Source organism: Mus musculus, chromosome 2 (genome assembly GCF_000001635.26).
Source record: "Mus musculus strain C57BL/6J chromosome 2, GRCm38.p6 C57BL/6J".
In the NCBI taxonomy this organism is placed as follows: domain Eukaryota; kingdom Metazoa; phylum Chordata; class Mammalia; order Rodentia; family Muridae; genus Mus; species Mus musculus.
The window spans coordinates 31,864,744-32,147,768 of NC_000068.7; the positions used below are offsets into that span (position 1 = coordinate 31,864,744).

General features: G+C 49.6%; 5 protein-coding genes, 2 long non-coding RNA genes, 1 other non-coding gene and 1 pseudogene across 21 annotated transcripts, besides 1 other annotated feature; 7 read left to right on the top strand and 2 right to left on the bottom strand.

Moving 5' to 3' along the window:
* The first annotated feature begins 22,537 nt into the window (after positions 1 to 22,537).
* Positions 22,538 to 84,340, top strand: Lamc3 (laminin gamma 3). The gene is made up of 28 exons (NM_011836.4): positions 22,538 to 23,000; positions 33,487 to 33,791; positions 35,732 to 35,862; positions 38,687 to 38,853; positions 40,865 to 41,053; positions 41,166 to 41,283; positions 43,851 to 43,949; positions 47,248 to 47,384; positions 48,293 to 48,403; positions 49,871 to 50,063; positions 50,217 to 50,335; positions 51,115 to 51,339; positions 53,685 to 53,873; positions 55,760 to 56,005; positions 56,889 to 57,039; positions 57,590 to 57,732; positions 58,184 to 58,362; positions 59,825 to 59,966; positions 60,795 to 61,000; positions 61,238 to 61,314; positions 64,049 to 64,180; positions 65,891 to 66,038; positions 67,139 to 67,282; positions 70,986 to 71,088; positions 73,147 to 73,346; positions 74,768 to 74,914; positions 75,944 to 76,043; positions 80,427 to 84,340. Exons 1-28 carry the CDS (start codon positions 22,601 to 22,603, stop codon positions 80,669 to 80,671), a joined length of 4,746 nt encoding a protein of 1,581 aa, NP_035966.2. The 5' UTR covers positions 22,538 to 22,600; the 3' UTR covers positions 80,672 to 84,340.
* A 1,219-nt stretch (positions 84,341 to 85,559) lies between these two features.
* On the top strand, positions 85,560 to 108,699 carry Aif1l (allograft inflammatory factor 1-like). Its single transcript, NM_145144.1, has 6 exons — positions 85,560 to 85,638; positions 85,786 to 85,847; positions 97,472 to 97,538; positions 100,328 to 100,369; positions 104,887 to 105,049; positions 106,160 to 108,699. Exons 1-6 carry the CDS (start codon positions 85,608 to 85,610, stop codon positions 106,245 to 106,247), a joined length of 453 nt encoding a protein of 150 aa, NP_660126.1. The 5' UTR covers positions 85,560 to 85,607; the 3' UTR covers positions 106,248 to 108,699.
* Positions 108,700 to 109,664: 965 nt separating this feature from the next.
* Nup214 (nucleoporin 214) lies at positions 109,665 to 189,232 on the top strand. Of its 5 annotated transcripts, none has more exons than XM_006497945.4 (36): positions 109,665 to 109,865; positions 111,757 to 111,952; positions 113,021 to 113,172; positions 114,947 to 115,145; positions 115,767 to 115,837; positions 117,868 to 117,931; positions 118,380 to 118,483; positions 123,411 to 123,517; positions 124,330 to 124,396; positions 125,492 to 125,618; positions 126,521 to 126,682; positions 129,780 to 130,233; positions 131,633 to 131,808; positions 133,210 to 133,307; positions 137,849 to 137,935; positions 138,138 to 138,287; positions 139,570 to 139,728; positions 141,946 to 142,049; positions 145,440 to 145,622; positions 146,269 to 146,342; positions 146,442 to 146,525; positions 152,283 to 152,594; positions 153,452 to 153,613; positions 155,515 to 155,614; positions 160,500 to 160,575; positions 162,105 to 162,183; positions 165,964 to 166,054; positions 166,507 to 166,565; positions 168,460 to 170,226; positions 173,359 to 173,429; positions 174,577 to 174,733; positions 177,674 to 177,826; positions 182,660 to 182,831; positions 186,266 to 186,405; positions 187,031 to 187,055; positions 187,376 to 187,628. In XM_006497945.4, the coding sequence occupies exons 1-36, from the start codon at positions 109,821 to 109,823 to the stop codon at positions 187,407 to 187,409; spliced, it is 6,261 nt and encodes a 2,086-aa protein (XP_006498008.1). In that variant the 5' UTR covers positions 109,665 to 109,820; the 3' UTR covers positions 187,410 to 187,628. The 5 variants fall into 5 exon arrangements, with proteins under 5 accessions (XP_006498008.1, XP_030105750.1, NP_758472.2 ...); NM_172268.2 differs by having other exon boundaries at positions 109,707 to 109,865; positions 174,580 to 174,733; positions 187,376 to 189,232; XM_030249890.1 differs by lacking the exon at positions 125,492 to 125,618 and having other exon boundaries at positions 109,675 to 109,865.
* Gm13608 (predicted gene 13608) lies at positions 120,163 to 121,721 on the top strand (annotated as a pseudogene).
* Positions 152,170 to 152,608, bottom strand: Gm13609 (predicted gene 13609). The gene is made up of 2 exons (NR_166199.1): positions 152,555 to 152,608; positions 152,170 to 152,442 (listed from the first exon to the last, which is right to left on the bottom strand). It is a non-coding gene; the product is annotated as a predicted gene 13609 (long non-coding RNA).
* On the bottom strand, positions 181,226 to 222,729 carry Fam78a (family with sequence similarity 78, member A). 8 transcript variants are annotated; one of them, NR_151493.1, is made up of 6 exons: positions 219,463 to 219,926; positions 217,841 to 218,865; positions 204,484 to 205,030; positions 187,282 to 187,472; positions 186,326 to 186,476; positions 185,312 to 186,169 (listed from the first exon to the last, which is right to left on the bottom strand). NR_151493.1 is itself a non-coding variant. In XM_011239099.1 (3 exons), the coding sequence occupies exons 2-3, from the start codon at positions 218,161 to 218,163 to the stop codon at positions 204,502 to 204,504; spliced, it is 852 nt and encodes a 283-aa protein (XP_011237401.1). In that variant the 5' UTR covers positions 218,164 to 218,865; positions 220,084 to 220,476; the 3' UTR covers positions 204,388 to 204,501. The 8 variants fall into 8 exon arrangements, 4 of the variants coding, with proteins under 4 accessions (NP_780720.1, XP_011237401.1, XP_011237398.1 ...); XR_003952794.1 differs by lacking the exon at positions 219,463 to 219,926 and having other exon boundaries at positions 181,226 to 186,476; positions 217,841 to 219,211; NR_151494.1 differs by lacking the exons at positions 204,484 to 205,030; positions 217,841 to 218,865; positions 219,463 to 219,926 and adding an exon at positions 199,950 to 200,168 and having other exon boundaries at positions 185,312 to 186,476.
* Mir7674 (microRNA 7674) lies at positions 186,203 to 186,265 on the top strand. The gene has a single exon (NR_106135.1). It is a non-coding gene; the product is annotated as a microRNA 7674 (primary transcript).
* Positions 220,526 to 224,866, top strand: Gm33126. The gene is made up of 3 exons (XR_374254.3): positions 220,526 to 221,719; positions 222,201 to 222,434; positions 222,600 to 224,866. It is a non-coding gene; the product is annotated as a predicted gene, 33126 (long non-coding RNA).
* A 5,918-nt stretch (positions 224,867 to 230,784) lies between these two features.
* Positions 230,785 to 246,072, top strand: Plpp7 (phospholipid phosphatase 7 (inactive)). 3 transcript variants are annotated; one of them, NM_001355238.1, is made up of 3 exons: positions 230,785 to 231,519; positions 243,728 to 243,858; positions 244,866 to 246,072. In NM_001355238.1, the coding sequence occupies exons 1-2, from the start codon at positions 231,069 to 231,071 to the stop codon at positions 243,814 to 243,816; spliced, it is 540 nt and encodes a 179-aa protein (NP_001342167.1). In that variant the 5' UTR covers positions 230,785 to 231,068; the 3' UTR covers positions 243,817 to 243,858; positions 244,866 to 246,072. The 3 variants fall into 3 exon arrangements, 2 of the variants coding, with proteins under 2 accessions (NP_001342167.1, NP_663496.1); NR_149316.1 differs by lacking the exon at positions 243,728 to 243,858 and having other exon boundaries at positions 230,785 to 230,937; NM_145521.4 differs by lacking the exon at positions 243,728 to 243,858.
* Positions 262,987 to 263,843: an enhancer, noted in NCBI's record as "VISTA enhancer mm194". NCBI's record gives its function as "enhancer in: midbrain (mesencephalon)[6/9] | heart[6/9]" and the evidence as "EXISTENCE:transgenic organism evidence [ECO:0001131][PMID:17130149]".

A 283,025-nucleotide genomic window follows, 5' to 3' on the forward strand; every position in this document is an offset into this window, starting at 1 on the left:
GTGTCAGCTGGAAGCTGCACAAACAGAACAGGTGATGGTCATGGGGCCTGTGGATGTGTGGCAGGGTGTGGGGGTGTAGGTGGGAGATGGGTATAGGGGGTATGGATGTGGGGGGCATGGGGTATGGGGTGTGAGGATGTATGGCGGTGGGGGTAGATGTGGGGGTGGGCGTGGGGTATGTGGGGTGTGGGGGTGTGTTGGTGCAGAATCAGTAGGTCCGAGCAGGAACAATGCCAGCTATGGGTGTCAGAGAAGTGGTTATGAAGAGAGGCGCTGAGCGGGCATTCGTCTGAGCATTTGGACGTGGACTGTGGACTAGTTGCCCTCAGGAGAAAGCTTGGGGCCAGGACTAGGTTGGAGTCCATCTAAAGTCAGGATGGACCTACCGAGCCAGGATAGACTTTGGAAAGTCCCATGGGTGAAGTAAAGAGTCAACAAGTCCCCAGGTGTGGACAAAGCCCGGAAGGCTGCCGGTGAAGTCTGGAGGTTATGTCATGCTGCCTGTACAACCAGAAAGCAAGGATACTGCCAGGATGCTGGGGTGGAAGGACCAGGACTGTCCTGTATTCCATGTACCCAGGGTTGGGGGAGCGTCCTGTGCATGGGGGCTACCCTAAGCACAGGTGTGTCCCCTGTTGAAGACCCTTGGAAACCCCAGAAATGTCTAAGGTAAGTCTGAAAGTAGACTGGGAGTTGGGGAGCGTGAGTGACAGTCCTGGAGCCCGTGTGACTCTTTGGCCTCAGAGCAGTCAGCCAGAGCCTGGCAGCCAATCCAAGACACCAGGATTCTTAGAATAAGTCAGGCATAGAGATGAACCCTCCTCATTACAGTCTCATAGGGACCTGCCCACGCCTCTTCTCTTACCCAGATGTCTGCAGCTGACCCTCTACCTCCAACAGTGGTCCCTGATGTTAGCTGGGATGTGAGGAAGAAGAGCTATGCTGAGCCTGCAGTTGCAGGCCTGTGACTGGGCAGCCTGCCTCAGGGGCTCATCAAACAGCTCGCAACTATTAATAATGGAAGGGCAGTTCCCACAGAGACTAGGGGCCTGCACTGGGCTCTGGCAGGAGTTTGGAATGCCAAGGCGTCCCAGGATGCCACCATAGACAGATGAGGGGGCACAGGCTATGGCGGGCAGGCTGGCCTTTGGAGCAGCCTGCCCCTAGCCCCCAGGGGCTGTCTGGGATGTCTTTAAGGATGCTTTGTTAAGCCCTATTAAATATGCATTGGCCCCCATTAAAATTTAATGCCCCACTTTGAGGTGTCACATTCTTTACCTCCTCCTGGGGTGGGGGAGGGGTGAGTGGAAAAGAAGGTATTGGGGATCCAGCATTGCCTAGGCTGAGGGGAACCTGGGCTGTGTGATCCCAGGCCTTGGGCAAGGCACAGCTGGGAAAAACTGATCCAGCCTTCCTCACAGTCATGCCCCAAGGCTGGTAAGCCTGTTCTTAGTCACTCCACTAAGCTGAATAGGATCCCTGTACTCCAAAGAGCCAAGCAGTAAATATCTTAGACTTTGTACAATCGTCTTTGATTAATTTCCTTTCACAAGACTCTCAAAAAAAATCTAAACATTATTCTCAGCAGGGGGCTGAAGGATAGGAGACCAGCAGGGTGGGACCCTGAGAGTCAGGGTTGACTGCAGAGAGGTAGGTGGCAGTGCTGGGGCTAGCACAGTGACCTCAGAAAAGCTGAGCACCTCTGGCTTGCACTGATGCGGACAGGACAGATGGCAGTTCTCTGGAGCCTGGCCTCCTGGCACCCCTTGAAGAAATGAGACAGGTGGGAACATACAAGCCAAACAGGATGGAGACTTCTGGACTGCCAGGCATGGACGCTGAGAGGTCCTCACACCTATCCAGGGGATGTCCCGAAGAGCAAAGGACAAAGGAAAATACACAATATGATGTGAATAGAGATGCCATGGCTGGTGACACCAACTGAGCGAGCCACGGCATGTGGTGATCAGCGTGGCCTCCAGTCCAGACATTCCATGCTTGGGTATGCCTGACAGAGTGATAGGTGGGCACACACAAACACACGCAAACACGCACCCCAGGCAGCATGCTTCCTGATAGACAAGCAGCAGAGGGAGACACATGTTCTTCCAGATGATTCAGGAGGAAAAAATGTCGGCTTGACACACGATATGTGTGGTGGAATATCATTTAGCCCTATAAAAGGAATGAAGAATTAGCACACACCATTCTACTCCCCTTCCTGTTACAAAATAACCCAGAGGAAAAGGGACTTAGGGCAGAAAGGATCAGAGTTCCAGGTTACAGTGCATCACTCAGGGAACCAAGAACGGTAGGGTCTTGAAGCTGGGGAGATGGGGAATGAAGAAACAATAGACAGAAAAGCTGGGATCAAGTGGGCCATTCACTCTGATGGGGATGTTCCAATGGCTTGGAAAATTCAGTGCATTTATTTCACACATCTGAGCTGAGGTGGGTTTACACACACACACACAAACAGACACAGATACACATACACAGACATACATAGACACACACACAAACAGACACAGATATACATACACAGACATATATAGACACACACACATAGACACACACACAAACGGACACAGATACACATACACAGACACACAAATACACAGACAGACAGACAGACAGACAGACACACACACACACACATTGGGAGAGTAGTCTCTGTAAACATCCAAGATGAGGAAGCTGTTGTGGACACTTTCTATAGGTGCTGTCCACATCTGCAATATGGATCAGGGGAAGGCTTTGCCGTTCACTCCGTGAGTGTCAGGCACTGCCAGCTCAATCAGTGACACTCATTCTCTAGGCCCTCACACACTCCCCACAAAGCAGCTAACCACACCCACAGTCAAGAGCCAGAAAGGAATGCCTGTTCTGGCTTTCTCTAACATAGTTCAGAACCCCAAACGAGGAAATAGCACCATCCAGACTGGGTCTGTCCTCCTCAGACAAGCCGCCCACAGACGTTCCCTCACCTGGACAATCCTTCACGGAAGCTCTCGTCCTTGCTGGTTCTAGATCAGTGGGTCTCAGCCTTCCCTCCTAATGTTGAGACCCTTTAATACAGTTCCTCATGTTGTGGTGACCCCCCAACCATAAAGTTATGTTGTTGCTACTTCATAACTGTAATTCTGCTTCTGTTATGAATCGTAATGTAGATAGCTGATATGCAAGATATCTGATATGTGACCCTCCCGAAGGGGTCAGGACCCATGGGCTGAGAACAGCTGTTCTAGAGCTTGTAGGACTGATAATTAAAACCAACTGTCACATGCACTAAACTATGACAGGGCCTCAAGTCATGCTGAGTGAAAGAAGCCAGACTGGGAAGGCTATGTAGCCATTCCTTTAATAGAAGATGCCCAGGGCTGGAGAGATGGCTCAGTGGTTAAGAGCACTGGCTGCTCTTCCAGAGGTCCTGAGTTCAATCCCCAGCAACCACATGGTGGCTCACAACCATCTGTAATGAGATCCGATGCCCTCTTCTGGTGTGTCTGAAGACAGCGACAGTGTACTCTTATACATAAAATAAATAAATCTTTAATAGGAGTCCAAAAGCCTGCAAGCCATGGGGAGAGGTCAGCAGTTTCCAGACACTGAGCGTGGGGGAGGGGCACCAGCTACGTACTCAGTTAAGTCTGTGGGTGCTCAGAAGGCTCCTAATGTCAACGCATCCAGTGTATCGTGTACCACAAAATGACTAGAATGGTGGCTTTATGTCTGTTTTGTCACAATACTAAAGTGATATAGTGTAGCCATAAAGTAGGAAGCATCAGTTCTTATATAACGGAATACTGTGCACAGGCTCATGGGATTCCAGGCTTTGGTGAGGAATCCAGAAATCTGGACTTTTCTGTCTTCTCAAATAACGCTGGTGAGCCAGCCCTGGACACTGCGGAGCAGGATGCCGAGCCAGCTGACCTCAGGGAGGTCAAATCTGAACCGAGCTCATAGGACACAGATAAAATGGGAGTGGAGAGCTAATGGCCTCTTGTAGGAAACTCCCCTTGGGGCCAGGAGCAGCCAACGGCTGGGCTGCCATGAGGGGGTGACTGCAGCCCTGGGAGGGCAGGTCGGAGAACCCCCAATCTCATCTCAGCCCCAGCAAGAAGAAGACAGGAGATCTGTGGATGCCATCAGCAGGTGGTTGGGGACACAGTATAGACCCAGGGAAGAGCGAGCAGCAGAGGAGGAAGCGACACCTCATTTTTAAAACTTTATTAATAATTTACTAGAGCCAGACACTGTAGTAGATAATTCACATGTGTGGACTTTGAATTTAAGGCCCTAGAAAGAGAGAGCAGGAAGACAGGAGGAAGGGAGGGAGGGACGGAGGGAGGGAGGGAGGAAGGGAGGGAGGAAGAGGAAGGACAAGAGAGGGGAGTGATATCTGCTCTGCTCTAACAAGGACTGTGCAGCTCCCATCTGTCTGCATGCTTGGAAGGCAGAGGCAGGAAGATCTCTATCTCCAGGCCAACCTGGGCTACAATAGTGAGACTTCATCTAAAAAAAAAGAAAAAGAAAGGAAGGAAGAAAGAAAGAAAAGGAAAAAAAGAAAAGAAGGAAAAACCCACAAAGGGAAAACCCAAATTGAACAACAGCAAAAGCAAAGGAGAAGGGTCCACCATACCCCCCATTTATTCACACCCTACTCCATTCATTCACACCCTACTTAGTTCACTCAGTCTGCCACAGCTCTCAGGCTGCTCGGTTGGAGCTGTGAGTCTGGGCAAGCGCTTTAATCAGTCAGAGCCTCAGTACTGATGGACATGCTGCTTCCTGTCTCCATGGTGTTGTGAGGTGCAGCCATGTGGATGGCCACTCCTGTGAGGCTGGTAAGTGCTAGTATGTCAGTACACAGTGCACAGAATCAGGCCTAGCACCCACAGGCAGAGCAGAGGGGAAACTGCTGGCTGGTGTGAACCCAGAGCAACACAGGACCTGGCTTACTCAGTGCTCAAACCTGCTCAGTACTTAAATCTGTCACTCAACACACAGCTGCTGCTCAATACAAGTACCCATTCAGCACATAAACCAGGGGAGCACTCACACCTGCTGATGGACACTCACACCTGCTCAGCACTCACACCTGCTCAGCACTCACACCTGCTGATGGATACTCACACCTGCTGATGGGCACTCACACCTGCTGATGGACGCTCACACCTGCTGATGGACGCTCACACCTGCTGATGGACGCTCACACCTGCTGATGGACACTCACGCCTGCTGATGGACACTCACACCTGCTCAGCACTCACACCTGCTCAGCACTCACACCCGCTGTTCTATACACTTTTTTTTTAAGATTTACTTATTTATTTCATATATATGGGTATACTGTTGCTGTTTTCAGCCAAACTAGAAGACAGCATCAGATACCTGTAAGACTCCAGGGAGCCGCCGGGCAGTGGTGGTGCACGCCTTTAATCCCAGCACTTGGGAGGCAGAGGCAGGCAGATTTCTGAGTTCAAGGCCAGCCTGGTCTACAAAGTGAGTTCCAGGACAGCTAGGACTATACAGAGAAATCCTGTCTCAAAAAACAAAAAACAAAACAAAACAAAAAAGACTCCGGGGAGCCTTAGCTTACTGGGGATTCCCTGAGTGAACCACATGAAACCAGATCGATGCAAAAAGCAAGAGGAATTTATTGTTCCAGTGCACTGGGGTCATCCCAGGAGAGGCGGCGACCCCCAGCACCCGTTCAGCGAGTTTTTATATGGTTTCCAGGGATAGAATAGAGCATCAGCAACTAGGCAAAATATGATTGGCAGAACAGTGCATCCTTTAAACTGATTGGTCCTTAGGGAATGAGCTGACAAGGACTTCCCTTGTCTGAAGGTGGGCAACAGTAAGTCCTGCGGAATGTGTCCCCCACCAGAAGGTTGGTTTCCGCCCTCTGGTCTGAGAAATGTTAATTAGCCTCTCCCTTCTGGAGGGGCAAGTGTTCCATGACCTTCCCAAAGTTCCTAAGCTGACCTTTTCATGCCCACTACGGCTGTTCTATGCTCACAGGTGCCTACACCTCATGCCTGCTCAAAGCTCACAGTTTACTCTCACCTGCTGCTTTGTACTCGCACCTGTTCAACACTCACAGCTGCTGCTCAGCACTCACACCTGCTGTTCTATACTCACAGGTGCCCAGCCCTCACACCTGCTCAAACCTCACAGCTGTACTCTCACCGACTGTGTTGTTGTACTCACTCCTGCTCAGAGAGCAGACCTGCTTAGAGCTCACACCTGTTATCAAGAAGGTAGGATTAAGAGCTTGCTCAAGGTGGAACCAGGGAAAGAGTATCACTTGCCCACAGCAATCAGCCCATAAAGACAGGTGGCGGGAACTTTTCCCACACCTGTGTGCTCCCCAAGCCCAAGGTTTTCTGCAGCCAGCTGTCTCTTCCTGAGTATGCATGGGGTTGGCTTTGGCCAGATGCTGTGCTAAAGTAGTGTGGGGCATCCCTATGGCCTTGGGACTATACATTTTGTCCCCCCACTCATGCCTCTTCCTGGGTAATAATGCTTTCCTGTACTTGGGGTGACCTCAACACTGCCACAGAAGCCCTGGGAGATCCACAGAATCCAATCATTGTCATTAAATGTCCTCCGTAGTCCCTGAGCCAACCAGGAGGAAGATACAGAGCCACCAGAGCAGAATGAAGCTGTAAGTGAATTAGCCCAACCGAATCAAGTCAGGAGCCCTGGGCAGGGGCTCAGGCTGATGAGAGCAGGGAGGGAAACCAAAGACTGTCTGGCCTGGTGCCCTGGCAATTCAGGGGCTCTATATTCTTACAGGTGATGAGTTGAAAGGGTGTGTGTGTGTGTGTGTGTGTGTGTGTGTGTGTGTGTGTGTGTAGTGTCGGCCAGCAAGGTCATTAATCAGCTAAGAAGGTAACCTTCCAGTCCCCTGGAATAGTGAGCTCTCTCCAATACTAAGGTAACATCGCTAACCCCAAGAAACCTTAGAGTTCAATATAAATGGGGGGGGGGTACCCAGAGACTCCTGTGAATGCTTTGTGCCACGTATGAGCACTATGGTTGCTCATCATTGATTGAGTTGTAGAGAATCGTGCTCAAAGCAGGAGCTAAGCCTCTGACTCTCCCTGGGAGACCTGGCCCTGCTTTAGACACAGAATTGTGCGCTGCAGTCTTTAGAAAGGAACCATCCGTGCTGGGGTTCACACTCACTAATGCAGTGAGCTGAAGTATAAGGGATAAACTGCAGTCAGCAGCAAGGCCAGTCTCTCAGCCAAATACACGTGGGTTATACAGAAAGTTCAAAGTGTTTCAAAAGCATCATGGATTGGCCCTGTAGCTGGGGCAGAGCAGTAATTCAATAGCTCTTCAGAGGAGTTTGGGGTGTGCTGAGGGGTAGTCACATACAGCATCTACCCTAGAGCTTACGGAAGGGGGTGTTTCTGGGTGTATGGCATTCATCAACCCAACACCAAATGCTAAAACCAAAGTCCCAAAGTCGTTGCCTAAGAACCTTTGTTCTGTGTTCAAGAGCCATCCAGGATGGAGCGGAGCTATGGCTCAGCAATTGAGAGCACTGGCTGCTTTTCCAGAAGACACAAGTTCGATTCCCAGCACCCATATGGTGGCTCACAACCATCTGTAACTCCCGTTTCAGGGAATCTAGTGCCCTCTTCTGGCCTCTAAGGGTACCAGGCATGCATGTGGTACACAGGCATACATGGCATAATACATGTATATGTATACAGTGCACATACATGCAGGCAAGACACCCATGCATGTAAAATAATAAAAATCATTCTGCTAATTTTTTAAAAGATTAATTTATTTATTATGTGTAAGTACACTCTAGCTGTCTTCAGACACACCAGAAGAGGGCACCAGATCTTGTTATGGATGGTTGTGAGCCACCATGTGGTTGCTGGGATTTGAACTCAGGACCTTTGAAAGGGCAGTCGGTGCTCTTACCCACTGAGCCATCTCACCAGCCCCATTCTGCTAATTTTTTATGAATCTGAACATTCATGCATATTAAGGAAGTGCTTCAATGCTAAGATACATCCCTAGCCCAAGGAGTTGGAGTTTTGCTGTGGTAGTTTAAGCACTCAGAATATAAACTTTATTTAGTTCTTTTATTATGATGCTGTGGATCAAACCCAGACCCTTGTTCATGCTAGGCAAACACTTCCCATGTAAAATAATAAATCATTAAAAAAAAAAGTCTATCTCAACAAAACAAAACAAAACAAAAATAAACAAAAACCCAAAGCAAAGCAAAAGTTTTATCCTTCCTGTTTACACCATAGCTGGTGGTTCATTCCCAAGATGTAAGCCCTCAGAGCTTTAGGCTGGGTGTCCTGAAACAGAAGTGGGGTGGGGGGTGGGGGGGGGGGCTCTGAGGAAGGCTTTGGCAGAGATCGCCTATGCAGGCTTTGTTCACTCTACCATAATGGGGAATGGGGAGGTTCCTGGAGCCCAAGCAGTGTTCAGGAAGAAACCAAGACACCAAATGTCATGTGGGAGTGGGGGCTGGGGGCTGGGGTAGAGGTGGAAGGTGGAGAAGGGGCAATGGCAGCTGGGAGTTGAGCTCTAAAGCTGGTCTGGTGTTTGCTACAGACATGGTTGTGTCGAGCCTGGAAGATACCAGTTCTTTTCCTACTGACCCCTGTCACAGCTGAGAAGTCCGAGCCCTGTAGATCGAAGTGCTGATCTGACTGGGCAGCTGGTCTGACAAGAACCCTATGTATTCCAATATGCTCCGGTCTCTCCATATGTACACCCTCACCTCTGCCAACTGGGCCTGATTATTCCATTCTACAGATGAGCCAACTGAGGCTCAGGCAGACAGGGATCTCGTCCCGAGTCTGCAGGGCCATCCAGGCACAAGCTGCTTCTGGCCCTGCTGACCTCTCTGTGGTCCAAGCCCAGTAGGGGACACAGACCTTGCTGAGCATCAGTCAAAGATATTATGTGGCAAGCCTTAGGGAGGTCTGGTCTGAAGGCCGAGAGACGTGGCCAAGAGTGGATGGGAATATCAAAGCGTAAAACGAGGTCTGTTGCCCTGTAACCTAGGCTCCTGGATGTGTGTATCCGGCCAAGACAGACATGGGTGGAGCCACAACCATAAACAGGCAGAAGCAGGAGATCCTAGAACAATGGTTCTCACCCTTCCTAATGCAGTGATCCTAGTATACAGTCTCTCATGTTGTGGTGACCCCTAACTGTAAAAGTATTTTCTTCACTACTTCATAACTGTAATTTTGCTACTATTATGAATCTCAATGTAAATGTCTGTGTTTCCCGTTGGTCTTAGGCAACCCCTGTGGAAGAGTTGTTTGGACACACACACACACCTGTCCCCTGCAACGGGTCTCAGCCCATAGGTTGGGAATCACAGCCCTAGAAAAAGGCCCTTAGAGAATGTAGACTGATCTTGGGAGCCAGTGGTTAACTCCTGGAAGGTGAGTGTTCTCAGAACTAGAGGCAACTGAAGTGGAGGACAGCAGGACACCACGGGTACCCAGACAGTGGGGGTTTCACCTGTTCAGTCTTGGCATGAGTGGTCAGATGGAGAACCAATTAGGAGTGGGAAAGGGTGAGAGAGAGGGCCAGGCTGAACCACATCGCAGCGGCGCGGCATCTCAGGACTTCCCGATCTGTCGGCTGCGTGGGAGATAAAGGCGTGGATGGCCTCAAGGATGCCAGGCAGGGGCTGTGCATCCTGCCTCCATGGAGCCCCCCTGGTCTGGCCCGAGGTGCCCTCACCACGACCTTAGCCTCCTAAGTCGTCCCGGAGGAGCGTGGGTAATTCGGTCTGTGTGTTTACTCCTGCGGTGTGCGTCTCTGAATCTTTCATCTTGACTGCTGACTGTATCAAAATTCCCGTGGTAATTGGATCAGGTGCAGTATTTTCCATGAGGATATTAAATCAGCCCTTCTGCCCGCGTCCAGAACGATCCGCTTCAGAATATAAAGACGCGGGAGATGGCATTAGCCGACGTATCTTTCCTCCTTTAAACTCTCCCCCCCACTCTTAATCGGGCAGCTCTTTATTTGTTGCCAAATAAATTGGGTCTTCTTCCCCTCCCCCAGCTAGGAGCCAGAGGGAAGGAAAGATTCCTGTGGGTGGAAGGGAGCCGAGATAGAAGAGTGGGATGACAGAGCCAGGTCACCCTGGATTGTCCCAACTCTGTCTCTGGCAGAGTCCAGCAGTGAGCAGAGAGTCAGCCACTACCCTTTACTGTCTCCTTCTCAGGATGGGGGCAGGAGAGGCAGTGGGGCATCAAACATTGGATAGGAAGCCTGATCAGCCACCCTTGTCCCCATGACTATTTCACTGCACTGTTGTGTATGTGTGGGTGGGTGGGTTCAGGCACACATGTTTGTGCATGTGTGCACATGCGGAAGCCAGCGATCTCCCTCCAGCGTTCCTCTTCAGGTTCTTTTCTCTTCTTTTCTTTTCTCTTCTTTTCTCTTCTCTTCTCTTCTCTTCTCTTCTCTTCTCTTCTCTTCTCTCCTTTTCTTTTCTTTTCCTTTTCTTTTCTTTTCTAACATTTATTCCTGCCCCCTCACTCTGTGTGTGTGTGTGTGTGTGTGTGTGTGTGTGTATGACCTGACCTGTGTGGTACCTACAGAGGCCAGAAAAGGACACCAGATCCCTTGAAATCGGAGCTACAGTCAGTTGTGAGCTGCCATGAGGGTGCCGGGAATCAAACTTGGATCCTCTAGAAGAGCAGCCAGTGTCTTCGCTGGTGAGCCATCTCACCAGCCCCCAGCCCTGCTTTCTTGAGACACAGGAGAGGGGGAGAAGAGGGCTCAGCAGAGAGAGGCACTCACAACCAAGCCTGAAGTACTGCCATTTCTCCCTGGGACCTACGAGGTAGAAGGAGAGACAACTTCCACAAGCCATCCTCTGACCTCCAGATGCAAACCGTGCCATTTGCACAGCAGTAAACATGAGAGAATGAATAAATGTAATGAAATAATTTTAAGCACAAAGTGTTGCCTTAGTCTGGATGGAGCTCCTGATTGGGCTGTGCTAACTGGTCGGGAGTCCCAGCCATTCTCCTGTCTCCGGGTCCCCAGGGCTGGATCCTCTAGACTTTTCCTCTTCTGTAGGTTCTGGGAATCAGACTCAGGTTTGGATACTTTTGTGGCAGGCACTTCCGGGAGCTAAGGTTTCCCCCAGCCCCTGTGGTGCATTTGACTGCCCCGGAACACTGTGGGGAAGACTTTCAGACTTAACCAGTCTAGGGTTGGAAGGGAGGAGAAACTCAAAGAGATTTATGCCTAGAGATGATGCCTATAATCCCAACACTGAGGAGGCAGCCGCTCATGATCTCCGTGAATTTAAAGCCAGTCAGGGGCCGCACTGAGTGAGACAGCTCAGCGGCTGGGATCACTGGCAGCTCATCCAGAGGTCCCAGCACCCCCACAGCAGCTCAGACCTGTCTAAGTCCAGTTCCAGAGAAGCCTACACTGTCCCACAGACATATATGAAGGCAAAACATCAATGCACACTAAAATATAAATAAATCATGTTAAAAAATAATAAAGCCAGCCTGGGCTAAATGGGAAGTTCCAGGCCAACCTGAGCTACAGAATGAGACCATGTCTCAAAAAGAAAGATGGAGGTGGGGTGGGGGGGAGTAGATGTAGCTTGGTAGTGGAAGGTTTGCCTAGCATGTTTGAGGTTCTGGGGTCAGTCTCCTGAGATATTCAAAAAAAGAAAGAAGGAAAGAATTAAGATCACATGAAAAGTGACGGAGTCGGGGCAAAATGGCTACCACGGTGAAATGTCTTAAAACGGTCTCACAGCTGTGTGTGAGCGAGCCGCCCACAGCTTGCTCACTAGAGGAACAAACGGTTGATTTCACATTCTGTGAATTTCCCCTTCATTCAGAACTAAGGCAGCCCGTATCAGTTGCCTGTCGGATTTATCTCCATTGTTGATTGAGCCTCTGGCAACTGGCAGGCCCTGTGACTGACTCTGCGGGAGGCAGCCTGTTGTGGCAGGAGAGCGGAGTGGGGAAAAGCCTCCCCTTGTAGCCTTCTCTGGTCCCCCACCCCACCCCGAAATGGATATCACTGTAGCTACCAGCAAGCTGGTATCATAGGAGAGACAGGAAAGATGGGTAGAGAGGAAGGGCAGACCAGAATCAGGTGGGGAGAGGGAAGGAGAGAGCCAGCAGGTGGAGAAGAGGACCAGGGAGGCCAGGGTCCAGCCCTCAGCCAATGGGGTGAGGGGATAGCGAGGCCACTCTGGCTTATGGGACAGTGCAGAGTGCAGGACGCAGCCACAGGGGCAGGGTGAGCAGACCCCTGAGTAAGTATTGGTGGTCAAATTGCAAATCACAATCATGGATATCTCTGCGAAGCCAGCAAACGGCTAAAATAGGAAAGACAGGCATTTTCTACTGCTGAAACCCAGAGGGACACCCAGAATTCTCATGTGTTGCAAAAGGGCAGGGGGCAGGGGGAGGGGAATGAAATGTCACAGCCACTTTAAAGAACCTGGCGTCAATGACCAAAGATATTCACAAAAGGTCTCACTTAAGAGAGTTTATAGCAGCCGGGCGTGGTGGCGCACACCTTTAATCCCAGCACTCGGGAGGCAGAGGCAGGCAGATTTCTGAGTTCGAGGCCAGCCTGGTCTACAAAGTGAGTTCCAGGACAGCCAGGGCTATACAGAGAAACCCTGTCTCAAAGAGAGAGAGAGCGCGCGCTTATAGCAGCTTTCTTCATGATAGCCTCATATTAAAAATGGTCCAGTGTCCACACCGGACAGCAGGCAAATGAATGTACCTTCCAACAGCGGACTACTACACAGCTATTAAAAAATTCTTCTGCCTACTAAGTGAGTTCCAGGCCACATGGACAGGTTCTGCTCCACCCACCCCTGTAGTGTTGCTCTGCCTACCACAGGCCCAAAGCAGCAAGGTCAGCCACTCAGGGACTAAAGTTGCAAAGCCGGGAACCAAAGAAGAAATGTCGTCTTCTTCTTCTTCTTCTTCTTCTTCTTCTTCTTCTTCTTCTTCTTCTTCTTCTTCTTCTTCTTCTTCTTCTCCTTCTCCTTCTCCTTCTCCTTCTCCTTCTCCTTCTCCTTCTCCTTCTCCTTCTCCTTCTCCTTCTCCTTCTCCTTCTTCTCCTCCTCCTCCTCCTCCTCCTCCTCCTCCTCCTCCTCCTCCTCCTCCTCCTCCTCCTTCTTCTTCTTCTTCTTCTTCTTCTTCTTCTTCTTCTTCTTTTCCTTTTTCTTTTTTGGTTTTTCAAGACAGGGTTTCTCTGTGTAGCCCTGGCTGTCCTGGAACCCACTCTGTAGACCAGGCTGGCCTCAAATTCAGAAATCCACCTGCCTCTGCCTCCCGAGTGCTGGGATTAAAGGTGTGTGCCACCACACCCAGCAAGGTTTTTCTTCTTTCTAAGAATGTCTCTTAGTTATCCTCTTAAGAGTATCCTCTGTGTGGCATATCATTATGGCAATGGTGGGCTATCCAGGCTCCACACGAAGAGTGGCACAGAGAAAGAAAGTGGTACTTTAGCTCTCAGTTTGTGGTAAACGAGCCACCAGGGGACAGAAGCTCTGGGGACACTACCTACAACCCCACCTTGCTCTGTGCATTTGGAACTTGTCAGCCTGTCACTACACCTACTTCCTATCTTTTCTTGTAGCATAAGTATTTCTTTGGGTGGGGCAGGCAGGGTGAGCAGATGCCTGCCTCAATGGGGGCAGGTGGCCTGAACAAATTGTTATGTATTTTGGGGATCCAGCCTGTTTGTCCTATGGGGAGGGGCTGGCAGTGAGTGTCAAGGGGGACCAGATTCTGATTATAACTTGGTAACAGGCGCTGGCTACTCGCGAGGCACTGATATTTATGGAATAAATACGGTGCGATTTATGGCCGTATCTCCCTCTGATGTCCTATCTGATATGCAATTCAATTTCTTTTATTGTTTTTGGACTTTTGCCATCGAGGAGAACCCATAAATAAATAAATATATGGGCGAATGGCAGCCGGCAGGCCAGGCCGGGGCTGCCAGCCCGGCGTCTCCAATCCCATATTAGGCCCATCGATCACACATTATGAAGCCGGAGCCTGTCCCCCGGCTGGGATGAGCTGCAGAAGGGCCGGTCAGTCGGTTATTTAGGGGCCTCAGTTGGCAGCCTGCCCTGCCTGTCCTCTGCCTGCCACCAGCCCGTGATGTCCCTCTTTCTACCTCCATTTGAGGCTAAGGAGAGGGTGTCCCAACTCTCGAGTGGGCAGAGAGCACCTCAGGCCCGTGACATTTGTCACCTGTCAGGCTCTCCTGTATGCATGCCAGGCGGCCTGACAGGAGGCTTTGCTCCTGGCAGGAATAACCTGCCCTCCTCTGCAGGGCACTGAGCCCCAGGACCCAGGCTGAGTCACCCACACGCAGTGCTCTGAGAAGGAGTGCCACCCACTTGGGGTTTCTTTAGAGGCAAGAAGAGCCCAGATACACGAGGTGCAAACATAGCACTTACAGTGCAAAGCACTAATGGCCATGGGAACCAGCACTGTCCCACCCTCAATGACCCCCTTTTGGTGGTGACAGAATGCCCAGTAGCTGGCACCCAGGACTATCCCTTGTGCTGACAGGGTCCCAGATTGTGATAGGGCAAAGCAGGACCTGGGGTTGCTTTGGTGCATAGACACATACAGCACATGTGTGTCATGTACAGCAGAGTCTCGGACAGACATCCACACACCACAGACACACCACAAGCACGCACACCTGCATGCCACACCTCATGTTCACACATGGGCACACACACCCATGTTACATACTCTGTGCATGCACTCACCATACCACATCCTTCCACAGCACACATAAACACACAGAATACATATGTCTCATGTGTTTATAGGTCCACATAACACACACACACATATTCTTCCAAATGCATTTGCATACACCATGCCTACCACCTTCAAAGGTGTCAGGCCCACATGTACAGACACATGACATTCACACAAACACAGATCCCACAAACCATGTGTCCCCAATGCTGTCCCTGCCCTTAGGCCCATTGGGGAGTCCCACGCTCCTTAACTCTTTTTTTAAAGACAAATCACCTAAGAAAAACAGGCTGCAAACAAAGACCAGGAAGCCACCCAGGAAGGTGGCAACTTCAGCTGAGACCCCATGGTGAGGACAAGGATGGCTTTGGGTGCTGTGTGCTTACCCAGGGCCCAGCAGGAGCTCCCGAAACACAGATCCAAGGATGCTGGCGGCAACGCTAAGTGATCCTAAAGCCAGTAGTTCGTGACCCCCTGGAGGTCAAAGGACCCTTTCATAGGGGTCGCATATCAAATATCCTGTATATCTGATATTTATATTATGATTCATAACAGTAGCAAAATTACAGTTAAGAAGTAGCTATGAGAGCCGGGCATGGTGGGACACGCCTTTAATCCCACCACTTGGGAGGCAGAGGCAGGCGGATTTCTGAGTTTGAGGTCAGCCTGGTCTTCAAAGTGGGTTCCAGGACAGCCAGGGTTACACAGAGAAACCCTGTCTCGAAAAAAAACAAAAACAAAAACAAGAAATAGCTATGAAGCTGGACAATGGTGGCACATGCCTTTAATCCCAGCACTCCACTCGGGAGGCAGAGGCAGGCGGATTTCTGAGTTCGAGGCCAGCCTGGTCTACAGAGTAAGTTCCAGGACAGCCAAGGCTACACAGAGAAACCCTGTCTCAAAAAACCAAAAAAAAAGAAAGAAAGAAAGAAAGAAAGAAAGAAAAAAAGAGTAGCTATGAAGTAATTTTATGGTTAGGGGTCAGCACAACAGGAGAAACTGTATCAAAGACTCGCAACATCAGAAAGGTTGAGAGCCCTGCACTAGTGGAAGGTGAGTTATGGGAGAGCCTAGCTCTCTGACTGTATGAGTCGCTTGGCTTCTGGGTGCCTGTTTCCCACTCCTGTAACATGGAGCTAATGTCCTTCCTGACAGGACCATCCTGAGGAGGGATCCAGTGACCATGCCGGGCAGGAGGCGGGACCTCGGGTTTCAACAGCACAGCGCACCTGCTTCCATTGCTACCCATCTCTGCTTGCCGCCTGCAGGAGAACTCAGATCTGGCAGCCACACTGTTTTATTTTGTATGTCCCCTGGCCTTAGCCTTCAGCAGGGGCCCCAGCAGGCAGGACATAAATTTCCCACCACCCAGAAGAGACCCATTAGCAAAGCCATGCAAATGCTAAGCGGTTCCCGGCGCAGTCCCAGACCGGAGCTCGCCTTTCCTCTGACATTTGTAAAGTTCACGTTTTCAAAATAAAGCCACGTGAAGGCAGAGGCGGCTCTATATCACTTCCGTCAAGCGCTTGCCAGCTCCCCGCCCCCCTTGCCCTTGGCCTTCACTTCCCCTTTGAAGGGCCAGGGTCTCTGGGGAAAACCCCACCGTGGGCGGTGGGAGCCACCTTGCCTGCTTCTTTCTTTCTCCCAGCATGGGGCCAGCTTTCTGTTCTCGCAAAGGTTCATCCATTCACTGTTCTTTATCTTGTGTGATTAATTGAGCACCTCATGTATACCTTCCCTAGAATGTGTCAGACCCACAGTCTTTTCTAGAAGACCAGTGAGGAGCTGGGTCTCAGCCTGGATCCCAAAGCTGCCCCTAACCCAGCCTCAGAGGATCCTTCAGCAGATAGCTAGGAACTCTGGGGCCCAAAGACGGATGCAAACTTGCCCAAGAACACACAGAGCAGCTTCTAGACACTTCTCACAAATGCTCTCTGCTCTGTCTTCTCTAGGCCGTGTGTGTTCCTTGCTACTAACCTGCATCTCAGTATTGGGCCCACAACCCCTCCCAGGCAGCAGTCAGGAACACACACACACACACACACACACACACACACACACACACATATGCATGCATGCTTCCACTTCCCTTCCTACCACGGACACCTCGCACCTCCGTGCTCGGGCCGCACTGCTCCCTTGGTCCCTACCTGCCCTGCCTAGGCCACCAGTCTTTACTAGATTCCTAGCCCACTCCTGGTTTGTGAGGAGTGAGTACCTAGCTTCTCCCCCTGCTCGTAGCAGCCAGGGAGCATCTTATCAGCTCACCTTTGCATTGGTGTGGCCATTCCACACCACCTGGCTTCCTGAGCCGTCAGGAAGGCAGTTCTCAGCCCCACACCCCTTGCTTTCCTCTGGGCACTTGTGCACTGCCCACTTTCTGCTTCATACCTCACTAGCCTCTCACAACTCCCCTTCATTTCTCTCTGACGTCTGAGCCTCTTACATGGCTGTTCCCTCTGCCTGGATGCTCTTCCCCAATCCTCCCACCTTCTCTGGGCCTCAATGGAGACTTCACCTCCTCCAGGAAGCCTTCCTTGACCTCTCTAGACCAGGCCTGGCACCTCCTCTTCACCCTGACTGATGGAATTGACACATAACTCATAGTTAAATTACTGTGTTATTCTCCAGGTCCTCCAAGTGATAGGATACTTCCACCGCACTCGGCCCTTGGACCGCTGCATCCAGACTGCATCTTCAGGAGTACCTTTCTCATCTCTCTGGACCCCCAAGCTGACTCATCCCACATTTCGGGAGGGAGGTGGCTGAGTGCAACAGAACAACTGAGACATTTGCTGGGCTGAGTGGTGACATGCCCCCAGGACAGTCCTGTCCCTCTGCCTGTCTGACAGTGTTAGCTCCCTGCAGTGAGATGCTTCCAGAGGTGACAGCTGAAGGATCCTGTCCACTCCACTCTGTCCGACCCCTCCCTCTCTATGTTACCGTCCTCATCCCATCTCTTCTAGGATGCTACCTCCTACAGGAACTTCCCTGATTGCCCTGCCTTGTGCCTCCCTGGGAACTCCTTCAGGCTCAGGAGCAGACACATAACCATTGAATCTGTGCTTGCTTCCTAGGCCATGTCTCCCTGTTGCCCTGATTTTCCAGGGAAGTTAATGAAGTCACTGACAGTCCATGCCTCCTGCACTGTGGCAGCCCTGGCCCTTGGGTGAGCACAGAGCAAGTGGTCATGGAGGAGTGAATGCCTCAGAGCAGAGCAGAAAGGCCGACCCTGACCCTGCAGCAACCCTGCAGGATGCTCCTGGGTTCGCTGCTGCCCAGCAAGGTGGGGCCTTGTAGGGCTCCTCCCACATCTAAGCCCATGGCAGACCCTAAGTCCAATTCTTTCCCCCTGCTCTTGAAGCTACATGCATAGCAAGTGGTACCCTACTTAACAGAAGGGAAAACTGAGGCACAGGCATGTGGGTAACCATACATAGGCTTGGAGCTGAGCACAGCATTCATTGTTCAAGAAGGGAAACTGAGGTATGGCTCCACCCAAAGGGCCTCAGTGTGTCAGGGCTCAGCCCTGACCTCCTCCCTAGGCATCCAGGACAGAAGCCTAGGCTGGGCTGAGGAGCATGGTCTCCTCTGGGGTACTGGACCCCGAGCCCCAGCAGGCTGAGCCCTGTCAGGAAGGATCAGCAGCTCCAGCAGCTCCCTAGATTTAATTAACGGGTCTTTCATCTCTGTCCTGGAAGAATCAGCTATCTTCTGTCTCCTTAATTAACGTTCATTAAGCAAATCAGAACAACGCAGGCTTTGCTCCCCCCTCCTTGCCTGGAAGGTTTTAACCCTTGGTAGGTGGGCTTTGGGAGGGGAGCCCAAACAGAGGGCCTGAACCCTGTACAAACACCTAAGTCCCCCCCCTTAACCCTCTAGGGATGGGGAGGGTCTACCCTGTGCTATTCTGTGTTCTACCATGTGCTCACTATTGCTGCCCTTGCCTAGAGCAAGGCTCCACTGGCTTCATGCTGTCCCCTTGCCAGCCCAGCCTCGCCTTTCTTGCTCTCTGCACCCCATCTTTTTGTCCCTTCCCATCTCTTGCTCTTTAAGGTACGGAAGCTCTGTCCTCACTATCCCTTTCCCTCCCAGGTTGCTGTTCTCACAGGGATCCCAAACAAAACTCTCCTGGAGAAGCTGGGATACAGAGCCAGCAGACCTTGTGACAGTGCACTGAGAAGCCAGTACCTGCATGGTCCCCTCAGGGGTGCATGCACTCGGGGTAGGAGGCTTCCACTCCTCAAAGCAGGAACTGTCATGCAGGGCTCAGAGATTGGGCCTCAAAGCTTCAGGTTAGAGGGAGATAGGCCATGTGGTCTGGAGCTCCTGTGGGTTTGGGGATACACTACTGGGGTCCTGGCTTCAGGGGACAGACACTGGGCCAGAGTGGTAGGCCCTCCTCAGCCCCTCCTCTTGCCTTGTCTTTTCCTGTAGTGTTGGAACCCTGGGCCTTGCACATTCTCAGCAGGTACTCCACTACTGAGCCATAGTGTGGCCCTTTTAAGCCTCATTTTAACAGAATGGCCCAGGGTAGACCCCAGAATAGCCCAGGGTAGACCCCTCGTCTCAAGAGGGTTGAATGTGTGAGTGAATCCTGAATTCGGTGAAATGGGAGGAGCACAGGCTCCTTGACGGACAGGTGGCCACGCCCTCTCAAGGTCCAGCATTGCACATGGGCAGTCCTTAGCTGTCCCACCAATCCCTTTCCAGCTGGTACAGTTAAATTGCCATTTTGTCCCCCATATCTAGAAAGTCCTAAGACTTTGGGGGTGCACATATATCCCTGTGTCTTGGAGGCACTCAGGATTCTGTGCCCTCCCCAAACCCTCTCCTAAGAAGAAACAACCATACAATGGTTGGTCTTCTTACTTGGTCTCTTACTGCCCTGACGTGTCCTAAGCAAGCCACTTCCCCGCTAAGGGCCGTTTCCCCGCTTTGTGCAGCTAGAGCCAGACCTCAAAGACTTTACCTTGGATCCTAAGACTCAGCCACAAAGCCCTCACAGGAGGGATGGGTGAAAGCCACCTGATGCACTTCCCCTCCACTGGGGCTCTCCCGGAGCCTGAACTCTGAGCACCCACCCTTCTGCCTGGGAAGAGACTCCCCAGGATTGACGGTGTCTGTCCTGGAGAGCAAATACAAGATGGCTGCCATCCCGGAGGCGATTGGAGACTTGACTCTGCCGGCCTCCAGCTGTGTGCTCCTGGGAGTCACTCTTGTCTCTGAGACTCCCCTGGAGTCTGCCAATCCACCAGATTATATAGCCTAATCTGGCATGCTGTCCCTAGGTGGCAAGGGACAGGTCTGGTAGAGAGTCAAGGGAACAGTTTGTGGAGCTGAGACAGGCAACCGGCCCTGGACTCCATTCCCATCTCCGTCTGGCTTCTTGGCTGGTTGCTGGTCAATTCCACACAGCAGTGCAACCACGGGCCACCACATTTTTGCCTTCTAGGAGGCAAGAGAGGCCTGTCCCTGTACTGCAGCCAATGTCGCCACCAGGTGGTTGACATGGAACACCTTAGAGACTTAGAGACTTAGAGAAAAGCAAAGCAGGGAACCTGAGGCACCACTGAAACCTCCACTGAGATCACCAGCCAAGGAAAGACAGACGTTCAGGAATGCTGGCCCGTTTGGTGGCCATCCAGCAGGTCCTGAAAGAGGCCATCACTTCCAGCCCGGGACCCAAAACCAGCCTGGAGTTCTGTGTACCCCACAAACATGCCCTGGCTGCTGCAGGGTGCAGATCTTGAGGATACCAGAGTGAAACACATCCGGCTCCTGCCCCTTGACAGTACTCAGCCTGAAGCCCTGTACAGGACAAAGACAAGTTCATGCCATGGGACTGCTACCACCCAAGCCCCATCACCAGCCCCTGCCCTGCATGCCAACATGATGGCCGGCTTGCTAGCCTCCTGGCCTTGACAAATGTACAACACCTCTGTGATCGTCTTTCCTTGATCATTCTGCCCAACTTAACCTCTTTTAGGAAGCCTACCCTGACCATGTGGAACTGGTCACGGCTCCCTCTCCTAAGTCCCCACTTTGGTATGCCAGCTGCTGTGGCTGGCTGGTCAGCCCATCATTAGTAGCTATGATGTGACAAGCACCATCCCTCTTATTGGGCTGTGAGACCTTTGCATCCTGCCCAAGCACAGAGAGGACGGACAGAGGCCCTGCTCGCCAGAGCCCAGACTAGCCAGCCTTGCAGGGTCCTGGAGCTATTTCTTAGCAGCTCTTGGCTTCGCTATAGTGATTATTTTCAATGATCTGGGAGTTGAGCAGCACATATTGCCCCGATGCTTAGAAATTTCTGTTGTATGTGCTCAGTGGAAGGTTGGAGGGACCTCAGAGGCTGCCACACAGAACACTGTTCCCAGGGAAGCCACTGTCACTACAGTACAGCTGGTGCTGACTGCAGCAGAGGTGTGTGTGTGTGTGTGTGTGTGTGCTCGTGTGCACATGCGTGCACCATTAGGGCTATGGTTAGCACACAGGGATCTCAACACAGGCTATAGAAGTGAAATATGTAGAGAAACCTTCTTTCTCTGGGACCTCATGTATACCAGAATATTCGTCCAGAAGGACAGAAGCTAGCTCCAGGGACCCTGGCTGCAAAGGCAGATAGAAGGAGAAGATTCGGGGGCAGTCTTAGTGAGACAAGGTGTGGGCTCTGCCACAGCCCCATGGGTGATACAGAAGGGGCCCAGATATCATGTGACTAATGGCTTCTGTGTTGTGCAGTGTGGGTCTCTCGCCTACTCAGTCTCTCAAGGAAATCAATAGAAGCCTTGTAGGTTGAATTGAGACAGTATCTAAGGACCTCACCCAAGCTGAGCCCTTGATTAAGAGATATTAGGGGTGCAGGAGTCTGCTCTGCAGACAGAGGCAAAGAACATGGGCCTCCTTGGTGGTCCGCGTCCACAGCAACAGGAGTCCATTTTCATCCCAAACTTGCCTTTGTCCTCCTCTCAAGGTGTCCTTGTGATCCTGTATCTAGCTAGCAGTGTAAGGAAGGAGGCCCCAGAGGGGGCTAGCACAAGGCTCCCTACCACAATTTGCCCTGTACCCCTGACTACCCATGCCAGACCCCAAGAGAACCACTTCCTTAACCCTGATCATAACTTTCATGCAGGGTTGGAGTCTTACTGGATCTATCCAACCGTGGCTGTGGGAATCTGACGGTGTCCCGCTCCCATGGGATCATTTTGTTTTACTGTCTACAAGGGCCAGAAGGTGCCTTGGGAAGGACATTAGTTTGGTGGAGAGAAGGGGAGGCCTCTGTTGATAAGAGGAAGCCTTTTGATAAATCCCAGGTGACAATATCTGCTTTGGGAGGAGACGCCAGGAGCGCAACACTTTTGACAGAGAACACTGGACAGGTACGGAGGAAAACTGCCAAAGGTCATTCTGTCAGGTGAAGACCTGCGCTTGTCTTGCCTTTCAGCTCAGGAAGGTACACAAGTGCAGAGCTTCCATAGAAGAGCCGCATTAGCAGAATAACTTGGTGTCTCTACCGAGACCATTTTGCAGGGAGGACTGTGGAGCCAGGTTCACAGTTCCCGAGTCCACGACCCAGCCAGAACAAGCAGGCACTCCCAGGCACGTCCAGCAGGTGGGGGTGAGCACGAAGGGACGGAGCTCGGATGGTGGGGTGTCGCCTGCATGGGTCCCGCCCTCAGATGCCGTCGGGTTCCGCCTGCAGGGGAGGACTCCAGGGGCCAGTGGAGCGCAGAGGGGCTAAGCGCAGACCGCAGCGTAGAGTGGATCCCGGAGCAGTGCAGAGCGGGGCGAGGACCATGGCTGTATCCAGGGTCCTGTCCCTCCTGGCAACGGTGGCATCGATGGCGCTGGTGATTCAGGAGACACACTTCGCGGCAGGCGCGGACATGGGCTCTTGCTACGACGGTGTGGGACGCGCACAGCGCTGTCTGCCTGAGTTCGAGAACGCGGCGTTCGGCCGACGCGCCGAGGCCTCCCACACGTGCGGACGGCCCCCGGAGGACTTCTGTCCACACGTGGGGGCACCAGGGGCTGGGCTACAGTGCCAGCGCTGCGACGATGCTGACCCCGGACGACGCCACGACGCCTCCTACCTCACAGACTTCCACAGCCCCGATGACAGCACCTGGTGGCAGAGCCCATCCATGGCCTTCGGGGTGCAGTACCCCACCTCTGTTAACCTGACCTTGAGCTTAGGTAAGCATGCACCCTGTCACCTTATATCCAAACCATGGAGGCCCAGGCAGAGGGCTGTGCACGCTGGGGCAGACTGCAGCACCCCACGGGTAAGGAGTCAGAACCTGCAAGCCCTGGGTAGCAAGAGGTCAGCCCAGGGGGCTCCCCTAAGGGCTTGGGGGAGCAGAAGGCTCCCCTCAGCTGTGGAACTGGGTACAGCAACAATTCCCTGGAAGAACTGTTAAGGAAGGTGGGGGTCATACTTCCATGATGATCTATCTGATCCATCCTCTAAGACCCGAACTTGTAATCCGGTCAGCTTCGATGCCCTGTGGACGGACCTCTGACGCTGTGAGCAGTTTGGGAATGGGCGTTAGGGCAGTTGCCACCAAATGTGAATGCTGTAGTACCCTGGGCAGGACAGCCAGTTTCTTCCTGCCACTGGATAGCCAGCCTGGGCGTTTCGAGTGGCCCCTCCGCATTGTTCTTGATTGCTCCACCCAGACTGAGGCAAGATGAGGGAGCACAAGGCCCTTGAGGCTGGGAACCCAGGGGTCCACTTCTACCTTGAAACTGGACTATTCTCTACCCACTCCAAGTTCAGATGAGCCCAGCGATCTCCTCAGGTTCCTTGCTATGTCCTGAATACTGTGTAAATCTTCCAAAGGTTTGATAACTTGGATTTGGTATTTTCATAACTCATTTTGACACTAAACGTGACCTGAGGCGATTTCTAACCTTGGTGTATCCTAGTAAGGGCCAATATTCATACATTTTGTTACTGGATCTCATTTGAGAGCAGCTTACAGCCGCAGAATGAAGCCTGTGAGCTAAGCACTCTTCCCCTGAGCTACATACATCCTCAGCACGCCTCTGAAAGTCCAAGGTACATCAGGAGCAGAGTTTGGATAACATCTAATGAAACTATGCCCCAGTGAAAAGCTGGAGGCTCAGAGAGGTTAAGTGCTTTGTGCAGAGACACACAGCTGCTAAATGACAGTCAGGACCCACACATTCCTGTGCAATGGAGGTCAGAATATAAACTTGGCATGTGCTGTACCACCCACGACTACACTGGCTCTTCCTAGCCATGGGTGGCAAAGCCCTGGCACCACAGCTTTGTCCTCAGAAAAGGGAGGTGGGAAGAATATTTAACCCCTTCAGCAGCATAGGCAGGCACATTCCCTTTGTATCCCAAACCCAGTTCCCAGGGGTGAGGACACATTCTCTCTACTGTCTGGAGCCTGGATGGGGTGGGGTCTGCCCAGACAGGAAGCAGGAAGCTAGGGGAGGTGGTGGCCAATGGGGCTGGCAGGACCTCAAGGCCATGGGAGGAATCTGGGGCAGGGAAGGAGACACTGTGTTCCCTAACAAAGGCTGTCACACGTGCCCATGAAATCCAGATGCCAAGGAGGGAACTCTAGCCTTGGGCACCAGGGCCATGTGGTCAGAGTGGGAACCCTGTGTTTGCCCTGTTTACACACTGCTGGGCTTTGCCTGATGCAGCTCCTGCAGCCTTAGATGCTGCAACAAGCAGCCTCTGGAACCCACAGATCCGTGTGAGCAAAGGCATCACACACACGGGCATGAGGCACAGAAGAGATTGTACCGTGAAAGGATGGATGGATGGATGGATGGATGGATGGATGGATGGATGCAGTGCCACACAGCATCCTGGGCACTCGGTCAGCTCAGAGTTCTCTTGATGGGTCTGAAATCTGTGATAGGGTAGATATCATGCAATGGACTTAGGACTCAGACATAGAAAACCGTTTACCAGGAAGTCAGTGCTCTGTGTTGCACCTCAGCTTCCCTGCGTGTACAGTGGAGACAAGAGTGAGCTGGGGAAATAGCTCAGTTGGTAGAGTGTTTGCCTAGCATGCACAGGCCCTGGCTTCCACCATCCCCAGCTCTACATAAACTGATGGAACTCGGGAGGCAGAGGCAGGAAAATCAGGAGTTTTAGGCTAGCCTCAGCTCTTCCTCAAAACCAACAAAAACAAACAAACAAACAAACAAACCAACCAAAAAGACTTGCTGTCTCTGAGGACAGTGTGACAGCTACAGGTGCTCAGATTGGGGCCATCATGATCCTCATGTATGTGTTGGAAGCCCTGGGTGGGGGTTGAGCTCTGCGCATGGGCTCTGTATCAGAGAATAAGGGCTCACCCTGCTCCAAAAGACATCTCGATCCAGGTCCCAGCTGTGCTGGCCCATTTTGGGGCTGGGTGTCTTAAATCTGTTGCAGCTAAGCCATGGACTCATAATATCCAGAAATCTAGAGTGTCTTGGCTGTTAGCTGCGGTGGGCTGGTAACAGCCCCTCTGTTTTCCTGCTGCTCCTGTTTGCTGGGTCCCTCTTCCCCTTCCATGAAGGCTCTTAGGAGGGGAAAATAGAAGACAGCTCTGGACAGAGTCTCCTGGGGGTGGGGTGGGGATGAAGAGCAGGGGGAAGAGGAGGCGGAGGTCAGCTTGGGATGGAGGTCACAGCGTTCCCAGCTCCCCGCAGCTCCTGACATCTGGTCTAGATCCTATCCCGCAGTGGCTGCTGAGCCAGGTCTTCCTGTCTGTGATGAAAGGCCACAGTGGGGCTGGCTGGTGGAGCTGACTGCTCTCAGGGCTTCACTGATGCCTGGCGAGGCTGGCAGGGATGGTGCAGGGGGTGGATGGGGACAAGGGAAAGCAGAAGGGGCCATGGGGTGACGGACTGTTCAAGGACCAGCCTCTCAGCCTAGAGGAATTGATTCTTCACTTGTGGGGAAACTGAGGCTCTGAGGATGAAGTCGGTTGTCTGGGGTCACACAGGGCTCAACTCTAGGTCTATGCTGCTCTCACTTAGAACAGGGAGTAAACGGGTCAGGTCAGCCCTGAGCTTTCTGCATCTCCATCCTAGAACCCGGTGCAGCGGCTCTTGGTGTCCTGTCTTGGACTATCAGGACTCTTCTGGGACCATAGAAACATGCCACTGGGTTCTAAGTCCCCAGATGCAGGGTGAGATAGCAGGATCATCCCCAACACCACCTGCCAAGACCTACGGAGCCCATGACCTTTGCTCTTGGACTTAGAATATAGCTACAGCGGGGCTGTGGTGGCTCACACCTTTAATTCCAGCACTCAGGAGGCAGAGGCAGGCGGATCTCTGAGTTCAAGGCCAGTCTAGCTTACAAAGTTAGCTCAAGAACAGCCAGCACTATCAGTCATTGAGAACCCTTTCTCAAACCTCCATTCCCACCCCCCAAGAAAGAACACAGCTATGTCCAGCACTGCAGGCTAGCCATAAGACCATGTGGGGAAAGCCTAAGTCTGAGAATACATATGGGGCAGAGAAGCCTCAACTGGGGGACGGGTGGGGAACAGTGGCCTTTCAAGGCCTGAAGGTGCAAAGAGTCTCCAGAAGAAGCCAGAGCACTCCAGGCCCAAGGGAGCAGATGGAGGCAGCTGCGTAGATCTGAAACCCTCCAAGCCTAGATGGCTTCAGAGGAAGGCTGAAAACTGTAGAGGTTAACAGCCACGGTGAGGTGCCTGGCTTAGATAGGAACTGGACTGGGGAGCCCACAGAGTGCCCCAAAGTTCCCAAGTCTCCTGAGCCTTGGCTCAGCTGTGCCTTCCTGTGGACTGGGTGGGATGTTTGCCTTGGCCAGGGCCAGAGCTTGGGGACAGTGTCCTCCTTCCACCTCCCTGGGGGATTTGGCTGGAATGCTAGGCCCAGGCAGGTCAAGAGTCAAGGCAGTGGGGTTGGATAGCATCCCGCCACCCACAGAAGTGGCCCTAGGCCCAGCTGGCCTTGTCCCCACTCCTCAGGACCTCCCACAGTGATGTAGGAGTTGCAAAGGTAGAATGTCCCTCAGTGGGGGAGGGGAATGAGTGGCCTCTGGGCCTCCACAATCTCTTTCCAGCTAACCTGTTTTGACTACCACCATGGCTCTGTCCAGACAATGAAAGGCTCTCCTTTCCCATCCCATGGGGCTTGCTATAAATTCCCTCGCTTCTACAGGTTCACTCTCTCTCCTCAACATCTGGTAACCCAGGCTAGCTCATAAGTCAATGGGCACCTCAGGGTGCCAGATGCCAAGCTCTGGGGATGTGTTAGGGGAACCTGCGCTGTCTACCCAGGTTGAACTTCCCTTAAGGGCTGTACTTGCTTGCACTCCTGCCTTGGCCCGGTGTGGTCCCATTTCCAGCTCTGAACCTCCGTGGAGTGGACAAGGGTCCCTGGTTTCACAGCTTCATTCCACACCCAGCACCAGGCCCCCTGCCTGCTCAGGCTTTTTGGCCAATGTCAGTCCATCACCACACAGAATGAACAGTGGCTGATGGTCACTTGTGGGCAGTGTTCAAGGGCCTTGCCGACATCCGATCGCTTAGCCCTCAGATCGCTATTCTCATTTTGCAAATGGGGAAACTGAGGCACTGAGCTATCCAGTTAGTCAGAGAGAAGTCAGGCATTTGATCAGTGACTCTCCGGTATCCAGTGTCCTCAGCAGGAGCAAGGGAGTGAACAAGTAGAGGAATGATGAGTGAAGTTTGGTCCTTCTAGAGGCATTGTTCCCAAACCTAGCCTCCTCCCTCCCTGGCCCTGGCCCTTCCAAGGCAAGCCCTACTTCACATGCTGGAATCGTGACCCACCTCTGAGAAGATCTGTCTTCCCAAAGGCCTCGTTCATCCACCTGAGCTTCCCACCCGAGTCCTGAGCATCTCCACAGAGCAGTGTTAACCCAGAAATGAAGCAAAATGATGTGTGATGCAATAGGAGTGAGCGCTGGGGTCACTAGCCAGTCACAAGGGGACAAGTACATCATGATTCTCCTTCTAGAAGGTTCCTGAGCTGTCAGATTCATAGGGGCAGAACATGGGATGGGGCTTCCTGGGGCTCAGGATGGGGGTGGAAGGCTAATGTTTAAGAGGACAAACTTGCAGTTTGGGAAGTTGCAGAAGCCACAGGGTAGACATTGTTGGTAACTGCACTATAGCACAGATGTGCTTAACACCACAGACTGCACACTCAAAAATGGCTGTGACCATGTATTTTGTATTCTGTACTTTTCTTAAAGAAAAGCGCCCCCTCCCATCTCTCCATATACTTAGGCAAGTATTTCTCAACTTAATGCCCTCTTCAACCCCAATAATAAATGTTTCCCAGAGTGCTCACTCTCTGTATTCCCTTCTCTCCATCAATCCCTCCGCCCCGCCTCTGTTTATTGCGTGTGTTTATTTATGGTCGGCTGTGGTGGTCTGGAATGCCCATCCCCCTTCTTTGCAAACTTGTATATTCTGTAGACTCCAGTGATCACAGCCGGGACCGACCGACCTCAGAATGATCTTGACACAAAGCCTTATGCAATCACCAGAGAAAACCTGTTTCCCCTGCCTGGTTAGACTCACAGTTTGACCGTTAGGTGATGGAGCCAGGCCTGGTTCAGTTTGGTTCCTGTGGCCCTGTGGATTGTGATCTCTGAGGGCACCCAGTTCTTCGCAATGACTCCAAATGCCCAAGGCTGCCAAGAGCTAGCTCAGGAACTGAAGAACTTGATGGCGGGTGTCAGGCCCTGGGGCTCAGGCCTGGGATCACTGGAACCAGCTCCCAGTGGTGGGTATCAGTCTAGCCTGCCCATATGTTCCAACTCAAACCTTGCTGCCCACTTTGGCGCCACCCTCGCCCCACCCCTCCTGGATCCCCAGATGGCTGTAATTAAAGTTTGTTTTGTTTCCATCTTCCAAAAATAAGCCTGGCCTACGCACCAGGTCAGCACCAGACGCCGGCCAGCTTGATTTATGGCAGGCCCAGGTCTTGTCAGGCTGTGTGTCCCAGCTGGTAGGGGAGATGTGCCTTAGCAGCCTGGTGCTTCACTCAGGTGGCCCTCGTCACGCCAGCCACTACATCTGAGCCATCAAAGGCTGAACCCATCTCTTTGTTTCTATCAGGATCTCTAGCCCCTTCCCAGAAGTCCTGTTTCCCTGGGCACCAGGGGAGCCCTAGGAGAAGGGTACCTGGCTTTGCATGGCCTTTGTGAGGGCCTGAGGGCCAAGAAAGATGGACTTTTTGCTTGTGGAGTTGAGGCCCCTTCTCGTTAACGGAGTGGATCTTGTTAATGGAGCATGCACCACAATGGAACTGGTGTGTGTGTGTGTGTGTGTGCGCGCGCGCGCGCGTGCACGCACGCGCAGGATGTGCTTGGCTTTGTCTGGCATATAGTAGGTGCTCAGTGTTGGGCTGAGATGCATAAGAGGTAGTCAGGGAGTTGGGGAAAGACAGCATTTGAGGTAGAAGAACAGTATACAGGGTGGCCTGGATCTTAGGAGCAAAACTGTCACCCTGGAACCTCACTGGCCCTGGAGCTCACAAGAGCCTTAGTGGTTGTGGTTTAATGCCTGTCACTGTACACTGGGGCCAATTCTGCTGCCCGTCCTCACAGAGCAGCCTGGAGTCGCTCTCATAATTAACTCTCCAACAAACCATCCCACTGAGCCCCTGTGATGTTGCCTCAGCAGCTCTCGCCTTCTGGCTTGGCAAGGAAGGAGCCTCCATGTTTCCCAGCGCAGAAGCTGCTTGCTTGCTGTCATACAATCCTAGTGACCCCCATTCTCCGAGGGCAGCCTCCCTGCCAGCCACCTTTGAAGTGTCTCCTGGCTCCCTCCCTCCCAGGAGGTGTCTGTTTACTGAACCTGCAGCACTTGTGTCTGCCCCAGTATGAGCACATCTGGGCACATCTGGGCCTGGCGCTCCCACTGGGGAGCCAGCCAGGCACCGCCTGACCCAGCCTAGGCCCCTACGCATCCTCTTCTGCAGGGCTCAGAAGCCCTGTGCCAACTGAGCTGCCACAGAACTTTAGAAACATCTTAAAACGGAACCTGGCAAGGCGGTTGCTTTTTAAAAAGTTTCGTAAAACTGGGTTTTCTCCAGTTTTAAATTAGAACAAGCTCCAGGAAAGAAAATTGGGAAAAACAGAGGGAAGCTGAAGGAGGAACAGTTGTGCTGAGTTCCGAGGACAAACATGCTCGCCAATTAGCCGGCTGTCTTTGGGGCCCGTGCCTTTTGTTGGGTTTTTCTGAGACAGTCTCATGCCGCCCAGCAGGCCTTGAACTCACTGTATAGCCAAGGATGGCTTTGAACTACTAATTCTCCTGCCTCTACCTCCAGAGTGCTGAGACGAGTCATATATCACCACACCTAGTCTTCTAGTTTTTTTTTCTCAAATTATGTCTGCATGTGGATTCTGTGTCTGAGTGTGTGTGGAAGCCAGAGGTAAACTCGGGGTGTTGTCCTTCAGTTGCTATCTACCTTATTTCTTGAGGGAGGCAGCGCCACTCACAGATTCAGCTAGACTGGCTGGCCAGTGAGCCCCAGGGTTATCCTGAGCCCATCCTCTATCTGGGATTGAGGGCGAACAACCCCATGCCCAGACCTTTTTTGCTAAGAACTCGAACTCAGATCCTCCTGCTTGTGTGGCACACGCTTTATCAGATGAACCGCCACCCCAGGCCTGGCGTTCTTCACTATGGTCCCCTTTTTGGACCTCCTACGGTACCTGCATCCTTCGTTTTGACTCTGATTTTTCCAGGGGGCCCTTGGCACTGCAGACTGTCAATGGCTTTGGTCACTATGGGAACTGCTGTCCTGTAGGTCTCTTGAGCTATTTCTTCAGACTCCTGGTCTCCCCAGTCTATTATAATACCTTGATGATTTGTCTGTGCCATTAGGCCATGACCCCCTCCCCCCACCCACGAAGGCCTCTTTGTCTGATTCTGGGAAATATCCCTGCGGTTCCTCATCCCTGTCACCCAACTGCTGTCCCAGAGGGACAGTATATTTATGCTAGATTTTTCTTTTGTTGTGGTGAAGTACACATAGCATATGGTTGTATCCATGTTCAACTGTGTGCAGTTTGGAGTCACAAACACACTCCTGCTCTGAACCTGTAGTGAGGGCTCCAGGTTCTGTTACCTTAAGAAACAGAACAAGCTGCCCTGCCCCCAGGCCCCGCGGGCCCCACTGCACTCATAAAATGGACAATCCTTAGAAAGGACATTTATTTTATAGCTTAATTATGTATATGCGTGTGCATGTCTGTGTGTGGGTATGTATACATGAGTGGAGGTGCCAAGGAGGCCAGAGAGAGATTCAGGTCCCTTGTAGTTACAGCTACGGAGAGCTAATTATCCCAGCGCTAGGAACTCCTGTGCTCTGTAACAGCAGCATATGCTCTAAAGCATTGAACCAGCTCTGTTGAGCCCCTGCAATGCTGTGTGTGTGTGTGTGTGTGTGTGTGTGTGTGTGTGTGTGTGTGTGTGTGCTCTCGCGCACATACAAGCCAGGGTAAGTTAACAACTATCTTCCTATATTATTCCCTATCTTGTTGCTTTGAGACAAGATTTCTCACTGAGCTGAAAGCTTGCTGCTTGGGGCGAGGCTGGCTGGCCACTGAGTTCGTTGGGTCTGCTCATCTCTGCCCTCCCCGACTCCCACCCACTCCATTCTGGGGTTACAGGGACGTGCAGGCATGCTTCATGTTTTACGTGGATGCTGGAGACTGAAACTCTTGTCTTCCTGCTTAGCAAGCAGGTGCTGTCAGCCACTGAGCCATCCTCCAGCCCCTCCCTGAGCCCACACTGTCTCTGTGCGTGTGGTGCGAGGCATGTTTCAGTGTTGATCTGTCTGTGACACATTTCTTCCGTCTAGCACCCCACCCTCGGGGCTTGTCTGTATTTTAGGCCCAAGGGTCAGGGTTGCCCCACTTTTCCAGGCTGAACAGCCATCTGTTTGACATGGCCTGGGCTGTTTCTGCCCCTTGGCTGTCTTGAGCAGTGGGTGATGTGAACACAGATTCGCGTGTACATTTTTTGAGGCCTGGCTCCCATTCTTTAAGGCTATGTCACACCAGGCTTGCCGGGTTGTAGGGTAAGGCTGGCTTTTGATTTTCTTTCTGTCTTTTTTTATTTTTTTTTATTTTTTTTTTTTTTTTTAAAAAAAAAAAATTTTTTTTTTTTAAAGATTTATTTATTATTATATGTAAGTACACTGTAGCTGTCTTCAGACAAACCAGAAGAGGGAGTCAGATCTTGTTACAGATGGTTGTGAGCCACCATGTGGTTGCTGGGATTTGAACTCTGGACCTTCGGAAGAGCAGTCGGGTGCTCTTACCCACTGAGCCATCTCACCAGCCCTCTGTCTTTTTTTAAAAACAACTTTTAAAAAAAGATTTATTTATTTTATGTATATGAGTACACTGTAGCCTGTCTTCACACACACCAGAAGAGGGCATCAGACCCCAGTACAGATGGTTGTGAGCTACCATGTGGATGCTGGGAATTGAACTCAGGACCTCTGGGAGAGCAATCAGTGCTCTTAACCGCTGAGTCGTTTCTCCAGCCTGGCTTTTGGTTTTCTAATGACCTGCATCTGTTATCCACAGTGGTGGCATTTTAAAAACTTACCATCACCAATGCACAGGATGGCCTCTCTGTGTTGTTGCCTTGTTATTGCCAAGGTGTGTGTGTGTGTGTGTGTGTGTGTGTGTGTGTGTGTGCCTGCACTCACACCCAGGGCTCAGCTTAGCCATACAAGGCTTGCTTAACAGATGTGAAATGTTGGTTTTGCCTCCCATCCCTTGAACATAAAAGCACACAATCGGGGGTGGGTATGGGGGACTTTTGGGATAGCATTGAAAATGTAAACGAGGAAAAAAAAAAGCACACAATCTCATGATTCTTACACTCACAGTTCACGCACCCACCACTGAGTCAACCGTGGGATGTTCTCATCATCGGCCCCTATAACCCCTGTGCCCATGCGCAGTCATTGCCATTTATTCCAGCGTCTCATCCTGACATCGAAATACCACTAGCTTACTTTCTGTCTGTAGCTTGGCTGCTTCTGGGCACTCGGCATAAGTGAGGTCACACTGAGACTTCATTCCTTGTCACCATGATTAGCAGGCATTTGGGGCATTCTGAGCATTGCTGTCCGTCTAGTCGCTCCAGGTCACTTTCTGTTGTTCTTGGCCACCTGCCTGAGAGGGGAATCTTTGTGTGGAACACCAACCCTGTTCAACATCCTGAGGTGACACCAGCTTGTTTCCTGAAGTGCCACTTTCCCTGTCACTCCCAGCTGTGGGGTCTCACCTACCACATGCCCTCCATGGTACTGAGTCTTGCAGTCTTCATTTTATCTTATTTGTTTTTGTTTGTTTGTTTACTGAGCAAAAAGAGACACTGCCATTCAGGGAACGATGGTTCACCATGGCTCAGGTTCCCATGCAAGGAGGTGAGCTGAGCTGGATAAAGGACGGGCTAGCAGCTAGGAGGCCTGCAGGCGTAGTCCTCTCCTTGCTCCTCTGACAAGCATCAGCAATGGAGAGGCCCTCTGGCCCGAAACTCCAGAGAGTTCTGCCAGCAGCCATCCTGCCCAACCCCCTCATTCCACCCTGACCCCACTCAACCCCACCCCCGACCCAGGGCTGTCTGTGTACCTGTTCCTTTCTATAAGATGGTCTCCATCTTCCTGGCTGCAGGGAAGGCCTATGAGATTACCTATGTGAGGCTGAAGTTCCACACCAGTCGCCCTGAGAGTTTTGCCATCTACAAGCGCACGTACGCCAGTGGCCCCTGGGAGCCCTACCAATACTACAGTGCCTCCTGCCAGAAAACCTATGGCCGTCCTGAGGGCCACTACCTGCGACCGGGCGAGGATGAGAGGGTGGCCTTCTGCACCTCTGAGTTCAGTGACATCTCCCCCTTGAACGGGGGCAACGTGGCCTTCTCCACCCTGGAAGGCCGTCCCAGTGCCTACAACTTTGAGGAGAGCCCTGTGCTGCAGGTCAGGGGACAGCTCAACCTGGGAAGAAGGGTGGCAGGATGGGACGTGGGTCAGGGAACAGCAAGCAAATCAGCAGAGCTAGGACCTGAGAGACCTTCTGGTTGTCACACCTTCAACCCTAGAATCCTGCCATCTTTTGTGGACACCTGGCTTACTTTTATTTTTAAGTGTAATTCATTTATGTATTTGATTTTTCAAGAAAGAATTTCTCTGTGTAGCCCTAGCTTTCCTAGAACTCACTCTATGGACCAGGGCTGGTCTCGAACCCAAGGAGATCTGCCTGCTTCTGCCTCCTGAGTGCTGGGATTAAAGGTATATAACACTACTGCCCAGCTGTTTTTAAACATTTTTTGTTTATTTATTTATCATTTTAATAGGCTGAAGCAGAAAGTCCATGAGTCCCAGGGCAACCTGCAGTTCACCTGGTTTCCCCCAGCTGTGTACAAGTGGGGGGCTGCCTAGGGAGAAATGTGTTCAGAGACCCCCTCCCCTGCTCCACTTGGTTTCATAGTCACAACACTTCCACTGCTGAGTCTTTTTCAGTTCCCACCCAGGCCTTAGCTCCCTGGTTCACAGAGGCCTCAGCATCTCCCAGGGGCCCTCTGAGAACACAGTGTGGTTTGGAGATAATGTGCTTGCTCAGCGTGCACAGGACCCTAAGTTTGACCCCGGTATCACAAACAAGATGAAACACAGGGGTCCCAAACCTGCCTATCTCAGTGGGTAGATTGCTTGCCCAGCCTGAACGCAGCACCTCATAAACTGGGTGTGGTGGTGCACAATGGTGTATTCCTAACATGTTGGAAGTGGAGACAGAAGGATTGGGAGTTCAGGGCCATCCAGGGCTACATGTGAGTCTGAGGCCAGTCTGGGATGAACGCAATCCTGTCAGAGGAATAAAAGGGAGGAGGAGGAGGAGGAGGAGGAGGAGGAGGAGGAGGAAGGAGGAGGAAGAAGAGGAGGAGGAGGAAGAGGAGGAGGGGGAGGAAAGGGAGGAGGAAGGAGGTGGACTCCAACCTTACCCCAACCTCTCACAGTCAGACCTGCCTTCATCAGAACCCTGAAAGCACAGTGACCTTTGCAAATCCCAGCCCCAGGAGACCTGGAGAGTGACAGGGACCCGCAGCCTCAAAACCGTACAGAGTTCTCAGGACTGAGTCCTGCTGGGGTGAGGAACAACTATGCCAGGAGCTCATTTTCCATCCTGACGGCCTGATTGCTAAGCCAGGGGCTCCTGGGTTGAATTAAAACGTTGATTAATATTCAGCCGGAGCCGCCTCTGATTATAACAGCAGGCGGATGGAAATGTCACTCTCCACGTGCATCCCCCCACTTCCTCACCACGCGCTTCCACGGGGAAGCTGCGCATCCAGCCCGTGATCAGCAAGAATCTTTCAAGGGTCTGCTCTGTGCCAGGCAGAGCCCAGGGGCTCTGGCTTGTGGGGCTCATGTTCTGGGGTGTCAATCCTCTGCCTATGAGGAGCTACAGGGAGAAAACAGAGCAGGAGAGAAGGCAGGTGACCCACACGTAGGGTCTCAGATGGGCTTCCTCAGCCACTGTATACACAGGCACACACACACACACACACACACGCGCGCGCGCGCGCACACACACACACACACACACACACACATGTCTGTGCAGATGCCAGGCCCTGTGACCAGTGGCTAACGTTACCACACTCCTCCTCCTTCTCACACCATCAGGGGAGCTAACCCAGCTGCATTTTGCACATAGAGAAACAGAGGCACCGAGACATTGGGCCTTGTCGCAAGATTGACCCAGGTCTCCTAATTTCAGGTCTGTCCTCAGGATTTGTCTTGGCCAGCTGGTCCCTGTGCCCCACGGCCACCCCCACCTTCCGAGGACCAGTGGGCAGGATATCCCAGGGGAGCAGGCCAAGAATACTTACTCATGGTGTCCTTGTTTCCTTTCCCAGGAGTGGGTCACCAGCACTGACATCCTGATCTCTCTAGATCGGCTCAACACGTTTGGGGATGACATCTTCAAGGACCCCAGAGTGCTCCAGTCTTACTACTACGCTGTGTCTGACTTCTCTGTGGGTGGCAGGTAGGTTGGAAGCAGGGCACAGGACCAGGGGGAGGCGGGCAACAGGCCCCACCTCAGGTCTATGAGCCACAGAGCAGCTGCTGGTAAAGTACCTGGGGTGATCCAGATGAGAAATAAACAGGACCCCCAAAACCTGTATGCATTTGAAGCCTTGCTGCTGGCTCCCTTCTGCCTCCACAGGCTACCCCCATCACGTTCCCACCAGGAAAGAGAAGAGACAATGAATTCCCACCCCAGGCCTGTAGCTGGCATATCAGACATGAATCCAGCAGCTCTCAATAAACACATCAGTGTGCCCCAGTGTGCCCGAAGGCCTGACTCAGTTCTGCAGAACAAATGCTAGGGGTGCCCTGGGCAGAATGCCCAACAGAGGCACCTTAAGGAAGGAAAGATTTTGGCTCACCAAAGTATAGTTGGAGGGTCCAGCAGCATGACGGCAGCAAGTGAGTCAGAGGGAGGTGAACACAGACATGTAGCTTGCTTTCTCATTATCCACCCGGGACCCCAGTCAATGGGACAATACCTCCCTCGCTCAGGACTCAGGCTGGGTTGTCCCTGCTCAGCAGACCCTCCCAGAGGTTTGTCTCCCGGGTGATTCTAGATCCTGTCTGGTGGACAATATGAGTCATCCATCCTTGGTACAGCAGTGTGGGACAGGGTGAGGACAGGGAGGAGGCAGAACCTGCAAGAGGCAGGGAGCTGGGACCATGATGATACTGTCAGGGCCGGGAGCCTGGGCTGACCTGTAAGAAGATGAGGATGTAGCTCAAAGTGACAGGTAGTGAATGTGGGCTGACAGTGAGGATGGCCCCCAGATGCTGGGCTCCCACCATGCAGAGATTCCTGGGCGATGTTAAAGATGGAGGAGGTGGGGAGGAGCTTGTGCCCAATACCTTGCCCTTCCATGGAAGACTATGTGTGAGAGGATCTCAGGGGACACAGGTGAGAAGCTACAGATGACCCACACACACTGTAAGTCAGGTCAGACCTCCCAGCAGGACTCCAAAGACAGTCATGACCTCCATCTGCTATGCCTGCTGTGAGGGGCTGCAGGCCAGAGAACATCTGGGTCCCAGCTGCGGGACCCAAACCACCCTGGGCCCCACAGCTGGCTGTGAAGGCCACTCTCAGGAAGGAACAGCACCTTCCCTTGGGTCAGAAGGATTCATGGGGGAGCAGGAGCTTGCAGCATCCTCTCAGGGATGGAGTATACTTCCTTAGTTCCCGTGGTGACCACCTGTCTTCCATGACTGACTGATGCTGACTCATTCCTACCAGCAGCCACAGGGTGTTGCTGCCTACCCCGAGCTCATGAACAAACAGTACCAAAACTCTGTGTTCCCAAATTAGAGATGGGGCCCTGGTAATGGCCAGTTATCCCACACTGCCCTCTGAGGACTTGACTTTGGGAAGCCAGGATGGGCTCTGTCTTGTGCTCTGTCCCTCAGTGTCTGCTGCAGCTGGGGAGTACAAGTCCCTCCCACCTCCAAAGACACTCCCACTTCCAAAGATACTCCCACTTCCAAGGACACTCCCACCTCCAGAGACACTCCCACTTCCAAGGACACTCCCACCTCCAGAGACACTCCCACTTCCAAGGACACTCCCACCTTCAAAGACTCTAGAGAGGTCTGATGCTATTTGTGGGACCTCATCTTAAGCAAGGCAGGAGCAGGCCACCATGGGCTCTGAGCCACCAGTGATGGTGGCCACACAATGTCAGCCTCTACCCGGCACTCTACATTACCCACCTCCCAAAGCACATCGTTTTGTTTTTGTGGACTTCACGTCCCTTGACCTTGTGGGTGTCATGGGAATGCAGGCCCAGGGCGCAGACTCTGCCGCCTACTTGGAAGCTTTCCCCACTGCATTGGACACTCCTTTCTTGCTCTTTTTGACACAATTGCAGAATTACCTGAGGTGACCCCAGCCCTCGAAGGATTGACCCTGTGACCTCTTGCCCTCCCTGACCCAGGAAGCTGAATTGACTTCTCCCTGAGCCCCAGGTTCCCCCAGAGTTCCCAGGCAGAGACCTTCTGTTGCAGCCTTGGACAGCCTTCCAGGCCTCAGTTTCTCAATCTGCTCAAAGCTGACAACAGGAGGCTGGCGAAGACAGGTGTGCTGGTTAGCTAGAATTTTGTCAAAAAGACACAGGCTTCAGTCATTTGGGAAGAGGAACCCTCAATTGAAAAAAATATATATCTCCACCAGACTGGCCTGTAGGCAAGTCTCTGAGACAGTTTTTTTTAAAATGGCTGACAAGCTGGGCTTGGTGGTGCACGCCTTTAATCCCAGCACTCGGGAGGCAGAGGCAGGTGGATTTCTGAGTTCGAGGCCAGCCTGGTCTACAAAGTGAGTTCCAGGACAGCCAGGGCTACACAGAGAAACCCTGTCTCGAAAAACCAAAAAAAAAAAAAAAAAGGTTGACATGGCATTATCCAGCCCACTGTGGGTGGTGACATCTCTGGGCAGGTGGTCCTGTGTTATACAAGAAAGCAGGCTGAGGAACTCATGGAGAGCAAGCCAGTATGCAGCATTCTCTCATGGCCTCCCCATCAGCTCCTACCTCTAGGTTCCTGCCTTGAGTTTCTGCCCTGACTTCCTTTCACGGTGACCTGTGAAGGAGATGAGCAAGATCAAATAAACCCACTTCTCCAAGGGACAACAGACCCCAATCCATAGATATTTGGGAACCCCAGGGTTCTCCTTATCACTGCCCCAGGGATGGAGTCAGGGCTCAGGGAGGCCCACACTTGCACTGCCTTCGAGGGGCACCCTCCTCCCCTCAGTGTCTCCAGGCCCTTCCTCCCGGTGTTCTCCTCAGGTGCAAATGCAATGGTCACGCCAGTGAATGCGAACCCAATGCGGCTGGTCAGCTGGCTTGCCGCTGTCAGCACAACACCACAGGAGTGGACTGCGAGCGTTGTCTGCCCTTCTTCCAGGACCGTCCGTGGGCCCGAGGCACCGCCGAGGATGCCAACGAGTGTCTGCGTGAGTGTTTCTCAGGCAGCAGGCCTTGAAGCTAATGAGACTGACAGGAAACAATGCCCCAAACCACAGTGGGCTGCCTGTGCCCCTGGGTGGGCCTGGCATTCAGTGTGGGGTCCTTGGCTGGGCAGGAGAGTGAACATGATGTCTAGGGAGCACTTGAGCCCCAGTCCTCCCTCACAAGTCATTCCAGGATGAGTCCACCCAGAGAGGCGCCTGTGGTAGGAGGGCAGGAAGGTCCCCAAACTCCACTTAACCCTTTCTTAACTGTTCCAACCCTGGCAGCTAATGAAATCCAGTCTTCCACCCCCACCCATAGGATTCAGATCCGCCCACCCCAGTCTTTCCCACAGTCCCCCCGCAGTCCCCAGCAGCCCTTTGATGTTTCAGCTGTGTGTGGTGTGGCTCTGTCTGTTTAACCTCAAAGACATGCTGGTGAAGGAAGGAAGGGGCCCTGGAACCTTCTGCAAGGATGGTGGAGAGGGAAAAGAAGCCTTCCCAGTGTCTGTACCAGCCACTCCAGCATCCCACTTGCCCTGGTCCAGCCCATCTCCCTTCACGGTCCTCCTCTGCTTCCGGCTTCACTGTGTGGTGCCTGGAGCCAGGCACAGAATTCCACACACAGCCTCTCGCAGCTGACCTCCTGGGCTCGGGCCATAGCCTGCCAGAGCTGGGGGTGTTGAGGAGACAGCTTTTCCTTGAGATAGGACAGCTTTTTTTTCTGTCTGTAGGAGCTGCCTCAGGGCCCAACACAGTCCTAATGAGTTCCTCTTGGCTTGATCGGCTGCCTCCCCCAGGGAAGGTGTGCTGGCTCCCTGCTTGGGCCAAGTCTGTGCCTGTCTCTACGTGGGAGGGGAATGCTGAGAACTAGCCTGCTCCCCTGCCAAGCCCTTACCCCGGCCACCAGCCTGAAAGATGCAGGTTTCATGCCTGACCTTTCACCCCATGACTCCCAGCCCAGGCAGCCTCTGAGCCCTAAATCCCCCTTCTTTTGCATCCCTTTAATCCCTCTCTGCAGCCCTCTCCTCTGGGTGCCTGCTGTCTCCTCTCCTCTGTCTCCAGCCTCCAGTGAAGGGTCTGCAAAGAGTGCGAATACAGCTCTGTCCCTCCCCTAGTCCCCACCTCCACCCCCAGCCTCCTCCCCATAACTCCAGCCTCCTGGTAGCTCTGACTCAATCCGCTGGGCATCACACATCAGTTACCTCACTCTATCCCCTCCGTGGCCATCAGGAGGCGCGGTGCTCGCTCCCAGCAAGCCTCTTAGCATACACACACCAAGCAGATAATGCTTCCCTGGTCCAGAGTGTCTCCCCCTGGCTCCGATACACTTCTGGCTCCATGGTCCTCCTCTATTAAAACACCTCTCTGCCTCTGTCCGGGAAAACATTGTTTTGGAGAGTTTATTAATGAAGCCCACCTAGTTCTTAAAGAGCATCCTGTTTGGGAATACCAGATGATGGGGCTCTGTGTTCTGGGTCAAGTTGAGCCTAGACTCTGGCCCTTCCTCTTAGTCACTTGTCTTGTTGCTATGACAAAATGCTCCACAGAAGCAGGATAGGAAAGGAAAGGTTTGTTTGGGCTCACAGCGTGAAGGTACAGTCCCCTCACGGTGGGGACGCCATGATGGCAGGAAAGTGAAGCAGCTGGTCACATCACATCTACGGCCAGGAAGCAGGGAGAGATGAACGATGAGGATAATATATATTATCAGATCCCATTATAGATGGCTGTGAGCCACCATGTGGTTGCTGGGAATTGAACTCAGGACCTCTGGAAGAGCAGCCAGTGCCCCTAACCACTGAGCCATCTCTCCAGCCCCCAGTGCCATCCATTTTTAACGTGGGTCTTGCCATGTCAGCATACTGTAGAAATCACTGAACCTAGGAGAAACCTAGGAGGTTGACAGGATGAACCAAGCACACCCATCTTGGAGATGCCTCCTGCTTCAGAGAGCATAGTCTCTCAGCCCCAGCAGAGGCCATCACTCTTACACACAACCTTCCATCTCTCCCAGCCTGCAACTGCAGTGGGCACTCTGAGGAGTGCACGTTTGACAGGGAGCTCTATCGGAGCACAGGCCATGGTGGGCACTGTCAGCGGTGCCGTGACCACACAACTGGGCCACACTGTGAGCGCTGTGAGAAGAACTACTACAGATGGTCCCCGAAGACACCATGCCAACCCTGTGACTGCCACCCAGCAGGTGAGTGATCCCAGCTCCACCCTTCCTCATCTCCTACCCTCATCTCCTCCCACCTCGGCCCCTCCCACCTCGGCTCCTCCCACCTCCACTGCCCAGTGTCCCTCCTCTCCAGGCTCTCTGAGTCTCCAGTGTGACAACTCAGGCGTCTGTCCCTGCAAGCCCACAGTGACAGGCTGGAAGTGTGATCGCTGCCTGCCTGGATTCCACTCACTCAGTGAGGGCGGCTGCAGGTGAGGATGTGCATTGCAGACTGGTGGCCTGGGTCAACCATGTGGTGTGTTTGTGCCAAGGGAACGGAATTCTAGCTGCCCTCACCTTTACATTCTCCCCTGATGTAACCCCACCCTGTAGCTACTGAGCCCCTGCCTCTTGAGAGATAAAGCTGCAGACACAGGAAGAACTAACCAACCAGCCCACTGGGGTGGAGGGTGGGGGAGACCTGGGAGGCCCACTTGCTGTGAGAAGGACAGAGCCCCAGGTTGAAACCTGAGAATTCATGAGCAAGGGACATGAGACACTCCAAGTGGGGAGGGGACACAGCCAAGGCTGAGGTAGGAGTCAGGTGAGACTCAGGTCTGGAAGAAGAAGAGCCTAGTGCTGAGGGGCCTTTGGGGTATCTGGGGAAGGCTGTGACCAGGGAGGCCAAGGTAGGTGTCTGTGTGAGAGGCGGGGTGAGGCTTTGGCAGGAGCACGGCTGGCCCTGAAGAGGGAGGACGGAGATGAGCAGATTTCGAAGCCCAAGTTTATGGTGACAGGAGACTGAGGAGGAGGAAGAGATGGGGGCTGATTCTCATGGCGGAGGGCCAAGAAGAAGCTGGGCAGGGAGCCAGGCCTTATATCCATGGTTGGAGTGCGTGGTACCTGGTCATGAGGAGAGGGACCGGCAATCTGCCACAGGCTGGATCTTAGAAGAGGGGCCAGACACATTTAAAAGTTCATGGCAAAATCCACGGTGACCAATACTGCAGACAAATTCAGAAGCACTTTGTGGGTGTGGTCTTACGAAGCCTAGGCTGGCCTAAAAAATCACTACATAGCCAAGAGTGGCCTCCTCTGGGAGTTAAAGTGTATACCGTCATGGCCAGTTTTATAAGGATTGAACTCAGGGCTTCATGCATGCTAGACAAATTCTAGAAGTCCCCTAAAAGCACTTTTAAATGGGCTTGTGAAGGCCAAGGAGATAGCTCAGTTGGTAGCATTTGTTGTGCAAGTACAAGGATATGAGCTCAGATCCCCAGGAACCAGGTGAAGACCACAAGAGGCGGATTTGGCCGTGGGCATCTAGAACCTGGCACTGAGGAAAGGTGACAAAGACGAGCAGGTTGCAGGAGCTCGCTAACCAGCCAGTCTTGCTGAATCGGCAGGCTCCATGTTCAGTGAGAGACCCTAACTCAAAAAATAGGATGGAACACAAGAAGCCAGGCAGTGGTGAAACACACCTTTAATCCCAGCACTCAGGAGGCAGAAGCAAGTGGATCTCTGAGTTCAAGGCCAACCTGGTCTACAGAACAATTTCAGGAAAGCCAGGGCGACACAGAGAAACCCTGTCTGGAACAAAACAAAACAAAACAAAACAAAACAAAACAAACAAACAAACAAAAAAGTAGAATACAAGAAACCTAACTTTAATCTATGACCTCCACACACACACGTGCACACACTCCCATGAACACGGGCACACTCCCATGAACATGTGCACACACTCCCATGAACACGTGCACACACTCCCATGAACACGTGCACACACTCCCATGAACACATATGAGAAATAAACATAAAATAACACCAGAGTCCCCGCACATTTAAAAAGGCAGGAGAAGATTGCTGAGTGGACATGGTGGCACAGAAATATCCACTAAAGCTAGGGCCAGGGTTTAGGGTGGAGTGAGTAAGCGCCTGCCTATCCCAGCACAACAAAAAACAAACCAACCGCTGGACAGTGGTGGCACACACCTTTAATCCCATACTTGGGAGGCAGAGGCAGGCAGATTTCTTAGTCCGGGGCCACCAGCCTGGTCTACAGAGTGAGTTCCAGGACAGCCAGGGCTATACAGAGAAACCCTGTCTCAAAAAACCAAAAATCAAAAACCAAAACAATCAATCCCTGGACCTGCCAGTAGTGCTCCCCAGGTCCTGGCCTCAGGGCCTTTGCACATGCCATCCCTCCTCCCCTAGAGCCTGTCCCTTCTCCCAGCACTGTCTGCCCAGCCTGTGATGCCCACTGCTTTCATGCATTGGTTCTCAGCTGAGGCACTGTCTCAACCTTGAGATGCCCCCGCTCTTCCCCTGGTCTCTCTCATTCTGCAAGACTGGGCCAGACACAACTCCCTAGAACTGCCTCACCACTGTCCATTTCCCTCACAGCACGTCTTGTATGCCTGCCTGCCTGCTTGCCTATCTGTCTGTCTGTCTGTCCTAACTGGATTCTGGGATCTGTGAGGACAGGAACCATGTCTTACCAGATGAGGTGGGGGAGATGGATGGATGGAGGAGTGAGTTGAATGGAAAGACAGATGGGAAGAGAAATGAGTAGATGGATGTATGGATGCACCAATGATGGGGGGCAGGTGGATGGATGCTAAGCAAGAGCATGGGTGATGGATGGATGAATGGATGGATAGACCAATGGGAGGGGCGGGCAGTGGGAAGGGGCAGTATTGCATGAGGAGGTGGGGTACTCAGATAAAATGAAGGCAGGTACAGTCTCTTGGACAATACTGTCCCTGTTCTTCTGAGGATGGGGAATCCCCACTATGACTTGCTCAATGGACGTGTGTCTTCTCTGTTTCTTTGGCAGACCCTGTGCCTGCAATGTCGCCGGCAGCTTGGGCACCTGTGACCCCCGCAGTGGGAACTGTCCCTGCAAAGAGAATGTAGAAGGCAGCCTGTGTGACAGGTGGGTGTGCTCAACTACACAGAGCTGCCAGCAGTGAGGCACCAATGCTGTGTGCTGAAGGGAGAGGCAGGGCAGGGTCCTCAGAGACTTGGGCAAGTCTGTCACCCCACGTTCTTGCCCAAACTCCAGGGGCCTGCTACCCAGGAAGCTACCTATGGTGGATTGAGTATGCTTGGCCCAGGGAGTGGCACTATTAGGAGGTGTGGCCTTGTTGGAGGAAGTGCATCACTGTGGGGTGAGCTTTGAGACCCCCCCTCCTAATGTGGTGAGAGCCAGACTGCTCCTGGCTTCCTTTGGATAAAGAGGTAGAACTCTCAGCTCCTCCTGCACAATGCCATCTTGGACGCTGCCATGCTCCTGCCTTGAGCCCGTAAGCCAGCCCCAATTAAATGTTGTCCTTATAAAGCCCCAAATTAAGAGTTGTCCTTGGGCTGGTGAGATGGCTCAGTAGGTAAGAGCACCCGACTGCTCTTCCGCAGTTCCTGAGTTCAAGTCCCAGCAACCACATGGTGGCTCACAACCATCTGTAATGAGATCTGACGCCCTCTTCTGGAGTGTCTGAAGACAGCTACAGTGTACTTACATATAATAAATAAATAAATAAATAAATAAATAAATAAATAAATAAATAAATAAATAAATCTTTAAAAAAAAGAATTTGCAAAAAAAAAAAAAAAGAGTTGTCCTTATAAAAGAGTTGCCTTGGTCATGATGTCTGTTCACAGCAGTAAAGCCCTGTCCAAAGGCCCTGTGGGAACTGCTTATATTCTGACCCAGCTCTACTGAGGGTTTCTTAGCTGAAGAAATGCACTGTTGCTTCAAGATCAGAATCCTGAAAAGAAAGCTCTAGAAAGACAGGAAGAGCTTGTCTAATTCAGGCAGCAAATACCTGATATCATATTTCAGCACTTCTTCCTCACACCCGTGGCAGACATCACCAATGGAGAACTGTCACAGGTCTCCCATCTCACACCAGTGGCAGACATCACTAATGGAGAACTGTCACAGCTCTCCCATCTCACACCCGTGGCAGACATCACCAATAGAGAACTGTCACAGCTCTCCCATCTCACACCCGTGGCAGACATCACCAATGGAGAACTGTCACAGCTCTCCCATCTCACACCCGTGGCAGACATCACCAATGGAGAACTGTCACAGCTCTCCCATCTCACACCCGTGGCAGACATCACCAATGGAGAACTGTCACAGCTCTCCCATCTCACACCAGTGGCAGACATCATTAATGGAACACAACAATATTAACCTCAGAACCTTCTTCCTGCCTTGCTCCAAGAAGCCCCTACCATCTGAGCTAAGAGTCATCCCTGCCCTGTGAGGAAGGAATACAGGAGCAGATCTGCGGGAAATCCCGGAAACTGGAACAATTTGAATAACAAAATTAATAAAGATGCAATTGAATTATAACCCTAAGAATGGGGCAGATATCCATAATGCCAGTGGAGGATTAGATAAATAAACAGATAAGGGGACAGTGGAGCAAATCTTCCCTCAGAATTCTGAGTGATAAAGGAGGGTAGAGTGGAAATCAATGGTAGGGAGGAGATGGAATGAATGCTGGTGTCTGTGGGAAACCCGAATTTTGTCCCCTCAAGATACAACCCTGGAAATAGTTAATAATTACAATGGTGTGTTTTTTTTTTTTTTAAGAGTGTTGCAAGTAAGTTCTTTGCTACTTTCCCCTCCTGGGAGGTTTATTGTTTTTGAGACAGGTTCTCACTGTGCAGCCCAGGCTGTCCCCATACTCAAGAGCTCTGCCTGCCTCTGCCTCCTGAGTGCTGGGATTAATTGCTGTGCTACCACTCCTAACCGTGAGGTAGGTCAGGCTAACCTTGAACTTGCTATGTAGGTGAAAATGACCTTGAGCCCCTGGTCCTCCTGCCTTCACCTCCTAGTTGCTGGGGTTACTGGCGTGCACTGCCATGCCTGGCCAGTGCCCTATTTCTATTAACTAAACTGTAGCAACTGATTAGACCAAAAACCTTGTGGGCAGCATTGTAGCTGGGAGATGATTCAACCACAGCCAGTGTCACTTGCGAGGCTGAGACAGGATTGTCATGAGTACAAGGCCAGGCAGGCCAGGATATAAAATAAGACCTTGCCTCAAACAAACAAACACATACATACATACATACATACATACATACATACATACATACAAAGAACAAACAGACAGACAAACAAACAAGGGGGCTGGAAGGATAGCTCAGCAGTTAGGAGCACTTGATTATACAGAGGACCCCAGTTCAGTTTCTATCACCCACTCACCCACATGGTTGCTCACAACCATCTGAAACTCCAGTTCCAGGGGATTCAATTCAACACCCTCTCTGGATGCTGCAGGCACCAGACATGCACACAGTACACAAACATGATTGCAAGCAAAGCATGTATATATATATATATATATATATATATATATATATATATATATATATGTATGTATGTATGTATGTATGTATGTATGTATGTATGTATATGTATATGTATATGTATAAGTATATGTATAAGTATATGTATGTATATATATGTATAACTTTTAAAATTAAAATTGTCTTTCTAAAAAACAACAAACACCCACCTCTGCACTCGGAGGCAGAGGCAGGCAGATTTCTGAGTTCAAGGCCAGCCTGGTCTACAAAGTGAGTTCCAGGACAGCCAGGGCTACACAGAGAAACCCTGTCTCGAACCTCCCCCCCCCCCAAAAAAAACCCAACAAACAACAATAAGACCCAAAGCCTTATTGTGCACACCTTTAGGGTCAGTACTTGGGAGGCAGAGGCAGGAAGATCTCTCTGAGTTCAAGGCCACAGTCTTGTCTACATAGAGGGTTCCAGGCCAGGCAGGGTTGCATGGTGCGACCCTGCCTTGAACAAACAAAGAAACAAAAAAACACAGAAATGAAGGTATCAAGGCCTCAAAAGATGAGAAGGAAATGTTTACAAATCAGAAGACACAAGGGAGAAGCTAAATGCAGTGTCAAGTCCTGGAGCAGGGAAACATATTATTAAGAAAAGAAAAGAAACCCAGACACAGCCTAGAGCTTGTTAACATTAGTTAGGTGGTGCTGATCTTGGCTTCCAGGACATATATCAGCAGCAGAGACACAGAACAGGCAGGCATGGGGACTGTCCATCTTGTCTGTGTAAGTTGTGATTTTAAGAGAAAAATAAAAATAAAAATATTTGCTTAAATTTCCCCAGGAGTCCTAATCGTCTGGATCCTGGTCCTATGCCATCCTGGCTTGTTCACGTGACCCAGTCTGACTCTCTTACAGATGCCGCCCTGGGACATTTAACCTGCAGCCCCACAATCCAGTGGGCTGCAGCAGCTGCTTCTGTTATGGCCACTCCAAGGTGTGTTCTCCTGCTGCCGGGTTCCAGGAACACCACATCCGCTCAGACTTCCGCCATGGTAATTGTGCATGAGGTCTGCCTTCCTTGGCCCTGGCTGAGAATCTCAATTTGGAAGCTGGGATGGGGACAGCAACAGCCCTTCCACCATCTCCCCCTTTGGAAAGACACCCTATGCCCCACAGCCGTGGTGTGTAGGGTGGGAAAGGAAATCCCCCATCACCTGCCACTGCCCCGGGGCTCCTTCCCCAACCACCACCCCTCCAGCCTCTTACACTTTACCATCAGGTGGCACTGGAAAACTGGGTATTGCTGCGGCAACCCTGAGTCCTGTAGGGCAGCCTCCATTTACCAGCAGGAGAGTTAGTCTCCTCAGTATATGTGAGTTTCAGCTTAGACTCTTGGCCTTCATTTATTAAGCACCGTCTGTATGCCAGCCAGTGCTGCTCCCTGTTCTAGGCTATCTCAGGATCCTTGTAGGCAGGTCTCTCATTCACAGTTTACAGACTACATCCGGTCTATCTGAGATTGGTTCTGGCTACTATGATTGTGTCTTTGGAACAAGAGGGTGCAACTCCAAGCTCTGTAATCCATCAGAGTCCAGATGCCCAGCAATCCTCCTTGGAACATTCCCCCACACCTGAGAGTTTAGTCTTAAAGACTGGACATCAATTTCAGGATGTCCAGATACAGAGGCAGTGGGCCCTCTGCTGGACACCACACAGAAAGCAGGGTACCACATAGCAGTGATTGGCCTGAAACTAGCCAAAGGCTTGTCTTCTGAATCCTAAGACAACAAAGAGAGGGCTAGGGATGTAGCTCAGTGGATAGAGTTCTTGCCAACCTTGCACAAGGTTTGTCCGGGACGAGGACCCAACTTGGCCTCAAACTCCCTCCGACTTTAGAGCCCTGCTGGAACTTGTCACTGCACGTCACTGTTGGGGTGAATATTCTGTGTTCGATATTTAGGAGCTGGTGGCTGGCAGATCAGAAGCATGGGAGTGTCCAAGCGTCCTCTGCAATGGAGCCAGAGTGGGCTCCTCCTGGGCCTGCGAGGAGGGGAGGAACTCTCAGCCCCAAGTAGGTAACAGTCAGTCCCCATTGGCCACACCTCCCAGGTCCCCGCTGCTGCTAATAATTCAGATCTTCAGAGTAGGTGAATTCTGTTTGTTTGGTTGGTTTTGGTTTTGGTTTTGGTTTGGTTTTTCGAGACAGGGTTTCTCTGTGTAGCCCTGGCTGTCCTGGAACTCACTTTGTAGACCAGGCTGGCCTCGAACTCAGAAATCCGCCTGCCTCTGCCTCCTGAGTGCTGGATTACAGGCGTGTGCCACCATGGCCTGGCGAATTCCCACCTCTTAATACTTTACTAGAAGGATTCTTTCAGCACAAGCTTAGGGGTGCCAGTCAAACAGGTGCTGGCGAGTGGCCATGGATTCGGTAGCATGGAACACATACATTTATTCTCTTTGTGTATTGGAAACCGGAAGCAGGGACTGGGCATCACGTCACAGGGCTGTGTCTCCCCTCCAGAGTCCACACCCTCCCCCACCTTCAGAAAAGCTGTCCTTCTTATGATCACAACTGATCTTCGTCTCTTCCTCCCTGGAGATCCCCTGGACCTTACTGGATAATCCAATAGACCTCTCCTACTCTAGCTGCAGCTTAGTCCTTTTTGACCTGGTCAAATCGCCTCTGGTTAGACCCCAGGGATTATGCCTGGGGACAACTCTGGGTATTATGACTCTTCAGTCAGAGCACGGCAAATGTGAAATCATCAAAATACTCTGTGTGTGTGTGTGTGTGTGTGTGTGTGTGTGAGAGAGAGAGAGAGAGAGAGAGAGAGAGAGAGATGCATGTTTGCATGGGAGTGGGCACAATCGTGTGTATGGGCGCAAGTGCATGCGGAAGCCAGAAGTTAATGTGAGAAATCATCTGACATCTCTCTTCCGCCTTGTTCATTGAGGCAGGGTGTCTCAGTCAAACCCGGAGCTCGCTGACAGGCCAGTCCCCCACTAGCCAGCTTGTTCTAGAGATTTCCTTGCTCCAGCTTCTGAGGCTGGGATTACAGCAGGCCACCATGCCCATTGAGTGTGGGTTCTAGGAACCCAAACTCTGGTTCTGTCACTCTGTGTCAAGCACTCTAACCACTAAGACATCTCCCCAGCCCTGGCCTTGGATTGCATTGTGCTTGGATGGTTTATTGTTGCCATCTATGCAAATGCTAGGGGCTGGTGGGATGGCTCAGCTGTTAAGTACTCTGGTTGCTCTTCCAGAGGTCCTGAGTTCAAGACCCAGCATCCACATGGTGGCTGGTGACTCATGACCATCTATAAAGGGATCTGATGCCCTCTTCTGGCATGTAGGTGTACATGCAGACAGAGTACTCCTACATTTGAATGATAGGTAGATAGATAGATAGATAGATAGATAGATAGATAGATAGATAGATAGATAGATAGATAGATAGATAATAAACAAATAAGAATACAGATGATAGAATCAAATTAAGCATATGGAGCTATCAAAGCTCTTCCCTCTTATCTTCAGAGAAGTTCCTGGGAGACCAGAGACTCAGCTATGGACAGCCAGTCATACTGACCCTCCAAGTACCCCCTGGAGGCTCCCCACCTCCTATTCAGCTGAGACTGGAGGGAGCAGGCTTGGCTCTGTCTCTGAGGCCCTCCAGTCTACCCAGCCCTCAGGACACCAGGCAGCCAAGACGAGTTCAGCTCCAGTTCCTGTAAGTGTCCTCCCGGTCCTGAGAGGTGGGAGTGGGGTGGCAGGCAGAGTGGCCTCTGAGGGCTAGGCACACTGGGAGGCTCTGAGGACCCCAGCCTCTTGGCACCACCTGTCCCTACATCAGGCTGTCCCATTGATTTTCTGTCCTTTACAGCTTGCAGGAGACTTCTGAGGAGGCAGAGTCCCCACTGCCCACCTTCCACTTCCAGCGCCTGCTTTCCAATCTGACTGCTCTGAGCATCTGGACCAGTGGCCAAGGACCGGGCCATTCTGGTAGTATGATAACAGTTCACACCCTTAGAATATGGGTCCTGGCCCTGCATTGTCCGTGGAGTTCCCCCAGCATGGACTCTGAGATTGAGGAATCAGGACACTTGCACAAGGCAACAGAAGTGTGTCTGAGGGCAGAGGCAGGGGTTGGACGGCAGGGAGCAGGAAGTCCTGGGGAAGAACAACTCTAGGAAGCCGATTCACATCCTTGACAGAATCCTGTACCATCCCGTCCCTCATCTTCCTGTGAGCACTGCTCACCCTGCTGGCCAACAGTGGCATTGCACCTCATCCACTTCATGGGCTGATAAGGATTCTAAATTCACCCAACTGTTTTTTTGTTTGTTTGTTTTGTTTTGTTTTTTGGGTTGTTTTTTTTTTTTTGGTTTTTTTGGTTTTGTTTTTCAAGACAGGGTTTCTCTGTGTAGCCCTGGTTATCCTGGAACTCACTTTGTAGACCAGGCTGGCCTCGAACTCAGAAATCTGCCTGCCTCTGCCTCCCGAGTGCTGGGATTAAAGGCATGCACCACCATGCCCGGCCTTGACTGTTAATTTTAAAATTGTTCTTCAAGCCTGGCGTAGCAGTAATTCATGCCTGTAATCCCAGCACTTAAGAGGTCAAGGCCAGAGGATCGCAAGCTTGAATACTGCACAGGCTATACAGCGAACACCCTGTCTCAAACAAACAGTTGACCCCTTTGCATGCATGAGCCCCATTGTGGGTTCTCAGGAAGTATCGACTGGACATGGATGCAGGTCCCCCCTTGCTTCTCATTCTGCAGGCCAAGTGCTCTTGTGTGAAGTTCAGCTCACATCGGCCTGGCCCCAGCGTGAGCTTGCCCCTCCAGCCTCTTGGGTGGAGACCTGCTTATGTCCCCAGGGATACACAGGCCAGTTCTGTGAATTCTGTGCTCTGGGATACAAGAGAGAAATACCTCATGGGGGTCCCTATGCCAACTGCATTCCCTGCACCTGCAACCAGCATGGCACCTGTGACCCCAACACAGGTAAGTCCCCAGAATCCCATTCCAAAGCTCCCTGAGCTATGCAGACACGGTGGCATGAGGACTGGACCTCACAGATGGCCCTTGGGAGACATGGACACTGGCCTGTCCTTGCCCTGTTCCCTGGGACTTCGCCTATTATAACAAAAGTCCTGAGTGGAACCTAGGGGCCAGGGATTGTATGCACCTGAGGGGGCCTTCAGCCAGCCTCTCTTCAGGCATCTGCCCACGCCTCCTCCACCACCACCACACCCTGCAGGCCCTGGGAAAGGCCCCTCAGAGCCTTGCTTCCCAGCAGGTGCTATGAGAATTACCAGCACAGATAGCAACAGGAGAAAGACATTCAGAGAGTCGCACAGATGACAGGAACTCATGGGTGTTCACCCAAAGCCACAAGCCAAGTGTCCTCACTGCTTGGAAAAGTCACTTCTCTCCCCGAATGTCCCCATCTATACAGTACAGACAGCAGTAGTATACACTGCCCAGGCCATGGAGACAAAGTCCATGAAGGTCAGGAATTGTCTAGATATTTAAAAGAACAGAACGCTCTTTGCACTGAAGTTCAGGGGTAGCTGACGGAGTGAGCCGTGGGTGGGTTCTTTTCCTGGGAGAGACAGATAAATAATATAAAGGAAGGAATAAGATAGTCTCATCCCCTTCCTCCCTAATGTCTTCTCCTTGATTCCTGTAGACATGCAAGTGATATATTCTCCATTATTGTCCCATTTGTTTCCAAGTGGGGTGACCTCATGACCTGTAGGTGACAGAGCCACACCTCCCACCAGCGGTGGTGGCTGTCATTCAGTAGAGCTACTTCTCATACCTACAGAGATACAGAAACCTCTCCAGAGGTCATGTGACCAGGAGGCGCTAGGGGACAGACACAGGCCTTTTCACCTCTGTGTCACAGGCCTTTCGCCCTGCTGCCTCCCCAAGACAGGTGGAATCTCTGATACATAGAACATTGTCCATGGCTCCTGTGCCTGGCAGACATCACCAATTGAGCCTAGATGAAGCCTCGCAACCCTTTCCTGGATAATGCTCCCTGCAGCTCCTGTTGAGGAAACAGAATCTCCTCATGAGATTGAACTGATTTTTCACCCCCACGGAGCCCTTGACTTTGCCACAACTTTCCATTCGGTATAAGTAAGCCTTCGTCTGTAAAATGGGTAGAGCAGCTAGTCTAAGAATCAAGCCTGAGGGTGTGAGCTGAGGCAGGAATTCTCCCTGGCTCTAGGGAATGAAGTTCTCTTCCGTTCTCCTCACAGCCATGGCTGGACACTGCTGGTTGCCTCCTGTAGGGCCCCTCTTGGGTCCCCATGGTGAGTCACGACCCTAGGCTCTGAGCAGACTCCAGGGGTTGCTGGACTGGAGAAGGGGGTCTGTGGTATCCTCCGTCTTCCAGTACCAAGAGTTGCCATACCAATAGCATGTATATACTATAGGTCCTGTACAGAGTGAGCCCCCGAAAGACTGGAAGCCTGAGCCAGGGTCTCCCTTTAGGTGGGGCCCTCAAGGTGAAGAGGATTATTGCTGTGCCTTCCATTGGTCGGGAGAGCTGTGAGACAGGAATAGTGAACAGTGTCCAATTGTTGTCCCTGCCCACCCTTGCCCCCCACCCTGGCTCTGCCACCCCATCCATCCACTCCTGCCAGCATATTTGTGGTGTGGCCTCTGTTACCATCCATCCCAACTTCTAAGACAGGGATCTGAGGTGCAAGGTGGCCACCCAGCCAGTAGGTGGCAGAGCCACACCTCTTACCCACCGAGGGGCGGGTTAGAAGGTTTTCCCAGCTCACACACACAAACCTTAAGTGAACCCAGGCAGTCTGGCTCAGCCGGGATTTACCCCAAGCTCCTGTCTCTCTAGTCTACCAATGTGTGTCCTGCAACTCCTCCACCAGGATACTCACTGTCTAGGGTAGCAGTTCTCAATCTGTAAGTCGCAATGTCTTGGCAAACCTCTATCTCCAAAAATCTTTACATTACAATTCCTAGCTGTAGTAGCAAAATTACAGTTATAAAGTAGCAACAGAAAAATCTTTATGGTTGGAGGTCACCACATCATGAGGAACTGTGTTAAAGAGTCGCAGCATGCCGGGCAGTGGTGGCGCTTGCCTTTAATCCCAGCACTTGGGAGGCAGAGGCAGGTGGATTTCTGAGTTTGAGGCCAGCCTAGTCTACAGAGTGAGTTCCAGGACAGCCAGAGCGACACAGAGAAACCCTGTCTTGAAAAACCAAAAAAAAAAAAAAAAAAAAGAATCGCAGCATTAGGAATTAGGAAGGTTGAGAACCACTGTTCCAGGGGCTTCTGGACTGAGATAGTGAACAAGTGCCTTGCTCCTTAGGGATCTGCCTGTGTGGCCACCACACCGAGGGTCCATCCTGTGAGCGGTGCATGCCAGGTTTCTACGGTAACGCCTTCTCAGGCCGTGCTGATGATTGCCAGCCCTGTCCGTGCCCTGGCCAATCAGCCTGTGCAACCATCCCAGAGAGTGGAGATGTGGTGTGCACACACTGCCCTCCTGGTCAGAGAGGTGAGTGGCTTGTGCTCTGTTTCCCAGAAAGACCAAGCCTGAGCCCTGATCCTGCCCTGGCTCTAACAGAGGTTAGGGTATGACAGGTAGGACAGAGCATGGTCCAAGGGTGGCAAGCATGACTTCTGAGGACAGAGTCTCCTTGTCAAGTTCCCAGTATGCTGAGAGTTACTGCAGACCTGGGGCTTTGGCCATATATAATGGAACCTTGGAAGGCCTATATGTGGGCTTTTAGAGTTGTTTTTAAAGTTGTTGGGAGGAAGCCAAGGGACCTGGGATCCTCACTGCAGAAAACCCCAACAATGAGGTTGGCATGTCTCAAAGGAAGGCTCAGCTTGGGAAGTGATGCTGAAGAAACCAGACCACCTGAGTCTGAGACTTAGAGCACAGAAGACAAAGAGCAAGGGCAGGGACCACATTCCTCTCCCCTCGGCGCTGGGGAGGCAGAGGGATACCGGGAGTCCAGGAGGAGCAGTGGGGCTCAGGGGTCCTCTCTCAAAACACAAGGTAGAGTTAAGAATGACACCCAACACTTATCTCCGGCCTTCACGCACATACACATATGTGTACATCCACACACATGCACACTCGTTTGCCTGTACAGACACGTGCGCACACACAGACACATACACACACACACACACACACACACACACACACACACACAAACACACACACACAGAGGACTTTTCAGAGTTCAGGTTTTAGTGAGTATCAGGCAACAAGAGGCAAACAGCCCTCTCCTCCCAGGTTCCATCCTCTCTGCTCCCACTCTCTGCTGCAGGACTTCCCCCTCCCCGGCTCTTCCCTCAGAGGTGCATTTAACAGCCTTTGAGGCTACTGCAATGCCCCACAAAGTCACCCACTTAAAGTGGACAATTAAACGGCTATCGGTATATTACATCATTAATTCTTTATCATAATAAAACCCATATCATAAAGCTGTCCTCCTTGGCCATCATTTTAAGCGTGTGATTCATTGGCCTAAGGGGCCCTGGCATCGTAGGCTGTTCCCTGCCACCATCCTCCCCAGTGAGCGCCCGCCGTGCCCACTGAGCTGTCATCTAAGCTCCCTGTCCCATGCCCACTCCTCACTACTATCTGACTATGTCTCTGAATTTGTCTTCTCTAAGTAGAAGAGAATGTTGTCCTTCTGAGACATTTAGTATATGGGACTAGTGTCTGCACTGAATGGTTTTGTGGAGTATCCTGCTCCCTGGGGGTTAGACTCTGTACCCACTGGCATTAGACTGCCCCTCCATTTCTTACCTATCCCCATTTTCTGACCCCCTCTAAACCGAGGCAGTGAGAGTGAACAGTGAGAGATGCTTGCAGGGTGGGTGGGACATTCCTAAGAGAGGACATCAGGAGCAGTTGTGGCTGCCAGAGGGAACCACCCCCAGAGAGAGGGCCTGGGTAGCTTATAGATCAACGATTTCAGATTTCTGCTAGCTTCTTTACCCACATCACCTCCTGGGGCCTTGGGAGAGAGTAGCATGCAGCTTCCCTGGACTTCTGAGTTGAGCCTACCAAAGTCCAAGTGATGCTGAGGAAGATGCTAATAAAGATGCAAAGGATGATGGTGGACCCTGTGGTACCTGCTACTGCTGAGTGCTCTGCAGTTAGTGCTCTGCACAAATAACCTCATCGAGGCCTCTTGTGGAGCAGCTACAAAGCTCTCCTCACTACAGAGGCGAGGAGCCAGGAATAAGGAAGGCATGATGGCTTGCCCAAGGCCACACTGCCAGCGGGCAGTGCTCTAGTACCTGACTGTAGGCCAGCTTGAGCCAGAGACCCCACATAGCCTCAGAGGCTATGGGATAGCTATACAGCCTGCTTGTGAGTGCAGCTGGCCAGTGCTCCAAACCTGCCCCTCCCATCCACAGGACGACGATGCGAGAGCTGCGAAGATGGCTTTTTTGGGGATCCTCTAGGGCTCTCTGGAGCTCCCCAGCCCTGCCGCCGATGCCAGTGCAGCGGGAACGTGGATCTCAATGCTGTGGGCAACTGTGATCCTCATTCTGGCCACTGCTTGCGCTGTCTGTACAACACGACAGGGGCCCACTGCGAGCACTGTCGGGAGGGTTTCTACGGGAGTGCCGTGGCCACAAGGCCCGTGGACAAATGTGCTCGTGAGTGCCCGAAATCCTGGGCCCATGGGGTAAGGCGGGAAAACCACTGTCCTCAACCCTCATTCGGGACCCAGACAGGATAGCTGAGAAAGCTGTCAAACCAGCTGGCCCCTCTGCTTGTCTGGGCCGCCTTAGGCAGGTCTCTTGCCTTCTTTGTTCTCTAAAAAGCACTGGGATTTGTTCTCCCCTAAGGCCCCTTCAGTCCTGACATCTCATAAGCTCTCATCCCACACTTTTGCCCTACATTAATAATCCAGCACTTCTCTCATATCGATAGTTAGCACATGAGGCTGATGCAGGGATGGTAAGGTCAAGACTTCCATCTGCCCCCCTTTTCCTGCCTGGGCTGCACTCAGCCTCGTGCCTGCCACAGGACCACAGCCTGCATCTGCCTGAATCAGGCTCCTAAAAGTCCTGCATCAGCAGCTCAGCTTTCACGCTGATCAGATGCCCTCAGAACCGTTTCTCACATGGCATCACCCACACCTCAGTGCCCTGCAGTGTGGACCCACCTCCCAGAAACCCTGCCCTGGCATCAGAAAGGGTGCTGCACTATAGTTCCTGGGAGAGCAGAAGTTTGTAGCTCCAGAGATGGCTGCCAGGCTCTGCCAATGATCAGGAACCACATCTCTGGCCTTGTCTCCAACCTGCAGCTTGAGGCAGACTCAGGAGAACTTCCGCAGCCCCACTCTTCTGGGCTGGCTCACTGACATAGCAAATGGGCTGAGACTTGAGTTTGTCCCTTGAGCCTTTCCCAAGAGGATCTCAGGAACCTGGCCTGATTAACTGTCGTCTCTGGGGCTCCCTTGGCTTCCTAGATTCTGCCTATAACCCCTAAAGTCAAAGTAGATGATTCTAAAACACCCTTTCCTGCAACTCTCAGCCTGCAGCTGTGACCTGAGGGGCTCAGTCAGTGAGAAGACCTGCAACCCTGTGACTGGCCAGTGTGTCTGCCTGCCTTATGTCTCCGGGAGGGACTGCAGCCGCTGCAGCCCTGGCTTCTATGACCTCCAGTCTGGGAGGGGCTGCCAGAGGTAGGAGGTGCGGCTATGAGTGCCCCTGGGTGTCTTGCCGGGGGAAGAGAACACCGTGGAGCCTCAGGGACAGGCCTGGTCTGGAATGTGCCATCTCAGGTCCATTTCCAGATATGCTGTGCCCTTCACCAAAGGGTACAAGAGCTCAGTCTCTCGGTATCAGACACCCAGGAGGCTCTGCCAGCCCAGGAGGCAGGCCAAGAACTGCCCAGGTGGCCAGGTGGGCAGGGGACTGGTCTGCTCTGATTCTCATCTCAATAACACCTCTCACTGGGTGATTTTTTGACCACAGCAGCACCTGAGACGGATGTCTCAGCTTCAAAGGAAGACTCCAGGGAAAGGCTGAGGGAAGTCTTCCTTGTGTAGCTCCTTGGAGCCTTCAATGTGTGTGAATTTCATAGTTCATAGTGACTTACCAGATCTGTAGATCTGTGCCCATGGTGGTTTTGGGTTGGTTTTTTTTTTTTTTCTCCCCTGTGTCCTTTGTCTCTCCAGCTATTTGAGGTTCAGTGGCAGCCTGATCAACCCTCATTCTTGCTTCATTTCATAGCTGCAAATGTCACCCACTTGGATCCTTGGAGAATAAGTGCCACCCCAAGACTGGCCAGTGTCCCTGCCGACCTGGTGTCACTGGCCAAGCCTGTGACAGATGCCAGCTAGGTTTCTTTGGCTTCTCCATCAAGGGCTGCCGAGGTGAGCAAGCTGGGTCCTGGTGGGCTGTGGGAGAGCAGGGCCGAGGTCTCTTGCTGGAGATGACCTACAAGAAGCAGGTATGGTGGGAAAGATGGCAAGCTTCAATGCTGGGTCTGGAGAGCTTGAGGTGTAGGAGCATGAGGAATGGGGGGGTCCTAGTGGTACCTCTAATGTGATCACTGAACCCTGCATATCTGCCGACAGCAGGTCACATGTGAGCCAGTTTCTTTGCTTGTACAGCCACTGTTTTGGCAGTTCTGGGTCCCTGGGGACATTGCATTAAATGAAATTGAAGAGGAGGTTGCCAGCTCTAACCTTCTGATTAGTCTTTGGCATGGACCCCTGGAGTCTGCATTGCAGGACACTCAGGGGTTGTGCAAATTCAGATTCGGGAGTGGGAGGTGAGTAGGGGATCACCATCGAGTCGCCAAAGCTGGCTGCTCTCCTCCAGACTGTAGGTGCTCCCCATTGGGTGCTGCCTCATCTCAGTGCCATGAGAACAGCACCTGTGTGTGCCGGCCCGGCTTTGTGGGCTATAAATGCGACCGCTGCCAGGACAATTTCTTCCTCGCGGATGGCGACACAGGCTGCCAAGAGTGTCCCACTTGCTATGCCCTAGTGAAGGAAGAGGTAAGTTGTCAAGCCCAGACCCGCCCACCTTCAGATCAATTTCACATCTCTATAGAGCACCAGCCCATGCTATGGCCCAGAGGCTGCCTGGCCACCCACAGATCTCAAGCCTGTGTTCCCACTGGCCACCCTCTCCTGAGTTCACCCAGCCTCCTCATTCCAATCCACCTGGCCCTCATTTGGTCCTCCTGTCACATCCCGTCCTACCCTCCCAGAGACAAGGTCATACTTGTCCAGCTCAGTGGGGATGGGATGACAGGCCAGACCAGGAGTCAGAGGACAACTTTGGAAGGCTTAATATCCAACTCCAGAATAGCTCGTTCAAGCCTTTGAGCCTCCCGGGCCCAGTGTGGCTCAGAGAACACATGGTGATACAGAAGAAAGCGGTCCATCCTGAGTGCTAGCTCATGGGACAGCAGGCCAGGTCCCTATGCCCAGCCATTTCCATTTTTGTAGGACATCATGCGTTTTGCACCATTGGGTAAACTAAGCTACCATGTGCCCCCCACCCCCCGCCTAGAACAGTTTTTTTTTCTTCCAAATGAGTTCACAAAAGGCACAGAAAGTCTAGGCTCTGTCTGAGCACTGAAGGCTTTGGGTCTGAGGGCAAAGCTTGGGACCCGGCCCTCTGCTTAATGTGATTGCAAAGGGCATGGAGCCACGGCAGGCACCCATGTCACAGCTGGCTCCTGCTCCACACAGCTTAAATGCAGCTGCTGTGCACATGGGTGAAAGCATGAGCTCAACCCAGCACACACTGGCAGCACGTGCCCATGGCACCTGCACTGTGTGCCGAGCCCAGAAACAGTGACCAGGACAGACAAAGCTATGCATGGGGGCCAGAAAAGAGCTTAGTCTGCAAGTTTGAGGACCTCAGAAACCAGGAAAAGGGGGGCACCATGGCATCCAGAAGTTAGGAAGGCAAAGACAAGCAGATCCCCTTGGCTTGCTGGCTGGTCAGCAGAGATCACTTGGTGAGCTCTAGGTCAGTGAAGGATTCTGTTTAAAAACAAAAACAAACAAACTTAACCCAGCAAAGTCGGTGTTATCCAAACAGGAATAATTTCCAATGTTGATCTCTGACCTCCATACACATATGTGTGCGTACATGTCCCTGTCCACGCAAACATGGGCACACATGCACACATAAAAGCACATATGCATACATGCACCCATTTGTACACATCTTCATGAGCCTCCTTTTCACTCCCTCTGTCCCTCCCTCAGTAGGGCATGGGTGTGGCTGGCACGGTGTCAGCAGGTGCTAGGCTGTAAGAATGGAAGTAGATGGTGAAGTTGGCAAGATGGGTCCTGGGGGCTGGTGAGCCCTTAGCACTGAGATCCATGCAGGATAGAAAGGGGAGAACCCAAGGAAAGGATGAAGCAGGCCGAAGCCAAGGGTAATACACAGCACCAGGAGAACCTGATCTCATACAGCTTTCCTTCCCACTGTCCTCTGCAGGCAGCCAAGCTGAAGGCCAGGTTGATGCTGATGGAGGGGTGGCTTCAAAGGTCTGACTGTGGTAGCCCCTGGGGACCACTAGACATTCTGCAGGGAGAAGCCCCTCTGGGGGATGTCTACCAAGGTCACCACCTACTTCAAGGTACAGAGGATGGCACACTGGGTGGTGAGGGGACTGGTAGAGGTGAGGGGACTATCTCAGGATAGTCATGACACCCCACAGGCCTCTCCTCCCATGTCCCTAGCCCATCTATAACGACACTAACGTGGGTCTCTGTCCCTGCCTCCTGCCCTGCACTGACTATAAGCTCAGGGAAACCTGGTCTGGCTTCACTCATTTAACCATTTAGCCACACACTTTTGCGCGCCTGGGGCGCTGTTCCAGGTGCTGAACAGGTGCAGTTCTCTGGGGTTTTGGTTCTCAGCCCGTTGGCTTGCTGCCCTGTCTCCAGCCAGTGCTTGGCACATTTCAAAAGAATTAGTAACTAAGAAAAGCAGACCTGTCGTTAGGCCAGGTGGAATGTGGCCTTGGGATACAGAAAGTTTGCAAAATGTTGAAACTGAGCTGATCACTCTGTACAGCTGCCTTTTGCAAGCAGCTGTGCTTCGACAGCTGGCAGAAGGTGAGCAGGGCGAAGCATCAAATGAGAGGGCAGTGGGATGGCCCCATGTGGGACTCAGTGAGTCACAGCACTGACTTGAGTTGGGGTACAACTACCAGCTCCTATTCTGGAGATGCCCATTGTGGTTCCAAAGGGCCTACAAGTCCCGGTTTGCCATCCCTGAGCCTCAACCTTTACAGCTATAAAATGGGCAGATTTTTCCTTTGGGGTACTGGAAGCAGAGGGGCAAAGTAGCTCTGGGGAGCCAGCTGTGCCCAGGCGGGTGGAGGTCTCAGGTGGAAGCTTGATTGAGGGGCCTTTCGTGTGGAATCTCAATCAGTGATCGCTGGGTCACTGGCTTCCCACAGAGACCCGGGGGACCTTCCTGCAGCAGATGGTGGGCCTGGAGGATTCTGTGAAGGCCACTTGGGAGCAGTTGCAGGTGCTGAGAGGGCATGTACACTGTGCCCAGGCTGGAGCTCAGAAGACCTGCATCCAGCTGGCAGAGCTGGAGGAGACATTGCAGTCCTCAGAGGAGGAGGTCCTTCGTGCAGCCTCAGCTCTCTCATTTCTGGTACCATGGTCCCCAAACCCTGCTTCCTCTGGAGCCCGTGTAGGAGTCTTTGCCCCCAAGCCCTGTCCTTAACCGATTGCCCATGGTTTGATGTCACCGGCAAACTGGCTCACACCGGGTCTCTCACTGACGGAGAAAGGCACAATATCGACATCATTCTATTTTGCTCAGTCAGCTAGCCGGCTGTAAACCTTGACTTTCCAGGACGAGCCTCAGCTTTTCTCTCTGCTCCTTAAGGCAAGTCTTCAGAAAGGATCCAGCACACCCACCAATTGGAGTCACCTGGCATCAGAGGCCCAGATCCTTGCCAGAAGGTGAGGCGTGGAGCTTCAGGGTATGGGGGGACTGTGCTCCTTGCTCTTACTGTTGACAGAGGGGGTGGAGCAGTCCTTCTTGGACAGGCTCCAGTTGTCAGGGTTAGCCTCTTGGAGCTAGGACCAGATGAGCTAAGGGCTGCTCAGCGGGGCAGGGGAGTAGATGTGACCAGCATAGGAAGGGTTTGGGTGGGGTAGAGAAGAAGGTGCAGATGTGCTGGGGGAAAGCTTGCTTAATGGACCTAATCTTGGCATCTGGTGGCTTAAAAACACACACGTTTTTTAAGATGTAGTTCACAGGGCCTGGGGAAATGGCTCAGTCAGTTAATTTGCTTATCACACAGGCATGAGGACCTGAGGTCAATCCCCAAAGGCCATGTCAAAAGCCAGCTGTAACAGGTGGCACTGGCTTGTAACTTCAGCAATAAGGATGCAGAGATACTGGATGCAGGATGCAGCATAAGGATGTGATCCTGGGAGCACACTAGCCAGCCAGTCCAGCCTAGTTCCCAATGAGAGACCCTGTCTTAAGAACCAAGGTGGGGGCTGGCAAGATGGCTCAGCGGGTAAGAGCACTGACTGCTCTTCCGAAGGTCCTGAGTTCAAATCTCAGCAACCGTAATGAGATCTGACACCCTCTTCTGGTGTGTCTGAAGTCAGCTACAGTGTGCTTATTTATAATAATAAATCTTAAAAAAAAAAAAAAGCCGAGTGGTGGTGGCACACGACTTTAATCCCAGCACTTGGGAGGCAAAGGCAGGTGGATTTCTTTTTTTTTTTTTTTTTTTTTTTTGGTTTTTTTCGAGACAGGGTTTTTCTTTATAGCCCTGGCTGTCCTGGAACTCACTTTGTAGACCAGGCTGGCCTCAAACTCAGAAATCCGCCTGCCTCTGCCTCCCAAGTGCTGAGATTAAAGGTGTGAGCCACCACGCCCATCTTAAGATATTATTATTAATCCAGGCAGGCAGATTTCTGAGTCGAGGCCAGCCTGGTCTACAAAGTGAGTTCCAGGACAGCCAGGGCTATACAGAGAAACCCTGTTTCAAAAAACAAAACCAAACAAACAAACAAAACCAATAATAATAATAATAATAATAATAATAATAATAATATCTTAAAACAAGGTAGGCATACCTGAGGTTGACCTCTGGCCTTCACACATACACACAAGGTGGGAAGATGATTCTTTTTTTCTTTTTTTTTCAAGATTTATTTATTTATGTATACGAGTACACTGTACCTGTCCTCAGACACACCAGAAGAGGGCATCGGATCCCATTACAGATGGCTGTGGGCCACCATGTGGTTGCTGGGAATTGAACTCAGGACCTCTGGAAGAGCTGACAGTGCTCTTAACTGCTGAGCCATCTCAGCACACTCACACAGGTGCATGTAAAGGCCAGACAACAGCTTGGGGTGACATTTCTTAGGTGACATGTACCATTTTTTGGACACAGGGCTGCTCGCTGGCATGGGGCTAACCAATGAGGCTAACCTGCCTTGCCAGCCAACCCCGGGATCTAAGTCTCTTCCTCCCCGGCCGGGATCACACATGCACCCTCTGCACCCAGCTTTTCATGTGGGTCCTGGGGATCAAACTTAGGACCTACTGCTTGCAAAGCAAGCAGTTTGCCAACTGTGCTGTCTCTCCAGGGAAGCAGCTGGATGCTTTTTTCTGCTTCCTTAAAAACAAAAACAAAAACAAAAAACTTATGATCCTAAAAGCATAGAATTCATAGCAAATTTCATCTTTTACATTTTACATGTATGTGTTGCATCACATAGATTCTCCTCTTTTTTGGTGTGCTTCTTTTCTTTTTTTTTTTTCTTTCTTTTCTTTTCTTTTTTTTTTTTGTTTTGTTTTTTTGTTTTTGTTTTTGTTTTTGTTTTTTTTCGAGACAGGGTTTCTCTGTGTAGCCCTGGCTGTCCTGGAACTCACTCTGTAGACCAGGGTGGCCTCGAACTCAGAAATCCGCCTGCCTCTGCTTCCCAAGTGCTGGGATTAAGGATCTATGCTACTATGTCCAGCATATTTTCCTCTTAGAATAAAAGAAAAAAAAAAGATCTGTTTGGAAGCTGGAGAGATGTCTCAGCGGTTAAGAGCATGAATTGCTCTTCCAGGGGACCTGAGTTCAGTCTCCAGCACCCACATTAGGTGACTCACAGCCTCCTACGCTGCAGCTCCAGGGAACCTGACTCCCACTTCTCCACCTCTGAGGGCGCCTGCACTCACATGCACACACAGACACACACGTACACACATAGCAAAGATAAATAACTCTACCTGTGGCAGCTAGACAGTGTAGGATCCCAGAAGCTGGAGTCAGGTATGAGCTGGCCCGTGTGGGTGCTGAGAACTGAATTCTGGGCCTGTGCAAAAGCAAAAGACGCTTTCCACCCCTCTAGCTCACAGTTTTCCTCTTTAGCTCTGGCGATCAAACTCACTTTAGAGATGTGGAGACAGATCCAGAGAAGTCAGCTGATTCCCTCACGGAGGACACATGATAAGAGGCAGGATTGCCCACTCCCCGCTGTGTTGTCTGTATGAGAGGCCTTTGCCCATCCTCCTACCCGCACCACAGGTGTAACTGATGTGTGACAGGAGTCAAAACCCAGAGTGTCCCTGCTGTTGCTGCAGCGGCAAGTGGCTGGAGACCCTCGAAGCAGGCAGGGGTGTGGTCTGGGCACCAGCACTTGTGTGTGCTCACAGTGACAGTCATGCCAATTCATACAGCCACAGGGACACGGCCACCAAGATCGAAGCTACCTCGGAAAGGGCCCTGCTCGCCTCCAACGCCAGCTATGAGCTCCTGAAGCTGATGGAAGGCAGAGTGGCCTCGGAAGCCCAGCAGGAACTGGAGGACAGGTGAGGTCTCCATGGTGTGCAGAGAAGCTTGGGCTGAGCGTCCAGGAGCCTGTAAGAACCAGCTAGAGGCTACTGCTTCCAGAACCAGCTCCCCGTCGGTCCTTCCTATCATTCAAGTCTCCGCTGTCAATGGCATGTAATATACAGTATTAATTACCCTCCTAGTTGCTGTAACAAAGTACCTGATCTGAAACAACTAAGGGAGGAAAGGTTTCTTCTGCTTCCAGTCCAGGGAGGTCTTCCATCATTCTGAGAGAGCTTGGGCTTAGAATCACAGCGTGTGCCCCAACAAGCCAGGTTCAGCTATTTATCCTTGGATGAGAAGGCCGAATTAATAGTGAAAAACATAAGAAGGAGACTTATCAACATGGCCACACTGGAAGGAGGGACAAAGATACGCAGTGGGGAACTCCTTGCTGTTCCTGTCGGTTTGTCTTTAGGCAGCTGGGAGGCTAATGTTTAAGCAGTCCTGGGCAAGGTGTGGCCTGCCCATCGGAGACTCATCATGATTCTGGTTGCTGTCATTTTCTTGTGATCTTCTGGGGGAAATGCTCTGCCTCTGGCTGGTTCAGGAGATAGGCTTTCTCCTGAGGGAATTCTTTGTTTGTTGGTTTGTTTTTGGTATTTGGTATTTGAGGCCTGGTTTCTGTATGTAGCCCTGGCTGTCCTGGAACTCACTCTGTAGACCAGGCTGGTCTCAAACTCAGAGATCCTCCTGCCTCTGCCTTCCAAGTGCTGGGATTAAAGGTGTGTGCCACCACTGCCCGGCTCCTGAAGAAATTCTAATTCCTGGAATCCAAGGTTTCTGTAACTTGATAACATATCTTCATCTCTGCTGGGCCGGTTATCCATGGCTTCATGCAGGGAAGGCATGGGGCAAGAGCAGGATGTGGGCTGGCAATGTTGTACCTACAATCCAGAAGCAGAGAGTGAGCAGGAAGTCCTCCTCATAAAGTTACCCACTTCCTCTGGCAAGTCTCCACCTCCTCAAAGCTAACTCCTCAATGACACTACATGGGAACCACCAAGTGTTTGCATACATGCTCCCATGGGGGCCATTTTATATCCAAACAGCAACATATGCCAAAGGTCGGCAGCAAGAGCATGGTCAACCAAGATCACAGCCTATGCCACTGGTCTTCTATTCCCCCCCCCCCCACACACACACAGGTAGCTCTCTCTGCAGCTTGCCAAGAGGATCTAAGGGTCTGCAGAATGTGTGATTCTCAGGTGCACCCTAGCCTGGGCAGAGAAGCATGGGAATAAGGGAATGATGGGTCTGCTCATCTGAAAGCTTCAGAGACTGGAGAGAGGGCTCGGCTGTCAGGAACACTTAATGCTCTTGGAGAGAACTCTTGGGCTCACAACTGCCCCCAACTCTAGCTCCAGGGCATCGGATGCTTCTTGTCTCTGCCCCCAACTCTAGCTCCAGGGCATCGGATGCTTCTTGTCTCCCTGGACACCTACACTACACTCACAGGCACACACACACACACACACACACACACACACACACACGGCCGGAAAGCTGCAGAGTCACAGCCACTTTCCCAGGCCAGCTGCTGGGTCCTGACCTGCACGGGGCGAGTCCGACCTTTGCAGATCAACAGCTCCAGCCAACAGCTTTGAGAGAGATGGACGGGGGTGGGGGTGGGGGGGGGCATGTCCTGCACCCTGTTCTGTGCCTCATCCTGACCTCTTTCCTCCCAGGTACCAGGAGGTGCAGGCAGCTCAGACTGCCCTGGGCATAGCTGTGGCAGAGGCGCTGCCCAAAGCTGAAAAGGCACTGGCCACGGTGAAGCAAGTCATTGGTGACGCAGCCCCACATCTAGGCTTGCTGGTCACCCCTGAAGCAATGGTCAGTTCAACATCCCTGGATCTCCTCGTTGGGTGGCAGTAAAGGTTCTAAATAATGGAGCAGCCAGAGGGCCAGATGGAGGCGGGAAGGGCTTCTCGTTAACTGGGAAGTGGCCTGTTGAAACAGGAGGGGTTCTGCCAGTCTTCCATCCCAAGGCTATAACTATGACATGAACAAGGACATCAGAGGGATGGGAGTGATGTGTGCCCCAATTCCCACTCCAGCAGTGACCTTGACCAAGGATGTCCCTCCCTGAGTTCTAGCCACTAGTAACCCTCTATCCCTTGGACTCACCCTCCTGTGGCTTAATTTTAGAGGTGGGAGCTGGAAGGGATCTAGGCAGCCGAGCATTGAACACTCCTCATCCTGCCTAGCTTGTCTGTTGGGGAATCCTGAGCTCTCCAGCCTCAGAAACCCGGCTTTAGTAGAGCACTAAGCCAGCTGTTGGTGCAGCACCTGGGGAGAGTGTGTGCACAGCATGCACAAGGCCCTGGGCTCCACCCTCAACACCAAGGAAGTAAAAGCCAGAAAGAAAGCTATCCAAGTGCGGTTGAGACAGAGGCTGCCTGCGGCTACCGTCTCATGGCTTCCCTTGCTTTCTTTACATGCAATAACCTGGATGACCCAGATACCACTGAGAGCTCGGGATCATACACAGCTACACAGTTCTGCCTTTCTAACATCAGGAACGCTGTATTCTGGAGCACATAGGTTAAGGTTCAGATGGAGGAAGGGTTGTGAGTCTGGGAAGGGGTTCTCTCACCTTGCAAGGAACAAAGGCAGTATACGCACAGGTCAGGCCAGGTAGCAGGAGTCACCCAGGGCTGCCTAGCCAGAAATTGGTGGGGCTGGGGTCTGAGCCTCCACTGGCAAATTCTCCCAGCTTGATTTCTCTGAAACCCTGCTGTATCCTGCCATTGCCTTGCCCCTGAGTATCTGAGGTCCCGGGGACAACAGGAGGCACTCTGAGATCAGGATCAAAAGTTTCAGTTCTGGGCTAGTAGCCACAGGCTGACCCTCAGCACAGTGGGGCACTTTTCCCTGAGCAAAGGGTCTGGTCCTCAGCTCTACCTGAGCCTACCTTCTCCTCAAATCCGCAGAACTTCCAAGCCAGGGGCCTGAGCTGGAAAGTGAAGGCCCTGGAGCAGAAGCTGGAGCAGAAGGAGCCCGAGGTGGGCCAGTCTGTGGGAGCCCTGCAGGTGGAGGCTGGAAGAGCCTTGGAGAAGATGGAGCCCTTTATGCAGGTCAGCTTTGAATCTGGGACCTGGAAGAGGGAGGGGCTGCCTCCAGGGGAAACTGGGATGGGGTGGGGTGCAAACATGAAAAATAGCACCTCCAAGAGTCAGGCGCCTCCCTCAAAATGCCTGGGAGCTTTAAAGCAGCCAAGCCAAGGGAGGGGAGTCTGGGTGCTGAGTAGAGAGTAAAGCAGTGAGAGGAAAGAGGATGGACAGATGACACGAGTGGGCAGGTGGATGACAGAGACCATATATATATCCACGCACCCTCTCTCAGAGTCAGTCACAGACTGGATGGCTCTTGTGTCTCTTCCTTCTGTCTGCCCTTACATATGCCATGTTCAGAGGCACCCACTCTGAGTAGCCCTTGGGACTCAGTGTTAAGTTCCACAGCCTGGTGTTCGGCCCAGAGAGATGACGTTGGATGAGGATGGAGGTTTCTAGAATGGGCAGTTGAACTCAGAGCATCCTGCGAATGTATAGAAGACCCATTAAAAGTTATTGCGCTAGAGCGTTTTTCTGGGGGAATAATTTCAGACTATGGGACAGTCCTACAAACAGCACCCGAAGATCTCAGACCCTTCCCACAAGGCCATTTCATGTTGTCTTAGTCAGCCACAGGATATGTGCTAAACTCAGGAGAGCAACGTGACACCACCCAGGGACGCAGCCTACTGAACAGACTTAGAACCCCTGCAATGGTAGTCATGGCTTCCCCACAGGCCCCTCGGCTTCCCTGCAAACCCAGGATGCAAGTTCTTTTGAGAAGAAAGAAAGTATTTGAGGATTGGACCCGGGGCCTGACACCTACCCAGGCGAGCTTTGCTGTGTTGAGGACCTACATAGGAGCCTCTGACCTGACCCATAACACACACACACACACACACACACACACACACACACACACACACACACACACATACACACACACCCCAACCCTGTCTGATAAAGCCAGGAAGACAGGCAGCCGCTGCAGACAGTAGTCAGGGAGCTGAGTCCTGTGAGGGAAAGACCCTCCTCTGCAGATGCTCAGTTACCTACAGTCCTCACAGCTCCTCCCCCTCCCCCCACCCAGTCCCTACAGTCCTCACAACCCCCCTCCCCCCAGTCCCTACAGTCCTCACAACCCCTCCCCCTCCCCCCAGTCCCTACAGTCCTCACAGCCCCCCCCTCCCCCCAGTCCCTACAGTCCTCACAGCCCCTCCCCCTCCCCCAGTCTCTACAGTCCTCACAGCCCCTCCCCCTCCCCTCCCCCCCCAGTCCCTACAGTCCTCACAACCCCCCTCCCCCAGTCCCTACAGTCCTCACAACCCCTCCCCCTCCCCCAGTCCCTACAGTCCTCACAGCCCCTTGCCCTCCCTTCAACCTCCAGAGCCTGAAACTAAGGCTTCCCTGGCTCTTCAAACACACATTGTTTATCTGTAGCAATTCCCACAAGAAACCACTTTTTTTTTCAGCCTCAAACATTTTATTGATTATTGCTAAGTGTCTACTTTGGAACTTCCAACAGCAGCAGGTTAAATAAATATTTATGTGTGCCAAGAAGACGTAATGGAACCTAAAGCCTGGTTTAAGTGTGCTACCATCTAGGCCTATGTTCCCCCTCTCTTGATAAAGCTTTATATTTGAGCTGTTTGGAAATAAAAATTGACTCCCACCTCAAGGGACAATTTACCCTATTTTAGTGGCCTTTACCCTTCTACCATGCTGCACTGCCCCTGTCTATGTTCTGGAACATTCCTCCTGAAAGTAACCCCAGGAACACATACCGTTAGGTTGTGCCTTCGCTCCCCGTCTGAGACCCTGCATGCCCCTCTGCTGTCCCTGACTTTGTGTGAGCCGTAGCCTGTCCTCTGACTGTGGAGGTCAGAGGACAACAGTCAGAGTTTGCTGTCTGTTCCTGCCAGGTGGGTCCTGAGGCTCAAACTCGGATTCGTCAGCCTTGGCAGCAAGCACCTTGGCTCAGTAGACATCTTACGGACCACAGTCGTGTGCTCTTTCACCCAGATACCCGAAGGAACCCAGCCCCCTTTGATTTTTATATTATACATTCATTTAGATTTTGTGTCTGGGCATGGGTGGGGTCATTCATTTGCTGCAACCTGAGGACAACTTGTGGGGGTCAGTTCTCTCCTTCTACTGTGTGAGGCCTTGAGGTCCTTTACTCACTGAGCCACCTAGCCAGCCCAAATTTGTTTCTTAAAAACAAAACAAAACAAACAAATAAAAAAAAACCCACCTTTTTATTAGCATATATTAATTACATGTAATAATTAGGTTTCATCATGACAGCTTCAAACATGTGACATGATTATTTCAGTCATGTTACCTGTTATGCATCCTATTATGGGGCAGTGTCACAAGGTCCCGCTCCTCCCTAGGGAGGAGCTAATGACTGACAGAATGTAGTAGTCTTTGGTGGTGGAGATAGGCCCACTGAGGCACCCCCTTCCTCCACACCTCATCACGCCCCTATAGAACATATTCTTATATCTATTTATCTTTTTATAAACACATCAGATACTGCAATGGTACAGGGTACAGGTTACCGGTTCTTGTCGGCCTCCTGCCCCTGGCTTATTTTCTCAACAGGTTAGCTATCATTCTGCTCTTGTGCCTTTTGTGTAAGCTGGAGTGTCAGTGCGGTTGCTTACTTCTGTCTTAGTCACTATTCTCTTGCTGTGAAGAGACATCATGATCAAAGCAACTTACAAAAGAAAGCAGTTAATTGGGGCTTGCTTTGAGTTTCGAGGAGTTCAGTCATTGCCATCACAGTGGGGGGCATGGCAGCAGGCAGGCAGGAAGGCAGAGAAGGTTGCTGAAGCAGTAGCTGAGAGCTATATCATGACCCATAATCAAGAGACAGAGAGGGAGCAAGACTGAGCTAATCATGGGCTTTTGAAACCTCAAAGCCCACCCCAGTGACCTCTTCCAACAAAGCCACACACCCAATCACTAACTGCGAACCAAACAATCAAATATATAAGCCTGGGGGTGGGGCATTCTCATTCAGACCATCACATATGTGGGTACCTTAGCAGTGCCTACACTGCTAAAGACAATGTCTCCTCCATCATCATTACGTCAGTATAAATCCATAGGGAGGAGCAGGACCTTGGGATGCCCTGCCCCCCAACAGCACGCTGGGTGTTGAGGGCCTTGATGGTATGCAGAGCTTGTGCAGGTCAGCCCAGCTGCTATGAGCTCAAGAATTCAAAGTTCCCGAGCCATGCCCTGCGGTCAGCTTCCTGTGACTCTTACACATTCTTTGTCATCTCTCTTGCACAAGCAAATCTGAGTTCTTCCCTATGTAGTCACATCTGGCAGCCATGGGGCAGGTGCTGTGAGGAGAAGCTGCTTCATAGCCAGGGGCTGATATAGCAGTGTCAGGGGCTGAATTGTGTGGTTGTCTCCTCCTCCTCCTCCTCCTCCTCCTCCTCCTCCTCCTCCTCCTCCTCCTCCTCCTCTTCCTCCTCCTCTTCCTCCTCCTCCTCCTCCCCCTCTGGCTGAGTTTTCTGGTCATCCTCCAGGCTCCTGAAGACACGGGTCTTCTTGGGATTGATCTGGGGCTCCAGTCATGTAATCAGATCGGGGCTCCTAGAATCAGGGTTTCTCCAGCCAGTCATTCTGAGGTTTGGGGCCCAGCTTATCTGTCTGTGGCTCCTTGATCTCCCTCCAGGTAGCAACCCTGTCTTTCTTTTCCTCCTTCCAGCTACGCAATAAGACCACAGCTGCCTTCACACGGGCTTCCTCAGCTGTGCAAGCTGCCAAGGTGACCGTCATAGGAGCAGAGACCCTGCTAGCTGACCTAGAGGGTATGTGTGTCCTGCTGAGCCCTGCATGCTGACAGTCAACTTGCCTTAGCCAGGGATGCCTATGCCACAGGGAACAGAGTCGAGTTATGTGGACTTAAACCAGGTAGATCGGTCCTTCTGCCTCTCAGGATTTCCACTATGTTTGTCTCTACGACTCATATGCCACTCACCAGGTACTGGCCCTGTGGCCACCACTACTAGCTCCCAGCATTATCATCCCAAGCAGAGTCCCCCAGGATCAGATTGGAAGAGACTCTGTTGTCACTGGCAGCGGGCATGGCTCAGTGGTAGAGAGCTCTCTAATGTTTGTGAGGTCCCAAGTTCCATCTTCAGCACAGGTTAAAAGCAAAGCCAGGGGCTAAGCATGAGGCTCAGTTGACACGGTGCCTACTGAATGTGCATGATGCCTGGTGTTGGATCCTCAGCCCCAAATAAACCAGGCCTGTGGCGCATGCCTGCAACCTCAGCTCTCTGGAGGGTCAGAAAGCCAAGTTCATCCTGGTCTATACAGGGAGTTTGAGACTACCCTGAGCATCATGAGACTCTGTCCAAAAAAGGAAAAAAGGAAATGCTGGGTGGTGGTCACACCTATACTTCTTAGATAAGGTAAGCTAGCAAGAGTGCCTCAAGCTTGGGGCCAGCCTGGGCTACCATCGTCAGTTCTAAGGCAGCTTGAGCTATTGAATGAAACCCTGTACCCAAAGGCCCCAAACAAAACAAAACTGGAAGCTCTGTTGTAGAATTTCTCTTTAGAGCTGCACAGGCTTTCATGCCTGCTCAAATGTCTGCAGCTTTAAGAAAATGGAGTTAAGCTGGGCAGTGGTGGCACACGCCTTTAATCCCAGCACTTGGGAGGCAGAGGCAGGTGGATTTCTGAGTTCGAGGCCAACCTGGTCTACAAAGTGAGTTCCAGGACAGCCAGGGCTATACAGAGAAGCCCTGTCTCGAAAGAAGCAAAACCAACCAACCAACCAAACAAACAAATAAATGGAGTTATGTGGGGGATGGTGGCAATGGGAGCCAGAGTGAGGCGGACCTCTGAGTTCTAGGCCAGCCTGGTCTGCACACTGAGACAGGCAGGGCCACACAGAGGAACCCTGTCTCAAAAGAAGCCAAGTGATGTGTTTCACAGGTGGGTAGAGTGAGAAAAATCAATTGCTTATCCATCCTTGAGTCAGAGCAGAGCTCTCTCTCTCTCTCTCTCTCTCTCTCTCTCTCTCACTCTCTCTCTCTCCCTCAGGGACAACTGTGTGATTGGTTCTTCCCACATACCATCTTTGCTCCAGAGAGAAGCCTTTGTGGCTCTCTGTCCACTCCACCCAGCACCTGCCCTCCCCTTGCCTGCTGCACACTGGATGTGGAGCTTTAGCCTAGTGGTGCCAGGACAGGAAGTGTCTTTTTGGCTTCTACCTTTCTTGGGGTGTAAGGCTATGGTCACTCACTCAATGGGGCCTCCTATGTAAAGGACATGGTTGTGTGTGAGCTTCTCTAACCAAGAATCACATTTAGGGAGAGGTAAACCTGTGCTGTGGGATGTCGTGGGCAGTTTTAGGGGACATTGCTATTGTATATCTCATGGCTCACTGACTTGGCTTCCTTTTCATCCACACGGAGATGGCCATGCCTTCCCAGGGGTCAATTTCTCTTTGTTGAAAACAAGACTTTGTGTGTGCTGGGTAGAAATTTGTCCCTCTGACTCTGATCTATAACTCAAAAGATTAACTTCCAGCCTCAACCCCAAACTCTCCCCACCCTCTCCCAACACAATCTAGAGACATTTAGGCTGTGACTACCATATGATGTGACTTTAACAGAGAGACCAAAATGCAAACACATAATAGCATATGGGCCTTGGTGTTCGGTGAGGACAGTTTGTTCCTCACTCCTTATGTTATTCCCCGGTGTCACCTTGAGAAGGGGCCACATAGATCTCCTCTGTCTCCAACCTCAACTCCCATTGTCCAAAGTCCGGGGCTGGTTGAGCTTCTGCAGTCGACACCCAGTAGGCTGTCCAGAGTGAGTCTGTTCCTCCCACCACAGTCTTGGCCAATTTTGCAGGAATGAAGCTGAGGTCTCCTCTACCCAAGGAGCAGGCAGCGCTGAAGAAGAAAGCAGGCAGCATCAGGACCAGGCTCCTGGAGGACACAAAGAGGAAGACCAAGCAGGCAGAGAGGATGCTGGGAAATGCTGCCTCTCTCTCCTCCAGCACCAAGAAGAAAAGCAAAGAAGCAGAACTGATGTCTAAGGACAATGCCAAGGTCAGGTTCAGGACAGCCAACGTCAGGTTCAGGACAGCAGCAGCTTTCTCGGGTTTGGTGCCGAAGATCCCACGCTGCCGAACTGCTGTGGGTCCTGGCTCCTAGATCAGGAGTTCATGTGGGTGACCTCACTAATTTTTTAAGGAAAAGGAGTCACTGGTGGCCCTGTGAGAAGGAGAAGACTCTAGGCTGAACCAAATTCAAGGCTGAAGTCATATAACCAGGACTCATTCCTGGGCCGTTTTTCTTTGTTTTATTTATTTTATCTCCTTTTTCTTTTACATATTTATTTATATTTATTTTAACTTATTTGTACAAATGTTTCCCCTGTGTGTATGCATGTGTACTATAGATGTGCCTGATATGGGCAGAAGTCAGAAGCAGGTGTTAGACCCCCTGGCTGTGAACTGTGGGTGCTGGCAAGTGACCCAGGTCCACTGCAAGAGCAGCAGCTGCTCTCTACTGCTGAGCCATCTCTTCAGCCCCCACTCATTACATTTCTGACAGTCTCACATTTCCTAGACTGGCCTTGAACTCACTGTCTGGCTGAGGATGCCCTTTAACTTTTGATTCTTCTGCCTCCACCCCACCCCATCCCAGTTTATTCCCTGCTAAAGACTGAACTCAGGGCCTCATGCAGTCAAGGCAAACACACATCCAAATGAGCCACATTCCCTAGCCCTAGGCTCTCTTTAACTGGGGCCAAATTCTAGTTGTTCTCTCTCTCTCTCTCTCTCTCTCTCTCTCTCTCTCTCTCTCTCTCTCTCTCTCTGTGTGTGTGTGTGTGTGTGTGTGTGTGTGTGTGTCCATGTGTCCTGTCCTCAGATCCAGTACTCACACCCAAGTGAATTCTCTTCATGGGTGCTTAAACTCCCGAAGGGCTGACTTGAAACTGGGAGTTCTAGGTGCAGTTTCTTGTCCCACAACTCCTCTTCCCTCTCTCCGGACCTCTTGTTTCCTCATCTATAAAATAGGTAGAATTTCTCCACTAAGGAGGAATAAGGAGTTTATAGTAATTTGTACTGGGAACACATCTCATCTCCAGTGCATACCTGTTGACTGTGGGAATGAATGAGTGAATGAGTGAGTGAGTTCTAGATTATGAAGTAAGTACACTGCTTGGCATTGTGTCGTAAAAGATGTTGTCCAAGCCAGACCTAGTGGTACAAGCCTATATCCCAGCTACTTTGAGGGCTGATTCAGGAGTATCACAAATCCAGGGCTGGCCTAGGTAACTTAGAGAACTCCTATTTCAAAACAAAATATAGGAACAGGTCCTGGCATGCGGATCAGCTGTAAAGTACTTACCAAGCATGTCTGAGACTCTGGTTTCCACCTTCAATACCGAAAAAGAAAAACAAAGAACAACGTTCCTCTTTCCCAAAGGGCTCATTCTTCCCATCCCCGCTGCTGTCTTGCAGCTCTCCAGAGCTTTGCTGAGGGAAGGCAAGCAGGGCTACCGTCATGCCAGCCGACTCGCCAGCCAGACCCAGGCCACACTCCGTCGGGCCTCTCGCCTGCTGCTGACCTCAGAAGCACACAAGCAGGAGCTGGAGGAAGCTAAACAGGTGGGTGTGTGCAGCCCATTCCCCCTGTGCCCAGTGTCTTTGTTAGCATTGTCGTTACTGCGAGAAACACCATGACCAAAGCAACTTGGGAAGGAAAGGATTTATTCCACTTGTATTTCCAGATAGCAATCCATCACCAAGGGAAGTCAGAACAGGAACTCAAGCAGGGCAAGAACTAGGAGGCAGGAGCTGATGCAGAGGCCATAGAGGGGGGCTGCTTACTGGCTTGCTCCCCATGGCTTGCTTAGCCTGCTGTCTTATAGCACCATTCTGGGTTGATACCAGCAAGCATGCCTGGGCCCACCCACATCAATACTAATTAGGAAAATTCCATAGGGGCTGGAGAGATGGCTCAGTATTTAAGAACATTTTCTGTTCTGCTAGAGGTCCTGAGTTCAATTTCCAGCAACCACATGGTGGCTCACAACCATCTGTAGTGGGATCCAACACCCTCTTCTGGCACACATATATACATGCAAATAGAGCATTCATGTACATAGAAAGAAAGAGAGAGAAGAAAGAAAGAGAGAGAGAGAAAGAGAGAGAGAGAGAGAGAGAGAGAAAGAAGAAGGGGGAGGGAGGGAGGAAAGAGCAGGAGAAGGAAGGAAGGAAGGAAGGAAGGAGAGAGAGAGAGAGAGAGAGAGAGAGAGAGAGAGAGAGAGAGAGAGAGAGAGAGAGAAGAGAAGAGAAAGAAAGAAGTTAAAGAAAGGAAATGCCCTACAGTCTTACAGAGGCATTTTCTCAGTTAAGATTCCTACCTCTCAGATGACTTTAGCTTGTGGCAAGTTGACATAAAGCTAGCCAGCACATCTAGCCACCCCAGGAAGCCACTAAGATGTTCTTTCCTGGCGCACCTTTAATCCCAGCACTCGGGAGGCAGAGGCAGGCGGATTTCTGAGTTCGAGGCCAGCCTGGTCTACAAAGTGAGTTCCAGGACAGCCAGGGCTACACAGAGAAACCCTGTCTCAAAACAAACAAACAAACAAACAAACAAACAAACAAACAAAAAAGATGTTCTTTCCTGTCAAGGTGACCTCTGGGCTGAGCACTGTGGAGCGCCAGATCCGAGAGTCTCGGATCTCCTTGGAGAAGGACACCAAGGTCCTGTCAGAGCTGCTTGTGAAGCTGGGTAAGGAGATCCCAAGGCGAGACCCTGAGGGGAAGTTGCAGGGCACGTTTCTCCTTGTCCCAAAATCCATGATTTCCATGTCTAGCCTGTCACCTATCCCAGGCTTTGTAGCCATCCAGGCCCTGTATAGGGCAGGGTGGGTGTCTGAGGTTGAATTCACTGTGTCTCCAGGGCTACAAGGGGAGATGTCTAGAGAGTCTGGCATGGGTTGGGGTAATCAGAAAACTCCCTACGTTCCAGATTACCCATGGGTGCCCAATAGGCAAATCATCAATTAGAGAGTAGGCAGGATGACGGAAAAGCAAGGGGCAGGTTGGTGATTGGATTTGATTTGGGATTTGACAGATGGGCATTCCAGGGTGGCTCTGTGTCTTCCTGTGCACACACAAGTGTGCAGGCTTGTATGTGGAGATCAGAGATTAACTTTGGATATCGGGGCTGGTAAGATGACTCAGTGGGTAAGAGCACCTGACTGCTCTTCTGAAGGTCCTGAGTTCAAATCCCAGCAACCACATGGTGGCTCACAACCATCCGTAAGGAGATCTGACTCCCTCTTTTGGAGTGTCTGAAGACAGCTACAGTGTACTTACATATAATAAATAAATAAATAAATAAATAAATCTTTAAAAAAAAAAGCCGGGCGGTGGAAGTGCATGCCTTTAATCCCAGCACTTGTGAGGCAGAGGCAGGCAGATTTCTGAGTTCGAGGCCAGCCTGGTCTACAGAGTGAGTTCCAGAACAGCCAGGGCTACACAGAGAAACCCTGTCTCAAAAAAAAAAAAAAAAAAAAATCAAACAAAAAAAACCAAAAACAAACAAACAAAAAAACAAAAAGACTTTGGATATCTTCTCTATTATTTTCCACATTTTTAAAAAAAAGATTTATTTATCTTATCTATATGAAGACACATTTATTCTGTTCAGACACATCAGAAGAGGGCATTAGATCCCATTACAGATGGTTGTGAGTCATCATATTGGTGCTAGGAATTGAACTCAGGTCCTCTGAAAAAGCAGTCAGTGCTCTTAACCGCTGAGCCATCTCTCCAGACCCTATTTTTATTTTTATTTTTATTTTTATTTTTATTTTTTTATTATTATTATTATTTGCTTTGTTTTTTTCATTATTTGTTTGTTTGTTTGTTTGTTTTGAGTCAGGGTTTCTCTGTATAGCCCTGGCTGTCCTGGAACTCTCTTTGTAGACCAGGCTGGCCTTGAACTCAGAAATCCATCTGCCTCTGATTCTCGAGTGCTGGGATTAAAGGCGTGTACCACCACTGCCCGGCTCCTATTTTTATTTTTGGTTTTGGTTTTTTTTTTTTGTTTGTTTGTTTGTTTGTTTGTTTTTTGAGACAGGGTTTCTCTGTGTAGCCCTGGCTGTCCTGGAACTCACTCTGTAGACCAGGCTGGCCTCAAACTCAGAAATCCACCTGCTTCTGCCTCCCAAGTGCTGGGATTAAAGGCATGTGCCACCACTGCCCGGCTCCTATTTTTATTTTTTTTAAAGATTTATTTATTTATTTTATGTATATGAATACACTGTAGCTTCAGACACCCTGGAAGAGGGCATCAGATCTCATTGCAGATGGTTGTGAGCCACCATGTAGCTGCTGGGAATTAAACTCAGGACCTCTAGAAGAGCAGTTAGTGCTTTTAACCGCTGAGCCATCTCTCCAGCCCCCTATTTTTATTTTTTAAGACAGGGTCTCCTTATGTAGCTCTGGCTGTCCTGGAAATCATTATGTAGACCAGACTGGCCTGGAACTCACAGAGATTCTCCTGCCTCTGCTCTTGACTGAATACTGGGATTGAAGTTCACTGAGCCAGCCTATTTACTTATTTTTAAGGTTTTTATTTTATTTTGACCTCATTATGTAGGTCAGGACTGAACTCAGGTCCTTAGTCTTGGTGGCAAGCACCCCTTCTCCCTGAATGACCCTTTACCTCATATTTTGAGTTAGGGTCTCTCTGAACCTGAAGCTCATTTGTAGAGGGGAGTTTTGGCTACACTGATTTCCCCCCTTTGCAGATCGCAAGCATGCACCCACCCAGGAGCTATCTTTGGATCCAAGAATAAAAGACACATACACATTAGCTTATTTTTAAAATGCCTTTGCTAACTCAATGACTGGGCATTTCTAATCCTCCTCCTGCTACCCCAGGCTCAATTGGGGAAGTGGCCAGTGGCTACCCACCGAATTCTCACATGGCGCTATCTTCTGCAGCTCCTGTGTCCCATCCTTCTTCCCCAAGTCCTCTGTTCCTCTCTTCGTCCTCACCCTGCAACACTAAGAGTCCCACCCTGTGCCTGGCCATCGACCCCTGGCATCTTTATTGATTGATCAAAAACCAATTGGGGACAAGGACTTTAGCATTTGGACACGCAGATTTCTGGCTGAATCAAAGCATTAAAACCAATCTCCAACACTTATTGATTTATTGATTTGGCTGGCCTGCAAGTTCCAGGAGTCTTCTTGTCTTTCCCATACACAAGCACCATGGTGCTCACACACACACACACACACACACACACACAGGAGCACACGTACACACACTAAATGGATAAACATAATTTTTAAAAAGTTTAAAGGATGCAGTCCCTAAAGCCTGCCATCTCAAGAAGTTAGATTCTATCTGTGAATAAAGCCACTGAAGATGTCAGGGTATCCATGGTCCAATCTCCTCTTGATGGTTGGATCCACCAGCTGGGAACCGAGTTTTCAACCAGTAAGCACTGCAGGAAGCACTTTGTATTCTCCTATATATGACTATATTAGTCTTCCCCTGCCCTTTCTTGCCCTCTGGTCCTGTGTTCTTTGACTGGGGAGTTCAGAAGGATTAGAAGCCCCTTGAGGCTGACTTCTGCCCTGTCACCTTCCACCCAGCTGAGCTCCATCTTCTTTTCTTTTCTTTTCTTTTCTCTTCTTTTCTTTTCTTTTCTTTTCTTTTCTTTTCTTTTCTTTTCTTTTCTTTTCTTTTCTTTCTTTTCTTTTCTTTTCTTTCTTTTCTTTTCTTTTCTTTTCCTTTCCTTTCTTTTCCTTTCTTTTCTCTTCTCTTCTCTTCTTCTCCTTTCCTTTCCTTTCCTTTCCTTTCCTTTCCTTTCCTTTCTTTTCTTTTCTTTTCATCCTGGAACTCCCTCTGTAGACTGGTCTCAAACTCAGAAATCTGCCTGCCTCTGCCTCCCAAGTGCTGGGATTAAAGGCGTGCGCCACCACTGCCCTGCTAAGCTCCATTTTTCTGTTGAATGTCACACTTGATGACAATATGACAAAGACTTGGGCTATGCTACCACACTGCATTTCAGTGTAAGCACCTGGCCCCATTCTTTGTCTCTTGGAGAGGCTCATTGAGGCTCATTCCTAAGAAGTGGAAGGAATTTGTGCAGGGGCCAGGGTGAGAAACCCACTGCCTGCCCTCTGAGCCTGCAGTCCTTCCTGTCTCGTCTGCCTCCCTCATCCAGTCTGACTCTGGACATCCCGCTGTGTGCTCAGTGAGCCCACTTCCCCACATATGATGCTATCTACAAATGTGTGCAGATATTCGAGCTGGTGTAGATCCTGTGACCTCTCACACAGTTTTGTAGATGAGGAAACAGTGTTTGGAGGGAACTCACCAAGGGCATAAAAAATAAATTACTGGGCCAGGAAATGGCTCAGTAGGTGAAGACACCTACTGCCATGCCTGAACACCTGAATCCCAGCCCTGTGATCCACATGATGGAGAGAGAGAGAGAGAGAGAGAGAGAGAGAGAGAGCGCAGACTCTCACAAGTTGTCCTCTGACTTACACATGTGCCCCACCCCACCCCACAGCAAATAAATAAATACAAATAAAGTATTAGAAATAAAAAACCCTCAGGTTGGTGGTGACGCACACCTTTAATCCCAGCACTCAGGGAGCAGAGGCATAGCTCTATAAGTTCAAGGCCAGCCTGGTCTACAGAGTGAGTTCCAGGACAGCCATGATTACAAAAGAATAAAAACAAACCCTCGAGACTTTGTTTAAATTTTTTAATTTTTATTTAACATATAAACGTTTTGCCTGTAAGTACAGCATATGCGTGCAGTGCCCACAGAGGCAGAAGGTAAGATACCCTGGCACTGGAATAACAGTGGGTTGTAAGCTACCATGTGGGTGCTGGGATCTGAACACGGGTCCTCTACAAGAGAAGCAAGTGCTCTTAACTGCTGAGCCTCCTCTCCAGCCCCACTTCTTCACTCTGCATGTTAGCTCCAGCGCATGGACCCCCAGGTCTTCACACCTTCCCATATCCCCTCCCAATGAGTGATAAACAGACCAGCTCCTGGGTGTCTGACCTGAGGCGTGGGTTCCTAGGGCCCACGGGCAGCCAGCTCTTGCTGAAGCTGTCTGTGTTCCTCTACAGGGTCCCTGGGTGTCCACCAAGCCCCTGCTCAGACCCTGAACGAGACCCAGCGGGCACTAGAAAGCTTGAGGCTGCAGCTGGATTCCCACGGAGCCCTGCATCACAAACTGAGGCAGCTGGAGGAAGAGTCTGCTCGACAGGAGCTGCAGATTCAGAGCTTTGAGGACGACCTTGCTGAGATCCGCGCTGACAAGCACAACTTGGAGACCATTCTGAGCAGTCTGCCAGAGAACTGTGCCAGCTAGACCCTGGTACACCCTCCCCACCCTGCCGTTTCCTGTCCACTCCCTGTAGGTGTCCCAGGTCTGCCTGTCGTATGTTCACGTGAATGCTTGTTTGCTGGTGCATCTTCGGTCTGAGCAGGAGTGAATACATGCTCACACCTCCACAGATGACCCTGTATGTAGTCCTCAGTGTGTACTCTCTAAACGTGCATCAGCATACACACCCCAGTATTTGCACATATGTGTATGTGATGCACTGATGTGTTAAGACCACCTGTGTGCATGCACACATATGAGAGTCTAGAGCTGTGGAGAGGCAGTCCTGAGCTTGGGCACATTCCACATTCTGGGTGGGTCCTGTTATGAAATATTCCCTGCAGGGATGACACATCTACAACCCTCCCTCCAGAAATCAGGGGCCAACAGGGGTGGTACCTCCGAGGCTGAGAGACTATCTATCCTCAGAGATTTTGAGAAGCCTCAGAAAGTCCCATGTGCATGGTCACAGAGCTGGCCCTGGACCCACTATGCTCCTCTGTCCCCTAACTGGTCACCCAGCAGCTCTGAGAACTGAGGTACCAGACAGATCAAGCAGTGCCCAGATTCTAACAGGGTTCCTGGAAGTGTCACCTGAGGCCACGTGGGCCTGCAAAGCCACAGGGCAAGGTAAGATGGAGGTATCTTTTGTGGACGATTCCCCAGAGGGATCTGGACCAGCTGTTTCATTGAGGGAAGTGCCTGATCCATCCACCTTCAATGTCCTGACCTACCTGAAGAACCAGCTTCTTCAGGGTCTGGCTCATAAGCCCTCAGGCAGGCAATGGGGACAGCCCTTTGTGCCTTGCTGACCCGGTTAGCCTTTGATTGACACTTCTCAGACTGGTCTTGTGGCCCCACCTGTCATGAAGTATGTCACAGGGATGTGGGAGCCTGGCTGTCATTCTAAGCCTGCTACCCATGACTGCCTCCCCCAGAAATCCCTGGCATTTCTTCCTGATACCCCCTCTTTTTCTCAGAGCTCTTTAGAACACAGCAGAGCCTAGGCACTGGGATAACAGCCACCTTTGCAAGCCCAATCCCTTCCCCAGGTCCCAGAGGAACTGATTGTGATTCTGAGGAAATAAAGGACCCTTTTCCTGTGCTGTGCCTTTGGTCCTCCAGTGCTAGTGTGGCGACCAGGGCCTGCTGTGGGTATGCACAGAGCACTTCCTGTGGCTGGCCCGGAAAGCAGGTAGTGATTTCCTGCATTTGTGATCCCATGTGTGGGAAGGAGGTTGGCAGAACTGGGCTTGTGCCATCCTGGGGTCTGTCGTGTTGGCCTTAGCAGGGGCACTGTGACTACCACCTTTCTTCTCAGATCCAGGGGGCTTTCAGACAAAGGTGAGGGGCCTGGATAGAGGTGGTACACAAAGAGTTCGTCTGCCACTCCCTGGTTCAGGGTGGAGACACTGAGGCAGAGAACTGAACTTAATTCTGTCCAGTAGGACGGTAAGAGGAAAGGAGGGCCACCATCGAGAGGAGGGGGCCTTGAGCCTGGGTCTGGAAGGGTGGAGAGACGGGGACAGAGGGGGGAGAATGACCCATATAAGAGGGCAGGTAGCAGCCAAGGTTACAGCCTGGCTTGGATCGGTCATTGCAAACTTAGATTAGAGCAGATTGTAAAGCATCCTCTATTTTATTAAGGCGTTAGGCCACAAGGCCAAAATGATTACCAGATTAGCTTCAATGGGACAGTGGAAGTCGCTGGGAGGGTGATTTGGACTTCTGGGCTAGGAGAGGCTGCCAGGCTTTAGAGAAACCTAAGCCTGGGGCTGCTGAGATGGGTAGCTTTTCCCTCCTGCCTTCTTCCTTGGCCTCAGCTTGGCTCTTTTCCGTTTGCTTAGGCCTTGCCTCTACAAATTAGCTTTCCTTGTCTTTCTTGTACATAATGGTTGATGATATTGCACCCTTCCTCCATCCTCTACAAAGCCCTGGGCATGCATATCATCAGCTCATTATTTTTATTTTTTTATTCATTTTTTTTTCAAGACAGGGTTTCTCTGTGTAGCCCTGGCTGTCCTGGAACTCTCTCTGTGGACCAGGCTGGCCTCGAACTTGGAGATCTGCCTGCCTCTGCCTCCCAAGTGCTGGGATTAAAGGTGTGAACTACCATTGCTCAGCTATTATTTTTATTTTGAGATTCTGTTCATTTTTGTTTTATATGTATGTGTGCTTTGCCTGCGTGCATATCTGGGAACCACATGCATGCTTCAGGTCCTCTGGAACTGGAGTTACAGATAGCTGATAGCTGCCATGTGAGTGATGGAAGCCAAACCCAGGTGAACAAACAGACACTTCTCTTCTTCTTCTTCTTCTTCTTCTTCTTCTTCTTCTTCTTCTTCTTCTTCTTCTTCTTCTTCTTCTTCTTCTTCTTCTTCTTCTTCTTCTTCTTCTTCTTCTTCTTCTTTTTTGTTCTTCCGAGACAGGGTTTCTCTGTGTAGCCCTGGCTGTCTTGGAACTCACTCTGTAGACCAGGCTGGCCTTGAACTCAGAAATCCGCCTGCCTCTGCCTCCCAAGTGCCGGGATTAAAGGCATGCGCCACCACTGTTCAGCAAGCAGACACTTCTTTTAACTGCTGATCCACCACTCCAGCCCCACATCAAATGTTGAGTGGTCAAGTCCCCTGCTTGGCCAAAATACCAGGGACTTTGTGTCCAAGGCTTTGTGGTGAGACATGCCATATATGTACAGGCAAAGTGTTCTGAGGAGAGGAGCATCCCTCCAGAGAGAACCTTGAGGTCAAGGTGAGGCTGAGGATGGTGTGGCTGCCATTTTATGTTGAGTGGGACTGATATGGTAGGTTGCCAGGGTTGGGGTAGAAAGACGGAAGACGGGATTGGGTAATTAGGATCTGGTGTGTGATATAAAGGACATGGGAGCTCTAAAGTCAAAATCTGGGGCAGGATCCGGCACTTCTCTGGCCTTAACCCAGTTTCTCCACTGATGGATGGCCAACCTCTACCCACTTGAGCCATGATGTACAGCAAAGCGTGGTCCCAGCATCTCTAGTGGGCGGAGACCAGGCTTCCTAGGAAACAAGTCTCAGGCCTGCCAAGTGACTCATGCGGTATGGTCATGCCTGGTGTATGCAGAGCCACTCAGAAGGTCCAGAGGTGGGGCTGCACATGACGGAGGGGAATGCTAGCAGCAGCTGAACATCTGTCTAACTCAGCAGCCAGCTGAGCAGTAGAACTTGGGATGGCCCCTGTCCTATCCCACTGAACAGCCAGGAACAGCTGTGGAGCAGTCTTCTCTGAGGAGAAAACATTCCTTCCGGTAGGGGGGCTCCTCAGGCAGAGAGGTAAACAGCCCAAAACAAGAGCTTCAAGAGCTCCCTGAAACTGAGCGGATTCCCCAGGCCCCTTCCTGCCGGCCTCAGCAGAACCCAGCTGCAAGAAGACTCTTAGACAAGTAGAGTTGCCTGCTGGTTAGACTAACTGATGCCCCGGGAAAGGAGACTCTCCATCCAACCTGTCACACTGTCTGTAGACCATGCGGCGGGCTCCAGGTTCCCAGTTTTGTGAGCTGTCATCCATGCTAGGGGGTGGACTTTGGCAACACAGCTGTCTGTGAGTCATTTCTGTTTCTGTAAGTTAACTCTTCACCCATATTCTTGTAAATAACCCTAATAAAGCTTACTGGGTCACCAAGCTGGACTTGGGTGATATCTGTAATTGGATCTCTCGTGGGTTCCTAAACTGGGGTGAGTAAACGTGTGTGTTGTATCTCCTCAGGAAAAGTTGGTCACACAACAACAGCTAACCCAGCTAGCTGGGACCATGGGCAGCCTGTGACCAGAGCAATAGGGCCCTGTTCTGAGTCCAGTTCCTGCCCGAGCTTTCAGAGGGAACACGACCATGCAGGCTTTGAACTCCCAAGCCCTTGTGGGCCTACCTTCTACAGTGCAGTCCCTGCTCCTGTTTCTCCTATTCTGCTGCTTAGGGAGCTTGTGTCAAGTGCCCAGCTTCAGATGAATGAATGAATGCATAGTGGGAGGAACCTAAGAGCAGGAGCCCTGCCTCGCAAGCATCTTTCCTCCCATTAGCCCCATAGCATTCTATCTGGACCACTGGACTCCCCTGTGTGAGCTTGGCTACCCGTCCCCACAGTCAGCTGGTCCCAGGATCCCAATCTAAGGAGTGTAGACTTGAAATAAGTCAGGGGAACAGGGATTCCTGGATCCCATGGTTAGGGCAATCCTGATCTGTGCCTGTGTCCACAATGTAACAATGGAGGGAGACCCTGTCTCTAGAAAGGGTCTCTAGTCTGTTCAGGTTGGACACTGGAATTCATGATCTCTTTCTTTACAAGTTCCTAGTTCTTGCATGCCCACCCTGGCTTCTCCTCAAGTCACAGGCTGCTTCTTTACCACCCTAGAGGACTCGTGTCCCAGCTTCAGCTTCCAGACTTTTCTATCTAGTAGGCATACCGGTACTACTTTGTAGTTAGGGGAAATGACACACAAAGACCAAGTGTCAGGTACACCGTATTTGCACCAACACACGTATTTATCTAAAATATCGGTGTTATCGTGGCACTGCCGGGCAAAGGTGACAGTGAGGTGACAGCCTCTATTGGCACTTGATCTTCACAACCAGCTCTGCAAAGTTCTTAGTGAGATGTGATATTGTCTCTTCTGGTGATGGGGAAAGAGGGCGTTCCCATCTTGCATTTTCCGCGTCCTCCAGCAGAGGGGCGGCGGCGGGCTAAGCGTCCGGCTAAACAGCGGGCTTTGATGCCCCGGGTGCGCGCGGCAGCGGGGAGGGGGGCAGGAGGCGGGCCGCCGGAGGGGCGGGGTGTGTCCGGCCGCGAGGTCCCTCCGCCCCTGGGTCCCGTCGCCACACGCTGCCGAAGGTCTGGACCAGACGACTTTTCCTCCCTGTTGTCCCTGGCCTTGTCCGGAGTCGGGCTCATACCATGTCGGTCGCACTCAGCAACAGGTTCCAAGGTAGGCGCCTGCTGTCCCCGCGCTATCCCGCGCCGGACGTCCCTGGGTCGCCACCTGTGTGCGCTGTGCGGCGCGCGCGGGAACTCGGAGGGGGCGCGTGGCCCGGTTGGTACCCTAGCTTCCCCGCCGACTCTTTGTCTCCCGCAGGAGGGAAGGCGTTCGGTTTGCTCAAAGCCCGGCAGGAGAAGAGGCTCGAGGAGATCAATCGGGTAAGCCGCGTCACTGTGTGGGACAGCGTGTGGGTCCCATGTGCCGCACTGTGCCACCCCTTCCCCCCAGACAAAATCAGCCCCTTCCTCCCCTACCCCTGGCCTTCTGCAATTGCATCCCTGGCCCCTGCTGTGTGGCCTCCAACTCCAGGTAAGTCCATTCCACCCCTTAGTTCTCTGCCTGGCGTCTCCAGTTGCAAGTTGTAACTCTCGACCAGGGAGGTGGGGCGGGTGAGGGAGCCGGCTGGGGACCACCTAAGGGGTTTGGCGCCAGGAGAGACCCCAGGGCCAGTGCTGTCTCCATAGACCCGCAGAACTTAACACTAGGAGCTGGCTAATGCTGGCATTTCCTTGTTGCCTCCCACCTCCAACTCTAACACACAGCTCTTTGCACCAGCTTTTAGAAAAGTTGCCCAAGGGACTGTTTTTTTCTTCTATGCTGGTCCTGGTCCTGGGGAAGTTCTAGAAAGAAATCCTTCCGCTGCTGCCAGAGACACAATAGCAGCTCCGTACGTTTGCTACTGAGCGTGTAGATCCCAGGAGATAAGAAACGGTGTCAGGGCCTCCTGGATTGGCAAAGCACAGAGGTGGCACAGCCTGAGGCTTTAGGGTTCCCAGGATCTGTGTTCAGATGTGACTGGTGTCTCAGTAAGAGCTTCTCGCTTCCTGCAGGGTCACTTTGTGGGCTCAGGAAAGTAAGGAGCCTACATCTTCTGGGGTCCAGCGCTAGGGAGACAGCCCGCGAAGTTAGTTTCTCTCTCTCTCTCTCTCTCTCTCTCTCTCTCTCTCTCTCTCTCTCTCTCTTTCTCTCTCTCTCTTTTCCTCTACAGTGGAGACTGAACTTAAGATTTTCTCCATGCTAGACACTCTACCCTAGAGTTATTAGTACATTGGGGCTGAGGTATGCCAATTGATATAAGGGGAGGCATTTCTTCTTATTTGCCCCTTTGGTCCCTGGACACCCAGAGTGACAAACTCCAGGCCCCTGTCGAGGAGCTAGCTGGTAGGGTTAGCACACTAGAGGTAACTGGAGGTCGTTGGAGATGCCAGGGCTGTGGTCCTGTTGAAGTGTTTCGACCTAATTCCTTTATTTCCATGGACTGTCTAGACCCAGATAGGTGTCTCTTCCCGTCCACCAGCTCCAGGAGTCCCTGTAGGGCTCTGGGGCCTCTTACTAGGACCCTTCCCTTTTCCCTTGGGGCTTGTCATAGAGCATGGTCTTGGGGGACCCGTGTGCATATAGCTGGGCTCAGATCCCAGGCCTGATGGACTTCTCCAAGACGCCTCAGTGCTACCCCAGCCTTGGCTGCTTTTGCTTTCTGGACAGGAACCTGGGACCCTGACCTCATACAGCCCCCGGGGCCATTTTGTTAGGAAGGTTCTGAGCTAGCTGGCTCCACCCACAGCCAATGGGACCCTAAGCCAGAGACAGCTGGATATGGACATTAATTAGATGACCTTAGTAGAAGAGTCAGAAGAGTGGAGATTTGGGGCTTTCTGTTCTTGGGGACGTACGCAGGTGAAGGCTTGGGATGAGAGCTGTTGGAACAGGTGGCTCAAAAAGGGGCGTGGCAGTACTGATGCTGCAGAAAGTGGGCTAGGGGGAGCTGTGATCTAACCACTGCAGGTCTTCAAACACCCAGAGAGGGCAAGCAGCTGAGCCAAGGCCACACGGGAGCCACTGCTGCAGCTTGCTCTTTTCTGTGCTGTGGATGCTGTTTTGAGATCTTCCACGTGAGCTTGAGCTGCCATTGGGCCGGAGTATAATCCAGAGCGTAGGTCCCTAGGGGAGTAAGCTGGACCATGCAGCTGCTCCCGCATCACAGCAGGCCATGGTGACTACACTGGCATTAGAGCCAGGAGGCAGGCAGCCAAGCACTGGCTCTGTGAGTTCCATCGACCTGCTTCCTTCACCCCTCTGAGCCTCCTTTGCCAGCAAGAGATAATAGTAGTGATTTTTTTTTAAAAGCCAGACGCTGTGTGTGAAACGCACAGAGTTGGCGGCTGTCATGAGCATCGTCATTTGTTTGTGTGAGGGTTTCAGGTATAGGGAGTAGGCGTGGAGGTGTGCCAGGGACATACCAGCTGGGCATGCCCCTTTGGAGGACGGTAGACTCAGAGTGGCTCCACTTGAAGGTCCCAGCCTGGTTGACCCATGGCCATGGCTGTAATGACAGATCCAATTGTCTTCCATCGGAGTACACCTTCTCTGCCCTACCTGGTGTGTGAATTCTAGGGTGATGGGCTAGGCTGGGCTGAGCAGTGCCTGCTGTCCCCATAGAGGCAGGAAACCATACAGGACATGACTTTGTGACTCACTGCATGGGGGTTTTGTGACCAGCCACCTGTTGTGCCCATGAGCATGGAAACCACCGGCTGCTGTCTGGCCCAGCTCTGGGAAGACTTTCTGGACCAATACTCCAATTCTCCTTGGGGCTTTCCCTCTCCTGTGAGGAGGCTGTTTGTGAGCAGCAAGGTCGCTTAATCTTAGCCATTGCTATCATAAGAGAGACAAAGTTGAATCCTCTGGTGGAGCTGGAGGACCCTGAGGGGGAAAGGAGGCAGGAGGGCTGCACATACTACAGCTTTTTAGGGGTTCATTCTAGTTTCTTCTTTATAAATTGTTTTTTAAAAATCCCATTATGCTATTCATGTATACGTGTGTGTGTGTGTGTGTGTGTGTGTGTGTGTGTGTGTGTGTGACACAACACAGGCTGTATGTGAAGGTATGTTTGCAGGAACTGGTTTCCCCCTTCTATCGTGGGTCCCAGGGACTGAACTCAGATCAGCAGGTTTAGCAGGCAGGTCCCTTAACCTCTTAAGCCATCTCAAGAGCCCCATTTTGGTTTCTACGATTATTTTCTGGCCCCTTGTGGGTGCTGGTTCTGCACCAGGCATGCTGAATGCTCCCCGTTAACATTGTGGGGTGTAAGTACTGTTATTCCCATTTCACAGACTAGCCGGCTCAGGGAAGTTGAGTTAATTGCCTGAGGTTAAACAGCCACAATTTACCCAGAGGTGGTGGTGAATGCTTGTCATCAAAGCAGCGTAGGAGGCTTGAGCAGGAGAGGTTGTGAGTTCCAAGGCCTGCCTGGGCTACAGAGGGAAACCTTGAATCAAACCAAACAAGACGAGGAGCCAGCCACAGTGGGACTCAGATTTCATATGTGTACGTGTTTGCTTCAGCGCTGTGCTTCAGTGGCCCCTTTCGTGGACACCCAGCCCCCCTCCCACACTGTGTGGTGTGTATGTGTCAGCACCACTGGAGCAAACTGGACCAGGCAAGTGCCTCCTACTCCCTCCACATAGCTGGCATTCCCCACGCCCTGATGGCATGGTAGGTGACCCCAGGCCAGCCAGGCCCAGCCTTATATGGCAATAGAAGAAATTTCCTCTATCTTCCCATAGGAACCGAGAGAAGCTGCGGGGCTGGGCTGGCTACCCCTCGGAGTGCTTGTGGCCTGGGGCTGGGGGGTGGGCTACAGCTTGAGCCTGTGACTGGCTGGGATCTTTGCACACACAAGGATGTGAGCATGATGATGCTCCATGCCTGGTGCTCACTATGCATCGGCTCACAGATTCGCCTCAATGGAGCACTCTATCACGCTTGTGCCAGGCATGCAGAGAGAACCCTGAATGTCCTTCAGGGGCAAGGATGATAATACCCATCATAATGACGAGGAAATGGCCTCCCCAGACTACTCGGCCAAGGAAAGAGCAGAGGCAGGATTCAGATGAGGTCTGTCTGACTCCAGACATCACCCGTGGCCTGCTCTGGCCTTAGTCCACCAGGCAGCTGCAGCCTTGTAGTGACCCAGGCCTTCCTTGCTTATGTAGGATAAGGATCTCTGGCTATTGTCCCCATGTCTCAGCCCTCTTGGGTCAAATGAAGGTCACTTGTATTCTCTGTCCCGTTTAGGTGCCCAATGGTTATCTCAGTGCTCCTTTGCCACCTGGGAAGGGGGCTGGGATGTTGGAAGATCTCTGTCCAGAGTGACTATGTTTCCTGCCTTCTCTCTCAGCCACATGGGGCCTTTGAGACTTGACCCAGGAGACTATGCCGGTGTGCCTTTCCCTGTGTCCCTGGCAGTACTGCTCTGTCCTTGCCTGTTGGCATTGAGGACACCCGTCTCTCTTGCTCTCCCCTTAATATATTATAAAGGAGATGGTGATAAGGGGTCACGTGGGCCTCTGGGGATTCAGTGTCCCCTGCAGGTCTGGCCAGTTGTGACCTTGCTGTGGCTATGTCACGGGCAGCTGGAGATGGAATTTCTGTGAGGTCTGCTTTATGCGTGTGGTCACTGGGTGTATTTCTTTAGCTGCCCCATCTACTGGCGAGAACACCGTGTCCGGATAAGGCCCCAGAAGGGAATGTGAGCCTGTTGTCTTTGTGGGTACGTGTTACAGGTTCCTGCTGCTCGCCAGGCTGGGCTGGGCATCTGTGGCCTTGGCCTGGCCCTGGCCCTTTTGGGAGCCTGTGGAGTGTGTCAGAGCCCACAGGCTCCCAGCATGGTGCTGCCTATCCTTGGCATCACAGGGCATCGGCCACCGTTGGCTGGCTTCTAGGGTGGCAGTGTTTGCTCAGCCAAAGGATCTGCTGCAGCCTTTTCTTCTTATGGTGGCGCTGGGCATGGATCCCAGAGCCTCAAGCATTTGAGGCAGTATTCTACCTGTGTCCTCAGCTGATGTAACTGATGTGGAAAGACAAGCCTGGAGGGTCAGGATCGTACTTGTTTAGGAAGGGGGTTGTTGAATCAGAGCTATGGCGGGTGACTCCGGAGGCCCCACACTGCATGGGCCTGCCTGCCTTTGGTGCTTTTTTTGTTGTTTTGGTTTTGGTTTAATTTTGAGACATGGTCTTGTGTTACCCAGGATAGCCTTAAACTCGCCCTGTAGCTGAGGATAGACCTGAACTTCTGATCCTCCCATCTGTGTCTCTTTGGGGCTGAGACTGCAGCTGAGGTCCACCACAACCAAGCTGTTTGTAAATCCTTAAGAAACTAACGTGGTGCACGCCTTTAATCCCAGCACTCGGGAGGCAGAGGCAGGCGGATTTCTGAGTTCGAAACTAGCCTGGTCTACAAAGTGAGTTCCAGGACAGCCAGGGCTATACAGTGAAACCCTGTCTCGAAAACCAAAACAAAACAAAAACAAAAAAACCCCCAAACAAAAAAAGACTAACGCCTGGCCTTTGAGATTTGGGATGGGGCTGGAGTGGCGGGAGAGGGACTTTCTTGTTTGTCTCAGGTTGTTGACCAAGGCAGCCTGGAGCTAGGGTGGTGGCTGCCAGCATTGTTCCCTGGGGCTGAGACAGGAACACAGCTCAGTAACAGGTGGACAGTTGTTTGAGGACAAAGAGAAGCTTGCCTTTGAGGAGTGGTATCCAGAGGGTACCACTGGGGGTCTTCATGACATCACGTCAGGACATAGAGAGATGTGGGTGGACCCTCTCTTGTACAGCATTCTGGGTGTGGCTGAGGGCGGGGTTGGGTGACTGACACTGGACAGGAAGGCCAGCTTTATATATGCCTTCTTATACACCACTAAGGGTGTATATCACGGTGACCCCATTTTATAAAGGAGGCAGCTTAGGTCCAGTATAGAAAGTAAGTCATCCAGAACCACAGAGCACTGGGGATAGAGGGCCTGGGACAGCACCAGGCAGCTGGACCCATTCCACCCCCTCCTCCTCTTAGCCCTTTGCCCTGCACCTCGAACCCACCCATTATGACTATAGGGGGCTTGGTCCCTCTGGGGCCTCAGTTTCCTCAGCTGTTGGCCAAGGAGCACAAGGCAGATTCTAAGCTCCCTCTGGGTTCTGAGGTTAAGTGGACGTGTTAATTCTGCCCCTCCCAAGCCTCCCCCGGGGCCAGATTAGCACTTCAAGCTTGTCACCTCATATTTTGGCCCCTTGAGTTTCCTGAAGAACTTATCTTGGGGGATAATGGTCTAGATTGGAAAAGGACATGGGAGTACCCCTGAATGGGGGCAGAATCTCCTCAATAACCTGCTGCCTCAGGGTGACCCCTACCCTACCCCCTTTTAGCTTCCTTCTCCCTGAAACTTGTGGCCTGGCCACCGCCACCTTGTTGGAGGCAAGGAGGAAGCTGGGGTGGCCCAAGGATCTAGACCCTGAGGGAGGTGCAAATCTTTTGTAACCATGAACTAGTTCATCAGCCCTGCCCAGTTCCTCATCCGATCTATCAAATGACGTAGCTAGAAGAGGGAATGAGAACCCCGCACACCCCCTCCCCCCCACCCCCAGGTCAGGCAAGGTTGGATTTTTGAGAATCTGGCAAATAACAGATGGTGGTCTCGGGAGCAGGCGTGACAAGCCGACACTACGCATGTCAAACTCCCACCAAGCATTTGGTAGTGACTGGTGGGTAGTCACTAGTTCACACTAGCTCTCAAGACAAGCCTAGGAGATAGCTAGGAACCTGAGGCACAGCCGGCGATGTGAGTTTTCACAGGGCTACTAAGTGAATTAGCCCAGGCCGTCCGACTCCAGCTCACACCTGTTGATCATTTTGCTCTTCTTTCCACTATCTGGGCTGACAGCTATCTCATCCCACTGCCTTGCTTCAAGGGCCAGCCCAAGGGTACTGCTTCGGAGCAAAGCTTCCCCCAGAGGCTGGGCAGGGATGTGGGGTGGGGGAGGGGGGAGGTTCTTTAGGGAAGGGAACCTGGACTGTGCTTGAGCAACAACAGAATCCAAAGCCTGGAGCTACGGAGGAAGCTGGCCTTTTAGCCATTGTGTTTCCTCCCTGCCTGCACACCTGTCTCCTCTGCCCCGAGCCAAGGACACAGCTGTCCCAGCCCAGGATCACCTACCCACACATGAGTGGGTCAGCTGCTTTTCCCACCCTGGTCACTCCGGTGGCTCGAGCACCTGTCACTGTTGGCTCCCAAGGAAGATGTGAACCCATTCCCGGAGTCCACTCCGGTGTCCGTCGCACACAGCCGCAGCTCCTGGGAAGCTGCTTATTTCTGAGAGAAGTGTTTAGGAAGTGGCGCAGACAAATGACAGGCTTCTGTATTCACTGAACACGTGTGGATGGGTGCATGCGTGCTCTGTCGGCCGTTGTCGGCTGCTGGGCATCTTCTGTATGTTACCTTTCTCATGGCTGGGACAAAATGTGTGATAAAAAGAAACTTAAGGAGGGTTTGTCTTGGCTCACAGTTTTAAGGGATGGCCATCCAGGTGGGGAAGGCCTGTCCGGGGCTGCGAAGTGCTGGGCACGGTGCTTGTGTAGTTACTCCCCCCCAATCTTATTTAGTCTAGGACTCCAGGTACCCTAGGGAAAGTCCTGCTGGCATTCAGGGCAGGCCTTCCTCTCTGTTATCCCTCTCAGGAAACCCCTTCAGTTCTTCTCAGGGCTCTGTTTCCACCATGATTCCTGTCCAGAAGGCTGACCAGCCAGCATCAGAGGGCACTAGCTGATAAGCATATCCTGGGACTCACCTCTGCACACCTACTTCCTTGGATGGCTTCTCCTCTTCAGCTGTGGATGGGGGTGGGGTGGGGGATGGGAGGAGGGATGGGGGAAATGGTGGTGGTGGTGGTGGTGGTGGTGGTGGTGGTGGGAGGCCAACTCCTCAGTGCCAGAGCTCTTTCCCGGTTCAGCCACTTGCAGGGGACATTGCTTATCTTCTGAGTCTCCATCATCCTCTTCTTCCCAAACCCTTAACTCTGCGTCCTCACAGGGGCGGCTGGGCAGTGGGCACTGTCAGGGGAAACCGTGTCGGGGACCATGTGGGATGGAAGGATCAGAGCACGGCCAGGTAGATTGGAAGCGGAGGCAGATTCATGGACAGGCTGCAGTGTTTTAAAATAGGGGGCTTGGGGAGAACTCTGTGATCAAACTCTTGAAGTGAGAATGTTGCAGATGTGTGGAGGAAGTTCGCTCTCGGGGGACAGGGCCGGAGCAAAGGTCCTGGGATAGCAGTGAGCTCAGCAAACAGGAGATAGTGTGGAAAACAGGCCAGGATGGTGGAGGAGCAGGAAGTGAGATGGGAGGGACACATTCATTGAGTGATATGTAAGATGGAGATAGGTGCTAAAAAGTGCTTCCTCTAGATAAAGGAGGTCACTCCCACACACCACTGTCTCCAGCCCTTACACACCCGTACCCTGGCCCAAATAAACCCCTACTCCCATATACACACCCCTCTCCTGACCCCCACACACCTCTGCTGCATCTTCTGAGAGCCCAATCAGGAAGTCCAGAGAGAGGGAGCCACTATGAGCCTCTTCTGCAGTGTGTGCCTTGCCCTTGTTCCCAGCCCTGCCAGACTGTCCAGTTGATCTTGTATGATTTCTCTCTAAGAACAAGGACTGGGTCTTTCCCTTGAACCATGTTTACCTGGTAGGAGGTGGAGGCCAAGATGCTAAGGATAGGCTGTGGTGGGTTGGAGCTTCTGCCTAACTACATAGTGTGGGTGCAGGGCATGCCCTTTGGTTCTCTCTCCTAACGTGCCACATGCTGGTCCTTTGCCTGGTGTGCTTGTGTGTGTGTGTGTACGTGTGTACAGATATGTATACACATGTATGCATATGGAGGCCAGAGGGGCTGTTGAGTGTCTTCCTTAACCACTCTCTACCTTGTTTGTTTGCTTGCTTATTTGTTTGTTTGAGACAGGGTCTCACTGTATAGCTTTGTCTGGCCTGGATCTCTATGTAGACCAGGCTGGCCAACTGCATCCCAAGTGCTGGGATTAAAGGCGTGCACTGCTATGCCAGGCCTCTACCTTATGCTGTTCACTGTACCTGAAGAGCATCAGTTTGGTCAGATTGGCTGGCCAGTGAGCTTCAGGGATCCTCCTGTCTCTGCCTCCTCAGTACTGAGATTACAGGTGTGTGCTGCTACACTTGGGTTTTACATGGATGCTGGGGGTTGAGCTCAGGCCCTCAAGCTTGCGTGGCAAGCACTTTTGGAAATGTCTCCTCCGCCCCTTGCTTATACTTTTGTGGGTACCTCTGCACATATGGCTTTACAGGCATCGGTGATGTGAACAAGACACGACAAAACAGTGAGTTGGATGTGAGCTCAGTTAAAATTCAGAACTGATTAACTTCTGCACTCAGGGTAACTGTCCGTGGACATTGTTTTAAAAGCCTTTACTTAGCAAAGGGAAAACTTGGCCACCTAATTAGGGTCCCTCCCCTTTTAATACCCCTTGTCTTCACTGCCCCAAGTCTGAAAGCCACTGACCCGACGTGTTTCTCAATGGACATGTGAGGTATCCAGGACCCTGGGAGGTACTTGGTTTGTTGGGGTGAGCAACAAGTATGAATTGTTCCACTTTTGGTGTGGTAACGGGAAGGGGCGGGTCTTGGCAGAGAGCTATAAGAGGGAGCCCAGAGGAAGGGCCACTCTCTACAGAGCTATCAGGAGGGGAACAGCTCTAGCTTCTCAGGAAAGAGCATTCAGCTCCAGCTAGCTTGAAGCTGGGGGGAGCCGGCTTGGTCCTGGGGCTGGGCCTAGAATCAATTATGAATCTTCCCTGTATTTCCCCAGTGCTGTGTGGACTAGACACCGTCCGTGACCCCTCTGGTTGAGTTCTAACCTGTAAGATCAGAACATGAGTGGCTGGGGCGATTTAATAAGATAACCCAAAGCTGTTCTCAGTGGCTGCTTAGCCAGGTGACTCCTTCTGAACCCAGGCAGGAGAGGAGCCACCTGTAGGTGGAACCTGAGCTGCAGAAGGGTCAGATGGAGGTCACTTAGGGAGTTGCCATTTCTGTTTATTTGGTTCACACGGCAGGCGCAGAAGGGAGCTCTCCAGATGTGTGCGTACAGGCTGGTTCCGTTTAGTGGGAAATGACATCAGGAACTTACATACAGATTAATTGGCACATTTTTATCTCTGTGTGATCAGGTACGTGTGTGCATGCCTGTGTGTGTACACGTATGCATATGTGTGTAGAGGCCAGAGGTCAACCTTGCTCTGGAGTCGTTGTCAGGAGCTTGAGACTTGGAGCTCAGCAATTCCGCTGAGCTGGCGGGTCAGCAAGCCCGGAGACCCTCCTACCGCTCCCTCAGGAGTGCTGGGGATTACACGCTCACGCTGTCCTATCTGGCTTTGGACTTGGTCCTGGGCATCGAACTTCGTTCCTCATGCTTGTGTGGCAAGCACTTTACTGACTGAGCCATCTCCCCAGTCCCCTTAACCATGTGATCTCTGTGGTTTTAGGGTAGGAACTTTATCCACCTCGTTTCACGGCTCCCTGACGCCTAAGTGTAGCACAGGGTGCATCCCGGCGGTGGTCCCTGAGGAAATGCCCAGTGAGTGAATGGATGAGGAGACAAATGGCAGTGCGGTGTCACGAGCACCACGGGAAGGACTAAGTGTGGTTCACAGACTGCAAATGGTTGGATGGGAATATTCCCGCTGTGTCCAGATACCTAGCTCGCTACAAACTGAGCAAGCACCCTGATACTGCCCCATCAGGTACAAGCACTTAGATAGCATTCTTTTTTTTTTTTAAGATTTATTCTTATTTTATGTGTATGAGTATTTGCCCACATGCATGTCTGTGAACCACAGGCATGCAGTGCTCATTGAAGCGGAAGAGGTCATCAGATTGACTGGAACTGTGAGCTGCCATGTGGGTGCGCGGAACTGACTCGGGATCCTCTGCAAGGGCAGCCAGTACGGTTAACTGCTGAACCATCACAACAACCTTTCGTTGCTGTAATTTTTTTAGTCAGGCTCTTGATACGTAGCCCAAGTTGGCTTTGAACTTGCCATCCTCCTGCCTCAGCTGTGTAAGTGTGGGAATAGCTTTTTAAGAGGAGAGACCAGGAGTGAAGGGCTCCTGCACTCTGCATCTCTCAGGGCTGTGGTTTAAGGTGGCTTAAGTATGGAGGAGCTCAGCAGGGTTTCTGACTGTACGAGCATCAGTTTCCTCAGGCGGGAGGCAGGCACAGAAATGGCGGCTACCTCCTAAGGCTCTTGGGAGATGTGAAACGAGAGTCAGTGTGCCTGCGATCCAGCTGCTGTTGTTTGGATCCTACCTGTAGCTGCCCGAAGGACCCATCTGGTTCTGGGAGGACTCAAATATGTGTCTTCTGTGGCTTGTGAAGGAAATCGCACTAGGGATTAACCCTCATCTGACAGGTGAGGGCGGAGGCTGAAGATGGCTGATTCATTCAGTCAGTTTCTGGTCAGAGCAGAGGTAATGTTGCCAAAGCCACTCTTGCCTCCCATGTTATCTTTGCAGACTTACTGAGTAGTTCAGCCTTGATGCTCACCAGGTGGGGAAGGTAATGGTCTGCTGAGCACAGAGTGGGGAAGGTAATGGTCCGCCGAGCACAGAGAGGTCATTTGCTGAGGACACAGACCTTAGAAACGAATGGCAGCCTCATCAGCAGTCTCTGGAGCTCACAGCTTCTCACATCCCGGGAGCTTGGTGTCCTGGGGACAGTATAGGGCACATTCCTGAAGGTGTTCAGTTCCCTGAGTAGAGCTCTAGTAAGCTCTGCCCCTAGCTGCAGAGAACACCTACCACCAGGCTGACTGTGAATCTGCCTAGAGGCTCAACAGGAAGCTGCCTGGGGTTGCTTCTAGGTGACCTTTGCCCCCAACCCTGTCTGAGTACTGTGGTCTCACCTCTATAGGAGTTCCTCTGTGACCAGAAGTACAGTGATGAAGAGAACCTGCCGGAAAAGCTCGCAGCCTTCAAAGGTGAGCCAGGGCTGCTGGCCCAATAGCCCCGAGAGAGAGAGAGAGAGAGAGAGAGAGAGAGAGAGAGAGAGAGAGAGAGAGCTGGCTGCTTCCTCAGCCCATAGCACACAGGCTCCCTTGGCCCCACAGGACTGGGCTGCAGCTCTGATTCATCCAGAATGCCCCACTTTCCATAGGGCTTTGAGTCAGAGGTCCCCCCAAAGAGTCAGGAGCAGGCCCTTTCCCCTTCCTGTGTCCCTGTGGGCCCCTGGCTGCCGGCTTGCTCTGGCCCTGCCCCTTTGTCCCATGGCTGCCCAGTGTGGCTCAGGTTGGCTCCTATTTGCCACGTCCAGGCCCTGTGCACTTCCAGGGCCCCAGCACACAATCTGCCCTTTGTGAGCAGTCTGTGCATGTCCCCCTCCCTGGTGGAGTCTCTCAGGAGCCCCTGTGGAGAATAGACATTTGTGTCGCTACAGTGGGGCAGGGGGGCAGAGTTTCTGCCCATTGAATCCCAACAGCACGGGATGAAAAGAAAACAGGGCCCAGGAGCCTGCGCAGGGAGAGGGCAGTATAAAGGTTCCTCTGTTCGGGGCCCTGGTGCTTGGTCCTCTGCCAGTGGCTCGAAAGGAGAGGAGCCTGGGCACACAAGGAATGGGCAGACCCACCTTTCCTGTGGGATGCACTTGGGGGATGGGGACCCTGGACTTTGCAGAGGTTATCCAAGAGGTCCCATGCCTCTCCCGAGTGTTTGCTGTGCTGGCATCCTTCCCATTCCAAGGCCAAGTACCTGTCAGTGTGCCTTGCCTGCCTCATCTGGTTCACAGCATGATTGTGCTGGCCAGGACTTAGATGGCAGTCATATTAAAAATGGCCAGCAGGTGCTGAGTGTTGGCCCATGTTCAGCACTAGCTGACATACTCTGTTGAGCCACCCCATTCCCCACCCTTAGGAGGCAGGCAGATGGTGAGATCACTCATTTATAGACAACAAACTCAGGTTTGGGGAGGCAGAGGGGTCACATAGCTCACTTGAGGCAGAGTTAAGATTCGAGTCCTTGTTAATCCGTCTCCAGAGCCCCAGATCTCAACCCAGGTCTGTGTTTTCTCTACATGGGGTGGGGAGTAGGGCAAGTCTGCAGGAGATATAGGCAAAGGATACTCAGGGCCCACAACTCATGGGGGCCTCTGGGAAGCAAAACTGCTCTTGGGGTCTGAAGTCACATCTTCAGTGGGAGGTAAGGCTCGGTTTGTTCAGCCGGTAGTCCTAGTGAAACAGTTTTGTTGGAAAAAGAAAGATACAGAGGTCCTCAAGCCATGTATTCCTCTGCTCTCCAGATGGCTATTCACTGGGCACCAGGCCTGGGGAGTCACATGGGACAAGACCTGAGGAGTGTGTGTGAGCGTGTCTGTACAGGGGCAGGGATAAGTACAGAGCAAGGAGAAGCCAGAGTCAGCAGGGTGCAGGTGCCTGGTGGAAGCTGACGTCCTTGGGACTGTCTGAGCACCGCTGGGAGGATACTCCAGGCTGAGAGACCAGCCAGGTGGGGTGGAGGGGAACAGGGTGCCTGTAGCAGTGAATTAATTATTAGTTAAACCGCTTTGGCATGCTGCACTTGCCCGAGAGCTCTCTGGATTCACAAATGAAAGACATACACACACCACCTAATTTTGATATGCCTTGACTAGCTCAATGGTTGGGCATTTCTAAACCTCCCGGAGGCTAGCACACACCCCCTCCAGTATTCCTGGCATAACACCTTCTAAATCTATGTTTTATCTTTGCTGTGCTGTTACCTTCTAGACAGCCCCTCCCATAGGGCCGCATTCTGTTTCCACCTACATTGCTGGATGCTTTCTTTCCTGCAGCTCTTATATCTGATCTCTCTCCTTCCGAGTCACAGCAGTTCCGCTCTCCCCCCTTTCTCCTTCTGTCCCATGCCAGGAATATTGTAGAGACTGATTCTTTTTGAAAGAATTCAATCTAGTAATGGCAAGATGGCTCAGCAGATAAAAGCACTGGTCATAAGACACCAGTGACCTGAGTTCCATCCCCCAAACTCATGAAAAGGTGGGAGGAGAGAACGGACGTCGCAAAGTAGCCTCCAAACACATGCATGCCCAGACACATGAATCATACACATGTAAACACACACACACACACACACACACACACACACACACAGAGTCAATCAAGGGCTGTAGACAGTTTAAGCAGATGTTGTTTTAACAAGGCTAAGCAAAGCAAACATTTCAAAGAGGGATTGGAGTGAGCTTTTGCTTTGTTAAACTAGAAAGAAGTTTTGATGAAGGTGATGCAAATCATAGTAGATCAGATTTCCATTTTAGGGTATTTCGTCCCATGATCCTCTAGAAAATCCCACAAGGGAGGCTGGTGTCTATACCACGATACAGCAATATTATGTATGACGTCTGGTCTTTCGAGCATACATACCCTATGTTAGTGTGTGTGTGTGTGTTGGGGGTTGGGGGTGTGGGTTCCCTTGTACAGCAGGAAGCAGGAACAACCAGGCTGGAGTAACTAGAATATTTACCCACAAAGGAGCACTGTGGCTATCAGGACAGTATATCACATGGTAGAATTTTCCTCGTGGCTAATTCTTGCCTACCTGGTATCAGGAGAAGTTTTTTGGCTCTTCCAGAGACAACAGCTAAGACGACAGGACCCCTTGGGCTGGGGAGGGTGTCAAGGGTTCCTCAAGGGTTCAGTCAGCCCTTTCTAGAGAGTCACTGGGCTCTGCAGGGAGAGCTGTGGCTTCTAATCTAATGGCAGTTCGTGCTTGTGATTTTCAGAGAAATACATGGAGTTTGACCTGAATAATGAAGGCGAGATTGGTGAGTGAGGCCTTGGTGGTGGAGAAGGAGGATGGGAAGGAGGCCTGAGAGCCAAAGAATCCTGCTGCTCTGGGGAGGAGCACTGGGTGAAGCTGAAGAACACCCAGATGCATGAGGCCCTGATGGTCCTGGTGGCCAAGCTGCTTGACTCTAGCAGCAGGAGACACCAGGGAGTGACTTCCACTAGGGGGCAGCAGGAGACACTGGGGAGTGACTTCCACTGGGGAGAGACTTCCACTGTGGGGTGGGGGTGGTGGGACTGGGATCTTGGTTCACACAGCAAAAGACAACTTTAGAATGAATTGTTACTATTTATTTACACCTTTGTATGTAGTGTGTGTGTTTGAACATGGGTGTTTGTGTGTGGGTGGTATGTGTTAGGACAATGTACAGGAATCTGTTCTCTTCTACCATGTAGGTTCTGGGGTTTGGGGATCAAGCAGGTTGTCAATCTTGGTGGCAGATACCTTCACCTACTGAGATGTCATTTCAGCCGTGGGCCCCTTCCTTTCTTCCCTCCCCCTTCCTTTCCTCCCTCCTCCCCTCCCTCTTTTCCTTTTTTTTTTTTTTTGAGACAAGTTCTTGCTATGTAGTTGTGTCTGGCCTGCAATTCATGGAGACCCACCTGCCTGTAGATGTGCCTTCCGACATTGCCCCCTCCTCTGAATGTCTGTGTTTGAATCCAGGTTAAAACCTTTTAATACACTCCAAATTCAGTTCATTAAAAATAAAAAGGGTGACTTAGTGATCAAGGGGGCTTGCTGCTCTGGCAGACAACCTAGATTCATTTTCTCGCACCCCACGTGGTGGCTCACAACCCCCAGTGACTAGTTCCAAAGGATCTATTGCTCTCTTCTGGACTCCGAGGGCACTATGCACATAGCGCACATAAAAACCCTCATACACACAAAAATAAATACATCTTTAAACAATTTTTAGCTTGGTGGTGGTAGTGTGTGTCTTAAGTGCACTCGGGAGGCAGAGGAAAGCAGATCTCTTGAGTTCAAGGCCAGCCTGGTCTACAGAGTGAGTTCCAGGACAGCCAGGGCTACACAGAGAAACCCTGTCTTGACAAACAAAAGGGAAGAAAGAAAGAAAGAGAGAGAGAGAGAGAGAGAGAGAGAGAGAGAGAGAGAGAGAGAGAGAGAGAGAGAGAAGGAAGGAAGGAAGGAAGGAAGGAAGGAAGGAAGGAAGGAAGGAAGGAAGGAAGGAAGAATATGGGAGGGCTGGAGAGATGGCTCAGTAATTAAAAGTGTGTACTGCTCTTACAGAGGACCTGAGTTCGGTTCCCAGAGCCAGCATCAGGTGGCATTCAAACAACAGTAACTCCAGCTTCTGGAGTCTCCGCCTTCTGATGGCCTTGGTGGGCACTGCACTCATGTGCACACACACACACACACACACACACACACACACACAATCTTAAAAACTACAATAAAAAATAGTAAGGAAAAAGGACAGATATGGAAGAATTATAGTTAGAGAGAGAGAAGAGAGGAGAAAGAGAGAGAGAGACTGAAACTTATACAAAACAAAAACTACCAAGAAGGCTGGGTTTGAGTAGCTTAATAATTGCTATCTATATGATTTTGGTGGCTTAATCAATGTCTACGTTTAAAAGATTAAGTAACAATGTTTTTGCATTCTTCTTATCTGAAGAATGTGTCTTTCTGTAGGTGAGATTTTACAGGGTTTTTGCAGACTTTTCAGACTAAAAAGAGAAAATTGTAGGTCACAAAGGTCAGCGGGATTCTTACCATGCGCAGGTCACTAGGAGGTCGATACTCGTTCTGACTGTAAACAGGGCTCAGGATCTTGTCTGGGAGTCTTTTCTCAGAACAGACAACAGGGTGTGCTGGTATGGTTAGCTTCAGAGGCCACACAGCTGGCCAGCTGTTCCATGGCTCTTGTTAGGAATCTTCCAAGGACGGAAATAGTGTCTCAGCAGGCTGTCTTCACAGCATTTTTTCTTTTGTTAGTTGGGTTAAGATTCTTGACTCGTTGCCAGTAAGGGACTTAAGGGCCGAAGGGCTCCTCGCCCTCCCTGTACCCCTTCATCCTTTACCTTTCTGTCCTGCCAAAAGCCAAGCCCACTCCAGGTCCTTCCATCTCTTGGCCTAGCTCTACTGCCTGGGGATCCTCATGGTACCTCCCTTCTGGATTCCCCAGCCTCCCATCCCAGAGCCTAGACTCCCTTCCAACCAGGCCTGCAGATGCTGCTTGACTCCTAACCAAGGAGCTACTGCCTCATTCTCCCGGGTCTGTTTTGTGCTTGCTGTTGTCCTGTAGTGACAAGGAGTGTAGACAGTGACTGCCTCTCACCCCCAGTAGAACACACTGCTTCCTGCCATCAAGGCATTGTTGGGGTGACAAAGGCACAGAAGACCAGGTAGGATGCTCTTGACCAGCAGGGCCAAGCCATGGTCCAGGCTGCTCAGACACCCCCAGTTTGCGGATGGAAAACCAAGACGACTCAGAGAAGTGAAAGGCTTTGGTGGGCTGCTGATGTTAAGATGTGGGCTCAGGCTCAGCCTTTGCTTCTAAACGAGGTCTCTGTTACCCTGCCCCTACCCTGGATATTCCATTGGATCCAAATGTACTCAGCCAACACTTGAACAGCTACTGCCATTTAGAAGTTTAGATTTTAGATGATTTCATGGTTTTGTTTTTGTTTTGAGAAAGGACTCATGTTAGTCTAGTCTCCCAAGTGTGGAGATTACAGGAGTGCACCAGCAGGCTAACTTTATACAGGGCAGAGATGGAACCCAGGACTGCATGCATGCTAGGCAAACCTACCAACTGAGCTACATCTTTGTGTGTGTGTGTGTGTGTGTGTGTGTGTGTGTGTGTGTGTGTGTGTGTGTGTTTTGTTTTCAGGCCAAGGTTGACAGACAGCTAGAGCTACACAGAGAAACCTTGTCTCAAAGAAAAACTTAGATTACATTTATTATTTATTTGTTCATGAGGAGGGGCTGCTCCACTATGGCAAGTGTTTGACAGAGGACAACCAGAGGGAGTCAGCCCCTCCTATACCCCTCGGGCTCCAGGGATCAAACTCAGTACCAACCTCCGGCTTGGCTGCAGACACCTTTCCCCATCTGGCTGAGCTATCTTGCCAGCATGTTATTTTAACTGTTATTGATTGGCTCGTGGCCACCATCTCTTTAGATGGATCTGGTGCCCTCACCAATGAGAGAGGCACAGTGGGCCAGGGCACTCGGAAGCTCCCTACCACGTGTCCTCCAGGAGGTCTTGCCAGTGTGAAATCTGGTGGGCAGCGCGTGAACCCTGTGAACCTTACCACAGAGAAGCCTGGACAAGCCCTGCAGCTTCGAGTCTTGTGCAAGTGTGGCCCACCTCAGGCCTGCTCACAGTCCTAGGACCTGGCCTTGCCCACTCTCTTTTGCTTATCCATTGTTCACTGTGAACAATCCCCAGGAAATAGCCCCAGAAGGAGGTGGGAGCCCTGAGGTCAGGCGGGGGCTCTGGGGTGGGGTGACTTTTTTTGGTACCTCCCTTATTTTTCTTCGATTTTGTTCCTTTTGTTGCATTTCCTGCTCTGAGGGATAATTTTGGCTCCCTGTCCCATCTCCCCTAGGGAGAGAGTCTTAGAACAGCTGAGTGGAAGTGGCAGGTGGCAATGGTCTCCATCGTGGTGTGCCAGAGAAAGTTGGACTTTCAATGCCTGGGGTCAGGCTAAGTCCAAGGCACCTTGGCTAACCCAGAACACCTGCTGGGAAAGCATCTCATTTATGGCATCTCTTGAGCCTAAAAACCAACCATTTCTTCTTTTTTCTTTTCCATTCAAACTGATTGTGTGTGTGTGTGTGGGGGGGGGGGGTACACATGTACATGTGCGCCTGCCTGTGTATGGCTGTGTGTAGAGGGTAGAGATCAGCACCTGTGTATGTGTGGCTGTGTGTAGAGGTCAGCACCCGGGGTCTTTCCAATTGCTCTTCCCTTTAGTTTTTTGCTTACTGATTTGACTAGGCTGGATCCTCTTGTCAGTCTCCCAAGCCCCACGATGGCAGGCTTGTGCCAGTGCCTGAATATTTGCTTGAGTTCTGGGGCATTGAGCTCAGTTCCTCCTGCTTGCAGTACAAGCCCCTTACGGACTGAGCTGTCTCCCTAGGCCTTCCTCATTATGTAGCCCAGGTTGGCCTAAAACGTGCAGTGGTCCTTCTACCTCAGCCTTTAAACTGCTGGAATTATAGACATGTGTCACCCATCATCCCACAGAGCTGAAGCAGTCCTCCCCAGGACCCCCAGTCAAGAACAGCAAAGTTTGAGTCCAGCCCGTCTGACTCAGAAGCCCAGGTGCCACCTGCTGGCCTTTACTGCCTCTGAGGAAAGCAAGGGAGGTCTCATCCCTCCCTCCCCAGGGAGTCACCATTGCTGCTGTCTATAGGGAGAGATGGTCACTGAGAATTGTGTGTGCAGCTGTGAGGCATCCCTGGCTCCCTCCAGGGCCTCAGGGTCCTGTCTCCACTCAACAGATCTACTTTTCCTCCTGGCAGATCTGATGTCTTTAAAGAGGATGATGGAGAAGCTGGGGGTCCCCAAGACCCACCTGGAGATGAAGAAGATGATCTCGGAGGTGACAGGGGGTGTCAGTGACACCATCTCCTACCGAGACTTTGTGAATATGATGCTGGGCAAGCGGTCGGCTGTCCTCAAGCTGTGAGTACCTCTTCACTCCATGGGGTCTCAGAGGCAAGGACACCCTGTGTGAGTCAGCGGTCCTCAGGCTGTGAGTCCCTCTTCACCCCATGGGGTCTCAGTGGCAAGGACATCCTGTGGGGAGAGGCCCCGGGCTCAGGGCACCTTACCCATCCCCTAGTTGGTGGACGGTTAGTGGTGCTACCTGTTGCATGAGGAGCTTGGGTTTTCTGGGCCTGTTTTCCTTAGGAGAGATTAGCATGGCAACCCCAAGATTGGGGACTTCCCCATCAATGACCAAAATGATGGTAGCACCAAATGTCCTTTTTTGCTTCCTTCCTTCCTTCCTTCCTTCCTTCCTTCCTTCCTTCTTTCCTTTCCTTTCCTTTCCTTTCCTTTCCTTTCCTTTCCTTTCCTTTCCTTTCCTTTCCTTTCTTTCTCTTCCTTCCTTCGTTCGTTCCTTCGTTCGTTCGTTCGTTCGTTCCTTCCTTCCTTCCTCTCTCTCTCTCTCTCTCTCTCTCTCTCTCTTTCTTTCTTTCTCTCTCTTTTTGAGATGTGCTCCCTTTGTTATGCATGTGGTCTTGTCTGGCCTGGAACTCTCTATGTAGACCAGGATGGCCTGGAACTTACAGAGATCTATCTGCCTCTGCCTCCCAAGTGCTGGGATTAAAGGTGTGGGCCAGCATGGCTGGCCAATGGTGACTTTTTAAAAGATCTGATGGGGGTTGGGGGGTTAGCTCAGTAGTAGAGCACTTGCCTAGCAAACGCAAGGCGTTGTGTTTGTTCCTCAGCTCTGAGGGAAAAAAAAATCTGATGGTATTTTGGGGCAGAACTCTGGCCCAGCCCACCCTTCTCCAGACACCTTGGGTAGGGAAGGCATATGGCCTAGCAGCTGTAGGCTTAGAGGGTTGTACTTTCTTCCACCTTGGACTGGCTGAGCAGTTGGGGTTGGGGAGTCCCACTTCTATTTTGTGCCTGGTTTTTCTTCTGTGACTTAGGATCACCAACCCGCCCCTTCCACACAGCTAGCCCAGGGGCATTCTGTTGAGGACGCTGCAGAGGGAAGGCTGGGGAGCTTTCTGTGTGAGGGGAGGAGTCTTGACCCTTTCATTTCCTTCATCTCCAAACCAGGGTCATGATGTTTGAAGGAAAAGCCAACGAGAGCAGCCCGAAGCCAGCTGGCCCACCTCCAGAGCGAGACATCGCCAGCCTGCCTTGAGGACCCACCCGGACCTTCCGGGCTGCCATCCCTGCCCCTGCCTCTCCCTCTGCGCTCTGCCATCTTGACTCATTGTGTTAGGTCTCCTGGGTTATGCCCCAGTGGACTCATTTTTTTTTTTTCTCTATGTAAGCACATGTTACCTGACTTAATGAGGCTGGGAATCCCGAGCCTCAGGCCCCTCTGCTCCCTGCTGCTCTGCCCTCTTTGTACAAAAGGGCTAACATCAAACCAAAAACTGGAGAGGGCAGGGAGGCTGCAAACCTCGTTCCCATGTTTGAAGAGGGCCTGTCCGTCAGTTCATCTTTCTCAGCTTCTAAATTAAATTCAGGCTGCAAGCTGCTCTCGGAAGATCCAGAGCAGGCACAGAGCTCCAGGGCTCCCTAGTGTCTTAGGGACATGCTTCCAGTGCCGCTGGACCTTCTAGCAGCGGCTACTCAGTGGCTAGACACACAACTGATTCCCTTTTGTTCTTGCCCTTGTCCATTCTCAGCGACATGACGCAAGGTGGGGAGGAAAGAACAACCTTTGGGTACTTCAGAGGAACCAGAAGGAACCGCTCCTTTACAGACAGCTCAGAGGGACAGTGTAATGGCACTGTCCCTTGCTAGAGCAGTAGAGGGGTTTGGAGGCAGAGGTGAGGTCAGTGGTGTGAGGGAGTCCTACTTTCAGGGTGGATGCTGAGGGCACCAGGGTAGAAGTGGAGTCAAGTGTTGAACCTCAAACAGAGAACAGGCTGTCTGATTGCACAGTGCCCCAATCCGGCTATTTACTGTCCTGCCCTACTCTCCCCTCCCTTCACTCCCTCAGTTATTTATCGAGTGTGTATTACAAGCTTTAAGTTCTCTTGCTTTGTCTCCATGTGTGCTATGTCCAACTCCTAGCTCCCTTTTCAAATCCCTCAAGTCCTGGAGCTTGGGGATTAGATGGAGGTAACATGGCAGATTTTAGCTGGGCCAGTCCTTCCATTTCACTGCTGGCCTCCAGGGGTTAAGTGCCTTGCTGAAGGTTGGTGGGGGCTATCAGAGAGTGTGGACTGGAGACCCGCTCTAGGCTGCATTGGTCAAAGGAAAGGGTAGAGAGCAGCATTTCCCAGCCTGATACTTGAGGAAGGTGTGGTCTCCACGGAACACCTTGGGTCAGGACTCACCCTCCTGAGGGCCTCCAGGTTGGCAGTGAGATTTCAGTAAGCACCAAGCCTAGCTTTGCAGATTGTCTTCCTTACAGCTTCCTGACTGGTCTTCAGAGACCATTTCCAAGAATTCATGCAGCAAAGTATCAAATGTCTTACCCGAGTGGGGAACCTCAGCCTTGACCCTGCTTGTGTTCTGGAACCATTTACTCTGGGCACTCAGGACGAGACAGTCACTCATCACACATATTTATCAAGCACCTGCTCAATGACACGAGTCCAGAACCCGGCAGTGAAATGGACTGATGTATGAAATTTATGTCTACTGGGGAATCACTCCCAGCCAATCTAGCCAATGACTATGATATGGAGTGGGGGGGAGTGCAAGAGGTGAGTACCATGTAGTCCCAGGGATTCCAGCTGGGCTCATAATTTGGCAAGTGTCAGAGGAGCCTCTGTAAAACCTTAAGTGGAAAAGACAGGGAAGCGTTGAGCTAATGTGCTTTTCCTGTGGCTCTTGTTCCACAGTCCAATACCCAGGGTGCTGTTCCCACAGCAGTGAGAGAGAGAGAGAGTGAAGCAAACAGGGCATGGAATGGTTAGCTCCAGTTCGTCCTCTGGTCTCAACCAGTTCAGTTCAGGAGAGAGATCATTTCGCTATGACTGGCTGATTTTCAGCCCTAGGAGCTGCTTCAAATGCACAGTCTAGTTGAAGTTTAAACCCCAGCATTCCTCCCTATAAATATAAAATCCTGTCTACCCTCACCCCATCCTTTGACTTATTTTTCTTTTAAGATTAGCATCTCTGCCCCCATTTCCTCCTGCCTTCCTTCTCTGAGCGGGCTGGGACCTTGGACTGCATTGGGTCCCTATTCTATGTGACAGAGGAAGGAAGAATCAGCCGGCTCAGTGGGTCCACAACTCATGAGCTTACACACCACCTCCATAAAGGAGTGTGCCACTGACCTCTGCAGAGCACAGAAAGAGGCAGTGGTCTGAAGATCAATCTATGGGAAGACTTAAGAATGACCCTTTAATGGAGGAGTTGGCATATATTTCAAGTTGTGTCTGTTGGTTCCAGGGTTTTTAACCTCTCTAGTTAAGGGCTTAGCTTTCTTGGGACATCGGCTGCCTTATTTCTGAAAAAGACCAAATGTAACTGGTGTAACCAGCAGTTTGGGGATTGCCAAGTATGGCTTTGCCCTGTGACTCAAAAGATGTTTGTAAGGTAGATTTGGGTGAGTGCCATTATTGTGTGCATGTGTGTATGTATGGATGGGATGTGGTCTCCTGCAGACTGAAATAAACTAGAGCAATTTATCAGTGTCTTTGTGTTTCTTGGGGACAGCTCTGGGCTCAGTAAATTCAGAAGAGCTAGCTGACAACAGGTACCAAGTAAATGAGTGTGTCCTGGGTCTCCCATGTCCCAGACAGACAGTTGACGTCATCTGATTAAGCCCAAGACCCAGGTCTACTGTTAGCATTTTACAATGAATAGAGGCTTGCACACATGCAACTTGTTGAGAGACTGCATCTGACAGAATGTGCCCTCTGGAGCTGACCCACCAGCTCCAAGTTAGGAACCTCTTTTATAATTCTACTCCAGAAATGTCTTCAACATCAGTCAGTATACGCAGATCTGAATCTTAACCCTTCCTGGCTGAAAGCTATTGGATAATTTAACTGCTTTGTGTGGAATTCTCTTATTACATATTTTTTTCCAGACAGGGTCCCATGTAACTCAGGATATCTAGAGATTGCTATGTAGCCTAGGAAGACCTTGAATTCCTGACCCTCTAATCCCCAAAAGCTGAGATGATAGCCGCGCACCATTTGCGATGTGAAGTGGATATGGCTTATGATCTGAAACGATTGCCTTGAAAACAGTAAACAAAACCGATCTTTTGTCCCTTTTCCTCTCCGTTTTTAAAAGGGTTCTGCACCGGCACACAGTGCAGTCCACCCGCTAACCGAACCTCTCTGTCCGCTCTTCCCAGCAAAAAAGTTCCTAACTTCTCTAAGTCGGAAGCTTCTAAGAGCCCTGCAGGTAAGTGCTACCGGGAAGCATCGAGAGTCTCAGGAAGGCCGAGCGTGCCTCTCTCTAAGGAAGAAAATTAAATAGCGAGGCTGCGCACGCAGCATCCAAAGGAAGGCGGACTCCGGCCCGCGCCTCATGGCCACACCCACTGCGCGGAACCGGCCAATGGGGCCTTGTGGATTGGCAAGCGCGCGACTTCCGAGCAGCCCTCGACTGCCTCCGAGCACACTAAAAACCGGCCTGGGTGACGTCAGTCACGCGCGCCGGAAACGCGCATCTACCACGCGCCGCGGGCGCTGAGGGAAGGAAGTTGAGGCCTGAGCGGCCTGAGCTGTGTTTGAAAGGCCGCGGGTGGCAGCGGCAGCGCCAGCAGCAGCTACTTGAACACCCTGAAGGCGGCACGATGGGAGACGAGATGGATGCCATGATCCCTGAGCGGGAGATGAAGGTTAGAGCCTGGCCGGGGCCTCCCCGCCTGCGTAGTCCTGGAGTTGCCTTGGAGCCTCGCCTCTGCCGGCTGCTCCTGCAGTTCGCAGGGTCGCGATCGCTCGCCCCACAGAGCGTCCGCAGCTCTGCGTGTCGCGGGCCTGAGTTCCCTGCAAGTGCAGGTACCTGTCCTTGCGTGGGTTTGTCCACGCCTTCTGAGTTACCCCAGGTACTCTGATGGGCTGGTCGCCTTACTGGTGACAGCGATTCTTGTTTATTGAGTGAGACGTACTGTCGCCACCGTCGCTGCAGCCCTTACGACCAGCTTAGAAAGAGGAGCGCATTGAAGCCTTGAAAGCAAATGATCCAAAGTCACGTGGCAAAAGCCTTACATCTCTCTTACGATTTAGGCATGGTCTCTTGTAGCTCAAGGTGGCTTCTGGTCTTGGGCTCTTGTCTCTGCCTCCACCTCCCAAGTGGTGGGATTATTGGTGTGCATTACCACAGTTGGCTTAGACGCTCAGTTCTTATTAGCTCTCTATACTTGAGGGTGGTCCAAACTACCTAAAGTGGAGCCAAGAAACACTATCTGCCTTCAAAACCCCTAGTTAGTAGGAACAGGAAGTCAAGTTTGGCACTGGAAATCAGCTTGAACTCATGAGACTAAAGGAAAAGCAAGCGAACCCTAAGTGATCCCCATGCTACAACTTCTGGATACTGTGTTAATAGTTGGCTTATATACTCTGACAGAATGGAAAGGCAGGGGACCGTAGACAGTTGGAAATGAGTGAGTTGCAGGAAGGTGTTAGCCATTTGTGTGACCGGTGAGTCGCTAAAATGCACATGGGTCGAGTGCTCCATATCATGCTTAGAAACAGTGGCTCTTCCTTGAGTCAGCACATGTGCTGAGCCCGGTAATGGGCAAGCTTCATGTTCCTCAGATATGTTCGGGTAGAGAATTTAGAACCACAGGGCTAATAGCAGTATTTTAATTCCTGCCAAAAGCAGAAAGGAGAGGTTTGGGTTTTGGGTTTGTCTGTTGTGTTTGTTTTGTTTTGTTTTGTTTTGTTTCTTTTGTGTTGCTTCATCACACTGGCCCACCACAAAAAAAGCCACCAAGCCCCAGTGGTACAGTCATGACTATTAGGATGATAATATCAAAAAAGATAGATGATTTGTTTCTTTATGAATGGCCAGTGTGGCCTCATGGGGAAATTTGTGTGAACTTTTACCCACCGTATTCAACTGGGATTAAGAGTACTGCTCTTCCAGAGCTCCTGAGTCCAATTCCCAACACCTACAGGGCAGCACACAATTGTCTGTAGCTCTAATTCTCACACAGACACATGCAGGCAGAACACCAATGCTCATAAAAATCTTCCAGTAAATATGTATTAAACATGGACTGCAAGAAAATTAGTATGTGTGGGTGTGCTAGACACCCTTTATGAAGCATTTCATAAGGTTCTGTAGAAATACATTTTCTCTTGTAGCTGTCATATTCTTTTCACTAAAATCCCTAGCTGGAGAGTTAGGAGGTGTGGTGGAGGATACAGATAGAGCTTAACAAAGTGATTACAGATTAACACTTTTTGAGGGTATTAGATCCCCAGGAACTGGAGTTACAGACAGTTGTGAGCTGCTATGTGGGTTCTGGGAATTGAACCTAGATCCCCTGAAAGAGCAGCCAGTGTTCTTAACCATTGCTTCCTCTCTCCAGCCCTCTCTATTTATTTCATTCAGCAAATGTTAATGAGTATTATACCAAGCACCACCAAATACAGAGTCTAAAAACAAAATTGGTGGCCTCAAGGTAATAAGTATATTTTTGTTATCCTGAAATTGCATTTATGGACTATGATAATAGACATGATTTAATTTCTTCCTTGATCTTGTTTCCTATTCTAAAACAGGACTTTCAGTTTAGAGCACTGAAGAAAGTGAGGATCTTTGACTCTCCTGAAGAGTTGCCCAAGGAGCGCTCGAGTGTGCTTACCATATCCAATAAGTATGGTATGCTCTTCGCTGGTGGCACCAATGGCTTGAATGTTTTTCCTACTAAAAGCCTTCTTATCCAAAATAAACCTGGAGATGATCCCAATAAAATTGGTAAGCACGTTCTTTGATTTATAGTGTGCAGCAGAGCCAGGGCTGCAGTAGCATACTAGTCAGTGTATTTCCTTACTAAGACACGATTCTGATGTCAAAATTGTGATTTCTTTTGGCCTTGCAGGGAGCTTCCACTTAGGGTGCCAAAGGCCTTTCTGAGTTTTCTTTTCAGCTCTCTGCTATTGTTTCTGTGAGCCACTTCTCTAAGATGAGAGGGAAGAAGACCTTACTGTTGTGCTCAGTTGAACGTGGGCTCTGGGAAGCCATCCAGAAGAAGGCATGGCTGTATCACCCTGCAGACGGAAACGTGTGTCTGCAGCATTGAGCAGAAGTGTTTTCAGCAAGGGCCATAGCAAGAGTCTTGGGATATTTAAAGCAGCATTACCTATGTACAGGAGAGTTAAGCTTAGTTCCTGTAACTAGATATCCAAGGTATTGTTACTCTGTATCCATCGTGCATCAGGAGGAAGTGGGGAGAGTGCACCAGTGGGCTGGTGAGACAGCAAAATCTTCTATGTTAATACACATAAGCAGAGTTGCTGATGATCAAGACTGCCAGACAAGAACTCCAGGAGTCTTGTTCCTTCTGGCAGCTCTGATTGGGGACTGAATCAGCAGGGTTTATAAGCATAAAAAAATGTAAGCAACTGGGACAAGTTACAGTTACAGTTTTCACCAGTCAGGACTCTGGGATTAGGGACTCTCCCAAGTGTTTCATTGTTGTCAGCTGACATTGAGTGTAAGTGTTTTTGCTCAACCAATCAAATTTGTCTGTTCTTTCTGTTAGGAACAACATTATGTTTTGGGGAACTATTGTTGCTTAGAGAGGGAGTTGGTGAGCTTGTAGAGAGTCCTCAGTTCCCCAGGGCCTAGGAACTTGAACTTTGTTCATCCAATAGGAAAAATGGAGTCTGAATGTAGAATGTCAGTCCTTAAGACCAGCTCTTTATCTATGCCCAACAGGTGTATTTTTATATAGGTGAAAATGTGGGTTTGTATTGACTTGAGTAAAGGATTATGACTGTGTGCCTGTTACATGCTGTATTTTTCTGCTTTGTGTTTTTATAGTTGACACAATTCAAGGCTTGAATGTTCCTATGAAATTCCCAGTCCATCACCTAGCACTGAGCTGTGATAGTCTTACACTCTCTGCCTGCATGATGTCTAGTGAATACGGCTCCATTATAGCTTTTTTTGATGTTCGCACATTTTCAAATCAGGTAAGCTACTATATGGAAGCAGAGACTTGCTCGTAGACGTTCTAACTTGGAAGCTGTATAAAGGGTGACGTGGCTGCTCCATGGTCTGGTAAGGGGGTATTCATTGTAGCTATAAGAAAGCAAACACTAGAGGAACTTGGAAGAGTCCAGAGCAGAGAAAGAAGTAGACTGAACATGGCCAGCAGAGTGAATATAGCCAGGGCTCTGGGGACGAGGGGAGATGGAGAATAGAAACAACGCCGTGAGGCAGGCTATGAGGAGAGTGAGTAGCTGGAGGAGGGACGCTCATGAGCTGTAGGGGAAAAAGTATGGACTCTGAAGTGTGTGGCAGGCACTTGTGATACTGAAGGAGCCTGAGTGCTCCATGTCACGCTGATAGACTGTGTCCCTTCAGAGGTAAGGGCTAGGACTCCTGGGAGATTGGAATTAGCTCACAAGTTCTCAAGGAAGGCTGGCTTTTATCTGATAACCAGCAGTACTCCTATAGTACAGTCTGACCTCAATTCTGCATATATAAGACTGTCTTTTGGAGTTTGGGGAATTGGAGCTAACTTTGGACCTAAAAGATAAATCTCAGGTTAACATGTGAAGTTTTTCTGGATTACAATAGAGGTTACAAAAATGCTCCTTAAATACAGAATACAGACTCATAAGCTGTTTTAGTAAATTATAATCCTTCCTGTACCAAGTTAACATTTCTCATTTACACACAAGGCTATCAAGTGACGAGACTTCTTAGAGATTTGCTTTGTGAGAAACCATGGCGCTAATGGAGAGGGTCAAGGGTCTGCTTGCTTGCTTGCTTGCTTGAGGCTCTCCTGATGTTGGATTCTTTGATCCAGGCAGGCTATTGAGAAGCAGTATAGAACACTGGCTAGCTGCTTGGGATTAGCTACCCCCCCCCCCCCCCCAATAGGGTTTCTCTGACGCTCTGGCTTTTCTGGAACTCACTCTGTAGACCAGGCTGACCTCGAACTCAGAAATCTGCCTGCCTCTGCCTCCCGAGTGCTGGGATTAAAGGCGTGCGCCACCAATGCCCAGCTTGGATCTGCTTCTTAATAACCTGAGCTAGGCTTTTTGATTTCTTTCTTTGGTTTTTGGTGGGGTGAATTTTATTCCGTTTTTTGAAACAAGTTCTGGTTTACATAGCCTGGCCTGGCTTTAAGCTCACTCTTTTTCTGCTCCAGTCTATGGACTACTGGCGTGTGCCAGCATGCTTGGCCAGTGTTAACCTCTTTGAAATCTGCCTTTCCAGCTGTAAAATGAAGACAACTGTCTCTACTATAGGTAGCATGGAGAAAAACAAGCCATACAAACAGCTAATCCCAGCCGAGTGTGGTGGCACACTCCTTTAATCCCAGCACTCGGGAGGCAGAGGCAGGTGGTTCTGAGTTCGAGGCCAGCCTGGTCTACAGAGTGAGTTCCAGGACAGCCAGGGCTACACAGAGAAACCCTGTCTCGAAAAGCCAAAAAAAAAAAAAAAAAAAAAAAAAAAAAAACCAGATCCAAGAATTTAGTGTTCTCTCAGCTATTTATTGACTCTTTTATTTGCATATCCCTGCCAGCAGTCCCCCTGTGGTGGAATACTTAACAGCCATTTCTAAGTTTCATTGAATTGTTTGTAACAAATAGATTGGTATGGAGACTTGGTTATGAAGAAATATAGAGCTGGGTTTAAGAAAGAATGCATATTTAGTCATTTCCTCTGAATCCTAAATGCCTTTGTATTTATTAATTTATTAATTTATTTTGCATTTTTCTCTTATTTTAACAGGCTAAACCATTGAAACGTCCATTTACCTATCACAAGGTTTCAAACGATGCCAGCGGAATGGTGAATGATATGAAGTGGAACCCCACTGTCCCTTCCATGGTGGCAGTTTGTCTGGCTGATGGCAGTATTTCTGTCTTGCAAGTTACAGATGTGGTGAAAGTATGCGCCACACTTCCTCCTTCCACAGGAGTCACATGTGGTGGGTAATAAAGGCTTCCCACCCATAAAGTACGGGCATGGCAGGCAATTAAAAATTTATTTTTGGAAGTAAAGTGGAAGGCTTTTAATTTTGTGTGGACTGCTGGGGAAGGGGAGTGGGTAGAAATTGAGAATATTCTTTATATCTATAGTTAGTGGTCTTGAAGCCCAACAGCATGCATGAGTTCGTTTGAATGTGTTGGGGCTATTGAGATAAAAAATATTTTGGCACAGCTCATTTAAAACTGGATTTTTGAGAATAATTGTTTCTAAGTCTAAAAGAGTGGCCATCTGAAAGCCATTTGTACCCCGTGTAAAGCACTAGAAGTAACAAATGGGAACAACACAGTGATTCCTTGACCCTTTAAAGACCTCCACTCTCCTTGTCTTGCAAAATTTTTCTGGAAAAGCATTCTTGGCTCTCAGTTAATGGCCTGGGATGAAGTCCTAATTTGCTTGTCTTGCTAAGATGGTTGTACTCTCTCTGCTCTGCCTGGGGACGGTCTCCTGGCCTTCCATGGTGGTGGTGGTGGTGGTGGTGGTGGTGGTGGTGTAGCTGTCTAGATCTTGGGGCTCGCTTTCTTTTCTTTGGTTTTTTTAATTGGCAGCATTTTCTTTCCAGTATGCTGGAGCCCCAAAGGAAAGCAGCTGGCAGTAGGAAAGCAGAATGGAACTGTGGTCCAGTACCTTCCTGTGAGTGACTGCTCTGCACTGGAGAACTCTTCCTACTTCACCACTCGTGGGGGTGGTTTGGGAACATCTTTGTGACTTCTTTTCTTTTTTGGTATTAATAAGCAGTTTGTGATTAGGAATGCCTGTGTTAGAGTGCTTGCCTAGCATGTGTGGGGCCTTCTGTTCAATCCTTAGCAGTACACAATAAGTAAAAAGTTATTTATAGTCATCATACTGAGTCTCTCTGTGAATGGAGAAGATGGACCCCCTTTGTTCTGTCCCTCAGTGTGTCCCTCCAGAGTTGCCACTGTTGTGTGTAGTCTGGTCTCCTCCCTTTCATGGACGCTCATGCAGATCACCCATGTGGACATGCACTGTTCCTGGTTTTCCTTTAAAGTTAAATGTGGCCCTTCACTATGCTGTATTTCTTTCACTTCACAATCAGTTTATTTTCTCCTTTAAAAAGAAAGAAGTTTTAATCCTACCATTTAGAAACCATGATATTTTAGTAGAAAAATTTCTAGTCCCTCCTCTTCCTTCCACTCTATCTTTTTGAGATGTGATCTCAGTATGTGTCCAGTTCATCTTCAAATTTAGTCCTGCCTTCGCCTCCTAAGTGCTAGGCCACTGCAGTGTGCGATGGGTGTTTGTTTGTTTGTTTGTTTTTTTGAGACAGGGTTTCTCTGTATAGTCCTGGCTGTCCTGGAATTCACTCTATAGACCAGGGTGACCTTGAACTCAGAGATCCATGCCTCTGCCTCCTGAGTGCTGGATTAAAGGTGTCTCATCACTGTTTCAGCCTTGTTGGGGGGTTCTTAACATCAAGAAATGTTAAAATAAAACAGCAGGAGGTATTTCCCCTCACAGCTGTGCTCTGTTACTTGGCTTTGTTGGCAGTCTTCCATGTCTGAAGGAGATGGGTTCCATCGAGCAGCTTAGAGAGAGGAGTGCATGAGGTTAATGGACAGTTTGTGGTTTTCAGTGTGGGCAACAAACAGAACAGATGCTCCTGCTCCTGCATCCTCTCCTCTCCTTATGTTTTGTTTTGTTTTAATGAGACAGGGTCCCATTGTGTAGACCAGGGTAGGCTTGAACTCACAGAGGTCTGCCTGCCTCTGGATTGCTGGGTGTATGCACCATTATGCCCAGGGGCAACACACACACGCATTTTATGGTCCTGAGTGTTTTGTGTGCATGTATGTATGTGAACCACATGCATGCATTGTACCTTTGGAAGTTGGAAGAGAGCATTAGATCTCCTGGAACTTAGGAATGGTTGGGAGCCACCATGTGGGTTTGGGGAATCAAACTCAGGTCCTTTGCAAGAGCAGCAAGAACTCTTAACCTATGAGCCTCTTTAGCAACTGGGAGTGTAGGCAACCACTTTTGCTTGTTGTTGTCAAACATTGTTATGTGAAGTTGAGTGCAGACTCTTTTGGGTGGTATTAGCATCTAAAATGATAACGCAGTTTATTGACTTATATTGTTTTGCTTTTTCCTAATTTGATTGTTTGTTTGTTTGTTTGTTTGTTTTGAGACAAGGTCTCTATTTAATCTTGTCTGTCCTGGAACTTGCTGTGTAGACCAGTCTGGCCTCCAACTCACAGAGATCTGCTTGCCTCTTGTCTCCATGGTTGGGCTAGAATTAAAGATATGGGTCCCCAGGTCTGACCTTCCCCTTTTATTTTTAACAACTTAGTAGACTGAGGTCATCTTTCCAGCTCTGTGTGAGGAGCAACTCTCTCTTCAGTGGCTCCATAGTAGCCTACTGTGTAGAAGGGCCCGTATGCTCTTACTGATGGTCATGCATCAGCACTACTAGCTGTGGCACTGTGAGTGCTGCTGCACTGAGCCTTCTCGTCAGTTGCATCTGAAGGGGTCTGGGCATTTCCCTGGGTAGGCTGCTGGGAAATGATGCTGTTCTTCTCTTGGGGGGCTTGGGGTGGAGGCGGGAGGATGGAGCACCTGTTTCTAGGGGCTCTGATTGGATTGGATTGTTTTGCTGGCTGAAGCATTATTGTTTCCTTTGACATTTCTCAAATCTCTTTCAGACTTTGCAGGAAAAAAAGGTCATTCCATGTCCTCCATTTTATGAGTCAGATCATCCTGTCAGAGGTAACAACTGCTTTGCTTATTCTCTGGACTCTACTGCAGCCATTCTAGCCATGTGAGATCCTCTGTCCCTACTCAGGAGAGTGTGGGAGCCAGTCTCACACTTAATGTGAGTTATTTAGTTATTTAGCTTGAAATGGATCTTACATTTTTACAAGAATTCCTCACCATTTCCCTAGTAATAATCCTGTAGAGAACCCACTACTTTTAAGAAATTGGGCCAATTAATTGTTGCATCTGTGAATTATTGTTATTCATCACAGGATAGACCTTTGGTAAAGCCATAGTACTTTGTTTTATTTGATTGGTTGGTTGTTTTTTGTTTGTTTGTTTCTTTCTTTTTTTCTTTTCCCTAGGTAGCTCTTGTAGCACATGGTGGCTATTCCAAATGAATGCTGCTTTTTGCTTGCTGACATTGGTTATTTAGGAATTAGGGATGTGTGTCTTTCAGTTCTGGATGTGCTATGGATTGGTACATATGTCTTCACGATAGTCTATGCTGGTGCAGATGGAACCTTGGAGACCTGTCCAGATGTGGTGATGGCTCTACTCCCGGTAAGCATGTGAAAGATTATCTTGTTTTCTGGACTCACAGAAGTCTTGTACTCATGCTGCTTAGAACTAAATTCCTTTCCTTAGTAGCTGTGATGGTAGACTCAGGGGTAAGGTTTCAATGTTACACCATTGTCCTGGAACCAAAAATCTGGTGTCCATTTATAAAGTATTTATTTGGGGGCTTGCTTACACAGTTTTACAGGATTAGTCCATGATCATCATAGCTTACAGGTATGGCACTGGAGCAGTAGCTGAGAACTTGACATCCTGAGTGGAGCAGCAGATAGCGAAAGAGACACTTGGCCCAGTGTGGGCTTTTGAAATCTTACAACCCCCCACCCAGTGGCTCACCTCCAACAAAGCCATACCTCTTAATCCTTCCCAAACAGTTCCATTAACTGGGGGACCAAGCATTCAAGCATATGAACCTATGGGGGCCACTCATTCAATCCACCAAAAGAATGATTGAATTATGAAGTTTTAAAAAAATGGATAAAATGTGTTTACTTATGCTGTAATTTAGAAAAGCAAGGAAATAACTTGATTTTTAAAAATTATTTATTTCATGTGAATGAGTGTTTGCCTGAATGTATTATATGTGTATTTTGTGTGTGCCCAGTGCCCACAGAGGTCGGAAATTGTCATGAGATTCTCAGAAACTGGACTGTGATTGTAAGCCACCATTTAGGTGCTAGGAACTTAACCCAAGTCCTCTTGGGTTTAGACCAGTAAGTGCTCTAAACTACTGAGCTGCCTCTCCAGCTCCTATCTTATTTTTAGTATTCATTTATTTATCAAATATCTAAGAGATGCAGGAAGTATGTGGGGCACTGCTTTAAAGCTGAGCATACAGAGGTGACCAGGTCAAAGTCCTGGCTTTTAAGGATCCTACATGCTGACAAGTGGGGTAGTTGATAATTTGTAGTCAGAAAGAAATGGGGTTTGGGGGTGGAGAGAGGAAAGCAGACAGGGCAGGTGATGACTAGGGCAGCCATTGCAGACAGGGTCAGTGAAGGCTTTCCCGAAGGCTTCTGCTGAGCAGAACTAAGTGGAGCCCACGGGTGAAGAACAACAACATGAGCTACAAAGCGTTGCCAAGCTGAGGGCATTGAAAGTAGAGGATGCTGAGCTTGCCTTTTCCTGTTGGAGTTCGGCTGCTTTGCTGTGCCTGAGATGGGGTCTTACACTAGCCAGGCTGTGGTCTGTTTAGCCTCAGATGCACACTGTCTTTATGCCTCAGCTCCTGAGAGTTGGAATTACAAGTGAGCTTCTGTGCCAGCTTCAAAATCCATAAAATTATTTAGAAATGTTTAGTATAGAAGAAGACAGCTACTAAGGCCATCTCTTTTTTTGGGGGAGGGGGTGAGGGAATTTCAAAACAGAATTTCTCTGTGTAGCCCTGGCAGTCCTGGAACTCATTCTATAGAACATGCTGTCCTCAAACTCATTGAGATCTGCCTGCCTCTTCTTCCCAGGTGTTGGTATGCTTCACTGTCTCCCAGTAAGCAAGAAACAACTTGCTGTTTTAGTATATAAATTTCCAACTCTCTGCTTCCATTTTCTTGGAGACAGGCTTACTGTATGTATAATCCGATTGGTCCTCAAACTCTTAACTCTTGCTGCCTCTGCCTCTAAGTGCTTGGTCAGGAAATATCAAAGTAAAACAGAAGGAAGGAGAACTGCTTCCCTCGAGATGATGGATACTATTATCACATCCCTCACACCCTCCAATAACTGTTACAAGAATTCTGCAGCCCACACAGCTATAGAAACCCCATACTCCATGAGCTCTGCACTCTTGCTTGTCAGTGTGTCCCTTTCTCATGCTCTGGATGATGTCAGAGCAGGACCTGGCAGATGTCCTTCAGATTGTAATGTAAGACCTGAGTCCTGACCACCCAGTTGTTTTGGAGAATCATGTTGTGACAGATGATGGTGAGCCTGCTTTGAATTGCTAGGATCCTTCTATAAAGTCTTTCCTGTACTCTGTTAACCAAACGATGTTTGTGGTTGGATAGCATTGAGGCCAAGTTGCAAGCTCTCAAGGCTACTTGCAAACCCCTGGAAGAGAATCTAGACCTGGTCACTAACATACAGCACAGTCCCATCCAGGTCCCCATGGTGGCTGGTTCCCCACTTGGCTACTGCAACAATGTGCTATGCGCTGTTCCTGAGTGTTGTTAGAACACCATTGTGATAAGGTGCCAGGTCAGGATGACAGCCATGATGAAGATGGGGAGAGCAGATCAGAGAGCAGTCACTCTGTGTTTAACTGAGGCCAGCTGGGAAGCCAGAACATTGGAAGCAACATCACACTTGCCACCCTGAACTCTGAGGAAGACTATACCAATGACACCTGGCTGGACGATGAGATTAATCCTGAGGTGCAGGTCCACTGTGCCATCATCCCCTCCGATATGCTGCACATCAGCACAAACTTGCACAGAAGAGAAGATGACACTAACTGCTGGACTACCTTGAGGTGCAGCTTGTGAGGCCAGGGCAAACATAGGAAGCAGCAGCTGGACCCCCTCACTATCTATGGCCTCATCTATAAATTTGGAATCATGGAATTGGACCTGTATCAGGTCAATTAGAACACTGACTCTGAGTACCATACAACCTGGCAGTGGAAGTAGCGAGGCCAGAGCTTGGTGGTTAAGAGCTTCTCTTGGAGGACACCATCCTCATCCTCATAGTGCCTCAGAGACCATGATAGGCACCCCTCTACCTACCAGAGAGCTACTACAGTCATAGCCACAGGTGTGACGCTACATGTTGGCCAACGCACAGTAAATGCAGATCTACCAGATTGGAGAGGTTGCCCAGGTTCCTTAAGGGGAGCAGGTACAGATCACACAGGACAGTGAGGGCATACTGCAGATTCATCATGTTGGTCAGGATGGATAGTCATGGGGACTGTGCCAGAATCTCATTCCTGTCAGTGGTGACTCAGTGGCTGGGGTAACCGCTCTCAGCTTTGGCCTGTGAGAGGGGACAAGCTTGATCTACCTGGCCTGCTAGAAATGAGATGATCCAGGTACTACAGGGTGCTCATCATAACCATGGCTTCTTCAGACCCTGCTGCTACAGGAATAGACAGGTTGCAGCTGCAGGGCAGTGACACTCAAGTTTAGTACATCCAGCTGGTGCCCCACAGCTGTAGCGCAAATGGGCCTAGCAACCCATTCTGCAACTGGAAATGCAGCTTGAACGTGGAGCCATCTAGATCTAGTGAATCTTGCTTCAGCAAGCACCTGTGGGTTCTGCAGGGCAGCTGGAAGCTCCTGGGGAAAGGTCCTGGTCACCCCCTGCTAGAAGATGCCTCAGGATTTGAGTCTCACTGCTGGTCTCCAGAAGAGAAGCTTATCTTGGAGCATGTTGAGTACATTCAGAAAGACAACAACTATGATAACTTTGTTTAAACAGCTTTTTAAAACTTGTGATGGTGTTTATAACAAAAACAAAAATGGAGAGAGAAAAAACCCAAACCAAGCAAGCAAGCAAACAAACAACAACAGAGCAGAAACACAACTGTGGAGTAGCAGAAGCCTGGCTGTGTGCTCCCTCAGGGTTGTGACGTAGGTGTTGGAGCCAGCTGATGGTGCTGGAGCACTCTGGACCTGCTGCTAGGGTGCTCCCCAGTGTGCTTGTGCAGTTCTAATAAAATAAAGTGTATTTATGACGAAACAAAAAACAGAAGCAACCCTTTCTGTTTCTGGCTTCTTTAGAAACCTCTGACATTTGTCAGCTGCTTGCTCTATAGAGGAGAGATGTGGCTCTTGCTGTCCATGTTTCAGCTTTCTTCCTCTTTAAGGAGAGATCCTTTTGTGTCTGTTGGGTGATGATTATGTATATTTTTTTAGTATATATATTGAAAAGTGAAATCTCTAGGTCTTTTGTATTGTTTTTGATGCTGAAGATTTAATCTGTGCCATAGACACACAAGGATTCTGTCATGTTATGTTTTTAGCCCTTCCTTGGTTTTCTGAGGTAGGATCTTGCCCCAGGATATTTCAGTTTGTCCGTGAACTTAAAATTAGTTTGCCTCTGCCTCCCAACTGCTGGGACTCTATGCATGTTCTGCTGTGCCCAGGTGATGTGCCCTTCCTTCTTTGATGAGCTTTATAGAAAGCTTGTGTCTCAGGAAGGTTGTGCCAGGGTTCCTATTCACCACTGCCAGGGCTCCCTGCTCAGGCTTTAGTGTGTGTGTCCACATTTACACCGAGCCAGTATGTGAGGAGGTGTCTCGACGGTTTTCTTTTCTTTTCCTTTTCTTTTCTTTCCCTTTCCCTTTCTGTCTGTCTGTCTGTCTGTCTGTCTGTCTTTTTTGGAGACAGGATCATCTCATACTGAACTGGGAATCACTTTGTAGTGCAAGATGGCCTTAAATTTTCAACAATCCTGCTTCAGCCTCCCAGGTGCTAGGATTATAAGAATTATATAGGATTATAAGACTGTTGTAGTAACTCTTGGGTGTCTGCTGAGGTTCAGTTTAAAATTACATTTATCGAGATGTCTTCTCATAATCTTAGTAAGTCTTTTCGATGGGAGTACAAAAGTACTGGCTAACTCCTGATGGATGCTTTCTGTGGTGGACCAAGAATGGTCAGTCAGTGAAGGATTCTTCACAGCCCCTCAGATAGGCTCTGAGGAAGGTGAGAAAACCATGTGACATACAGGCTGAGTGAGTCACCCCTGTGTGTCCTAGAGCAGAACATGACAGAATACAGTTCCTATTCAGTTGACTGGTGGTTGGGTTTCTGTTCCTTATGTTACCCAGTGCACCTTCAGAGCTCATCCCTATGTGTGTGCACAGACTTTTGTATCCAGTTTCTGGTGACACTTGAGCGATTTTTGCCTTGAGATTATGAGCTATGTAGAGGCCAAAGAAGCTGCACATATGATTCCCTTCTCTTGTTTATAGAAAAAAGAAGAAAAGCATCCAGAAATATTTGTGAACTTCATGGAGCCCTGCTACAGCAGCTGCACAGAGAGACAACATCATTACTACCTCAGCTACATCGAGGAGTGGTGAGCAGAGCCTTCCTCTCTCACTGTCAGGCCACACACCTCAGTCACTGACGTCAGTGTTGACTTGTTCAGGAGAGGGAAGTACAGGCTGAGAAGCCCTCAGTGTGACGAGTGGATGGGTAGTAATGTTCTTTGGCTAGGGAGGCAACTTCCCAACCCTCACTTGTTTGTACTCAATGTGTATTAGTCTTGAAAAGTCTAATACATGTGTCTCAATATTAGTCTGTACTCACTGTGTAGTCTGGGCTGGCCTTCAACTCATAGAAGTCTGCCTGCCTCTGCCTCCAGGGATGGGACTGCCACCACACCCAGTTCCACAAAGTCCAATTTTCTCAACCACAGTGAGTGATTCCAATGAAAATACTGATTTTGTTTATTTGTTTGCTTTGAAAAAGTCATCTGTAGCTCAGAGTACCCTTAAATTTACAGGCCTCCTGCCTCAGCCTTCTGAGTGCTGGGATTACAGCCGTCAGCTGTCACACCTGGCTAACAGATACTGATACTTAAGGAACTCATTTAAGGTTTCTCCGAGAGCAGCCTTTGGAAGTCCATGGAAGCCTCTCCTTTTGAGCTGGGTTTCCCTGTGTGGGCCAGGGTTCTTGTTGCAAGCCCCAACCAGGTTCTGTGTGTCTCCCTAGTCTTTGCGTGGGTAGTAGTGGGCAGGTTTACTAAGGTTTTTTCAAACTAAAAAGCTCAGCACCACCTCTAGCACCTTCCATTCTCTTACCAGCCCAGTACCGGCACTGCAGACCCAGTCAGGTTCAGGCTGCTGAGGAGCTTGAACGTAATGGCCTTTTGGTTTTGTTTTTAAGGGATTTAGTGCTGGCAGCATCTGCAGCTTCTACAGAAGTTAGCATCCTTGCTCGACAAAATGATCAGGTAAATTACTCCTGTTTTCTTACTTTGATGTTGAATGATGTTTTTGTTTTTGTTTTTGTTTTTGTTTTTTTGAGAGAGGTAACTGGTTAAGACTAATGAGGGCGGGTTCCTTTCAATGAGCTTTTAGTGCAAATACTAAATGACAGCAATAACTTTCTTCCTTCCTTCCCTCTCCCCTCCTATATGGATGTTTTTACTCGGGGTTGGGGATTGAACCCAGAGCTTTGTGCAAATATGCCAAGTACTTTACCAACCTTGAGCTACACTCCCAACCTTGGTATCTTTTCTTGTTACACTTGTCGCATCAACATAATGCCTTTCTGGCTGTTGTCTCCGTCTTTCTGTTTGCAATTCTCACACTGCCACTGTCTGCGTGCTGGCCTGCAAAGGTTATCAGATCCTTTGGTTTTGTTTGCAGATTTATTTAAGAGTTAGAGTCAGCTTGGTTTGCAGCCCTGGGACTGCACTTTCTTTACTTGGCACAGTCATGTATGTTAGTGTCTGCTCTTCTGGGCCTCAACAGCTTCTGTTCTCTAGCTTCATTACTTGTCTCCTGTTCCCTTCTGACTCATGCTTCCCGGTAGGTCAAGACAGAAGGCTAGGCAGAATGAGTCTTAAGAATCAGGAATCATTTGTTGGATGGAATGGAGCCCAGCCAGGAAAACAAGGAGCAAGAAGGGAGTTACTTGATAGATATAGAAGCTTCTTATGGGGTGTAAGCAGCTGGCCAGTGTGAGGCATGAGGAAGAAAGGACCTAAGTTTGCCTTCTGTCTCAGCAAGTAGTGACACAGGCACCTGCAGAGTGTAGCTGTTGAACCACCTTGTCATTGTCCTTAGGAACTGCCAGGTTATGGGAGGCACCTACAAGGCAGGGATGGGTACACCAGGTGCTGATAAAGTAGACTCACTCAACCACTCACAGGCTGGGGCACTTGTGGCTTCTAGATGTTGCAGGTGTCAGAGGCTCCTTCCTCATCGGCTCAGGAAGCTGAAGCAAGCGCACCATGTGTTCTTTGGTGATTGATTGAATGGTGCTGAGAAGAAGCAGTGTAAAACCCTAAGCCACACATGTTTCTGTCATGTCTCCCCCCTAGACTAATTGGGAATCTTGGCTGCTGGAGGACTCTAGTCGAGCTGAACTGCCTGTGACAGACAAGAGTGATGACTCCTTGCCCATGGGTGTTGCCATAGATTATACCAATGAAGTGGAAGTCACCATCAGTGAGTGTTGCCTAGTGTGTGCTGTAGTAATAGCTGTGCTCTAATGGTTGATACTTAGAAGCTATTAGTACATCTCTATCTACAGAGTAGTGGGAGGTTCGTCATGACAGTGCAAAGCTACCCAAAGATGGGGACTCATTGCCGACACCGCAGCCAGATACACTCATGTGCACTGACTTGAGGATGGAGCAGTTGAATTTCAAGACATAGTTTCTGCCCATTCGGTGCCCTAGTGACCTCACAAGTGTCATTGTCAGCTGGCAGTGCACCCAAACCTAGGTTAAGAGAAGGATGAGGGGGTAGTGCTCTAAGCTTCTGTTTTCCACATGGGACCTGCACATGCTCTCTGAGTACGCCTTCCCCTGTGGAGGTTAGCAGTGTGGCCACAGTGACAGATGTCATGAGGCAGCTGAAGAAGCTCTGCCTGCTGGAGCTTCACTCTGCAGAGCTGTCCTACTCAGACACCATTGACCCTGTCCTTTCCCTGGTTTGGTAGGCACATTTGGTCTGATGAGCTTGTATTCTTTTTCTCTTGTGTACTTATGATTCAACTGGGAATGAGTATAAAGTAGCTTAACTCTGTGTGTGTGTGTGTGTGTGTGTGTGTGTGTGTAAGAGCCATCTTGTCATTTCTGTACCAAACCCATCATTGCCTAGAGACTCCTAGCTTGTCAGGGTAGTGTTGAACCTGCCTCCGGAACAGAGGAGCTTGGGAGAGTCCAGGGCTTAGAGTGTCCAACAGGGCCCAGCAGGATGTGGTGATCTGATAGTGATAAGAGCTCTTGATGCAGCTGCTGTTGCAAGAATCACTTGAGTACCTCTCATGCAGGGCAGCCTGCCCTTCAGGTTGTGCCCGGAAACTGATGAGGTTCTCTTATCAGCTCTGTTCTTTTTTTTTACAGATGAAGAAAAGACTCTTCCGCCTGCTCCGGTTCTCCTGTTACTTTCAACAGATGGTGTGCTTTGTCCATTTTATATGATCAACCAAAATCCTGGGGTTAGGTCCCTAATCAAGACCTTGGAACTGATCTCAACAGAAGGAGAGCGACAGCCTAAGTCCTCAGGTGTGTGCCTCTGACTCCTTTGGCAACCCATGAGCATCTCCGGGGATGGTGACTTAGATGTATGTAGTCACCTACACACAGTCAGTTTACTGCAGGAAGGTCTTGGCTGATCTTGTCCTGGAACCTATGTGCACGCACATCTTTACCTCACTTAGTCCCCAGGCCCATTCTCCAATCCTTACTGCACATGTCAGAGAAAGGAAAGTCAGCCATGTTGATCCAAGCTCTGTTGAATGACCTGTTTTAAAGAACTGTTTAATCGTGGGAGTTAGTCAAGCAGATGATTGTTCACAGACAGTTTAAAATAACTGAAAAATGTTTATTGACAGCAAGGAAGTAGAAAGATGTGTCAAGAAGGGCCACTGTGTGTCATGTGTTGCTTCTCTAAAAAAGAGTCCACATACAGAAACACTGGAAGGGGGCTGTTAAACTCTAGTGGCTCTTTCTGGCTAAGAGGAATATGGAGACTTTAGTGTTTGATTTCTATTTCATTGGCTTTTGATTTGTTTTCCCCCTCCTCTTTTAGAATATTGTCAGGTAATATCTGTATTGCAGAAAAGTTAGAAAATCCAAGAACGGGTTTCATAGACCATCAAGAAATAACATAGTCTGTATTTTGGGATGGAATCAACTGATCCTTTCTTCCGTGGATAAATGCCCACAGTGTCTCTAGTTCCACCTAAGCACTGCTGCCCGTTTTGGGGGAGGGGGGGTATGGCTGGTTATGCTTGGTGATGCTTTCATGCTGCTCTGTAAGGCAGAGTGACTCATGCGTCATGGATGCTGGCATACGTTGCCAGAGCTATACCAAATTTCGGTTATGGGGGGTGGGGAAGGGGGTTTGTACCTTATGTTCTCTCCTGAGACTTTCCATGAGCACCTACACCCAGCTTCAGTCTGTAGTGAGCAGGGCTGCCCATCGGGCCGACACTGGTGGCTGGTTGTTTCTGAGCACAATGTCCCACCATTGAGTGCCTGAGCACAGCCATGGGTGGCGACTGTTAGCTTTTTCTAGAGACCCTTCTCCTTCCTTTTCATCTAGTGCAGAGGTAACAGCTGTCCCCTGGTTAGTGAACATGGGAGATAGTCTGTCCTGGGACCTGCCCTGAATGGCTAAGGCAAAGTCAGCGCTTTGGAAGAAGACATTAGTGGTTCTCTCTGTTCCCACATAGCAGCTCCAAGACTGTGGTGTAGATTGGCCAGTAGTAGCAGGGTGAGGGTCTCCAAATACTCCATTCTAATCGTCCTTGGAAGAGTGGCTACAATTTCTTTAGGATGTGGCCTCAGCTTTTCCTTCTGGTCTAATCCTAATGGGTGTGGTAGTGGTTTATGTCTACATGTTTCTCTGAAGTCTTTGTCTCTTGCTAGTTCCATAGCTATTGTGTAGAAGAGGTAGCTGAGTAACCTAGAGAGTAGCCTTAGTTATTCTTCTAGAAGTGACAGGATGTCAGAAGGTGGTGATTTCACTCTTGTGTCCTCTCCAGGCTCTTGAAGATAAGATGTCCATCTCTCATGAACACCAACTGCCATCTTAGCCTAATAGCCAAGGCCAACTAATGTAAATTGGAAGTACACTTATTTTTTTAAAGTATTTATTTATGTAGTTGAATTGATATTAGGAAGTTGGGAAAGTAGAACAAATTCTAACCCTGCCTTTTTGGGGAGCTGTCTGCCCGTGTTTCTGCATGATCACCTTAAACTTAAATGTGGACATCATTGAAATGTTGATTTTATTTATTTATATGTTTTGATACTGGTCCTGGCTGGCCTGGAACTCATGGACATCAGTCTGTCTGCCTTCTGAGTGATGGGAGCAAAGTTGTGCAATGCTGTGCCCCACCTGAGATGTTGATTTTGAATTTAAGCTGTAAACTTTGTTTTATGTTCTTAGCTAATTTTCATGGTCTACAATAATTGACTTTTTTTTTTTAAATAGATAGGGTTTCTCTGTGTATCTCTTACTGTCCTGGAACTTACTTTGTAGACCAGGCTGGTCTCAAACTCACAGAAATCCGCCTGCTTCTGCCTCCCCAGTGCTAGGATTAAAGACGTGCACCACCACTGCCACTTGTTTCTGCTTTTTTGAGGCAGTCTCTCACAGTGTAGTTTTGGCTGGCCTGGAGCTCTCTGTAGACCAGGATGGCCTTAATTCAAAAGATTTGCCTGCCTCTGCTAGGAGTATTAGAACATAAGGCATATGCTATCATGCTTGGCTAAGTTTACATGTCTTTGATTCTAGAGATTGGATTTTTTTCCTCTGAATTAGGCTCTCTGCTTACATTTGTTAGCCTTGACTTTTAAGTATGACTGACTACTTTGGTTAAAACCTAGATCCTTTGCCTCAGTTATTTTATCTCATCTAAGTATTTTTTAGGAGGTCTTTGACTTCATCATTTTTGACATTTTTAAATAGATGAAGTGGTTGCACTCTCAGACTCAACTCTTCGAGAGAGCTGAATGAAAGGCTTTCATTTATAGGACCCTATCTTTAATTCATTTGGAGTTGCTTTTAAATAGTGTTTTGAGGCAGAGCCCTGAACGGTTATTTTCTGGTTAATGAAGTACTGCAGAATGAGGTTGAGGCCTCGCTCTTTAGAGTTTGCAGTATGCAGGCTTATTGCGCTTTCCATCCACCAAGTCCTATTAGCCTGGTGCCTTTCGTTCCACACGTTGTCTGTCTTGAGAGTTTCACGTGTGGTATCCTGTGGAACCCCTGCCACGGAAAGACCAACTCTACCCACTCTTTGTTTTCCTTCCTTCCTCCTTTCTTTCTTTCTTTCTTTCTTTCTTTCTTTCTTTCTTTCTTTCTTTCTTTTTTTTTTTTGGTTTTTCGAGACAGGGTTTCTCTGTGTAGCCCTGGCTGTCCTGGAACTCACTTTGTAGACCAGGATGGCCTCGAACTCAGAAATCCGCCTGCCTCTGCCTCCCAAGTGCTGGGATTAAAGGCATGCACCACCACCGCCCTGCTCCACTCTTTGTTTTCTTTACCGGCACCATTTGCAGCCCCTCTGTCCTCCCTCCCTTATCTTCTGTCATGTGGAGCCCCCGGGTTACAGTTTACATTTGTCCTTTTGTTTCTCCTTGGTTCTCGTTACAGGAAGTTTTCCTGGTACTCCATCTTCCCCTCAAGCTCCACAAAACCTGGACGCTCCAGCAACAGCCTCTTCGCCTCTTCCACCTGTGTCCGCTGCTCCCACCTCCACCTTCCCTATGCCCTCTGCTGCAGGAAGCCCTTCTGTGTTCTCCTTTGGCCCTTCATCCTTCAAGTCTTCTGCTTCTGTCACCGGGGAGCCCCCACTGTACCCCACTGGCTCCGACAGCTCCAGAGCAGCACCAGGCTCTGGCACCTCCACTTTCTCTTTTGCTCCTCCTTCCAAAGGCTCCCTGGCGTCGACCCCTGCAGTGGCTCCTGTGGCCACATCTGCTGCTCCCTTCACTTTTGGTTTTAAGCCCACCTTGGAAAGCACACCTATGTCCAGTACCCCAAACACAGGGATGAAGCCTTCGTTCCCTCCCTCGGCCTCTTCGGTGAAAGTCAACCTGAATGAGAAGTAAGTCACCTTGAAAGGCCGACTTTTCGGAAGACTGGGTCCAATAGTGCATGGTGGTCAGTGAGCTAGTCACTCGAGGGCAGTACTGAACAGTCCTTCTGAAGTAGCACTTAACAGTGGGAAACGAGCCAATGGGAAGGCTGTGTCTGCTCTGCAGCGGAGTCCAGAGTGACTCTTAAAGGGCTTCAGCTCTCTGACTGTTAGAAGTTCACACTAAGTAGTTGTCTCACTTTCTCAGCCTATAAAGATAGCAGGTGTTGCTTATTTTAAGAAGGAAGCTGCCCAGAGCATGCAGCCTGGGAAGGAAATCGGACTTTTGTAGTTTTTTCCTCTCATAGCTACTCTTGACTATCAACTGTTTTCTGTGCGGCCAACAAGGTGACTTGAGCAGTTAGAGACACATGAGGTCACTCTCCTGCTTGCCGGTCGGTCCCCTAAGGTTTCTTGTTGCGCGTTTCTTTACAATTCAAACCTTTTAGTGTGGGATCTAGTTTCCTCCAGATCTAGTTCCAGTCATCCCGCTCATCCTTTATTTATTTACCTCTTGGTCTTTTTCTGTTCTCCCAATAAACTGAGCGTGGAGAGGGAGTGTTCCCCTGTATTGTACAGCCTTTTCCAGTTGCAGTGGGTGTCAGAACCTTCAGTTTGGGGGTCTGCTTGCCTCATTGCCAGGATGTCCTCCTGCAGCCAAACTGTCATTGCTCAGATGAGATCCACATGTGGCTACTTCATTTTATTTATTTTTTAAGATTTACTTATTTATTATATGTAAGTACACTGTAGCTGTCTTCAGACTTCCCAGAAGAGGGCATCAGATCTCAATACTGAGGATGGCTGTGAGCCACCATGTGCTTGCTGGGATTTGAACTCAGGACCGTCAGAGGAGCAGTCAGTACTCTTAACTGCTGAGCCATCTCTCCAGCCCCGAGCCACTTCTTGGTATTTCATTTTGTTGGGCTGCTTGTTCTTTAACTGAGCTTGTCTACATTGGTGGAGCTGACTTGACATTCTTACTAGGTCATGGTGTCCCAGAGACAGTGACTTGCTTGCTTCCCTGGTGTTCTCACAGCCCAGAAACAATCATCCTCAAAACTCATTCTCTTGCTTTGTTGCACCACCCCCTTAAAACACACATACACACATACAAACGCACACGCACCCACGTACACACGCACCCCCATGTGACAGGGTAGAAAATAGATGCCTCCTGCACTGAGTGCTTCGGCTGTGCTGCAGTTGATGAGTAGGTGGTAACTGTGCCCTCACAAGAGTAAGCAGCACGTGTGCTGGTCTGAAAGCAGAGATGGCTTGTCAGTTTTTCTTGGCTATCACTGCTCACGCCTGGTGGGAAAGAAGCCTCTAACAGACTGTTGTGACAGAACTGCATTTCCGTTTTTAGGTTCACCGCTGTGGCCTCCTCTGCACCTGTTCATAGCTCCACGAGCACACCCTCCGTGTTGCCGTTCTCCTCCTCCCCGAAGCCAACGGCTTCTGGACCACTCAGCCATCCTACGCCTCTCCCAGCATCATCCAGCTCCATGCCTTTGAAGTCTTCGGTCTCTCCCTCGCCAGCAGGTAATAATCTCTGAAGCACACACGCCTTTTTAGATGGGTGGGTTCAGCAGGTTAAGAGTCCTTGCTAATGTCGTGAGGGGAGGTTTTTTTATTTTTGTTTTATGAGATAGGGTTTCTCTGTGTAGCCTTATCTGTCCTAGAACTCATTCTGTAGACCAGGCTGACCTCGAACTCAGAGATCTACCTGCCTCTGCCTCCTAGTGGATAAATGGTGTGCACCACCACAACTACCATCTGGCTAAGTTTTTTATTTGTTTGTTAGTTTGTGTGCTTGTATGCTTGAATATTTTAATGTGCTGTGGTTGTGGTGCTCTGACTTAGTGATTCACGGTGGGTTCAGATCTGCTAGCCTTTACTTAGAGATCATGGAAATTCAAAGAAAGTGTCTCGCCCTCACATAAGCTGGTTATGACCTAGGTGCTCGCCCTCACATAAGCTGGTTACTGAGCTGCCCTTCAGCATGGAGGACAGGAGCAGCCCTCGGGGAGACTTGCGCTTACTGCTCCCGACACTGTGGAGTACAGTTTCCCATTAGCCACTCTGAACATGTGATGAAATGGGAATAGTTATAGACAGGATCCAAGGCTTCCGAGACACCAGCCCTGCCTTCCTGTCACATGTCTTCCAACCTGGTTGCAAAAGTATAAATACTGTGCTCGGTTGGCACCAAGGCGCAGTGAATCCTAATAGTTTACATTTTTGCTTATCTCTTTCTTCCTTTTATGTAAAAATTTGAAAATATTTGAGAGTTAGTTGCAGACATTGGGAAACACTTGTCCTCGAGCTAGATACATGGGTGCCTATAACCTAAAAGCCAAGGCTATTACACTCAAGAGTCACCAGTCAACTCTAGAGTCCCTGACATATTTCTCCAGTGGTCTGACAGCTGGGTTGTTTGTTTTGTTTTGTTTTTCCTCTCTTTTTCTGTTCATCTCATTAGCATAGACAAGAAAATCCCCAGCTTAGTGGTTTTGGGACCATCCCTGTTAGGGTTGGATTGTTTCCACATGATAGAATTCAGGTTGAAGATTTGGGGCGGTCACACCACATGGGAGATGTTCTTCACCAAGCATGCTGTTCCTCAGGCCGACTGTAAAACTGTTTGAGTTTGGGCTTGTGAGGGCTTTTGCTGTCTGTCTTTTCCTATGTGGATGTGCATGCGTGTGAGTGCAGTTACTTGGGTAAATCAGAGGTGCTCGATCCCCTAGAATTGGAGTTACAGGCAGGAGCCTAAAGAGACCTTGATCTTAAATCCTCCCTGCCTGAGCCTCCTGAGTGCTGGGAGTGTAGGTGTGCTTCACCAGGCCCAGTTTGGTCATCCTTCTTTAATGCAGATGGTAAAAGTGGAGCCAGGGACAGTGTCCGCTGTAAGCCACTGACACTATTGCTCCTTTGCTCTAGCTGGCCGCTCCACTCAGACTGCGCCAAGTTCAGCACCCTCCACAGGGCAGAAATCACCCAGGGTAAACCCTCCAGTGCCAAAGTCAGGTTCTTCTCAGGTAAGTTGAAATTTCCTTGATACACTTGAATGTTACTAACATGGCCTTTGTGCTTTAGAATTCAGACATGGAAACAGTAATTATAACTATAGGAGACACTGAAGTCAACATGTACTTATAAAAGCAATTACCTATTTACTTTCTTTTTCCAGACATGGTCTCACTATGTAGTCCTAGCTGACCTGGAATTTACTCTGTAGACAAGGAGGCTGGCCTTGAACTCGAGAGATCCTTTGCCTCCTGAGTGCTGGGATTAAAGGCATGTAGTACCATGCCCAACCTTTATTCAGTTTTTTGTTTTGTTTTTTAATTTATTTATTGTATGTATAAGAGTACACTATCTTCACACACAACAGAAGAAAGCATCAGATCCTATTACAGATGGTTGTGAGCCACCTCACAGGCCCTCTGGAAGAGCCTTCAGTGCTCTTAACCACTAAGCCATCTCTCCAAACCCCTCTACTTAGCTTTTTTAATTCAAAGTAATTTATTTAGAAAGAAGTTCATGGCCTAGAGAGATGGTTCAGAGGTCCTGAGTTCAATTTCCAGCAACCACATGGTGGCTCATAACCACCTATAATGAGATCTGACGCCCTCTTCTGGCCATGGTGATAGATCATTGTATACATAATGAATAAACAAATCTTAAAAAAAAAAAAAAGAGTCCATGTGGTATGTGTACAGCTCAGTTGTCATCAACTAGTATACCTTGGAAACCAGCAAATAATTTGACAAAGGAAGCATTACCAAGATCTCAGGGCTATTCCTTTCGAGCCCTGGCTTTAGGTCTTCATCCTTGCCAAGAATCATTCACTCTTTTGTTATCTAACAGTATGCAGATTAATTTAGCAGATTTATTGATTTCTATCAGTAGATTGAACATGTAGTTTTACTATGTTCCTGATGTCTGTTTCGTCTCTGTTGCTGTCTGGAGTAGATGATTTATTGTGGGTACTGCTGAGTAGTTTCCAGCTAAAGCTATCCTGAGTAGCATTGCCCGGTCAGTGTGGTTGATGTCTTCTAGTGAATATATGTGCACCTTTCTTTGGGGTTTAAGCTTAGTCATTGGATGGCTGGACCACAGACTTGGACATGTCCCTTAGCAAATTGTCACCCATGGTTGACACTTTCATCCTGTCCTCAGTTTTTCCAGGTTTGGTATTTTCATCTTACATTGTATTTGGGTTTTTTTGTTTTGTTTTTGTTTTTATTTAACTCATTTTCCTAGTGATTAGCAAAATTGAGTTTTGTTTCATTTTAATTTTAGCCATCTGTGTTTTTTTTTTTTTTATATAGTCTCTTAATGTTCTTAACATTTTTCTGCTGGTTGGTGCTAGTTTGATTTCTGTTGCTGTGATAAAACACTAACCGAAGTGCCAGGCTGTGGTGTCACATACCGTTAATCCCAGCACTTGTGAGGCAGAGCCAATTCCAGGACAGCCAGGGCTTCATAGAGAAATCCTGTCTCAAAAACCCAAAACAAGGGCTGAAGAGATGGCTCAGTGGTTAACAGCACCAACTGCTCTTCCGAAAGTCCTGAGTTCAAATCCCAACAACCACATGGTGACTCACAACCACCGTATAATCTTATGCCCTCTTCTGGTGTGTCTGAAGACAGCTACATTGTACTTACATATAATAATAAATAAATCTAAAACAAAAAACAAACAAACAAACAAAAAACCCAAAACAAAAAACATACAAGAAAGTCTGTAGATTTAGGGGAGGAAAGGGTTTATGGGTTTCCCATTCAAGGTCACAGTCCATTATTGAGGAATCAAGGCAGGCTCACTTATTGTTCCACACAGCACCACCTCTGACCAGGGAACTAACTTCACAGACAAAGAAGTACAGTGGCACCATGGAGGATGCTGCTTGCTGGCTGGCTCTCAGCCGTGCTTGTCCTTAGCTTCCTTATACGGTTCATACCACCCACCTATGGCTACTAGTGCCGTAGTAGACTGGGCCCTCCTTCCCCAGACAATCCCCACAGACATATTCACAGGCCAGTTTGAACTAGGTAGTTCTTCAGTTTAGGCTTTCCTCTCAGGTAACTCTTAGGCTCCATCCTGACAATTAAAGCTAACTGATGGTCTTAACTGATCTTTCATGTGTGTTGCATACAGGATTGACTCTAGGGTTTTGTGCATGTTTAACATGCACTCTACCACTGATCTGTGCCATATGTAGTTCTTCAGAGAGACACAAACACACAAGAAAGCATATACAGAACACTCTCTTTGTATTACCTATTTGTATAAGATCTTTATTTTTAATATAACTGAATGATTTTTATTTTTAACTTTTATTTTGCAGCTCTGAGATTGAACTAGATAGGGAACTACCTATCATTGAGATATAATGCCAACCTAGTTCTTGTGTGTTACAATAAGTGCTTTTCACGTAATGCTTTTTAGAATTGCATTTATTAGTGTGTATGGTATGTGCACGTGAGTGTGATGAGGTCAGTGAAGACTTGGGTGTCCCTCTCTGTCACTTGCTTCAATGTGTCAAAGTATCTCACTGATTCCTGAAACTAGGTAGGCAGCCAGTATGCTCCAGAGAGCCTCTTGTCTTTTCCACCTAAGCTCTGGGCTCTGTGCACCCCTGGTCACACCCAGCTTTTTATGTAGGGAAAGGCATTTGAACTCAGGTCCTCATGCTCACACAACAAGCATTCTTACTCACTGAGCCATCTCCCCAGCTTCTCATGACTTGTTTTAGGAATCATTGCCAATTTCAAATTCAGGAAGATTTTCCTATGCTGTCTACAGCTTTGAAACTTACTTGTATTTAAGTCAGTAGCCATCACCTCAGCTTGTTCTTGAGGTTTTAAGGTTCTGTCAGTTTCCCACTTGAACATTCCAGGAGCAGGAGTCCTGCTTTTTCCTGTTGTACCTCCCATCCTGGGTCCTTCCATCCCAGCACACATTCGTGCTTTGTTAGTTTATAGCACAATGCCCAGCTTATGGGCATCTGCTAGGTGGCTGCTGTTTGGTGACTGCTCATGCAGTCTAAAACCATGTCAGGACCCATCAGATTTTCCCAGCCCTTGCCCAGCACTGACAAACCAGGGCTTTGCATAAGCGCAGGAACAAAAGTACGCCCCCACCCCCCACCCCCGCCCCCAGGTCCACTTGCTTCACTCACAGTACTTCTTCCTATTCCAGGTCATGTCAGTCATGTGTCCTATATCTTGGTTTATCATTACATGTCTTTGTCAGGCTGTGGCTGTCACTTGCCTCTTGGAGTCCTGACTGCTGTACCTTTTTTTTTTTTTTTTATAATTTTTTTATTAGGTATCTTCCTCGTTTACATTTCCAATGCTATCCCAAAAGTCCCCCATACCCACCCACGCCCACTGCCCTACCGACCCACTCCCCCTTTTTGGCCCTGGCATTCCCCTGTACTGGGGCATATAAAGTTTGCAAGTCCATGGGCCTCTCTTTCCAGTGATGGCTGACTAGGCCATCTTTTGATACATATGCAGCTAGAGACAAGAGCTCCGGGGTACTGGTTAGTTCATGTTGTTGTTCCACCTATAGGGTTGCAGTTCCCTTTAGCTCCTTGGGTACTTTCTCTAGCTCCTCCATTGGGGGCCGTGTGACCCATCCAATAGCTGACTGTGAGCATCCACTTCTGTGTTTGCTAGGCCCCGGCATAGTCTCACAAGAGACAGCTATATCTGGGTCCTTTCAGCAAAATCTTGCTAGTGTATGCAATGGTGTCAGCGTTTGGAAGCTGATTATGGGATGGATCCCTGGATATGGCAATCACTAGATGGTGCATCCTTTCGTCACAGCTCCAAATTTTGTCTCTGTAACTCCTTGCTGTACCTTTTTTTTTTTTTTTGGCTTTTATCTCTCACTGTTATCCCTCTCCTTTAAATAGCAAAAGGGATTTTTGTTTTTGTTTTGTTTTTTTTATTGATAAATCATATTTCATTCAAACCCTTGTGCAATACCAGCAGTAGTTTTCGAACAGTGTACAGTAGAATCTGAATTCTTTGGTCTGTCCTTGGACACTTGCTCAGCCTGCTTCTCTGACCCCTTTCTCTGTTTTTCCTACCCCACTCAGCTCCATTAAGCAAGCCCACGTGACTTGGACATTCCGGTGTATTTCCTCCTTATGTCCTTTGTGCTTGCTCTTGCTGCCTGGAAGATGTTTACCTCAGCTCTGCCAGCAGCCTTCTCTCACAGCTTGTTCCTGTTCAGGTCTCTGAGGGAGAACTTTGTTGGCTGTTTTGAGCTGCTCATTCTTCAGTTTTACCTGTTATTCGCCAGTAGAAATGGTCAGTAGGTTTACTTCTTACTGTCTTGTCCCTGAAGAAGTTTCCTGAGTAAGGATGTCATAACTGGCTCATGGTTTTCACCGTGTAGAATGAATGCATCCTCTACAAATTGGAGACCCAGTGCACACGGTTCAGAAGAGTGGTGACCCACAGTGCATGAGTGCTCCCTGTGATGGCCCAATGGGGTTGCAACTACAAACTAGAGATGACCGTGTGGAGCTCCTCCTGATGCTTTTGCCTTCCATTTCAGGCCAAGGCACTTCAGCCTCCTGTCACAGAGAAACAGAGGCCTCAGTGGAAAGACTCAGACCCCGTGCTGGCTGGGATTGGAGAGGAGGTGAGTTTGTTGCATGAGCATTATTCTTATAATAGCTCGGTCAGCGAGACTGGAGTGGTCTTAAGAGCAGCTACCTGGACTGCCATTCCTCTAACATTAGGTCCTGGCCTGGACCCTGTTTAGGTTTGCCCTGAAAATGTAGAAGCAGTGGCCTTTCTGCTGCCGTTCAGAACAAACTTTCTCCATGTTTATGGTCTCACAGATTGCACACTTCCAGAAAGAACTAGAGGAGTTAAAGGCCCGGACCGCCAAAGCCTGTCTCCAGGTTGGCACCTCAGAAGAGATGAAGATGCTGCGGACAGAGTCAGATGACTTGCACACCTTTCTTTTTGAGATTAGAGAGACCACAGAGGTTTGTATCAGTGGAAACCTTTCCTGAGTAAAAGGAGGCTTTTAGAAACTGCTGTTAGCCGGAACATTGATATTTTCCGAGGCCCCTCAGCTCGGCTGCGGTTTCTCCCGCAAAAGCCTGAATTCAGACTATCGGAACTGAGGCTTACCAGAGCTGTCTAGCTGTCTGTTTCCATTCCCCTCTGTAAGAGGGAGCTCCATCTCTACCTCTTTAGCACATAATAGGCACTCCATAAACATTGGTGGTAGGTTTTTTAAATTAACCTAAGTATACTTCCAAGAGTTTCCTTTATGGTATTAGGGTAAGATAATGATATTTTGGAGCATGCACATACAAAATGTCAAGTGTTTATTGCTGAGAGTGTTATTTACTGTTATTCTCTGGTTACTGAGTACTCTTATCAAGCCAGACTCTGTGTTTTACCAAGGTCACCTCATGAGTTCTCACAGATTTTCTGCCTGGGGGAAGTTGTGACCCTCTCCATTTTGTACCTTAGGAAGGCAAGTGAGCTGGGCGTAGTAGTGGCGCACGCCTTTGATCCTAGCACTTGGGAGGCAGAGGCAGGTGGATTTCTGAGTTCAAGGCCAGCCTGGTCTGAGGAGTGAGTTCCAGGACAGCCAGGGCTATACAGAGAAACCCTTTTCTCGAAAAAACCAAAAAGAAAAAGAAAGGCAAGTGAGTTTTTGAAAGGATTTGGCAGACATATTATCATGTGTCTCCAGTCTTCTGGTCTAAACAACAGGCTTAGAACGAGAAAGTCCCTCATGGAGCTGGATTGTGAGTTCTGTCTCTGCTCTTATTTTCTACATTGTCAATCTTCAGAAGTTGAGGTTTTAAAAACAGGAGAAAGGGTAATTAAAACCAGGAAAACTGGCCGGGCGTAGTGGCGCACACCTTTAATCCCAGCACTCGGGAAGCAGAGGCAGGCAGATTTCTGAGTTCAAGGCCAGCCTGGTCTACAGAGTGAGTTCCAGGACAGCCAGGGCTACACAGAGAAACCCTGTCTCGAAAAACAAAAAAACAAACAAACAACAACAACAACAAAAAAACGATAGAACATGTTTATACAACCCCCAACACAAAACAAAACAAAGTAAAACAAAAGCTGAAACTATAGGAAAGCAGTTTTGAGCATGGGGACAAAGAAAGTTTTAAACTGAGATCTTCACCATTTAAATAGTGGGCATTTATCCTCCTGGGTCTACATAGAGGGTTTCTTGTTTTGTGTTTGTGTTTGTGGCTATACAGCAGTTCCATTGTTACCTCTCTGGGCCTTTTCCAGTCTCTTCATGGAGACATAAGTACTCTGAAAACAACTTTGCTGGAGGGCTTTGCTGGGGTCGAAGAAGCCAGAGAACAGCACGGAAGAAATCACGACTCTGGGTATCTCCACCTGCTTTATAAAAGACCGCTGGATCCCAAGAGCGAGGCCCAGCTCCAGGTAGGCGAGCGAAGCCTCTCTGTCAAGACGGGTTCAGAAGCAGTGAGCTTGAGTCCGTGGATGTGGTTTTGAGTGGGTATGAGTGCTGTCTCCTCAGGAAGCTGCTGATTTTCTGCTAAACACTGGCTGTGCTTTTCCATAAATTTACTTGCAGCAAAGAAACTGGTACACTTTTTTAAAATATAATTTAAAATTTTTACTTTAAAGATTTAAGTCTTGAGTTTGATAAAGTCCTTTGTTAAAATAGGTATTCATAAATCAAATCATGAAATAATAATGAAAAAATCATAACATCACTGTGGCACCTTTCCCGGCGGTCTATAGGTATTTTTAGACATTATTTCCCTCTGTGGAAGTAGCTGGAAACACTGTGTTAGCACACGCCTCACACTCAGGAGATAGAGAAGGAGACTGCTGAGTTGAGGCCAACCTGGGCTTTCCTAAATGAAGACCCTCTCAAATATAAGAACAGCATGCAGACCGCAGCTGCTCTCCAGTGAGAGCTCTTGGTTCCTCAGAGAGATGGTGCATCCTGAGCTAAGGAGGTCTGGCCTGAGCTCATGCTCGCTGGGGATAGTGCCGTCAGAGCCTCGGACTGGGAGCTCTGTCACCTGCTGTGCTGTAGCACTTATATTTCTCTTTAGCTACTTGAGTTTTGTTTGCCTCTGTGTGCACGGGTCATCTTTTCCTTCCACTCATCATGGAGTCCAGAGGGGTGCGTAGGCAGCCCTGCTTCTCCTCACTTCAGACATGGTCTGTGGGTGTGGTGAGGGCCTCTATACAGAGGACTTAGACCTTAGGCTTCTGTTCCTGGTTTTCTATCCCATGCCCAGGAGTCCTCCCAGCACCTGGAGGGTGAGAGAATGGCTCTTACAGAGGTCTCAGTGATCTCTTGGGATCACTGACTGCTCTTTCTCTGTGGGTATTTCTTGCCAGGGCTGTTCTCAGACTGCAGCCCCACACACAAACCCCTTTGCCTCTGTTCCAGTTGCCTGGCCTAGAGGAAAGCATTGAGCTTCCACACTGAGAAAAGAGTAATTGTCTTCTTGACCATGCTAAATAGGTAATTGCAGGAAATATAATTGGCCACTTACCACATACAAAGCAGGGGTGGTGCTGCAGTGCAGACTGCGGCTCATAACTAACAGAGCCTGCGCCATGCCCTTAGCCCCTGTGCTACAATCAGGAAGGTGGACGTACAATTTTCATGTGGGGTATATTGCCATGGGACCACAGATGACAAGGTGGAAGCCACTGCAAAATGTTGCAGCCTGCCTTTGAAGAAGGTGCTGCTCCACCCAGTTGGCACGTGTTCGGAAGAAAGGGCATCAGCTAGTGCAGGCCTGAGGTCATGGCTGAGGTGGGTGAAAGAAAGCCTTCTATGGTCATTGAATGCCTTTGAGGCCGCTGCCTCCCTGGATTCAGCTTGGCTCTTTCTAAATGACATTTTCTGTTTTATGGTTGAGACAGAACACTTTTCTCAGAATGTGTGTGAAATACATTTCCCCACAGTCAGATAAGTGCCATGTGTGAAGAGCCTCCTGGGCTGTTCTCAGTGCCTGTATACTTCGTTGATTAAATAATTAGCTCCATTTTTAATTTTTGAGTGAAAAATCGTATAGCCATGAAGGTTAGCTGTGCCCCCAGCTGAAAGAGTGTTATTACAGGCTTAGCAGCCTGTTGGAGTTTTAGGTGTGGTGAGTTGACTTCCAGTATGGATAGCATTGTGTATTTTTGAATAGTGCTTCTCAAATGGTGAGATGGCCTGTATGTTCTGTGCTATGAATATCTAGGGTCAGAGGTATTCCCAGCACCAATTGTTGAATCAGCTTGTCTACTTGACAGTTCATTTCATAATGGGGGAGGAGAACTAAATGGGCGCACTGTGAGTGAGCATAGTGGGCTGCTCCTGCAAGTCCCACCCTTCCCAGGGGCAGCAGGGGAGAGGAAGTGGGTGCGTCTGTTCCTCTCATCCTCTCCCCCAGTCTCTGCTCCATCTCTGTTACACTACTGCAGAAATGGAATTTCCGTTTTTCATTTTATTAAATGGCTTTTATTTAATGGATATATTAAAGCCTAGTGTTTTCCTTGTTCATACAGTTCTCAATATAGAAATATTTCAAGATTATTTTTGAATACTTTAATGCATCTTCCCCCCAGCTACCCAGCTAGCTACCAGAACAATGAATCATTTGCCTTTTAATTTTTCTCTTGTAGGAAATTCGCCGCCTTCACCAGTACGTGAAATTTGCTGTCCAGGATGTGAATGACGTCCTAGACTTAGAGTGGGATCGGCATCTGGAGCAGAAGAAGAGACAGAGGTGAGGGCGAGGACATGTTATCCCCTCCGCTTTTTGTAGGAGCACAAGTAAAAATCTCACAGGCACCTTTCCTCCTGCTTAGCCATTTCACCTTTACATGTATCATTTACAAAACCCTGAGTGATGGCCGTTGTAATTTATATAAATGAGTTTGCATCACATCTTATGCATGGAATTTTAAAATGATAACTTGAATTTTAACTGGGCGTGGTGGTGCACGCCTTTAATGCGAGCACTTGGGAAGCAGAGGCAGGTGAATGAATCTTTGAGTTCAAGGCCAGCCTGGGCTATACAGAGAAACCGTGTCTCGAAAACAAACAAAAAAAAGAATATGCATTTTGTAAGGGTTGAGAGTAGCTCGGGGATAAGGCAGTTGACTTCTGTGTGTCTATACCACATGTTCAATGTCTAGCATTTCAATTGTCAAAGCCCAAACATCAAGAAGGTATACGTTACCCTTTGTTGCCACCGATAACATGTTCTTGAGGAATTACATTGAATGATTTTTATCTTGTATCAAACGTATAAAATAATTGAAAAGCATTTCAGATGTTTTCAGTGGGAAGGTACAAGTGTTGGAGAGAGGAAGCAGATCTGTGGGGAGATTCACAGAAGCACCTCACAGCTCCACCCTGCTGCCAGGTGGGACTTGTGTAGTGGTAACATGGCTAGTGTGACAGTCCCACTGTCTCCAAGACACACTGCCAACTGTGCAGGCTTCAGTTATCCTGTAAGCCTGCTGCATTGCTGAGCTGCGCGCCCATATCAAACATGCCTAGGCCAGCGAGTTCCCAGTTAGTCATAACCTGGCTGCAGTGTCTAAGTCCATTATGTGAAAGAACTCAGTGGGGAAACCCCCACTCAGCTCCCGATTCGGCGTGCACCCAAGAATCACGAATAGAACACAACACCTTGATGTAACAACAAGAGGTTTTTAATGGCGGAGCTCCGGGTCGAAACGTATCTCACATAACAGGAGACAGTGGATTCGACCACGAGGCTTGGAAGCTAGGGGTTTTTATAGAAAAGGAGTGGGGCTGGGGGAGGAATTGGCGCGGTTTCACATGATTGGTCCATTTAAACATCAGCTGTAACATTTAACTTAGGTCAGAGGGGTAGGAGATAGGGAGGCGATGGGCCTGCCCGGGCATGTCCTGGTCTGTTCTGCTATGTTCTCAGCCCCAGGTTTCAAAGCTCACAAACAACTCTTTGGGCTATTTGACATACATTACATGAATTACAGTTTTATTTCCTTTCATATGCATATCTTGTACATAACTGTGCTACAGGATAATTTATGTGTTATGTGTCTGTGGTGTACATTGCAATATTTTGTGAAATGTAAGATTATTTCAATATTATTATGTGAAATGAAATATGGATGATGGAACCAACCACCCAAGTGTCATGCCAAGGAAAACATCAAATAAACCTAGAACAATGGAAAAAAAAGAGAATTCCCCATGGGATTGGATAGGATGGCTCAATGGTTAACAGTCCTGGCTGATCTTCCAGAGGACCTGAGTTCAATTCCCATCACCCACATTGGGTACTGCACAGCTGCCTGTAACTCCAGCTTCAAGGAATCTGACCATCTTCTTTGCACAAGCTCTGTATGTTCATAGTGCTCATACTCTGACACACACTAAGTAAACACACCTTAGAAAACAGAGAGCAGTCCTCTTGTACATTTGTTAGTTTTCCAAGTTGTCCTTTTGAGAAAATATTTTTCTTCCCACCCCCACTTTTTTTTTTTTTTGGTTTGTTTGTTTGATTAGCATTTTGAGAAATGCTCTCACCGTTTATTGTCCCGAAGGCCTTGGGTGCTTGGCATTCCTCCTGCCTCAGTCTCCCAAGGGCTGGGAATGTAAGCATGAGCATGAGGGAAAATTAATTAAGGTGGCTGTTTAAAGTGATGCTGAAGACGGGCGAGCTTGCAGCTGCCTGTCATGGTCTGGTTTGTGCTTGTGCTTTGTAGAAGGAATAGAATGCTGTGTGCTGAGAACGAGGAAGTACTCCAGAAAAGCATGAGTGTGTTAACCCTCATACACGTTGCTTTGCCTAGAAGTAGGCTTTCTGAGACTGCACATGCTACCAGAAACGAGCTTTCTTTACTGTTACTGCCCCAGCCATCTCCTCGCTGCACGGCACTGATCAGGTCCCTTTCCGCAGAGCTCAAGTTCACTCTCTTGGCTGCCTTGTTCTTCTCAGTGGGTCCGAGAAAAGGAAATAAAACTGAAAGTTTCTGTTGAACATCAGCAGTTTTCATTCTGATCGTTCTGTGCTGAGAGACCGATGCCCAGACAGACAGCAGCAGACAAACCATGTGGCTTGTACTTGTTTTGAACTACCCATTTTTTGTTTGTTTGGTTTTTTTTTTAATTTTTTATTAGATAATTTCTTCATTTACATTTCAAATGCTATCCTTCCCCCCCCCCAAAAAAAAACCCTATACCCTCCCCCTGCCCTGCTCCCCTACCCACCCACTCCCACTTCTTGGCCCTGGCGTTCCCCTGTACTGGGGCATAGAAAGTTTGCAAGACCAAGGGGCCTCTCTTCCCAATGATGTCCGACTAGGCTACATATGCAGCTAGAGACACAAGCTCTGGGGGTACTGGTTAGTTCATATTGTTGTTCCACCTATAGGGTTGCAGACCCCTTCAGCTCCTTGGGTACTTTGTCTGGCTCCTCCATTGGGGGCCCTGTGATCCATCCTATAGATGACTGTGAGCATCCACTTCTGTATTTGCCTTGTGCTGGCATAGCCTCACAGGAAACAGCTATATCAGGGTCCTTTCAAGCAAAATATTGCTGGCGTATGCAATAGTGTCTGCGTTTGGTGGCTGATTATGGGATGAACCCCTGGGCCCATTTTTGTTTTATTTGTATATTTTTCTCAAGCTAAAAGACATTTTTGTCAATGCTCAAAGGTTTATAATGACAAACAAAAGAATCTCTGACTTTAGACCTGCCACTCAGCAGCAACCATTGGACTGTTTCATTCTTAAGGAAAACAGCACCTTGCTCAGTCAGCAGTCAGTGACTGGGATGGGACCCACACACTTCCAGCCTGCCTTATTGAGTGTAACTTGCATACAGAAAAGCTCAAGTCACAAGTGAGCACAGGAGGGTTTGCCTGTTGTTGGCTCCTGTCTTCCTCCTACTGCGTCCTTCCCAATGCTCCAATATTGTGCAGTCTGTACTATGGCTGGCTATAGGCCTTCTCAGTCTAGCTCGTTCTCAGGTGATTCTCACGCTCTCTTACTTCCTAGTATCTCTTGATGTTTCAGCTTCTCTGTTTTATTAATTTCCCTGTTAGAATTGCAGCTTCCTATGAGGTGGGGTAGAAGGGAGCCACTTGTGTCTAATTCTTTCCCTTGTTGCCACTAGGCGCCTAATTGTGCCAGAACGAGAGACACTTTTCAACACGCTAGCCAACAACCGGGAGATCATCAACCAGCAGAGGAAGAGGCTGAATCAGCTGGTGGACAGTCTGCAGCAGCTCCGTCTCTATAACCACACGGCCCCGTGGAGCCTGCCCTCAGCGCTCTCAACTCAGAGCAACAGTCACAGGTGTGCAGGAGATGGCTGCTGGGCAGGGAGCAGTGAGCCTGTGAGGTGGCCTTAGAGTGACTCGGGCAGTCCTGCGCCTCTGCCTCTCAGCATGTTGTCCTGGTCAGGTTCCTCACCCCCTCTCACCTCCAGTTCTTTGACTCGAGCAGGGGTGACAGTGGCTGCCTTCCAGGTGTGTGTAGGCCTGTGTCTGTAAGGCATGGAGTGTGGTGTCTGATGATGAAGTGGGTGCTCAGGCCGTAGCAGTCTGCAGAGTAGCGCTGAGGCGGCTGGACCGACAGGAGCGTACATGACTTACATTTTCTAACTTCCCTCAGAAGCCCAGATTTGCCATTCAGCTTTAGAGCGGAGATGTGCAGATCTTTGCAGTTAGCCAGTTTACCCAGAACTTAACCCTGATGGTGTCATGGTTCTGCTTTCAGCAAGTGTGGGCTTTAGTGGTCCTTTTTGCTAAGGCACCAGTATTAGGCTTAGAGCAGGAGTGTGTGGCGTTGAAGTTGTTGGCTTTCCTTTCATGTGCTGATAGGTAGCTTGTTTCTATAGTGAATGGTCTCTGCTCTCTTGGGCTTAGATATTGAGAAGAGTGTATACCACATAGCTTCAGCCTTCTCGTGGTTGGTTTGGATATAACACTGCCCTATTTCAGTTTTGACAGTGACCTTGAATGCCTGCTAAAAACTACCATTGAATCTCACACCAAGCCTTCTCCCAGAGTGCCAGGTGAGTGCTGCCCCCTAGCCTCCCAGCATAGTTTGTGATCTAACCTGGCTCATCAAAACTAAAGCTTAAGCATTTGTGGGTTGGTGAATTGTTTTGTAGGTAAATTGTCCCCGGCGAAACAGGCCCAACTGAGGAACTTCTTGGCCAAAAGGAAGACCCCACCAGTGAGGTCTACTGCTCCAGGTAGGGAACTAGACCTGGGGTTTCCAGCACTGGCTGTGCAGTGCTAGCGCACACTGGAGGTGGATAAGTTGCACAGATCCCCAGAGTCTGCTGCAGTCTGAGCATGGGAAGAAGCAGGTCGTGTATTTTGGATGACACAGCTCAAGGTGAATCTTTGCACTTTGACATCATGCAGTCCCCAGGTCACATGGTGATGGTTAAGAGTGGCATGGGATGGACTGAGCTGGAGTTAAGACTCAAGCCTTATATGAGTTTTTACCAACATTACATTGGAGAAAAGTCTTCTTACAAAGGAAACTAGAGGTTAGGCAGCTAATACTTGCTAAGGGACTAGGAGGTAAATGGCCCAGTGAATAAAGGCGTATGTTGTCAAGTCTGAAGATCTGAGTTCAGTCCCTAGGACACACACAGTGAAAGGAGAGAGATGACTCATCTTTTGACCTCTACTTGTACGTTGTGGTATATGCACACGCATACACATCACAGTAAATAAATGTACTAATATATCTTTAAAAACTTGCTGAAAAAACTACAATATTAGAGATGAAAGGTCTTTTAAATTTTTATCTAAAATTCCTTAATTTTTTTTTTTTTAACTCAGTGCTGGGGATGAAACCCAGAACCTAGCACATGCCAAGGGGTGTCTACCTATACCACTAAGCTACATCTTATCCCTTGCATATAGCTCAGGATAGCCTGGAGTTCACGATGGAACTGTGTGTAGCCGTGTGTTTAATTTTCCAAAGCCAGGCTACATTTTGCCATTGCCCTGGTGATCTTTAACACTGCATCTGACCTCCAGCACAGCACAGTTGTAAAGGGTTTTGTTTGCTAATCTCTGCCTTTTAGTCCTTTCCTCTTGGAGCTGCTTCCTAAGTCTTCTGCCTCCAGAGGATTTTGCCAGATACTTTTCCATGGCCACCTCTTCTCAGGCCACCACTTTTTTGGGGAAGGGAAACATAAGCACACAAGTATAGTCATGGCTATGCTGAGCCATGGCTGCCTTATGACAGTCAGACATGTCAGTGTTCTCCTTGAGACACGGCCTCTGAGCTGGAGCTCGCAGTACCATTGATCCCCGTGTCTCTGCCTCCTTCTCAAGACAGGCACAGGGCCGCACACGAGCGCCTGCTTTTCACATGGCTGCCTGGGCGTTTTAGTTCAGGCCTCATGTTTGCACAGCATGGACTGCTGGCCACTGAGCCATCTCCCTGGCTCCATTTCTGTTGCAGCTTCTCAAATTCCAAGGCTTTGCCAAACTGTTGTACTGTCAGACCTTCCAGGTCTGTGATACTATGTTAGGTTTTTTTTGTTGCTGGATGACAGCATGATGATGGAAATCAACTTGGAAGAGAAAGAGTTTATTTCATCTTATAGCTTGTGGTCTGGTGTCATCTGGGGAATTCAGGTCAGAAATCAAGATAGGCCTCTGGAGGCAGGACCAGATGCAGAAACCATGGAGGATTGCTGCTCCTCATGTCTTGCTTAGGCTGGCTGCTATATAGCACCCAGGATCGACAGCTGGTGGGTGGCTGTGCCCACAGTCAGCTGGGCCCTCTCACATCACTCATTGATCAAGAAGATATTCCCACAGGCTTGCCTATAAGACAAGCCTATGGAGGCATTTTCTCAGTTGTGGTTCTCCCAATATAATTCTAGCTTACGTCAAGTTGACAGAAAACAACAACAAAAACCCACCCAACCAGGACAGGCAGCAGTACCTGTTATCTGCCACTAACACTACCATAATCAGACTTCTCTTCTACAGTAAACCTTTCCTGTTGTTTATGTTCATTGAACATGTGCCTGATGATGACTTTGGGACAGACACATCCTTGTATTAGAAAACCATTGCAGTTATCCAGTCTTGTTAATCTTCATTTATTGCTGGGGGTTACTTAAAACATCCTTACTTATACATCCTTAGCTCACATATCTGATTGTATCTTTATGATTGAGTTCTTAGATGTGAGATGTGATTGACTATCTTGCCGCTAGGTAGTGATAAGAGTAGCAAGGTCTGACCACTCAAAATTTGAATAAAGAGAACGTAAACATTAAATTGAAGCTACACATTATACTTGTTTAATGATAGCACACATGCTAGGGAGAATAACTCAGGACATGGGCACTTTTTTTTGTTTTGGAGATAGGGTCTCATGTAGTCCAGGCTGGCTTTAAAGTCTGTGTAATGGAAGATGGCAGTAAACTTAGGATTCTCTTTCTGCACCACCTAAATGCTAGGATTCCAGGCATTACCACCGCTCACAGTGTATATATAACAGTTATTTTAATTTTTTAAATTGTAACATGGTTACAAAAAAGTATACAAATCAAAAAACAAGTAACCTCTACTGAAGTTAAAAAACAAAGCACCTCTCTTTAGAAAACCCTCTCCTGGAGCTAGAGAGAGAACTCAGTTAGAATGACAGCTCGGTGAACATGCGGTCCTGAGTTCACATCCCCAGCAGCCACATAAAATGTTTTTGCCTTTGCCTTTAATCTCAGAGACAGGCTGATGCCTAGATACCTCTGACTCTCCAGCCTTAGCCAAAATAGCAAATTCTGATTGAGTAAAAGGCTATCTCTAAATAATAAGGTAGAAAGTGATAGAGGAAGTATCCTGTTCCAGCCTTGACATGTGTATGCATGGATGCACACACACACACACACACATACACAAGAAATCTCTCTTGTATCCCTCACATTCCCTCTTAAAATAATATGTTACATGGGAAGATGTTGAAGTTATATCTTTGCTGGCATTTTTAAAAATTTATTTACATCTGTGTAATTTTTTATTTATTTTGAGGAAAGAAACCTGTAAGAATATAGTCACTGAGCCTGTGAGTTGGCCATGCCTTAGCTTGAGCTTAACTTAGGATCTTTTTGCTTTACCATCAGGAAGATTGTACTCTTGTAGCCTTTCTGTCTTCAAATTCAAGGCAGTGTAAAGTTCAAAATCTAACACAAGATACTCAATACTCTGTTATAAAAAAGGCTTTGTGCTGGGTGGTTTTGCCCAGCTATAGGTTACTTGTGAGCTGCTAAGCATATTTAAGGTAGACCAGGCTGAGCTGTGGTGTTTAGCAGCCTCTACATATTTTGTGCCCTTCTGACTGGTTTCTTCCTCTTCCAGTGGGCTTTTGCAACATGACTCTGCTATAGCTAAAGGAGCATCTGTCTAGTTTTCCACAGCTACATCACTTCTCCCTCCCACTCAGGACAGTTGTTAGGATGGCTTTGGTACTAGGGTCACACTGAGGCTGCACTTAAGACCCAGCCCATACCAACCCTCTTCCCTTGTTTTCCCTAAGCTATTTTTTTAGTGAGAGGACAGGGTAATAGGGCTACAACAAACCACCACGGCTTAGTGGCTCATAGTAGATAAGCACTGAGTTCAGCACTGTGTGGCTCAGCTAGGTCCTGTGCCGAGTGAGGCTAGACTCAAGGTGTTGCCTGAGCTGCTCGGTGGGAGCTGTGGTGAAGATTTACTGAAGGAGGTACTGAAGGAGGTCCCATGGAGTTGGAGGGTGAGGTTCTCGTCCCCTCTGGTGGCATTCCTTGTCCCTCATCTTTAGGCCACAATTGCAGAGAACTCCTCTTCTAGAGATCTTGTCTCCATGGACTTCTGCCTTCTCTTCAGCCTCCCCCTTTGCTTTAATCCTGTGCCTTTAAGAGAGGGATTGCTTGGGTGGTGGTGGAGCACGCCTTTAATCCCAGCACTCAGGAGGCAGAGGCAGGTGGATTTCTGAGTTCCAGGACAGCCAGGGCTACACAGAGAAACCCTGTCTCATAAAGAAAAAGAAAAGAAAAAAAGAGTTCATGGGATTTGTCCTGTAGGATAAGCTCTCTGTTTTTAAGTTAGCAGATTTGTGGGCTGACGAGATGGCTCAGCGGGTAAGAGCACTGACAGCTTTTCCAGAGGTCCTGAGTTCAAATCCCAGCAACCACATGGTGGCTCACAACCATCTGTAATGAGATCTGATTCCCTCTTCTGGTGTGTCTGAAGACAGCTACAGTGTACTTATGTATAATAATAAATAAATCTTTAAAAAACAGTTAGCAGATTTGTGACATTACTTATACCTCTAGGGTGCCTTTTGTCACCTCCTCTTGCTGTGTGTATGTAACCCTACGTCTGTCCATCCATCCCTACAGTGGAAATCCTGTTGGCATAGGACCCTCTTATAGAAGCATTGAGAAAAAGGTCTACAAAGTTAGATGCACAGGGTTTGAATTCTGGCTGCTTACCAACTTTATAACCTTAGGCAAATTGCTTCACTGCTCTAAGCAGTGGCCAAAAGTTCAGTAACAGTACCTAAGTTCTGTGGTGATTATGTGAGGAGCTGGCACAGTATGTCTGGACCTGCCTCCTTCCTGGTGCTGCTTTTGGTTGTCTTGACAAGGTAGCACTGTTAACTAACAAAGGTCATAAAAATAACAGTTCTGCCATATTGCATGTGTAAATTAACTCAGCTGGCTTCCCCAACCTCCTACTGAACAACTTTTGGCTCAGAAATGGAAGACACAGAAACTACATTCTTACATTGAATAATGAAGATATCAAGTTGTTTGCAGAAAATAAACTTTAATATTTTGGATCCTGGTATCATATACTTAGATGGCATTTCTAAGTGGCCCACCACATAGTTGTCTGTCTCAGAATACTTGATCAGAGCATGTTCCCGCATGCAAAGGCACTGGAAATGGGAAAAAGAACTTTGTCTTTTTTGCACTTATTTTTATTTAGTTTTTGAGACTAGGTCTCCATTTGTGGTTCTGACTGACCTAGAACTATGTAAACCAGAGTGGCTTCGAACTCACAGACATCTACCTGCCTCTACCTCCCAAGTCCTGGGATTCAAGGCTTGTATCACAGCACACACCACTGTACTTAACTACTTTAAATAACCACAGTGGCTAGTAGCTACTGGGCAGCAGTGCCCTGGTATATGATTTTTAGCTTTACCTGTTGTATAGCACTTATGCTGAGATTTTGTTTTTTGAGACAAGTTTCCTCTGTGTAGCCCTGGCTGTCCTAGAACTCACTCTGTAGACCAGGTTGACCTCAAACTCAGATCCACCTGCCTCTGTCTCCCAAGTGCTGGGACCAAAGCCTGAAACTTAAGATATTGTAGCATGATCTGCCTACAGGACAGACAAGCGATAGTATAAGAGTGCTGCTTTGAATAACTAGGGAAGGAACGGGGCTGGGCATTTTGTTTCTCCAGTGTACAATAATAGCATACATTCTCAAGCACATGGTAGAAGGTGGCAGAACCTGACTCCACAGTGTAAAGAGCAGAGAAGACCAGGCTAAGTCCATGTGGAGGGTCACAGGACTCACTTAGATGTGAGTGAGATGCTCAGACTCAGGCCGTCTCACTCTGGTGTTCTGAGGTTGGAAAGCAGGGGTGATGCTGTGGCTGACTAGCCTGCCCTGGGAGCTGGCCTCTGACATGTCTGTTTTCTGTGAGAGCTTAATCTCTTGTTTTTCTACCAGTGCTGACTATCGCTCTCATTTTCAGTCTTGTCTGATGGTCAAAGCTGTCTTTGTCCTAGCAGCTTAGTTTTCAAAGCTTAGTTTTGAGCAAAGACCACAAATTCTCATTATTCACATTCAGCAATAGCAGCTTCCACCTAAGGTATAAAATAATGAAAGTGCTTTATGGTCTGTCTCTTAGCACTGAAATGGCACAGCTTTTGGGTTTGCTTTGAGTTGTCTAATGTTGTTTTGGGGTGGGCCTTCTGCAGCCAGCCTGTCCCGGTCAGCCTTCCTATCTCAGAGGTACTATGAAGACTTAGATGAAGGCAGCTCCGCGTCATCCGTAGCTCAGCCTCTGGAGGGAGAAGATGCCCGGCCAACCTGCACATCTGTAGCTCAGCCTCTGGAGGGAGAAGATGCCCAGCCAATCTGCAAAGAGGAAGAGGCTGTGGTCCCAGTACCTCGGCATGCCCCTGTGGTCCGCACACCTTCTATCCAACCCAGTCTCCTGCCTCAGTCGATGCCCTTTGCAAAGCCTCACCTGATCCATAGTTCTTCACCTGCCGTGATGAGCTCTGCAGGTAAGTCACCAATTGAAGCTCTGCCCATGGAGGACCGTAGCTGGAGAGCTGCATGCCCATGTCACAGTAGCCACTCACTCACTGAGGCTGTCTGCATTGTGTGCTCACTGCTACAGGGCAGTTGTCAGGGCTGTGTGTCACAGCGACCTCTAGCAGAGACACAGGACTGAGGTACAGGAGTGAAGCCACTTTACAGAACAGCATTCATCCCTGTTAGGTTTCTACTGAGGGGGCTCACCAGGGTTTAGACTTTAGATCACTGAGTTCCCATTCATTTCTGGTAATATACCAAAAATTAGAAGACCAATTCAAAAGATACAGGTTCTCTTGAAGAGGTTGGAAAGGCTACTATACAAGACTCTGTTACTATACACAGTAACAGCTTCACTCCACCATCCACTTTGCTTTGTTAACGTAGGTCTCTTTCAGAAGTAAAGGAGTGGGCTGTTTGCCTCAGTGTAAAGCAGCACGTGGATTCAGGGCCTCCTGTCAGTAGCTGTGGGGCATCGGGCTCAGAACTTACCAGCTCCAGTGCCCATGTCATAGTCACTCGCTGAGGCCATGTGCATTGTGTGCTCAATGCTGCAGGACAGTGTCAGGACCTTGTGCCATAGTGACTTCTAGCAGAGACACGACTGAGGTACTGGAACAAATCCACCTTACAGGAAATCAGGCTCTCTGTTGCTATAAATGTTCTCTGTAACGCTAAAAAATTTTAATTTTTTTAAAATTTTAATTTAAAAATTTTTAATTTTAGTGTTTTTTTTTTGTACAATGCAACAGAATTTACCATTTTAACTTTTCCTCTGTTTCCTTCATTGACCCCATTTGTCTGATAATTTTTCTTTTCCCCTTAGTCTCTACGTCAGCCACCAAAGTTATTCCTCAGGGAGCAGACAGCACAATGCTGGCAACTAAAACAGTAAAGCACGGTGCACCAGGTCCTTCCCACACTGTTGCAGCTCCCCAGGCCGCAGCTGCTGCAGCCCTAAGACGGCAGATGGCCAGTCAGGCACCAGGTAAAGACTACAGCCCCATTTCTAGGAGAGATTGTGAGCTGTCCAGGTCACAGGCGTGGGCTTTGGGGTGGGAGACAGCTGGCTTTCTTGCCAATTCTTAGCCGAGAAGGCTAGTTTGATGACCTTCATCCCTGTGAGGAGAGCTTCCAGGAGGCAAAGACTAGGTCTCAATTTTTTTGCTTTGAAAGGGAGGTATTAGATGTGCCACATTTAGTTTTATGGGAAATTGATGAATTTTGATGCTGATTTTCCTACTTTTGATTGGTGATCTCCAGACCATCTGACATCATAAGAACAATGTTTTACGGATCCCAGGCACTGGGAGGGCGGCTGCACTACTGTTCCTGTTTTTTGTTGCAGTACTGAGAGAATCAGCAGAGAGAGTTACCCAAGCAGTGTATACCAGAGCTTGCCCTTTCCAGATGGCTGTTCTGCACTGACGTTGGCTTTAGTTAGGACAGTGACTTAGCTGATCAGGACTTAGGTCTAGGGAGTGGGACTCGGGCTAGTTGTCACTGGTTGTGGCCTTAGCAAGCGGTTCCCACTCAGAGGCTGCTCATCCTTTCAGCTGGCCCAAAAATAGTTGTAGAGTTACCGGCTAGGAACATCAAAGAAGAATCTTAAAACAAAACACCCCACAAGGACAGGTTATCTGTTCCCCAACTGCCAAATATTTTCACTTGGGATGTTCTGAGACATGGTGGACTCATACAGCTAGGAAAGAATGGTTAGCCAGACAGAGTTGCTTGGACCAGTGATCCTAATACTTGGGAGCTGACTGAAGCAGATTGTTGTAAGTTCACAGCCAAACGGGGATATATTGTGAACTTGGGAGTCTACCTAGGTTACAGAGTGAAACCCCATCTAAAAAACAAGCAAACAAACAAAACCTAAAGACCATTAAATAGCAATAAATCAAGTTTAAATAGAACCTTCTCATGGTACCTAAAACACATAATAAAAACTAAAGACAAGATAACAAATCTCAACTTATATTCAAGCTTTCAGAACACAGTTATTTGATGGTCTCCTTGTTTCCTGGACACACAGGATCTTGACAGTACACTGATCAGGTCCCTCATCCAGCCAACTTTATAAAGTTCAGATTTGTCAGGATTTAGGATGCTGTACTCAGCACGAACTGGAACCGTCACACTGTCTCTTGGAGCAAGTTTTTAGGGTGGAGACACTGTCACGTGTTCAGATGAATTGTGGGCAGTTCATGGCGTGTTCTCCCAGCTCTTCCGCTGGAGAAGGAAGTGAGCATTCCCACAGATCCACAGGCTGCCTGGGATTTGCTCAGGGGAGACCAGAGAGCTTTACTCCGCCTTCCCAGTTGTTAACAGAATGTCATTAAAGGTGATAAAGTATGACGGAGAAGTGAGGCAAAAAGGATTACAAAGCTGGTGTGGGGGCACCTGTGCTAGCACTAGGAGGCAAGGTCAGCTGCATCTCTGGAATGTGAGTCCAGCCTGCGGTACTGTAGGCTCGTCTGTGTTTGCACATTTACCCAGAACTTGGCACATCATAAGCCCATGGGAGAGGAGGAATGAGAATGGCATTGGCCCTGAGCTGAGAGCTCTTAATCCTCTGGGTGTTGCCACCCCTTTCAAGATGAGCCAACGGTGTGGCAGGTATCTGGGTTCTGCTGCAGAAAGCTGGCTAGGGAATTGTCCCTCTAAGCCAGCAAGCTTTATTAGATGGCAAGAAGTCCACTCCTTGGCCTCTGGTAATAGTCAGCCAGGTGTTCTATTGACTGCACTGCTGACTAGATCTCCTTCATTTGAGGTTGCTGTCTGCCGGAGGTTATGTGCTGGGCATTGATTTCTGTAAACTTTATAGAAAAGGATTTTAAATCCTCTGCAGGAATTAATGTAGTTCTCTCTTCCCTGTTTACATAGCTATGAGCACTCTGACCGAATCAACTCTGAAGACTGTCCCTCAGGTGGTGAATGTACAGGAACTGAGGAGTAATCCCTCGCCCCCATCTGCGGCCATGGGGTATGTTACAGCTCTTCTCTGTACGCAGCCTGCAGTTGGCTGTCATGGACGCAGTTGGTCTGAAGGGAGCACTGCTGCCACAGCTTCTGTAGAGGCCTGGGCTATGGAGGGATGGGCAGCCATTACTAAGTTTTTAGGAAGGTGGACTTTCACCTTTCCAGGGCACCCACTATAAACTATAAGCCAGATGTGAATTTGGATAGACCCAGTTTATTAATGTTCTTCAGGTCCTGCTGACCACTGTAAAGATGGTGGGCCATGGAGAATGACAGTGCCCTCCCTGACTTCCTCTCTCCTAGCATTTCCACTCTTTACTTTTTTCTCATGAAGAAACAGTATTTGAGAAGCAAGCAGCTACACTTGCAGAACTTCTGCTTCTCTTCTGTGCTTATTTAGGCAAGATTCTTGCCAGAGCTCACTTGCGTTTGGTCTCCACCGGGGCTGGTATTGTGTGGTGCCCCCCTTATCCCACCCAGGGCTCATGTTGTGTGGTGCTCCCTCTCCATACACACTCGTACATTTCCTTTAGCAGCATTGTTCAAGTCCTACTCACTGTGCACAAAGTTTGAAGCCTCATAGTCTGTGGAGCAGCTAGCCTCCCTATGCTATCTGAAAGAGTTGGGAGACATTCTTTTGCCTTGAATGGGAGATCATCAGAGACTAGTATTTTTAGGGAACCCAATGTCTGGCGCCCATGGATAGTCAGTGGCAAGGTGAGCAACTACAGACCCTGTGTTTTCACACTGTATTCTTGTCCTCTAGTGACACTACAGAGCAGACCTACCTACCCAAGGCTTGTTTTCTTGAGTGGCCTTGCCATGCTGATGTTGGACTTTGCCTGTCTGTATGTTGGTCTATTTACCAACACTGCCTATTGTCAACATTTCTAGTTATCTCAGGGTCAAACCAAATTCGCCCTCTTTACTGTCCAGTAATAACTTGAAGCCTTCCTTGGAATGCCATTTGGACCAAGACTGGTATTTGTGGTTGCTGTGAACCCTTCAGAGAACTGTGCACTGGAGTTTGGGAACTATAGCAGATTCCCACTGGAGAGAAGGCGGGAGGCCACTGAAAGTCAGAGTGTTTTGCAAGGCCAGTCTTGTGGGTGCGGTGTGGGCAGGTACTTCTCAGACACTGACTACAGAAGAGAAGCACTTTTGCCTGCTCAGCTCACCTCCCTCATTCTGCTCATGCCTGATGGCAGGGCTTCCCTAGCTTTGCTCTGCAACACAACACAAATAGCCACCAACGGTGGAGGAAGTGTTTTTAAACCTTTTCTTTATCATCTTCTGTATGTATGGTGTGCTTGCATGAGTTTATGTGCACTATGCGCATGTAGGAGCCTGTGGAGTCCAGAAGAGAGTATTAGAACCCCTGGAACTGGAGTTAGCACTATCTTTGTGAGCCGCCCTACATGGGTGCTGGCAACTGAACCTAGATGGCCTACAGGAGCTCCTAACACTGGGCCATCAGAATCTGGTAACATGTTCTCTTCCTTTCTCCACAGAGTTGAACTCTCTGATACACTACTGAGCTTCAGCACCCAATACCTGAAGCAGTTTCCTTTTGTTTTCATTTTCTAGCTTTAAAATTGTTTCCTTTTTAAAGATTTATTTATTTTATGTATATGATGCTCTCTATCTGCATGAACACCTGCAGACTAGAAGAGGACATCAGATCCCATTACAGATGGTTGTGAGCCACCATGTAGTTTCTGGGAATTGAACTCAAGACCTCTGGAAGAGCAGACAGTGCCCTTAACTGTTGAACCATCTTCCAGCCCCTTAAAATTGTTTTTAATTACATTTATTCCTGTTCATGTGCACACGTGTGCCAAGGCACATATGGAGATCAGAAGACAACTTAAAGGCATTGGTTCTCCTTCCAGCCTGTGGGTTCCAGCAATCAGGGTGGCTTGACACCTCACTAGCCCTTTTTTTAAGTAGACATTTATATAGCTGATAATCTTGAAAACAGTTCATAAGTGAAAATTGATACATTTCACCAACTTCCCCATGGGTGAGTTCATTGTCAAATGGCTGACTTTCAGGGCCTTGTAAGCAGCTATCTCTAAAGTCTATTAATTAATTTTGCACTTAACTATTCTTAGGTGACACCACACACATTCATTCTGCTCCCTGTGTGTTGTGGTTGTGAGACTGGCTTTTCTCTTTAACTGGAACAAATCCATAGCTGTTCATACTCCTGTATCGCTCCCTGCAGAGCATCTGCTGTGAGTGTGGTGCTTCCCTGGGGTGAAGGAGAAGTAGTTGTGAAGAAGGCCTTCATCCCTGTTGTCGCCACAGGGACCTCAGCCAGGAGGCCACCAGGCAACCAAATTCATTGGTTCTGCCTTGTCATATATGCATATTTATTAAAACATATTTGCTAATAATTAAGATTGTCCAAAAGAAGACCTAACTGTGTCTCTTGATTTAGGCCATGGAAGCAAGCTGTTGATCTAAGTGAAAGAATGAGTCCCTTTTCTTAAGCAGCAGCAGGCAGGATACTTACCATTGGTGGCCTAAGAAGTGCTGGAACGCCTCGCAGCAGCTCTGCTTCCATTGTGCAGTCTGATTGTGTCTACTGTGGTCCTGATTGTTGCTTCCCTTCTTAGAGGTGTGTGTGTGTGTGTGTGTGTGTGTGTGTGTGTGTGTGTGTGTGTTGCATACCTGTGTATGTGTGTATCACATGCCTGATGCCAGTATAGGCTATAAGAGGGCATGAGTTCCCTAGAGTTAGAGTTAGAGGTGATGGTGAGCTGACATGATGAGCTGGGATTTGGATGTGGTTCCTTTGCAAACACTCTTGCCACTGAGCCGATCTCCAGCCCGGTTGTTTAGTGGTTTTGTTTGTTTTTGATAAGAGTGTACAAGCAGTGTCACACCCATTTCACAGTCCTCTTGATACTCAAAATATAGCAGAGCTGAGCCTGGCTTTCCCTAATATTCTCATGAGCATTTGTGTGTTGGCCTCCTTCATTTGCCTGTGTTCCTACGCAGTCCTTTGCATACTCTCTCATGCGTGGACTATTTGCTGTTTGGCCCCTTTAGTCGAGGTAGAGCTTTCTTGTAGCTGGTTTATTGGTAGGTTCATTGGGTGCTTGTGCCAAACAGCGTTTCTCTACAGAGAGGTCACGTGGTATAGTGTGCTGGTTTGGTGCCTCCTGGTTTTGTGTTTGGGGATTCAGGATGCCCAGGAGACATGTGGCATTCTCACAAGTAAATAGAACAGTGACTGTACACAACTTTGCCTTCGTGATTTGATTACCATCATGTTGTCACTAAGGTTTAGCTACAAATATTTTCCATGGTTTGGATAAAATACTGTTTTTTAATGTTCATTTCTAGTTTTTATACAAGAGATTCATTTCCCTTGTGGTTCCCTGAGCTCAGACTGTTCTGTCAGCAAGTTGTCTAAATCCACTCTGGAATCTTGGGACCCAGCAGTCTTGCCAACACATTCTGGGTCTCTGGTGGAAGAGGGCAGGAACAGCCTGAGACCCCGAACTGTGGAGCGTCTCAGGGCATTCCTGTATCTTCATCTAGGGCACTCCTGCATCTTCCTTTGCTTTGGCACAATCATCGTGGGGGGTTTGTTTCATTGAGATTGAGTCTCTTTTCTTCTTCAGCCTAATCAAGTCTAGGAAGATTATATGATATCACACAGAATTTAGATAGACCATTGAGGACTAAACCATTTGCTGATTTCGTCTTTCAAAAGAAAAAAAAAATTTATTTATTTATTTATTTTTAGATCAGGTTTCTGTATAGCCCTGGCTGTCTTGGAACTCAGATAGAACAGGCTATCCATGAACTCAGAGATCTGCTGAACTCTGCCTCCCGAGTACCAGGATTAAAGGCATACACCACCACTGCCTGGCATCAAATTAATTTTTGATGGAAAGTTATTAATAATCTTCCCTCAAATCTGAAAAGAGTTCTAAGCTCCTACATCCCACAACTACAACTGCCACTATTCATTTCAGTTAAAGTAACTGCACTGGGGACAGAGAAATTGAAAAGCTTTTCCTAAATAATAAGAGCTTGTGTCTATGATAGAACTGACAGGTGGGTCTTCATATGCTACCACAAGGCAGGTAGTGAGACAGTGGTTCCCTAAGTGCAGCAGACGGGTTTAGTGAGAGCTTCCTTGGAAACTGGGGTGTGCCTTCGTTCCCAGAGTAGCCAAGCTGCAGGCTGGAAACAGCAGGTGTGTTGTGGAATCCACCCACAGCTGTGCCAGTCTGGGGCAGGGGCAGCACTTTTGCTATATGTGCAGCTCATCATTTATGCCTCACAGTTCCTGTTGAACATCTTTTTTTCAGGTTTGAAAAAGAATAGGAGGGGTTGGTGAGATGGCTCAGTGGGTAAGAGCACCCGACTGCTCTTCCGAAGGTCTGGAGTTCAAATCCCAGCAACCACATGGTGGCTCACAACCATCCGTAACGAGATCTGACTCCCTCTTCTGGAGTGTCTGAAGACAGCTACAGTGTACTTACATATAATAAATAAATAAATCTAAAAAAAAAAAAGAAAAAGAAAAAGTTTAGATGGAACTTCCGAACCATCTAAAACCAGGGAGAAAGGAAGGGGGAATGCCAGTTGTCCCAGTAAGAACAGCATCTATTTGGAAATGGTTATAAATTGTTTCAGGGAATTATAGATAGGTAGAAGAAAGTTAACAAGGTCATTGGCTTGCATTTTATATAATTGAAAACCCAGATTTCATTTAAAACTAATTCTTCAGCAAAATGTCTGTTGAGTGTGGGGTCCAAGACATCTGTATGCCGCCCCAAAGTCTTCTTATGTGTTGAGCAGGGAACTAGCTTGAGGTTGAACATATTTGCCCTCCGTAATGTCTCAGCAAACTCTCTCTCTTTCAGTTCTGCCGTGCAGCACTCAGCAGCCAAAACACCCCATGCTGTGTTAACCCCCGTGGCTAACAGCCAAGCCAAGCAGGTAACTTGCTGATGTATTCTTTAGCAATATGTCTCTAACTGAAGATCATTTTATGATTTTCCTTCATTTAAATGAATGTGATTCTTAGAAAGGGCTGACACTTCTTTTCCATAACTCATGCCAGTCCTGACATGGTTAACCTGTTGAGGCCATTGACTTTCTAGACTCGTCATCTTAGGGCATGTGCTAACAGAATGCTTTTGGATGAGATGTTTAGTTTGCCATTTGTTTTGTTTTTCTTTTCTTTTTTTCTTTTTCTTTTTTCTTCCCCCCCCCCCCCCAGACACGGTTTCTCTGTATAGCCCTGGCTGTCCTGGAGCTCACTCTGTAGACCAGGCTGGCCTCGAACTCAGAAATCCGCCTGCCTCTGCCTCCCGAGTGCTGGGATTAAAGGCATGCGCCACCACCGCCTGGCTTTTGTTTTGTTTTTCTTAACATTGTCTCAGTACTGACTTGTGCAGTAGGTATTTAGATATGTCTCTTTTGAGGCAGCCGAGGTCAGGTGAGTTACATGGGCTCATCCAGTCAGTTATTGATAGAAGCAGCTGGGAGCCAAGGCTGAACGATCTGCCCTTTGCTTCTCCCACCGCACTGTTGGAAATGGGTTTCGGGTATGGATTGTCTTACTTTACTGCTGCAGCTCTGCCTTTCAGAGGTTGCATGCTTTTGGTGATGTGTCTAGCTCTGACTTTTGATTGATTGTAAGCAGTTAAACAGTGAAAAAGAAAATAATAAAGAGGGGGCTGGTGAGATGGCTCAGTGGGTAAGAGCACCCGACTGCTCTTCCGAAGGTCCAGAGTTCGAATCCCAGCAACCACATGGTGGCTCACAACCATCCGTAACAAGATCTGACTCCCTCTTCTGGTGTGTCTGAAGACAGCTACAGTGTACTTACATATAATAATAAAATAAATAAAAAAAAAATTAAAAAAAAAAAAAAAAAAGAAAATAATAAAGAAAGCAGTGGGGTGTGTGTGAATTAGGAGGAGGCTAGAAGGGAACCCAAGCTATCTCTGGAGCTTTCCCAGCAGTCCTGTTTCTCTTAGATCTGTCTTGGAGATGAGCAGCCTTAGATTGCACTTGAATCCAGAGTTTGAGACTGCACCATTAGCTGCCGGCTGTGGGTTCCCACACCATCCTGTGCCTCTGTTCCCCATGGAGGATGGTAGTAGGTCATACAGCGGCAGGGGTGCTGGCTGCAGGTGGAAAGCCCGGTTGCTTCTCCTGCTCACTAATTGCTGGGACTGTGTTCTTCATCCACCCATCCCGTCCTCTAACAAGTACTCAAGTGCCATTTATGTGGCAGACACTGTACTAGGTACCGAGAAGTCAGCCATGAGTCATGCAGAAGCCTCCAGTGTGGTGTTATATTTTGTTATTTTTCTATTCCTCCTTTTCATGGGTAATTAAACTGAATTCAAGTATTCGAGTTTGCTGGGTTTATGTTTTTACATTTCCGTTTCAGACGTTCACTTATCCCAAGGATAATTAGCAGTTTACCATAAATGTTTTTCTTGTGTTCTGTACAGGGGTCTCTGATAAATTCTTTCAAGCCGTCAGGACCCACAGCAGCATCCTGTCAGCTGTCCTCTGGGGATAAAGCTGTAGGTGAGTCTGCATGTCTCTCTCATGAGAATGAAGACAAAAAGTGCTCTTGAGAGTTCCTTCTGTAGATCCTGAAGCCAATAGGCAGATGCCGAATTCCAAAGGCCTCAGTTTTGAGGAATTGTAAGGACATCGATAAGTCCTTTAACACTTGCTAAACTTGGAGTTTAGACTTTAGAGTCAGCATGAGAAAACGTTTGATGGTCTTTTATAGCAGTGTCTTTGTGCATCACTGCATGATGGGTGAAGAGAAGTTAGACAGACAGTTGAGCACTGTTCCTTCATCTCAAAGGGAAAGAACTATCATACCTCTTGACGCCCTTGCAGGTAAATTACTTTCTTTTCTTTTCTCTCCCTTCATCTCCCTTCTCTTTTCTTCCCTTTCCTTCCCCCTCTCTCTTCCTTTCTATATGAGACCCTGAGGGGCATGTCTGTATAGCTCAGTAATGACATATCAAATTTGATATGTAGCTATAGATGATAACCTTACCTCTGCTTTCCTAGTGTGAGGATTCTGTGCATGGTACTGCATGCCTGATTTTATGCAGTGCAGGACTTTCTGTGTGCTGGGAGAATACTCCTTCAGGTGAGCTACATTCCCAGCCCCTTCATAATAACTATTCAAAATCAGTAAACAGATGAAGTACAGCATACTTGCTGCAGGGTAAGATCCTATTAGGTAGGCTAATCATACAAGGTTTTATAGCTTCGCAGACTTGCCAGCAAACTGAAGCATAAATATTTTTAATTAAGTTAGTTTTTACAGTAGCTGGAAGTGTTTTGACCATAGGATAAATTGCTAAGGTTGTGCTTCTCCAGGGAATGACTTGACAGGACTGTCGAGGAAATGAGAAAAACTGGGGTCAGATGGGCCAGCCACAGCATCCTGGGAACTCAGCGTGTTTATTATACACACTTGCAGGAACAGAGAGGGAGAGACAGGCTTGCTAAGCCTGGTGGGAGCGGTCTCTGTAGGGAGCAGTCTCCAGGCTGTGAGTAGGGGTGTGGGGAAAGCGACAGTGGGTGTCTTCTGCACAAACTATCAGCATTCACACTTAGACCTTTCCCTTTGACATGTCCAGGACCTGTCAAGCATTCCACGCTCGCTAAGGACTCTGTTGCTTCCCAGTACCTAGCCACTGGAAGCCTATCCATGAGCATCTCTCAGTGTTTGCCGGTGATCTCCCGTAGCCGCTGGGGGGAGGGGGCACCCACGGCTTCCACTGAACAGTCTGTGCTCACTTAGTTCTGCACACCACAACTCTGTGTCTAACTTTTATTTTCATTTCCATCTGACAGCAGATTCAGAGGCTGAGCGGCACCCAGCAGCTGCCCACTTCACATAATGGCCACCAGTCAGTCAGTCAGTCAGGCACCTCCTTTCTACATCATGCAGAACCTAATTGAAGCTCTAAGTGTTCCTTATGTGCACCCCACACTCACCACTATAGGCCAAGACAAATTTAGTGGGTTCAGCAAAGACTTGAGTCATTTAGGTTGTTTTTTTTTTAAAGTTTCAAAAGGCACGATCTTACTTCTCTGAAGGCCTTTGTGGCAGGCCTGTCTCAGCCCCTCACTGTTCACTGCTGCCTTCCCTTGCAGGTGACCAAGGCTTAAGAGAGCTTTTCTCTTTGAGGCTGGAAACATCCCTGAAAACTGTTCATTGCTGAAACCTTTTCTTTTCATTTCAGATAAAGTCCCACATGGTAGCTCAGGCTAACCTGTAACTCAATATATCTGGCTCACTATAACTCAGGCTAGCCTTGCCTTTGAGCTTACAGCAATCCTCCTGCTTCAACTTCCCAAGTGAAGGGTTAAAGGCATGAGTCACCATACCTATATTTCTCTCATGAGCGCTCTCTCTCCCCCCTCCTCCTTCCTTCCCCTTCCCCTTCTCTCTCTCTCTCTCCCCACCCCCACCCTCACCCTCTCCCTCCCTCCTCTCCTCTCTCATTGTATGTGTATTTCTGGAACCTGTAGAATAACTCTCTTACTCATTAGTTATAGGAATACGTAATTGTGGCCGGGTGATGGCAGCATACACCTTTATTCCCAGCAAGGCAGGCAGGTCTCTGTGAGTTCAAATCTGGCCTGTTCTGCATAGTGAGTTCAAGTCCAGCCTGGACTACGTAGTGAGTTCCAGGTCAGCCACAGTAACACAAACCCCTGTCTGGGGGGAAAATAAATCTTGTTTTACTGATCATGACATGGTTATATGCAAAAATATCAGTGTAAAAGTACAACATGTTAAAAGTGAAAGCTGCCCTGGGAATCAGTTTTAAAGGTGCCCTTAAGAATGGTATGATCCGGGCTGGTGAGATGGCTCAGTGGGTAAGAGCACCCGACTGCTCTTCCGAAGGTCCGAAGTTCAAATCCCAGCAACCACATGGTGGCTCACAACCATCCGTAATGAGATCTGACTCCCTCTTCTGGAGGGTCTGAAGACAGTTACAGTGTACTTACATGTAATAAATAAATAAATAAATCTTAAAAAAAAAAAAAGAAAATGTAAAAAAAAAAAAAAAAAAAGAATGGTATGATCCCAGCATTCCAGAAGCAGAGGGCAGGAGCTTTCTGTGAGTTTGAGGTCAGCCTGGTCTAGAGTGAGTCCCAGGACAGCCAGGGCTACACAAAGAAACCCTGTCTTGAAAAAACACAAACAAACAAACAAGAATTTGATAGACAGATAGACAGACAGATATCTTGAGGTCTTTTGTTTGCTGCTCATTAGAATTGTTACATTATGTAGTAGGAGGGTTGTGCATACCACTGTGCTCCTGTCAGGAAGTCACCTGACATCCACAGGAGGGGCATCCTGCACAAGTTACCTCCTGTCATTTCACCAGATGGGGCCCTGGAATCCAGCTCTGGCTCTCAGTCCTGACAGCAGCTTCCTTTCCCTGCTGGGCCATCTGTCTCCCCTGCCCACTGCATTGTATGAAACACTACCAGGCATTTACTGTGTGCTGGAGACTGCTTCCCCACCCTTCCAGCCCCATCACACTTGAACATCTATTCCTCTTCCTGGCAGATCACCTTACTCGTTTATGTAATAGCTGCCTGGGATTGCGTCTGAGCAGCACTCTGCTGACAGTTGAGAGCTTCTTATACGTTAGTTATGGACAAACCTGCACTGAGCATCTTTCTACAACCCACACTGCATTTCAGTACGGAGTGAAGCTTAATTAACATGGGGTGGATAGTCAGTGTCCGCTTAGTGTCTGTGTCTAGAGTGATCATGTGTAGCAAGTGTCTGTTACCTCTATAGGTTAGGAAGGAAGGAAGGAAAGAAAGAAAAAGAGAGAGAGAAAAAGAGAAAGAAAGAAAACGTATTTTCTGAATTTCAAAAAAAAGAAAGTAAAACCTATGGAAAAGGCAGAAATGTATAGATAACTCTGAGGCCACTGCTTAGAAATGCTCACTGTATCAGCTTGCTTATCTTGGGATTTTGTCCCTGTGTATATGGAAAGCATCTGCCAGTCAGTTGATGTAGAGGATTGGTATGCTCAGCTCTGGAGTTAGGCTGCACGGAGACTGTTTTGCTGACTTTTCTGGAAAGGAGAGTGTGCCATGCCTTGACAGAACCAAAGAGCAAGACTGAGAGACCTTGAGCACAAGGTGACACACCAGCTTCCCTCGACTTAAGGCTTGTCACAAGATACACTGGAGGTCCCAAAAACTGGGGCTGTGGCTCTGGGCAACAGCACACAGTCTAAGCTGTAGGGAATTACAGAACAGCACTCCTAAGTGACTTTTGGAATGTCCTTATTTTGTCCATTTCAGGTCAAGGGACAGCCAAGACAGAGTCCGCTGCGACCTCGACTCCATCTGCTGCAGGACAGCTCAACAAGCCTTTCTCATTCGCCTCCCCAGGGTCAGTGCTAAGTCACTATCAGCCAGATCCATGAAAGTCCTGAGCTCTCACAGCTGTGCCAGTCCATCCACAGTGTTTTAACTGTTTCTGTTTTGTGGTTCAGGGTTATTATATCTACTGTTTTTAAGCCTAAGCCTCTTTTTGTTTGGCAGAGAAAGTTTGTTCCCTTCTGTAGGTCATTGGGTGTAGCACACCAGGTGTTTTCTTTTTTCTTTTATTTTTTGGTTTTCCCAGACAGGGTTTCTCTGTGTAGCCCTGGCTGTCCTGGAACTCATTCTGTAGACCAGGCTGGCCTTAAACTCAGAAATCCGCCTGCCTCTGCCTCCTAAGTGCTGATCTCTAGTTGTAAATTCTTCAAGGGCATATTGTATGAATGAATTATAAGGAGGAATATTTAAAAGCTGATGCTGTGTTAAGTTTGCTCCATTTTAACTTCTTTTTCCACTCCTCAGGACCTTTACTTTTGGGACAATCACACCAACCCCATCTTCTAGTTTCACTGCCACACCAGGTACAGTCCCTGTGTTGCATAGTGTTCTCTTGTGTTCCCCTCATGGGAGAAGTGCTGTACGTGACTGTGTGCTTTCTTTGTAACTTGTGGCTCTTCTTCAGTTGGTACAGTCAGGTTGGTAGTGATGATGTACATCAGAGACATGTTGGAGGGCTGAGAGTGGCTTGGTGGTGGGGCACCTTCCAGCACACAGGACACCCTGGCTTGAGTTCATAGCAGCAGGGCAGTAGCAGAGTGTGTAACCCAGAGCTTGATGTGGGGCTGCTGAAAAGGCTCAGCACCTGGACGAGGCCAAGCATCTCAGTGTCATTCCTGGGACCCACGTGGTAGAAGGAGAGAACTGACCACTGAAGTCATCCTCTGCCTGCACATTGTCTGTAACATGCAAACAACACAAATAAAATATTTTAATGCAATAATTTTTTTAAAAGAACTTGTTGTGAAAGAGATCTGTTTACATAACTATAAAGAGGAAAAAGACTTGCTTCTCAAAGCTTCATTTGCTGTAACATTCTAATGTTAACACACAAACTTGGTCCCAACAAGAGGTGGGCATAGTACCATGAAGTAAATGATCAAACTTGGTCCTCAACACTGGTACACATACCTGTGCTAGGAACCCAGACCCATCCAAAGACAACAGCTTTGTCACATTCCTCCAAGCTCTCTAAGTAATGAAATCAAGGAAGCCTTTACTGTGATGTGTTTTTAATTAGGAAATTTTGAGATATAAACCGTATGATGGAGTTTGAATCACTCTATAGCAGCCGTTACAGTTCTGTTGCATTTCCTTTGCAGAGTTTTGTCTTTAGCAAGTTCTCATGTAACCTCATGTCTTCTGTCACCTTTGCTGGGTCTGCTGACTCAGGCTTAGAATCTCGGCTATATAGAGGCTGAGAGAGGAAGCTCTCAAATTTAAAGCCTGTCTAGGCTGAAGAGTTGGTCCAGGCCAGCCTGGGCAACTTAGCACTGGACTTCCTCTAAATAAAAGTAGAAAGGGGCCTGGAAGACGGAGTGCAACTCTGGAACACCTGCCAGGCATAGGCAAGATCCTGCCTGTCCAGGGCTCAAGGGTCTCTCCCGTGGCTTTGCTGTGCTTTGTCGTCTGTCTGCTTTTCTTGAGTGTACTTTTGGGCTATACATATGATAAGTAAGACATCAGTCATCTTTAGTTTTTCAATCAACAAACCTTTTCTAATGTGTGCTGGGAATAGAACTTAATGCTTTGTATTTAACAAATCTTTTTTCAAAATTTTATTATGAGACATGGTGTCACCGTTACTTTGAGAAGCAAGTCTTAAGGAAATAAAAGTCAGGATGAGATGCAGCAGTAATCCTACATCAACTCTGAATCAGTACAATAATGGGTACCAACCCAAAGGCCATAAACAACATCACTAACAATATAATGCCATCTTCAGCAGGACCCTACTAAACAGATTAATTGCAGTAAAAATTATCATCTGGGTTGACACTCTGACCTTAAACGGCGAAGAGCTTTCAGTCTGGGTCCAATTGGGCTATGAGGATTACCCATACATTAGCTGATACCAAGAGTAGGAGGGAAGCCCTTACCCAGGGCACTGTGTTGAGAGCAGTCTCTTTGGGGACAATGTGTCCATTCCATGTCTCCGAGATGTCACACGTTTGTTGTGATGTGGTGATCATAAACAGAATCTTCATTCCTTCCCACTTGAGAGCTGACTCTGGGAGTGCTAATGTTCCTGTGCAGAGCAAGCGGTCATCCTGCCCTTTCACAAGAACTCTGCCATTAGAACCATACGTTTCGTCCCTGACTGAAGAGAAAGATTGCCTGAGAAGGGCAATCAGTACAAATGTGATGAATTCTATTTTGCTAAATCCAACTCTTTTCCTGGTTTCTTTTTCTTGCTAGGGGCAGGACCCCCTACTAAAGAGCCAACCCAGCTTGAGGCATTCTCATTTGGCGGGGGAGGCAAACCTTTCTCTGAGGCCATTCCTGGGAACTCCCCTGCCACAGGAGCAACATCGGCACCCAGCACTTCTGTAACAGCTGCCTCTCTGGAAGACTCTGCTCCATCCAGCAGCAAACCTGCAGCTCCTCCTGAAACTACTGTGTCCTCTGCTTCTAGCAAATTGGAAACTCCACCGTCCAAGTTAGGAGAGCTTCTGTTCCCAAGCTCTCTAGCTGGAGAGACGCTGGGGAGCTTCTCGGGCCTGCGTGTTGGCCAAGCTGAGGATTCTACTAAGCCAGTTAGTAAGGCCTCCTCCACAAACCTAGCTGGAGCCCAGCCAGCTAAGCCCTCAGGGGTTAGCTTTCCTAATACTTCAGTGTTAGGGAAGCCAGTGGAGCCCGCTGTGACCTCCTCTGTGAGCCCCGCCCCAGCAGCACCAGCCTCAGCTCTGAATGTGAGCACTAGCAGTTCCTCAGCAACTGTCTTTGGCAGTGTGCCCCTTACCAGTGCTGGACCTCCTGGGCTCATCAGTTTTGGTGGGGCTGCTTTGGCTAGTAGCAAAGCTAGTTTCTCATTTGGAAACCAGCAGACTAGTAGTAGTACAGCATCATCAGCTACCCCAACATCGACCTCAGTTGCCCCTTCCCTTCCAGCATCTTTCCCTACTTTGTCATTTGGTGGCCTCCTGAGTTCACCATCAGCTTCTTCCCTGCCCGTGTCCTCTGGTAAGAGTACAGAGGAGGCAGCACCACCAGCTGTTCCTGACAAGTCAGACAGCAGTGAAGTTTCAGCAACAACACCCTCACTTCCAGTACAGCCACAGTCAACCCAGGCATCTCTGCAAACTTCTGACCCTGTCAAAAAAGAACCTGTTCTTGTGCAGACCACAGACAGCAGCCCCAGCAGACCAGCATCTTCTGCCAGCTTTGTGGCATCCACAGAGTCCATGCCAGTAACCCTAGGGGCCCCTGACAGCAAGATAGAGGCAGTGTCTCCTGCGTCCACCTTTGCAGGGCCTGGACAGGCTGCTGTGGCAACAGCTGTTCTCCCAGGAGCAGGCTCGGCAGCCACTGAAGCATCGGGTACCCCTACCACCTCCACTGTCTCCAGCAGTAGCCCAACTTCTGCCACAGAGACAGCTGTATTTGGGACTGCCACATCTGGTTCCTCAGTCTTTACACAGCCACCTGCTGCCAGTTCTAGCTCAGCGTTCAGCCAGCTCTCCAGTAACACAGCCACTGCGCCCTCTGCCACCCCTGTGTTTGGGCAAGTGGCAGCCAGCATAACCAGCACAGCCGCTGCCACACCACAGGCCAGCAGTTCAGGGTTTGGCAGCCCTGCATTTGGTGCTTCAGCTCCTGGAGTGTTCGGACAGACAGCATTTGGGCAGACCCCAGCCTTTGGGCAAGCAACAAGCAGCCCTGCCAGTGGCTTCTCCTTCAGCCAGCCTGGGTTCAGTTCCGTGCCTGCTTTCGGCCAGTCTGTCTCCTCTACCCCCGCATCCACCAGTGCAAATGTCTTTGGAGCCACCTCGAGTACCAGCAGTCCTGGTTCCTTCTCATTTGGACAGGCTTCTACCAATACAGGAGGGACGCTGTTTGGTCAAAACAACCCTCCTGCTTTTGGTCAGAGCCCTGGCTTTGGGCAGGGAAGCTCTGTGTTTGGTGGCACCTCGGCCACTACCTCTACAGCAGCACCTTCAGGGTTTAGCTTTTGTCAAGCCTCCGGTAAGAATTTGCAGAACGTTTTGACTTTGTTCTCTTCCTGTGCTATTTAAAACATAACAGGCCTCCACTGTTCTTATAATTAGAAGAGCTAGGTTCTGTGGTTCATGCCTATAATCCTCACTTAGGATAGAGGCAGGAGGATCAGGAGTTCAAGGCTCTTGGGTACATAATACATTCAAAGCCAGCCCAGGCTATATGAAATTCTGTTTCAAAAACTAATATCCAAGATGAAGGAGGGCACTTGGTGCCCACATGGCAGGACCTGTTTTGTCCTGATTGGCTGTGCCCTGTGGCTGAGTATTGCTCCAGTTCTTTTCCTCAGCAAACTCTCTACTTTGCTGACCACAGACTACCAATTTCACAGGTTAAAACTACGCCTGTTTGCTTAAGGCCACAGCAAGTAATTTAACTCTTAATTACAATGTTTTGTTTTAATTTAGAGGCTCTAGAACTGTCATACTCAGGCAGTCAGACCTCATAGTAGACGGTGCAGGTGATAAGAGTAGAGAGGATCCAGGACTCCCTGTTTAGTTAATTGGCTCTGTGGATAATTATTTCTTTTGTAGGAAGCAGCCATGTTGCTACTTTGAATAGCAATTACACACACACAAAATGCACACATTGTAGAGTTTTTGAAGAGAAAACTGGATGCTTCATTCTGTATCCAATCTTAGCATCGACTTTTACTTCTAAAAGTTTCCAGTAGGCATGGTAATGTGGAGAGGTGTTCCAGGTTTGGCTTTCTAGTGGTTCTCTTATGAAAGGTAATTCTTGCCAGGCAATGGTGGTGAACACCTTTAATCCCAGCACTTGAGAGGCAGAGGCAGGATCATCTCAGGTAGTTCAAAGCCAGCCTAATCTACAAATGGAATACCAGGACAGCCAAGTTACACAGAGAAACCCTACACAGAAAACAACAACAACAACACAAAGAAAAGTGATAATTCTTTAGCAGTTAGGCCCCAGAAAATAAAACAAAAAATAATGGCTTCTTGTTAGACAGGATTGAACATAATTGCTGATTCATTTTTTTTTTCAGTGATAGTTTATTTGAAACAACTTGTAATTTGTTAGAAGAAATGTTTCCCTTCTTTTAATGAGTGTTAAATTCTTACCAAAACAACTATAAAGACACAGTAGGCAGAGAAACACAACTCTGAACACCACCATCCCACCCACCACCACCTGGTCTCCTCCCTGTGCCCTGAGACTGCAAGCACATGGCCTATCTGGGTGAGGGGCATTTAATGGGCAGGGAGAAGGCCTAAGACTTAAAGGAGAGTAAAATCTTGCCACTGCTTGTCCTGAGCATCAAGGACAGAACTTTAAAAAGTATGTACAAACATCATTGAGCCGGCTCACCAAATTTGGAGCCTCCCAAGGGGTCTTGTTTAAACATAGAAGTGCTTGGTTAGATCCTGGGGCCGACCTCCAGTTGTCTGTTCTCCGGGAAACTCCACCCTGCTTAGTTATAGGCCTGCATCCCTTGCCTCACTTCCAGTTGTACCTGGCAGAAGAGACTCCACTCTGATGGAATCCAGTACTTGAGTGTATGTAGATAGGGAGAATGATTGCTGGTGTGGGTCACTGGCAGTACTCTTGTTAGCCAAGATCGTGACGGTATGCCACCCGCCACCACCTGACCTGGTAGGAGAGAAGAGTTCAATCCTAGGGACTTTTAGAATGCTAACAGTGAGGTAAGAACCTCGCAATCGGCCCTCCACATGTATGGGTTCTGTACCTGCAGATGTGGCCCTCCATGGATTGAAATAACTAGGGAAGATCTATGCTGACCATGTACACTTTTTCTTGCCATTATCCCTGAGCAGGACAGAGTAGCAGCTAGTTGACATAGTCTCTCCAGTATACTTCCGTGTACCATAAGTCATCCCAAGGTGATGGAAGATATGTGGGAGCCTGGACACACGGGCTCAAACACCACAGCGTGCCACGTCATGAAAGAGACTACTGCATCCTCAGATTTTATATCTGGGTACTCTCAGAGATCTAGAATTTATGGATACCAAGAACAGCTGTGTTTACATAGAATTTTCTCCATTTCCTCAGTGGGGAAGCGTTTTTTTTTTAATTGTTAATATATTTATTGACATTTTTGTGTGTGTTTGCATGCATGTATATAATACAATTTGATCAGAATCACATATCTCCAGCCCCCTATCTTACCCTCCTCTCTGGAACCCTTCCTTTCTAACAACCCCTCCTGCTTTCTGTTTCTTTTCTTTCTTAATGACTGGCTGAGTTTAACAGTTTGATTAGCTTTTATGAACGTAGGTATGGGATTGCTTACTGGATCACAAACAACTATCCATAAATACACTTCTGGAGAAAAATTACTCCCCTTCTCCAGTAGCCATTAACTACCAGTAGGTCCTCAACTAGACGTAGGGTGTTATGAGTTCCGCCCCCTCTGTCCTGGACTGTTAGCAAGCAGGAAATGGTTCCTGCTGTGGGCCCCTGAGCACAGCAGTCATGTCGTATTTAGAAAACAGTTTTACTCTCTTCCTGCCGATGGTCATGCTCTTCAATTCTTTATACTTCTTGCTCTGTCTTCCAAAGTATTCTGGGAGCCTTTAGTCCAACTTAGGGTAAGACACCGGACAGTCTCTTAGTCTCAGCACAGTTAGCAGTCTCTTCACTAACCAACTGCCCACTTCAAAAAGCTGCTGTGACTAAGACTGAGAGCAGTGTTAATCTGTGGGTGTAAGTACAAGTATTCAGAAAGAAATTGGACTTGTCTATTTAGCAGAACAACAATAATAGCTTCTCCCCGCCAGTGTATGACCTTGTCAGCCTGGGATTTTAACCAGTTTGTTTACAGTGCCAGGAATGAATTTCCTCCTGTGGAGCAGGCCTCTAAGCAGAAAGTGATAGTTTACTTCCATACATTCATGCCATGGCTACATAAATAGGCCTATCTTTTCCAGCGGTTTAGTACTGGAGCAGGTACACTCACCCCTGGAGAAGGCCAGTGATGGCTTTTACATCCAGTGACGTTCATAACACATCTATAGGCTGTGGGTGTTTTGATTGGGTTTGGGTTTGGGTTTGGGTTTAATTTTGATGTTTAAAAAAGATTTCTCCAAATTGAATCTTTGTCTTTGTGTCTTACAGGTTTTGGGTCTAGTAATACTGGTTCTGTGTTTGGCCAGGCAGCCAACACTGGTGGGTCAGTCTTTGGCCAGGTAAGTATACATGATTGTCTCTCTCTGTGTGATCATCTGTCTAGTTTTTTCCCAGTGTAATAGACTTAGTTTATGCTCAGGGTCCAGGCTGGCAAGCAACCACATACAGTTCCTTTTTCCTTCTTTTTCTTTTCCTTTTTTCTTTTCTTTTTCTTCTTTTCCTTTTTCTTTTCCTTTTTCGGATTCTTTCCAGACAGATTTCTCTGAGTTGCTCTGGCTGTCCTGGAACTCACTCTGTAGACCAGGCTGGCCTCGAACTCAGAAATCTGCCTGCCTCTGCCTCCCGAGTGCTGGGATTAAAGGTGTGCGCCACCACGCTCGGCACATTCTAATTTTAGTACAGTGATATGCGTAAGCAAGCCCTCATTTCTCTATAACGGTTCATTTCCCAACATTTTGAAGTGAGCAGGTTTCTGTCTCACACCACCGTGCCCCTCAGCTGGCAGTCCCCATTGTTCCTCTGCACTGCTGCCTTTCCTAAAGCCTGTCTTATTCTGCATCATCACCCAATGTCAGCTTAACTAATGTGAGCAGCCCCCAAACCACAAGCTGGTCTCTGAAAGGACCGGATTCTAAACAGAAAGAGTGCCTGGAGCTTGTGCAGCTCTGAGTCAGCATGTGCCCCGAGTGCAGCATCCTCTGAGTGTTTGGATGCAATTCAACAGTGCTCATCATTTCAGCAACGGGGCTAATTTAGGCTGCTCTTGGCAGCACTGGGCAAGTCATTGTGAATGAGAAGTGCACAGTGGAGAGAAACGCCTGTAAATCACGAGTCATTGCTCATGACGTCACCTGACACTAGTGAAGACATCGGAGCTTCTCCCTGTTCTCAAACGATTTGTAAATCTGTAATGCTTGGTTTCCCTGCCCCTGGTATTGAGTCAGACAGTGCAGAAAGCATGGCAGATAAGCATTGCCACCTACTCTAAATGCAGTAACCAAAGAACCTCAGATTTGTAGGGAGCCTTCCAGAATCAGCCTCTCCTGGGGCTGTTCCAGAGTGTCTCTTCCAGAGATGGTGAGAGTTCTCTTTGCCCATCTGCCCTGGCTGTGGGCTGTCCAGCCAGGCTGTGCCTGCAGTTTTACAATGATCTCTAATCCTTCCTTGCTTCCTATTCCCCTCCTCACCCCCACTTGTTTTTTTCAGCAGTCATCCACTTCCAGTGGTGGCGTGTTTGGGTCTGGAAATGCTACAAGAGGGGGCGGTTTCTTCAGTGGCCTTGGAGGAAAACCCAGCCAGGATGCTGCCAACAAAAACCCCTTCAGCTCAGCCGGTGGGGGCTTTGGATCTACAGCTGCCCCAAGTGAGTTGAGAAGAGTTTTCCCAGCTCCGCGACCCACTCATGTCAAAGCTTCAAATACAAATACAGAAGAAACAAATACAGAAAGGGCTGAAGCTAGAGAGGGTCTTCACCTACACTGCTCTACTTTTGTGGTTATTGTTGTTTTAATAAGGAGTCCTCCTTACCTATGAAAGGACAGTAGAGCTTTGGGGACAGATGAGTGTGACAGGCTGCTTCTGTTTTCTCTCCTAAGGCCACGCTCACTCTTGTTTTCTACCCTGAGGTTACCTGAAGGCAGTGTGACAGACAGCAGCCATGAGCCCCACCCAGGCACAGGGCTTCTGCTCACCTGACTCCTCTGACGCTGAAGTGCACTAGTGTGGGCTCGGGCCTGCATGTTTCTCTGATTTACCTCTGCTGCCTTTTCCCCCGAAGCTGGATTTCCTAGCACGTTTTTCTCCACCTGATTTCCCATGTTGTGTTGATCTGTCTATCACGGTTAGAAGGAAAAGATGCTATAGACTGCTGCAGTGGATGGATGGCAAGTTGTATTCTTGCCATCCTTGCCTTACCTGCTTCCACTTAAGTGCTGTGTTGAGCTGTCCACATTAATGAGTGTAGTGTCTGCATCTCTCAGCTCTTTTCCTCATATTAAGGCCTGTGGCATGAAGAGCAATGTTTTCTGTCTCAGATTTGCTCTTGTGGTTGTATGGATCAGGGATTTGTTGTCCTGATGTCTCTGCTCTGATAACATGTGGCAGGATTGCTTGGCCAGGCACTTCCTCCTAGATCATCAGGCTGTGACAGGAGGGATTTAGGACCTACGGTGAAAGGACCTCAGAAATTGTATTCTCAAAAACTGTTCTGCAGGTGAACAACAGAATCCTGATAAGTAAAGCAAAAATAGGTTCATTTGAAGGCAGGGGCTGAGAGTCCTGATGTAATGGAAATGCTTGACCACCTGTCCTCCGGGACTGAAAGACTCTGTGTAGCAAATGCTGTAAAACCCCGGTCCTTTCAGATGAAAGTGAGAAAAGAACAGATGTGACACTCAGCTCACATACATGTTACATGCTAAACACAGCCCACGGCATCATCACTGGTCATGCTGGTTGGAAATTGAGGTGGATCCCAGATTGTTTTTTTTTTTTTTTAATATTTATTTGTTTATTATATGTAAGTACACTGTAGCTGTCTTCAGACACTCCAGAAGAGGGAGTCAGATCTCATTACGGATGGTTGTGAGCCACCATGTGGTTGCTGGGATTTGAACTCGGGACCTTTGGAAGAGCAGTCGAGTGCTCTTACCCACTGAGCCATCTCACCAGCCCGAGGCCGTGTTATTTACCAGCCAGTTTGTTAATGGCTTAGATGTGTCATATCCCTGTAAGCATCCGTCTGCACCAGTCCATCTCTGGCACCATGGCTTTTGCTCGTCAGCTGGCCTTCTCCCAGAGGTCAGTCTGAGCTAGTGTGCACTAGCCCATGGAAGTCGACCTTGTACATCCCTGCCCATGCCCAATTATGTGTCTGAAGTCAGCTGAAAAGAGTGTTGACCGAGAGGGAGTGAGCACCCCTGACTCCCCTCTCTGTGGGTGGTTGTTAAACAGCCTCCATACCAGACAGCTGGTGGTCTTAATGGTTTTTTATGATTTCTTAAGTAAAGGGATCAGGGTCTTATTAAACCCTAGGACCAAGTCCATGCAGGCTAGTGAGAGGCAGGAGCTGGAAGAGCTGAGCTGCATCCTTCTCCAGTCTGCAGTGACTGCCTTGCTCCCTGTTGACTCTGGCATCCCATGCTCACAAGCACTGCTGTTCTCCTGGTTGAAGTCCATGAGTTTCCTGCCCACCTGTCACAGAGGCCTTCTCCATTACCGTGGTCACAGCCCCACCCCATGCCCAACTTTGTTATGGTCGGGAAATCCATCTCAAATCAAATATTCTTAAGCTGCTTTTCTTTTGCAGCTTAAGTTCTGATGCAGAAATCTTTGGCAGCTTCCTACCAATGATAGGATAGAGTCTGAGCTCACTTCAGTCTAGATGACCAAGACAGACAATCTGAGAAGACTGTAGTAGGAGATGGGGGTATCATGTGATGTCTGTGTATACATACATATACATATACATGTATATGTATGTATGTATATATATGTGTGTGTGTGTGTGTCTACACATGTCCAAGGAAAAATGTTTTTGAAACATTGACCATTTCTTCACGGTGAAGACGTTTTAAAAATGCTATTAGCTTTAAAAACATAAACTGTACACGCACGCCATTACCCATAGCAGCTTCTCCCTGCCTTGTCATGGGTGTAAACAAATTTCAACAAAACGGGGGCTGGAGAGATGGCTCAGCTGTTAAAAAGCACCAACTGCTCTTCCAGAGGTCCTGAGTTCAATTCCCAGCAACCACATGGTGGCTCACAACCATCTGTAATGAGATCTGACGCCCTCTTCTGGTGTACATGAAGATAGAGACCATGTACTCATATACATTAAATAAATAAACTTTTAAAAAAAAATTTTTTTTTTCAACAAAACATAGTCATCCAAACGCTGTAAGGACTTAGGGATTATTCCTGACCCCGCCTCTCTCCTCCTTGGGTCAGAGAGCAGTGGCAGGACTCTGCACAGCCCAAGCAGCAGCCAGCATGCTGGCAGCCCTGTGCTGGGCCACACCCTGCTCTGACTCTGAGTCTTGTAGTTTGACATGAGAGAGATGTGATCTGGCCTTGTTGTATAGACGTTTAAGCACAGGAGGCAAGCACTGGTTGCCCTTGGTGGATGGACCAAGACCTCTGGGAGACCTGCACCTGAGTGTCGGTGATTTCAGACCCAGCATCTGCAGCTCTGCTGGGCTGTGCCATTGCTCCTGTCCAGAGACTCGGCTGATCTGACTCCTTTCTGTCTTCTGAGCTTCTCCTATTCAAGCTCCCTCACACCTGTTCTTGTTCCCTTTAGATACCTCTAATCTGTTTGGAAACAGTGGAGCTAAGACATTTGGAGGGTTTGGCAGCTCATCCTTCGGGGAACAGAAGCCTGCCGGCACATTCAGCTCTGGCGGTGGGAGCGTAGCATCCCAAGGTTTTGGATTTTCCACTCCAAATAAAACAGGTAACCCGCGAGTGAGCCATGCTCATCTGTGTGCGTGTGTGAATGACTTGTGAGCTTATAGAAGGTGCCCCTTTGGAGGCAACATCCTTGTGTGCTTATCTCAAGGGGCTGGGATCACAGTAAGAAGTCACTTTGTTCTCCAGTGTATTTTTATATTTATTGAGAATCTACTGCATTTCTAATACATAAGACGTGCTTTTAAAAAAAGAGAGAGAAACTGGGCTGGAGAGATGGCTCAGCGGTTAAGAGCACTGACTGTTCTTCCAGAGGTCCTGAATTCAATTCCCAGCAACCACATGGTGGCTCACAACCATCTGTAACCCTCTACTAGTATGTCTGAACCCAACTACAGTGTACTCATATAAATAAAATAAATCTTTGAAAAAAAAATTTTAAAAAGAGGAGAGAGAGAGAGAGAAACCAGATGTGGTGGCATACTCCTTTAATCCCAGCTCTCCAGAGGCAAAGGCAGGCAGATCTCTGAGTTTGAGGACATCCTGATCTCATGAATGAGACCCTGTCTGCAAAAACAAAACAAAACAAAACAAATGTCTTTTATAAAGAGGAGATATGTAATATAGCACTTAAAAGAATGTAATATTCTCAGAGTCCGTCTCACAGTGCTGAAGGCTCAGGCCCTCGTCCCTGGGCCGCCTTTCCATCCCAAGTCATTGGTTTAGGCGTTTGTCTGAGTGTTTTCTCTGAGGTAGTATCTCCCTGTACAAGCAAAGCTGCCCTGAATTCATGATACTTTGTCTCAACCTCCTGGACACTGGGATCATGGGTCTGGGCCACCCTTTTTAATCTTTTACTAGAAATACACATCTATAAAATTTTAAATAATTTTTATACATTTTCATTAAAGGTCCTAAAAGGTGCATTATTATGAAATGTGTTATATGTTTGTTTATTTTATGTGTGGGAATGTTTGCCTTCATGTGTATCTGTGAACCGTGTGGATCCTGGTGTTCATGGAGGTCAGAACATGGAGCTGGATACCTTGGAAATGGAGTTACAGATAGTTGTGAGCTGCTACATGGGTGTGGGAATCGAACCTAGGTCCTGAAAGAGCAGCCGTTGTTTTTCTTTTTTTAAGTTTATTTATTTTATTTTATGTATATGAGTACACTGTAGCTATACAGATGGTTGTGAGCCATCATGTGGTTGCTGGGAATTGAATTTAGGACCTCTGCTCGCTCTGGGCGGCCCCTCTTGTTCTGGCCCAAAGATTTATTTATTATTATAAATACACCATAGCTATCTTCAGACACACCAGAAGAGGGCGTCAGATCTCATTACAGATGGTTGTGAGCCACCATGTGGTTGTAGGATTTGAACTCAGGACCTTCAGAAGAGCAGTTAGTGCTCTGAACCGCTGAGCCAGCTCTCCTGCTCCATGAAACACATTGTTAAATTCTGTCACCTGCCTGTCTGCAGTCTGTCACTGCCTGCAATGCTGGTCTTATTGGTGGGAGACTGGAGTGAGGGTTTTGGGAGGGGGCAGGATGGTCCTCTGGAAAGGGAGCCGAGCCTCTAGCAATCTGTCCTCCTCGGGAGTGGGCAGTACTGTTTGCCCTTGGATGGATGGCCTGTTTTGAATAGTTCCCTGCCTGAGGAGGTGACGCTGATCTTGGAGTGGCTGACCCAGATTAGAAAGTGACCCTGAGGTGCAGTGGCTTTTAGATTCATGCTGTGTTTCTTTCTAAAACCCTGGCTTGACAACTGAGTCCTAGGTTACTAGTTCTTAGCATCTTTTCCTTAGAATTTGGTAAAAGGTACTAGAAATAGGCATTGCAACTTCGTTTGGGGGCTACATACAGAATAATTAAAAAATGAAAAGGACACAGCTTTTAGCTCTAATACAAGGACAAGTTTGGAGCTGGTGGTACTGACAGTCAGCATGGCCACTTGGCAACCTTTCTTTTTTTTTTTTTCTTTTTTCTTTTTCAAGGCAGGGTTTCTCTGTATAGCACTGGCTGTCCTGGAACTCACTTTGTAGACCAGGCTGGCCTCGAACTCAGAAATCCGCCTGCCTCTGCCTCCCCAGTGCTGGGATTAAAGGTGTGCACCACCACGCCCGGCTTCTTTTTTTGGGGAGGGGGGTGCAACCTTTCTTAAAAAACAAACTGGGTGGCTCCTGATCAGTGGCCTCCCACACAGCTCATGACATGTACACAAGGAAATCAAATAAGCATGAACACTTGAGAAATGTTACATTGTTAACCACTGAGCCTTTCTATCTTTTTAGGCACCTGATGTTTCCTTTACTTCTTCTGTTCTGGGTTCTGGGGTGTGGCTCTGTGTTCCACATTGTCCTGGTGGACTTAAATTGAGAAGCTGGTGAATGTGTTTTCTGTCTTAGAAAAAATATACCTCCCACCTAGACATTTGTTTTCCTAATTCTGGCTTTTCTATTTGGTGAGCATCTAGAATGAGGACTGACAGGGACCCAGGCATCTGAGCAGACAGAGGAGAATGTCTGCCCTGCACTCAGCTTGCCCACGCGCTCAGTGAGCACTGTCCTGAAGGTGGATTGAAGGACTTGGACAGAAGGCTGGGGTGCACTCAGTGGGAGTACGTGCGCTCAGGAGCCTGTGAGGGGATCAGTCAGACTTCCAGCTCAAAGGAGCAGCATCAGCCCCTCACTGTAAAAGCGATTTCAGGCAGAGCCTTTGGATGAGCCTTTGAAAACTCGTGTCTGTTCCTCCTCCCTTCAGAAAACACTGTGTCAGAGCTAACGCTATTGGAGGCCACCACAGAAGGGACAGGAGACGAACCTCACCATGGCCTCACAGCCAGCCAGCCCGGGGTCTGCAGGCGTTTCTTCGTCAGTTAGAAAGCAGGACACATGACAGGGCCATGAGAGGTTCCAATCCCAGCTCTGCCACCTACCCATGCTGCAGTTAGATGAGAAGGTAATCTGAGAGCTTGGCACCACTGGAGGAAGGGCCCAGGCCAGCCAGGAGAGGGTGGGAGCTGCCTTGATGCAGCTGCCACCGCCCCTGGAAGCCCAGAGACTGGAGTGTCTGGCCAGCAAACCTGCTTCTTGGTTGCTCAGTCAGACACTCAGCCTGCAGCTGAGCTCCTGCTCTCTCATTGGAGGGAGTCGCCTGACCCCAGAACTAACACCAAAGCAGCCATTCTCTCATTTAGCTACACACCAAGTTTGTTTTGCTTTTGCACGTGTGCCTGCCTGTCTGTTTGCTGGCTCTCCTGCCAGCTCCTCTCCAGGTTAATTTCTTGGGTCATAAAACCTCTCATTTTTTTGCTCACATTCCAGCAAGAAGTCTAAACAATATTGAATACGAGGTGCGAGATGTAACCTTGTATGTCTAGGAAGAAAGTGCAACTAGATCTGTGGTCAATTTAAATAATTAAAGGACAATGGTTTTTTAGCACTTTTTTTCCATTCTGTTTATGTTTGTAAGCCACCAGTCTCCGTAGCACAGCCTGGAATTTCACTCAAGGTTTTAAAAGACAGAGTAGTAACCCAAACACGAGCCACGGCAATGTCTCCTCAGCTGTGCAGCCCTGTGAACGATAGACACAGAATTCAATTGCAAGTAGCAGCCGCTGCTCGCCTGACTGCTCTCATGCCCTACATTTGATCTTCTGATCACGGTGGCAGGAGCGGGTGTGAGGACGATAAAGCAGATCCGCCACTTGAACAGGAGATTTGCTGTCAGCAGTAATGACCCTGCCTCTAATCTGAGCTCAGCATACCCTCACTACCCTTCTCTTCTGAACCTCAGAACTAGAGCAAATCTTGGAGGTTTGGGGATACCTCAGGAACAGTCCCAGGAGGCTGCCTGGTGCTGGACCTGACCCAGTTCTGTTGTCTCCGTCTTGCCTGTAATGGCCTAGAGTCCTGATCTGGGCGCTTAGGCCATCCTCACAGCCATCTTAACACCTGGTCACATTTATACTGTAGCCTTCATCCAAAATGAGAGTCAGTGCGCTTTATAGTCATGCCACAAGTCAGGGACATTGGTGATAGGCCCACAGCCACTTGCCTGTAAATAAATAAAAGGTATGTGGCTGGGTGCCAGCCTGCACCACCCTGCTTCTGTTGTGACCCAGTTCATGGGTTCTGCCAGGGAAGGGGCTTTGAACCTCCGACTTTATTAGCTGGGTTTAGTTAGTCTTTACATATTCTTAAAATTTCAATCTCTTTAAAATATCCATCTCTTTTAAAAATCCAAAGTCTTTTTAAATTAAAAGTCTCTTAACTGTGGGCATCACTAAAACAGTTTCTTCCTTCAAGAGGGAAAATATCAGGGCACAGTCACAATCAAAAGCAAAAATCAATCTCCAACCGTCCAATGTCTGGGATCCAACTCACGATCTTCTGGGCTCCTCCAAGGGCTTGGGTCACTTCTCCAGCCATGCCCTTTGGACATGAAACTAGGAGCCTGCTGTGTGTATTAGTAAACAGTAAAGCCTGTCACCCTGCCACTGCTGGTTGAGACACTAGCTTTGGGGATGGGTTTCTATGAAGAGTCACAGATATCATGGGGCTAGAAAGCAACCTGCAATGGACCTGCTGTGTTTAAGGTGGTTTGTTCTCAACAGGACTTGAGATAGGTTCCACCTGCCTCAGGGAGGCATTAGGGTGCTCAGATCTCTTAGTGCCACAGACCCTCTGCTCCTAGTGGGAGGAGCCGTGTGGCTGAGGGATTGAGGTTGGGGTATTGTGCTTTTTGGCTTCTTGTGTTGGAATTACTGACGTCCTCTCTCCCTTTCTCCTCTTTTGATTTGGTTTCTGACTGCTTGATGCCTTCTTTCCTGTCTCCTTTTCTTTCTCCCTGTTCTGTTTGCCTCTGTTTTGCTCAGGTGGCTTCGGTGCTGCTCCAGTGTTTGGCAGCCCTCCTACTTTTGGGGGATCCCCTGGGTTTGGAGGGGTGCCAGCATTCGGTTCAGCCCCAGCCTTTACAAGCCCTCTGGGCTCGACGGGAGGCAAAGTGTTCGGAGAGGGTACTGCGGCTGCCAGCGCAGGCGGATTCGGGTAAGCTGCAGGTGGGACCTGGGAAAACCACAAACTTGTGCCAGCCCAAAGCACCAGGGCCTGTCATTCTTACATTCTCTAAACCACACAGTGACCTGGCGGCCTTGCCTTTAAGTAGACAAAAAAAGTTGCTAGATGTCTTTTTCTCAGGACAAGGCACATTGTGAGCAGGTTCTTAAATCATTGGCCACAGCATTGCTGGCTGTCAGTGCACAGCATGCAGGACATCAATAACCTGTTCTCTGGACCAGGTTTAGCTGCAGCCAGGTCTGTTTCTCAGGTGGTCCTTATATTAGAAAGTCCTGAAGAAAGAGTTAGGATTGTTTTCTTGAGGTGCCAGTTGGTCTTTAGCAAACAACTCCTAGAACATAGGACACCAATGGGATAACCCCCACTCAAGACTGCTGTTCTCTTGGCTGTCAACAGCTGCTCTATACACATCCTACACACATCCTCATTAGAAAATCCCATGACTGGGGCTAGAGAGATGGCTCAGCAGTTAAAAGCACTGACCAATGTTCCAGGGGACTCAGGTTCAAATCCTAGCACCCACATGGCAGCTCACAATTGTCTGTAGCTCCAAGATCTGATACCCTCATACAGATGTACATGCAGGCAAAACAACAACATATATAAAATAAAAATTAAATAAAGATGAAAATACCAAAAAGAAGGGGGAGTTTCTTCTAGTGGCCCTAGAATTTTAGTCTCATTGCCAGAACCCCAAGAAGTAGCCTTTGCGGCACTGTACCGTCTCAACTAAGTATATATATATATGTGGTGAAGTCTACAGAGAGTCCCTCATCTGAAGGAGAGACTGATGCCTAAAGTAGACCCAGACGGACTCATCCTCAGTGCTCAGCTCAGGACAGGGATCTGAAGGGGAAGAGTAACATGGGTGTTGGACATGAGCCAGCAGCGGCTTTATCCTGAAAAGAGATCACATTCTTAACAAACTCGGCTCCACAGAGGGATGCTAGAGCATTCAGGAAGAGCATGCAAGAGGACAGGCACGCCTCAGATTTCTTGTACAGGCTAAGGAATCTTGGTCATTTATCCTTGGGGAAACTCCAAGAACAACAGTTAAAGAGAACTTCCAGAAGGGAGAGTTGAGAAGTGCTCTAAGCCTGTGTTTTACACAGTTCTGGATGGACTCCATCTGTATACACTGTGAATCTTAAGGTTTTGTTAAGTTACTTGAAAGCAGCTGTTTGCTTTACTAGCAGAGAAGTCTCTTGAGGGTTGTAAGTGTAGCTCTATGGTAGGGACTTACTGGGTGCCCTCCCATTCCTAAGTGAGTCCCCAGCACCACATTCACAGTGCTAGCGTTTCTCCACATGGGTAACAGGCACCTATTGAGGATGCTGAAGAAGTAGGGTTGTAGACTCTGAAGCTAGCACAGGCTACATAGGAAGACCCTGTGCCAAATAGTAATGATAAAGAATTTAAAATAGAGCTGGGGGGCTGGAGAGTTGGCTCAGCAGTTAAGAGCATTGACTGCTCTTCCAGAGGCCCTGAGTTCAAAGCCCAGCAACAACATGGTGGCTCACAACCATCTGTAATGGGATCTGACACCCTCTTCTGGTGTGTCTGAGGAGATCAACAGTGTACTCACATATATGAAATGAATAAATAAATCTTTAAAAAATGAATAGAATTGGGAAGATAGTTCAGTCAATAAATACCACGAAAGCATAAAGACCTGAGTCCAATTCCCAGCACCCACATAAAAAGCTGAGCAGGACAGCATGTGGTTGGGGTTCCCATACTGAGGAGGCATGTCTTGGAGGCTTGCCAGACACTGAGTCTCAGCCCCAGGTCTCAGTGAAACCCTGTCTGTAAAAATAAGGTGGTGTCATGCAGTGGTGGTGCATGCCTTTAACCCCAGCACTTGGGAGGCAGAGGCAGGCGGATCTCTTGAGTTTGAGGCCAGCCTGATCCACAGAGTGAGTTCCAGGACAGCCAGGGGGCTACACAGAGGAATCCTGTCTCGAAAAACTAAAAAATAAATAAATATATATATATAATATCTAGGTCACTTAGGCTGACCCACACGCATGGGAGGTTAGAGGAGAGAACGGAATATCTTAGTAATCATGACTGACTGGCACATTTTCTAGGGCTAGTAAAACGTACCAGCACAGACATTCAATCTCTGGGAAAACAATTGTGTGCCTGGTCACTGGTGGTAGCCTAACCCTGACAGAGATCTCAGGTCAGCCCTAGAGTAGGAGCACAGGGACAGCTGGACACCTGGGAGCAGTGCAGAGAGGCCCTGGTGTATGAGGCCATGGACTGCCTGGCTTCCCTTTGTAACTTAGGCATTTAGCCTATCCTGTCTCCTTCCAAGAAACACCAACTCCTCTCTCCCTGACCTCTTGGGGACCCCCACTGAACCCCTCAAAATGTCTTAGGTTATATCTTCAACCCCATTTGGTCAAGCAAATCTGGAAGGAGAACCCTTGAACGAGGATTGTTCTAGGTGAGGTAGCAGGAGAGAGAAAATTTCTCCGTTGCTTCGTGTATTTATTGATTTTTATGAAACACAATTCTGCGTGAAATAACTTGTAAAGTGTCCCCTCACACACACACGAAAGGGAAACATGATGACTTATCTTCATATCTCATATGCAGGGGGCCCTTGGTAAACCAAGTCATTAAAGCAGATAGGCCACCGATAGGCTTAGTAAGTAAAAGCACTCACCTCACCGTGAAAGCTGCTGCCTCAAACCATGATGGAAGGAAAGAATGTATTCTCTACAGTTGTCCTCTGACCACCATGACACTCTGTCACACGCATGCCAGCATCCGCACACACATCACACACACGTAGTCTTACTAAAAAGTGAGTGGAGAGCTGGGCATGCAGCTCAGTGGGAGGCGTGCTGAGCCCTCAGGAAGCCTTAGCTTGCACTTCGCACTGTAACCAGGTGTGGTGACACACATCCCAGCAAAGGATAGAAGGAGTGGAATCACCAGACTCCACAGCACTAGCTTGTGAAACCAGCCCTCAGGAGGCTGAAGCAGGAGGAGTATTTGAGGCCAGCATAGGCAACATAGAGTCGCCAAGGCAGAGGGGGACTGGCAGGGATGAGGCCACGCAGGTGGTGAAGAGATGAGAATGTCGCTCTCAGTGAGGGTGTCCAGGAGGAGAGCGGGAAGTGTGTTTGCTCTCAGGGACCTGGAGTTAGTCAGTGCTAAGGACTCAGGTCCCCAGGTGGATCTCACACTATGTTTCTGATGTCTTCCTTCTCAGAGCCACGGTAAAGGCTTACTCTGGGCTAGAAGCCGGTTTCCTCTGAGTCTGTTGACTCGGTCCAAGCTTGTCACCACAGCTCCTGTGTGGTACATCCAAGACAGGTGACAGTGAGTGAGGTGTGGGCAGCATGAGGACTAGGGCCATGACAACCCTGTCCCATTCTCACCGCACCCAGGTTCGGGAGCAGCGGCAATACTGCATCCTTCGGTACCCTCGCCAGTCAGAACGCACCCACCTTCGGGTCCTTGTCCCAGCAGACCTCAGGCTTTGGGACCCCGAGCAGTGGATTCGCTGGGTTTGGATCGGGCACAGGAGGTAAACAGCTGTGTTCTTTCCTCCCACAGAAGAATAGGTGTTCCTGGACACTCAGCCCAGGGTCTTAAAAACTGAAGTGACAAAAAAAAAAAAAACATTGGTTAAATAGACTGGCAACATTGTGCCATTTCTGAAAAATTCAAAGAAATTACTGAGTTCACTTTCTGTTAGAATTTTAGAACTAATCTGTACAGTGCTCTGCATCTTCAGAGAGCAAATATATGTGTCCTGTGTTGTCCTCACACAGAGCTCAGCAAAGTTGTGACTTTTTTTTAACAAATACAGAACTGGCTGCAGAGGCTGACTGATGCTCAGAACCCCGTGTGGCATCTGAGCCAGACCTAAAGTGTCTGCCTTTCTGCTCTCAAAAGGAAAGGAATCAGATTAATTATCAATAAAAGAAACCACTTGTGTTGTCCCATAAGATGATGCAGGGCAGCAGTGCACAGACCGTTACCTGCAGCCAGAGCTGAGGACCTAAAATAGTGAGGAGGGGCTGACTGTACCCTCAGTCACCTAGTAGAATTGGGTTGGGGAAGGCTTGTCAGGAGCCAAGCAGGACAGAGCCTGCATAGCTGAGAGGCCCTCAGCTCTCGGCTCTGACATCCTCCTTTCTGTGTTTCAGCCTTCACCTTTGGATCATCTAACTCGTAAGTACTTGTCTGCCCTGTGGTCTGCCCTCACTTAACTCAGTCAAATGGCCCAGGGAGGGGGAAGTCTCGGCCATGCTGGACTTGTGTGATGTGCTGTTTCTGTTTGCAGAGCCAGGCTAAAGAGCCAGGTTAGCAGCAGGTGTTGGGTTTAGGGCTGCCGGCCTGCGGGAGGCTGAGTAAGAGATGATTGGCCTTCCCGGCAGCAGGGCGTGGAGACACTTGCCTCATTTCTGTGGTGGTGTCTCCAGCTGCCTGCTACTGAAGGCTCCAGGCCCAACTCGAGGCTTGTGTGTTGATCCTCTCTGCACTTCTTGCAGGTCTGTCCAGGGCTTCGGTGGCTGGAGAAGCTGAGCTGATGTCAGCATTCCCTCAAGTTCCTGTGAGCTCCTGTGCGCATCCCTCCACAGCAACAGACTGTCAAAAGAACTTTCTCATGAAAACGCTCAGCCAGGAAGAAACACTGGAGACCAAAGCTCAGCAATGCTTAACTAACTGCCTGTTCCCCGCTTTCAAATTTTACATCAAGTTTTTCGTCTGCTATTAAAGTGTTTGGTCTGGTTCTGCACAGAACATCTGGGTATTTATTTGGGTCACAGCCAGAGACATTCCTATGGCTTGAGGAAACCAAGCCAGTGGTCTCTGCCCAGTGGCATTCTGAGTAGAGCCCCTCTACATGGAAAAGAGCAGAATGTGGCAGACACCTCCCCACGTTAATGTCTATGCCACATGTTCTGTGGTTCCATGTCAGGCTCCTGTGAGGGCCCCTTCCTTCACAGCCAGTTCTAAGACAGGTATGGCAAACAGACCAGGGAGGCAGCCGCTGAGCTGCCTGTCACCTGCCACCCTGTCTCTGCTCCTGCATGCTCTGCATCTGCTGCCAGTTCCCAGTGCAGAGGCAGTCTGCTGATCGTCTCCATACACAGCATTTGCAGACCTACAAACACCACGTCCTTCCTTCACTGTTTGGAACCCACGACTTACGGGGACATCAACAAGTCGCTGCAGGCTTGGACAGTGTGCGAATCCATTTTAGACATGCTTCTTTCTCTGGGTGCGTTAGCTTTGAGGGCCTGGCATGTTCTGCTCCTTGGGCTGTGGAGTCCTGTGCTACCAAAGCCTCTGCAGAGACCATCTGTCACCTTTCAGGTTCACAACATGGCACTGCTCTGGACTGGGTCAAGGGCAGAGGGAAGAGCTGTGGGTTGGGGTTTGTCATACTGGAAAGGTTTTGGTTCCTTTGTTGTTCAGGGGTTGTTCTTGTTTTTGAGACAGGGCTTCCCTGTGTAGCTGGCTGTCCTGGAACTTGCTCTGTAGACCAGGCTGGCCTTGAACTCAGAGAACTGCCTACCTCTGTCTCCTGAGTGCTGGGATTAAAGGCATGCCCACTACCACCTTGCTAAGATGCTGTTTTGTAATGCTTTAAGGTCATGGTGCAGTCAGTGTGACTGTGGTCCTATTGGCTTTTGTGTCCCCCATGCCACAGCTTGCTCAGGTGTGCCCTTATGTCTCAGCCTTGGCCTCAGACAGGGAGTTCAAGCCTCCATCCATCCTTATTCAGGGGAAGAACATGACCATCAGGGATGGGCGCTCCCCCAGAGTGTTCAGTGGCTTCTTATCATCTCAAGAGGAATCTGCCCTGCTGGGTTCCTAACCAGCCATCACCAGAGCCAAGACAAGACCTAGAATTAGGCACAGGGTCCACCCGGACTGTCACCCATTCTCTGTGCCACAGAGACTTGTCTGCATGCTTCACTCATTAGGGGCTCTGCCTCTTCTGAGGAGCTGGAGCCTTGAGAGCCTCAGTGTGGCCTCCTTTTGGTCCTTTGGGAATTGAAGAGCCAGGCACCGCTTGAGGCCCCTCTGCCCGGAAGCAGGTCTGTCTCTCCGTATGCTTGGAACTTTGCCGACCAGGTCTCTCAGACCAAGGGATCGCCAGGCTTCTTTTTGTGTCAGGGTCTCACTCTGCAGCCCTGGCTGGCTTCAAACTCTCTGATCCACCCTTTCCGATATATATCAAGTGCTGGGAAGAAAGGCACTTGCTCCAGGCTTTCTGGGTTTGATGGGGAACATTCATGGATGAGGACTATAACTGGGTAAAGAGAGGGAAGAGCCCGTTTTGTTACCTGAAGAGGAAGACTGAGATTAAAAATGGAAATGAAGGAGTTAGTGAACTGAGAAAATTCAACTGAGGTAATTTCCAAGGGTGCCATAGTCCTGCTTCAAGCATTGAGTTGTTACACTTGACAAAGCAGCAGGACAGAGATCAGGTGGCGGGGGGCGGGGGGGGGGTCCTCCTTCAGGCAAGAGGGTCTGTAGGTACTTCCTGCTGTCAGTGGACTTCAGCCAGCCACAGAGGTGAGGGGAGGTGACACACCCAATTGTGTGATCAGATTATATATATATCTTATAAAGTAGGTGCCCAGAGAAAGCTTAATATTTTTTTTAAAGATTTATTTATTTATTTATTATATGTAAGTACACTGTAGCTGTCTTCAGACACTCCAGAAGAGGGCGTCAGATCTTGTTACAGATGGTTGTGAGCCACCATGTGGTTGCTGGGATTTGAACTCGGGACCTTCGGAAGAGCAGTCGGGTGCTCTTACCCACTGAGCCATCTCACGAGCCCGAGAAAGCTTAATATTAAACTCACATCTCTCATTGACAATTCTAGAATGACAGGAACTCACCAACCACAATAACCATGGCCAAGGGAGTGAGGATGCCTTGGGGACTCACTCCTTTCACAGTTAGTGTTGGCCAGCTTTTCAGGCTGGCCGACCACACCTGTCCTGACGCCCTGCATGCTGAAGGCAGGCTGGAGGGCCCACAGTAGCTCTGCCCCATCAGAGCCTCAACTTGGAACAGTTCTGAGCACAGACCTACGCCTCTTACCAAATCCCTGTGTGCTTATGGGGGGGAGGGGGGGCATACTGCTGACCATGGGTCAGGAGTCCACACTTCCCCCTAAAGTGAGAATCTGTGGAAGCATACTCAATGTCACAAGATCCAGTCCTGTACATGGGAATGACAGTCACCACCACTGAGTTCTAGCTCAATGCAAGTGCTCTCAGGTACTGTCATTGCTCAGGCCCGGCCACCTGCTGGGCAGCATCCTACCCCTCACTACTACTCTGGAGGCTGAATTCTAGCCAGAGCTGCTGAGGCTCAGTGCTGAGTTAGTTGGTCTCCATGGTCCACACCCTCCCTGCGGTGCCGGAGACCTGACCCAGAAACTTCTGTGGAGGCTGCCGAAATAGCAAAAGCAAGGCAGCAGGGAAGCCCTGAGACAGGTTCAGCCACTGTGCACATGTGTGCACAGGGAAAGAGCTCCTGGACTTAATGGGAGTCTGTCTCTGAGAAACCAAACGATGGCCTCTACCACTGTGACCACCTGAAGCACTAACTTCATTTTACATCTGGGAAAGCAAAACAGACCATGATGAGAGAGCTTAGAAAAATCCGTTTTCTCCCTCCTCCTCAAGCTCCATGAAGCCCAGCTCCCTCCCAGCCCAGCATCCTGAACTTCAATGGGACATGCACTGAGCTGCTGGCTCGACCTGGCCACCTATCAATGTAATCCACCCCAAAAAAAGAGCTAGAGGGGGCTGACAGCAGCAGCACATTCCTCCTGTGCCTCACTAAGCACGACAGTAAGTGCTGGAGTGTTTTCTGGCAGAGCACAGCTGATACGGCCTATGGAGCGATGTCAAATGCTGTCTCAATGGAGGATTAGTGTGGAGAATTTGAGGTCAAGGGTTTAGGCTGAACTGCCTTCTATGTATAGAAAGGAGCCTGTAAGGGAATACAAGGGCAGATGAAAGCCTTGGCTGGGTGGGGGTAGACAGGATGACATGCCAAGGCAGAACAGAGCTAGTTACCCAGTTACATAGACCTCCTGTGAGCTTCCCTATCACAACTGCAGTCCCCTTGGTCTGAGAGACCTGGTCGGCAAAGTTTCAAGCATATGGAGAGACAGACCTGCTTCCGGGCAGAGGGGCCTCAAGCGGTGCCTGGCTCTTCAATTCCCAAAGGACCAAAAGGAGCCCACACTGAGGCTCTCAAGGCTCCAGCTCCTCAGAAGAGGCAGAGCCCCTAATGAGTAAAGCATGCAGACAAGTCTCTGTGGTACAGAGAATGGGTGACAGTCCGGGTGGACCCTGTGCCTAATTCTAGGTCTTGTCTTGGCTCTGGTGATGGCTGGTTAGGAACCTCTTGAGATGATAAGAAGCCACTGAACACTCCGGGGGAGCGCCCATCCCTGATGGTCATGTTCTTCCCCTGAATAAGGATGGATGGAGGCTTGAACTCCCTGTCTGAGGCCAAGGCTGAGACATAAGGGCACACCTGAGCAAGCTGTGGCATGGGGGACACAAAAGCCAATAGGACCACAGTCACACTGACTGCACCATGACCTTAAAGCATTACAAAACAGCATCTTAGCAAGGTGGTAGTGGGCATGCCTTTAATCCCAGCACTCAGGAGACAGAGGTAGGCAGTTCTCTGAGTTCAAGGCCAGCCTGGTCTACAGAGCAAGTTCCAGGACAGCCAGCTACACAGGGAAGCCCTGTCTCAAAAACAAGAACAACCCCTGAACAACAAAGGAACCAAAACCTTTCCAGTATGACAAACCCCAACCCACAGCTCTTCCCTCTGCCCTTGACCCAGTCCAGAGCAGTGCCATGTTGTGAACCTGAAAGGTGACAGATGGTCTCTGCAGAGGCTTTGGTAGCACAGGACTCCACAGCCCAAGGAGCAGAACATGCCAGGCCCTCAAAGATAACGCACCCAGAGAAAGAAACATGTCTAAAATGGAATTGTGCGGACAAGGCCACCTGGCAAACTTGTCAAGCCCACGTTGTCCCAGAGCCAGACCTGTTCGGCTCAAGTGGACATAACTTGCTGTGTCTAAGCCCCTGATGGCAGCAGCCCCACAGCCTCAGCTGTTGGGTCCACCCTTCTCTTGCTGTGTCTGGACTAAAAGAGGTCATTCCACAGACGAGTTAAGGCTGCAGTTGCTGCTTTATCCCCTTTCCGCTTATAAATAGAAGTCGTTCATACCAACGCCCTGGATGGAGATGCTCAGCGTGGTTTGGGGGTCTAGGATTGGCAGCATCGGAGACTCTAGGCAAGGGGCGACAACTAGAAGGCAGGAGCCTAGCTACATCTCAGTCCTGCTCCATCTTGCTGCCACAGCTGGTCTTAAAACCTCGATCACAGATGCAGCCTGGCCTCTCCCTGTGGTTTGAAGGGACCTTGGATGACCATGTCCCTCTTTCCAGGCCCTGTGACCTCTCTCCCTTCCTTGTCCCGCTTGCCTCACTCCCTGATGGCTCCAAGGCTGCATTGTCTGCTTCCCTTCTGTCTCATTGGGCCTCAAAACTCTCCTGGTGTCCACACCTCCCAAAGGTCTCAGTGTAGGAGCATAAAGCCTCTCCCAAAAGCCCCTTGGGCCACCTTCCTAGTCCTCTCTAGTATCCTAGCTGGATAAGAGGCATGCTGCGTTCCTCTTTGTGTCCTTGGCTATTTGACTTATTCAGCTACTGTCTCCTTGAGGCCCCACCCATGGTGGTCAGCCCCATAAGAAGCATATTTATCTTTTCCTAGTCCCTGGCAGTGCTGAAAGCTAGAACCAACTCAAAAGCCTCAGTAGGTGCCTGGTTTGAGTGGGATGGTCTTAAGGTAGTCCAGGAACCCCAAAACAGCCAACAGCACTCTGCTCTTTCGGGTTTCCACCTTTAGGAAGGCGTGAGCTCTGGGTGGAGCACCCTTTGTGATATGAGACTTCCTGAGCTAGAACCACTTCACCTGCCACTTGTCTCTGTTTCTTCCCTAGAGATGCCCAGGATAGAACAAACCACTCCTACCCTCCCCACCATGAACACACAGCTGACAGCCTCCTCCTCATCCCAGAGCTGACCAGATCTCAGAAATGAGGTTGACTGTCCCAGAAGGAGGGACATGCCTTGGGCTAAAAGATGCCTTCCTCCTTATCTGCACTTGGATCTTCCTAGTCTAGGAGGATTCAAGGCTAGCCCCCTAGGACGGGATCCTTCATCCTCACTGCAACTGCAGCTAGCCAGGGCTGCAGAGAAGAGAGGAGCAGGCCAGGCTGGTTTGAAGCCTTTAGCCACTGCTGCCGCTGCTGTGAGGGGCTTCTTGAGCCGATGGAGCAACATGGCTGTCACCAGCAAGTCACATCTTGAGCTCTTGATTGCCCCATTGTCCATCCTTCCTCAGGACAGGGAGATGGTACTGCTATAGTTATGTTGCAGGGACCTCAGAAAGGAGGCTCCACAGTGCAGCTAGTGCGTGCTCCCTCAGACCCCAGGGCTGGCTGCTGGGAGCCAGGGTCTCTACTTATCAAACTAAATCCCTGAAATATGGGAACTCTGGTTCCCTTCCCACGGGGGTTTAGGTCCTTCGCAACACATTGACCACTCACTGAGGTCTTCAAAGGTCTTCTTCTCACACTGGGCCACTCTGAAAACAGAATTAACTACTCTGAGGCATTCAAGCCAAGTGGTGTTGGGGCATCATAAGCAGACCCACTCCTCTGTGGACCAAGATCCCACAGGGCAGCATGCTCCGGGTGAGCCTCCAGATCTGAAGACACAGGCCCTGCAGCTCCACGCAGCCCCGCACCGCAGCCCCGCACCGCAGCCCCACACTGGTCCCTCACAAGCCCCCGAATGCTCAAGCACAGCAGGTGCTCCCTGGAAAGTGGGGAGTCCCTGCGGTGTTACACTGTGAGGTTGATGACTCCTGAGATGTACCACCTCGTTCTTAGGCCAGTGCCATAATTACCAAACTTCTCTTCCTTTCTTTCCCCCTCTAAGTGCTGGTTATTTGGTTCTTTAAAACCAAAAAAAAAAAAAAAAAAAAAAAAAATTTCTTTCAATTTTTGGAGACAAAGTCTCTTACTGTGTCTGGCCTTTGACCTCCAGCCCCTCAACCTTTCGGGTTCTTGGATGACTTTGTTTTGAGACAGGGTTTCTCTTGTGTAGCCCTGGCTGTCCTGGAACTTGCTCTGAAGACCAGACTGGATGTTGCCCTGCTGCTAAGATCAAAGTCTGACGTTAACCAGACAGCCCTGAGCTCAATGCAAAACGACAGACTCCCTTTGTCATGGGGCTTCTTTTCAGGGGGTGGGTAGGGGGAATCCTGGACCCCTCCTAAGGAATGTCAGGTAGTCCTGCATCTGAGACTCCTGGACCGCCTCCCAGTGCCAGTGAGGCAGCTTAGCAGCCTTCAGCCAATGACCTTTGCCCACTCTGGATGGTCTCATCCCCTTCCCCAAACCACGTATCCCTTAGTTCACCCTGAGTAAAGTGTATGCATACAAACCCACCCCAAAGAAGGAAATACGCACAAGCCAAGATCATCCCGGAGAGCTGTTTCATTGAAGATCTTTTTACCTAAAAGAGCTGTAACACTAAGGTCCCAAGAGAGTCTCTCTCCCTATCCCCAAGAAATTCGCTCTCAAACAGACCCAGGATGCTGCCCATTCCAGACTCCCATTTCATCCTTCCAGATGGTTGTACAGAGGCATCTGGACTCCCTGAGGAAGCTGAGGACGCAGGACCCCAGGCCTCAAACTCAAAGATCTGTCTGCCTCTGCCTCCGGAGTGCTGGGATTAAAGGCGTGTACTACCTTTGAGCTGAGCTGCTACCTTGGTTATTTCTAATTTGGCTTTCCTCTGGAAAGTACAGGACGGTTCTGACCCATAATCTTTCCTTGGGTGAACTGAGCTGTACTCTCCCTTTTCCAACAAGATGAATGGGTGGGAGGCAGGTCTGCCCTCTCATGTAAGAAACTCAAGTCTACTCGGAACAGCTGACCTCGACCATCGAAGAAAAGGAGGGTGACCCTGAGACCCCAGAGGGAAATAGGGGAGACCTGCAGTTGCTGAGGTTACAGCTCTGGAGAAAGTTCCAGACCACAGTGCAGGACAGAGGTTAGATGGAGGCTAGCAGGCTGACTGGTTCATCAGCAGAGTCCTAGAGAGGACAGTCACACAGAACAATGGATATCTGAAGAGCCCCCACAAGTGATAAGGGCTGACCAGCACATGCAGGGAGGGAGACGAGGTGACTTAGAGGCGACCTGCAGAGATCCAGAGCAAGAACTATGCTGCAGCCAGTTAGACTATCAGAAGGACTAACTCCCCCAAGCACTGAGCTCACACTTGGGGTTGCCAGTTTTACACCGAATGTCACTCAGTCACTAAGGAGTTTAAAAGCAAGATACAAGTGAATCCAACTATTCCCACACCAGGTCCCAGAATTGAACTTGCCGGTGTGGCTTGGGGAAGTGTTAGCCTAGAGCACAAAGATCTGGGATCAGACACTACATAAACCAGGCATGACTGTGATTCCAGCACCCTGGAGATGGAAGCAGCTAAGATCACCCTCAGTCGCATAGAGAATTAAAGGCCAGCCTGAGCTATGTGAGACCCTCCCTCCCCCACCCTCCAAAAAGAAAGGAAGCTAAAACATGAAACAAACACAGATTCCAGAACTCAGTTTCAGAACACTATGGGAACACAAAAGGACCTATCATATAACATGCTAAATCTCAAAGCATCTAGCGTCTGACCAGAAATTACCCAGCATGCAAAGCAGCAGAGAAACACATTCTCGGAGGAAACCAGAAAGACCACTGTTAACATCTGAAATTCTGCACTTGCAGGAAAGGCACAGTCAAGATTTTCCTGCAGGCCCAACATGAACATAATGGTCCCCAGCAGAGGCCCCCCCCCCCCCGCAATGGGTCCCCAGCAGAACCCCCCCCTAGTGCGACAGAGGGGTAACGTGATGCTGCAGAGTGTGGCAGCCATGTCTGTGCAACAGCAGTGCAGGGGGCAGGGTCACCAGACCCTCTCCCCAGGTGGAAGCTTGACTGAGCGTGGAACTCCAGTGATGTTGTCACAAAGTCCTACCCATGCTGGGGTGTGACTTTACAGTGTCAAATCCTGGAAACTGCCCACACTTCTACAAATAAATGCAATAATTTCATTGGGTCACCAAGCAGGACCAGAACAGCATTGTTTCCTTTAGCCTGCTCTCTCTTATCAGGGGTAAATAGATATTTAGTTGTTCATTTCTCTCCAGGACAATGAATGCAACAAAGAGACCAGAAGAAAGATGAACATGCTGTTTGGGCTAGAGGCTTAGCAGAGAAGGGAGTTTTCTGCCAAGCCTCATGATCTGAGTTCAATCGAGAAAATCCACTCCACAGGTTGTTCTCTGACCTACGCACGCATGCACACACGCACACGCATTCACACACTCATGTATGTGCTACACAAGGGTATGGGAGCTACAAAAGCAATCTATTTGAACTTCTAGAGATGAAAACTACAGTCTCTGAGATGAGACTCTCCTGGAAGGAATAAACAAAAGAGGGAAAGATTAGGAGCCATGAAGACCTTGCTGTCAGCCTGAGATGGAGAAGTCCCCACCCCAGGTCTCCTGCTGTTACGCCACAGATATGTCTGGATACATGATGTGGCCACAATCAAAGTCATTGTAAGGAGAGCTGAGTCACTGAACTTCAGAGTAGGCTGCCCAGAGGTAGTCCCCTCACAGGGACCTTGCTCTGGCACGGCTCTATTGTCCATTTCAAAGGCTGTTCTTTTAAATAGCAGTGGAAGCAACACAAAATGAAGTCATACAGAAAGACAACTTCCTGTGGGCTGGAGCCCTGGAGGAGTGCAGGAAGCCTGATGGTGTGGGCCCACACTCCTAACCCCTGGGAGGTGAGAGGGGAAATTCAGGGTCTTCCTTGGCTATATAGCAAGTTTGAGGCTAGCCTGGGCTATATGAGATCCTAACTCAAGAAAAAGAAAATGTAGCTGGGCCGTGGTGGCACACACCTTTAATCCCAGCACTCGGAAGGCAGAGGCAGGCAGATTCCTGAGTTCGAGGCCAGCCTGGTCTACAGAGTGAGTTCCAGGACAGCCATGGCTATACAGAGAAACCCTGTCTTGAAAAACCAAAAACAAACAAACAAACAAACAATTGTTAAATAAGATACTGGCACAGACTACTACATGAATGTCTACAGTTAAAAAGGCTATCTCAGGGGAGCGGCAAGTGGGTGGAGGGTCGGTGGCACCAGATTATGGTCAGATATCTGTGGCAGGCTGCTGCACACACAGTAACTTTGTCTAATAACAGAGCATAGGTTTCAAAGAGCTGGAAGGAAGTATTTTGAATGTTTCTACCAGAAATAAATGATCTATGTTGGAGGATGTGTACGTGTTCCACCTGAGTTAAACATACACATGTACAGAAACTCTATGTGGTCCCCTGAGCCAGTCCTCTTGTCAGTCAACGGGGTCTGTGATGGGGAGGGGGACTGAGGGTCAAGAGACTCGAAGAATAGAAACAAAACAGGATATCAAGGATCAGTCTCAAGTCTCATTTGTTGAAAGGCAACAATGGGTGTATATGCACTCGCTGGGGAGTGCAGCTGGAGACACTTTTAACCACAGGTTCAGGATGTGTAGGAGAAAAACAAGATGTTATCAGAGTGTTCAGCTGTGGTGGGTTTCTCTAACCCACCTGTAAGTAAATAGCCCTCAGCCGCAGAGATGATGGACGCTTTCTGCTAGGAGTCGGCGGCTCCCAACAGCCCCCACGATGATTAACAGTGAACACCAATGTGACAGGTTCAAGCACCACTCAGAGATCCTCCTCAGGGCAAGTCTGTGACCGATTATCTTGGTTAGGTTAATGGAAGCTGAAAAACCCACCCTAAAAGCGAGTGGTGCCTCTCTCTGGGCTCCAATCCTGGGCTACGTAAAGAGAACATTTGTGCCTTTCTTTAAAGCTTTACGTGCACAACTCTCGTGGCCCAGCCATCACACTCTCAGGATAACTCACCAGTGTCCATCTCTATACTTAGCAAAAAGCCTTTGCAGCAACTTTGCATGCAACCATCTGAAAAGGGAATGAGACCTCACCACCCACCACCAAGTGAGCGAAGGGGCTGGAGAGATGGCGCGGTGGCTAAGAACTCTAGTTCTTACAGGTGATCAGGGTTTTGTTGCCAGCACCACGTGGTGGCTTACAACCATACGTAACTACTACTTCTGATCTCCACGGACACCGGGGACACACATAGTGCACAGACATACATGCAAAAAAACCACACACAGAAAACAGCAAACTTAAACATAAGTGTGTGTGTGTGGGGGGGGGGTGGTTGTATGCTAATACAGTAATTGTGGCATGGCTGTCTGACAGGGAGGGATATTCAAAGACAGGATTAAGCATTTCTGGGTTCCCTAGTCATGTGACCATCCGGTCTACCAGTGTCACAGTCACAGCTCCTGTGGGATCCCCAAATCTCGTAGGGAGGTTGGCACACCGCTGTGCTTCACAGCCACGGGGGCAAGGACTCGGAGGACAGGCAGGGCTGCAAAGGGTAGGAAGCCAGGAGACTAACTGCCTCACCTTCACAGGAAGTGGCAGACTGTTTGCAGGAAATCCCTAAGCCTCATACTTAGTAACATCCAAAGCCCTGGTTAACCACTCTGTCTGGCAAGCTGCTAGATCAGGCACCATGCTGCCGGGGTGATTAGCTGTACCCCACTGCAGAGTTCTTCATTGCTCAGAGACACTGAGTCCCCAATGGAACTCTTTCTCAACTGGACAACCAGATTCGGGCCAGTGTTGTAGCATTCACAGGGAGCCCCCTGCCCTGCAGGGTCCCCATTTCCTTACCACATCTTGATGATGAGCTATATCTGGACTAAAAGAATTAGGGACACCCAAGTTTAGAGCTGTAAACACCTGCCCCAAAGGCTCATAAAAGACTTCAAAGGTACAGTAAGTCCCTGTCACCATGGTACCCAGAAAGATGTTTTCCCTCCTCTTATCTTCCTGCCTGTCTGTACACAGAAATAGCCCCATCCCAGACAAACACAGCATCCTTGGTCTCTAGATAAAAATCTTTGGCTTCCAGGACAGATGCTCTGAGCAAGGGCCCTGTTTATCACGAAGCCTGCCCGTCTGCAGACAAGGTATGTGCGTCTCCTGCCTGAGGAGACCGGACTAGTCAGGTCAGCTCACTAGACCTCACTCAGCAAGACAAGTGGCAGCCAGGAATAGTCCTGGACATCTAGATGCTCACTCCAGAGAGCCACCCTTCACCAATCTGGTCTAAAATGTCACCTGATAAAATACCAACCAAAGCCAGGTCCAGGGTGAAGATAATCCTGTCTCTGCATTCCCAGCCGTCATGTCTAGAGGAGTGGAAAAGGCTGAGCCCAGACAGCAGCAAATGGACTGGCTTTTGGCAGGATTCAGAGTGATCAGAAATTTCTCTGGTCACAGCGCAGAACATGCCTGCTCCTTGTGGAGACAGTTGTCACAGTAAATTCAAGGCCAGTCTGTGAGCCATACCGAGTCCCAGGCCAATCTGGGGTACAGTGTGAAACTCCGTCTCAAGGGACAGAAGTTTCCAGTACCAGAAGGGCTGCTGAGCGTGGCAATAAGCTTCATGCCTTGCAGGACAGGCTGAGCGAAGGGGCAATAGAGAAACTGGCAAAGTCACGGGGAAAAGCCCACGGCCTTCTGAAGCTTCTTAGTCTAGTGACCTTCATCTAGTGACCTTCAACAGGCCTCAGGTCACTTCCCAGGGCCAGTTTCTTCCTCTGAGAAGGTGGGGGTGGGGAGGCAGGAAAGACCCTGGGACCATGTACAGCTGTGGGATGGGGAACTTTCCTATAGCTGCTTGCATAATACTTCAGTAGGCTCTGGTTTTGTGTGTGTGTGTGTGTGTGTGTGTGTGTGTGTGTGTGTGTGTGTGTCTATACAGAGGCCAGCAGTCAACCTCAGGTGTGATTCCTTAAGAGACATCCACCCTGATTTTTTTTTCCTTACCTGGGTCATAGCTCCTGCGTGGCAAGCACATTACCAACAGTCTCTCTGAAGTCCTTCAGTGGACAGTTTAGGGGTAGTGTGTGCGCTGTGGCCTGTTGCTGCTTCCAGTATCCGGACCTCAACCAGCTGGGAGCCAGTGTTTGTGGAGGACCCAGAGGACATGGAGGATGGCCAGGGGACACAAAGCCACAAAAAGCACTCCAGCTTCTAGAAGTGTCTGCAAACCCAAGAGCTGAACAGCCCCTGGACACCCCCGCACCCCCAGCGAGTCTCCACCAAGCCGTGGCTGTGCTTCCTTTGTGGCCTCATGGCTGATCCTACAGTGAGTTTCTGGCTCTTCTGGGATCGACTAGGGCAGAGGCTCGGCGGCGGAGGGACAGCTGTCACAGCAGCAGGCAAGCAGAGAGCCTCTGTGCACCTGCTTCCTGGAACCACGCTCGGCAGTGGCTTGCCCATTCCGACAGCTGGCTCCAGGCCTGGAGGCCCTGGAGGGGACGCTGCCCCTGCTTTTGTGGACTTGATATCTCTCGCTCGTTCTCAGCCTAGCCTGGACTTCTGAATTTAACTTGCTGTCAGCTAGAGCAGGCAGGAGGCTTTCATTGAGTCATCAGATGTCACCTGGAAGCCACTTGCCTCCTGCACATTCCACTACCCAAACCCAGGCTGTCACATCCCACTGTGGTGCAGCTAGCTATATGCTGTCCCAAAGATGGCTTCCTGAGCTCCTGGGGTCTGGTTTGTGTGAGCTGTCTGAACTACTCTTTTGAGAACACACACACATACCACAAAACAACAAAAACTCATCACGGTCCCTTGCACCCTTGCACGCATGCGCAATCCACAATCAAAAACCAAACTGACACAGGCACCTCCCAGGAGCCATCTGATGGAGAGTACCAGAGAAGCCCAAGATGCAACTTCCTGCACTGTGTCTTGGCCTCAAGCAACCGAGACCAGTACTGTTGGTATTGTAAAGTACCCAGAGAAGCCAAGCCTAAGGCCTAGATGGATGAATTGGGCACTTCCTGCCCCTCATAGCCGTGCAGTGAGGCCACACCCACTCTGGGGAAGCCTACAGCCCTCAGGTGAAGCTAACCCTTCTTCAAAGCCTGCTTTTCTATGGGCGTACATAACTAAGTACACAGACTTCTGGGACGTGAGGTGGGGAGAAAGGCCTTTGTTGTCTGAAGACCCTGGATGGAGGCCATGCTGCAGGCTAAGGACTTCCCTAATAAAAACCGATGATTATTTGGCACCAAATGTATACCCAGAGTCTTCTGCTCTGGCTGAGCATGCAGTGTCAGAGGCTGGCTCAGGCTGGAGTCAAATTTCGGCTCTACCTCTTGTAAGACATGAGGTCTGCCAGTTCTCAACACCCCCATTCACAACCTGCTTCCTTGTCCATAAGATGGGGAAGCCCCGATGGCCATCATGGCCCAGCCACTCTAGAATCAGAACCTAATTTATTTATCCACATTGGCCACAGGCAGCGCCCAAGAGCCCCTTTCCAAGAAAGCCTGGGTTTCATCCAAGTCCACACAAATGACCTTGTGCCAGGAGTCCACCATCAGGACACAGAGTCACTCTAGCAACTATGAGTCCCCCAACTTTCCACACAAATGTTCCAAAAGCTGGGGCCACTCAGCTGAGTGCCTGCTGCACACGGGAAAGGACCAGAAGGGATTTCTCAAACCCAAGTAAAGCTGGGCACCGTGGTGTAAGCCCGCAACCCCAGCACTGGGCCACTGGGACTTGCTGGGCAGCCAGTCTAACCTATTGGTGAGTCCAAGGTTCATCAAGAGACTCTCCCTCAAAAAGTAAAATAGACAGCCCTTGAAGACATTGGCCTCTGGTCTCTACAGACATGTGGAGTGCATGGGCAAGTAACACACACACACACACACACACACACACACACACACACCTGCAAAAGCCGTTCTTAAGTCTACTGTCTTTCTGGGACACTAGTCAGGAATATTTCTACAATCCCAGTGCCAGACCCGACGGAGACAGGAGCATGAGAAAGAGCAGCTGTACAGGCTGACAGGCCAGAGTCCCTGACTTCAGGCACTCAGCACAGGAACCACATAGCCACACAGCGTCCTCCCAACGCTCTCAGCCTGGCCAGCCACAGTGAGCCTGCTACCCTACATAATTGCCACCAGAGCCAAGGGTGCTTTAAAATTAATTTTATTTCTCTACATATCTTTTATTTTAATCTTTTTTTAAAAAAAAAAAGGTTTCTTTGACATTGTCTTCAAGAGTCTCGCGCCTGCTGGTAAGTGCACGCATGGGTTCGTGTTCACAGTACTGTCCGTGACCAAGGACAGTTGGTGCTTATTGCTAGAAACAGTGAGTGTCCATGCCCGGATGGGCATGGGTGTGAAGGACAGCAGTAGAGGGAAGCCTGGGGTCTGTCAACAACATGAGGCAATGGACCGAGGGGACCAACCCAAGAGAAGCTGAGTGTTCTCGCCCAGACCCACACAGCCTCTCTGGGGTTCTCCCTAGCCCTGTCTGTCTTCTGTCAGGCAGGAGGGGAGAGAGGAACGGGGAGCCAAGGAAGCCAGGTGGGCAAAGCCAGGCATGCAGTGGGGAAGGAGCGCAAGATATGTGGGTTTGGGGGTCCCCATGTCCAGAGCAGTTCGGGCCACCCCTACTGTGATTCCTAATCCTTATTCCCACCAAACCTTTAGAGAGCACTCAGCCCAGGACAAGGACTCGCTCCCAACCCTCACCAGGGCCTGTCTCTTTTCTTCAGGGCAAGGAAGTCCTGAACACAGAGAAGGCCTTTCCAGTCACCAGCCAACCCTGATCTAGTGTGGGGCTGAGACCTCATGGCTCTCCCAGCTAAGATGACATAGAGAAAGAGAAGGCTCCAGGGAGGTCCAGCCCTGACAAGTGGCTCTCCAGCCAACTGTGCCATGGGCATGATCTGTTCGGTGTGCTCCAGGTGACTGCAGCCCCCAGCCCTAGTGGCTGAGAATGACCAGACATTAAGTACCCTGGAAGGACAAGCGTCTCAAGTGTAGAAATAGAGCTGGGATCTAGCTGTACCTCCCATGCTGTCTCCGAGGCTCCCCTACAAATGGCTCAGCAGCAGCAAAAACATTCTTTTTCTTGTGATAACAGTTTTCTGTGCTTATTACTGGTTCGAATCCAGTGATGCAGCTGTTAGTACGCTTAACGGAGTGTCCCTCAAGCAGCTCAAAGCAGACATTTCTAGAAACCATGGCATCACTCAAGGACAAGTTCTAGGGCTCCAGAAGGGAGACCCCAAGACTGCCTACCATGTGTCAAGCCAGTTTCACAATGGCCTGACACCTCCCAGGTGAGTCAGCTGACTGCTTGCTCCCCAGACCTCCACCTCCCCAGGAGCACCTATGATGGGGAGGGGAGGGACCTAAGCACCCTCCAGCTGGTGCTTAGCTCCTATATGCAGCCCACCCCAGAGAGTCCGGGAGCCGCTTCCCCTGAGAATGAACCAGAAGCTCTGATATGGCTTCTTTACAGTGTGCTAGCGTATGGGCATCCCTGGGTGCTGGAACCCCAGATTCAAGTGTGATAGTGCTGGCCAGGAGGAAAGGGCATGCCATCTTTACCTTAAGACAGCTGGGACTGTCCAGACTCAGTGGCAATGCCCCAACCCCAACCCTGCCAGGCATTTGGGACCAAGATAATGGAAGAGAAAAAGCCACATTCCTAGGGGTGGGTTCTAGAGATAGCAAAGGTGAAAACGTTACCTAGCTCCAACCCAACACTTTGGGGACTCTTCTCCCAGAATACCTCCATCAGGCAACTTAAGGCTACTGAGGAGAGGGGTGGGGTCAAGGATCTATGCCCTGCTCAGCTCGTACCCCCACCCCCGGCAGGTACTGGGGAGGGGTTCTACTGGGGTGGAATAGAAGCTCTAGGAAGAGTCTGTGGTTTTGATTCTGCACAAACAACAGGATAAAACAGCTGGTTTTAGACCTGAGATCGCTCTCTTGCCCCCTCACGCAGACGCCCAGGAGGAGGAGCAGGGTTCAGGTGAGCCTCCCCTCTTCCCAGCTCTGACTGAAGAGGGCAAGTCCTGTAGGGCAGAGATCCGTGGCCTTTCCAGTTCTTTCTCTCCTTTAAATTCAGCTTAAGGCAAAAGTTTGGCAAAGCAAGTCTACATAAGGCCGCATGGCAGAGGGGAGGCAGAGGGGAGGCAGGAAGAGCAGGCTGGGTCCCCTGACAACCAGCCTCCTCCCCTGCCCCTGCATCCACAAAGAGGAGGGGAAAATTAAAAAAAGCGGTGTTTCGGAGAGTCAATGAACACTGAGGTTGTGATAGGAGGAGAGGAGCCCTGGGGGTGGGGTGGGTGGGCGCCTGTTGTCCCTGGCTCCCCCCTCCCTGCAGGGAAGCACGTGGAGGAGCCAGGAGGCCGGCCGGTTTTAGCACAGTGAGATCCGCCCCGGGAGAAGGTAGAATGGTTGTATTTTTCTGAATGACCGACAGGGCATCTGGGTTTCCTTCTGAGCAGTAATATTGTTACTACGTTGAGTCTCACCTCGCAGCAGCCTGGCTGTTACCGGTGCTTGGGCGGGATCACCACCAGTGGCTGCCCGTACTTGGGTCTCCACATGAGGACCTGTGCATCGTTGGCGTTGGGCTTGACCAGGGCACTGGGCGGGATGGGCTCATTCTTGCTAAGGATTTTAGGCTGGTCCTGGGCAATGGGCTCCCGCAGCCTGGCGCGCTGGCCCAGGGGCCGGTTGGGATTCACCTCGATGCTCAGCTGCATGCGCCAGTGCAGGGTCTGCAGGATGATCATATCATTGGTGGAGGTGTTGGTGGCCACCAGCCACGTGGTGAAGCTCTGGTCCCGGTAGATGTTGGTCAGTTTGGCCACGTTGCTCTCACTGACGGGCACGGCCCACGTGACGCTGGGGTAGAAGTTATCGTTCATGCTGATGATGAACTTGGAGTCCCTCTTGGTGGGCCCCACAATCGTGCAGGTCTCCGTGGTATTGCCGTACCAGGGATAGTTCACCCCATCAGAGTCACTGATGGCCTCGATCTTTCCTTCCTGGAGGTCGGGGAGCTCCCAGCTAGACCTAGGGAGCAAAGAAGGTCAGGAGAGGCTCAGTCACCAACCAGTAAGGCTTTTCTGCGTTCTTAGGATGTATCAGGTACTGTCCTGGGACCCTGGAGACAGGAGGGACTCAACCCCCTTTGCTCATGGGGCTGACGTGGGATGGAGCAGACAATAAACAGGACATTATTCAATACCAGGTAAGATGAGCCCAGTCACAGCCCGCTTCAATAACCCGAATGTTGGGCTGAAAAGACGACTCAGTAGTTCACCTACTGCTCTTACAGAGGACCCACGTTCAATTCCCACATGAGCAAAAATTCTTAACTCCAACCCCAGGAGGCCTGGTGCTCTCTTCTGGCCTATGTGGTACCCGCACTCATGTGTACATACACACACACACACACACATTTAAAATATTTTGGAGGGCTGGAAACATGGCTCAGCAGTTAAGAGCACTGCTATCTTTTAGAGGTCCTGAGTTCAAGTCCCAGTCCCGACATGGTAGTTTACAACCATGTATATAACTGTAATCCCATGGGATCCTGTTCCCTCTCCTTGTGATATACACACAGGCAAGACACCCATATACATACAATACATATATAATCATATATACATATATGATTATGTATATATATATTTTTTTTAAAGACTATTCTCTGAGTACCTTCCCAGGCCAGACCACCACTGAAGGCCAGCACCCTCCATGAGAGCCAGTCATTAAACTAGTAGGTGTCATTTGGGACTTGGAGAAGCCCAACTCTTTTTTTTGGGGGGGGGGTGTTCACGACAGGGTTTCTCTGTATAGCCCTGGCTGTCCTAGCACTCACTCTGTAGACCAGGCTGGCCTCAAACTCAGAAATCCGCCTGCCTCTGCCTCCCGAGTGCTGGGATCAAAGGCGTGCGCCACCACACCCGGCGAGAAGCCCAGCTCTTGACAGGGACTTGTCACTGAGTCTACAGTAATGACAAACACTGGCAAAGCTGGGCCTTCGTGAACACCAGTGGAATAACCGTATGAAGCCACACAGTTCTATGATCTTAGGGTGGAGGCCGTGGCTTCTCAGAGGCGAGGGCATCTACTGGACACACAGCCTAGGAATACAGCCTAGGGTGGGAGGGCAGCTCAGTAGAACGTCCTCCTGCCACATCTGTCTCTCCACCCAATGAAGGAGCCTTGAAAGGAAAGGAAATTCCGACACACACTGTGGTATGGAGGAGCCCAGGGGCACTGTGCTAACTGAAAGAAGCCACCACAGAAAGGTAACTACTGCAGGACAGCACTTACGCGTGGCGCCCAGAGCACCTGAGTTCTGAGACGGAAAGTGGAACCAGGGCTGCCCTGGGCAGGAAAGGAGGGTGCTGATTAAAGAGTGGAGTTCAGTTAGCAAAGGCAGAGAGTTCCAGAGAAGGATGGCACGGTGCTTTTGAGGGTGCCTAACGCCACTGAATTGCGCACCCTAACCATGCGGCTTTCAGTCTGACTGCTGGAGTGTCGCAGCACTGGGGCTGCAGGAGAACGGGCAGGAGCAGGTTGGCGTTTGTGTGATGTGTGTACATGTGTGTGTGTGGGGGGGGGCAGCACATGTGTGCACATGCATGCACATGCACTCCTGTGAGAGGCCCAGGTACTCTCCATGTTAGTCTGCCTGACTTTGGGCATTCCCCAATCTCTGTCTCCCACAAACTGGAATTACGAGCAGGCCCTCACACCCAGCCAGTTTTCCCTTGCACCCTAGGGATCTAGACTCTGGTACCCGTGCCTGTGTGTAAGCACTTCAGAAGCTGAGCCCCGTTCCCGGGACCCCAGACTCCGCCAAACTTTCTGTTCCCCTCATTGCTAAGCTCACAAAACCATGTGTGACAGTTCAGGACCTGAGCATGTCTAGCCACAGTGAAACTGTCTCCCCACGGCAAGCAATCCCTTGGGCCCAGCTCCACAGCAGTGGGTCAGCACCCCAGGTGGGGTCCCTGACTCCCCAGTAGAATTCAGACCAGAGGGGGCCCTCAGCCCTGCCCTGAAGCTGCTTCCGTCTCTCCATCTCCCTCCACTGGGTTCAGGCCCTTGCTTTAGGTTTCGGGGTTTGCTGGCGTCCTCTCCTTGGAAGTCTTTCTAGTGCCCTGTTTGCCTTACTGTGCTGAGAAGAGGAACCCAAAGCCCTAGACAAAGCTATACATGCTCTAATCACTGAACCACATATCCCTAGCCTGGGATGGGAACCGTTTTACGTCTTTTGGCATGGGGGTTATGGTGGGGAGGGTGTTAGAAGATCTCATTCTGGGCTGGAGAGAGGGCTCAGTGGTAAAGAGCTCTACTAGAGGTCCTGAGTTGAACGTCTCGAAACCACATGGTGATTCACAACCATCTGCAATGGGATCTGATTGATGCCCTCTTCTGGTGTGTCTGAGGACAGGGACAGTATAGTCACATACATATAATAAATTTAAAAAAAAATCTTACTCTATCCCCATCACTCCAGTAGCCCAGGCTGGCCTTAAATCTGAGGGAGATCCTCCTGCCTCAGCCTCCATCATGAGCTACCAAGCCCAGTGAAAAGGCGTTTGAAATCAAGAGCTGGCCAGATGGCTCATCGGTTAAAGCCACTTGCCATGCAACCAAGACCAGAGTTGTGTCCCTGAGATCCACATGGAAAAAGGAGAGAAGTTGTTTCTAAAAACTGACCTCTGGCCAGGCGTGGTGGCGCATGCCTTTGATCCCAGCACTCGGGAGGCAGAGGCAGGTGGATTTCTGAGTTTGAAGCCAACCTGGTCTACAGAGTGAGTTCCAGGACAGCCAGAGCTATAGAGAAACCCTGTCTCAAAAAACAAACAAACAAACAAACAAAAAGAACAACAAAAAACTGACCTCTGACCTCACAAGCTCATAGGGGCAATGTGCCCTGCACCTCCAAGAATGTATAAATGTAAAAGACAGAACAGACTTGCAAAAAAAAAAACCCACAGCCCACCCTGGGTCAGCCTGCAGGCCCGGGTGGGGCTACTTAGCATGTGTTACCTTGCTCTGTGACCCTACCCCTGAATGATCAAGCCCTGCCAGTCACAGACAGGTAACAGTCTCCATGAGCTGGCAGCCAGCAGAGTCTCCTGAGGGATGTTACTCAGAAGCAAAGCAGAGCCAACTGCATTGTCTCGCCATGGACCATCAAGGGAGCCTGCGGGGTTCTAGCCGGGGAAGATGGGAAGGGCCAGGGGCTGGTCAGGGACATGGTGTGAGAAACGCAAAGCAACATGGGATGGAAACATGGCCCAGCCATGTGTCAGTCACACTGCTCTGCACCTCTCCCACCAGCATCCACTCCAATAGCATCCAAGCCCACCCCAGGCTTTCCTAGAGAGACAGTGTATTCACACCACCTGCCACAGCTGGAGTAACAGGAGACCTTAAAGGCTTCAGGATGCAGGGCCTGCTGGCTCACGCCTTTAAGCCCAGCACTTGGGAGGCAGAGGCAGGCGGATCTCCGTGAGTTCAGCATGGCCAGGGCTATACGGAGAAATCCTGTCTGGAAAGACCATGTCCAGTAAGCTAGCACTCTTGAGGATCTAGCGGTCAAAAGGCAGACTGCACAATAAAATAAGAAAGACAGGGTTCTCATATAAAGCAAGATGGCTCCAAACTCTCCCTAGAGCTGAAGCCGGCCTTGAACTCTTTTTGTTTGTTTTGTCTTGTTTTGGATTTTGGTTTTTCCAGACAGGGTTTTTCAGTATAACCCTGGCTGTCCTGGAACTTGCTGTATAGACCAGGCTGGCCTCTCAAACTCAGATGTTGTGCTCTGCCTCCCAAGGGTTGGCATTAAAGGCCTTTTATGCTGTACACATTCCCACAAGTGACAAGATGGTCACCACAAGGCTGGCTACTTCTGTAGGGGTGCACTTTGCTCTGGAAGGGCGAACTCAGACCTTAGCCTTGACACTCAGCCTTCCTGACCTGCATGGGACGAGACGCTGAGGCCTGAAGTCCGGGCTCTCGGGAAGGCAGAGGCAAGAGACCAAGTGTTCAAGGTCAGAAACCTGGAGGCTGCTTTGACTTCATGAAACCCCCTAACACACAAGACAAAACAAAACCCAAGTCACCAGACCCTGAGACCTCGTGAGGAATGAAAACACAGGAATATTCCAATACTGAGAACTTGGATGCGGTGACAGCTACGGGGACCTTCTCAGCCAAGGCTGTGCAGAGGTACACAAGTCACCTGCTGCCCAGACCACCTGCCATGCTTCTGTCCTCATCCTCTGGGGTGTGAGATGTCAGAGTAGCGGGCAAGCCCAGACTTGAACCTGGACCTCTGCATGCTTTCAGAGCCCCTGGCATCGCCTGAGGTGGTGTCCCTAGATCCCCTCAACATCTCTAATCCTGCAGCTTGTGACATGGTGCGTGCTCACCGTGTCTGCAGAGGATCTGCCTCAGAGCCAGGGAAATGAGGACCAGAGCCGTGCCCTGGGCACTTGGTACCACCTTGACTCCAGGTCCCTGGCAGAGACTCCACTGCCCTGCCTGGTCTCCCAGATTCTAACCCGATCTCACAGAAGTCCCTCAGATTTTTTACAAACACAAGTTTGGTCTCATTACTCTGATCCTGCTAAGCCTACTGTGAGAGGTCAAGCACTCACCTGTGCATGCGGCTGCTGCTTGGCTAATTCTCAGCTCCCCACCTTGGCCCTGCAGCTCCCACCCTCCTTAGTGTCTCCCTGCTCCTGCTCTGATGGGGGGAGGGGGCAGCTGCCAAGCTCTGGCCACAACCCCAGGCAAACCACTCTGGCTCTTTACACAAGCCGGGTGCCCTTGGCCGGTGTTCAGCACCATTAGGACTTTGTAACTGTCTCCTGGCACATGGTCCAGGGCAATTAAACGACTGTTTGTGGGCAGTCTTTCCCCAGAAGAACCACACAGGCCAAGAGGACAGAGCCACACCCGCCTTGAGCCTTCCCATGTATCCACGACTTGACCTATACATGGGCCCCATAAAGCTTGTAGCCTGGCTCTCTGCCCCTCGGCAGCACGCTGGGTCACTGACTGCCCGGAGTTCACCCCTCAGAGCTGCAGGTGGAACAGGCACTTTTAGGACTCACTGTGACCACAGCACAAAGCTATCCCTCACACACTCGTGCACACCCAGACACATCTATAAATGTACACATGTGTGCACGCAAATTCACACATGTCCACACATGTCACATCTGTACACATGCAGACACATATAAGCGCACACATGCACATGTATACAAATGCATGTGCACACACATGTGCAAACAGATATACATGCATATACATCTGTGTGCTTATAAAAACAAAACAAAAAAAAGCAACGCATGTGCACACAGAGAGGGTCTCTCTGACCAGCATGTATGACGGAGGGTGAAGGGGATTCAGGAAGACCTGCAGTTGGTGACCAAGGAGGAACACCACGCTGCTGAAGAGGGTCGCCCCAATTCAAGGACTTCAGAAGTCAGCAGCCAGAAGCCAGCCCAGTACAGACCCCCTCGCGGTCTTGGGGACACACACAACTCGCCAAATCCATGGCCCTGAGCTAAACTAAAAGCAGTAAACTTTCCCTGTTTCTCCGTTTTTGTTTTTGTTTTTTAAATGCCCTCTCAAAGGTTCTAGACTTTTCTCACATATGCAGATTAGCAGCTGTCTGTGGGCCTGGCTTTATCCTCAGCACAGACAGCCCCGTGCAGCCCACGCAGACCACACAGACCACGCAGCCCCTTGGGGCTCTATTTTTCTCCTGTTCATTCTCAGGGTCCTGAGGTCATGAATCCCAACTCCTCAGTGTTGGGTTCTACAGCCAGGGGACAAAGGTCGATCCGGTCACAGGGCCACGTGCCCTAAGCAGCAGGGATTTTCTTCACTTTGCTCTTGTCTGAGTGTCTCCTCTATTTTCTATTCACTTAATGTTTTCTTTTAAAATTATGCACTTAAAAAATGTAACTGGGGGCTGGTGAGATGGCTCAGAGGGTAAAAGCACCGACTGCTCTTCTGAAGGTCATGAGTTCAAATCCCAGCAACCATATAATGGCTCACAACCACCCGTAACAAAATCTGACGCCCTCTTCTGGTGTGTCTGAAGACAGCCACAGTGTACTTACATATAATAAATAAATAAATCTTTAAAAACAAATGTAACTGGAGTGCCTGGGTGGAGGCACACACCTTTAATTCCAACACTCAGGAGGCAGAGACAGGCAATCTCTGAGTTTAAGGCCAATCTGGCCTACAGAGTGAGTTCTAGGACCTATATAGTAAGACATAGTCTGAAAAGAATACTATTTTTTTTAAAGATTTATTTATTATTATATCTAAGCACACTGTAGCTGTCTTCAGACACACCAGAAGAGGGCTTCAGATCCCATTACAGATGGTTGTGAGCCACCATGTGGTTGCTGGGATTTGAACTCATGACCTCTGGAAGAGCAGTCAGTGCTCTTAACTGCTGAGCCACCTCTCCAGCCCCAAGAATACTATTTTTTAAGCAAATAAACAAATAATCTCCAAGACACACTTTTTCAAGGGCAGGTTGGCCACACCAGGGACACAAAGCTAGCTCTATATATGCTCTCTGTGTGCATTAAATATCTTGCTTTAATATGAAATTTGGGAACTGCAAGATGGCTCAGTGGGGGCTGGTGAGATGGCTCAGTGGGTAAGAGCACCCGACTGCTCTTCCAAAGGTCCAGAGTTCAAATCCCAGCAACCACATGGTGGCTCACAACCATCCGTAATGAGATCTGACTCCCTCTTCTGGAGTGTGTGAAGACAGCTACAGTGTATTTACATAAAAATAATAAATAAATCTTTAAAAAAAAAAAAAAAAAAAAGATGGCTCAGTGGTTAAAGGCATTGTTCACTCAGGTGCCTGACAACCTGAGTCCAATCTTCAGAACTCACCAGGAGGTGGAAGGGCCAAAGCAAGCACTCCCGAAAACTGTGCCCTGACCTCCACACACGTGTGGTAGCATGCACCATGCACAGATGCACCACGCACACACACACACACACACACACACACACACACACACACACACACATGCACCTTAACAATAGATTTTAGTTAATTTAAAATGAAATTTAGCTTTGAGCCTATATGATGTCTCCACCCCCATCACCCCCCATGATACATGACATTTAAGGACACATTTGAGGCAGAGGACACTGAGGCTCTGGGCTGGATCTGCCCAGCACTTGTGGCTGTCCTGTCAACCGTGGTCCTACACTCACCTAGACAGCTTGGGAAGTTAGGGGTTAGCCCACCTGCTCGCCAGCTGAACAGCCAAGCAGTCTGGTAAAATTCCTCTGGAATGTTATGGCATACGCTCTGGGAAAGCTGCTCAGTGCTATAGGAAGGGACGCCCAGAAGGTCCCAGAGATGCCCCAGGCCTGGGCCCTTCATAGCTCATCTCCAGCTCCTGCCTTCATGGCACTCAGCACCTGCCCACAGCCCAGACGAGGAGTATATGCCATCTCTTCCCACAGACCAACCTCTGGAGCCTTCCTCCAGCCCACGTCTCCTCAGACTCCAGCCCCAGCCCTGGCCTGACCTAAGGAGGAAGGACTCAGACCAGTGAGTGCTTACTTTTGGCTTCAAGGCCCTATACTACCGTTGGATCTGCCCAGCCCACCGCCCTCTCAGAGGTTACAGAATCAACTAGTCTTCCTTTAAAGTTTTTATTAGTTTCTAATAATAAAAGATGTTCTTTAAAAAAAACAACAAGACATTAAAAAATTAATAAAGTAGGTGGTTGTTTGGTGCATGCCTTTAATCCCAGCACTCTGGAGGCAGAGGCAGGTGGATTTCTGAGTCCGAGGCCAGCCTGGTCTACAAAGTGAGTTGTTTTGGGGTTTTTTTGGTTTTTCGAGACAGGGTTTCTCTGTGTAGCCCTGGCTGTCCTGGCACTCACTCTGTAGACCAGGCTGGCCTCGGACTCAGAAATCCACCTGCCTCTGCCTCCTGAGTGCTGGGATTAAAGGCGCGCGCTACCACAGCCCAGGGAGAAAACCCTGTCTTGAAAAAAAAAACCAAACAAACAAACAAACAAACAAAAAAAACTAAAGTAAAAGCCAAGGTATCTATCTCCTCTGCCCTCCTTCCGGTGGAGGTCGCTCCTGACATTATACTTCAGTAAACATCCTTCCAGATGCTTCTCCGTGTACACACAGGATGTGTTCTCATGCTTAGCATTTTCTTCACCATAAACCTTCCCTATCAGACTCTCGCATGTCTTATTAGCTCTTCTGGTGCTGGGGATGGAAACCAAGGCCGCTCCCGTGCAAGGCAAGACCTCTGCCACTGAGCAGGACGCTAGGCTCGGCTTCCAATGTGACACTATAGCTCCCATAAAAACCTGTTTGATTTTAACAGCAGGACTCTGCACAGTGGGCAGATCTTAATTCTCTTTCCCAATTGCAAGTTGCCTGGGCTCTCTACAACTCCCTGCTCCTACCACAGTCAGTCCCCAGAGACGCTCTCACTACGTGGCGCCCTGCAGTGGCCCCTTTCTTCACCTGTGTGTGCTTTACTTGCTATTTAGTTACCTGTGGTGTCTCTAGAAGCCAGGCCCAGACTAGGGTACAGCATTCTGGAAGTCAGACCCTAAAATCACATGCCCTGGACAGAGGAGTACAGAGACAGCCAGACAACCAGGATCACTGATAATGGAAACAATGGGCCTCATTTGCACCAGGCCTGATCTGCAGCAGAGACTCCTAGACTTTCCTAAACATTTCCCTGATAGCCCTGGCTGCCGGGTGTCTGTCTGTTCATCCCCAGGCCACTTGTTCCCCTCTCTCCGAAGGTAGCTTCATGCTGGAGCCACCACTTGGTCACAGCTAGCCCAAGGGGAGTTCTCCCAGGCTGGGCCACCCCCACCACTTCCCTCCCACCCTGAAGCTAGGAAGCAAGGACTTCCCTCTCCCCCTCACCCCACCCTGCCTCCGCCATTGCCCTGCAGATGGGGGAAGCCGCCTTCCGCCCCAAGACAGGAAGTATAGTCTTCAATTGTTCTGTGAGGCCTCAGGCCCTGGCTCCAGTTCCGGGAAGAGGCCAGCAGGGACATTCCTCCGTGGCCATCCCCCAAATCTCAGGTGCTGAGCAAACGTTACTGGGCAAGTGGCTTTGGGATTTATAGTCTGCATTCCGATTCCTTAAGTTAGAGCCTCTGAGGTCCTGGGATGCACCCCAGAGATAGCAGGGAGCAGGGAGAAAGATAACCAGAGTTCCAGTGTTCTCACACAAAGTCTATCCAAGCCATGACAGCACATGTGTGGGTCAGGAAAACCCACATGGCCTCAGGGGTCAAGGCCGTCCTGCTATGGAAAGGTACCCAGAGAGAACACAGAGAGTAACAATATCTGGTCACACAGCATAGAACAATAACCCAACATTGATACCCAGATTTGTAATCGTGGTACCTGGGGAGATGGAGCAGGGGGTGTTCCAGGGTGCTGGCTTGGTGCCACGTACTCTACCTCATTCATCCCACGGAGCCAAGCAAGCAGGGAGGTGGGCATGCCCTTGCCACAGATGGGAACTACGAGGTCTGAACTGCTCTGCTCCCGTTCCCTCCACAGCATCTGAGCTGCACTGCTCCTGTCCTTGGCCTTGGCCTTGGCCTTGGCCTTGGCTTTGGGCCAGGTTTTGGGAGAGCTCCAAAGAAGGGCAAACCAGGGACAACATTCACGGCGTCTCCCACACAGGCAAGGAACTGTAACTTGTCACTTAGAAGGCTCTATCCCAGCTGACAGGTGGCAGTTGAGGAATTGCGGGGGACAGCTGAGGAGGCAGGTGTCTCCAACAGTTTGGAGGGAGGTTGACATGGAAAGTACTGTGGGTTGGACCCAACGCCATATAGAACGCTCTCATGCGGGCCCACGAGAGACGCCATCTTCCAGCACACCCCGGCAGTTGGGCTGTGACTGAGGCGGTGGCTTTTGGAATTCAGTGTTCCATTACAAATAATTTCAAGTCCAGAACGGTGCCCAACAAAGCCCTCCTCGCTTTGGGATTAACTTCAAGCAAGGATAATGCGGGGGTGGGAGGGATATGATGGATTTCGGCTAAGTAGTCAGAATTAATATTTTTAGTATAAGCCCATTTGTAAAGAATACAAATCCTAATCCAGCCTAGGCCACCTGGCTGTCCCCTTCCTCAGGTCACTGATGCCTGGGGCCTAGAGTTCATTTCAGAGACCCAAACAATCTGGGTTGAGTCTAGCAGTAATTTCACATCCCTCCTCGGGGACATTTGTGGTTGTTACAAGATGGAGGAGGTAAAGCCAAGCGTGCTCTGTAGCTCCCCACCTCCAGCCATCAATAAGAAGCATCCCCAGGGCACAGGCAGGGGGAGGGACAGGGGCCCACTCATTTGGACTTAAGAAGTTCATACAGGAAAGTGCAGTTTTTGTTTTGAGAGCCAGGGTCTGGTGATGAAACCCTGGCTGGCCTACTCACTGTGTAGACCAGGCTGTCCTTCAAGTTAGAGAGATCCGCCTAGCCTCTGCCTGCAGAGTGCTGGGATTAAAGGTCTGTGCCATCGTGTCCAGCCTGGAAGTTTCTTTTAACAACCCCATCTAAATGTTTCTGTCTGTGGCCAGAAGGGAGCTATGAAGGGCGGAGTCCAGGCTTCCTGCAAAAGCCCAGAGTCTCCATGGGAAGGGAGGGGTACAGACACCTACAGTGGATCACTACTCAGCAAGTCCAAGTTTCAGGCTGCCTTCCTCCAAAGGACTGGCCACCTGCCCCTGTTCCTGCAATGCAGCTGGTCCTGCCTGACCTGGGACAACAGAGCCAGGGTACCCTAAAAGGAGGACCAGAATCAAGCATAGACAGAGAGCAAAGAAAATGACCTTGGCCACTTAGCTGTCCCTACAAGGATGCTATTTTTACAGTTTTCAGAGTGTAGGGCCTGGGCTGGGGAGAAAACCCATTTCAAGGAGTAGCCGGCTGTCTTTTATAATTCAGTGGTTTCTGGAAAGACCGTCAGCTTCATAAATACCATCACTTACTTCCGGCTGACAGTCTTGAAACTGAAATCACATCAAGGTTGACAGCCACCTGCTTGCAGGACTCCCATGAACTTGGCCTAGTGCTGGCTGTGAGGGCAAAGGGTGCCTGAGTAATTCCCTCACTAAGCTATACAGAGGGAACTCTGATTAGGCCCACTCAGCTTCACTCAGAGTGGCTAGGACACTTCCTAGGGTCACACCCTGGAGAGAGTCTAAGGTACACAAGATTCATCTAACTAGGAACCCAGGTGGGTAAGAGTGGAGTGAAGTCACTCCAGGCTCTTGATACCCTGGGAGCTGCTCAAAGCCATCAGGGAAGCCATCAGGTTCACCTAGTGTTTCTCAACCATCTGGATGCTTTGCAAATTTGGGAAGAGGTGTGAGGAGAATCTGGCTTGTGAAAGACCTCCCTGAATTCCTGAGTCTTGCCACCATCTCGGGACAGCTGCGTATCCAGGCTTAAAAAGAGGAAGAGCAGGGCTGGCGAGATGGCTCAGTGGTTAAGAGCACCGATTGCTCTTCCGAAGGTTCCGAGTTCAAATCCCAGCAACCACGTGGTGGCTCACAGCCTTCCGTAACGAAATCTGATGCCCTCTTCTGGAGTGTCTGAGGACAGCTACAGTGTACTTACATATAATAAATAAATCTTAAAAAAAAAAAGAGGAAGAGCTCAGAGGCAGGGGTGGGGCTGCAGGGAGCCCAATGACCCTGTGTGCCCCAGTGGTTTTAGGCCATTGGGGTGACAACCTAGTTTTAAGCCTTATCCCATCTTCCTGTTTCCTGCAGAGCTTAAGAGTCGCTAAACGGAGAAGGCACATTTGCTGACGTGACTAGCTACCCTTAGCCCTGTGGACTTCTCCAAACATAAGCGCCAACTCTCCAGAGACCTCTCTCTTAAAGCTGAGAAGCGAGGCCACGTAGAGTGGACACCAAAGACTTCGAGAGACAGTGTCGGTGAGCCACCACAGGGGTCAAGCCAGGGACTGTGTGTGTGTGTGTGGTGTCCCCACACCCCCACCAACCACTGGGTCTCAGCAGCTGCTTTCACCACAGTCCCCACGAGCTTGCCTTCCACAGGGAGGAATGGCCTTCTTTGGGGCCAGAGAGCATGCAGAACAAGACCCAAGGGCTCCAGGGTCCCATGTAGATCTATCTCATTCTAAGAGACCAAACCACAGAGATGAAACCAATGTGTCCCTCTAGCCGCTCCTAGTCAGGGCCCCACCGGAGGGACACTGGATGCTGACCCTTGACCTCCAGTGGGAGCAAAGCTGCACACTGCAGAGCAAACTGGGTTTCTGAAGTCCCTTTCAAACACACACTGCCACGGCCCACCACCACTGACAATGGTAAAGCTGGCCTCCGAAGCTCTTCTGTGCATCTGAGCCTCCACACACAACTCAGACAAGTTCAGACCCCACGGCAAAGTCCTGTGCAAAGAAGTCTGGAAGCTGTTTTGAGGCTTCCAACCACTCCCATCAGCTAATGGGTTCATGGAGGCCTGAGCCTGGGGGGCAGAGTGATGACTTCTCTGGTGACCCCAGATGGCCCTGACACTTGCTTTACCAAAGGGGCACAGGTTCTTGTTCTCTCAGCATCTTGCCAGGGAGGACAGAACAACCCTGGGCACCAGGGATAATGGCAGGGCAGGTCTAGCTGAGCTAGGACCCTAATCAACATAAAGGCTCCCCAGAGTTGCCTGACCCAAGAAGGCTTGGAGACAGTTCCACCCCTGCCTAAAGACCCCTGCAGCCCTGCTCCAGCCTCCCCGAGCCTTCAAGGCCCCCAGCCTGTCCCCAGGAGTACTCACATGCCCTGCTCCCCGTACTGGTTGTAAAACTCCATATGGCTGCACGCCTGAATCCAACCAACGATCCAGGTCTCCTTCTTGGGAATGGGCGGCATGACCACTTGGGCTGAGGCCCGGAAGTGGGGTGTCCGATAGCGCAATACCACGCTGGAGGACTCGTCGATGCTGGTGGGGATGGGGTCGATGGAGGCTTTCACATCAATCACGGTAATCCCTTCCCGGAAGACTCTGGCTTTGCCTCCGATGCTCTGAATACAGCCCATGGCACACAGGACCGCTCTAATCTCCAGGGAAGGCCAGCAGTCCCAAAAATAACAGGGCATTGAAAGGATGGAGGTTGCAGGACCCAGTGCAGAGCGCTCAATCTAATCTCAAAACTCAAAATCGAGATCCATAGGCTAGAGAACTTAAGGAGTAGAGGAGGTTTGCATAGCACTGCCGGGTCCTGTTATAAATATGGGTTCTGTTGCATCTCAAGAGCCCTGGGCTCCCTCTTCTAGCAGTGGGCAAAAGCCACCGATATTCTTTGGGTTTAAAAAAAGAAAAGTTTGGAGTTTAATGGAGAAGCATGTTTTTCTGACATCCAGCGCTGCGTCCTCACACTTGGGGATGGCAGCTCGGACACTCTCCCTGAAGTCTTCGCAGGAAGCAGACGGGCTCTGCCAGGCACATAAATAAGGAAGGCTCGGTCCCCGCGCGGTCGCGCCACCCTCGCTGCAGAACGCCGACTTCCTGCCCTTCTGCCTTCCGCACCGGCTCCCTGGAACACACGCGCCCGCCCGGCGGGGCCCAATCAATTGCAGCGTGAGCTCCGATTCAAGCGGCAGAGGTCCGACGTCCTGTGAGGCCCGTATCCACCCGCCCTTCCGAGAGGTGCGCTCCGGGTTAGGTGCTCGCCAGGTCCCCTCCGGCGCCCACTCGCGCGTTCCTCTGCCACTGTCGCTGTAGCCGCTGACTGCCGCGCAGGGCTCCGGGACTGCACTCGGATATCCGCCGCCGCCTGCTTCGCCTCGGCCGCCGAGGACCTGCAGAGAGGTGGAAGGCACAGGGCGGCAAAGTTGAGCCGAACTTTACTGCGGGGGACTCGAGGGCGCGGCGATGCCTGTGCGCCGGGCACGGGCTGTGGAGCTGACGGCGCAGCTCTGGGCGGTCTCCCCGGAGGTGGCGCCCCCCTCCGCCCGCCCCGTCAGTGGCGGCCGCACGACTGCGCGCACCAGCGAATAATCGCCTCCCGTGACATCTCCGCTGACACCGGTTTAGCTCGAGGGAGGGGTGAGGGGTCGTTCAGACTGCCACCGCAGTGGGTCACTAGGACCTCCCGGCTCGGGTACTGCGCATCAGTACCACGCCACCAGCGTGAAACGCCCCTTCTCGCTCCAGTGTCTCGATCCCCGGGGCCTCAGTGCCAAGCCCAGGCCGGTCTTTTAAGGCATTCTGCCCTTTGCCGGCAGAGGTGGCTGGACACCAAGAAGGCGTGTTGCCCCCCCCCCCCGCCCCACCGCGTGCCTCGGTTTCCCCTAACCAAGCTTGAGCCTTAGCTGAGCCCAGCGCGTCCCGAGCGCGCGCCTCCGCCGAGGAACTTTGGCAGTCAGGTTCCCACCCAGGGGGCGTCACGAACTCACCTGCCCCTAGGGCCGCTCCAGGTGCCTGGGTCACCGCCCTCCGGTCTTCCCTAACCTCTCTGCCCGCACGTTTTCGGGGCGCCCCCTCCCCTGGGCAGTGTCCCCTGGCTCTTATCTACTAGGGTCCGGGGATGGCGTGGGCGCCTCGGATCCCCAAGCCCCTCCTGGCTCCGGGCTGCTGTGGGGATGGCCGGGGGCGGAGGGCTGAGGCTCGGGGCTCTCTCGCCCCCACCCCGAGCGCCTCCTTATTTTATGATCATTATGAGCGTGCTGTCACCGCTCTGCCCCGCCGCCGCGCCGCAGCCGCCTGGCGCGCCCCGCGCCGCCTCGCTCTGCTGCAGCATCGGAAAGGCAACCAGGTCAAACTTTGCAGAAACTCGGTCCCTGCGCCTGTCTGGCCCCTGTGTTCGTCCGCAGCCGCGCGACAACGCGCACCGGCGCACGCAGGACCTGCGCTCGCCCGTGCGCCCCGTGGGATGCAGGTCCGCAGGCGGTAGCGTGCAGGCGGGTAGGCACCGCCTCCTCCTCCAGCCCGCCCGGCTCTCCTCCCTAGCTCTGGCACTCAGCACACTCTCCCCCCCCTCTCTCTCTCTCTCTCTCTCTCTCTCTCTTCTTTCCCACCTCTCTGCAGCTGCTGGGGGAGTTGAGCCTCTTCTTGCATAAACGACATTTCCTTTTTTTCTAACCCTAGGAATTCTGGGTAGTGTAGTTCTGTCTTTCTCGGGTCCTGGGGTTGGGGGTGTTCCTATTGCCCTTTGACTTCTGGATGCCAGCAGCTTTCCAGTTCAGGAGACTTGGGGCACTGCCCTGGGGATCCTAGCTGCCGGAGTTGGTGGTTGGGTGGAAAGCATGGAAGTTTTGGGAAGCTCCAAGACTTGGGAAGGTTTGGAGGGTGGGAAAAGTTGGTGTCTCCCAACCCCCAAACCCCAACCCTGTATTGATCATGTTTGTATCTTCAGCATGGTGAGAGGGTTGTCAGCTAGTTGGTCCCAAGTATGTAAGAAATTTACATTCATCAGACATTGAGTCAGAAAGTTCTTATGTATGTCTCACAGAGGAAAAAAATACCCAGAGAGGAAGACTGAAAAGGCCTGCCCACCACCCCAATCTAGCAGGTATCCCTGCTGAGACCATCTGGGGGTCAAAAGGAGTAGAGAGCCAGAATCTAAGTAGCCTCAGGCCCTTAGCTCCACCCCTACCAAGCCATTAGCTTCTAGATAAAGGATAGTTTGTGACATCAGAAAACCTGCCAGTCACACTAAGGGTGTGCCCCACCACGGCCCCTTAACTCTGACTTTCAGGGCTGTTTGCAGTAGGCACAGGTGGATACCTGCAGTTAGTCCCAAAGCTGGAGTCCACTGACCGCCTGGGAGGGCCAAAGATGGAGGGGGCATCTCTGAAACTTTGGGAGGGTCTGTGAGGAAGCCACACAGGAAATGGCCAGTCAAGGTGGCTGCTGTCTTTCCCAGCCACATTCTCAGCCTGACCATTGTTAATGTCCCATGGTCCTAGCTAGCTAGTGGGGCAATGTCCGTTTCCCATCCAACTTTCAAGTAACTAGTACACCCAGGCCTGCCTGGTGTGAGACTGCAGCAGCATATAGTCCCTAAGGGCCTCATGTACGGTCTGCAGTCTTTCCTGGCCTCCCCAGGTTCCACACTACATACTATTCTTCTGGGAACCCTTCCGACCTGCAACACCTCGTGCCATTAGCTAATCACTGCTACTCCGTGTATACAGAAGGAAGCCATTGCATCTAGGGATGACCATCTAATTTTCCATCACCCCAAATGCCTGGAACCTGTTAGAGCCCAGTGGCCACGGTACTTCTATGAAAACTCAGATGTTCTCTCAAAAACAAGACAAGATCCGGGCTGCTCCAGGTGCCTATGTGTAGTCCTGTATTTCTTAGGGAAAAGATGCCACAGGCAGGCTACACTTGCCCAGCTACACAGGGAAGCTCCCTAGAGGCGGTTTCTTGGGGAGCAGTTCTCCTGAAGCTCGTGAAAGTGATAGTCCTTTCAGGGGTCACAGCTTGCAATGGTGACAGAGCACTATAGAACCAATTCACTGTGTGAAACACCAACAGCATCTTTATCGTTCGTTTTGACCCCGGGGAAGTGGACAATAGAAAACCAGAGACCATGAGAATGAACTCTGGGTCCTGGCCCCATTCACACTGCCCTCCAAACCCACAATCCTGCCTGCTAAGACTGGTTCTTCTGACGTAGGACTGGCTACCAGAGCGGGTCCACAGGTAAGAATTTGTGCGGCAGAATGTAACCTCCCTTCGCTGGCTCCCCCATCACATTGTCCCCTGTGAAGGGCTTCACCTTGACCTGCAGAGGGTTGGCCTAGAGTTAGGAGTTGCCAGGCTACACGTGAAGTAGCTCCTACAGGGACAGCCAGAACCGAGGGTCTGAATGGACTAGGCTCATGCGTAAAATAACCCGGCCCAGCTCCTGATCTGCCTGCTTGTACATTCTTGGGCCTCGTTGGCCTTCCCCCAACACACACACCCCACAGCCCTTGTGCTTGTATGGCATTCTTGGTAGGTTGGTGAGTGTGGGATACAAACCTGTATCAGCCTCAGCATATGTGGTGGGTCAGGATGCTCCACTTACTCTCATAGTGTAAGATGCCACTGTCTGTGGAGCAGAGAAGAGGGACATCTGTTAGAGAAATGTTCTACACCAATGGACTCACACTGCCCCCATCCCCTCTCATTTGCTTTGCAGGTCAGGATGGCACAGCCCTGGTACATTGGACTATAGAGATCATGAATACCCAAAGCCATACAAGTCAGAGACGTAAATAGCATGCAGCCCTGAACAAGGACCCATGACTTGGCCCCAGAACAGCATCTCCCTACTGAACAAACTATGAGGCTGCGCTTCTGCACACATTATTTTCATAGCCCTGGCAATAGTCCCTAAGCTAGGCCTTGTCATCTCACTACATAGATTACACAGGTGCCTAGTGGTGGGGGTTTGGGGGTGGAAGGGTGATAGCTGAACCCAGGGTGACTGGATGGAGTGGGCCCTCTCTCCAGCAGTCCCTGGAGGCATAGGGACCTCGTATTTAGTGGCTACTAAAGTAGTCACAAGGCACACTATTGTAAACAAACTTGCATTTAGGATCACAGAAGAATTGCCAAGAGCCCACGACCTCCAAAGGCAAGGTCTTCATGTCTCCAGAAAGGCATTTTGAGAGAGAGAAAGTCCTCAGACTATGGAAAGAAATAAGAACTGGGATTCTGTTGCCCTGGGAAGCAGAGTTCTTGCCCTAACTGTTTAGAACCAGACAGAAAGCCAATGAGGAGGCTTGGAATGGTCTTCAAAGGACAGGTGGGTGGAGCCAAAACCCCTGGTCAGTCTGCTGGAGGGGTTTGCAGCAAAAGGCACAGGTCTAGACAAGGCTGGGTGGGTCTAAAGATAGACCGGCAAGACCTGCCTGGGACCACAGAGAAGTCGTTCAGAGAAGGCTCTGCTACTAGTCCTCAAATCCCCTGGCCCCAGCTCAGTGATAGTGTGTCTCTCCACTGAGGGACAGTGGCCAGGCATAGGGGACAGCAGAGAAGCAGGGACAAGTGCATAAAACCCAGACTGCTCTGGCTGTGAACCTAAGAGTGTACACTCTCTTGGCCAAATGCTCCAAACCACGTTCTCCCAAGGCAGCATTGGCTTGGGACCTCCCCACCCGCCTCTCCATCATCTTTTGCCACTGATCACTGAACATCTTGGCTGGACACTTGATCTTCCTCAGATAGTCAGCAGTACATAATCCCCATGGGGCAGAAGGATGAGGGACAACTCCAGGAACAATGAACGAAGGCATGAATTAGCATAAATAATGAATAGGTATGAATTGATGCTCACGGTGGTTACAAGAATCAATCTCATCAATCAGGAAGTGGACAGGTCAGTTGTCTTGCTGCGCAGTTCAATACTGAGCTGCGAGTGGCGTGGAAGAGCGTACACCAAGGCTTGGGAGAGTGAGCTGGGGATGGGGGGGGGGCAGTGCCCACACATCTGTGCTTGTGTGTTTTGATGTGTGATGATGTGAGTGAGCTCCTGGTGGAATTGTGTGAGTGACAGTGTCTGACAATGTGAGAACAGTGTGTCTGCATTTGTTCTGGCTGTGTGGCCCTGTGTGTTTGTCTGTGGACTAGTGTGTGCATGCACCCATGTGAGCTGCTGTGGGTGTAGGCGAGTACAGCTGTGGGTGTGATTGTGATGGAGGAGAGTGTGTATGGGAGAGTGTGCTTGTGTTTGCCTGGGGTGTGTCCTGTGTAACTGTGGGGATGGCTGGTGGGCTGAGGCTGAGCGGAGGTTACTGCTGGCATGGTGCCCGGTGTGCCCGCATTCGTGTGCCCAACGCGCTGAGTCCGTAAGGCTAGAGCTTTCTGGCAGTTGATGCCTCTCAGTGTGCACGGTCTCCCCGGGCCCTGGGATCGGGCCTCCAGCGCCCGGCTGACGCCACCCTACGTGTGCGGATCGGCGGCTAAGGGACCCACTCTGGCCCCAGCCCAGGGTGAGCGGTGCCCATGGTGCGGAGCCTCTGGGGAAAGACAGAGGGGGGCGACAGCAGGCTGGGCGCGGCCTCGGATCCGGTGCGGCACTGAGAGTTCTCCAAGGTGCTAAAATAAACCGAGCGAAGGATCAGGTTTCCCGACCAAAATAACCCAGCAGCAGCCTTAGAAATGTGAACCGGGAAAGTGATCCCTGGCGCGCGCCAGCGCTGGAGGCGGTGATGAAAGCTGCTTCCAGTGGTACTGGGGGGGCGGGAGGGGGTGCTACTGGCCAGGGAGTGGTCGCCCCTCCAGCCTCTGGCCCACCTCCCTTTCTCTTCTCCGGTCATTACTTCCGAGAGGAGCCTCCTGATAGTTTTTGTACTGTGATGGCCAGGTGTGCAATTTCTTAGAGCCAGCTGAAGTGTTCCGTTCAGTATTCCTGGATGCCTAGTGTGTGCCAGAGCCTGTCTAGCACGTGTGAACAGGTAACAATAGCAGCACCCAGGGACTGCCACTTTGCTAGGAGAACATCAAGGAGTAAGTAGTACACAGGGTGTTAGGAATTGACACCGATTTTAGTAAACAAAACCTGAAGACTGCCAGGAGACAGGAGAGGTTTGAATCCTAGGGCACCCTACTGGCTGGCTTACTTAAGGGCCTGGGTGGTGAGTTCCTTTGCTTCTGAGCTTTGATTTTTCTCCTTGATGTGACTGGGTCAGAGTGCATGTCTGTGCAGATGGCTTAGGCAGGTGAAATACCCAAGGCCACAGTCATACAAACAAGCACTCAGAACATGCTATGGTAACTGTGCTTGTGAATATCAGCACTGAGTTTCTCCCAAACATTCAAGACAGCAAACTGGCCAGGCAGTGGTGGCGTACACCTTTAATTCCGGCACTTGGGAGCAGGTGGATTTCTGAGTTCGAGATCAGCCTGGTCTACAGAGTGAGTTCCAGGACAGCCAAGGCTACATAGAGAAACCCTGTCAAAAAAAAAAAAAAAAAAAAAAGACAGCAAACTGTTTCAGCTGCCAGAAACTCCTGCTCTTGAGAGAAAGAGAAGTAGTGTGGTCACATGGTCAGGGACTGTGTTGTGCAACAGTCTCCTGCAAGACTGAAACGTTCCATCAGTCAAATCCCTTAAGCTGGCAAGTAAGCAACTCAAAAGAGTTTCAGGAAGTCCCTGAAACAGATCAGATTCACTAGGCCCTTCCCTGCCACAGTAAGCAATAAAGGTTCAAAGAAGAGTCTCAGACAAGCAAAGCTGCAAAGAAGACTCTGAGACCAGACCAGCTACCTAGAAGAGATTTGGACCTTTTTGAGCCACTTGGAAAGGAAACTGTCCAACCTGTTGAATTGCCTACAGGCACTCCGGGTTCCTATCTTTGTGACAGTCCTTGTTCATATTCCTGTAGGTAACCCCAATAAAACTCACAGCTCACTAAGTTGGATTGGTAGGACCTGTACTTTGGTCTGCTGTGGGTTCCCTGTCTGGGGTGGTAGTTGTGTGTGTTGTACCTCCCCAGAAAAAGCTTTGTTATACAACACCCAAGGCCTGGATCAGAACTTAGTACCTGGGTCAGACACACTCAGCTCCCTCCCCAGGTCTCCACAGTCCCAAGTGCATGAATGAAGCAAGGCTTGGGGACATGCCAGGGAGGCCATGCCTCAGGGGAGTCAGGCCATCTGTGGGGATAGGGCTGTGGCATATTCCCTTTGTACTCTCTGTGGGACTCAGAACGTTACATGTGAGACCACACAGGCAGGAGGCACAGATGCTATAGGGCACATGTAGCTAGAAACACATCTCTTCAGCCGAGAGTATATGAGAGCAGCTGCTAAAGTACCAGCTCTGGCTCTGGGACCTGTGGCCTGGAGGCCGTGTCAGCACTCTGCACAATTCTTCCCCTAAAGACGGAAGAAGGGCCAGGTCTACAGCCTGGTCTACAGAGTGAGTTCCAGGACAGCCAGGGCTATACAGAGAAACCCTGTCTCGGTTAATAAAAAAAAAAAAAAAAAAAAGAGGGAAGAAGGTGGTTGGGTTTGCCCTGTATCTTTGTGCTTTCTGGAGTTTGCATACAATAACAGCCCAGGCTAACCCACCAAAGCCTGAAGGGATACCACCCCAATATCCTGTTTTGCTTGCGTTTGTTTATGGTCTGTTCTGGAATGCAGGGATGTGTCTGTGGGTCTGCTTGCTCCACAGTAGTTCTGAATACAGTAGCTACTAAATAAAAGCAAGGATGATGGAAGGGCTCTTCCATAAATAAGCCCTCTATGTGGCAAAATGTCAGATACTTACTGAAAGACAATAGGGGCCTGGAGAGAGGGCTCAGTGGTAATAGCACTTGCTGTGCTTCCTTCCAGAGGACCCAGGCTCAACTTCCAGCACCCACAGAACTGCTCACAACTTTCTGAGGGGACCTGATACCCTCTTCTGGCCTCTGCAGGCACCAGGCATGCATGTGTTGCACATAAAACATGCAGGCAAAATACACACATTAAACAAACAAACAAACAAATAAGAATGAAGCTGATTGTCATGGAAAAGTGGCCAATATTATTAAGTGAGAAAGATAACATATTCTAAAAGGCTCTAAAAGGTGATCATATCTCAAATGTGTATCTATATATGCAAATATGATTTACATGAATATCATTTGCATTTTATTGCCTGATGATTAAATATAATTGGTTGATAGGAAATGCTGCAAAAACTGGAAATAAAGGATCTCTCTTTAAGATGACACCAGTGTTAGCATATTAGTTTTCAAGTGATGGAGTTATAACTGTAATCTGTATTAAGTTTATTGCAGTAAAGGCTAACCTTTTGTCTGGCAGTGGTGGCATATGGCTTTGATTCCAGCACTTGGGAGGCAGAGGCAGGAGAATCTCTGTGAATTCAAGGCCAGCCTGGTCAAGACAGCCAGAGCTACCCTGTTTCAAAAACAAACAAACAAACAAGCAAAAGTTCTTGGTGATATTTTCTTGTCTTTTTTTCTAGTTCATTCTTTCGAGGATCTGTGTCCTGACTCTTCAGCTAAATGGCTGGAAAAAAGCATTGTCTGAATAAATGACAGAATGCCAAGACTCAGGAGAAATTGCATTGTGTGGCCTGGTAGGTGCTTGTAAGAGTTTATGGATTAGAAGTAACCAGAGATCTCCCAGCAGACAGAGGAGTAGCAGGTTCTGGTCCCAGGGAAATAGCAGAGTCCCTTGTGCTGAGTGAACCTTTTCAGGGTTCTGGGTAGATGAAAAGGTTTGCTTGTGGTCATTGGCTAAGCCAAGGATTGAACCTGGGTCAGTTGCTCTCCACAGTCCGTTTTAACCACTGACAGGCTCTGGAGCTAAATTGGACCCCGTGGCCTCTGCAGAACTTAACTGGACACTCCAGACAGAATAAAGTGCTGACACAGTCCTGGGTATTAATAGTCCTAGCTTCCTGGGCTCCCCAGGCCCTGCTGAAGCCAGCCCAGGTCATGGCCCCACCCTGGAGGGTAAGGTGACTTTCCTGGCAGAGAATTGATCAAACATTTCCAGGCCCCCCGTGGACTGAAGAATCTGAGCCCAAAGGCTCCAGTGTCCCCATACTGGAGACTACTTAGCAGTCTGAGTCTTGCTTCTTTTCAGTTCCTGACTGGATACCTTCACTTCTCTGAGCCTCACTTTCAGTATACTGACTGAAAGCCACACATTTGGCACTCCCCCTCAGGGCATAGGGTCTACCTGTACAATGTCCATTATATTGGTAAATTTTCACATTGTTCCAGTTACCTGAAGCTGGTGTTGGAAGGAGGATACCCCTTCTCTGTTTCAGATCTAAGTATGTTTGTTTCAAATTTTCCTCCAAACCCCTTGTCTGGTAATGTGTGACCCTGTAACAGTAAGGGAAAGAAATAGCAAAACAGCTGAAGGACAGAGACAGTGCTAGGCAGGGTGGCACATGCGTTTAATCCCTGACCTCAGGAGGCAGAGGCTGACAGAGCTCTGTGAGTTCAAGACCAGCATGGTCTACATAGTGAGACCCTGTCTCAAATGGAAATCAAATCATGTCCTTCAGAACAGCTGAGTGTCAACTATTACCAAGAGATGTCACTATTGTTTATCCAGTGATGTGACGGTACCTGCCGTGGAAGAGAATGCGGAGTTCCAGCCGACTGCCTTAGCTTCTGAGCCAGTTTCTACTAGATGTCATAGTGACCAGTTTGATGAAGTCATTTCTATCTGTTGTTATTTGTTTTCTTACTTGTCTACCCAGAATTCACTCTCCCGGGGAACATCAGCTGACTGCCTCAAAGGGGCTTCTTCAGCCAATTTCTGATGAATGCTTTCAGCACCGAATATGACGATATTTGTCATCTGTCTGCCCATCTGCTTGCCTGCCTGTCTGTCTATCTATCTATCTATCTATCTATCTATCTATCTATCTATCCATCCATGAGTCTGTCTGTCTATCTGCCTATTTGTCTATACATCTGGCTGGCTGCCTGCCTATATGTCTGTCTGTCTGTCTGTCTACCTATCTATCTGTCCATCTATTCATCTGACTGGCTGGCTGGCTATCTGCCTATTTGTCTGTCTGTCTATCCATCCATCCATCTGTCTATCTGCCTACCTATTTGCCTATCTATCTATCTACCTACCATCCATCTATTTGCCTATCTGTATGTCTATCTGCCTATCTGCCTATCTGTCTCACTGTCTGTCTGTCTGTCTATCTGTCTCCCTGCCTGTCTGTCTGTCTATCTATCTATCTATCTATCTATCTATCTATCTATCTATCTATCTCCCTCCCTCCCTCCCTATCTTAGTTACTCTCCTATCACTGTGATAAAACACCATGACTGAGGCAACCTATAGAAGCATTTACTTGGGCTTACAGCTTCCCAGGGACAGAGTCCACGGTGGCAGAGCAAAGGCCTGGTGGCGGCAGCAGGAAGATGCAGGCTCACATCTTGAAACACAAAAAAGGAAGTGGACTCAAGATGGCATGGGTCTTTACACACTCAAAACCAGGTAGCCTACCTCCACTAAGGCCACCTAAGCATTCTTAATAGTGCCACCAACTGGGCACCAAGTATTCAGATGTCTGAGACTTTGAGGGACATCTCATTCAAACCTCTCTCTTTCTCTGCAATTTACTATTTATTCTTTTTCTTTGACTTGTTTTATTACTTAATAAACTCATTTATTTAAAACCAAAAGTATAGGCCGGGAGTGGTGGCGCACGCCTTTAATCCCAGCACTCAGGAGGCAGAGGCAGGCGGATTTCTGAGTTCGAGGCCAGCCCGGTCTACAAAGTGAGTCCCAGGACAGCCAGGTCTATACAGAGAAACCCTATCTCGAAAAACCAAAAATAAATAAATAAATAAATAAATAAATCCAAAAGTATGTCTATTATTGTTTGTTCTCTAGACCAGTCAGAAGAACTTGTCTAAAGTCCAGGATGAGGAAGCTCACATGCCTTGTTGCCACACCCAGGAGGGAAGATATGATGTGGTCTGGGCTCTCCCAGTCCAAGCTTGGTCTGAATTAAACACTAAGAGAGGAGACATAGGGTGGTCCCTACTTCATCTGTCTCAGCTGTATGCAACTGGGATTTGCAAGGAACCCCACATTAAGGGCTCTTGGATACTGGCCTCACCTCAGCCAAGAATGGGGACAAAGGCAGGCCATGGGCTGGGTCCTTTTGAACGAACAAGGACTTTGTTCCATATCACATGGAGTCCCACAGAGCACTGTGAGCAGAACAATTACTCAGCGTTTTACAAACTTCTATTTGAGTGCCTTGCACAACTGTAAGAAGTGGGCACTATGATGCCTGTGTTACAGTTAGAAACCCTAAGGTTCGGGAAAGAGGCAGGCTGAGCGAAGCCTTCCAGCTGATATGAGCTGATGTGAGAGGCTCTGACTCTGGAGCCTGCAGGCCTATCTGCTGTGGCTGGAGACAACAGAACCTGAGTTGGCTTCTTGTCCTTAAGACGCTCTGGGGTGGTCTTTGTGCATAAACTCTGGGTCTTGGACTGAGCGGGACAGACGGACAAATCATAATCCCGATGTGATGAGCCCCGGGCAGTCACTTCTGTCAATCTCCAAGAGGCAGATCTCTTCCCAGTTAATTACCCATCTGTCTAACAGAAGGCCAGTTTCACAACAACCATTTAAATGCACCACAGTTTACAACAGCAAAATCAACACTGTATTTTTAAAAAAGGAGGAGGAGAAGAAGGAAGAAGGAAGAAAGAGAGGGAGAGGGGAGAGAAGGGTGAGGGAGAGGGGAGAGAAGGGTGAGGGAGAGGGAGAGGGAGGAGAGGGAGAGGGGAGAGGGAGGAGAGGGAGGAGAGGGAGGAGAGGGAGGAGAGGGAGGAGAGGGAGGAGAGGGAGAAGAGGGAGGAGGAGGAGAGAAGAAGAAGAAGAAGAAGAAGAAGAAGAAGAAGAAGAAGAAGAAGAAGAAGAAGAAGAAGAAGAAGAAGAAAGAAGAAGAAAGAAGAAGAAGGAGGAGGAGGAAAGAAGAAAGGGGATAGTTGACTTAGCCCTAGAGACCCAACATAGAGTGCTCTCAGTGACATCAAAATTCCCCTACAGTCCCTGGGATTAAAGTACCCACTGCCCAGCCAGGGGAACAAGAGGACCTGGCTATGAAGGATCTGCCCTGGTCAAAGCTGGTCAAAGTGTAGCTGGGAAAAGCAGGTGTTAATTTAGAGTCCATCTCTGCTAGGGCCAGAGACCAGAACGGGAAGCAAAGGGTGAATCAAGAACAATGGACTACATTTCCCAGAGTTCTTCAGAGCCCAAGGACCAGCCATTGGCAGATTTAAATAGCCCAGGCCCGAGGCAGCCAGGCCTCAGCTGTGGATTCATCTGCCTGTCCGTGGCTCTATTGGCGCTGGCCCTGTAAGGGTGGGCTCTATTGACTGCCCAGCTGTCATTGACGTCCCCAACGGAGCCGGGTGGCAGCTGGAGGTAAATAGCCATGTGCAAGTCTCCTCTCTATATTTAACAGCTGCTACAGAGAAGGTGGTGGCTCCTGTCTTCTGGGAGAAGGCCCTTGGAACTGGGCTGGGACTGGCCTTCTCATAGTAAGTGAGGTCACCATGCCAGCTTCCCAGAGCCGGGCCCGTGCCAGGGATCGCAACAATGTCCTCAACCGGGCTGAGTTCCTGTCCCTGAACCAGCCCCCCAAGGGGACCCAGGAGCCCAGAAGCTCAGGTAGGAAGGCCTCGGGGCCCTCAACACAACCCCCACCCTCCAGCGACGGGGCACGGGAGCGTCGCCAGTCACAGCAGCTGCCCGAGGAGGACTGCATGCAGCTGAACCCCTCATTCAAGGGCATCGCCTTCAACTCCCTGCTGGCTATTGACATCTGCATGTCCAAGCGACTGGGGGTGTGTGCCGGCCGGGCTGCATCCTGGGCCAGCGCCCGCTCCATGGTCAAGCTCATTGGCATCACAGGCCACGGCATTCCTTGGATCGGGGGCACCATCCTCTGCCTGGTGAGAAGCAGCACCCTGGCTGGCCAAGAGGTGCTCATGAACCTGCTGCTAGGTGAGTGTGCCCGCGGCCATCTGTCTGTCACCCGGCCCGCCAGGCCTTCTGGGAGCCGGCCCAACCCCTTCCAGGATCATCAGGCTCTGTGAGAAACCAAGGAACTCGTGTAATGAGGCTAGGCAGAAAGGGTGCCCCAGAAATGGACAAGCCTCTAGTGTGGGGAGGCAAGGGCCCCCTGCAAATTGGGGGGGGGGAGCGGAGGGCTGGAGCATGCAGAGGCCAGCAGGCACCTCTGGGAATCAATTCTCTGTACAGGGGTGCTGTCCAGGGGCAGAGTACAAAGAGGTCAAGGGGTGAATTTGGGGGCTCTGCTGAGTGGCCTAGTGTGATGTCTTGGTCAGGTTGTTATTCCTAACCAGTTACAGACACTACTGAACTGACCCCAAATTTTCCCCTCTTTCATGCTCAGCTAGAGACCCTACAAATTGCCTAGGATTCTTCTAGAGTCTAAAGGTTCAAGGGACCCACCTAAGGTTTCCTATTACCCACTCTGAGCCACTTGGAGCACTAGCCCGCTCCTCCCCCTGGGATGCCTTTGGAGAAAGGAGCCTGGTTGTCAGTTTCCTTTGCCAAAGTCATTGCCACTAGCCCTCCAAACCAACACTGCCAGGTTCCAGTTGCCATGTGGTACCCATGTGGAAAGCAAGCCATTCCTTCTACCTAGAGATGGTACCCAGCCCCCACCCCACTCATCCTCCTAGCACCTCCTGGTCCCTAGGGTCCTCTGAGAACCTTTGCTCATCCCTGGGAAACACAGGCAAAGCCAACTCCTCCAGTTCTAGAGAGTTCCAGTGAAAACCCTTGTGCCCCTACATCCACTTTCAAAGCATCTAGAGCCCCAGCTCCACGTGGGTACAACCCAGGAGGAAGAAGCTATCACAGTCTTGACAAGCAGGTGGCCGGGTCCGCCCCCACCCAAGGCCCTTACTCTGATGCCTGTGCCATCAACTTTGTTACTGTTTTCTCCCAGCTTGTCCCAAGAGGCTGCTGTCCCTGACACTCCCATCTGACAGATTAGAAAACTGAGATGCCAGTAAATCAAACAGACTATACAACCTCAGAGCCTGTTGTCTCTGACAGTCCCAACTGTCAGACAAACCACTGCCTCGCACAGTGCCCAATTCAGATCTGGGGGTGGGGGAGTCGGGGTGGGGGGAGTCCGGGAGACAACAGGTGGCCAAGGTACTGGAACAGAAGTTTCTAGAACAGAACCTGTTCTGGCTATGTGAAGCTTCCCCTCTGCCCAAGATAGATTCACTGAGGACTGAGACTCAGGAAGCCTACGTGAGGAGTCAGGTCCCCTCATGTGGGTGGATAGGGTAGGAAAGTGTTGCCCCCAACCCTATCTGCCCCTTCCTGCCTCCTCCCTGTGCTCACGGTGGCAGCAGTGCACCGAGCATTTACTAGGAGCCATGCTGTCCTGTCTAGCCAGCACCATAACCTCAGTTCCTCGGGGCTGGGGCAAGGAACTGCCCCAGGATATACAGTGGTGGAGGCTGGATTAGCACTGAGCGAAACTCCAGTCTTGCTCAGCCTTATCCCAAGGAGCTGAACCTCTTGCTGTTCAGTGATCCCTACAGAGAAAGGCTCAGAGACGGGGGCAGCCTGGTCTCAGCTCCCAGTGAACAGCCTTCCCACAGGAGGTGAGCTCCCCATGGTGAATGTGTAGGCGAGCAGATGCAGATGCCGACCAAGGGACATAGCCACACTTTAATCCACATCTCACCCGGATTCGCTCGCCTCTACAAACACTTCTCTCCCCAGATGCAGAAGCTTTGTAAGTCACTTATTAGAACAGTGTTTGTAGACCCTTCCAGCAACCACATTTGAGAGTGGGACTCAAGGTGCCCCGCTCTTGAATAGAGCAGCAGTGCCTTTTGACTGTTTAAGAAGCACTGACTGTTCTTACAAAGGTCCTGAGTTCAAATCCCAGTCAAAAAAAAAAAGAAAAAAAAAAGGTTGGCAAGAACATCCTCACTGAGCTTTGTCATAGACCAAATGATGTGCCATATACGTGCCTATTTTATGACACAGTAGACCTTTCTAGTGATTGTGGAAAGGAAATGTCACTATGTCCATTGTACAGAGGGGAAAGCTGATGCTTAGGAGGATCAAGTGACTTGTCCACCATGGTTGGTCCAGGAGCCAAGCCCTCTAGCTAGAACCTTTGCCATCTCTGTCACTGTGGGTCTACTGGTCACTGTCACAGGAGTAGCCACTCGCACAGGCTGTGTGGAGCAGGCAGGGTAGCTCTGGGGCCATAGTGCCTCTATGGAGTGTGGCGTCCAGCACTTTGACTTAGTGGGAGAAGAATGTGACAAAAAACACAATGTTGGACTGGGGCTCAGCTTTTTTTGTAGCATGCGCAAAGCCATGGGTCCCATGCTCAGCACATCGAGCTGTTGTGGTGGCTTGTGCCCAAATCCTAGCCCTCAGGAGACAGAGGCAAGAAGATCAGATGTTCAAAGCCACCATTGGTGTCTTAAGGGTTTTACTGCTGTGAAGAGACACCATGACCAAGGCAAGTCTTATAAAGGACATTTAATTGAGGCTGGCTTACAAGTTCAGAGGTTCATCCCATTATCACCAAGACAGGAGCATGGTAGCATCCAGGCAGACATGGTGCAGGAGCAGCTGAGAGTTCTACATCTTCATCTGAAGGCTGCTAGGAGAATACCCACTTCCAGGGAGCTAGGATGAAGGTCTTAAAGCCCATGCCCACAGTGACACACCTACTCCAACAAGGCCACACCCTCTAGTAGTGCCACTCCCTGGCCAAGCATATACAAACCATTATAGTTGGCTACATAGTTTGAAGCTAACCTGAGCGACATTAGAAACTTCTCAAAACAATAGGCTGGGCACATGCTTTTTGTTTTGGTTGGTTTTTGTTTTGTTTTGTTTTATTTTATTTTATTTTGTTTTGTTTGAGACAGTTTCTCTGTGTAGCTTTTGCTGTCCTGCAATTCACTCTATAGACCAGACTGGCCTCGGGCTCACCGAGATCCACCTGCCTCTGCCTTTTGAATGCTGGGGTGAAAAGCTTATGCCACAGCTGGCTTGTAGTGGTGCTCATGCCTTTAATCCCAGCACTTGGGAGGCAGAGGCAGGTGGATCTCTGTGAGTTCCAGGCCAGCCTGGTGTACGTAGTGAGATCCTGTCTCAAAAAACCAAACCCAACAAAATAGCAAGGTAGGCCTTGGCCCCCACCATCCAAGCCTCACCTGCTAGTAGGAAACCCAGCCACCTCCTCCATTCTGGGACAGCCATCATCTACTGAACAGCAGACCTGTCCCTTATATAGCTGTCTGAACCCCTGGGGTACTGTCAGCCCTGGACTCTGTTTGCCACCTCTGGCCCTTACTTACTGTGAAGACTTGATTTAGTCAGTGCCCACCTCAGGAGCTACAAATCTGTGATGGGGATTTGAAGGAACCCGGTAAAGCCCAATGACTGATGTCACTATTGCAGGAACTGCAGGTCCTGGAGGCCTCTGTCCAACTCAGCCCACACTCAGAGCACGGGGCACCTGACCAGTACCCAGGGAACATTCTGAGCTGAGAAACAAGGTCTCATGCCTACAGCCAGGACCCTGAGGAACAGAAGAAAGGCAGTAGAAAATGGCAGCTGGGCCCCAGGACAGTCCCCAAAACTCTACCCTCCCTGCCTTGTGCCCTAGACTCCAGAGAGCCTAGCAGAGCCATCTTAGCAGCTGAGGAAAGCTCAGAATCAATTAGACCTGAGCACATACCACAGGACCTGCTGTGGCCCCAGGCAAGTGCCTTCACCTCTTGGAGCCTCAGTTTCCTCATCTGTCAAATGGGTCATTAGGACACTTGAAGGAAGTATCTTACTTCTTACATGAGTTTGGCATGTGCTAAGCCTGGGAGCACTTGAGTGGCCATGGCTATCACAGTGCTAGCTTTGTCACCATCAGTAGGCCACCGGGTCATCTGTGTCCTAGATGCCAGGGCAGTGACACCAACACCTTTGCTAAGCACTTGACCAGGCTTGATGGCCCTCCAGGGAGCCAGGTGATAGGTGACTGGGCCCGTCCCTTCTCATTGTGTGTCCTTTTCTTGAGAGCCTATCTCAGGTAGGAAGTGACTCGTGCCGTGTTACCATGACCCAGGTCCTTATCTTATTTATTTATTTATTTATTTATCTATTTATTTATATTTTATGTGCATTGGTGTGTTGCCTGCATACTTTTCTGTGTGAGGGCGTCAGATCCCCTGGAACCAGAGTTACAAACAGTGAGCTGCCATATGGGTGCTAGGAGTTGAACCCAGGTCCTCTGGAAGGGCAGCCAGTGCTTTTAACTTCTGAGCCATCTCTCCAGCCCCTGACCTGAGTAATTAGTGAGACTTTGCTGACTGTGAACATGACATTGTGTGCGCAAGTGTCTCAGTCATTGTTCTACTGCCGTGAAGAGACACTGTGACCGCAGCAGCTCTTACGAAAGCAGAGCACTTCGTCGGGGCTGGCTTACAGTGTCAGGGGTTTATCCCACGGTCCTTGTGGCAGGAAGCAGAGGGACACACAGACAGAAATAAGAGGCTTCTACATCTGGATGCTCAGGCAGCAGGAAGACAGAGAGAGACTCTGGGCTTGGCTTGGGCTTTTTATACCTCAAAGCCCACCCTCAGTGACACACTTCCTCCAGCAAGGCCACACCTCCTAATCCTTTCAAATAGTGCCACTCCCTAAACATTCAGGTATATGACCAGATGGGGGTCATTCTAATGAAAGCCACCACTCAGGTGCACCTGCATTGCAGAGATCAGAGGACAACCTCCAGTACCATTTCTCAAGGTCACCTCTCCTCCTCTTCCTCCTCATTCTATTTATTTATGTATTATTTATCCTCAAGGCAGGGTTTCTCTGTGTAGCCCTGGCTGTCCTGAAACTCACATCGTAGACCAGGCTAACCTCAAACTCAGAGATCAGCCCACCTCTACCTCCAAAGTGCTGGGATCAAAGGTGTGCGCCACCACAGCCTGTCCCTTCCTCATTCTTTAAAACACCCGCCCCCCCCCCACACACACACACCTAAAACTCATGACTAGGCTAGCCTCCTGCTGGTGAGCTCAGTGCTCTGCCTGTCTCTGCCATTCCAGTGGTGAGATTCCAGGCGCTCACTGTCACTCCTGGCTTTTACATTGCTACTGAAGCTCTCAGTGTTTGCACACCAAGCACATAACTGGCTAAGTGTACACACACACACACATACACACACACACACACACACACACAGAGTAACATTTATTTACTTTATTTGTGTGTGTGAGAGAGATCATTTTGGTATGTTATGGATATGCAATTTAATGCCTGAAGCACATCTTCCTCACTGTGAAATTGTCACTGTCATCTGCCTGCAGGACCTTTTCACCTGCCCCACCTGAAGCTCTGCCTCCATTACACACAACTCCGTACCCATCCCCCACCCCAGCCCTTGGCAGCAGCCCTCTTTCCTGTCTATGAGTGGCTTCCTAGGCATGGACTTCCATGGCATATGTCTTTCTGTGACCAACTCGTTTCTTTTAGTCCTCAGGATTTATTCTGATGTGTCAATGTGTGAGCCTCGTCTTTCTTTTAAAAACGTTTCAAGGGGCTGGTGAGATGGCTCAGTGGGTAAGAGCACCCGACTGCTCTTCCGAAGGTCCAGAGTTCAAATCCCAGCAACCACATGGTGGCTCACAACCATCTGTAACAAGATCTGACTCCCTCTTCTGGTGTGTCTGAAGACAGCTACAGTGTACTTACATATAATAATAAATAAATCTTTAAAAAAAAAAAAAAATTAAAAACGTTTCAAGCCAGGCAGTGGTGGCCCACGCCTTTAATCCCAGTACTTGGGAGGTAGAGGCAGGCAGACTTCTGAGTTTGAGACCAGCCTGGTCTACAGAGTGAGTTCCAGGACAGCCAGGGCTACACTGACTTGAAAAACCCGCTCTCAAAAAACCAAAAAAAAAAAAAAAAAAAAAACCAAACCCCCCAAAACCCCCCAAAATAGCATTTATTGGAGGGGGTGGAGTATGTGCCACAGTGTGTCTGGGTGGCAGTCAGAAGATAACCTGTGGTAATGTGGGTCCTGGGAATCGAACTTAGGACATCAGGCTTGGTGCCTTCATCTACTAAGCAATCTCAGCAGCCTGACTTTCTTCCTTTTCCCGGCTGGATAGTATTACACTGCAAATGGAGCCCATCGAGTTTGCCCATCATCCAGCGATACAGGTCTCCACTCTGGGTGCTGGGAGCAGGGGCGGTGCATCTCGGGCTCCACTCCTGGCTCTCTCGGCTGCTCGGAAGTTGATGCTGGGTCACTGAGGAACTGTGTTTACAGAGATTGGAAAGAACTTCCTATGTTTTTCACAGTGATTGAACGTGAACACCTTCCCCTGGCCGCCCACAAGCATCCCAGCCTCTCCACGCCCTCACAACACTTTATTATTGTTGTTTTTTGTTCTGTATTTTTTAGGCTAGCATACAAATGAGTTTCACCATGACCAGCACTTATTATCTGTTGGGTTGTTTTGGTTCATGTTATTTGTTTGGAACTTTTGAGACAGGATCTTATGTTGCTCAAAGTGGCCTCAAACTCACTATGTAGCTGGGTCCCAAGTGCTGGGTTACAGTTATGTGCCTCCAGGACCCTTGTTTTGTTTGTTTGAGACAGGATCACACGATAGCCCAGGATGGTCTCAAGCTAACTATCCTTCCCTCCCAAATGTGCATGTTTGCAGGAGTGTGTGCATGGGTGCGTGCCTGTGTGGAGAGGCTCCTCTGGAATCTTCCTCAGCTGCTCTGCATCTCATTATTTTGAAATCAGTGTCATTGGTCATTGATTTAGTTAGTCTGGAAGGTCAGTGAGCTCCCAGGATCCACCAGTCTCCATCCCCTATTGCCAGGTTACAGAGGCACCGCCCCCACACCTGACTTTATGGGTGTGCTGGGGACTAAACTCGGATCCTGAGCATGAACGGCAGGTACTTTACCATCTGAGCCATCCTAGAAGCCCCCAGAGGGAACTTTTAAAAGACAAAAATAAGTAGGATTAAGCAGAAATTTGAGAGAATGCTCCTGAGCTACAGTGACTAGCCCCCGCAACAGCGTTAGTCTGAGATTGAGCAGAAGCTTGCTGGGCCCGTGTCCTGGAAGAAATGCTTTGGTAAGGCTATGGTGGTCTTGATGCCACCCATGTGACATAGGTCACAAAGAAAGTGGGCCTGTCCTTTAGTCCCTCCCCAAGAGTAGCCTGTTTGTGTTTTGGGCACCATGTCTCTGGCTCTTCCTTGCACATACCAACAGACAGCATGTGCCCTGTTGTGTTTGACTCGAGTGGCCTCTACTCTCTGGAGCCTGCTCGGCTGTATGGTCCATCTTTGCAATCCTCACTCCCCTCCCCCATCCCGTGTCCTTTTATGCTGAGAACAGGGGATGAAGCCTCCTCAGCCTTGAGCCTCCCACTCAGGCAACTCTGCAGAAGATACGTCTGTCACCTCTCCTACCTCCTGCCCACCAGCTCTAGCTCTTGGGGACAACTTAAGGAACAACCTCTGAAAAGACTATGTGCCTTGCCCGACTGAAGGCTATTTAGACTGATCTCAAATCCTCAGTAGGGTACACGGCTGCCTCCAAAGGTGCGATGCCAGTTTATATCATCTTAGGGATATTATATGGCACCTAGACTCCTTTGGTCACCCCAAGTCTGGGTCAGGGTTTTGACATGTGATAGAAAGGAATTCACTATACAGGGCAAGTCAGGCCTGCCGAGGGCAGTCACACAATCTGTAGGTTCATTCTGGGACCTGCTCCCAGTAGCACAAGCTACTCAGCTGAGCTGGTACCCTGGGGCTTTGTGCCCTGGGTTCTGATGGTCTCCCTGGAGTCAGCTTCATGTGTGAACTCCTCAGGTGAGAAAGCAGAGGCTCAGGGATGTTTACAGTGAAGAGCCACTTGAATCAGGAGAGTGGAAAGCAGACCAGACCCACCCAACAGAAGGCTGGCACGGCATGGAGGTGGAGGGGACTCACAAGAGACAGGAGAGCTGCTGACTGCATGTGCACACCCACAGCCGCCGCCGCCGCCACACATGCACATGAGACGGCAGAGCAGGGAACTCAAAGCCAAAGGACAGGCCCACCCCAGCCTCCCACTGTGTCCCCCCAACCTGTCTGCTTCATGAACGCTCCCCAGGGAGATCACTGTTCTTTAGAATGTTGCTTTGACTTTTTAAAAATAACTTTTTGCAAATGTGGATATATAATAGAAATGTCATCTGAACCTTTCGAAGTACACTGTTCATTGGCATTAAACACTACTGTGCAGTGACAGATGTCGCTGCAGTTATATCCCCAGAAGTTCATCCTCTTACAGAATTGGAATTCCGCCCCATGAAACCCTAGCTCTCCACTGCAGTCGCTCCCAACCCCACACACCCAAACTCTACTTCTGTGTCTGTGAACTCAACTGCTCCAGGTCCCTCATGCAAGGGATTCTATGGTATTTCCTATTTTGTAAAAATAACTAGGGATGGGGGCAGGGTCTCTTGTAGCCCAGGCTGGCCTTAAACTCACTATGTAGCCAGGCATGGCCTTGAACTTCTAATCCTCCCACCTCCATTTCCTGAGTGGAAGATTACTGTGGTGCACCACTGTTTCACACACCGTGTTGAGGACTGAACCCAGGGCCCCATGTGCGCTTGGCAGGGCATTCCACTAATCTACATCCCCAGCCGAAAATAATCTGAAGACCATGTATACAAATTACATGCCCACGGGGGCTGGGGGGAGTGAGTTCAGAAAGACAATGTAAAATTCACTGTCCATCGCCCCCACCTGCCCACACTACCCCTGCTCAGCGAGAAACCCTGACACCAGGCAGGCTAGCACCTCACAGGCCAGTCTTTCCAGACACAGCCTCCATCACTCATGTTATGGTGTAACTGTAAATCCTGTCTTGTAGTTGGCCTTTTCCCTTAGCGTACCCGCCCCGCACCTCTCCCTTGGTGGCTATAAATACACGGCTGCGGCAGCCTTGTCATCTGCGGTGGCTGCTGGGCACTCATTGTCTAGACTCAGTCATGCGCGGTGCTTTGTATCTGTCTGGCCTTGAAGGGCACTGGGTCACTGTACGGTTCTCAGGGTTCTGAGACACAACACTGCAGTGGGCATCCTTAAGCAGGAGTTAGGTGCATACCCCATCTCTTCTCAAGGAGGCAGCCCTAAGAAATCAGAAGCTTGGGGTTCAGTCAAGCAAGATCCCTGCAGAAACCAGACAGACCTGTCAACATCCACTCCCCAGTAGCTATAGAATGCTGGCTTTCGCTTCCCAGACCCGGAATGGGAATCAGAGGCGGAGGCCACCTCAGCAACTGACTGTAACCTACAAGCCTGGTCCTGTCAGTTAAGGACCTATCTCTGCTCCTTGCTGGCCAACACCCCTACCACCACTCACACCCTGTATCACTGCCCAAGTCCTGCAGAGGGGCGAGCTGCAGGGTTCTGCGTCACACTGCAGCGAGCACCCTTCACCAGGTCTCAGAAGCACACCCAGGGACCACCTTCTAGGCACTTACAGCCCAAGCTCCAAAGGGAACATGTGAGATCCTCCTAACTACCTCCCTGATTCACAGCCACCAGTAGGCCTGGCTCTGCCTTGCTCTAGGGTTTTCCAGCCCTCTTGTTTCCTGGCCACCACAGGCCCAGAGGACTGCTGAGCTAGAGGGATAAGATGGGCCCTCATCACCCCTAAAGCCAGGGGGAGGCCTTCTTGATAGCCAGGCCTCGGGGACAACTACGTTTCTCCCCAGAATGCTTGGGCGTCTGCCTGCTCCTGATTCCCTCTGGGACAGGTGCTGTGGGTGACTACTGCAGGCTCAGAGGAAGTGAGAGACAGCAGAGCCTTCTCCGTCCCTGGCTGTGGCCCCAGGCGCTCTCATTGTCACTGCCTGAGGGGCCAGCCCTCAAAACAGGGTCCTTGTTGCTCCCTATGAGTATGAACAAGGGATGGGAGCCGGGAGGAGATGGCAGAGTTCATGTCTTCTGCAAGCGGCAAGTTTGAATCTGGTCTCTTTCCTTGGGTCCCTGCCCTGCTGGACCTGCTGGACCTCAGTACGTGGAGGCCCAAGGAGTAAACTGATCTTTTCAAGCCCACACAGATCAAAGGCAGACAGCTTTCTCCAGCTCGAGCCTCTCCCCAAGTGGGAAGCTCCTTACCCCACTGTGATCTAAGTGAGGTGTCGGGTGGTTTACCCAAGGCAAGCTGGGTTCTCAGAGCCTCGAGTGATGGCAACCTTTGTTTCCATTTCTGGTTCCAGGTTACTGGACAAGAATGGCCACACCCAGGGCTGGCCAACCAGAGAAAGCTGGGGAAGAGTTGTTCTAGCCTGTGCATTGAGAAGGCAGCTCCACAGCTTCCTCACAGCCCCATAGGCAGCTGCTATCTACCGAGGCACTTTCCCACAGGCTGTAATAACACTGCTCTGTGCAACCATTTGGTGACTATCCATCTCCCCCTTGGCTATAAGGAGCTTGGCCACCCTGTTTGACCCCAGGTCTAGCACACACTGGTCCATCTCCAGAACCAACTCTACCCGGGAATTTGGGTGTGGAAGCCAATAGCTGTTCCAACTTGTTTGCTGGGTCTTGTGAAACAAGGTCTCATCATGTAGCCCAGGCTGGTCTCAAATTCATTATCCACCTGCCTCAACTTACAGAGGGCTAAGATAACAGGCATGCGTTACTACATCTAGTCCACCATCAAATCCCCTCCCCCATATGCTGGGGATGGAAGCTGGGTTCCTGTACATGACAAACCCATTCTCTGTCACTGAGCTGCACCCTAACTCTGTCCTTTCCTATTCCCATGAAAGTGATGACTGAGAGCCCAGCCATTGCCATACACCGAGGGGTTTTAGAGTCAGGATCCTGGCAAGGTGTCCTCCAGTAATGGTCACTACCAAACCCAAGCTTTTGATGGGCCAGGCTTTTGAGGCAGGGATTTTCCGGCTTTGCACAGAGTGCTGGAGGTCCTAGGAATTCCTAAGTCCCTTGCCCAGGACCACTAGTTACCTTTGCAGGCACATACTGTCCCTCCTCAGAGAGATAGTATCTATGATCTCCACCTCCCAGGTGGGGACAGCTAGGTGACTTATTCTAAGTCATGCAGTCACAGTGGCTATACCTCACTGCTGGTCTGTCTGCAGCTAACGCCAGCCCCAGCTCCAGAGCAGAAAGGTGTGAGCTCCAGGCTTCCTTGTGACTGGGGAAGGTTTCCCTCGCCCCACACTGGCAGTCTGGAAGCCACTCTGACTAGCCAGCCAGTGGAGTTGGGCCCTGGCATGATGCCATCCTTTGATGGCCCAAATAGGCAGAGCAGCCCACGAAGGCCACATAGTGGGATGGTAGCTGAGATGGAGCCTCAGGCATCCCCCAAACATACATTCATTCATTCATTCATTCATTTATTTATTAGTTTTTCGGGTCAGGGTTTCTCTGTGTAGTCCTGGCTGTCCTGGAACTCACTCTGTAGACCAGGCTGGCCTTGAACTCAGAAATCTGCCTGCCTCTGCCTTCCAAGTGCTGGGATTAAAGGTGTGCACCACCACTGCCTGGCTCTCCAAACTTCTAACATGGGAAAAGAGCCCAGCCAAGTTTCCAGTCAGTGATTGATTCAACTAACATTTGGAGACCGCCACCCAGTGTGAGGCCAAGTGACAAGCCTTAGGACAGGCTCACCATCATGAGAAGTAGCCACTACACAGGAGTTCACAGAGCCCAGGTCCAACCTTGTCTGTGAGGACAGGGTGAGCCTCCCAGAGGCCTGAAAAGGACACTGGAGAAAAGGCGGTGGGTGGGGAAAGAGCAGAACATTCCAGAAAGAAGGAGAGACAAATGAGAAGGTGAGGTGCTGTGTGTGGCCTGGCAGTTGTGGAGGGCAGTTTAGTGGTGCACAGAGGAGCCAGGTGTGTGACACATGCCTGTAATCCCAACACTTGGTGGGCAGAGGCAGGATCTCTGTGAGTTCAGAGCTAGCCTGCTCTACTGGGTGCACATCACCATGACTTCACAAATGCCACTGGCTTCTGTGTTCACACACTGCGGAGTGTGTGTTTATGAATTGCGTTTCAGCTTTATAAGAAACCGTTGTGCTCTGAAAACAGGGGAACCTTCACTGACATACTTTGAAAATAATTCTATAGCCCGGGCCCCATATCTCAGCCCTGGAATCCTGCAGGTACCTGGAGTTGCTCATGGCACCGTCACTAGGGAACAGAGAAGAGTGAGATAAGATGTCAGAGGTCAAGGATGGACTGCAGAGAGAGCTCAGTGGGTAAGAGCACTTGTTACACAAGCATGAGGACCTAAGTTCAAATCCCCAGCACCCACAGGGCATGTCCACGTACACATGCCTGTAGTTCCGGCACTGTATGGGGCAGAGACAGGAAGGTTGTTAAGGTTTCCTGCCTGTCAGCCCAACCGCAGGTTCAGAGAGAGATCCTGCCTCAAAACATAAGGTAGAGGGGCTGGAGAGATGGCTCAGCGGTTAAGAGCACTGACTGCTCTTCTGAAGGTCCTGAGTTCAATTCCCAGCAACCACATGGAGGCTCACAACCATCTGTAATGGGATCTGATGCCCTCTTCTGGAATGTCTGAAGACAGCTACAGTGTACTTACATATAATAAATAAATAAATCTTAAAAAAAAATAATAAGGTAGAGAACAAGGAAGGTATTCATTGTTAACTACTGGCCTCTGCGCGCACACACACACACACACACACACACACACACACACGTGAAAGGTGGGGGAGGAGGAAGAAAAAATGTTCAATAGGCCAGACAGTGAGAAAATGGAATCAGGATGAAGGCACATGGTGGGAGCTTCTACAAACAGGTTCCAGGGGTAACATGTCTCTCTGCTGAAGGGAGCAGGGAAATTCCAGGTAGCAGGAACGGCCAGTGCAAAGGCCCTGCAGTGGGAATGGGCCCTGAGGTCACTGAGGCCAAGAGAGATGAATGGAGGAGGGGGGCTAGGGACCAGAGACTGGTCAGCTGGTGAGGGCAAGGAGGGCTAGGGACAGGAGTCTAGTCAGCCAAATGGAAGGAGGAGGGCTAGGGACCAGAGACTGGTCAGCTGGTGAGGGCAAGGAGGGCTAGGGACCAGAGACTGGTCAGCTGGTGAGGGCAAGGAGGGCTAGGGACCAGAGACTGGTCAGCTGGTGAGGGCAAGGAGGGCTAGGGACAGGAGCCTAGTCAGCCAATGGAAGCAGGAGGGCTAAGGACAGGAGCTTGGTCAGCCGGTGGCACTGACACGCAGGCCTCTGTGCTCTGTCCACAGCCCTGCTCTTGGACATCATGACAGTGGCTGGAGTCCAGAAGCTCATCAAGCGCCGCGGCCCATATGAGACCAGCCCTGGGCTCCTGGACTACCTCACCATGGACATCTATGCCTTCCCTGCCGGCCACGCCAGCCGTGCCGCCATGGTGTCCAAGTTCTTCCTGAGCCACCTGGTGCTGGCGGTGCCACTGCGCGTGCTGCTGGTGCTCTGGGCCTTCTGCGTGGGCTTGTCTCGGGTGATGATCGGACGCCACCACATTACAGACGTCATCTCAGGCTTCATCATCGGCTACTTCCAGTTCCGCCTGGTGGAGCTCGTGTGGATGTCCTCCAACACCTGCCAGATGCTCATCTCTGCCTGGTGAGCCGCCACTCACCACCCCCCTGGGCTCTGGGCAGAGCTGGCCCCAGAGAGGTGGCTAGAGGTGGGTCAGTGAGTGGGGACGGACCGACTCAACTTCCCCAACCTGGTCGGAGGCTGGTTTCTTAGTACTGTGGGGCTTGTCTTTCTCACTGGACTCTGCCTCCTCAGAGGCAGCCGGAACAACTCACGTGGGCAGTCGTGTTTACCCTCCATTCCTTGTCTGAAGGCAACAGACAAGAACAAGATGGCCGTAGGAGGGGCAGAGTCTTGTCAACTCGTCACCATGACAGCAGTAGCTGTACTGTGCTACCACACCATGGCACAAAGTTCGGGGAAGTATGCCCACCACTCATCCAACACAGGTCACCGACGGCTTAGGGTAGCACGTTCCAAAGGGTGCCTGGGGGCCCTGGCCCACTAGATACTTCTCCGAAAAGGCTTTTGTGGTCCAGTACATTTGGGGAAGTCCTGCACACTCGCCCTCACAGTGAATGTTCACGAGAGGCACCCAGCCACTGAAGTCTTGTTTAGCTCAGCATCTCCGAAATTTACCTGACCATAGGAGCCTTCTCTTCAGACATTACTATTAGCCCACCAGGAACCTATTGAATCTGGGAAGCTGCTGCCCAGGAGCCAGAGGGCCTGGGGTGTGAGCTAGCCTCTCCCAGCACTCAGCCCTGAGGCCTGGGGAAGGCAGGTGCCCACAGCAAGGCCTGCAGAAGGTTCCTGCCATGGTCTCTGGGCGTCGATGCCGCTTTGGCCCCCAGGGGCTGGACTCTGTGTGACCTAATAGGTCGTTTCCAAGTCAAACACTTAGGGACAATACAGTGATATGCAAATGAAGCATCCTTGTCCTGTGTGGTTCTTAATGTGCGGGGCACGGGGACAGTCCCTTGTGGGACGACAATACCTAGTGCCATTTGTGAGTGGGAAATGAAGTCAAAGGCCCCCAAAAGGGGGGACCCTGAAACTGCTCCTGGACTCTACTACTGCTTGGTGTCTCCTGGAGGCCACAAACTGGGGCTTGGTCCACCAGGCACTGCCCTTTTGTCCAAGGCCGGGGTGGGGGAGAAGTCTGAGGCCTCCTCCCCACAGCCTCAAGCCCTCCCAGGGCTTTTCCCTCAGTCTAAAGGGCTAGATTCCTGTCCCCTGGAAATGGACTATGAGGGAGGGGAGGGTGTCAGTCAGAGTAGGGTGCCAGAGTGAACGAGCCTGAAATAGAAATATATGCGCAGGTGGAGGGCATGTGAGAGTGGGCCAGGATGGAAGGAAGATGTGAGGCAGGGGACACAATGGAGACAGGCTGGCCTCTCACAGGCCTGGAGGAGCTCAGGTATTTGGGTGACTTAGAGGCCATACATTCCTGGAGCCAGCACTCAAACCTCTAAAGTAGGGTAACACACCCACTTAGCAGATAAGAACACCAAAGTCCCAAGTGGGTAGCAGCTTACCCAAGAAGATGAACAAGCAAGTACATAGGTGGGAGCCAGCAGCCTCTTAGCATGTGGGGGTGGCTGCGCATCCTTTATGCTCTGAGGCATCAGCCACATTTCTCAATGCTGCCACCATCCCATGATCCTCTTCTCAGACCCATGTATATCCCAATTCTCTCATCTTAAAAGAAATCATGTTGTCTCAGCCCCTCATCTTTTTTTTTTTTTTTTTTTTTTTTTTGAGACCAGGTAGCCCAGGCCCACCAGGAACTCAGCCTGTACCAGGGAATAACCTAGAATGTCTGATGCCCCTCCTCTGCCTCCCAAGCTCTTACATTAAAACCACCACACCCAAGTTATTCAATGCTAGGGATGGAAGCAGGGCTTTATGCATGCCAGGAAAGCACTCTGTTAACTGGGCTACATCCCAGATCTCTAAACATAAAGATTTGGGGGACTCAGGAGATAACTTAGTAGTTAAGAGTACTGGCTATTCTGCCAGAGGACCTGGGTCTGATTTCTAGAACCCCACATGGTGGCTACAAACCATCTACAAAGTCAATTCCAGGAGATCCAACCTTCTTCTGGCTCCTGCAGGTACCAGGAACACATGTGATGCAGAGACATACAAGCACAAAACCAAAAACCAAAACCCTAAAACCTCATTTCTACAAAGGTCTTGTACCATAGGGTACAAGATCTGGGAGAAGGGCATTAAACCCACTGTTGATCTTCAAGAAAGTGAAGAAACCTCCTCTGTCCTGCCCACCTAGGCCTGGAGGATACAATCACACAGCCATCTAGGAAACAGCTAGGGCAGAAGGACCAGAAGTGGGCACAGTGTCTGCCCAGCTTGCCTGCCAGCTAGGACACATGTGGTGGTGGTATGCCTGTGCCTAAGGCCCGCCTGCCTTCCCAAGACCCCACCTGTCCTCTTGGGGCTCCACCTGCCCTCCCAAGACCCCACCTGTCCTCTTGGGGCTCCACCTGCCCTCCCAAGACCCCACCTGTCCTCTTGGGGCTCCACCTGCCCTCCCAAGACCCCAACTGTCCTCTTGGGACCCTACCTGCCTTCCCAAGGCCCTCTTGCCCTCTGGAGCCTCCATGTCTCCAGCTGCACTGGGGTGCGGGAGGTCTTTGACCTGAAGGCACTCCAAAGCAGCAGGTACCAGCAGTACCATCATACTGAGAAGCCTCATCTAACCTTGAATCCCCGCTGGTTCCAGCATCTTTAAAATACCTCTGCACATTGCCATGGGCACTGGGAGTGCCTGGCAGGGTGCTGAGCAGAAGGCATCTTCTCTGCTCACTCCCACTCTCTGGGATTATCCTCCACAGCAGAGCCAGGAATGGGCTGAGATGGGCTTCTGCCTCCCTCCAGGGACCACAGCTCCTGGAAGGACATAGATCAGGAAGGCCACCTCTGAAGGGTCATGGAGTGATGTTAGATAGTCCCCAGAAGAGTTAAGACATCCTGAGGTGAATGGGTGCCAAAGTGCCTAGTGGGAATGAAGAAGACTGGAGAGGCAGATGGGAACGTAGCCAGCCAGTGCCTGGAGCCACATCCTGTGTGATGGTAGCAGCAGCAGCTGTGCTGTGTCCCCATCGGAGCCCTGGTGTCCTCATCTGTCGGAGACGATAGCACTGGTCCCCATGGACTATTGAAGTTCAGGAGTACTCTCCACATGGGAGCTTGGCACAGTCTGGGTTCAGTGTTCATCACAGAGGCTGACCTGGCTGTCTCTGGACTTGTTCCTGCTTGCACTCCGCTGTCAGTGGAGGTGGCTACCCTAGTGGCTCCCAACCATGGAGGCCCAGGGCTGTGGAGGAGATGACACCCTGATACACAGGACAGATTCTCAAGGGAGAAACAGAAAGGGAACAAAGAAGAGACAGTTGTCCCTTCTGGAACCCCACATCAACTATGCTCCTGCAGAGAGCCTGGGTGAGATCAGGAGATAGCAAGTGGCCGGTGGTTGGTGACCGCTGCGGGGCTCCTAGTCAGGGACAGAGACAGAAAGTGTGTACACTCCTGAGAATGGTGACTGCACCCAAGGAGGAGCTGGTTACTGTCTCCTGCCTTCTAATTTTGCAGCGCTGCATGTCAAACCGACAGCTTCCCACAAGTTAGGAAGCTCTCTACCACCGTGTACATCTATTCTTACTTATTTTAAGACAAGGTCGCGGGGCAGTGGTGGCGCACTCTTTTAATCCCAGCACTTGGGAGGCAGAGGCAGGTGGATTTCTGAGTTTGAGGCCAGCCTGGTCTACAAAGTGAGTTCCAGGACAGCCAGGGATACACAGAGAAACTCTGTCTTGAGAAAACAAACAAACAAAAACAACATCAACCACAACAAAAAGACAAGGTCTTGCTGAGTTGCCCAGGTTGGCCTTGAACTTACAATTCTTCTAACTCAGACTCCCAGATACTAGGATCGCTGACCTGTGTCACTACAGCTGGCTTTTTGAGTCTTTCCTTCTTTTTCTAAAAACAAAAGTGGAAATCTCACTGTACCACAGTGTCCTCTGAGATCATGCTGACCTGACCTCATGGGTCCCAACCTGCCAGGACACTGACTATGCTGGTAGCGAGGTTGGACAGTCTCCATGGCCCCTAGAAGGATCCATAAACACTTCCTCTACACTTCTTCACTGCCCCCTCATGCCCCCTCCCCGTTCCATGGTCCCATAGACCTAGAGCCAGCAGTGTCTCTGCATGAGGCTGTTCTACCAGAGCCTGGGGCCATCCCTGAGTCTTGCTCTGCCCTTTTGCCTCCTTGATATCTTGTCTTCCATCTCACCCGGCCAGGATCACCTGTCTGATAGCTCAGCTGTCAGGTTGTAGTGACTACAGCACAGAATATAAATCAGGAGCCTGGAGCCCACCAGCATGAAATATAAAGCAAGCATATTTACATGCCATTTGGGCCCTGAGCAGAATCTGTGAAGGTCTGATAGACCTTGATGACAAGCAAGAAGTAGGACCAAGCTGTATCTCAGTGGGTAGAGCTCTTGCCTAGCATACACAGAGCCTGGGTTCAACCCCCAGCTCTGCACAAACTGGATGTGGTGGCTATAATGCCAGCACTTGGGAGATGGAGGCCGAAAAGGGAGATGGCCAAGGTCTGCTCTGAACACTTGTGCTACAACACACTCTAAGGGCATCCATCGCCCTGGGTCTCACCAGGTCACCGTAAAGACCTGGGCAGAGTAGCAGCTTGGGCCTACAGGAAAAGGTGACCCTAGATGTGTGCCCAAGCTCCAGGCAGATGTTGGGGCCTATGACTAGATAATGGTGCTGTCAACTCAAAATAATGCCCCCACCCTGGGAGGGGGCTGGCAAGATGGCTCAGCGGGTAAGAGCACTGACTGCTCTTCTGAAGGTCCTGAGTTAACATCCCAGCAACCACGTGGTGGCTCACAACCATCCACAATGAGATCTGATGCCCTCTTTTGGTGTATCTGAAGACAGCTACAGTGTACTTATTTATAGTAATAAATAAATCTTTGGGCCTGAGTGAGTGGGGTTGACTGGAGTGAGCAGAGGTCCTAAATTCAATTCCCAACAACCACATGAAGGCTCACAACCATCTGTACAGCTACAGTGTACTCATATACATAAAATAAATAAATAAATCTTTAAAAAATAATAATGACCCCCCCCCCAATGCCCACCATATCTTTTTTAAAGATTTATTTGTTTTATATATGTGAGTACACTGTCGCTGTCTTCCCAGAAGAGGGCATTGGATCCCATTACAGATGGTTGTGAGTCACCATGTGGTTGCTGGGAATTAAACTCAGGACCTCTGGAAGAGGAGCCAGTGCTCTTAACCACTGAGCCATCTCTCCAGTCCCATCCACCACATCTTAATCCCAGAACTTGTTATGTTGTGTGATATGGATCTACAGAGGTAGAATTTGTGCTCCCCACAAATTCATGTGTTAGAATCCCAGACACAGTGGGGCAACACTTATGAGGAGACTTCAAGCAAACCATGAGGCCGTGAGGGCAGAACCCACATAAACAGACCCCAGGGAGACACAGCCTTCTACTAAGTATGAAGGATGCAAGCAGGCCAGCATCTGCAGCCTAGCCCCTCCCTCACCAGAACCTGACCTCTGAATGCAGCTTCCAACCCCAGGGAGACATTTCTGTTGTTTACCAGCTCCTCAGCCTGGGGTGTCACTCCAGTCACTCTAAGGGGACAGACAGGGCAGCACCGGGGGTGACATCTCTAGAAGTCCATGGGTGATGAGGACCCTTGAAGTGGAAGGGAATTATAAAGGAGAGCTCGGAGCGCTCAGACGAAAGAAGGGGGCGACGACATGTTTGAGGTGCAGGAGGAAGGTCACAAGGGGTCACAAGCCACAGAAGGAGCCTGGAAGGAGCATGGCAGACAGCACCTCCATTTGGCCCATCAAGACTGCTGTGGACTTCTGTCCCAGAGAGGCAGGGCAGACGTGTGTTGCTTTAAGCCACTAAGATTGTGGCGATCTGTTATGTGGCCACAGGAAGCAGATAGGGGACACCGTGGGGCTCCTCCCAACCCAGCCACCCACAGTTACTGTAAAGATCACTAGCTTCAATTTCATTTTCCCCAAGTACTCAACAACCAGCAAAACATGAGATCTCTAGAATCACGCAGTCCAGGGCCCCATTTTACAGATATGGAAAGTGAGATCCAGAGGTGTTGAGGTTCCCTCAAGACCCCAGATCCACCAGAGCCTGTCCCTCCCTGTCAACCTGCTGGCCCCAAAGCTCTGGGTTAGAAGATAACAAAAGGGCTGAGTGGCAGAGATGTGTGACCTAACCCTTCCTTCCATAGTGGAGCTAGAACTGGAGGTGTCTCCCCTGAACTCTCAGATGGGCGATCCCATCTGATCTTCAGTAAACTTCGAGTCTGTCAGTGCATGGAGTGCAGGGAGCCGAAGACCCCCCCCCCGTGCACTCACAGCTGGCGTGGCTGGGAGAAAACCCGCTCAAGAGTAAGTAGGCCAGGGGTCTGTGGGTTGACTCGCATACTGGAGCCCTGATCGGAGGCCTGAGTGGAAATGAGTTTGGAGAGAGATAACCAAGTGGTCTTCCTCCAAACTGACAGTATCCTTAGAAAAGAGGGAGTTAAACCACAAACATCTCCAGACCTGTCCCTCTGACCCTCAGCAGGCTGAGGCAGGAGGATCGTGGAGTTCTAAGCCACCCTGGGCCACAGAGGAAGAAAAAACACAGCTTAATGGTGTATGCCTTTAATTCCAGTACTCAGGAGGCAGAGGCAGGTGGGTCTCTGTGAGTTCAAGGCCAGCCTGGTCTATGTCTTGGGCTCCAGGACAGCCAGGGCTACACAGTGAGACCCTGTCTCAAAAGAAAACTAAAAAGCTGAACTGGGGAGATGGCTCAGGAAATAAGGAGTTTGCCAGGCATGCTATCTGCAGAACTCAGCAAGAAAATAATATCCGAATGCTTAGACATCCCTGAGCGCTGAGCAAGCAGAGACAAGAGTATCCCATCCCTGGGGTTCTGTGATCAGCTTCTTTAGTCTAATCAAGGAGCCCCAGGTACCAGTGAGAGACTCCGACTTAAAACAGAATTAGTGAATAGCCCTGAAGGTTGAACTCTGGCTTCTACACACAAACACACATGCACACATACCTGTCACACACAACTTAGATCCCTCTCACACACAAAAAGCAAACAATATTTGTGGGGAGCCGCCCTCACATTCACCGTTACAAGATGGCGCTGACATCCTGTGTTCTAAGTGGTAAACAAATAATCTGCGCATGTGCCAAGGGTAGTTCTCCACCCCATGTGCTCTGCCTTCCCCTTGACGACAACTCGGCCGATGGGCTGCAGCCAATCAGGGAGTAATACGTCCTAGGCGGAGAATAATTCTCCTTAAAAAGGGACGGGGTTTCGCCATTCTCTCTCTTGCTCTGGCTCTTGCTCTCTTGCGCTCTTGCTCTGGCTCCTAAAGATGTAAGCAATAGAGCTCTTGCTCTCTTGCTCTCTTGCTCCTAAAGATGTAAGCAATAAAGCTTTTGCCGCAGAAGATTCCGGTTTGCTGCGTCTTTCCTGGCCGGTCGCGAGAACGCGGGTAAAAGTTGGTGCTGAAACCCGAGACGAGAAAACCCGGGACGAGAAATCCTGGGATGAGAAAACCCGGGACGGTTACCATCACCGGCGCAAGGAAGATCCCTCATTCCGGAACCAGAACTGCGGGTCACGGTAATGAAGTGTTCCCGTAAAACAGACTGTTGAGAAGGATTCAACTGCGTGAATTCAGAACTCTTCAGCTGGGGAACGGTGGTAATGAAGTGTTCCCGTAAAACAGACTGTTGAGAAGGATTCAACTGCGTGAATTCAGAACTCTTCAGCTGGGGAACGGTGGTAATAAAGTGTTCCCACAACACAGACTGTTGAGAAGGATTCAACTGCGTGAATTCAGAACTCTTCAGCTGGGGAACAGGGTACCCGTAAGTATAGCTTTACAAGGTAAGTCTGGTCTTGAACTTTCTAACGAAATTCAAGACAGTCTATCAGAAGTAAAGTGGGAAATAGCTTTACAAGGTACGTCTGGCCTTGAACTTTCTAACGAAATTCAAGACAGTCTATCAGAAGTAAAGTGGGAAATAGCTTTACAAGGTATGTTTGGCCTTGAACTTTCTCCAGTGTTAGGAGCCTTTTTGTTCCTTTTCACATGTTATCAAGCGGTTAAGGCAGGGCTGAAAATTCTGGATGAAATTCAGGGCAATCTATCAGAAGTAAAGCGGGGAGAGAGAGTAGGAGCAAAGAGGAAATATGGTACACAAAATAAGTATACAGGCCTTTCCACGGGTCTTGAACCTGAGGAAAAGTTTAGGTCAGGTAAGAATACCTGGGGAGAGATTGGAAGGAAGGAGAAGGAAAAAGAAAAGAAAAAAGATCAATTAGCGGAGGTCTCTAGGAGAAGGAGACTATACTCATCACTAGATGAGCTCAAGGAGCCAGTTCTTAGTAGTTCTGAATCAGATGAAAAGGCTATTAGGGCCTGGAAGGCGCTCTCCCGAGCAGGTGAAGCCACTGGACAACTAACAAAGATCGTCCAGAGACCTCAGGAGTCATTCTCAGATTTTGTGGCCAGAATGACAGAGGCAGCAGAGCGTATTTTTGGAGATTCAGAGCAAGCCGCACCTCTGGTAGAACAGCTCATTTATGAGCAAGCCACACAGGAGTGCCGAGCGGCCATAGCCCCAAGAAAGAACAAAGGTTTACAAGACTGGCTCAGGGTTTGTCGGGAGCTTGGGGGACCTCTCACCAATGCAGGCTTAGCGGCCGCCATCCTCCAATCCCAAAAATGCTCCATGGGCAGAAATTAATCAACGCATAGATCTTGTCCAGGAACAACTAGATGTATTATGGCAAATAGCTCAGCTGGGATGTGAACAAAAGTTTCCGGGATTGTCCATTACTTCCATTCAGTATGAGAAATTTACTAGGGCAGCTAATTTGTCAAAAAGTCCTTCTCAGTATATGTTACAGAATTGGACGGCTGAATTTGAACAGACCCTTCGGGAATTGAGACTTCAGGTCAACTCCACGCGCTTGGACCTGTCCCTGACCAAAGGATTACCCAATTGGATCTCCTCAGCATTTTCCTTCTTTAAAGAATGGGTGGGATTGATATTATTTGGAGATACACTTTGCTGTGGATTAGTGTTGCTTCTCTGGTTGGTCTGTAAGCTTAAGGCCCAAACTAGGAGAGACAAGGTGGTTATTGCCCAGGCGCTTGCAGCTCTAGAACATGGTGCTTCCCCTGATATATGGTTATCTATGCTTAAGCAATAGGTCGCTGGCCATTCAGCTCTTGCACCCCACGAGGCTAGTCTCATTGCACGGGATAGAGTGAGTGTGCTTCAGCAGCCCGAGAGAGTTGCACGGCTAAGCACTGCAGTAGAAGGGCTCTGCGGCATATATGAGCCTATTCTAGGGAGACATGTCATCTTTCAAGAAGGTTGAGTGTCCAAGTGTCCTTCTCCCCAGGTAAAACGACACGGGACCAGACCAGGACCCCTCTGGGTGATAAACCTGGGAGGAGGTTATGTGTACGGCTCCTTTACCTGCACACTGGGGATTTGACCTCTATCTCCACTCTCATTAATATGGGTGGCCTATTGCTCTTATTAAAAGAAAAGGGGGATCTGTGGGGAGCCGCCCTCACATTCGCCGTTACAAGATGGCGCTGACATCCTGTGTTCTAAGTGGTAAACAAATAATCTGCGCATGTGCCAAGGGTAGTTCTCCACCCCATGTGCTCTGCCTTCCCCGTGACGACAACTCGGCCGATGGGCTGCAGCCAATCAGGGAGTAATACGTCCTAGGCGGAGAATAATTCTCCTTAAAAAGGGACGGGGTTTCGCCATTCTCTCTCTTGCTCTGGCTCTTGCTCTCTTGCGCTCTTGCTCTGGCTCCTAAAGATGTAAGCAATAGAGCTCTTGCTCTCTTGCTCCTAAAGATGTAAGCAATAAAGCTTTTGCCGCAGAAGATTCCGGTTTGCTGCGTCTTTCCTGGCCGGTCGCGAGAACGCGGGTAAGAAATATTAAAAAAAAAAAAAAAAAAAAAAGCAGAGACACCCACAGAAAGCCACCATGTAAGAAAAAAAGAGAAGGCAGCCACCTGAACGGAGCCTGAACAAAGCCTTAGGAGGAAGCAAGACCAACGTAAATGCTGTGTGAATGAGGAGTGGAAGGCCCAGAGGGGACAAGGGAGGGAACAGCAGGAACTAGAAAATCCCACAATTTCAGGATCCACTGCCATCTGGCTCAGCAAGGACTGAACATCTGGTCACTGCTGGGACCATAGCGATTATGTAACCAGTGTGTGCACGTAACCATCACCAGCCCGCACCAGCCATCACCAGCCCTCACCAGCCCACACCAGCCCACACCAGTCCTCACCAGCCCTCACCAGCCCACACCAGTCCTCACCAGCCCTCACCAGCCCTCACCAGCCCACATCAGCCCACACCAGTCCTTGTTGGGTCTCCTCCATCTGACTTTTTCTTGCTTTGGGGAAAAGATATCACAATCAGGGAGAATCAGTCATGGGACTTAACTGACCCCACGCTGCAGTAACTCAGAGTCCTGCTGTTGTCTAGCCTCCTCACATGCCCCCATACACTCCCACGCACATGCGGCCTGGCTGGCTTATGTAAACTCTCACGTAGGGGATCCTAGCCTGCATGTTCTGCACAGTGATCATTGTCCTGTGTTTAACTCTTCATGTGTTAGCGCTCACATGCAGGCAGTGTGGATGTGAGCTTGCGTGTTTAGGCTTAAAGAGAAATGCACATGTATGTGCACACCATACAAACACACTGGGAAACCCTAGCCTACTCAATGCGACTCAGTCTTGAGAAAGAGAGAGAGAAGACAGACAGACAGACAAAACAGAAAGACAGACAGTGAGAGAGTCAGAGAGAGAAGCAGAGAGACAGAGAGGCAGAGGCAGAGACACAGAGAAAACAGAAAGAAAGAGAGAGAGAGGGAGGGAGGGAGGGAGGGAGGGGAGGGGAGGGGAGGGGAGGGGAGGGGAGGGGAGGGGAGGGGAGGGGAGGGGAGAGGAGAGGAGAGGAGAGGAGAGGAGAGGAGAGGAGAGGAGAAGAGAAGAGAGAGAAGAGAAGAGAAGAGAAGAGAAGAGAAGAGAAGAGAAGAGAAGAGAAGAGACGAGACGAGACGAGACGAGACGAGACGAGACGAGACGAGACGAGACGAGACGAGACGAGAAAAGAGAGGAAACCTGGCCACAGGATGTGGCTTGCTGATGGCATAGTCCACCAGGAGAATCAGTAGTAGGTCTGCTGGGCCCAGAGAAAACCCCACCCACCAGCAGCCCAGCTGTGCAGTCTGGCAGTGACTGTCTCCCCCTTTCCCAAGGCCTACTCAGGGACCAGCCTGGAGAGGGGAATCCAGCTGGGATTCAGGAGAGAAACATCTGGAGTCCTGAAGCTACCTCGGCCTCTGGGCCTCTGCTCCATTGCTTCTACTGTGAGGACAGCCTGTGTGGAATCTCTGCCTGAGGTGCTGACCTTCCTCCCACCCGGGAAGGCTGGCAGAGGCATGGCTGTGAGGCACCCCAGCTTAGAGTCAGGGAGTTGCACTGAGGAACTCTGGCCTCTGGGATGACCTGGTTCACCTTCTCTCCCTCTCCTAGAAGAAAGAAATCCTACTAGCCCTGTGCCTTGGGCCTGCAGATGTGCAACCAGTCTCTTGAGAACCTTGGGAGGAACAGGGAGAATTTCTTTAAGAAATGACCCGATCATCAGCTTATTATTATGTGTTTTGGTTACACAGTTCTTTTTCATTATTAAAAAAATAGAATCTACACAGGAACACCAAAGACAAAAATATTTTTGTCAGTCCTTTCCAGAAAAAGTCCTTTTTCTTTTCTCTGCATTAGTAAAAGTGTAGACAATTTTTGGAACAACAACACAAACTGTATAGAATTTTGTGATCTACTTTCCTTCCTTCCTTTTTTTTTTTTTTTTTTTTTTTTTTTTTTTTTTTTTTTGAGACAGGGTTTCTCTTTTCTAAACTGTTTCTTTACCAGTAACTGGACGCTATGCTACGCTGTTGACTCATGGTGGCCAGGTCAGGGTCTTGTCTAGATATTTTTTTGTAGTTTTTGTTGTTGTCTTTTAAATTTCAATGTTTTGTCTGCATGTAGTATTAACCCCAAAGATGAGAGGAGAAAGATCTCTGACCCAAATCATCATGGCCAAATCAATTCAAGCAAACAATTAATTAAAGCAAGCTTTTTTATTTGTGTACACAGGCTGCCTCCCCCTAAGGCGGGACTGGAGAGGTCAGCCTCGGAGGTGAGGAAGACAAAGCTGTTAGAGTTCAGGGGTAGGGGGGTTCCAAATGGGGGATTTGGTGGGGTTACAGGGGCAGAACATAAGCATATGCTTTAGTCCAAAGACCTCCTCAAACAAAGACGTGCTTACAAAGTGGGCAGAACAAGATCGTCCTTTTCTAACAAAGGTGAGGTTGCAAAATGGTTATAAACAACTTTTTGGAATAAAGACAAGACTGCCATTCCTGGAACAGGCCATGCAGAACCATTTGCAGTTAAGGTTACAGGTGGGGCATAGCCCAATCCTTGAGAAACAGAGGCTTAATCATAAAGAGGATTGAATCTAGATTGTATTTACTGTAAAATGGCTTTTAAGCCCAAGATGGAGGCAGGCTGGTTCTTCATTTTTCCCCTTGTCTTATGTGTCCCTGTTAAATCCTTGATAGGGTTTTAGCTTCTTTATCTGAAGGGGGGACTTTATAATGTATCAAAAGATGCATTGTTCATTCATAAGTTAGACCTGTTTGATTAGCATAGATAGAACAAATATTTTAAGTCCATATAATTGTGATATGCCAATAGTTTATATAGATGGCTCTTTCGTCCCATTTGCCTAGGAATTTCCTCAGACCTAATATTTCAGTCCTTTGTTGAGGACAAGGGTGACATACTCTCTTCTGTAACTACTTCCTGCTGAAATTAGGACTCCCTTGTTGGGGCCTAGGAAGGATGGAATGTTAGTCAAGGCCAGGAAGGAATTCAAGCGTTAGGACACTTATCAGAAGGATCTGGTTCAATAACCCAGCTGAGGAGACAAGGAGCAGTCATCTCCACTGGACTGGTCCATGTCGGCTTTCAGCGAGTCCAGGGATTTCTGGTTTTGTAGGACTTCCTGAGGCTGGCATAGTGTAGATCATCTTTGGAGCACTTTACAGTCTGCATCTGATTTCCGGACGATGTGTCTCCCAGCTGAGTGGAACTCTGCCAAGATGGATATAGGCTATAGACAGGACTTACAGATCGTTTTGTTTTGTTTTGTTTTGTTTTGTTTTGCTTGTCTTGTCTTGTCTTGTCTTGTCTTGTCTTGTCTTGTCTTGTCCTGTCCTGTCCTGTCCTGTCCTGCCCTGTCCTGTTCTGTTCTGTTTTGTTTTGTTTTGTTTTGTTTTTTCAAAACAGTGTTTTTCTGTATAGCCCTGGCTGTCCTGGAATTCATTTTGTAGACCAGGCTGGCCTCAGACTCAGAAATCCACCTGCCTCTGCCTCTCAAGTGCTGGGATTAAAGGCATACACCACAACTGCCAGGCCAAACTTAAAGATCTTCTTTCTTTTTTTCTTTTTTAAAGATTTATTTATTATATATAAGTACACTGTAGCTGTCTTCAGACACACCAGAAGAGGGCATCAGATCTCATCACAGATGGTTGTGAGCCACCATGTGGTTGCTGGGAATCGAATTCAGGACCTGTGGAAAAGCAGTCAGTGCTCTCAACCGCTGATCCATCTCTCTAGCCTGAACTTAAAGATCTTAAAAGAAATGTTTATACTTGGAGCTTCCCCTGGAGTCGGCAAAAGGCAGGGAGGGGGGCTTAGGTTGTTGGTTCACAGGTGTTCTTACCTAAAGTCTTTTGGAGTGGTGAGAGCCAATGTGGATCCAAGTCACCGTATTTTTTTTTTGATTCCCTGACACTTATATTACCATTGTTTATAATTTGTCATAACCTTATTTAAACTTTTTATATCCTCAGGTGTTTATAATTTAATTTATTTTTAGATCTTTGTAATTTATATAAACCTTAAAGTTTCTCTTTCTTTCTTTTTTCTTTTTTTTTTTTTTTTTTTGGTTTTTTTTTTTTTTTTTTTTTTTTTTTTTTTTGGTTTGTTTTGTTTTGTTTTTTCAAGACAGGGTTTCTCTGTGTAACCCTGGTTATCCTGGAATTCACTCTGTAGAACAAGCTGGCCTCGAACTCAAAGATCCAGCTGCCTCTGCCTTCTGTATGTTGAGATTAAAGTGGTGATCCACTACTGCTTGGCTAGCCTTAAACTTTTTATCTAATTATTGATCATTAGACAGATGTAAGTGCTTGGTTATTGAGCAGAGCCTTTGCAAAGGCTGTCATTTCTGTTATTTTGTGTCGTTTTGTTTTATTTAAGCTGAGGTGGTGGCCTGGGGAGATGGCTCAGGGGTGAAATGCTGGCTGCCTGAGCAGGAGGGTCTGAGTTGGATCGCTAAGGGCCTTGCGGAGAGGATGCTGGGACCCAGTGCTGAGGAGTGAAACGGAGACACAAGTCTTCCTTTTCCCCATTCGCCAGGAGCTCTAGCCAATTGGTGAATGGGGTCAGAGAGATAGCTCAGTGGGTAATGGTACCTGCAGCCAAGCTTGAGGGCCTGAGTTCAATCCCTGGTGCAGACATGGCTTCTGCCCTCCACATGAGTGGCACTGTGAGGCACCCCTTCTGAACTTCCTTAAGCTGTCATTTATTTTCCAGCTCAGCCCAAGACTCTGAACTGGCTCCTGCTTATTTAATATTTTATGGGTGTATCTGGACTCATTCGGACTCATTTTCTTCGCATTTCCTACTGGTTCTGCCCTTTCTGTTTCTCTTTTCTTGTCTCTTGGGCCTCTTTGAGCTATTTTGATTTGTTTCTTTCCCTCTCTCTCCTAATGTGGATTACCTACCTCTCTCCATCTGTATCAGTGTGGGCTGAGGCTCAGTGGGTGAAGCACTTCCCCAGCAAGTACACAGCCCTGGGTCTACCCCCCAATGCCAACCCTCAGGAGGGAGGATGGCAGGAAGTTGAGGACTTAGTTCAATTCCAGCCTGGGATGCCTGGGATCTAGAAAGAGAGAAGGGGGGGGGGGAAAGGATGGAGGGAGGGAGGGAAGGTTGGGGAGACAGCTCAGTGATTAGGAGCACTGCTCTTCCTGAGGACCCGGATTCCAGTTCCAGGGGATCTGACACTCTCATACCAATGCACATAATATAAAAGAAAGAAAGAAAGAAAGAAAGAAAGGAAGGAAGGAAGGAAGGAAGGAAGGAAGGAAGAAAGAAAGAAAGAAAGAAAGAAAGAAAGAAAGAAAGAAAGAAAGAAAGAAAGAGTGAACCTAGGATTGACCACCACTGGTTTCCATATTTACAGGCATACATGAGCACCCACAGACATGAACATGCATGCACACACACACACACACACACACACAAACACACACACACACGAGTGTGTATCTGTCCTTTCCTGAGTCCCCTTCATCAGCTTTATCTCCTGGCACTTTGGTGTCCTGTCATAGGTGATACATTGACTGATCCATGTTTCCAGTCAGCTCTGCCTCTTAGATATCCTCAGCCCTTCCTGGATCCCACCTCTCTCACCTAAGCAGGGTTGCTTTGATGTGTAAATTCATCTCTATCATAGGTCATAGGTTATATGTCATAGGTCACAGGTCTTGGGTCCAGTTGACTTGGAGCTCCTTTTTGGCATTGCCTTCAGAAGGGCATGCTGAGCTTCTGCCTGATGCTGCGGGTCACAGCTTAAATCCTTCCATACTATGGTTGCTATGGGAACCAGCCCACCTGGATCCTGCAGAAGTCTGGCTCCATGTTGTACCTCTGCACCCTAGCACCTCCGTGCCCACATTTCAGTCTAGACACACGAACCCCATTCTTTTTTTTTTTTTTTTTTTTTTAAAGATTTATTTATTCATCATATGTAAGTACACTGTAGCTGTCCTCAGATACTCCAGAAGAGGGCATCAGATTTCGTTACAGATGGTTGTGAGCCACCATGTGGTTGCTGGGATTTGAACTCGGGACCTTCGAAAGAGCAGTCGGCGCTCTTAACCACTGAGCCATCTCGCCAGCCCAACGAACCCCATTCTTGCTTAGCATCTGTTACTTAGGCTGTATGCTGCCACACTGGGTGGCCCAGGCAGCTTCGTTCCTATCTTTCTCCTGTGCTTTCTTCTTCCCCTGAACGTTCCTCTGTGATCCCCTGTGAGGCCTTGCCAGCAGACCTGCAGGGAGCCTTGATCTTGGGGGGCTTTCTGTGCCTGGTTGAACTAAACCTTCATCCCTTCTGGTCTGCTGCTTCTGAGCACATGAGAGCTGGAAGACAGGGCTGAGGACTTTTGATGCCTATGCATGGTCCGGAAGGCTCGCCTGCATTGTAGTGGGTGGGTGGGTGTACATGAGTCTCCATGCCCCCAGCGGCCAGAAGAGGACATTAGATCCCCTGGAGCTGGAGTGACAGGTGGCATTACATACTCACACAAATATACATAATCATACACATAATTAAAAATGAAATTTTGTGCCGGGTGGTGGTGGCACACACCTTTAATCCCAGCACTCAGGAGGCAGAGGCAGGCGGAGTTCTGAGTTCGAGGCCAGCCTGATCTACAAAGTGAGTCCCAGGACAGCCAGGGCTATTCAGAGAAACCCTGTCTCGGAAAAAAAAAAAAAAAGAAATTTTAAAAAGTTAAAGAGGTTTGCATATGATTAGTGTGTGTTTATATTTGGGTTTTTGGAGGTGTGTGTGTGTGTGTGTGTGTGTGTGTGTGTGTGTGTGTGTGTATTCAGTGTCTTGCTCTGTAGTTTTAGGCTAGCCTCAAACTCTTAATCCTTTTACCTTGGCCTCCTAAATGCTCAGACTATATATATAGGTGTGCATCAACACACCCAGCTCTCTAAGTGTTTGTGTGTATATATAAGAGGCTTTCAGAGGTGCCTACTATGTGTCAGCCCCTCTCACCCCCACTCTGAGACAGGGTCTCACTATGTCTCCATGGATATACTCAACTTGTTATGTAGACCACACTGACCTCTAATTCACAGAGGTCCCTGCCTCTGCCTCTCAAGTGTTGGAATTATAGGTGTGTGCCACCATGTCCAGCCTAGCCCCTAGACTCTAATAAGCCCTTCAAGACATTGCCACCTAAGACACAAACTTCCATTGTTCATAATTTAAGTATAAGAAATTTGAAGCTGGGAAGTGGTGGTGCACGCCTCCAATCCCAGCACTTGTTAGGCAGAGGCAGGCGAGTCTCCACGGTTGAGGCCAGCCTGGTCTGCAGAGTGAGTTCCAGGACAGCCAGGGCTGAGAGAGAGAGAGAGAAGAAAGGAAGGAAGGAAGGAAGGAAGGAAGGAAGGAAGGAAGAAAGAAAGAAAGAAAGAAAGAAAGAAAGAAAGAAAGAAAGAAAGAAAGAAAGAAGGAAGGAAGAAAGAGAGAAAATTAGAAAATTAAAATTGGTGTAGTGGCACATTTGTAATCCCAGCACTCAGGAGGCAGAGACAGGCAGATCTCTGTGAGTAAGAGGCCAGCCTGGTCTAGAGTGAGTTCCAGGACAGCCAGAACATATGTGAGACGCTGTCAAAGGGGGTGGGGGAGAGAGGAAAGGAAAGGAAAGGAAAGGAAAGGAAAGGAAAGGAAAGGAAAGGAAAGGAAAGGAAAGGAAAGGAAAGGAAAGGAAAGGAAAGGAAAGGAAAGGGTAAATGGAGTCTCAGCAGAAGCAGGAAGGTTCGGCCTCCTGAACCTGGTCTCAAACTTTCCACTCCCTAGCCCTGCAAGTCACCAGGGATAGATATGCTTGCCATAGATTAGAAAACACACATTTGGTCTTTGCCACAGGCTCTGTGTGAAGCAGCCTGCTCTCTGTTCCTTCTCAGTAGCAATGCTGAGAAGCCCTCCCACAAACCAGGTGCTCCCTTGACTTAGGGGAAACCCAGACCTCCTATGAAGGTGTTAGGGACCCTCCCCACGTCTGGAGAACCACCTCCTGGCTCCTGGGAACAGATTTTCAGCCTCCTGGCTTCCGCCCTAGCAGGGGTCCTTAGCTAGTCAGTCACATTCCAAACTAAAGGCTGACTCCCCGCAAGGCCGACCCCAACGTGTTTTCTCAAGCTGTCTGAAGAAATAGCTCTGCAGTGTGGCTTCCCGCTGAGATAACCCGGGTTTCCCCTGGTGCCCCCTTCCCACGTGGCCGGAAGACTCCAGGCTCTATCTTCCCCGGTGCAGGGGGAGAGAGCGTGGGTTGGAATGTGTCTCCTGATAACAGGGTTTATGAAGGGCTGGGATCGGGGTTGGGTGCCCGTCCCAGGCTCTCAGGGATGTGTGGTGCTGGTTGATAAGGGTTCTCTGCAGGGGCCTTGGCACTGAAGCCCTGCTATGGACCAGAGCTGAGAAAGGGTCCCAGACCTGGGTCGCTTGTGTTGGGAGCTTAGCATAGGCTGTGTCCATAGGTGTAGGAGGAGAGGGAGGAAGGAAAGGCCCCAGAGAGTCCCAGTGTGAGAGACCGAGGCTGTGAGAAGAGGAACGAGCCAGGTGTATGCAGCCTCTAACCCTTGATCAAATCCCATAGATAGCACAGGAAAGGACTGAGTTACACAACAGGTGATCTGCTGGTGCTTCAGGCCTAGTGTCGCAGCCACTTGGGCAACAGAGGCAGAATAAGCTCAAGTTTGAGACTATCCTGAGCTACATAGTGAACCTGGTGTGGTGGTGCATACCTTTAATCCCAGCACTTGGGGGAAGGGGAGAGGGGGGGGCAGGCAAATCTCCGTGAGTTCGAGGCCAGCCTGGCCTGGTGACACTGAGAAACCATGTCTCGAAAACCAAAATAAATAAATAAGTACATAGGGAGGGGTATAGCTTAGTTGAGAGAGGGCTTGCATGTACAAAGCCCTAGGTTCGATCCCCAGCACCTCATAAAACAGCACTCAGGAGCTGAAGACCAAAGGGTCAGCTATTCAATCATCCTTGGCTGTCCTTGACTGCATTGTGGATTTGAAGTTAGCCTAGGCTACAAAAATTAATAATTATTACATTATCATAATAATGGTAATGATGGTGATGGTGGTGGTGATGATTGAGATAATGAATAGATGGATATGTGAGTATCAGCTCCGGAATCAGTTTAGGCTTTGCTCAAAACCATCTCATCCCTTAGGAGCTTTGTCCTATAAGTGTCCCTGTCCCCATCCTGAGGAAACAGTAGGTATGGGGTTTATGTTCAAAATGGAGCCTCGTGCCCCCCAAAACTCTCAGCAAATAGTCTTCACAGCATGATGTTGGAATTCTGAAGGTGAGCCTTTCCTTACAAGGTCGTGTAGAAGCCCGCAACAGCCATCCATGCCAGAAAGGTGACACAGACCTGGGAGGCTCCTGAGTCTGGGACAGAAAATGTTACAAAGGCCAAAGAGTCAGAGCTGAGAGCCTCTCTCTGACAGATTCCATCCCTTGGTCCTTCCTCTCATCTTCTTTCTTCTCTGTTGTCCCATCAGCCGGTGCCCACCCAGAGTGGCTAGAGTCTCTGGAAGCTAAGCTACATGCCTTAACCACAGGGCCCCGGTAGAGACCAGGCGGCTCTGACTGGGGCCCTGTGTAGGCAGGTGATGAACTGAATCGTAGGAGCCCTGGCTTCCTGGACAGGAATGGACACACTGCAGGCCCTCCCCAAATCAATGTTTAGAATAATCCTTGTAGCTCAGCACCAGAGCACTTAAGAGCACTCTCTGAGGACAGCCTCAAGCAGGGTACTGGATGCCACTTCCCAGAGGGCGCAGCCTGAGGTGGACAGTGCAGGTGAGAGGGAGGAGGCGCTGGAGTCAGGAGTGTCCCTGCTATGTCTTGTGATGTTGCAACTCAAGGGCCCCCTGACTCAGCTCTGTATTAATAGCCCTGGCCAGTTCCCAGGAGACCAGCTCTGCCAGCGGCCAGTCAGAAGACTTCCAGACAGGGCCTCCCTGTATCCATAGCTCCGTCCCACAGCTCCTGACTGCTTCCTCACGCCTCCCCTCCCCCAACTCCCCGCTGCCCCGAGCCCACCTTCTCTAGAAGGAATCATAGGGGTAAGCCTCTCCAGCCTTAAGCAGTCCTTTATAGATCTCAGGACTTAAGAGAGCCAGCTGAAGGGGACCTGGGAGGGAAGATGAAAGGGGGGATGGAGGAGAGGACAACATCAGGGTAATAAAGCCAGAGCCAAGTTCAACCCCAGCCTCTGGTTTCTAATGTGGTGACCTGTAAGGGTTCACTTAATAAGAGTGGGCTTTTGTTTCTCGCTGTAAAGTGGGAATCTTTTTTTTTTTTTTTTTTTTTTTTTTTTTTTGGTTTTTCAAGACAGGGTTTTCTCTGTATAGCCCTGGCTGTCCTGGAACTCACTCTATAGACCAGGCTGGCCTCGAACTCAGAAATCCGTCTGCCTCTGCCTCCCGAGTGCTGGGATTAAAAGTGTGCGCCACCACTCCCAGCTGTAAAGTGGGAATCTTACTGAGACTTCTCACTTCTGGTTTTGCTGTGAGGACAAAATGAAGTAGTTGTCACAAGGGCAAGTCTTGGAACTCACATCTTGTCATCCCTGTTACTGTATCTTTGGATCTCCACACTCCTTGCTGTCAGCACATTCTGGATTGGGTTTCTGTCGTCCTGAGCCCTCTAGTGTTCACAGGCTGTTGTTGCGGCAGGCTCTGCGTTCGTGGATTCATGTCTGTTTCTTTTTTGGTTTCTTTGAGTTTTTATTTTTCCCTCCCTCCTCTCATTCTTTCTTTCTTTTTTTTTTCTGCCTTTTCTTGTGAGACAGGATCTTTTATAGCCCAGGCTGGCCTGCAATTCTCTATTTAGCTGAAAGTGACCTTCCTTCCTCCTCCTCCCAAGTGCTAGAATCATAGAATAAACAAATATGCCCCCTCCTTTCCAGAGGAGCACGAAAGACCAGACAGACTGGTTTGCCCATCCTTGGGATGAACTCTGGCTTACTGGGTGCTGGGGATGGAAGCCTGGACCTCCTGCATGCTAGGGCAGTTCGTTCTCTCTCTCTCTCTCTCTCTCTCTCTCTCTCTCTCTCTAGTCTTTAGCCCCTGTAAGGTATCCTTTCTGATCCAAGCCACTGTTACATATACACAGCACAGTAGACTGAAAATGGAGATGGGGTCCCCTCTCCCCTTCCCTTTGGAAGCTCAAAAGATCTGACAGAATGATTTGGGTACCTGTGAGCCGCCGAGCCCTGGGGTCTGGACTCTCAACGTTGGACAAACCACAAGGTCTCTGACCTCCTGAGTCTTTATCTGCAAAGAGGCCTGAGACCTTGTGGGGAGGTTTTGAAGAGAGGGACAGGAGGAGGCAGCCATGGAATCCATGACTGATAAGCAAGAGTAGAGGGCCCTCTCAGAGGCCGTAAAGCCCACGCAGGTCAAGGTTATCCGGGTTGGAGTAGAGCCAGAGACAGGAGGCAATGAGACACAGAAGGCTAAGTGTCACAATTAGAGGAGTCAGATGCAGAGCAGTGATCCCAGGCTGCGTGGCCGTAGGGACCAGTGTCAGCAACTCCCGTCCAAGCCTGGCCCATCCACTACTACCTTTGTGTCCTGAAGCTAACCTCAGTCTTTCCCATCTGCAACATTAGCCAGGGCTAACCCCCAGCCTGTCCACAATGCACAGACCTCCAGCTAGCCCCAGCTTGGGGATCCTGAAGAGAGCTCTTATACCCTCTAGCCCAGCCATGAGCATCCATCCTGACCCTAACCAGGGTGTGCAGTAGAGACATGATAAATGGAGCTCTGTCCCAGGGATGTGATGTTGGTCCTGGGTCTGAAAACTTAGCCCACTTACTGTCTGGCCCTCTTAGCTTACAGAGGTTTAGCAGTTGAACTGTGCACCCCCTAAAGTAGATGTGTTGGGGACCTAACCCTAGGCCCCCAGATGTGACCTTATTTTGTCTTTACAGCCATAAGAAGAAGCTAAAATAAGGTTACCCTAGCTTACTAAGATCACCTTATTTAAAAAAAAAAAAAAAGCCACAGCATAAACAAACGGCAGGAGTCCTCCTGTATGATAGTTCAACAGATAACTGCATTTGCACCAAGCTGACAAGTTGGTTCAATGCTCAGGCCCTACATGGTGGAAAGAGAGAACCAACTCCGAGAAAACATTCACACACAAATAAATACATTTTAGAGAAAAAACAAGAGGCAGATCTGAAGTTCAGTTCCAGTGGTTAAAACAAAACAAAACAAAACAAACAAACAAACAAACAAAAAACCCACTTCACACCATGTCCAGGGTTTGAGCCTCAGACCTAACAAACGGAACTGGTGAAGTTAGGGCCTGGGAGCACTGCTCAGTGGCCAAGTGCTTACTGTGCAGGTGTGAGGAGCTGAGGTCGGCCCCTTGGCACCTGTGTAAAAGCCGGGGGCAACAGTGTACATCTGCAATCCCGCTCTGGGGGGACAGAGACAGCAGAGTCCTGGGGGCATGCTGGCCACACAGTCAAACTAACATGGTGAAGTCCAGGTTCACTGAGAGACCTTGCCTCCAAAAAAAAAAAAAAAAAAAAAAAGTGGGAAAAAAATAGAGCCAATTGAAAGCACATACGAGGGGGCAGGCAGGGAGTTCTCCGAGCAGAGAGAAGAGCACAGATGGAAGGAGGCAGCGATGCTTTCATAAGGCAAGGAAAAGGAGCCAGAGGCTACCGAGAGGGAGAGGCCAGACGGGAGGGCGTGGCCAAATGGGAGGGAGGGGCCAGACGGAAGGGAGGGTCCAGATGTGAGGGAAGGTCAGGACGGAGGGAGGGGCTGGGGGAAGGGAGGACCCAGAGGGAAGGGAGGGGCCAGATGAGAGGGAAGGTCAGGACGGAGGGAGGGGCTAGGGGGAAGGGAAGACCCAGGCGGAAGGGAGGGGCCAGACGAGAGGGCGGAGCCAGACCTAGACAGCCTTTCCCTAGGTCTTCACACCTTACCTTTGGCCCACTGATCCCCTAAACTGTGAGGTAATACACTTCTGTGGGTTGTTACAGTGTCTCTAGCAAACTAAAGTACCTACAGTACCCAAGTCCCTAGCCCTAACCTTTGCAATGTAATAAAGCCTGGAACCATTAAAAATAAAACAATGGGCTGGAGAGATAGCTCAGCGGTTTAGAGCACTGACTGCTCTTCCAGAGGTCCTGAGTTCGATTCCCGGCAACCACATGGTGGCTCACAACCATCTGTAATGAGATCTGATGCCCTTTTCTGGTGTGACAGCTACAGTGTACTTAGATATAATAAATAAATAGCCGGGCGTGGTGGCACACACCTTTGATCCCAGCACTTGGGGGGCAGAGGCGGGTGAATTTCTGAGTTTGAGGCCAGCCTGGTCTACAGAGAGAGTTCTAGGACAGCCAGGGCTTCGCAGAGAAACCCTGTCTCGAAAATACATACATAAATAAATAAATAAATAAATAAATAAATAAAAAAGACAAAAGGCCTCCTGCATTCCTACCACTATCTCTTATTGAATTTAAGCTTATATAGCTTTTGCCTAGCTTTGTATGTAGTGTGTGTGTGTGCCCAATGAGCAATGCATGTGCAGTGTTGAGGCCGGAGGCTGACATCAGGTGTCTTCCAGAACAGCGCTCCATCTTGTTTTTTGAGGCAGGATCTCTTACTGAAGCAAAAATTGACCAGATGGGTAATGGTAGCCAGTGAAATCCAGAGGTTTCCTTGTTTCTGCCGCACCACCAGTGTGGAGGTTACAGACATACACTGCAGCACCTGGCTGCCAGGCAGGTATTTAGGGACCCAGATCCAGGCCTTCATGATTGTGTGGCAAGAGGCTTGCCAGCGGAGTCATCTCTCCCTCAGCAGAGTCTCATCATGTATCTGTGGCTAGCCTTGAACTTGCTATGTACATCAGGCTGGCTCTAGACTCACTGAGATCCCCCTACCCTTGCCTCCTGAGTACTGGAGCCCACCACACCCCGGGACCTTTTGTTGTAAGACATTCTTGCACTGTAGCCCAGGCTGACCTTAAACATACAGTCCTTCTGCCTGTTCCCCAATGTCTAGATCATGCTCAACTTAATCAATATTCCCTGAACTCCTCTCTGTACCCAGTCTCTGTATTCTGGTGGAGAAGTACCCTTTTTCCAGATCTTTAGAGCCCAGTGCTGGCCACAGAAGACCGTAACTGGAATAAATATAGAGCTTGTGGCACCCCCTGCTGGTCATCCTCAGCATAGCACTCCTCTCTCTAGAGAAGGTGAGTGTTTGCTGGAGATTTATTGAAGGCAGGTGAGGGCGCTGCAGGACATGCTATAACAGTCTAGATGTCTAGACTTGATGTCTGGAGGAGCCCCAGGAAGTTTCATAGAACCTGGATGGCAAGGAAGGCCCTGATCAGAAGAGAGGTGCAGGGAAGGGTAAGATGTAAAGGCTTTGTATGGAAGGCCATTGGAATCCCATCACAGGAGGGACAAGAATTAAAAGCAGAGGACCCTGGGTAAGTGCCAGCCTGCATTCAGCCAGGAATCTTGACCCAGGAAGGTGTTGAGGTCCTGGGGGGAGTGGCATTTCTTGCAGAGCCTTACATGGCAGCATTTCCAAGGAGTCAGTCAGGAAAGGCATGGGGTAGGGGAAGGATTCCTGCTGCTGCTGAGAGCTCCCCTAGGAAGAGGAGGGAAACAGGCTAGGGAGTGAGTAGGGGACATTCCATAGGTGGATACAGACCACAGCTCCTGCCTCGGAGAAAGTAAGAAGAGACAGTTTTACTCTTGGGCCAGGGAGATGACTCAGTGAAAAATGGGTTTGCTGGGAAAGTAGAGGAACCTGAAGGACCCCAGAATTCAGATCCCCAGAACCCAGGTAAAAAGCCGGGGGGAATCCCAGGAACAAACCAGCTGGCTAGACTAGCCAGAACTGTAGCGCTCCAGATTCAGTGAGAGACCCCACCTCAGTGCATAAAATGGAAGCTGTTGGAGGAAAGTCCCAATGTCAACTTCAGGGATCACACACACACACTACATACAAAGCTAGGTAAAAGCTATATAAGCTTAAATTCAATAAGAGATAGTGGTACGAACGCAGGAGGCCTTTTGTCTTGTTTATTTATTTATTTATTTATTTATTTTCGAGACAGGGTTTCTCTGCGAAGCCCTGGCTGTCCTAGAACTCTCTCTGTAGACCAGGCTGGCCTCAAACTCAGAAATCTGCCTGCCTCTGCCTCCCGAGTGCTGGGTTTAAAGGCGTGCGCCACCACGCCTGGCATAGCTAAGCAGTGGTGGTGAATGGTTTTCATCCCAGTGCTTGGGAGGCAGATTTGAGGCCAGCCTGGTCTACAGAGTAAGTCAGGGAGCCAGGACTATACAGAGAAACCCTCTTTCTTTCTTTCTTTCTTTCTTTCTATCTATCTATCTATCTATCTATCTATCTATCTATGTATATGGTTTGGTTTCTGGATTCTTTGGTTTTGTTAGTGAAATTTCCTTGTGTAGGCCAGGCTGGCCTCAAACTCTCAACCCCCTGTCTCTATCCCACTGCATCTGACTCTACTCTGTTGCAAATATATATATATATATATATATATTGTTTGGAGATGGGGTCTCATATAGACCATGATGGCTTCAAACTCTCCATGGAGCCATGCTGACTCAGACATGAGGCTGGCAAGAAGATTGCTATGGGTTCAATACCAGCCTGGGCTACAGAGTAAGACTCACAATCAAATGTTACTTTTGGTGGCAGCACATGCCAGTGTCATCTGCATCATCTGTGTGGAGCCCTGTCTGCTGACAGAGGACTTGTGGCAGCCTGGCTCTGTCAGCTTTTGATATTTGCTGATGAAGAACTAAATTTCAGATCCTCCACAGATTGCTGCTGTTTTATTTGTTACAGTTTTGTTGTTTTTCTGTTGTTTTGACAGGCTGGGCCAAGGTGGTGCACACCTTTAATCCCAGCACTCAGACTCAGGAGGCAGAGGCAGGTGGATCTCTGAGTTTAAGGCTAGCCTGGTCTACAACAGAGCGAGTTCCAGGATCACCAGGGCTATACAGAGAAACCCCTGTCTTGGAAAAAAAAAAATGCCTCAGTGGCTAAGAGCACTGGCTGCTCTTCCAAGGACCTGGGTTCAATTCCCAGCAACCACATGAAGTTCATAACTGTCTGTACCTCCAGTTTCAGGGGATCTGACACCCTCACATCAATGCACATAAAATAAAATTATTTTTATAAGAAATGATACCTTCATGTTTTAATTTTCTCAGGCCGTTTGTGACCCTGTCCTCTAAGCCTCCCCCACCCCTAACTCCTGACCCAGTCTGCTGCTGCTGCTTCTTCTTTTTCTTCTTCTTCTTCTTTTTTTTTTTTTGGTTTTTCAAGACAGGGTTTCTCTGTATAGCCCTGGCTGTCCTGGAATTCACTTTGTAGACCAGGCTGTCCTTGAACTCAGAAATCTGCCTGCCTCTGCCTCCCAAGTGCTGGTATTAAAGGTGTGCGCCACCATGCCCGGCTTGCTTGCTTGCTTGCTTTCTTTCTTTCTTCCTTTCTTTTTAAAACAATCTTTTTTTTTAAAGATTTATTTATTATTATATCTAAGTACACTGTAGCTGGCTTCAGATGCACCAGAAGAGGGCGTCAGATCTCATTACAGGTGGTTGTGAGCCACCATGTGGTTGCTGGGATTTGAACTCAGGACCTTTGCAAGAGCAGTCAGTGCTCTTACCCGTTGAGCCATCTTCCAGCCTTCAGTCTGCTTCTTAAGAGATCCAAATGCTGTCGAGTTTATCGTTAGTCCCTTAGCTCATGGTCCCTTCCTCATGTCCCAAGAGCACAACCATCAATCACCTCTGCAACTGTTGTCAGCCCCAAGGATTCCACTGTATTTGCTGGGATCCTTAGTCACACCCGCCCATTCCCCACGCAGGTCCAGTAACAACACACATGAGCTGGGGACTAATGAGGGTGGGTACATCTTTCTGGTCACAGCTGTTATAAACTTTTGTGTACAAGTATTCTCATTTCTCTGAGGACAGTTGGTCCACTTTGACAAATTTATAACTTTTTGTTTGTTTGTTTGTTTGGTTTTTGAGACAGGGTTTCTCTGTATCCCTGGCTGTCCTGGAACTCATTTTGTTGACCAGGCTGGCCTCGAACTCAGAAATCCTCCCTCTGCCTCCCAAATGCTGGGATTAAAGGCGTGTGCCACCACCGCCCAGCTAATTTATAACATTTCTGCATGAACTCCTGGAGGCCACAGGCGACCTTACATGCCTTCCTAATAGCTCTCCACTTTTATTATTATTTTGTGGTTTTGTTAGATATGTATTTGATGTGCATGAGTATTTTGTCTGCACGTATACATGTGCCTCATGTTCATACCTGGTGTTTTTTTTAAGTCAGAACCAGGACAAACAAGACTATAGAGAGGATTTTGCCTTGGAAAAACAAAAAACCAAACAAGATCAATAACAAAATGTGGTTGGGTACGATTCGCTTTCTACAGGCCTCAGAACTTCAGACCAACTTTGCAAAGCCTTTGGCTGGTTACACTTCCCCTGAAGTTCCTCTCCTGCCACCAGAGACCGGTTAATAAGGCCGCCCAGCAACTGGCCTTTGACTAGTGGTGGCTAAGGAAAGAGTTCGGTGGGAAAACGGCTAGCCATGAAGGCAGGAGGACGTGATTTCAATCTCCAGCACCATGCGTGGTGGAAAACCGCAGAGCTGGAAAGGCGGAGACAGGAGGATGACTTCAGCAGCTCGCTGCCCAGACAGAGCGTGACTTGAGTGAGAAACCCCGTCTCTGAAACACAAGACAGACAGCCCGGTGTTCTGTATCTGCAGGGGACTGACTGCTCCTAGCTGCTTACTAAGTTACCAAGCCTGGGTTCCAAACTCGAGGAAACCCGCTGCGGCCGGATCCCGGGCGACCCGGACCGCACAGCAGCCAATAACAACCGGGCGCTGCCAGCCCCACAATCTGCCGGACGTCGCAGTACGGATGACCTCACAGCGCGTCGCGGAATCTCAGCCAATCGGAGCAAATTTCTGGGAGAGAGGCAGAAACTTCACCCAATCGCTTACCCCCGACCATAGCTCGTCCAATCACAATGCGAGACAGTAAACCCCTGCCCCTCCCCCCCAAAAAAAAACAAGAGGGGGAAAGGAAAGGGATGCGGCTATAAGGCCCCACCCTCTACCCCGCGATAACACGGATCTGCGCATGCGCGGGAACGCTGAGGCGTTGCAGGCTGTGCTATTCCTGGGTTTGATGACCCGTCTGTAGTACACTGCATGAAATATATATATATATATATATATATATATATATATATATATATATATTTTTTTTTTTTTTTGTTTTGTTTTGTTTTCTGAGACAGAGTCTAGTAAAGCCTAGGCTGGCTTTGAACTCCTTGTGTGTACGAGGATCTTGAACTGATCTTTTTGCCTCCTCCCCTTGAGTTCTGAGATTACAAGCGAGCATCACCACACCCTCTAGAATGTGATTCTTTGAAAATTCATCCACTCTATGAGCGTTAGTTTAAATAGGACAAAAACGCTTAGGGCATTAATCCACTTAGCGAGCACTGCAACAGATGCCCGCTTGGTTCTTTGAGGAAGTCAGAACAATATGAAATTGTACTAATATGGATTTACATGGATTGACCCTCAGCTGAGATAAGGGTCCCTGGTCAGTCTGTATGCTGCATATTACTGAAGTGGTTTTTTTGGTTTTGTTTTTTTTAGATCAGATAATCAGAAATAAAAAGATCATGTTTCCCTCTTTTACCCCAGAGGGTCCTTTTGTACCCTCCCCCGGGGTAGCAGCACTTCACTCTGCAGACTTTCCTTTTATTGTCTGTAGAGAGGCAGGCGCCTGGCAAATGTGTGTGTAAGCCCTGGAGACAGATTGCCTGGGTTGAGGCCAGGCCCTGAACATACATTCTTAGCTATTTCAAGCAAGGCATGTAACCCTTTCATACAATATCTTCTTTAGAATGAAGGTATAAACAGAAGCTGTCTCTAGATTCTTGTGAAGATCAAGTGAGTTTGTATCAACATGTTCAGAATGATGCCTAACCCATAATAAGCAATGAACATGGACATCACAACACTATCTCCTCCTCCCCCAGTGCACACCACCAGACTGCTATCTCCAGTCTCCTAAGCAGTTAAGTGAGGACCAAGGGAGGGAAATCAGAAAATCTGACAGTGGTAATTTGGAGATAGGTACCCATGGGGAACACCAGCAAGCTGAGTCCGGAGGGGTGGGTAGGACACACCCATGCGAAGGGAGTTAACAGGAAATGGGAAGGATTCACACCATCAGAGGTCCAGAGGTGAGGAAAAGCCTTGTGGGTAAAAAGGAAACAGGGAAGAAATGAGGCTAAAGAAGTCAATAAGGGCCAGAAACATTGCAGCCGCCTGGCCCGAGACTTAGCCAAACTGTCTGGTATTTCATTAGTTAATTCTCCTTTGAAAATACTAGAACCTGTAACCTCTCCTGAGAGTTGAGGCTAGGGCCGAGCATCTGGGAAAAGCCATTGCTCACAGCTCTGCATGGAACTCCACGGGCCCCTGACCTATGGGGACCTGGCTCAGAGAACCCTACTCTCTCATTATTCTTGATGCACACCTGGGCCCCCCTGGTTTGTCATTCCCCCTGTGGCGATTGTCTGAGCTTGGTGTCCACTGGGGTGTGGAAGACCTGTATCCCAGTAGCATCCATCCTTTGTGACTGTGGACCAGTGATTTAAGTACTCCATCCTGCCTTTGGCTGCTATATCCAGGCAGCTGGACCTGAGACCATCTCAAACCTACCTTACACTGGGAAGTTACGACAGAGTCATGAGATCAGCTTAGTCACCTGGATGTCTTTACAAACTTTCCTTAAAAAATTTTTGTTTGTAAAACTTTGTAACTGCCAGAAGGAACAAAGATCCTCTAAAGGGACCTTGTACCCTTCCTGTGGAAATCAGACTATTGACACAATGGTCGCCAAGAAATTGCAATTTTCCAGGGAATCCAATGCTGAGAGGAAAACCCTGGCTGAACCCTGGTGCTGGGGTGTCTCCCAGGGAGAAGCTTCATACAACTTGTCAGACCTCCTTGCAGGAAAGACTGGAGTAACGGTGGATCAGTGATCAGGGTTGGCTTAGACTGCTTAGTTATGCATAGCTCTGGCCCTGTATTTAAACCTGAACCTCATGTCAAGTTCCTGAGCTAGGGAGAGCAAGTCACTGAGCCTAGATAGTTCTCTTCCCAAAATGGCCATGTGGAATAAACCTTTCTCCTCTTTCCACTTCTCTGTGTGTGTTTAATTGGCCTGTTGATGAGTGTCTGAGCCTACCTTGCCAGGTCTCCCAGGGCCCAGGCCCTTGTCCTAAGAAGCCTGGTAATAGGTAGACTGTAGATTAAATGGGTGCCGAGGATTAAACTCAAGGCCTCACATAGGCGAGGCAAGCACTCTACCACTGAGCTAGACGTCCAGTCTGCATTGGCTCATCTTCCTCGTGTTGCCTCAGTCTGTGCCAGAAAATGCATTCAGTCTGGCCCTGTGGTTAAGAGCACAAGCTTTGACATCAGACAACACAGGGCAGGATCTTATTGTGTCATTGACCCGGGGCCTGCTAGGCAGGAAGCCAATCATCGAAAAGACCGGGTTTGCAGAAGCCAGAGAGGCTTCATTCGGGAGGCAGCCAAGCATGGAGAGGGAAGGCATTACTCAAATCAGTCTCCCTGAGGACAGGATGAAGGGGTATTTATGGGATCAAGAGGCACAGCCCTTTGAGTGTCTGTCATCTGGAGATGAGGTGCTGTATCTGGAGGTCTTTGCATGCATAATTAGTCTTCCAGACTCCTCACTGAGTACAATGCAGACAATGGAGGCCTAGGTACAAAGTCAGCCCCCTGAATCAAAGGAGTCACTAGCACACACCTGCCCAGGCCCCAGAAAAGCACCTGTGGTTTCCACAAAAAAATAGCCTTCAAGTCCTTGGGAAGTAACCTAGACAACCATTCTCACCCTGACCCACACAGCAGAGGCATTGCTGCAGAGGCTCCTGGGAGAACAGTGATGAACCTGCTCAGTTGTGTGTCCTCTGCAAACAGTGATTTGGGGTTTCTGGAGACAGGGTCTGTTTGTGGTCCATTCTATAGTCAGGGTTGCAGGTACATGCCTCCTCTCTAGATTCTAAAATTTGTGACCTTAAAAAACCACTAAAGCCGGGCGTGGTGGCGCACGCCTTTAATCCCAGCACTCGGGAGGCAGAGGCAGGCGAATTTCTGAGTTCGAGGCCAGCCTGGTCTACAAAGTGAGTGCCAGGACAGCCAGGGCTACACAGAGAAACCCTGTCTCGAAAAACCAAAAAAAAAAAAAAAAAACCACTAAAACGGGCATTGTGGCATATACCTGTAATTCCTGCACTGGGGACTTGGAAGGAAAATCACGAGTTCAAGGTCATATTCGACTACATAGCAAGTTTAAGGCTGGCTTGGGCTACAGGAGAGTTGGTCATAAAATAAAATAAAAACAAGTACAGTCTTGAGCACTTATCTGGGTTTGGCCTCCTTTAAGACATGGCTGCTCCCTGAGCCTGTCTGCGTCTAGTGTTTGCAGCTCACTGCTCAGGGAAACAGTGCGTGTAAAGGGCTGAGCAGAACTGGGCATGTAGTAAGCCTGGGAAGAGAAGGCCATCATTCAACAGCCCCCAAATAGAGGCTGTGTGCAGTTCAGATAGTACAGCATCTGCCTCGCAAAGCACATGAGAGGCCCCGAGTCCTGAGTTCCATTTGCTCCCCCCAGTCCTGCGCACAGAGAAAAAAAAAATCACGAGACGTTTGTTGAGCAACTTCTGTGAGTGACACCTCAGTAAACAGTTCTTGGGATCCAGCTTCTACTTCCTGGATGTTGTTACCTATTTCTGTTTTAGAGCATTTAACTTCCTTCCTTCCTTCCTTCCTTCCTTCCTTCCTTCCTTCCTCCCTCCTCCCTCCCTTCCTTCTTTTGTTCCTTCCTTTTTTTCTTTCCTTTCTTCCTGGATGTGGCTGTGGGTGTATGCGTATTTACACGTACCAGTATTTGCACTTTTGAGTGTGCACACATGTTTATACATGTCTGTGGAAGCCAGAGATTGACATCAAGTGTTTTCCTTGGTTGGTCTGTTTCCCTTCTAAACAGGGTTTCCTTATGTAGCTCTAGATGGCCAGGAACTCCTGGGATGAAAGACGTGTGTCACCACTCCCTGCTCTGCCTTATATTCTGAGGTGGGGTACCTTACTGAGTAACTGAGTTTGTAAGCTCAGAAAGTCTGGCCAGGTAGCTTGCTCTGGTGACCTTCTGTCTTCACCTCCTGAGTGCTGGGATTTCAGGTGCGCCACCACACCCACTCAACATCTAAGTGGATGCTGGAGATCCAAACTCAGGGTGCATGTTCGTGTGGTAATCAGTTTACCCACTGAGCCATCCCCATGGTCCTGGATTCCGTGTTAAAGCAAGCGATTTGTCTCTGTGTTGCAAGAGCAGTCGTGGGAAAAGCAGCTGGTGCCTTCCCAAGAGTCAAGGCAGTGATGGGAAACCATGCAAGTCACCGTCACCATGGCCAGCTTCACTAGACTCCCACAGCCAGCAGAGAAGCCAGTTTTTCTCAGGAATGTGTTTGATGAAGTGGTGTAAATACTTGTATCAAACCTCACCCTGGGGGGCAGACTTCTTAAGTATTCTGTGAGACACAACAGCCAGTATGGGAAAGGCACTTCTGTGGCACAAAGGAATGGAGTAACCATACTCGCAGGTTCCTATCAGCAGTCAACTAGCCAAGACTAGGAAAGTCAAAGGGGCAAAGCCTATGTCTGCCAGGAACCCACACTGGCTTCTCTTCTCTAAGCAATATGGTATGGCAACTATTGACATAGCATTGATCATACCGGGCTCAACAGACACTACAAAATCCATCTTCTTTTTTTTTTTTTTTTTGGTATGGGATATTTTTTTTAAGATTTATTTATTTATTTAAAGTACACTGTAGCTGTCCTCAGACACTCCAGAAGAGAGAGTCAGGGAGTCAGATCTCGTTACGGATGGTTGTGAGCCACCATGTGGTTGCTGGGATTTGAACTCCTGACCTTCGGAAGAGCAGTCGGGTGCTCTTACCCACTGAGCCATCTCACCAGCCCAAAATCCATCTTCTTTTATTTGTTTATTTTTGAGAAAAGCTCTTTCTGTGTAGCTCTGGCTGTCCTAGAACTTGCTATGTAGACCAGACCGGACTTGAACTCCCAGAGATCCACTTGTCTCTGCCTCCTAAGTGCTGGGCACATCTATGTCCAGCAGAAATCCAGTGTTTTTTAATTTGCCATATAAAAAAAGTCTGCTCTTATAGCAATAAGATGGTTTAGTTATGCAAACAAGTATTCTTTTTTTTTAAAGATTCATTTATTATTATATCTAAGTACACTGTAGCTGTCCCTTTTACCTTCTTTGTGCTACTGCAGATCGAATCCAGAGCCTTGCACATGCCAAGCTGTCACTATATGCACCAGAAGAGGGTGTTAGATCTCATTATGGATGGTTGTGAGCCACCCTGTGTTTTCTGGGATTTGAACTCAGGACCTTGGGAGTGCAGTAAGTGCTCTTAACCGCCGAGCCATGTCTCTAGCCCCAAGAACAAATATTCTTATCCTCATTTCTCCGTTCATAAGCATATATTTGGATTGTATTGTTAGAATTTTTGTTTTAAACATTGCTATTTGAAAGATGGGTGGGGTGGAACACATCTACAATCCCAGCATGTGAGAGGTGAAAGCCGGAGACCACTGTCATCCTTGGTTCCATGGTAAGTTTGTGAATAACCGGAGGCCCTGCCTCAAAACAACATAGATTTGAATAGAGATTCATTTCAAAGGAAGTAATGGTTGGTGTTGACAAGGATAAGATGTGACTCTTCAAGCAGGGCAGTGATGGTGCATGCCTTTAACCCCAGCACTTGGGAGGCAGAAGCAGCTGAATTTCTGAGTTCAAGGCTAGCCTGGTCTACAGAGTGAGTTCCAGGACAGCCAAGGCTATACAGAGAAACCCTGTGACTCTTCAAGCACAAGCTAGAGTTGTGGAGAATGTGAATCGTCCATAGTGAACTCAACTAGTAATTAAAGTTTTGTGTTTTTTTTTCCCCAGAATGGAGCATTAAAAACTAAGATTGTGGGCTGGAGATATGGCTCACAGGTTAAGAGCACTGACTGCTCTTCCTAAGGTCCTGAGTTCAAATCCCTGCAACCACATGGTGGCTCACAACCATCTGTAATGAGATCTGATGCCCTCTTCTGGTGTGTCCGAAGACAACTACAGTGTACTTGCATATAATAAATAAATCTTTTTAAAAATAAAAACAAGGGCTGGTGAGATGGCTCAGTGGGTAAGAGCACCCGACTGCTCTTCCGAAGGTCAGGAGTTCAAATCCCAGCAACCACATGGTGGCTCACAACCATCCGTAACGAGATCTGACTCCCTCTTCTGGAGTGTCTGAGGACAGCTACAGTGTACTTACATATAATAAATAAATAAATCTTTAAAAAAAAAAAAAACAAAAAAAAAAAAAACAAAATACTAAGATTGAGTGAGTCCATATGTGAAGTGGATATGGTGTGGATGTCGGCCTAATCTGCATGTGGAGGCCAGTGCTCTGTGTCAAATATCTTCTGCTCAATTGCTCTCCCTCTTATTTTTTGAAATGGTCTCTCCACTGAACCTGGAGCTTCCTAATTGGCTAGGCTAGCTGGCTGATGAACTCCAAAGGGCCTTCTCCCCCACCTCCTGGTGCTGGGTTACAGATACACAATCGGCTTTTTTACAGGGCACCATCTCCTTAGCCTGACAAATATGATTTTTAAGCATTTCATCTATCAACATCTGGCCGTCCTACCGAACTCAGTGAGTCAGCATTTTTCAAGTAACCATCCTCCTGGCCACGTTAGCACTCAGAAGGCAGAGGCAGGTCGATGCTTGGGAATTTGAAGGCAGTGTGGTTTACACAGGGTTCCACATCAGCCAGGGCTGCATCAGGAGTCCTGTCTTAAACAAAGCAAAACTCAAATGACCACTGCATAGTGCGGTAGAAACACAGGCGTATAAAGAACCCACTGAAGCCAGGCGTGGTGGCGCACGCCTTTAATCCCAGCACTTGGGAGGCAGAGGCAGGTGGATTTCTGAGTTTGAGGCCAGCCTGGTCTACAGAGTGAGTTCCAGGACAGCCAGGGCTACCCAGAGAAACCCTGTCTTGAAAAACCAAAAAAAAAAAAAAAAAAAAAAGAACCCACTGAAGGTGAAGAGGAAGAGGAGATATGCAGACTAGTGACAGCTTGGCATGTCCAAGGCTCTGGATTCCATCTGCAGTCGCACAAAGAACATGAAGAGGGACAGATGACACTCCTGTCACTGCCCATCTTGCCATCCACCTCTGGCCTGTTCAATGAATTCCTCTTCCCAAGCTAGGAATGAAGCTCAGCTGGGTGGAGTGCCCACCCAGCATGTACAAGGCCCTGGGTTGTCCTGGTTATCTCCTGCAAGGTAGGAATTTGGCATGGTGGCACATACCTATTGGTGGAGAATGCCTGAAACCCCATCACTTGGGAGGTGGAGTCATCTTTGCCTTGTTAGTCTCAGGCAGCCCCCATTGCCTATGCGAAGGCCATGAGGAGAATGGAAAAGATCAATATCTTTTGAGGCTGGGAGATGGGTGCGTGGGTTATGCGTTTGCCACGCAGGCGTGAGGTCTGAATCCCCAGAACCCTCGTAAAAGCTAGACCCAGGAACGGCCATCTCTAAACAGCAATACTATGGTGAGATAGGCGGCGGAGACAGAAACGTATGGGACAGATATCCCGGGGTATGCAACGGAAACAGTAAGGTTCAAGGCAAGGACAGACACCTAATGTCCTTTGACAGTCACACGTCCATGTTTACACAAAAACACGTGAACGTATACGCTTGCCACACGTGGCCACTGGGCACTTGATATGTGGCCAGAATGATTATTATTATTTTTTTTTTTTTTTGGTTTTTCGAGACAGGGTTTCTCTGTATAGTCTTGGCTGTCCTGGAACTCACTTTGTAGACCAGGCTAGCCTCGAACTCAGAAATCCACCTGCCTCTGCCTCCCGAGTGCTGGGATTAAAGGTGTGAGCCACCACGCCCGGCTCAGAATGATTATTTTTAAAGAATGTTTTAGTTTTGGTTATTTGAGACGGGGTCTTGCTATGTAGCCTTGACTGTTCTGTATCCAGCTTTGTAGAACAAGATGATACTGAACTCACAGACTAGCCTGCTGGGATAAAATGTACGTGCCACCATGCCTAGACTCGTGAACAATGATTTTTTTTTATTTAGTGTATCAAAGAAAATACTTGTTCCACAGTGGGACGGTAGTGGTTCTAGGACTCTGCAAGAACATCAAAATCCATGCCGGGTAGGGTGGTAGTGGTGGTGGCGCATGCTTTAATCCCAGCATTCAGAAGGCAAAGGTAGGTGGATCTCTGAGTTTGAGGCCAGCCTGGTCTCTAGATCACAGCCAGGGCTACACAGATAAACCTTGTCTTAAAAAAAAAAAATCAGAATAAATAAATAAATAAATAAATAAATAAATGATAAATAAACAAATAATAAATAAATAAAATAAAAAGGAGAATTCCCAAACCCAAGTACACTCCAGTCTCATCTATAAAATGTCAAGCCATTGACCTCTGACCTATGCACAGCCTCCTGTATCCTTTAATCATCTTCTGATTACTCATGCTCCCCACCACACTGCAAGAGCCATGTGATAGCTGCTCTGCCCCGTTGCCTGGGGAACGAGGAGAGTGAAAGCCTGTTCATGTCCAGCATTGGTGCAGGGTTGCTCTTCTCTCTCTTCTCTTTTTTAAATTTGAGATAAGGTCTCACTCCATAGTCTGAGCTGGCCTGGAAATTCCTACAGTCCAGGCTGACCTTGAACACAGCAATTCTCCTGCCTCAGTCCCCCCACTGTTGGGATTACAGATGTGAGTCAGCCACTAAGCCTGACTTCTCTAAAGATTGTTGATCTGCGCAGGGCGTGGTGGCACATGCCTTTAATCCCAGCACTCAGGAGGCAGAGGCAGGTGGATTTCTGAGTTCGAGGCCAGCTTGGTCTACAAAGTGAGTTCCAGGACAGCCAGGGCTATAGAGAGAAACCCAGTCTCGAAAAAACAAAACAACAACAACAACAAAGATTGTTGATCCACATCAGGTTGAATCTGAGAATGTGGGACCTGTGGCTAAATACAGCCAGCTATATAGCTAAAATTCACTTTATCTCACAGACAGGCAATGTAGCTCAGCCTGGAAAGGGGGTTCTATGGCAACCTCTGCCCGCCTCCCCGAAAGTGAAAATTTAGTTTCTTTTTTTTTTTTTTTTTTTTTTTTGGGTAGAGGCTAAAGTCTTGCTATGTGTAACCCTGGCCTAAAATCCTCTATGTAAATGAGGGTGGCTTTTAAATTGTGGTAATCATGCCTCTATATCCCGAGTGCTGAGACCACAGCATGAAGCACAACCACACATATCTTTCTTTTATTTTTTAAACATCTCCACTAGCATTCTCTTTTTCTTTTTCTTTTGGTGGGGTGGTCTTGGAACTCGCTATGTAGATTAGGTGAACTTTGAACTTTCATTAACCCACCAGCTTCTGGATTGAAGACATGTGATAGCTCAGAGGCCTTGCTCACTAGACCATTTTAAACGTGACTGTGCATGTGTGTGCTCCTGCCTGTGCATGTGTGCTCATGG

Bases quoted from the DNA above. Each gene is read 5' to 3' on its own strand.
- Lamc3 (NM_011836.4), top strand. From the start codon at position 22,601: ATGGCTGTATCCAGGGTCCTGTCCCTCCTGGCAACGGTGGCATCGATG. The intron at 56,006-56,888 runs GTGAGTGCCCGA...TGCAACTCTCAG, and splicing joins GCCCGTGGACAAATGTGCTC to CCTGCAGCTGTGACCTGAGG. The intron at 64,181-65,890 runs GTGAGGTCTCCA...CTTTCCTCCCAG, and splicing joins CAGCAGGAACTGGAGGACAG to GTACCAGGAGGTGCAGGCAG.
- Aif1l (NM_145144.1), top strand. From the start codon at position 85,608: ATGTCGGTCGCACTCAGCAACAGGTTCCAAG. The intron at 97,539-100,327 runs GTGAGCCAGGGC...TGTGATTTTCAG, and splicing joins AAAGCTCGCAGCCTTCAAAG to AGAAATACATGGAGTTTGAC. The intron at 100,370-104,886 runs GTGAGTGAGGCC...TCCTCCTGGCAG, and splicing joins GAATAATGAAGGCGAGATTG to ATCTGATGTCTTTAAAGAGG.
- Nup214 (XM_006497945.4), top strand. From the start codon at position 109,821: ATGGGAGACGAGATGGATGCCATGATCCCTGAGCGGGAGATGAAG. The intron at 113,173-114,946 runs GTAAGCTACTAT...TTATTTTAACAG, and splicing joins TTCGCACATTTTCAAATCAG to GCTAAACCATTGAAACGTCC. The intron at 160,576-162,104 runs GTAACTTGCTGA...TGTTCTGTACAG, and splicing joins CTAACAGCCAAGCCAAGCAG to GGGTCTCTGATAAATTCTTT.
- Fam78a (NM_175511.4), bottom strand. From the start codon at position 218,163: ATGCCCTGTTATTTTTGGGACTGCTGGCCTTCCCTGGAGATTAGAGCG. The intron at 205,031-217,840 runs GTGAGTACTCCT...TTTGCTCCCTAG, and splicing joins CAGTACGGGGAGCAGGGCAT to GTCTAGCTGGGAGCTCCCCG.
- Plpp7 (NM_145521.4), top strand. From the start codon at position 231,069: ATGCCAGCTTCCCAGAGCCGGGCCCGTGCCAGGGATCGCAACAATGTC. The intron at 231,520-244,865 runs GTGAGTGTGCCC...CTCTGTCCACAG, and splicing joins GCTCATGAACCTGCTGCTAG to CCCTGCTCTTGGACATCATG.